This window comes from Carcharodon carcharias, chromosome 9 (assembly GCF_017639515.1).
Source record: "Carcharodon carcharias isolate sCarCar2 chromosome 9, sCarCar2.pri, whole genome shotgun sequence".
In the NCBI taxonomy this organism is placed as follows: Eukaryota; Metazoa; Chordata; class Chondrichthyes; order Lamniformes; family Lamnidae; genus Carcharodon; species Carcharodon carcharias.
The window spans coordinates 116,579,825-116,868,182 of record NC_054475.1 but is presented as its reverse complement, the minus strand read 5'-3'; positions in this window follow the sequence as shown (position 1 = coordinate 116,868,182).

Sequence of the window (288,358 nt, the reverse complement as noted above, 5' to 3'; positions counted from 1 at the left end):
CCTTTTGCTCACACCCACATGCACTTTCGCTCTTTCACTCACTCCCATGCGCACTCTCGCTCTCTCACTCTCACGCGCACTCACTCTCTTTCTCTCACTCCCCTGCACACTCTCTCTTTCTCACTCCCATGAACATTCCCTCTCGTTCTCTCACTCCCACGCGCACTCTCTCTCACTCCCACACGCATACTCTCTCTCTCACTCCCACGTGCAGACTGTCTCTCTCTCACTTCCACGCACACTCTCTCTCTCTCTCACACCCACACACATTCGCACTCTATCTCTCTCACTCCCATGTGCACTCACTCTCTTTCTCTCACTCCCATGCACATTCTCTTCTTCTCACTCCCATGCACATTCCCACACGCTCTGTCACTCCCACATGCAGTCTCTCTTTTGCTCACTCTCATGCACACTCTCTCTCTCTCACTCCCATGCACACTCTCTCTCGCTCTCTAACTCCCACACGCACTCTCTCTCTCACTCCCACACGCACTGTCTCTCTCTCACACCCACATGCACTATCTCTCTATTTCTCTCAATCCCACGCACACTCTCTCTCTCACATCCACGTGCTTTCTCTCTCTTTAGCTCACTCCCACGCGCATTCCTCTCTCTTTCTCTCACTCCCACGTGCACTCTCTCTCTTTTGCTCAATCCCACGCGCACTCTCTCTTTTGATCACTCCCACGTGCACTCTCTCTTTTGCTCAATCCCACGCGCACTCTCTCTCTTTCGCTCACTCCCACGCACACTCTCTCTCTTTCGCTCACCCCCACATGCACTTTCTCTCGTTCGCTCAATCCCACGTGCACTCTCCCTCTCTAACTCCCAGGTGCACTCACTCTCTTTCTCTCACTCTCTCGCACACTCTCTCTCTCTCACTCCCACGCGCAAACTCTCTCTCTCTCTCACTCCCTTGCACTCTCTCTCTCTCTCACTCCCACAAGCACTCTCTCTCTCACTCCCACATGCAAACATTCTGTCTCTCACTTCCAAGTGCACTCTCTCTCTCACACACCGACATGCACTATCTCTCTATTTCTCTCATTCCCACGCACACTCTCTCTCTCACACCCATGTGCTTTCTCTCTCTTTAGCTCATACCCACGCGCATTCCTCTATCTTTTGCTCACCCCCACACGCACTTTCTCTCTTTCGCTCACTCCCACGTGCACTCTCCCTCTCTCACTCCCACACGCACTCACTCTCTTTCACTCACTCTCTCGAACACTCTCTCTCTCTCTCTCACTCCCATGCTCACTCTCTCTCACTCTCTCACTCCCACATGCACTCTCTCTCTCACTCCAACACACACATTCTCTCTCTCACTCCCACGCGCAAACTCTCTCTCTCTCACTCCCACGCAATCTCTCTTTCTCTCTCACTCCCATAAGCACTCCCTCTCTTTCTCTCAATCCCAAGTGCACTCTCTCTCTTACTCTCAATCCCACGTGCACTCGCTCTTTCTTTCACTCCCACTCATACTCTCTCACTCTCTCTCTCCCTCTCACAACCACATGCACTCTCTCTCTTTCTCCCACTCCAACGCACACTCTCTCTCTCACACCCACGTGTTCTCTCTCTCTTTAGTTCACTCCGAAGTGCACTCTCACTCTTTTGCTCACTCCCACCGGCAATCTCGCTCTTTTGCTCAATCCCACGCGTAATCTCTCTCTTTTGCTCAATCCTACGCGAACTCTCTCTTTATCTCTCACTCACTCACACACTCTCTCTTTCTCACTCCCATGCACATTCCCTCTCGTTATCTTCTCCCACACACAGTCTCTCTCTTTTGCTCACTCTCACGCACACTCTATCTCTCTCACTCCCACATGCAGTCTCTCTCTTTTGCTCACACTCATGCACACTCTCACTCTCTGACTCCCATGCGCACTCTGTCTCGGTCTCTCACTCCCACACGCACACTCTCTCTCTCTCTCACTCCCAGGCGCAAACACTCTCTCTCGCACTCCCACGCACACTCTCTCTCTCTCACATCCACATGCACTATCTTTCTATTTCTCTCACTCCCACGCACACTCTCTCTCTCACACCCACGTGCTTTCTCTCTCTTTCGCTCACTCCAACGTGCACTCTCCCTCTCTCACTCCCACACGCACTCACTCTCTTTCTCTCACTCTCTCGCACACTCTCTCTCTCTCACTCCCATACGCACTCTCACTCTCACTCCCACACGCACACTCTCTCTCTCACACTCCCACACGCACTCTTTCTCTCACTCCCACATGCACAATCTCTCTCTCTCACTTCGACATGCATATTCTCTCTCTCTCACTCCCACAAGCACTCTCTCTCTTTCTCTCACTCCCGCATGTACTCTCTCTCTTTCTCTCACTCCCACATGCACTCTATCTCGCTCTCTCACACCTAAGCGCACTCTCTCTCTCACTCCCAAGTGCACTCTCTCTCTCACTCCCACGCACACTCTCTCTCTCTCACACCCACATGCACTATCTCTCTATTTATCTCACTCCCACGCACTCTCTCTCTCTCACACCCACATGCACTATCTCTCTATTTCTCTCATTCCCACGCACACTCTCTCTCTCACACCCATGTGCTTTCTCTCTCTTTAGCTCACACCCACGCGCATTCCTCTATCTTTTGCTCACCCCCACACACACTTTCTCTCTTTCGCTCACTCCCACGTGCACTCTCCCTCTCTCACTCCCACACGCACTCACTCTCTTTCACTCACTCTCTCGAACACTCTCTCTCTCTCTCACTCCCATGCTCACTCTCTCTCGCTCTCTCACTCCCACATGCACTCTCTCTCTCACTCCAACACACACATTCTCTCTCTCACTCCCACGCACAAACTCTCTCTCTCTCACTCCCACGCAATCTCTCTCTCTCTCTCACTCCCACAAGCACTCCCTCTCTTTCTCTCAATCCCAAGTGCACTCTATCTCTTACTCTCAATCCCACGTGCACTCGCTCTTTCTTTCACTCCCACTCATACTCTCTCACTCTCTCTCTCCCTCTCACAACCACATGCACTCTCTCTCTTTCTCCCACTCCAACCCACACTCTCTCTCTCACACCCACGTGCTCTCTCTCTCTTTAGTTCACTCCCACGTGCACTCTCGCTCTTTTGCTCACTCCCACAGGCAATCTCGCTCTTTTGCTCAATCCCACGCGTAATCTCTCTCTTTTGCTCAATTTTACGCGAACTCTCTCTTTATCTCTCACTCCCTCACACACTCTCTCTTTCTCACTCCCATGCACATTCCCTCTCGCTATCTCAATCCCACACACAGTCTCTCTCTTTTGCTCACTTTCACGCACACTCTATCTCTCTCACTCCCACATGCAGTCTCTCTCTTTTGCTCACACTCATGCACACTCTCACTCTCTGACTCCCATGCGCACTCTGTCTCGGTCTCTCACTCCCACACGCACTCTCTCTCTCACTCCCACACGCACACTCTCTCTCTCTCTCACTCCCAGGTGCACTCTCTCTCTTTTGTTCAATACCAGGCGCACAATCTCTCTTTTGATCACTCCCACGTGAACTCTCTCTCTCTTTTGCTCACTCCCACATGCACTTTCTCTCTTTCGCTGACTCCAATGCGCACTCTCTCTCTCTCACTCCCACGGGCACTCACTCTCTTTCTCTCACTCCCACGCACACTCGGTCTTTCTCACTCCCATGCACATTCCCTCTCGCTCTCTCACTCCCACGCGCACTCTCTCTCACTCCCACACGTACACTCTCTCTCTCTCACTCCCAAGTGCAAACTCTCTCTCTCTCACTCCCATGCACACTCTCTCTCTCTCTCACACCCACACACATTCGCGCTCAATCTCTCTCACTCCCATGTCCACTCTCTCTCTTTCGCTCACTCCCACGCACACTCTCTCTCTTTCGCTCATCCCCACACGCACTTTCTCTCTTTCACTCACTCCCACGTGCACTCTCCCTCTCTCATCCCACATGCACTCACTCTCTTTCTCTCACTCTCTCGCACACTCTCTCTCTCTCACTCCCACAAGCAGTCTCTCTCTTACTCTTAATCCCACGTGCACTCTCTCTCTTACTCTCAAGCCCACGCGCACTCTCTCTTTCGCTCACTCCCACTCGCACTCTCTCACTCTCTCTCTCCTTCTCACTCCCAGTTGCACTCTCTCTCGCTTTCTCACTCGCAAGTGCACTCTCTCTCTTACTCCCACGCGCACTCTCTCTCTCATTCCCACGCGCACCCTCTCTCTCTCACACCCACAGGCAATCTCTCTCTCTTTCTGTCACTCCAACGCACACTCTCTCTCTCACACCCACGTGCTCTCTCTCTTTAGTTCACTCCCACACGCACTCTATCTCTTTCACTCACTTCCACATACAATCTCGCTCTTTTGCTCAATCCCACGCGTAATCTCTCTCTTTTGCTCAATCCCACGCGAACGCTCTCTCTCTTTTACTCACCACCCACATGCCATTTCTCTCTTTCACTCACTCCCACGTGCATGCTCTCCCTCTCACTCCCAAGTTCACTCTCTCTCTTTCACTCACTCCCACACACACTCTCTCTTTCTCACTACCATGCACATTCCCTCTCGCTCTCTCACTCCCTCGTGCACTCACTCTCTTTCTCTCACCCCCATGCAAGCTCTATCTTTCTCAAGCACATGCACATTCCCAAACACTCTCTCACTCCCACACGCAGTCTCTCTCTTTTGCTCACTCTCATTCACATTCTCTCTCTCACTCCCACGCACACTCTCACTCTCACACCCACGTGATTTCTCTCTCTTTAGCTCACTCCCACGCGCATTCCTCTTTCTTTCGCTCACCCCCACAAGCACTTTCTCTCTTTCGCTCACTCCCACGTGCACTCTCCGTTTCTCACTCCCACACGCACTTAGTCTCTTTATCTCACTCTCTCGCACACTCTCTCTTTGTCACTCCCATGCACATTCCCTCTCGCACTCTCACTCCCACATGCACACTCTCTCTCTCTCACTCCCACGTGCTCTCTCTCTCTCTCTTTTGCTCACTCCCACGCTTTCCTCTCTCTTTCGCTCACTCCCACGTGCACTCTCTCTCTTTTGTTCAATCCCAGGCGCACTCTCTCTCTTTTGATCACTCCCACGTGAACTCTCTCTCTCTTTTGCTCACCCCCACATGCACTTTCTCTCTTTCGCTGACTCCAATGCGCACTCTCTCCCTCTCACTCCCACATGCACTTACTCTCTTTCTCTCACTCCCACGCACACTCTCTATTTCTCACTCCCATGCACATTCCCTCTCGCTTTCTCACTCCCATGCGCACTCTCTCTCACTCCCACATGAACACTCTCTCTCTCTCACTCCCAAGTGCAAACTCTCTCTCTCTTCTCCCACGCACACTCTCTCTCTCTCTCACACCCACACACATTCGCGCTCAATCTCTCTCACTCCCATGTCCACTCTCTCTCTTTCGCTCACTCCCACGCACTCTCTCTCTTTCGCTCATCCCCACACGCACTTTCTCTCTTTCGCTCACTCCCACGTGCACTCTCCCTCTTTCATCACACATGCACTCACTCTCTTTCTCTCACTCTCTCGCACACTCTCTCTCTCTCACTCCCACAAGCAGTCTCTCTCTTACTCTTAATCCCACGCGCACTCTCTCTCTTACTCTCAAGCCCAAGCGCACTCTCTCTTTCGCTCACTCCCACTCGCACTCTCTCACTCTCTCTCTCCTTCTCACTCCAGTTGCACTCTCTCTCGCTTTCTCACTCGCAAGTGCATGCTCTCTCTGACTCCCACGCGCACTCTCTCTCTCATTCCCACGCGCACTCTCTCTTTCTCACACCCACAGGCAATCTCTCTCTCTTTCTGTCACTCCAACGCACACTCTCTCTCTCACACCCACGTGCTCTCTCTCTTTAGTTCACTCCCACACGCACTCTATCTCTTTCACTCACTTCCACATACAATCTTGCTCTTTTGCTCAATCCCACGCGAACGCTCTCTCTCTTTTACTCACCCCCACATACCATTTCTCTCTTTCACTCACTCCCACGTGCATGCTCTCTCTCTCACTCCCAAGTTCACTCTCTCTCTTTCTCTCACTCCCACGCACACTCTCTCTTTCTCACTCCCATGCACATTCCCTCTCGCTCTCTCACTCCCTCGTGCACTCACTCTCTTTCTCTCACACCCATGCAAACTCTATCTTTCTCAAACACATGCACATTCCCAAACACTCTCTCATTCCCACACGCAGTCTCTCTCTTTTGCTCACTCTCATTCACACTCTCTCTCTCACTCCCACGCACACTCTCTCTCTCACACCCACGTGCTCTCTCTCTCTTTAGCTCACTCCCACGCTTTCCTCTCTCTTTCGCTCACTCCCACATGCACTCTCTCTCTTTTGTTCAATCCCAGGTGCACTCTCTCTCTTTTGATCACTCCCACGTGAACTCTCTCTCTCTTTTGCTCACCCCCACATGCACTTTCTTTCTTTCGCTGACTCCAATGTGCACTCTCTCTCTCTCACTCCCACGCGCACTCACTCTCTTTCTCTCACTCCCACGCACACTCTCTCTTACTCACTCCCATGCACATTCCCTCTCACTCTCTCACTCCCACGTGCACTCTGTCTCACTCCCAAGCGCAAAATCTCTCTCTCTAACTCCCAAGCGCAAACTCTCTCTCTCTCACTCCCACACGCACTATCTCACTCTCACACCCACAGGCACTCTCTCTCTCTTTCTCTCACTCCAACGCACACTCTCTCTCTCACACCCATGTGCTCTCTCTCTCTTTAGTTCACTCCCATGCGCACTCTCTCTTTCGCTCACTTCCACATAAAATCTCGCTCGTTTGCTCAATCCCACACGTAATCTCTCTATTTTGCACAATCCCACGCGAACGCTCTCTCTCTTTTACTCACCCCCACATACGATTTCTCTCTTTCACTCACTCCCACTTGCATGATCTCTCTCTCACTCCCAAGTTCACTCTCTCTCTTTCTCTCACTCCCACGCACACTCTCTCTTTCTCACTCCCATGCACATTCCCTCTCGCTCTATCACTCCCTCGCGCACTCACTCTCTTTCTCTCACTCCCATGCAAGCTCTATCTTTCTCAAACACATGCACATTCCCAAACACTCTCTCACTCCCACACGCAGTCTTTCTCTTTTGCTCACTCTCATTCACGCTCTCTCTCTCACTCTCACGCACACTCTCACTCTCACACCCACGTGATTTCTCTCTCTTTAGCTCACTCCCACACGCATTCCTCTTTCTTTTGCTCAACCCCACAAGCACTTTCTCTCTTTCGCTCACTCCCACGTGCACTCTCCCTTTCTCACTCCCACACGCACTCAGTCTCTTTATCTCACTCTCTCGCACACTCTCTCTTTCTCACTCCCATGCACATTCCCTCTCGCACTCTCACTCCCACACGCACTCTCTCTCTCCCACTCGCAAAGTCTCTCTCTCTCACACCCACGCACACTCTCTCTCTCTCTCTCACACCCACACACATTCGCGCCCTGTCTCTCTTACTCCCATGTTCACTCTCTCTCTTTCACTCACTCCCACGCACACTCTCTCTCTTTCGCTCACCCCCACACGCACTTTCTCTCTTTCGATTACTCCCACGTGCACTCTTCCTCTCTCACTCCCTCACGCACTCACTCTCTTTCTCTCACTCTCTCCCACACTCTCTCTCTCTCACACCCACACACATTTGCGCCCTATCTCTCTCACTCCTATGTTCACTCTCTCTCTTTCGCTCACTCCCACGCACACTCTCTCTCTTTCGCTCACCCCCACATGCACTTTCTCCCTTTTGCTCTCCCCCACGTGCACTCTCCCTCTCTCACTCCCTCAAGCACTCACTCTCTTTCTCTCACTCTCTCCCACACTCTCTCTCTCTCACTCCCATGTGCACTCGCTCTCACTCTCTCACTCCTACACGCACTCTCTCTCTCTCACTCCCACATGCACACTCTCTCTCTCTCACTCCCATGCGCAAACACTCTCTCTCTCAGTTCCACGCGCACTCTCTCTCTCACACCCACGTGCTCTCTCTCTCTTTAGTTCACTCCCATGCGCACTCTCTCTTTCGCTCACTTCCACATACAATCTCGCTCTTTTGCTCAATCCCACGCGTAATCTCTCTCTTTTGCTCAATCCCACGCGAACGCTCTCTCTCTTCTACTCACCCCCACATGCCATTTCTCTCTTTCACTCACTCCCACGTGCATGCTCTCTCTCTCACTCCCAAGTTCACTCTCTCTCTTTCTCTCACTCCCACACACAATCTCTCTTTCTCACTCCCATGCACATTCCCTCTCGCTCTCTCACTCCTTCGTGCACTCACTCTCTTTCTCTCACTCCCATGCAAACTCTATCTTTCTCAAACACATGCACATTCCCAAACCCTCTCTCACTCCCACACGCAGTCTCTCTCTTTTGCTCACTCTCATTCACATTCTCTCTCTCACTCCCACGCACACTCTCTCACACACACCCACGTGATTTCTCTCTCTTTAGCTCACTCCCACGCGCATTCCTCTTTCTTTCGCTCAACCCCATAAGCACTTTCTCTCTTTCGCTCACTCCCACGTGCACTCTCCCTTTCTCACTCCCACACGCACTCACTCTCTTTATTTCACTCTCTCGCACACTCTCTCTTTCTCACTCCCATGCACATTCCCTCTCGCACTCTCGCTCCCACACGCACACACTCTCTCTCTCACTCCCACTCCCAAACTCTCTCTCTCTCACACCCACGCACACTCTCTCTCTCTCACACCCACACACATTCGCGCCCTATCTCTCTTATTCCCTTGTTCACTCTCTCTCTTTCGCTCACTCCCACGCACACTCTCTCTCTTTCGCTCACACCCAATCACACTTTCTCTCTTTTGCTCACTCCCACGTGCACTCTCCCTCTCTCACTCCCAAGCGCACTCTCTCTCTCACTCCCATTCGCACTCTTTCTCTCACTCCCACACACACCCTCTCTCTCTCAATCCCACGCTTTCCTCTCTCTTTCGCTCACTCCCACATGCACTTTCTCTCTTTTGTTCAATCCCAGGCGAACTCTATCTTTTTTGATCACTCCCACGTGAACTCTCTCTCTCTTTTGCTCACCCCCACATGCACTTTCTCTCTTTCGCTGACTCCAATGCGCACTCTCTCTCTCTCACTCCAACGTGCACTCACTCTCTTTCTCTCACTCCCATGTACACTCTCTCTTTCTCACTCCCATGCACATTCCATCTCGCTCTCTCACTCCCACGCGCACTCTCTCTCACTCCCACACGCACACTCTCTCTCTCTCACTCCCACGCACACTCTCTCTGTCTCTCTCACACCCACACACATTCGCGCTCTATCTCTCTCACTCCCATGTCCGCTCTCTCTCTTTTGCTCAATCCCACGCACACTCTCTCTCTTTCGCTCACCCCCACACGCACTTTCTCTCTTTCGCTCACTCCCAAGTGCACTCTCCCTCTCTCACTCCCACACGCACTCACTCTCTTTCCCTCACTTTCTCACACAGTCTCTCTCTCTCACTCCCATGTGCACTCTCTCTCGCTCTCTCACTCCCACACACACTCTCTCTCTCACTCCCACATGCACACTCTCTCTCTCTCACTCACACGCGCAAACTCTCTCTCACTCCCACGCAATCTCTCTCTCTCTCAATCTCACAAGAAGTCTCTCTCTTACTCTTAATCCCACGTGCACTCTCTCTCTTACTCTCAATCCCACGCACACTCTCTCTTTCACTCACTCCCACTCGCACTCTCTCACTCACTCTCTCCCTCTCACTCCCACGTGCACTCTCTCTCGCTCTCTCACTCTTTAGTGCACTCTCTCTCTGACTCATGCGCGCACTCACTCTCTCTCTCACTCCCACGCACACTCTCTCTCTCTCACACACAGGCACTCTCTCTCTCTTTCTCTCACTCCAACACACACTCTCTCTCTCACACCCACATGCTCCCTCTCTCTTTAGTTCACTCCCACGCGCATTCTCTCTCTTTCGCTCACTTCCACATACAATCTCGCTCTTTTGCTCAATCCCACGCGTAATCTCGCTCTTTTGCTCAATCCCACGTGAACTCTCTCTCTCTTTTGCTCACCTCCACATGCCATTTCTATCTTTCACTCACTCATAGGTGCACGCTCTCTCTCTCACTCCCAGGTTCAATCACTCTCTTTCTCTCAGTCCCATGAACACTCTCTCTTTCTCACTCCCATGCACATTCACTCTTGCTCTCTCACTCCCTCGTGCACTCACTCTCTTTCTCTCACTCCCATGCACACTCTATCTTTCTCAAACATATGCACATTCCCAAACACTCTCTCACTCCCACACGCAGTCTCTCTCTTTTGCTCACTCTCATGCACACTCTCTCTCTCACTCCCATGCGCACTCTCTCTCGCTCCCTCACTCCCACACGTACTCTCTCTCTCAATCCCACACGCACACTCTCTCTCTCTCTCTCTCACTCCCACGCGCAAGCAATCGCTCTCTCACTCCCACGCGGACTCTCTCTCTCTCACACCCACATGCACTATCTCTCTATTTCTCTCACTCCCACGCACACTCTCTCTCTCACACACACGTGCTTTCTCTCTCTTTAGCTCACTCCCACGCGCATTCCTCTCGCTTTCGCTCACTCCCACCAGCACTTTCTCTCTTTCACTCACTCCCACGTGCACTCTCCCTCTCTTACTCCCACATGCACTCACTCTCTTTCTCTCACTCTCTCACACACTCTCTCCCTCTCACTCCCATGCGCACTCTCGCTCGCTCTCTCACTCCCACACGCACTCTCTCTCTCATTCCCACATGCACACACTCTCTCTCACTCCCATGCACTCTCTCTCTCTCTCACTCCCACAAGCACTCTCTCTTACTCTCAATCCCACGCGCTCTCTCTCACTTACTCTCAATCCCATGCGCACTCTCTCTTTCTCTCACTCCCACTCGCACTCTCTCACTCTCACTCTCCCTCTCACTCCCACTTGCACTCTCTCTCGCTCTCTCTCTTCCCAAGGGCATTCTCTCTCTCACTCCCACACGCACTCTCTCTCTCACTCCCACGCGCACTATCTCTCTCTCACACCCACATGCACTCTCGCTCTTTCTCTAACTCCAACGCTCACTCTCCCTCTCACACCCACGTGCTCTCTCTCTCTTTAGTTCACTCCCATTCGCACTCTCTCTCTATCGCTCACTCCCACAGGCAATCTCGCGGTTTTGCTCAATCCCAAGCGTAATCTCTCTGTTTTGCACAATCCCACGTGAACTCTCTCTCTCTTTTGCTCACCCCCACATGCACTTTCTCTCTTTCAATCTCTCCCACGCGAACTCTCTCTCACTCACTCCCACACGCAAACTCTCTCCCTCACTCCCACGCGCACTCAATCTCTTTCTCTCACTCCCACGCACACTCTCTCTTTTTCACTCCCATGCACATTCCCTCTCGCTTTCTCACTCCAATGCGCACTCACTCTCTTTCTCTCACTCCCATGCACACTCTCTCTTTCTCACTCCCATGCACATTCCCTCTCGCTCTCCCACTCCCACACGCCATCTCTCTCTTTTGCTCACTCTCACGCACACTCTCTTTCCCTCACTCCCATGCGCACTCTCTCTTTCTCACTCCCATGCACTTTCCGTCTCGCTCTCTCACACCCACACGCAGTCTCTCTCTTTTGCTCACTCTCAGGCACACTCTCTCGCTCTCTCACTCTTACACGCACCTCTCTCTCTCATTCCCACACGCACACTCTCACTCTCTCTCACTCCCACGCGCAAACACTCTCTCTCTAACTCTCACGTGCACTCTCTCTCTCTCACACCCACATGCGCTATCTCTCTATTTCTCTTACTCCCACACACACTCTCTCTCACACACCCACGTGCTTTCTCTCTCTTTAACTCACTCCCACGCGCATTCCTCTCTCTTTCGCTCACCCCTACATGCACATTCTCTCACTCCCATGCACACTCTCTCTCGCTCTCTCACTCCCACTTGCACTCTCTCTCTCACTCCCACATGCACACTGTCTCTCTTCACTCCCATGTGCAAACTCTCTCTCTCTCACTCCCACGCACTCTCTCTCCCGCTCACTCCCACAAGCACTCTCTCTCTTACTCTCAATCCCACGCACACTCTCTCTCTTTCTCTCAATCCCACGCGCACTCTCTCTTTCTCTCACTCCCATGTGCACTCTCTCTCGCACTCTCACTCCCACACGCACTCTCTCTCTCACTCCCACATGCATTCTCTCTCCCTCTCACTCCCACAAGCACTCTCTCTCTCCCTCCCACTCCCACAAGCACTCTCTCTCTTACTCTCAATCCCACGAACACTCTCTCTTTCGCTCACTCCCACTCGTACTCTCTCACTCTCTCTCTCCCAATCACTCCCAAGTGCACTCTCTCTCTCACTCCCATGCGCACTCTCTCTCTCACTCCCACGTGCACTCTCTCTGCCTCACACCCACATGCACTCTCTCTCTCTTTCTCTCACTCCAACACACACTCTCTCTGCCTCACACACACCTGCTCTCTCTCTCTTTAGTTCACTCCCATGTGCACTGTCTCTCTTTCGCTCACTCCCACAGGCAATCTCGCTCTTTTGCTCAATCCCACGCTTAATCTTTCTGTTTTGCTCAATCCCATACGAACTCTCTCTCTCTTTTGCTCACCCCCACATGCACTTTCTCTCTTTCACTCACTCCCATGCGCACTCACTCTCTTTATCTCACTCCCACACGCACTCTCTCTTTCTCACTCCCATGCGCACTCTCACTCGCTCTCTCACTCCCACACGCACTCTCTCTCTCACTCCCACACGCACACTCTCTCTCTCTCACTCCCACAAGCATTCTCTCTCTTACTCTCAATCCCACAAGAACTCTCTCTCTTACTCTCAATCCCACGTGCACTCTCTCTTTCTCTCACTCCCACTCGCACTCTATCAGTCTTTCTCTCCCACTCACTCCCATGTGCACTCTCTCTCTTTCGCTCACTCCCTAGGCAATCTCGCTCTTTTGCTCAATCCCATGCGTAATCTCCCTGTTTTGCTCAATCCCACGTGCACTCTCTCACTCTTTTACTCACCTCCACATTCACTTTTTCTCTTTCACTCACTCCCACGCGCACTCTCCCTCTCTCACTCCCACGTGCACTCACTCTTTCTCACTCCCATGCACATTCCCTCTCGCTCTCTCACTCCCACACGCACTCACTCTCTTTCTCTCACACACATGCACACTCTTTCTCTCTAACCCCATGCACATTCCCACTCGTTCTCTCACTCCCACACGCAGTCTCTCTCTTTTGCTCACTCTCACGCACACCATCTCTCTCTCACTCCCATGCGCACTCTCTCTCTCTCACTCCCCACACACTCTCTCTCTCACTCCCACACGCATACTCTCTCTCTCACTCCCACGCGCAAACACTCTCTCTCTCACTGCCACGCACACTCACTCTCTCACACCCATGTGCTTTCTCTCTCTTTAGCTCACTCCCACGGGCATTCCTCTCTCTTTCGCTCACCCCCAAATGCACTTTCTCTCTTTCGATCACTCCCACGTGCACTCTCCCTTTCTCACTCCAACACGCACTCACTCTGTTTCTCTCACTCTCGTGCACACTCTATCTTTCTCACTCCCATGCACATTCCCTCTCTCTCTCTCACTCCCACGCGCAAACTCTCTCTCTCTCACTCCCACGCACACTCTCTCTCTCTCACACCCATACACAATCGCGCGCTCTCTCTCTCATTCCCATGTGCACTCTATCTCTTTCGCGCACTCCCACGCACACTCTCTCTCTTACGCTCACCCCCACACGCACTTTCTCTCTTTCGCTCACTCCCGCGTGCACTCTCCCTCTCTCAATCCCACACGCACTACTCTCTTTCTCTCACTCTCTCACACATTCTCTCTCTCTCACTCCCTTGCACACTCTCTATCGCTCTCTCACTCCCACACGCACTCTCTATCTCACTCCCACACGCACACTCTCTCTCTCTCACTCCCACGCTCACTCACTCTCTTTCTCTCACTCCCATGCAAACTCTATCTTTCTCACTCACATGCACATTCCCACTCGCTCTCTCACCCCACACGCAGTCACTCTCTTTTGCTCACTCTCACGCACACTCTCTCTCTCACTCCCATGCGCACTCTCTCTCGCTCCCTCACTCCCACATGCACTCTCTCTCTCACTCCCACACGCAACCTCTCTCTCACTCCCGCGCACACTCTCCCTCTCTCACACCCACATGCATTATCTCTCTATTTCTCTCACTCCCACGCACAGTCTCTCTCTCACACCCACGTGCTTTCTCTCTCTTTAGCTCACTCCTACGCACATTGCTCTCACTTTCGCTCACCCCCACATGCACTTTCTCTCTTTCGCTCACTCTCACGTGCACTCTCCCTCTCTCACTCCCACATGCACTCATTCTCTTTCTCTCTCACTCCCTTGCGCACTCTCTCTCGCTCTCTCACTCCCACACGCACTCTCTCTCTCACTCCCACATGCACACTCTCTCTCTCTCATTCCCACGCGCAAACACTCTCTCTCTCCCTTCCACGCACACACTCTCTCTCTCACTCCCATGCGCAAACTCTCTCTCTCTCAATCCCACAACCACTCTCTCCCTTTCTCTCACGCCCACATGCACTCGCTTTCTATCTCTCAATCCCACATGCACTCTCTCTCGCTCTCTCACTCCCAAGCGCTCTCTCTCTCTCACTCCCATGCGCACTCTCTCTCTCTCTCACCCACATGCACTCTCTCTCTATTTCTCTCACACCCACACAGAATCTCTCTCTCTCACACCTACGTGCTCTCTCTCTCTTTAGGACACTCCCATGCACATTCCTCTCTCTTTTGCTCACTCCCACATGCACTCCCTCTGTTTTGCTCAATCCCAGGCGCTCTCTCTCTCTTTTGATCACTCCCACGTGAACTCTCTCTCTCTTTTGCTCACCCCCACATGCACTTTCTCTCTTTTGCTGACTCCCACGTGCACTCTCTCTCTCTCACTCCAATGCGCACTCACTCTCTTTCTCTCACTCCCACGCACACTCTCTCTCTCTCACTCCCATGCGCAATCTCTCTCTCTCTCACTCCCATGCACACTCTCTCTCTCTCTCACACCCACACACATTAGCGCTCTATCTCTCTCACTCCCATGTGCACTCTCTCTCTTTCGCTCCCCCCCACACGCACTTTCTCTCTTTCGCTCACTCCCACGTGCAGTCTCCCTCTCTCACTCCCACACGCACTCACTCTCTTTCTCTCACTCTCTCGCACACTCTCTCTCTCTCACTCACATGCGCACTCTCTCTCGCTCTCTCACTCCCACACAAACTCTCTCTCTCACTCCCACACGCACACTCTCTCTCTCTCACTCCCATGCGCAAACTCTCTCTCTCTCACTCCCACGCACTCTCTCTCTTTCTCACTCCCACAAGCACTCTCTCTCTTACTCTCAATCCCACATGTTTTCTCTCTCTTACTCTCAATCCCACGCACACTCTCTCTTTCGCTCAGTCCCACTCGCACTCTCTCACTCTCTCTCTCCCTCTCATTCCCACGTGCACTCTCTCTCGCTCTCTCATTCCCAAGCGCACTCTCTCTCTCTCTCACACCCACAGGCACTCTCTCTCTCTCTTTCTCTCACTCCAACCCACACTCTCTCTCTCACACCCTCTTGCTCTCTCTCGCTTTAGTTCACTCTTACATGCACTCTTTCTCTTTACCTCACTCCCACATGCAATCTCGCACTTTTGCTCAATCCCATACATAATCTCTCTCATTTGCTCAATCACACACGAACTCTCTTTCTCTTTTGCTCACCCCCACATGCACTTTCTCTCTTTCACTCACTCCCACGTGCACTCTCCCTCTCTCACTCCCACACGCACTCACTCTCTTTCTCTCACTCTCTCGCACACTATCTCTCTCTCACTCCCTTGCGCACTCTCTCTCGCTGTCTCACTCCCACACGCACTCTCTCTCTCACTCCCACATGCACACTCTCTCTCTCTCACTCCCATGCGCAAACTCTCTCTCTCTCACTCCCACGCACTCTCTCTCACTCACTCCCACAAACACTCTCTCTCTTACTCTCAATCCCACAAGCACTCTGTCTCTTACTCTCAATCCCACATGTTTTCTCTCTCTTACTCTCAATCCCACGCACACTCTCTATTTCTCTCACTCCCACTCGCACTCTCTCACTCTCACTCTCCCCCTCACTCCCAAGTGCACTCTCTCTCCCTCACTCCCACGCCCACACTCTCTCGCACTTCCACGCTCTCTCTCTCTCTCTCTCACCCACATGCACTCTCTCTCTTTCTCTCACTCCAACGCACACTCTCTATCTCACACCAATGTGCTCTCTCTCTCTTTAGTTCACTCTCACATGCACTCTCTCTCTTTCGCTCACTCCCACAGGCAATCTCGATCTTTTGCTCAATCCCACGCGTAATCTCTCTGTTTTGCTCAATCCCATGCGAACTCTCTCTCTCTTTTGCTCACCCCCACATGCACTTTCTCTCTTTCACTCACTCCCACGTGCACTCTCTCTCTCTCACTCCAACGTGTAAACTCTCTCTCTAACTCCCACACGCACTTCCTCTCTCTCACTCCAACGTGCACTCACTCTCTTTCTCTCAATCCCACGCACACTCACTCTTTCTCACTACCATGCACATTCCCTCTCACTCTCTCACTCCCTCGCGCATTCACTCTCTTTCTCTCACTCCCATGCACATTCCCAATCGCTCTCTTACTCCCACACGCAGTCTCACTCTTATGCTCACTCTCACGCACACTCTCTCTCTCTCACTCCCATGCGCACTCTCTCTCACTCTCTCACTCCCACACGCACTCACTCTCTTTCTCTCACTCTCTCGCGCACTCTCTCTTTCTCACTCCCATGCACATTCCCTCTCGCTCTCTCACTCCCACACACACACTCTCTCTCTCTCACTCCCATGTGCAAACACTCTCTCTCTCACACCCACACACAATCGCGCTCTATCTCTCTCACTCCCATGTGCACTCTCTCTCTTTCGCTCACTCCCATGCACACTCTCTCTCTTTCGCTCACCCCTACCTGCACTTTCTCTCTTCCGCTCACTCCCACGTGCACTCTCCCTCTCTCACTCCCACATGCACTCACTCTCTTTCTCTCACTCTCTCGCACACTCTCTCTCTCTCACTCCCATGCGCACTCTCTCTCTCACTCCCGCATGCACACTCTCTCTCTCTCACTCCCACGCGCAAACACTCTCTCTCTCACTTCCACGCACACTCTCTCTCTCTCACTCCCATGCGCAAACTCTCTCTCTCAATCCCACAAGCACTCTCTCCCTTTCTCTCACTCCCACATGCACTCTCTCTCTATCTCTCAATCCCACGTGCACTCTCTCTCTCACTCCCACATGCACTCTCTCTCTCACTCCCAAGCGCACTCTCTCTCTCACTCCCACGTGCACTCTCTCTCTCACACCCACACACACTCTCACTCTCTCTCACTCCCACGCGCACCCTCTCTCTCTCACACCCACATGCACTATCTCTCTATTTCTTTAACTCCCACGCACACTCTCTCTTTCTCACACCAACGTGCTCTCTGTCTCTTTAGGTCACTCCCATGCACATTCCTCTCTCTTTTGCTCACTCCCACATGCACTCTCTCTGTTTTGCTCAATCCCAGGCACTCTCTCTCTCTTTATTTTTTCACTCCCACGTGAACTCTCTCTCTCATTTGCTCACCCCCACATGCACTTTCTCTCTTTTGCTGACTCCCACGCACACTCTCTCTCTCTCTCACTCCCACGCGCACTCACTCTCTTTCTCTCACTCCCACGCACACTCTCTCTCTCTCACTCCCACGTGCACTCACTCTCTTTCCCTCACTCCCACGCACACTCTCTCTTTCTCAATCCCATGCACATTCCCTCTCGCTCTCTCACTCCCACACGCAGACTCTCTCTCTCTCACTCCCACGCGCAATCTCTCTCTCTCTCACTCACACGCAAACTCTCTCTCTCTCTCACACCCACACACATTAGCGCTCTATCTCTCTCACTCCCATGTGCACTCTCTCTCTTTCGCTTACCCCCACACGCACTTTCTCTCTTTCGCTCACTCCCACGTGCACTCTCCCTCTCACTCCCACACGCACTTACTCTCTTTCTCTCACTCTCTCGCACACTCTCTCTCTCTCACTCACATGCGCAATCTCTCTCACTCTCTCACTCCCACATGCACACTCTCTCTCTCACTCCCACGCGCAAACTCTCTCTCTCTCACTCCCACGCACTCTCTCTCTCTCACTCCCACAAGCACTCTCTCTCTTACTCTCAATCCCACACGTTTTCTCTCTCTTACTCTCAATCCCACGCACACTCTCTCTTTCTCTCACTCCCACTCGCAATCTCTCACTCTCTCTCTCCCTCTCACTCCCACGTGCACTCTCTCTCGCTCTCTCAATCCCAAGCGCACTCACTCTCTTTCTCTCACTCTCTCGCGCACTCTCTCTTTCTCACTCCCATGCACATTCCCTCTCGCTCTCTCACTCCCACACATACACTCTCTCTCTCTCACTCCCATGTGCAAACACTCTCTCTCTCACACCCACACACAATCGCGCTCTATCTCTCTCACTCCCATGTGCACTCTCTCTCTTTCGCTCACTCCCACGCACACTCTCTCTCTTTCGCTCACCCCTACCTGCACTTTCTCTCTTCCGCTCACTCCCACGTGCACTCTCCCTCTCTCACTCCCACATGCACTCACTCTCTTTCTCTCACTCTCTCGCACACTCTCTCTCTCTCACTCCCACATGCACACTCTCTCTGTCTCACTCCCACGCGCAAACACTCTCTCTCTCACTTCCACGCACACTCTCTCTCTCTCACTCCCATGCGCAAACTCTCTCTCTCAATCCCACAAGCACTCTCTCCCTTTCTCTCACTCCCACATGCACTCTCTCTCTATCTCTCAATCCCACGTGCACTCTCTCTCGCTCTCTCACTCCCAAGCGCACTCTCTCTCTCACTCCCACATGCACTCTCTCTCTCACTCCCAAGCGCACTCTCTCTCTCACTCCCACGTGCACTCTCTCTCTCACACCCACACACACTCTCACTCTCTCTCACTCCCACGCGCACCCTCTCTCTCTCACACCCACATGCACTATCTCTCTATTTCTTTAACTCCCACGCACACTCTCTCTTTCTCACACCAACGTGCTCTCTGTCTCTTTAGGTCACTCCCATGCACATTCCTCTCTCTTTTGCTCACTCCCACATGCACTCTCTCTGTTTTGCTCAATCCCAGGCGCTCTCTCTCTCTTTATTTTTTCACTCCCACGTGAACTCTCTCTCTCATTTGCTCACCCCCACATGCACTTTCTCTCTTTTGCTGACTCCCACGCACACTCTCTCTCTCTCTCACTCCCACGCGCACTCACTCTCTTTCTCTCACTCCCACGCACACTCTCTCTCTCTCACTCCCACGTGCACTCACTCTCTTTCCCTCACTCCCACGCACACTCTCTCTTTCTCAATCCCATGCACATTCCCTCTCGCTCTCTCACTCCCACGCACACGCTCTCTCACTCCCACACGCAGACTCTCTCTCTCTCACTCCCACGCGCAATCTCTCTCTCTCTCACTCACACGCAAACTCTCTCTCTCTCTCACACCCACACACATTAGCGCTCTATCTCTCTCACTCCCATGTGCACTCTCTCTCTTTCGCTTACCCCCACACGCACTTTCTCTCTTTCGCTCACTCCCACGTGCACTCTCCCTCTCTCACTCCCACACGCACTTACTCTCTTTCTCTCACTCTCTCGCACACTCTCTCTCTCTCACTCACATGCGCAATCTCTCTCACTCTCTCACTCCCACATGCACACTCTCTCTCTCACTCCCACGCGCAAACTCTCTCTCTCTCACTCCCACGCACTCTCTCTCTCTCACTCCCACAAGCACTCTCTCTCTTACTCTCAATCCCACACGTTTTCTCTCTCTTACTCTCAATCCCACGCACACTCTCTCTTTCTCTCACTCCCACTCACAATCTCTCACTCTCTCTCTCCCTCTCACTCCCACGTGCACTCTCTCTCGCTCTCTCAATCCCAAGCGCACTGTCTCTCTCTCACACCCACAGGCACTCTCTCTCTCTTTCTCTCACTCCAACGCACACTCTCTTTCTCACACCCTCTTGCTCTCTCTCGCTTTAGTTCACTCCCACGCGCACTCTTTCTCTTTACCTCACTCCCACATGCAATCTCACTCTTTTGCTCAAACCCACGCGTAATCTCTCTCTTTTGCTCAATCGCACACGAACTCTCTTTCTCTTTTTCTCACACCCACATGCAATTTCTCTCTTTCACTCACTCCCACGCGCACGCTCTCTCTCTCACTCCCACGCGCTCTCACTCTCTTTCTCTCACTCCCACGCACACTCTCTCTTTCTCACTCCCATGCACATTCCCTCTAGCTCTCTCACTCCCTCGCGCACTCACTCTCTTTCTCTCACTCCCATGCACACTCTATCTTTCTCACTCACATGCACATTCCCAAATGCTCTCTCACTCCCACATGCAGTCTCTCTCTTCTGCTCACTCTCACGCACACTCTCGCTCTCTCACTCCCACACGCACTCTCTCTCTCACTCCCACACGCACTCGCTCTCTCTCTCACACCCACATGCACTATCTCTCTATTTCTCTCACTCCCACACACACTATCTCTCTCACACCCACGTGCTTTCTCTCGCTCTTTCACTCCCACGGGCACTCTCTCTCTTACTCTCAATCCCACGCACACTCTCTCTTTCTCTCACTCCCACTTGCACTCTCTCACTCTCTCTATCCCTCTCACTCCCACGTGCAATGTCTCGTTCTCTCACTCCCAAGTGCACTCTCTCTCTTTCATTCCCAATCGCACTCACTCACTCTCTCTCTCCCACTCACTCCCACGTGCAATCTGTCTCGCTCTCTCACTCCCAAGTGCACTCTCTCTCTCACTCCCACGCTCACTCTCTCTCTCTCTAACCCACATGAACTGTCTCTCTCTTTCTCTCACTCCAACACACAAGCTCTCTCTCACACCAACCTGCTCTCTTTCTCTTTAGTTCACTCCCACGCGCACTCTCTCTCTTTCGCTCACTCCCACAGGCAATCTCGCTCTTTTGCTCAATCCCACGCGTAATCTCTCTGTTTTGCTCAATCCCACGCGAACTCTCTATCTCTTTTGCTCACCCCCACATGCACTTTCTCTCTTTTACTCACTCCCACGCGCACTCTCTCTCTCACTCCCACGCGCAACCTCTCTCTCTTTCACTCCCACTCACTCTCTCTCTCTCTCACTCCCACAAGCACTCTCTCTCTTACTCTCAATCCCACGCGCACTCTCTCTCTTTCTCTCACTCCCACTCGCACTCTTTCACTGTCTCTCTCCCACTCACTCTCACGTGCACTCTCTCTCTTTCGCTCACTCCAACAGGCAATCTCGCTCTTTTGCTCAATTCCATGCGTAATCTCTCTGTTTTGCTCAATCCCACGCGAACTCTCTCTCTCTTTTGCTCACCACCACATGCACTTTCTCTCTTTCACTCACTCCCATGCACACTGTCTCTTTCTCACTCCCATGCACATTCGCTCTCGCTCTCTCACTCCCTCACGCACTCACTCTCTTTCTCTCACTCCCATGCACACTCTATCTTTCTCACTCACAAGCACATTCCCAAACGCTCTCTCACTCCCACACGCAGTCTCTCTCTTTTGCTCACTCTCACGCACACTCTCTCTCACTCACTCCCATGCGCACTCTCTCTCGTTCTGTCACTCCCACACGCAAACACTCTCTCTCACTCCCACACTCACTCTCTCTCTCTCACACCCACATGCACTATCTCTCTATTTCTCTCACTCCCACACACACTATCTCTCTCACACCCATGTGATTTCTCTCGCTCTCTCACTCCCACGCGCACTCTCTCTCTTATTCTCAATCCCACGCGCACTCTCTCTTCCTCTCACTCCCACTTGCACTCTCTCACTCTCTCTCTCCCTCTCACTCCCACGTGCAATCTCTCTCGCTCTCTCACTCCCAAGTGCACTCTCTCTCTCACTCCCAATCGCACTCACTCACTCTCTCTCTCCCACTCACTCCCACGTGCAATCTGTCTCGCTCTCTCACTCCCAAGTGCACTCTCTCTCTCACTCCCACGCTCACTCTCTCTCTCTCTAAGCCACATGAACTGTCTCTCTCTTTCTCTCACTCCAGCACACACGCTCTCTCTCACACCCACCTGCTCTCTCTCTCTTTAGTTCACTCCCACGCGCACTCTCTCTCTTTCGCTCACTCCCACAGGCAATCTCGGTCTTTTGCTCAATCCCATGCGTAATCTCTCTGTTTTGCTCAATCCCACGCGAACTCTCTATCTCTTTTGCTCACCCCCTCATGCACTTTCTCTCTTTCACTCACTCCCACACGCACTCTATCTCTCTCACTCCCACGCGCACTCACACTCTTTATCTCACTCCCACGCACACGCTCTCTTTCTCACTCCCATGCACATTCCCTCTCTTTCTCTCACTCCCATGCACAATATTTCTTTCTGACTCCCATGCACATTCCAACTCGTTCTCTCACTCCCACACGCACTCTCTCTCTCACTCCCACATGCACACTCTCTCTCTCTCTCACTCCGATGTGCAAACACTCTCTCTCACTCCCATGAGCACTCTCTCTCTCTCACACCCACATGCACTATCTCTCCATTTCTCTCACTCCCACGCACACTCTCCCTCTCACACCCATGTGCTTTCTCTCTCTTTAGCTCACTGCCACACGCATTCCTCTCTCTTTCGCTCACCCCCAAATGCACTTTCTCTCCTTCGCTCACTCCCACGTGCACTCTCCCTTTTTCACGCCAACAAGCACTCACGCTCTTTCTCTCACTCTATCGCACACTCTATCTTTCTCACTCACATGCACATTCCCACTCGCTCTCTCACTCCCACACGCAGTCTCTCTCTTTTGCTCACTCTCACACACACTCCCTCTCACTCCCATGTGCACTCTCTCTCACTCCCTCACTCCCACACGCACTCTCTCTCTCACACCAACACACACAGTCTCTCTCTCTCACTCCCACGCACTCTCTCTCTCTCTCACTCCCACAAGCACTCTCTCTCTTACTCTCAATCCCGCGCGCACTCTCTCTTTCTCTCACTCCCACTCGCACTATCTCACTCTCTGTCTCCCTCTCACTCCCATGTGCACTCTCGCTCTCTCACTCCCACGCGCATTCTCTCTCACTCCCACGTGCTCTCTCTCCCTCTCACACCCACATGCACATTCTCTCTTTCTCTCACTCCAACGCACACTCTCCCTCTCATTCCCACGTGCTCTCTCTCTCTTTTGCTCACTCCCAAGGCAATCTCGCTCTTTTGCTCAATCCCACGCGTTATCTCTCTGTTTTGCTCAATCCCACGCGAACTCTCTCTCTCTTTTGCTCACCCCCACATGCACTTTCTCTCTTTCACTCACTCCCATGCGCACTCTATCTCTCTCACTCCCACGCACACTCACATGCTTTCTCGCACCCCCATGCACACGCTCTCTTTCTCACTTCCATGCACATTCCCTCTCTTTCTCTCGCTCCCATGCACACTCTTTCTTTCTGACTCCCATGCACATTCCCACTCGTTCTCACACTCACACACGCAGTCTCTCTCTTTTGCTCACTCTCACGCACACTCTCTCACTCTCTCACTCCCATGCGCACTCTCTCTCGCTCTCTCACTCCCAAACGCACTCTCTCTCTCACTCCCAAACGCACACTCTCTCTCTCACTCCCACGTGCAAACACTCTCTCTCTCAATCCCACGAGCACTCTCTCTCTCTCACACCCACATGCACTATCTCTCTATTTCTCTCACTCCCATGCACACTCTCTCTCTCACACCCACGTGCTTTCTCTCTCTTTAGCTCACTCCCACGCGCATTCCTCTCTCTTTCGCTCAACCCCACATGCACTTTCTCTCTTTCGCTCACTCCCATGTGACTCTCCCTCTCTCACTCCCACACGCACTCACTCTCTTTCTCTCACTCTCTCGCACACTCTCTCTCTCTCTCACTCCCATGCGCACTCTCTATCGCCTTCTCACTCCCACACGCACTCTCTTTCTTACTCTCAATCCCGCGCGCACTCTCTCTGTCGCTCTCTCACTCCCACACGCACTCTCTCTATCACTTCCACATGCACACTCTCTCTCTCACTCCCATGTGCACTCACTCTCTTTCTCTCACTCCCACGCACACTCCCTCTTTCTCACTCCCATGCACATTCTCTCTCGCTCTCTCACACCCTCGCGCACTCACTCTCTTTCTCTCACTCCCATGCACACTCTATCTTTCTCACTCACATGCACATTCCCACTCACTCTCTCAATCCCACACGCAGTCTCTCTCTTTTGCTCACTCTCACGCACACTCCCTCTCACTCCCATGCGCACTCTCTCTAACTCCCTCACTCCCACACGCACTCTCTCTCTCACTCCCACACGCATACTCTCTCTCTAACTCCCACGCACTCTCTCTCTCTCTCTCTCACTCCCAAAAGCACTCTCTCTCTTACTCTCAATCCCACGCGCTCTCTCTTTCTTACTCTCAATCCCGCGCGCACTCTCTCGTTCTCTAACTCCCATTCGCACTCTCTCACTCTCTCTCTCTCCCTCTCACTCCCACGTGCAATCTCTCTCGCTCTCTCACTCCCAAGTGCACTCTCTCTCTCACTCCCACGCGCACTTTCTCTCTCACTCCCACGCACACTCTCTCTCTCACACACACATGCCCTCTCTCTCTTTCTCTCACTCCAACGCACACTCTCCCTCTCACACCCAAGTGCTCTCTGTCTCTTTAGTTCACTCCCAAGCGCACTCTATCTCTTTCGCTCACTCCCACAGGCAATCTCGCTCTTTTGCTCAATCCCACGCGAACTCTCTCTCTCTTTTGCTCACCCCCATATGCGCATTCTCTCTTTCACTCACTCCCACGCGCAATCTCTCTCTCTCACTCGCACGTGCACTCACTCTCTTTCTCTCACTCCCACGCACACTCTCTCTTTGTCACTCCCATGTGCACTCTCTCTCGCTCCCTCACTCCCACACGCACTCTCTCTCTCACTCCCACACGCACACTCTCTCTCTCTCACTCCCACGTGCAAACTATCTCTCTCTCACTCCCACACGCACTCTCTCTCTCTCACACCCACATGCACTATCTCTCTATTACTCTCACTCCCACGCACACTCTCTCTCTCAATCCCACACACACTCTCACTCTTGCACTCACTCCCACACACACTCTCTCTCTCTCACACCCACGTGCACTCTCTCTCTTCGTTCACTCCCACACGCACTCTCTCTCTTCCGCTGACTCCCACGCACACTATCTCTCTTTCGCTCAACACCACATGCACTTTCTCTCTTTTGGTCACTCCCACATGCACTCTATCTCTCTCACTCCCACACGCACTCAATCTCTTTCTCTCACTCCCACGCACACTCTCTCTCTCTCTCACTCCCACATGCACTCTCTCTCTTTCTCTCACTCCCACACACACTCTCTCTCTTTCCCTCACTCCCACATGCACTCTCTCTCTTTCTCTCACTCCCACGTGCAATCTCTCTCTTACGCTCAATCCCACGCACACTCTCTCTTACTCTCACTCCCACTCGCACTCTCTCACTCTCTCTCTCCATCTCACTCCCACGTGCACTCTCACTCGCTCTCTCACTCCCACGGACACTCTCTCTCTCACACCCAGGTGCTCTCTCTCTCTTTAGCTCACTCCCACACGCACTCTTTCTCTTTCGCTCACTCCCACGTGCACTCTCTCTTTTTTGCTCAATCCCACGTGTACTCTCTCTCTTTTGCTCACTCCCACGCGAACTCTCTCTCTCTTTTGCTCACACCCACATGCCCTTTCTCTCTTTCGCTCACTTCCACGTGCACTATACTCCCATGAGCACTCACTCTCTTTATCTCACTCCCACACGCACTCTCTCTCTTTTGCTCACTCACACACACACTCTTTCTATCTCTCACTCCCACGCACACTCTCTCTCTTTCTCTCACTCCCACATGCACTCTCTCTCTTTCTCTCACTCCCATGCGCACTCTCTCTTACTCTCAATCCCACATGTACTCTCTCTCTTTCTCTCACTCCCACATGCACTCTCTCACTCTCTCTCTCCCTCTCACAAACACGTGCGCTCTCTCTCGCTCTCGCAATCCCACACGCGTTCTCTCTCGCTATCTCACTCCCAAGCACAATCTCTGTCTAACTTCCACGTGCACTCGCTCTCTCTCTCACACCCACACACACTCGCTCTCTCTCTCTCACTCCCAAGTGCACTTGCTCTCTCACTCCCACGCACACTATCGCTCTTGGACTCACTCCCAAACACACTCTCTCTCTCTCACACCCACGTGCACTCTCTCTCTTTTACACACTCCCACACTCACTCTCTCTCTTCAGCTGACTCCCACGCACGCTCTCTCTCTTTCGCTCAACCCCACACGCATTTTCTCTCTTTTGCTCACTCCCACATGCACTCTATCTCTCTCACTCCCACACGCACTCAATCTCTTTCTCTCACTCTCACGCGCACTCTCTCTCTCTCACTCCCACGCGCACTCTCTCTCTTTCTCTCACTCCCACACTCACTTTCCCTCTTTCTCTCACTCCCACGCACTCTCTCTCTTTCTCACTCCCATGCACATTCCCTCTCGCTCTCTCACTCCCTCACGCACACTCCCTCTCTCACTCCCATGCGCAAACTCTCTCTCTCTCACTCGCGCGCACACTCTCTCTTTCACTCACTCCATCCCGCATTCACTCTCTCTTTCACTCAAACCCATGTACACTCACTCTCTTTCGCTCACTTGCACACACACTCTCTCTCTCTCTCACTCCCACATGCACTCTCTCTCTTTCTCTCATTCCCATGCGCACTCTTTCTTACTCTCAATCCCACACGTACTCTCTCTCTTTCTCTCACTCCCACATGCACTCTCTCTCACTCTCACACTCCCACGCACACTCTCTCTCTCTCACTCCCAAGCACATTCTTTCTCACTCTCTCACTCCCACGCGCACTCTCTCTCGTTCCCACATGCACACTCTCTCTCTCTTTCACACCCACACGCAATCTTTCTCTCTCTCACTCCCACGCAAACTCTCTCTCACACCCACGGAAATTCGGTCTCTCTCTTGTCAATCCCATGTGCACTCGCTCTCTCACTCCCAACGCACTCTCGCTCTCGCTCTCACTCCCACGCACACTCTCTGTCTTTCGCTCACTCCCACCCGCACTCGCTCTCTCTCTTTCACTCACACACACGTGCACTCTCTTTCTTTCGCTCAATCCCACATGCACTCACTCTCTTCCGCTGACTCCCACACACAATCTTACTCTTTCGCTCACTCCCACACGCACACATTCACTTTCTCTCACTCTCACGCACACTCTCTCTCTCTCCCACATGCACTCTCTCTCTTTCTCACACTCCCATGCGCACTCTCTCTTACGCTCGATCCCACATGTACTCTCTCTCTTTCTCTCACTCCCACCTGCACTCTCTCACACACTCTCTCCCTATCACAAACACGTGCACTCTCTCTCGCTCTCTCACTCCCACACGCACTGTCTCTCGCTCTCTCACTCTGAAGCGCACTCTCTCTCTTACTCCCACGTGCACTCTCTCTCTCTCTCACACCCACACACACTCGCTCCCTCTCTCTCACTCCCAAGCGCACTCGCTCTCTCACTCCCATGCACACTCTCACTCTCGCACTCTCTCCCACACATACTCTCTCTCTCTCACACCCACGTGTACTCTCTCTCTTTCGCTCACTCCCACACGCACTCTCTCTCTTCCGCTGACTCCCACGCACATTCTCTCTCTTTCGCTCAACCCCACATGCACTTTCTCTCGCTTGCTCATTCCCACATGCACTCTATCTCTCTCACTCCCACACGCACTCAATCTCTTTCACTCACTCTCACGCATACTCTCTCTCTCTCACTCCCATGCACACTCTCTTTCGCTCTCTCAGTCCCACACTCACTCTCTCTCTCTCACTCCCACCTGCACTCTCTCTCTTTCTCTCACTCCCACGCACACTCTCTTTCTCACTCCCACGCGCAAACTCTCATCTCACTCGCACGCACACTCTCTCTTTCACTCAGTCGCACCCGCACTCACTCTCTCTTTCACTCACAACCAAGTACACTCACTCTCTTTCGCTCACTCACACACGCACTCTCTCTCTCTCACTCCCATGCACACTGTCGCTCTTTCTCTCACTCCCACATCCACTCTCTCTCTTTCTTTCACTCCCATGCGCACTCTCGCTTACGCTCAATCCCACACGTACTCTCTCTCTTTCTCTCACACCCACGTGCACTCCCTCACTCTCACTACCACATGCACTCTCTCTCACTCTCACACTCCCACGCAAACTCTCTCTCTCTCTCACTCCCATGCACATTCTCTCTCACTCTCTCACTCCCAAGCGCACTATCTCTCGCTGCCACATGCACTCTCTCTCTCTCTCTCACACCCACGGACATTCGCTCTCTCTCTTGTCACCTCCATGTGCACTCGCTCTCTCACTCCCTAGAGCACTCTCGCTCTCGGTCTCACTCCCATGCACACTCTCTCTCTTTCGCTCACTCCCACCCGCACTCACTCTCTCTCTTTCACTCACATCCACATGCACTCTCTATCTTTCGCTCACTCCCACATGCACTCACTCTCTTCTGCTGACTCCCACACACACTCTCTATCTTTAGAACACTCCCACATGCACACAATCACTTTCTCTCACTCTCACGCACACTCCCTCTCCCTCACGCCCACACGCACTCTCTCTCTTTCTCGCACAACCAAGCGCACTCTCTCTCTCTCAATCCCATGCGCACTCTCTGTCGCTCTCTCACTCAAACATGCACTCTCTCTCTCACTCCTGCATGCACACTCTCTCTCTCACTCCCATGCACACTCTCCCTCTCTCTCACTCCCACATGCACTCTCTCTCTTTCTCTCACTCCCACACGCACTCTCTCTCTTTCTCTCAATCCCATGCGCACTCTCTCTCTTACTCTCAATCCCACACGAACTCTCTCTCTTTCTCTCACTCCCACGTGCACTCTCTCACTCTTTCTCTCCCTCTCACTCCCACGTGCACTCTCTCTCGCTCTCTCACTCCCACGCGCACTCTCTCTCTTTCTCACACTCCCACACCTACTCTCTCTCTTTCTCTCACTCCCACGTGCACTCTCTAACTCTCTCTCTCCCTCTCTCAAGTTCGTGCACTCTCTCTCGCTCTCTCAATCGCACACGCACTCTCTCTCACTCTTTCACTCCCAAGCACACTTTCTCTCTCATTCCCACATGCACTCTCTCTCTCTCTAACACCCACACACACTCGCTCTCTCTCTCTCATTCCCAAGCACACTTGCTCTCTCACACCCATGTGCACTCTCTCTCTTTTACTCACACCCACATGCACTCTCTCTCTTCCACTGACTCCCATGCACACTCTCTCCCTTTCGTTCACTCCCACACGCACTTTCTCTTTTGCTCACTCCCACATGCACTCTATCTCTCTCACTCCCACACGCACTCAATCTCTTTCTCTCACTCTCACGCACACTTTCTCTCTCTCACTCCCATGCACACTCTCTGTTGCTCTCTCACTCCCACATGCACTCTCTCTCTCTCACTCCCACATGCATACTCTCTCTCTCACTCCCACGCACACTCTCTTTCTCTCACTTCCATGCGCACTCTCTCTCTTTCTCTCACTCTGACACGCACTCTCACTCTTTCTCTCACTCCCACGCACACTCTCTGTTAATCACTCCCATGCACATTCATTCTCGATCTCTCAGTCCCACGCGCACTCTCTCTCACTCCCACGCACACACTCTCTCTCTAACTCCCACGCGCAAACTCTCTCTCTCTCACTGGCATGCATACTCGCTCTCTCTCTCACACCAACACACATTCGCGCTCCATCTCTCTCACTCCCATGCGCTCTCGCTCTCTTACTACCAAGAGCACTCTCGCTTCAGCTCTCACTCCTACAAACACTCTCTCTCTTTCACTCACTCCCACCCGCACTCACTCTCTCTCTCTTTCACTCACACCCATGTACAATCACTCTCTTTCGCTCAATCGCACACGCACTCTCTCTCACTCTCTCCCAAGCACAATCTCTCTCTTTCTCTCACTCCCACACGCACTCTCTGTCTCTCACTCCCACACACACTCTCTCTCTTTCTCACTCCCAAGCACACTCTCTCTCTTTCTCTCACTCCCACAAGAACTCTCTCTCTTTCTCTCAATCCCACACGCTCTCTCTCTCTTTCTCTCACTCCCATGTGCACTCTCTCACTCTCTCTCTCCCTCTCACTCCCACGTGCACTCTCTCTCGCTTCCTCACTCCCACGTGCACTCCCTCACGCTCTCACTCCCAAGCGCACTCTCTCTCTCTCTCACTCCCAAGCGCACTCTCTGTCTTTCTCTCACTCCCACACCTACTCTCTCTCTTTCTCTCACTCCCACGTGCACTCTCTCATCTCTCTCTCCCTCTCTCAAACTCTTGCACTTTCTCTCGCTCTCTCAATCTCACACGCACTCTCTCTCGCTCTCTCACTCCCAAGCACACTCTCTCTCTCACTCCCACATGCACTCTCTCTCTCTCACACCCACACACACTCGCTCACTCTCTCTCACTCCCAAGCGCACTTGCTCTCTCACTCCCACGCACACTCACACTCTCGCACTCACTCCCAAACACACTCTCTCTCTCTCTCACACCCACGTGCACTATCTCTTTTACTCACTCCCACATGCACTCTCTCTCTTCTGCTGACTCCCACGCACACTCTCTCTCTTTCGCTCAACCCCACACGCACTTTCTATCTTTTGCTCACTCCCACATGCACTCTATCTCTCTCACTTCCACAGGCACTCAATCTCTTTCTCTCACTCTCACGCAAACTCTCTCTCTCTCACTCCCATGCAAACTCTCTGTTGCTCTCTCACTCCCACACGCACTCTCTCTCTCTCACTCCCACGCACACTCTCTCTGTCTCAATTCCACGCGCACTCTCTCTCTTTCTCTCACTCCCACACGCACTCTCTCTCTTTCTCTCACTCCAACGCACACTCTCTCTTTCTCGCTCCCATGCACATTCACTCTCGCTCTCTCACTCCCACACGCACACTCTCTCTCCCACTCCCACGCGCAAACTCTCTCTCTCTCACTCACATGCATACTCGCCCTCTCTCTCACACCAACACACATTCGCGCTCCATCTCATTCACTCCCATGCGCTCTCGCTCTCTCACTCCCAAGCATACTATCGCTTCAGCTCTCACTCCCACAAACACTCTCTCTCTTTCACTCACTCCCACCTGCACTCACTCTATCTCTTTTTCACTCACACCCACGTAAGCTCACTCTCTTTCGCTCACTCGCACACGCACTCTCTCTCTCTCTCCCAAGCACAATCTCTCTCTTTCTCTCACTCCCATGTGCACTCTGTCTGACTCTCAATCCCACACATACTCTCTCTCTTTCTCTCACTCCCACGTGCACTCTCTCACTCTCTCTCTCCCTCTCACAAACACGTGCACTCTCTCTCGCTCTCTTACTCCCACACGCACTTTCTCTCGCTCTCTCACTCCCAAGCGCAATCTTCTCTCACTCCCACGTGCACTCTCTCTCTCTCACACCCACACACACTCGCTCTCTCTCTCTCACTCCCACACACACTCTCACTTTCACACTCACTCCCACATACACTCTCTCACACCCACGTGCACTCTCTCTATTTCACTCACTCCCACACGCACTCTCTCTCTTCCGCTGACTCCCACGCACACTCTCTCTCTTTCGCCCAACCCCACACGCAATTTCTCTCTTTTGCTCACTCTCACATGCATTCTATCTCTCTCACTCCCACACGCAATCAATCTCTTTCTCTCATTCTCACGCGCACTCACTCTCTCTCACTCCCATGCACACTCTCTGTTGCTCTCTCACTCCCACACGCACTCGCTCTCTCTCACTCCCACACACACTCTCTCTCTCTCTGACTCCCACGCGCACTCTCTCTCTTTCTCTCACTCCCACATGCACTCTCTCTCTTTCTCTCACTCCCACATGCACTCTCTCACTCTCTCTCTCCCTCTCACTCCCATGCACCATCCCTCTCACTCTATCACTCCCACAAGCACACTCTCTCTTTCTCACTCCCATGTGGTGCAAACTCTCTCTCTCTCACTCGCACGCAGACTCTCTCTCTCTCATACCCACACACATTTGCACTCTTTCTCTCTCACTCCCATGCGCACTCGCTCTCTCACTCCCAAGCGCACTCTTGCTTCAGCTCTCACTCCCACAAACACTCTCTCTCTTTCACTCACTCCCACCCGCACTCACTCTCTCTCTCTTTCACTCACTCGCACACGCACTCTCTCTTTCTCTCACTCCCACGTGCATTCTCTCATTCTCTCTCTCCCTCTCACTCCCACATGCACTCTCTCTCGCTCTCACACTCCCATGCACACTCTCTCTCTCTCACTTCCATGCACATTCTCTCTCACTCTCTCACTCCCACGCGCACTCTCTCTCGTTCCCACACGCACTCTCTCTCTCTCACACCCACGCGCAAACTTTCTCTCTCTCTCACTCCGATGCACACTCTCCCTCACTCTCTCACACCCACGGACAATCGCTCTCTCGCTTGTCACTCCCATGTGGACTCGCTCTCTCACTCCCTAGCGCACTCTCGCTCTCGCTCTCACTCCCAAACACACTCTCAGTCTTTCGCTCACTGCCACCCACACTCGCTCTCTCTTTCACTCACACCCATGTGCAATCTCTTTCTTTCGCTCACTCCCACACACACTCACTCTCTTCCGCTGACTCCCACAGACACTCTCTCTCTTTCGCTCAACCCACACGCACTCAATCACTTTCTCTCACTCTCATGCACACTCTCTCCCTCTCACACCCACGTGCACTCTCTCTCTTTTACTCACTCCCACACTCGCTCTCTCTCTCTTCCGCTGACTCCCACGCACGCTATCTCTCTTTCGCTCAACCCCACATGCACTTTCTCTCTTTTGCTCACTCCCACATGCACTCTATCTCTCTCACTCCCACACGCACTCAATCTCTTTCTCTCACTCTCACGCACACTTTCTCTCTCTCACTCCCATTCGCACTCTCTGTCGCTCTCTCATTCCCACACGCAATCTCTCTCTCTCACTCCCAAATGCACACTCTCTCTCTCTCACACTCATGCACACTCTTTCTCTCACTCCCACACTCACTTTCCCTCTTTCTCTCACTCCCACGCACAATCTCTCTTTCTCACTCCCATGCACATTGCCTCTCGCTCTCTCACTCCCACGCGAACTCTCTCTCACTCCCACACACACACTCTCTCTCTCTCACTCCCATGCGCAAACTCTCTCTCTCTCACTCGCACGCACACTCTCTTTCATTCACTCCCACCCGCACTCACTCTCTCTTTCACTCAAAACCATGTACACTCACTCTCTTTCGCTCACTTGCACACGCACTCTCTCTCTCTCTCACTCCCACATGCACTCTCTCTCTTTCTCTCACTCCCACATGCACTCTCTCTCTTTCTCGCATTCCCATGCGCACTCTCTGTTACTCTCAATCCCACACGTACTCTCTCTCTTTCTCTCACTCCCACATGCACTCTCTCACTCTCTCTCTCCCTCTCACTCCCACATGCACTCTCTCTCACTCTCACACTCCCACGCACACTCTCTCTCTCTCACTCCCATGCACATTCTCTCTCAGTCTCTCACTCCTACGCGCACTCTCTCTCGATCCCACACGCACACTCTCTCTCTCTTTCACACCCACGCGCAAACTTTCTCTCTCTCACTCCCACGCAAAATCTCTCTCTCACACCCACGGACATTTGCTCTCTCTCTTGTCAATCCCATGTGCACTCGCTCTCTCACTCCCTAGCGCACACTCGCTCTGGCTCTCACTCCCATGCACACTCTCTGTCTTTCGCTCACTCCCACCCGCACTCGCTCTCTCTCTTTCACTCACACACACGTGCACTCTCTTTCTTTCGCTTCATTCCCCATGCACTCACTCTCTTCCGCTGACACCGACACACACTCTCACTCTTTTGCTCACTCCCACACGCACACAATCACTTTCTCTCACTCTCTTGCATACTCTCACTCTCTCACTCCCACATGCACTCAATGACTTTCTCTCACTCTCACGCACACTCTCTCTCTCTCCCACATGCACTCTCTCTCTTTCTCTCACTCCCATGCGCACTCTCTCTTACGCTAAATCCCAAATGTACTCTCTCTCTTTCTCTCACTCCCACGTGCACTCTCTCACACTCTCTCTCCCTCTCACAAACACGTGCAGTCTCTCTCGCTCTCTCACTCCCACACACACACAATCACTTTCTCTCACTCTCATGCATACTCTCACTCTCTCACTCCCACATGCACTCAATCACTTTCTCTCACTCTCACGCACACTCTCTCTCTCTCCCACATGCACTCTCTCTCTTTCTCTCACTCCCATGCGCACTCTCTCTTACGCTCAATCCCAAATGTACTCTCTCTCTTTCTCTCACACACATGCGCACTCTCTCTCTTTCGCTCACTCCCACACGCACTCTCTCTCTTCCGCTGACTTCCACGCACATTCTCTCTCCTTCGCTCAACCCCACACGCACTTTCTCTCGTTTGCTCACTCCCACATGCACTCTATCTCTCTCACTCCCACACGCACTCAATCTCTTTCTCTCACTCTCACACACACTCCCTCTCTCTCACTCCCACATGCACTCAATCACTTTCTCTCACTCTCACACACACTCTCCCTCTCTCACTCCCATGCGCACTCTCTGTCGCTCTCTCAATCCCACACACAGTCTCTCTCTCACTGCTCCATGCACTCTCTCTCTCTCTCACTCCCACACACAAACCCGCTCTCTCTGACTCCCACGCACTTTCTCATTCTCTCACTCCCACGCGCACTCTCTCTTTCTCTCAATCCCACTCGCAATCGCTCTCTTTCTCTCACTCCCACATGCACTCTCTCTCTTACTCTTAATCCCGCACACACTCTCTCTATTTCTCTCACTCCCACGTGCACGCTCTCACTCTCTCCCTCCCTCTCACTCCCATGTGCACGCTCTGTCGCTCTCTCACTCCCGAGCGCATTCTATCTCTCACTCCCAGATGAACTCTCTCTCTTTCTCTCACTCCCACACTCACTCTCTCTCTTTCTCTCACTCCCATGCGCACTCTCTCTCTTACTCTCAATCCCACATGAACTCTCTCTCTTTCTCTCACTCCCATGTGCACTCTCTCACTCTCTCTCTCCCTCCCAGTTCCACGTGCACTCTCTCTCTTTCTCTCACTCCCACACGCACTCTCTCTCTTTCTCTCTCTCCCATGCACACTCTCTCTCTCTTACTCTCAATCCCACATGTACTCTCACTCTCCCTCTCACTCCCACGCGCACTCTCTCTCTCTCTCACTCCCAAGCGCACTCTCTATCTCTCACTCCCACATGCACTCTCTATCTTTCGCTCACAACCAAGTGCACTCTCTATCTTTAGGTCACTCCCACGCGCACTCTCTCACTTTCGCTCACTCCCACATGCACTCTCTCTCTTTTGCTCACTCCCACGCGCACTCTCTCTTTCGCTCAATCCCATGATCACTCTCTCTCTCTCTTTCCCATGCGCACTCACTATCTTTCTCTCACTCCCATGCACATTCTCTCTCGCTCTGTCACTCCCACGTGCACTCACTCTCTCACTCCCACATGCACACTCTCTCTCTCTCAGTCCCACATGCAAACTCTCTCACTCTCACTCTAACACGCAATCTCTCTCTCACTCCTACACGCACTCACTCTCTCACTCCCACGTGCACTCTCTCTCTCTAACTCCCACGCGCATTCTTCTCTCTCTGTCACACTACCATGCGCTCCCACTCCCAAGTGCACTCTCGCTCTCGCTCTCAATTCCATGCGCACTCTCTCTGTCTCTTGTTCCCTCACTCCCACATGCACTCTCTCTCTTTCGCTCACTCCAACCTGCACTCGGTCTCTCTCTCTTGGCTCATTCGCACGTGCACTTTCTCTCTCACTCTTTCGCCCACACCCACGTGCACTCTCTCTCTTTTGCTCACTCCCATACGCACTGTCTCTCTTCCACTGACTCCCACATGCACTTTCTCTCTTTTGTTCACTCCCACAAAAACTCTCTCTCACTTCCACACGCACTCACTCTCTTTCACTCACTCTCACGCACATTCCGTCTCTCTCTCACTGCCATGCGCACTCTCTCTCAATCTCTCACTCCCACACGCACTCTCACAGTCACTCCAAAACGCACACACTCTCTCTCTCAGTCCCACGTGCAAACTAACTCTCTCTCTCACTCCCACGCATTCTCTCACACTCTCACTCCCCCGCGCACTCTCTCTCTTTCTCACACTCCCACACGCACTCTCGCTCTTACTCTCAATCCAACACATACTCTCTCCCTTTCTTCGCTCCCACGCGCACTCTTTCTCACTCTCCCATGCGCACTCTCTCTCTTACTCTCAATCCCACATGTACTCTCACTCTCCCTCTCACTCCCACACGCACTCTCTCTCTCACTCCCAAGCGCACTCTCTATCTCTCACTCCCACATGCACTCTCTATCTTTCGCTCACAACCAAGTGCACTCTCTATCTTTAGGTCACTCCCACGCGCATTCTCTCACTTTTGCTCACTCCCACATGCACTCTCTTTTGCTCACTCCCATGCGCACTCTCTCTCTTTCACTCAAGCCCATGATCACTCTCTCTCTCTCACTCCCATGCGCACTAACTATCTTTCTCTCACTCCCACGCACACACTCTCTCTCTCACTCCCATGCACATTCTCTCTCACTCTGTCACTCCCACGTGCACTCACTCTCTCACTCCCACATGCACACTCGCTCTTACTCTCAATCCCACACACACTCTCTTCCTTTCTCTCGCTCCCACGCGCACTCTCTCACTCTCTCTCCCTCTCAATCCCACGCGCACTCTCTCTTTCTCTCACTCCCTTGTGCACTCTCTCTCTTTTGCTCTCTCATTCCCACATGCACTCTCTCTCACTCTCTCACTCCCAAGCGCACTCTCTCTCTCACTCCCATGTGCACACTCTCAGTTTCTCTCACTCCCACACACACTCTCTCTCTCACTCCCACGCAAAGACTCTCTCTCTCACTCCCACGCACTCTCTCTCTCTCACTCCCACACACACTCTCTCTCTTTCGCTCACCCCCACATGCACTTTCTCTCGTTCACTCACTCCCACATGCACTCTCTCTCCCTCACTCCCACCTGCACTCACTCTATTTCTCTCAGTCTCATGCACCCTCTCTCTCTCACTGCCATGCGCACTCTCTCTCTTTCTTTCACTTCCACACGCACTCTCTCTCTTCCTCCCACGCGCAAACTCTCTCTCTGTCACTCCCACGCACTCACTCTCTCTCTCTCACTCCCACGCGCACTCTCTCATTCTCTCACTCCCACACGCACTCTCTCACTCTCTCTCTCCCTCTCACTCCCACATGCACTCTCTCTCGCTCTCTCACTCACAAGCGCACTCTCTCTCTCACTCCCACGTGCACTCACTCTCTCACTCCGACGCAATCTCTCTCTCTCTCACACCCACATGCACTATCTCTCTCTCTCTCTCTCTCCCACGCACACTCTCTCTCTCTCACTCCCACACGCAAACTCTCTCTCTCTGACTCCCACGCACTTTCTCTTTCTCTCACTCCCACGCACTCTCTATTTCTCTCACTCCCACGTGCACTCTCTCTCTTACTCTTAATCCCAAATGCAATCTCTCTATTTCTCTCACTCCCCCGCGCACTCTCTCACTCTCTCCCTCCCTCTCACTCCCACATGCACTCTCTGTCGCTCTCTGACTCCCAAGCTCACTCTCTCTCTCACTCCCACGTGCTCTCTCTCTCTTTCCCTCACACCCACAATCTTTCTCTCTCTTTCTCCCACTCCCATGCGCACTCTCTCTCTTACTCTCAATCCCACACATACTCTCTCTCTTTCTCTCACTCCCACGTGCACTCTCTCTCTTTCTCTCATTCCCACATGCACTCTCTCTCTTTCTCTCTCTCCCATGTGCACTCTCTCTCTTACTCTCAATCCCACATTTACTCTCTCTCTTTCTCTCACTCCCATGTGCACTCTCTCACTCTCCCTCTCACTCCCACGTGCACTCCCTCTCTCTCACTCCCACATGCACTCTCGCTCTCGCTCTCACTCCCAGGCGCACTCTTTCTGTCTCTTGTTCCCTCACTCCCACATGCAATCTTTCTCTTTCACTCACTCCAACCTGCACTCACTCTCTCTCTCTTTGGCTCACTCCCACATGCACTTTCTCTCTCTCTCTTTTGCCCACACCCACGTTCACTCTCTCTCATTCGTTCACTCCAACTGGCACTTTCTCTCTTTCACTCACTCCCACAAGCACTCCCTCTCACTCCCACCTGCACTTTCTCTCTTCTTCTTTCGCCCACACCCACGTGAACTTTCTCTATTTCGCTCTCTCCGATGTACACTCTCTCTCTTTCGCTCACCCCCACGGCACTTTCTCTCTTTCGCTCACTCCCACAAGCACTCTCTCTCAATCCCACATGCACTCACTCTCTTTCTCTCACTCTCACACACACTCTCTTTCTCTCTCACTCCCATGCACATTCTCTCTCGATCTCTCACTCCCACATGCACTCTCTCTCTTACTCTCAATCCCACGTGCACTCTCTCCGTTTCTCTCACTCCCACGTGCACTCTCTCTCGCTCTCTCAATCCCATGCACATTCTCAATCGCTCTGTCACTCCCACATGCACACTCTCTCTCTCTCAGTCCCACGTGCAAACTCTCTCTCACTCCCACACGCACTCTCTCTCTCTCTCACTCCCACACGCACTCACTCTCTCTCGCTCACGCCCTCGCGCACTCTCTCTCTCTCACTCCCACATGCACTCTCTATCTTTCGCTCACAACCAAGTGCACTCTTCCTCTTTAGGTCACTCCCACACGCACTCTCTCACCTTTGCTCACTCCCACATGCACTCTCTCTTTTGCTCACTCCCACGCGCACTCTCTCTCTTTCGCTCACTCCTACATGCACTTTCTCTCTTTCGCTCAATTCCATGTGCACTCTCTCTCTCTCACTCCCATGCGCACTCACTATCTTTCTCTCACTCCCATGCACACACTCCCTCTCTCACTCCCAAGCACATTCTCTCTCGCTCTGTAACTCCCACGTGAACTGTCTCTCTCACTCCCTCATTCACACTCTCTCTCTCTCTCTCAATCCCACGTACAAACTCTCTCTCTCTCACTCCCACACGCACTCTCTCTCTCTCTCACTCCCACATGCAATCATTCGCTCGCTCACTCTCCCTCGCGCACTCTCTCTCTCTCTCACTCCCACATGCACACTCTCTCTCTCTCTCACTCCCACGTGCAAACTCTCTCTTTCTCACTCCCAAGCACTCTCTCTCTTTCTCACTCCCATGCACATTGCCTCTCGCTCTCTCACTCCCACGCGCACTCCCTCGCTTTCTCTCACCCCCACGCACACTCTCTCTTTTTCACTCCCATGCACATTGCCTCTCGCTCTCTCACTCCCACACGCACTCTCTCTCTTTTTCTCACTCCCACGTGCACTCTCACACTCTCTCTATCTCTCTCGGTCCCAAGCGCACTCTCTCCCTTTCTCTCACTCCCACACGCACCTTCTCTCTTTCTCTCACTCGCATGCGCACTCTCTCATTACTCTCTCTCCCTCTCACTCCCACGCGCACTCTCTTTCTCTCACTCCCAAATGCACTCTCTCTCTCTCTCCCACCCACTTGCACTCTCTATCATTCACTCACACCCAAGCGCACTCTCTCTTTCGGTCAATCCCACGTGCACTCTCTCTCTTTCGCTCACCCCCACACGCACATTTTCTCTTTTGATCACTCCCATGAGCACTCTGTCTCTCTCACTGCCACGCGCACTCACTCTCTTTCTCTCACTGCCACGCACACAATCTCTCTCTCACTCCCATGCACATTCTCTCTCGCTCTGTCACTCCCACTTGAACTCTCTCTCTCACTCCCACATGCACACTCTCTCTCTCTCACTCCCATGTGCCAACTCTCTCTCTCTCACTCCCACATGCAATCTCTCTCTCTCTCACACTCCCACACGCACTCACTCTCTCTCTCACTCACTCCCTCACGCACTCTCTCTCTCTCACTCCCACGCGCACTCTCTCTCTATCACTCACACTTGCACTCTCTCTCTCTCTCACTCCCATGCACACTCTCTCTCCCTCTCACATCCACGTGCATTTGCTCTCTCTCTCTCACTTCCATGCGCACTTGCTCTCAAACTCCCAAGCGCACTGTCGCTCTCGCTCTCACTCCCAGGCGCACTCTCTCTATCTCTTGTTCCCTCACTCCCACATGCACTCTTTCTCTTTCACTCACTCCAACACGCATTCACTCTCTCTCTCTTTGGCTCACTCCCACATGCACTTTCTCTCTCTCTCTTTCGCCCACACACACGTGCACTCTCTCTCTTTTGTTCACTCCCACTGGCACTTTCTCTCTTTCACTCACACCCACAAGCACTCTCTCTCACTCCCACACGCACTCACTCTCTTTCTCTCACTCTCTCATACACTCTCTTTCTCTCTCACTCCCATGCACATTCTCTCTCGCTCTCTCACTCCCACATGCACTCTCTCTCTCACTCCAAATCGCAAACAATCTCCCTCTCACACCCACGAGCATTCGCTCTCTCTATCTCTTTCACTACCATGCGCACTTGCTCTCTCACTCCCAAGCGCACTCTCGCTCTCGCTTTCACTCCAAAACGCAAACACTCTCTCTCTCACTACCACGCGCAAACTCTCTCTTTCTCTCACTCCCACGCACTCTCTCTCTCTCTCACTCCCACGCGCACTCTCTCTCTTTATCTCAATCTGACACGCACTCTCTCTCTTTCTCTCACTCCCACGTGCACTCCCTCTCTTACTCTCAATCCCACGTGCACTCTCTCTCGCTCTCTCACTCCCATGTTCATTCTCAATCGCTCTGTCACTCCCACGTGAACTCTCGATCTCTCTCACTCCCACATGCACACTCTCTCTCTCTCACTCCCACGTGCAAACTCTCTCTCACTCCCACACGCACTCTCTCTCTCTCACTCCCACATGCACTCACTTTCTCTCTCGTTCACGCCCTCGCGCACTCTCTCTCTCTCTCACTCCCATGCGCACTCTCTCTCTTTCACTCACACGTGCACTCTCTCTCTCTCTCACTCCCACGCACACTCTCTCTCCCTCTCACACCCACGCGCATTCGCTCTCTCTCTCTCTCACTACCATGCGGACTTGCTCTCTCATTCCCAAGCGCACTCTCGCTTTCGCTCTCACTCCCACGTGCACTCTCTCTGTCTCTTGTTCCCCCACTCCCATATGCACTCTCTCTCTTTCAATCACTCCAACCCGCACTCGCTCTCTCTCTCTCTTTGGCTCACTCCCACATGCACTTTCTCTCTTCTTCTTTCGCCCACACCCACGTGAACTTTCTCTATTTCGCTCTCTCCGATGTACACTCTCTCTCATTCGCTCACCCCCACTGGCACTTTCGCTCTTTCGCTCACTCCCACAAGCACTCTCTCTCAATCCCACACACACTCACTCTCTTTCACTCACTCTCACACACACTCTCTTTCTCTCTCACTCCCATGCACACTCTCTCTCGCTCTCTCACTCCCACATTCACTCTCTCTCTCACTCCAAAACGCAAACACTCTCTCTCTCACTACCACGCACAAACTCTCTCTCTCTTTCACTCCCAAGCACTCTCTCTCTCACTCCCACGCGCACTCTCTCTCTTTATCTCACTCACACACACACTCTCTCCCTATCTCTCATGCCCACGTGCACTCTCTCTCTTACTCTCAATCCCACGCGCACTCTCTCTGTTTCTCTCACTCCCACGTGCACTCTCTCTCACTCTCTCACTCCCATGCACATTCTCAATCGCTCTGTCACTCCCACATGAAATCTCTCTCTCTCACTCCCACATGCACACTCCCTCTCTCTCAGTCCCACATGCAAACACTCTCTCCCTCCCACACGCACTCTCTCTCTTACTCTCAATCCCACGCGCACTCTCTCTGTTTCTCTCACTCCCACGTGCACTCTCTCTCGCTCCCTCACTCCCATGCACATTCTCAATCGTTCTGTCACTCCCACATGAACTCTCTCTCTCTCACTCCCACATGCACACTCTCTCTCTCTCACTCCCACGTGCAAACTCTCTCTCACTCCCACACGCACTCTCTCTCTCTCTCTCACTCCCACACACACTCTCTCTCTCTCTCACTCCCACGCGCACACTCTCTCTTTCACTCACATGTGCACTCTCTCTCTCTCTCACTCCCACGCACACTCTCTCTCCCTCTCACACCCACGAGCATTCGCTCTCTCTATCTCTCTCACTACCATGCGCACTTGCTCTCTCACTTCCAAGCGCACTCTCGCTCTCGCTCTCACTCCAAAACGCAAACACTCTCTCTCTCACTACCACGCGCAAACTCTCTCTTTCTCTCACTCCCACGCACTCTCTCTCTCTCTCACTCCCACGCGCACTCTCTCTCTTTATCTCACTCCGACACGCACTCTCTCTCTTTCTCTCACTCCCACGTGCACTCCCTCTCTTACTCTCAATCCCACGTGCACTCTAACTGTTTCTCTCAATCCCACGTGCACTCTCTCTCGCTCTCTCACTCCCATGCTCATTCTCAATCGATCTGTCACTCCCACGTGAACTCTCTCTCTCTCACTCCCACATGCACTCTCTCTCTCTCACTCCCACGCGTACTCTCTCTCTTTATCTCACTCACACACACACACTCTCTCTCTATCTCTCATGCCCACGTGCACTCTCTCTCTTACTCTCAATCCCACGCGCACTCTCTCTGTTTCTCTCACTCCCACGTGCACTCTCTCTCGCTCTCTCACTCCCATGCACATTCTCAATCGCTCTGTCAATCCCACATGAAATCTCTCTCTCTCACTCCCACATGCACACTCCCTCTCTCTCAGTCCCATGTGCAATCTCTCTCTCACTCCCACACGCACTCTCTCTCTTACTCTCAATCCCACGCGCACTCTCTCTGTTTCCCTCACTCCCACGTGCACTCTCTCTCACTCCCTCACTCCCATGCAAATTCTCAATCGCTCTGTCACTCCCACATGAACTCTCTCTCTCTCACTCCCACGTGCAAACTCTCTCTCACTCCCACACGCACTCTCTCTCTCTCACTCCCACGCGCACACTCTCTCTTTCACTCACACGTGCACTCTCTCTCTCTCTCACTCCCACGCACACTCTCTCTCCCTCTCACACCCATGAGCATTCGCTCTCTCTATCTCTCTCACTACCATGCGCACTTGCTCTCTCACTCCCAAGCGCACTCTCGCTCTCGCTCTCACTCCAAAATGCAAACACTCTCTCTCTCACTACCACGCGCAAACTCTCTCTTTCTCTCACTCCCACGCACTCTCTCTCTCTCTCACTCCCACGCGCACTCTCTCTCTTTATCTCACTCCGACACGCACTCTCTCTCTTTCTCTCGCTCCCACGTGCACTCCCTCTCTTACTCTCAATCCCACGTGCACTCTAACTGTTTCTCTCAATCCCACGTGCACTCTCTCTCGCTCTCTCACTCCCATGCTCATTCTCATTCGGTCTGTCACTCCCACTTGAACTCTCTCTCTCTCTCACTCCCACATGCACACTCTCTCTCTCTCGCTCCCACGTGCAAACTCTCTCTCACTCCCACACGCACTCTCTCTCTCTCACTCCCACACGCACTCACTTTCTCTCTCGTTCACGCCCTCGCGCACTCTCTCTCTCTCTCACTCCCATGCGCACTCTCTCTCTTGCACTCACACATGCACTCTCTCTCTCTCTCACTCCCACGCACACTCTCTCACCCTCTCACACCCACGCGCATTCGCTCTCTCTCTCTCTCACTACCATGCACACTTGCTCTCTCATTCCCAAGCGCACTCTCGCTCTCGCTCTCACTCCCACGTGCACTCTCTCTGTCTCTTGTTCCCTCACTCCCATATGCACTCTCTCTCTTTCACTCACTCCAACTCACACTTGCTCTCTCTCTCTTTGGCTCACTCCCACATGCACTTTCTCTCTTCTTCTTTCGCCCACACCCACGTGAACTTTCTCTATTTCGCTCTGTCCGATGTACACTCTCTCTCTTTCGCTCACCCCCACTGGCACTTTCTCTCTTTCGCTCACTCCCACAAGCACTCTCTCTCAATCCCACATACACTCACTCTCTTTCTCTCACTCTCACACACACTCTCTTTCTCTCTCACTCCCATGCACACTCTCTCTCGCTCTCTCACTCCCACATTCGCTCTCTCTCTCACTCCAAAACACAAACACTCTCTCTCTCACTACCACACGCAAACTCTCTCTCTCTTTCACTCCCAAGCACTCTCTCTCTCACTCCCACGTGCACTCTCTCTCTTTATCTCCCTCCCACACGCACTCTCTCTCTTTCTCTCACTCTCACGCGCACTCTCTCTCGCTCTCTCACTCCCAAGCACACTCTCTCTCTCACACCCACGCACACTCTCTCTCTCACTCCCTCATGCACTCTCTCTCACCCTCTCACTCCCACGTGTGCTCTCTCTCACACACTCACTCCAAAGCGCATTCTCTCTCTCAATCCCACGCACCCTTTCTCTCTTTCGCTCACCCCCACATGCACTTTCTCTCTTTTGCTCACTCCCACGTGCATTCTCTTTCTCTCACTCCCACACGCACACTCTCTCTCTCACTCCCACGGGCAAACTCTCTCTCTCTCTCACTCCCATGCGCACTCACTCTCTTTCTCTCATTCCCATGTGCACTCTCTCTCTCACACCCACCCACACTCTCTCTCTCTCACACCCACGTGCATTTGCTCTCTCTCTCTCTCACTACCATGCGCACTTGCTCTCTCACTCCCAAGAGCATTCTCGCTCTTGCTTTCACTCCCACGCGCACTCTCTCTGTCTCTTGTTCCCTCACTCCCACATGCACTCTCTCTCTTTCGCTCTCTCCAACCTGCACTCGGTCTCTCTCTCTTTGGTTCACTCCCACGTGCAATTTTTCTCTCTCTCTTTTGCCCACTCCCACGTGCACTCTCTCTCTTTTGCTCACTCCCACACGTACTCTCTCCCTTCCGCTGACTCCCATGTGCACTGTCTCTCTTTTTCTCACTCCCACGCAAACTCTCTCTCTTTCACTCACAACCGCAAGCACTCTCTCTTACTCCCACACACACTCACTTTTTTTCTCTCACTCTCACACACTCTCTCTCTCTCTCACTCCCATGTACACTTTCTCTCTCTTTCTCTCACTCCCACATGCTCTCTCTCTCTTTCTCGCACTCCCATGCACACTATCGGTCTCGTAATCTCTCCCACACACACTCTCTCTCTCTCTCACACCCACGTGCACTCTCTCTCTTTCGCTCACTCCGACAAGCACTCTCTCTCTTCCGTTGACTCCCACGCACACTCTCTCTCTTTCGCTCAAACCCACACGCACTTTCTCTCTTTTGCTCACTCCCACATGCACTCTATCTCTCTCATTCCACACGCACTCAATCTCTTTCTCTCACTCTCACGCACACTCTCTCTCTCACTCCCATGCGCACTCTCTGTCGCTCTCTCACTCCCACACGTACTCTCTCTCTCACTCCAAAATGCACACACTCTCTCTCTCACTAGCAAGCACAAACTCTCTCTCTCTCTCACTCCCACGTGCACTCACTCTCTTTCTCTCACTCCAACGCACTCTCTCTCTCTCTCACTCCCACGCGCACTCACTCTCTTTTGCTCACTCCCACACGCACTCTCTCTCTTTTTCTCACTCCAACGCACACTCTCACTCTCGCACTTACGCCCACACACACTCTCTCTCTCTCACACCCACATGCGCTCTTTCTCTTTCGCTCACTCCCACATGCACTCTCTCTCTTCCGCTGACTCCCACGCACACTCTTTTTCACTCAAACCCACATGCACTTTCTCTCATTTGCTCACTCCCTCATGCACTCTATCTCTCTCACTCCCACACGCACTCAATCTCTTTCTCTCACTCTCACGCACACTCTCTCTCTCTCACTCCCATGCGCACTCTCTGTCCTTCTCCTTTTCTCACACGCACTCTCTCTCTCACTCCCACATGCACACTCTCTCTCTCTCATTCCCACGCTCACTCTCTCTCTCACTCTCACGCGCACCCTCTCTCTTTCCCTCACTCCCATGCACACTCTCTCTCTTATTCTCGATCCCACACGTACTCTCTCTCTTTCTCTTACTCCCACGTGCACTCTCTCACTCTCTCTCCCTCTCACTCCCACATGCACTCTCTCTCACTCTCTCACTCCCATGTGCACTCTCTCTCACTCCCACATGCACACTCTCTCTCTCTCACTCCCTCGCGCAAACTCTCTCTCTCTCACTCCCACGCACACTCTCTCTCTCTCACACCTATGCACATTCGCTCTCTCTCTTGTCACTCCCATGCTCACTCACTCTCTCTCTCCCAAGCGCACTCTCACTCTCGCTCTCACTCCCACGCACACTCGTTCTCTTTCGCACACTCCCACCCGCACTCGCTCTCTCTCTCTTTCGCTCACAGCCATGTGCACTCTCTCTCTTTCGCTCACTCCCACACGCTCTCACTCTCTTCAGCTGACTCCCATGCACACTCTCTCTCTTTTACTCACCCCCACATGCACTTTCTCTCTTTTCCTCACTCCCACACGCACTATATCACTCTCACTCCCACTTGCACTAAATCACTTTCTCTCACTCTCACACACACTCTCTCTCTCTCACTCCCACACGCACGCTCTCTCTCTCACTCCCACGCACACTCTCCCTCTCTCCCTCTCCCACGTGCACTCTCTCTCTTTCTCTCACTTCCACACGCACTCTCTCTCTTTCCCTCACTCCCATGTGCACTCTCTCTTCTACTCTCAATCCCACATGTACTCTCTCCCTTTCTCTCACTCCCATGCGCACTCTCTCACTCTCTCTATCCCTCTCACTCGCACGCGCACTCCTTCTCGCTCTCACTCCCAACCACACTCTCTCTCACTCCCACGCGCACTCTCTCTCTTTCTCTCACTCCCACACGCACCCTATCTCTTTCTCTCACTCCCACGTGCACTCTATCTCTTACTCTCAATCCCATATGTACTCTCTCTCTTTCTCTCACTCCCACGTGCACTCTCTGACTCTCTCTCTCCCCCTCACTCCCAAGTGCACTCTCTCTCTTTCTCTCACTCCCACACTCACTCTCTCTCTCTTTCCCTCACTCCCATGTGCACTCTCTCACTCTCTCTCTCCCTCTCACTCCCACACGCACTCTCTCTCTCTCACTCCCACGCGCAAACTCTCTCTCTCTCACTCCCACGCACACTTGCTCTCTCTCTCACACCTACGCACATTTGCTCTATCTCTTGTCACTCCCATGCTCACTCGCTCTCTCACCCCCAAGTGCACTCTCGCTCTTGCTCTCACTCCCAAGCACACTCGTTCTCTATCACTCACTCCCACTCGCACTCGCTCTATCTCTCTTTCGCTCACACCCATGTGCACTCTCTCTCTTTCGCTCACTCCCACACACTCTCACTCTTTTCCGCTGACTCCCCCGCACACTCTCTCTCTCTTTTACTCACCCCCACATGCACTTTCTCTCTTTTCCTCACTCCCACATGCACTATATCTCTCTCACTCCCACATGCACTCAATCACTTTCTCTCACTCTCACACACACTCTCTCTCTCTCACTCCCATGCACACTCTCTGTCGCTCTCTCACTCCTACACACACTCTCTCTCTCACTCCCACACGCACGCTCTCTCTCTCACTCCCACGCACACTCTCCCTCTCTCCGTCTCCCACATGCACTCTCTCTCTTTCTCTCACTCCTACACGCACTCTCTCTCTTTCTCTCACTCCCATGCGCACTCTCTCTCTTACTCTCAATCCCACAAGTACTCTCTATTTTTCTCTCACTCCCATGTGCACTCTCTCACTCTCTCTCTCCCTCTCACTCCCACATGCACTCAATCAATTTCTCTCACTCTCACACACACTCTCTCTCTCTCACTCCCATGCACACTCTCTGTCGCTCTCTCACTCCCACACACACTCTCTCTCTCACTCCCACACGCACGCTGTCTCTCTCACTCCCACGCACACTCTCCCTCTCTCCCTCTCCCACGTGCACTCTCTCTCTTTCTCTCACTCCTACACGCACTCTCTCTCTTTCTCTCACTCCCATGCGCACTCTCTCTCTTACTCTCAATCCCACAAGTACTCTCTCTCTCTCTCTCTCACTCCCACGTGCACTCTCTCTCTCTCTCTCACTCCCACGCGCACTCTCTCTCTTTCTCTCACTCCCACACGCACCCTCTCTCTTTCTCTCACTCCCATGCGCACCCTATCTCTTACTCTCAATCCCACACGTACTCTCTCTCTTTCTCTCACTCCCACGCGCACTCTCTCACTCTCTACCTCCCTCTCACTTCCACGTGCACTCTCTGTCGCTCTCTCACTCCCAAGCGCACTCAATCACTTTCTCTCACTCTCACGCACACTCTCTTACTCTCAATCCCAAATGTATTCTCTCTCTTTCTCTCACTCCCACGTGCACTTTCTCACACTCTCTCTCCCTCTCACAAACACGTGCACTCTCTCTCGATCTCTCACTCCCACACACACTCTCTCTCGCTCTCTCACTCCCAAGCGCACTCTCTCTCTTACTCCCACGTGCACTCTCTCTCTTTCGCTCACTCCCACACGCACTCTCTCTCTTCCGCTGACTCCCACGCACATTGTCTCTCTTTCGCTCATCCCCACACGCAATTTCTCTCGTTTGCTCACTCCCACATGCACTCTATCTCTCTCACTCCCACACGCACTCAATCTCTATCTCTCACTCTCACGCACACTCTCTCTCTTTCACTCCCACGCACACTATCTGTCACTCTCTCACTCCCACACGCACTCACTCTCTCTTTCACTCACACCCACGTACACTCACTCTCTTTTGCTCACTTGCACACGCACTCTCTCTCTCTCTCTCCCACGCACACTCTCTGTCTTTCTCTCACTCCCACATGCACTCTTTCTCTTTCTCTCACTCCCATGCGCACTCTCTCTTACTCTCAATCCCACACGTACTCTCTCTCTTTCTCTCACTCCCACGTGCACTCTCTCACTCTCTCTCTCCCTCTCACTCCCACATGCAATCTCTCTCGCTCTCACACTCCCACACACACTCCATCTCTCTCTCACTCCCATGCACATTCTCTCTTGGTCTCTCACTCCCATGCGCACTCTCTCTCGCTCCCACATGCACATTCTCTCTCTCTCACACCTATGTGCAAAAACTCTCTCTCTCTCTCACTCCCACGCAAACTCTCTCTCTCTCTCTCACACCCATGGACATTCGCTCTCTCTCTTGTCACCCCCATGTGCACTCACTCTCTCACTCCCTAGAGCACTCTCGCTCTCACTCCCATGCACACTCTCTCTCTTTCGCTCACTCCCACCCGCACTCGCTCTCTCTCTTTCACTCACATCCACGTGCACTCTCTATCTTTCGCTCACTCCCACATGCACTCACTCTCTTCCACTGACTCCCACACACACTCTCTCTCTTTCGATCACTCCCACGTGCACACAATCACTTTCTCTCACTCTCACTCACACTCCCTCTCTCTCACTCCCACACGCACTCTCTCGCTTTCTCTCACACCCATGCGCACTCTCTCTCTCTCAATCACATGCTCACTCCCTGTCGCTCTCTCACTCCCTCTCAATCCCACGCGCACTCTCTCTTTCTCACTCCCACGTGCACTCTCTCACTCTCTCTCCCTCTCATTCCCAAGCACTCTCTCTCTCCCACACCCACGCGCACTCTCTCTCTCACTCACTCGTGCACTTTCTCTCACCCTCTCACTCCCACATGCACTCTCTCTCTCGCTCTCTCACTCCCAAGTGCACTCTCTCTCTCACTCCCATGAGCACACTCTCTGTTTCTCCCACTCCCACACACACTCTCTCTCGCACTCCCACGCGAAAACTCTCTCAATCACTCCCACGCACACTCTCTCTCTCTCACTCCCACACACACTCTCTCTCTTTTGCTCACCCCCACATGCACTTTCTCTCGTTCGCTCACTCCCACGCGCACACTCTCTCTCTCACTCCCTCGTGCACTCTCTCTCACCATCTCACTCCCACGTGCACTCTCTCTCTTTCTCTCACTCCTACACGCACTCTCTCTCTTTCTCTCACTCCCATGCGCACTCTCTCTCTTACTCTCAATCCCACAAGTACTCTCTATTTTTCTCTCACTCCCATGTGCACTCTCTCACTCTCTCTCTCCCTCTCACTCCCACATGCACTCAATCAATTTCTCTCACTCTCACACACACTCTCTCTCTCTCACTCCCATGCACACTCTCTGTCGCTCTCTCACTCCCACACACACTCTCTCTCTCACTCCCACACGCACGCTGTCTCTCTCACTCCCACGCACACTCTCCCTCTCTCCCTCTCCCACGTGCACTCTCTCTCTTTCTCTCACTCCTACACGCACTCTCTCTCTTTCTCTCACTCCCATGCGCACTCTCTCTCTTACTCTCAATCCCACAAGTACTCTCTCTCTCTCCCTCTCACTCCCACGTGCACTCTCTCTCTCTCTCTCACTCCCACGCGCACTCTCTCTCTTTCTCTCACTCCCACTCGCACCCTCTCTCTTTCTCTCACTCCCATGCGCACCCTATCTCTTACTCTCAATCCCACACGTACTCTCTCTCTTTCTCTCACTCCCACGCGCACTCTCTCACTCTCTACCTCCCTCTCACTTCCACGTGCACTCTCTGTCGCTCTCTCACTCCCAAGCGCACTCAATCACTTTCTCTCACTCTCACGCACACTCTCTTACTCTCAATCCCAAATGTATTCTCTCTCTTTCTCTCACTCCCACGTGCACTTTCTCACACTCTCTCTCCCTCTCACAAACACGTGCACTCTCTCTCGATCTCTCACTCCCACACACACTCTCTCTCGCTCTCTCACTCCCAAGCGCACTCTCTCTCTTACTCCCACGTGCACTCTCTCTCTTTCGCTCACTCCCACACGCACTCTCTCTCTTCCGCTGACTCCCACGCACATTGTCTCTCTTTCGCTCATCCCCACACGCAATTTCTCTCGTTTGCTCACTCCCACATGCACTCTATCTCTCTCACTCCCACACGCACTCAATCTCTATCTCTCACTCTCACGCACACTCTCTCTCTTTCACTCCCACGCACACTATCTGTCACTCTCTCACTCCCACACGCACTCACTCTCTCTTTCACTCACACCCACGTACACTCACTCTCTTTTGCTCACTTGCACACGCACTCTCTCTCTCTCTCTCCCACGCACACTCTCTGTCTTTCTCTCACTCCCACATGCACTCTTTCTCTTTCTCTCACTCCCATGCGCACTCTCTCTTACTCTCAATCCCACACGTACTCTCTCTCTTTCTCTCACTCCCACGTGCACTCTCTCACTCTCTCTCTCCCTCTCACTCCCACATGCAATCTCTCTCGCTCTCACACTCCCACACACACTCCATCTCTCTCTCACTCCCATGCACATTCTCTCTTGGTCTCTCACTCCCATGCGCACTCTCTCTCGCTCCCACATGCACATTCTCTCTCTCTCACACCTATGTGCAAAAACTCTCTCTCTCTCTCACTCCCACGCAAACTCTCTCTCTCTCTCTCACACCCATGGACATTCGCTCTCTCTCTTGTCACCCCCATGTGCACTCACTCTCTCACTCCCTAGAGCACTCTCGCTCTCACTCCCATGCACACTCTCTCTCTTTCGCTCACTCCCACCCGCACTCGCTCTCTCTCTTTCACTCACATCCACGTGCACTCTCTATCTTTCGCTCACTCCCACATGCACTCACTCTCTTCCACTGACTCCCACACACACTCTCTCTCTTTCGATCACTCCCACGTGCACACAATCACTTTCTCTCACTCTCACTCACACTCCCTCTCTCTCACTCCCACACGCACTCTCTCGCTTTCTCTCACACCCATGCGCACTCTCTCTCTCTCAATCACATGCTCACTCCCTGTCGCTCTCTCACTCCCTCTCAATCCCACGCGCACTCTCTCTTTCTCACTCCCACGTGCACTCTCTCACTCTCTCTCCCTCTCATTCCCAAGCACTCTCTCTCTCCCACACCCACGCGCAGCTCTCTCTCTCACTCACTCGTGCACTTTCTCTCACCCTCTCACTCCCACATGCACTCTCTCTCTCGCTCTCTCACTCCCAAGTGCACTCTCTCTCTCACTCCCATGAGCACACTCTCTGTTTCTCCCACTCCCACACACACTCTCTCTCGCACTCCCACGCGAAAACTCTCTCAATCACTCCCACGCACACTCTCTCTCTCTCACTCCCACACACACTCTCTCTCTTTTGCTCACCCCCACATGCACTTTCTCTCGTTCGCTCACTCCCACGCGCACACTCTCTCTCTCACTCCCTCGTGCACTCTCTCTCACCATCTCACTCCCACGTGCACTCTCTGTCCCTCACTCCAACACGCACTCACTCTATTTCTCTCACTCTCACGCACACTCTCTCTCTCACTGCCATGCGCACTTTCCCTCTTTCTCTCACTCCCACATGCACTCTCTCTCTCACTCCCACGCGCAAACTCTCTCTCTGTCACTCCCACACACTCTCTCTCTCTCAATCCCATGTGCACTCTCTCTCATTCTCTCACTCCCACACGCACTCTCTCACTCTCTCTCTCCCTCTCACTTCCACGTGCACTCTCTCTCACTCTCTCACTCCCAAGCGCATTCTCTCTCTCACTCCCAAGTGCACTCTCTCTCTCACTCCCACGCACACTCCCTCTCTCTCACTCCCACACGCAAACTCTCTCTCTCTGACTCCCAAGCACTTTCTCTTTCTCTCACTCCCCCGCACACTCTCTCTTTTTCTCACTCCCACGTGCAATCTCACTCTTTCTCTCACTCCCACGTACACTCTCTCTCTTACTCTTAATCCCACATGCACTCTCTCTATATCTCTCCCTCCCACGCGCACTCTCTCACTCTCTCCCTCCCTCTCACTCCCAAGCGCACTCTCTCTCTCAGGCCCACACACACTCTCTCTCTTTCTCTCACTCCCACACTCACTCTCTCTCTTTCACTCACTCTCATGCGCTCTCTCTCTTACTCTCAATCCCACACATACTCTCTCTCTTTCTCTCACTCCCACGTGCACTCTCTCTCTTTCTCTCATTCCCACATGCACTCTCTCCCTTACTCTCAATCCCACATGTACTCTCTCTCTTTCTCTCACTCCCACGTGCACTCTCTCACTCTCGCTCTCACTCCCACGTGCACTCTCTCTCTCTCACTCCCATGCACACTCTCTCTCTCTCACTCCCACATGCACTCTCTATCTTTCGCTCACAACATAGTGTACTTTCTCTCTTTAGGTCACTCCCACGTGCACTCTCTCACGCTCGCTCACTCCCACATGCACTCTCTCTCTTTTGCTCACTCCCACGTGCACTCTCTCTCTTTCGCTCACTCCAACCCGCACTCGGTCTCTCTCTCTTTGGCTCATTCCCACGTGCACTTTCACTCTCACTCTTTCGCCCACACCCACGTGCACTCTCTCTCTTTTGCTCACTCCCACACGCACTCTCTCTCTTCCACTGACTCCCAAATGCACTTTCTCTCTTTCGTTCACTCCCACAAGCACTCTCTCTCACTTCCACACACACTCACTCTCTTTCCGTCACTCTCACGCACACTCTCTCTCTCTCAATGCCATGCGCACTCTCTCTCACTCTCTCACTCCCAAAAGCTCTCTCACACTCACTCCAAAACTCACACACTCTCTCTCACACCCACGTGCAAACTCTCTCTCTCTCTCACGCCCACAAACTCTCTCTCTCTCACACCAATGCGCACTCTCTCCCTTTCTCTCACTCCCACACGCTCTCTCTCTCTTTCTCTTGCTCCCACGTGCACTCTCTCACTCTCTCTCCCTCTCAATCCCACGCGCACTCTCTCTTTCTCACTCCCACGCGCACTCTCTCACTCTCTCTCCCTCTCATTCCCAAGCGCTCTCTCTCTCCAACTCCCACGCGCACTCTCTCTCTCACTCACTCGTGCACTTTCTCTCACCCTCTCACTCCCACATGCACTCTCTCTCGCTCTCTCACTCCCAAGTGCACTCTCTCTCTCACTCCCATGAGCACACTCTCTGTTTCTCCCACTCCCACACACACTCTCTCTCACTCCCACGCGAAAACTCTCTCAATCACTCCCACGCACACTCTCTCTCTCTCACTCCCACACACACTCTCTCTCTTTTGCTCACCCCCACACGCACTTTCTCTCGTTCGCTCACTCCCACGTGCACTCTCTCTCCCTCACTCCCACACGCACTCACTCTATTTCTCTCACTCTCATGCACAATCTCTCTCTCACTGCCATGCGCACTCTCTCTCTTTCTCTCACTCCCACACACACTCTCTCTCTCACTCCCACGCGCAAACTCTCTCTCTGTCACTCCTAAGCACTCTCTCTCTCTCTCACTCCCACACGCACTCTCTCTCATTCATTCACTCCCACACGCACTCTCTCACTCCCTCTCACCCTCTCACTCCCACATGCACTCTCTTTTGCTCTCTCACTCCCAAGTGCACTCTCTCTCTCACTCCCACGCGCACTCTCTCTCTCACTCCCATGCGCACTCTCTCTCTCTCACACCCAAATGCACTATCTCTCCCTCTCTCTCTCACGCCCATGCACACTCTCTCTCTCTGACTTCCACACGCAAACTCTCTCTCTCTGACTCCCACGCACTTTCTCTTTCTCTCACTCCCACACGCAATCTCACTCTTTCTCTCACTCCCACTTGCACTCTCTCTCTTATTCTTAATCCCACACGCTCTCTCTCTATTTCTCTCACTCCCACGTGCACTCTCTCACTCTCTCCCTCCCTCTCACTCCCACGTGCACTCTCTGTCGCTCTCTCACTCCCAAGCGCACTCTCTCTCTCACTCCCCCACGCACTCCCTCTCTTTCTTTCACTCCCACACTCACTCTCTCTCTTTCACTCACTAATATTGCGCAATCTCTCTTACTCTCAATCCCACACATACTCTCTCTCTTACTCTCAATCCCACATATACTATCTCTCTTTCTCTCGCTCCCACGTGCACTCTCTCACTTTCTCTCTCCCTCTCACTTCCACGTGCACTCTTTCTCTTTCTCTCAATCCCACACGCACTCTCTCTCTTTCTCTCTCTCCCATGCGCACTCTCTCTCTTACTCTCAATCCCACATGTACTCTCTCTCTTTCTCTCACTCCCACGTGCAGTCTCTCACTCTCGCTCTCACTCCCACGTGCACTCTCTCTCTCTCATTCCCACGCTCATTTGCTCTCTCTCTCTCTCACTGCCATACGCACTTGCTCTCCCACTCCCAAGCGCACTCTCGCTCTCGCTCTCACTTCCACGCGCACTCTCTCTGTCTCTTGTTCCCTCACTCCCACATGCACTCTCTCTCTTTCGCTCACTCCAACCCGCACTCGGTCTCTCTCTCTTTGGCTCATTCCCACGTGCACTTTCTCTCTCACTCTTTCGCCCACACCCACGTGCACTCTCTCTCTTTTGCTCACTCCCACACGCACTCTCTCTCTTCCACTGACTCCCAAATGCACTTTCTCTCTTTCGTTCACTCCCACAAGCACTCTCTCTCACTTCCACACGCACTCACTCTCTTTCTCTCACTCTCACGCACACTCTCTCTCTCTCTCTCACTGCCATGCGCACTTTCTCTCACTTTCTCACTCCCACACGCACTCTCACTCTCACTCCAAAATGCACACACAGTCTCTATCACTCCCACGTGCAAACTCTCTCTCTCTCTCACTCCCACGCACTCTCTCTCTGTCTCTCACTCCCATGTGCACTCTCTCTCTTACTCTCAATCCCACACGCACTCTCTCTCTTTCTCTTGCTCCCACGCGCAGTATCTCGTTCTCTCTCCCTCTCAATCCCACGCGCATTCTCTCTTTCTCTCACTCCCACGTGCACTCTCTCTCGCTCTCTCATTCCCAAGCGCACACTCTCTCCCACTCCCACGCACACTCTCTCTCTCACTCCCTCGTGCACTCTCTCTCACCATCTCACTCCCACGTGCACTCTCTGTCCCTCACTCCAACACGCACTCACCCTATTTCTCTCACTCTCACGCACACTCTCTCTCTCACTGCCATGCGCACTTTCCCTCTTTCTCTCACTCCCACATGCACTCTCTCTCTCACTCCCACGCGCAAACTCTCTCTCTGTCACTCCCACACACTCTCTCTCTCTCAATCCCATGTGCACTCTCTCTCATTCTCTCACTCCCACACGCACTCTCTCACTCTCTCTCTCCCTCTCACTCCCATGTGCACTCTCTCTCACTCTCTCACTCCCAAGCGCATTCTCTCTCTCACTCCCAAGTGCACTCTCTCTCTCACTCCCACGCACACTCTCTCTCTCTCACTCCCACACGCAAACTCTCTCTCTCTGACTCCCAAGCACTTTCTCTTTCTCTCACTCCCACGCACTCTCTCTTTTCTCACTCCCACGTGCAATCTCACTCTTTCTCTCACTCCCACGTGCACTCTCTCTCTTACTCTTAATCCCACATGCACTCTCTCTATATCTCTCCCTCCCACGCGCACTCTCTCGCTCTCTCCCTCCCTCTCACTCCCACGTGCACTCTCTGTCGCTCTCTCACTCCCAAGCGCACTCTCTCTCTCACTCCCACGCGCACTCTCTCTCTCACTCCCATGCGCACTCTCTCTCTCTCACACCCAAATGCACTATCTCTCCCTCTCTCTCTCACTCCCATGCACACTCTCTCTCTCTGACTTCCACACGCAAACTCTCTCTCTCTGACTCCCACGCACTTTCTCTTTCTCTCACTCCCACATGCAATCTCACTCTTTCTCTCACTCCCACTTGCACTCTCTCTCTTATTCTTAATCCCACACGCTCTCTCTATTTCTCTCACTCCCACGTGCACTCTCTCACTCTCTCCCTCCCTCTCACTCCCACGTGCACTCTCTGTCGCTCTCTCACTCCCAAGCGCACTCTCTCTCTCACTCCCCCACGCACTCCCTCTCTTTCTTTCACTCCCACACTCACTCTCTCTCTTTCACTCACTAATATTGCGCACTCTCTCTTACTCTCAATCCCACACATAATCTCTCTCTTACTCTCAATCCCACATATACTCTCTCTCTTTCTCTCGCTCCCATGTGCACTCTCTCACTTTCCCTCTCCCTCTCACTTCCACCTGCACTCTTTCTCTTTCTCTCAATCCCACACGCACTCTCTCTCTTTCTCTCTCTCCCATGCGCACTCTCTCTCTTACTCTCAATCCCACATGTACTCTCTCTCTTTCTCTCACTCCCACGTGCAGTCTCTCACTCTCGCTCTCACTCCCACGTGCACTCTCTCTCTCTCACTCCCACGCGCATTTGCTCTCTCTCTCTCTCACTGCCATACGCACTTGCTCTCCCACTCCCAAGCGCACTCTCGCTCTCGCTCTCACTTCCACGCGCACTCTCTCTGTCTCTTGTTCCCTCACTCCCACATGCACTCTCTCTCTTTCGCTCACTCCAACCCGCACTCGGTCTCTCTCTCTTTGGCTCATTCCCACGTGCACTTTCTCTCTCACTCTTTCGCCCACACCCACGTGTACTCTCTCTCTTTTGCTCACTCCCACACGCACTCTCTCTCTTCCACTGACTCCCAAATGCACTTTCTCTCTTTCGTTCACTCCCACAAGCACTCTCTCTCACTTCCACACGCACTCACTCTCTTTCTCTCACTCTCACGCACACTCTCTCTCTCTCTCTCACTGCCATGCACACTTTCTCTCACTTTCTTACTCCCACACGCACTCTCACTCTCACTCCAAAATGCACACACTGTCTCTCTCACTCCCACGTGCAAACTCTCTCTCTCTCTCACTCCCACGCACTCTCTCTCTGTCTCTAACTCCCATGTGCACTCTCTCTCTTACTCTCAATCCCACACGCACTCTCTCTCTTTCTCTTGCTCCCGCGCGCACTATCTCGTTCTCTCTCCCTCTCAATCCCACGCGCACTCTCACTTTCTCTCACTCCCACGTGCACTCTCTCTCGCTCTCTCATTCCCAAGCGCACACTCTCTCCTACTCCCACGCACACTCTCTCTCTCACTCCCTCGTGCACTCTCTCTCACCATCTCACTCCCACGTGCACTCTCTGTCCCTCACTCCAACACGCACTCACTCTATTTCTCTCACTCTCACGCACACTCTCTCTCTCACTGCCATGCGCACTTTCCCTCTTTCTCTCACTCCCACATGCACTCTCTCTCTCACTCCCACGTGCAAACTCTCTCTCTGTCACTCCCACACACTCTCTCTCTCTCAATCCCATGTGCACTCTCTCTCATTCTCTCACTCCCACACGCACTCTCTCACTCTCTCTCTCCCTCTCACTCCCACGTGCACTCTCTCTCACTCTCTCACTCCCAAGCGCATTCTCTCTCTCACTCCCAAGTGCACTCTCTCTCTCACTCCCACACACACTCTCTCTCTCTCTCACTCCCACACGCAAACTCTCTCTCTCTGACTCCCAAGCACTTTCTCTTTCTCTCACTCCCACGCACACTCTCTCTTTTTCTCACTCCCACGTGCAATCTCACTCTTTCTCTCACTCCCACGTGCACTCTCTCTCTTACTCTTAATCCCACATGCACTCTCTCTATATCTCTCCCTCCCATGCGCACTCTCTCACTCTCTCCCTCCCTCTCACTCCCACGTGCACTCTCTGTCGCTCTCTCACTCCCAAGCGCACTCTCTCTCTCAGTCCCACACGCACTCTCTCTTTTTCTCTCACTCCCACACTCACTCTCTCTCTTTCACTCACTCTCATGCGATCTCTCTCTTACTCTCAATCCCACACATACTCTCTCTCTTTCTCTCACTCCCACGTGCACTCTCTCACTCTCTCTCTCCCTCTCACTTCCATGTGCACTCTTTCTCTTTCTCTCACTCCCACACGCACTCTCTCTCTTTCTCTCTCTCCCATGCGCACTCTCTCCCTTACTCTCAATCCCACATGTACTCTCTCTCTTTCTCTCACTCCCACGTGCACTCTCTCACTCTCGCTCTCACTCCCACGTGCACTCTCTCTCTCTCACTCCCATGCACACTCTCTCTCTCTCACTCCCACTTGCACTCTCTATCTTTCGCTCACAACATAGTGTACTTTATCTCTTTAGGTCACTCCCACGTGCACTCTCTCACTCTCGCTCACTCCCACATGCACTCTCTCTCTTTTGCTCACTCCCACGTGCACTCTCTCTCTTTCGCTCACTCCCACATGCACTTTCTCCCTTTCGCTCAATTCCATGAGCACTCTCTCTCTCTCACTACCATGTGCACTCAATCTTTCTCTCACTCCCACGCACTCAATTTCTCTCTCACTCCCATGCACATTCTCTCTCGCTCTGTCACTCCCACGTGCACTCACTCTCTCACTCCCACATGCAATCTCTCTCTCTCTCAATCCCACGTGCAAACTCTCTCACTCTCACTCTAACACGCAATCTCTCTCTCACTCCTACTCGCACTCACTCTCTCACTCACTCGGGCACTTTCTCTCTCTCACTCCCACTTGCACTCTCTCTCTCTCGCTCCCACGTGCATTCGCTCTCTCTCTCTCTCACTACCATGGACACTTGATCTCCCACTCCCAAGCGCACTCTCTCTGTCTCTTGTTCCCTCCCTCCCACATGCGCTCTCTCTCTTTCGCTCACTCCAACCCTCACTCGCTCTCTCTCTCTTTAGCTCAATCCCACGTGCACTTTCTCTCTCACTCTTTCGCCCACACCCACGTGCATTCTCACTCTTTTGCTCACTCCCACATGCACTCTCTCTCTTCCGCTGATTTCCACGTGGACTCTCTCATTTTCCCTCACTCCCACGCACACTCTCTCTCTTTTGCTCACCCCCACATGCACTTTCTCTCTTTTGCTCAATCCAATGAGCACTCTCTGTCTCTCACTCCCATGCGCACTCACTATCTTTCTCTCACTCCCACGCACACAGTCTCTCTCTCAATCCCATGCACATTCTCTCTCGCTCTGTCACTTCCACGTGCACTCACTCCCTCACTCCCACATGCACACTCTCTCTCTCTCAATCCCACGTGCAAACTCTCTCACTCTCACTCTAACAGGCAATCTCTCTCTCACTCCTACACACACTCACTCTCTCACTCCCACGTGCACTCTCTCTCTCACTCACTCCCACGCGCATTCGCTCTCTCTCTCTCTCACTACCATGCGCACTTGATCTCCCACTCCCAAGCGCACTCTCGCTCTCACTCCCTTGCGCAAACTCTCTCTCTGTCATTCCCATGCACCCTCTCTCTCGCTCTCACTCCCACATGCACTCTCTCTTGCTCTCTCACTCCCAAGCGCACTCTCTCTCTCACTCCCACGCACACTCTCTCTCTCACTCCCACGTGCACTCTCTCTCTCTCTCACTCCCACATGCACTATCTCTCTCTCTCTCTGACTCCCACGCACTTTCTCTTTCTCTCACTCCCACACACAATCTCTCTCTTTCTCTCACTCCCACGTGCACTCTCTCTCTTACTCTTAATCCCACACGTACTCTCTCTATTTCTCTCACTCCCTTGCGCACTCTCTCACTCTCTCCCTCCCTCCCACTCCCACGTGCACTCTCTGTCACTCTCTCACTCCCAAGCGCTCTCTCTCTCTCACTCCCATGTGCACTGTCTCTCTTTCTCTCACTCCCATGCACACTCTCTCTCTTACTCTCAATCCCACACATACTCTCTCTCTTTCTTTCACTCCCACGTGCATTCTCCCACTCTTTCTCTCCCTCTCACTTCCACGTGCACTCTCTCTCTTTCTCTCACTCCCACACGCACTCTGTCTCTTTCTCTCTCTCCCATGCGCACTCTTTCACTCTCCCTCTCACTCCCACGCGTACTCTCTCTCTCTCACTCCCATGCACACTATCTCTCTCTCACTCCCACATGCACTCTCTATCTTTTGCTCACAATCAAGTGTACTCTGTCGCTTTAGGTCACTCCCACGTGCAATCTCTCACTTTTGCTCACTCCCACATGCACTCTCTCTCTTTTGCTCACTCCCACGCGCACTTTCTCTCTTTCGCTCACTCCCACATGCACTTTCTCTCTTTCGCTCAATTCCATGAGCACTCTCTCTCTCTCACTCCCATGCGCACTCACTATCTTTCTCTCACTCCCAGACACACACTCTCTCTCTCACTCCCATGCACATTCTCTCTTGCTCTGTCACTCCCACGTGCACTCACTCTCTCACTCCCACATGTACACTCTCTCTCTCAATCACACGTGCAAACTCTCTCACTCTCACTCTAACACGCAATCTCTCTCTCACTCCTACATGCACTCACTCTCTCACTCCCTCGGGCACTTTCTCTCTCTCACTCCCACGTGCACTCTCTCTCTCTCTCACTCCCATGTGCATTCGCTCCCTCTCTCTCTCACCACAGTGCACACTTGATCTCCAACTCCCAAGCGCATTCTCGCTCTCGCTCTCACTCTCACTCCCACGTGCACTCTCTCTGTCTCTTGTTCCCTCTCTCCCACATGCGCTCTCTCTCTTTTGCTCACTCCAACCCGCACTCGGTCTCTCTCTCTTTAGCTCAATCCCACGTGGACTTTCTCTCTCACTCTTTTGCCCACACCCACGTGCACTCTCTCTCTTTTGCTCACTCCCACACGGACTATCTCTCTTCCGCTGATTCCCACGTGCACTCTCTCTCTTTCCCTCACTCCCACGCACACTCGCTCTCTTTTGCTCACCCCCACATGCACTTTCTCTCTTTCACTCAAACCCATGAGCACTCTCTCTCTCTCACTCCCATGCGCACTCACTATCTTTCTCTCACTCCCACGCACACACTCTCTCTCTCACTCCCATGCACATTCTCTCTCGCTCTGTCACTCCCACATGCACACTCTCTCTCTCTCAATCCCACGTGTAAACTCTCTCACTCTCAATCTAACACACAATCTCTCTCTCACTCCTACACGCACTCACTCTCTCACTCCCACGTGCACTCTCTCTCTCTCACTCCCACATGCATTTGCTCTCTCTCTCTGTCACTACCATGCACATTCTCTCTCGCTCTGTCACTCCCACGTGCACTCACACTCTCACTTCCACATGCACACTCTCTGTCTCTCAATCACACGTGCAAACTCTCTCACTCTCAGTCTAACACGCAATCTCTCTCTCACTTCTACACGCACTCACTCTCTCACTCCCACGCGCATTTGCTCTCTCTCTCTCTCAATACCATGCTCACTTGCTCTCCCACTCCCAAGCGCACTCTCGCTCTCACTCTCACTTCCACGCACACTCTCTCTGTCTCTTGTTCCCTCACTCCCACATGCACTCTCTCTCTTTCGCTCACTCCAACGCGCACTCAGTCTCTCTCTCTTTGGCTCATTCCCACATGCACTTTCTCTCTCACACTTTCGCCCTCACCCACGTGCACTCTCTCTCTTTTGCTCACTCCCACACGCACTCTCTCTCTTCCACTGACTCCCACATGCACTTTCTCTCTTTTGTTCACTCCCACAAGCACTCTCTCTTAGTTCCAGACACACTCACTCACTTTCTCTCACTCTCACGCACACTCTCTCTCTCTCTCTCTCTCTCTCTCACTGCCATGCGCACTCTCTCTCACAATCTCACTCCCAAACGCACTCTCACTCTCACTCCAAAATGCACACACTCTCTCTCACTCCCACGTGCAAACTCTCTCTCTCTCTCACTCCCACGCACTCTCGCTCTCTCTCACTCCCACGCGCACTCTCTCTCTTTCTCTCACTCCCACGTGCACCCTCTCTCTTTCTCTCACTCCCACGTGCAATTTCTCTCTTACTCTCAATCCCACGCGCACTCTCTCTCTTTCTCTCGCTCCCATGCGCACTCTCTCACTCTCTCTCTCCCTCTCAATCCCACGTGCACTCTCTCTTTCTCTCACTCCCACGTGCACTCTCTCTCACTCTCTCATTCCCAAGCGCACTCTCTCTCTCACTCCCAAGCGCACTCTCTCTCTCACTCCCATGCGTACACTCTCTGTTTCTCTCACTCCCATGCACTCTCTCTCTCTCTCACTCCCACACACACTCTCTCTCTTTCGCTCGCCCCCACACGCACTTTCTCTCGTTCGCTCACTCCCACGTGCACTCTCTCTTCCTCACTCCCACACGCACTCACTCTATTTCTCTCACTCCCACACGCACTCTCTCTCTCACTCCCATGCGCAAACTCTCTCTCTGTCATTCCCATGCACTCTCTCTCTCTCTCACTCCCACGCGCACTCTCTCTCATTCTCTCACTCCCACACACACTCTCTCACACTCTCCCTCCCTCTCACTCCCACATGCACTCTCTCTCGCTCTCTCACTCCCAAGCGCACACTCTCTCTCACTCTCACGCGCACTCACTCTCTCTCACACCCACATGCATTATCTCTCTCTCTCTCACTCCCACGCACACTCTCTCTCTCTCACTCCCACACGCAAACTCTCTCTCTCTGACACTCATGCACTTTCTCTTTCTCTAACTCCCACACGCAATCTAACTCTTTCTCTCACTCCCACGTGCACTCTCTCTCTTACTCTTAATCCCACACGCACTCTCTCTATTTCTCTCACTCCCATGCGCACTCTCTCACTCTCTCCCTCCCTCTCACTCCCTCATGCACTCTCTGTCGCTCTCTCACTCCCAATCGCTCTCTCTCTCTCACTCCTACATGCACTCACTCTCTCACTCCCTCGGGCACTTTCTCTCTCTCACTCCCACGTGCACTCTCTCTCTCTCACTCCCACGTGCATTCGCTCTCTCTCTCTCTCACTACCATGCACACTTGCTCTCCCACTCCCAAGTGCACTCTCACTCTCGCTCTCACTCCCACGCGCACTCTCTCTGTCTCTTGTTCCCTCTCTCCCACATGCGCTCTCTCTCTTTCGCTCACTCCAACCCGCACTCGGTCTCTCTCTCTTTAACTCAATCCCACATGCACTTTCTCTCTCACTCTTTCACCCACACCCACGTACACTCTCTCTCTTTTGCTCACTCCCACACGCACTCTCTCACTTCCATTGACTCCCACGTGCACTGTCTCTCTTTCCCTCAATCCCACGCACACTCTCTCTCTTTTGCTCATCCCCACATGCACTTTCTCTCTTTCGCTCACTCCCACAAACACTCCCTCTCACTCCCACACACACTCACTCTCTTTCTCTCACTCTCACGCACACTCTCTTTCACTGGCATGCGCACTCTCTCTCACTCTCTCACTCCCACAAGCACTCTCACTCTCATGCCAAAAGGAAACAATATTTCTCTCACTCCCACACGCAAACTCTCTCTCTCTCACTCCCGCATGCAATTTCTCTCTTACTCTCACTCCCACATGCACTCTCTCACTTACTCTTAATCCCACCAGCACTCTCTATTTCTCTCACTCCCACGCACACTCTCTCACTCTCTCCCTCACTCTCACTCCCACGTGCACTGTCTGTCACTCTCTCACTCGCAAGCGCACTCTCTCTCTCACTCCCATGTGCACTCTCTCTCTCACTCCCACAAGCACACTCTCTCTCTCTCACTCCCACGCACACTCTCTATCTCTCACTCCCACGCAAACTCTCTCTCTTTCTCTCAGTCCCACACGCACTCTCTCTTGCTCTCTCAATCCCAAGCGCACTCTCTCTCACATTCCCATGCGCATTCTCTCTCTCACTCCCACATGCACTGTCTCTCACTCTCTCACTCTCAAGTGCACTCTCTCTCTCACTCCTACGCACACTCTCTCTCTTTCGCTCACTCCCAAACGCACTCACAATCTTTCTCTCACTCTCACGCACACTCTCTCTCTCTCTCACTCCCATGCGCACTCTCTCTCGCTCTCCCACTCCCAATCGCACTCACTCTCACTCCAAAACGCACACACTCTCTCTCTCTCTCCCACGCGCACTCTCTCTCTTTCTCTCACTCCCAAGCACATTCTCTCACTCACTCCCATGCGCACTTTCCCTCTCACTCCCACGTGCACTGTCTCTCGCCCTCTCACTCCCTCGTGCACTCTGTCACGCTCTCTCACTCCCATGCACACTCCCTCTCTTTCGCTCACCCCCACAAGCACTTTCTCTCGTTCGCTCAATCCCACTTGCACTCTCTCTCCCTCACTCCCACACGCACTCACTCTATTTCTCTCACTCTCACGCACACACACTCTCTCTCACTCCCATGCGCACTCTCTCTCTTTCTCTCACTCCCACACGCACTCTCTCTCTCACTCCCACGTGAAAACTCTCTCTCTCTTTCACTCTCATGCACACTCTCTCTCTCTCACTCCCATGCACCCTCTTTCTCTTTCTCTCACTCCCACATGCACACACTCTCTCACTCCCATGTGAAAACCCTCTCTCTCTCACTCTCACAAACGCTCTCTCTCTCTCATTCCCACGCACACTCTCTCTCTTTCGCTCACCCCCACACGCACTTTCTCTCTTTCGCACACTCCCACAAGCACTCTCTCTCACTCCCACATGCACTCACTCTCTTTCTCTCACTCTCACGCACACTCTCATCTCTCTCACTCCCATGCACATTCTCTCTCGCTCTCTCACTCCCACATGCAAACTCTCTCTCTCTCTCACTCCCACACGCACTCACTCTCTTACTCTCAATCCCACGTGCACTCTCTCTCTTTCTCTCACTCCCACACGCACTCTCTCACTCTCTCTCTCTCTCTCACTCCCATGTGCACTCTCTCTAGCTATCTCACTCCCAAGCGCACTCTCTCACTCACTCCCACTCGCACTCTCTCTCTCACTCCCACGTGCACTCTCTCTCGCTCTCTCACTCCCAAGTGCACTCTCTCTCTCACTCCCATGCACACTCCCTCTCTTTCGCTCACCCCCACACTCACCTTCTCTCTTTCGCTCACTCCCACGTGCACTCTCACTCCCTCACTCCCACACACACTCACTCTATTTCTCTCACTCTCATGCACACTCTCTCTCTCTCACTGCCATGCGCACTCACTCTCTTTCTCTCACTCCCTCATGCACTCTGTCTCCCACTCCCATGCGCAAACTCTCTCTCTCTCACTCCCACGTGCACTCTCTCTACTTCTCTCACTCCCACACGCACTCTCTCACTCTCTCTCTCCCTCTCACTCCCACATGCACTCTCTCTCGCTCTCTCACTCCCAAGCACACTCTCTCTCTCACTCCAACGCACACTCTCTCTCTCATTCCCATGCGCACTCTCTCTCTCTTACACCCACATGCACTATCTCTCTCTCTCACTCCCACGCACAATCTCTCTCTCTCACTCCCACGCACTTTCTCTCTCTCTCACTCCCAGACGCACTCTCTCTCTATCTCTCACTCCCGCACGCACACTCTCTCGCACTCCCACGCGCAAACTCTCTCTCTCTCACTACCACACACTTTCTCTCTCACTCCCACGCAAACTCTCTCTCTTTCTCTCACTCCCACACACATTCTCTCTTGTCCTCTCACTCCCAAGCGCACTCTCTCTCACACTCCCATGCGCACTCTCTCTCTCACTCCCACGTTCACTCTCTCTCACCCTCTTACTCCCACGTGCACTGTCTCTCGCTCTCTCACTCCCAAGTGCACTCTCTCTCTCACTCCCACTCACGCTCTCTCTCTTTCGCTCATCCCCACACACACTTTCTCTCTTTCGCTCAATCCCATGTGCACTCTCTCTCTCTCACTCCCACACACTCTCTCTCTCTCTCACTCCCACGTGCAAACTCTTTCTGTCTCTCACTCCCACACACACCCACTCTATTTCTTTCACTTCCACATGCACTCTCTCTCTTACTCCAAATCCCACCTGCACTCTTTCTCTCACTCCCACACGCACTCTCTCTCTCCCTCTCACTCCCACGTGCACTCTCTCTCACTCTCTCACTCCCAAGGGCACTCTCTCTCTCACTCCCACACGCACTCTCTCTCTCACTCCCACATACTCTCTCTCTCTCTCTCACACCCACATGCGATCTCTCTTTCTCACTCCCACGCACACTCTCTCTCCCCTTCACACCCACTTGCACTCTCTCTCTTTCGCTTAGTCCCACGCGCACTCTCTATCTTTCGCTCACTCCCATGTGCACGCTCTCTCTTTTGCTCACTCCCATGTGCACTCTCTCTCTTTTGCTCACTCCCACGCGAACTCTCTCTCTCTTTGGCACACCCCCACACGCACTTTCTCTCTTTTGCTCAATCCCATGTGCACTCTCTCTCTCTCACTCCCAGACACACTCACTCTCTTTCTCTCACTCTCATGCACACTCTCTCTCTCACTCCCATGAGCCCTCTCTCTCGCTCTCTCACTCCCACATGCACACTCTTTCTCTCTCACTCCCACACACTCTCTCTCTCTCTCACTCCTACGCCCACTCTCTCTCTTTCCATCACTCCCATGTGCACTCTCTCTCTCTCTCTCTTTCTCTCACTCCCACATGCACAAACCTTGTCACTCCCATGCGAAAACTCTCTATCTCTCACTCTCACGCACACTCTCTCTCTCTCACTCCCACGCACACTCTCTCTCTTTTGCTCACCCCACACGCACTTTATCTCTTTCGCTCACTCCCACAAGCACTCTCTCTCACTCCCACACGCACTCACTCTCTTTTTCTCACTCTCACGTACACTCTCATCTCTCTCACTCCCATGTGCAGTCTCACTCACTCTCTCACTCCCACACGCACTCTCACTCTCATTCCAAAATGCACATACTCTCGCTCTCACTCCCATGCGAAAACTCTCTCTCTCCCTCACTCGCGCCCGTGCACTCTCTCGCTCTCTCAATCCCGCCCACGCTCTCTCTCTCTCTCACTCCCGCCCGTGCTCTATTTCTCTCTCTCGCTCCCGCCCGCTCTCTCACTCTCTCTCACTCCCGCGTGTGCTTCCTCTCTTATTCTCTCACACCCGAACGCATTCTACCACTTTCTCTCACTCCAGCACTCGCCCTCCTGCGTTCTCTCGCTCCCGCACTTGCCCTCCCACTTTCTCCCACTCCCGCACCGCCCTCCCGCTTTCTCTCGCTCCTGCGTGCGCCCTCCATCTTTCTCTCGCACCCGCTTGCCCCCTCCCTCCTTCTCTGACTCCCGCGCACACCCTCCCGCTTTCTCTCGTGCCTGCGAATGCCCTCCCGCTTTCTCTCACGACCACGTGCCCCCTCTCTTTCTCTCAATCCCACGCTCGCACCCTCATTTTCTCTCACTCCCACGCATGCCCCCTCACTTTCTCTCACTCCCACGTGTGCCCCCTCTCTTTCTCTCGCTCCCACGTGCGCCCCCTCTCTTTCTCTCGCTCCCACACTCACCCCCTCTCTTTCTCTCACTCCCACATGCACCACCTCTCTTTGTCTCGCTCCCACATTTGCCCCCTCTCTTTCACTCACTCCCACACACTCTCCCTCTCTTTCACACGCTCCCACGTGCTCTCCCTCTATTTCTCTCACTCCCACGCACGCTCCCTCTATTTCTTTCACTCTCATGCGCACTCCCTCTCTTTCTCTCACTCCCACGCATGCTCGCTCTCTTTCTCTCACTCCCATGCGGACTCTCTCTCTTTCTCTCACTCCCACGCGCACTCACTCTCTCTCCCTCACTCTCTCACTCCCATGTGCACACTCTCTCTCTTACTCCCATGTGCACTCTCTCTCTTTCTCACTCCCACTCGCACTCTCTCTCTTTCTCTTTCACACCCACGTGCACTCTCCCTCTCTCTCTCACTCCCACCTGTGCTCTCACTCTCTCTCCCCCACTCCCATCCGTGCTCTCGCTCTCTCTCCCACTCCCACTCCCACCAGCACTTCTCTGTCACTGCAATATTCCCAGCCGCGCTTTTTCCTCTCTTCCACTCCCACCCGCACAATCTCTCTTTCCCACTCCCTCCCGCGCTCTCTCTCTATATCTCTCTATCTCACTCCCGCCTGCGCACTCTCTCGCTCTCTCAATCCCGCCCATGCTCTCTCTCTCTCTCACTCCCGCCCGCTCATTCTCTCTCTCACACCCGCCCCAATCTATCTCTCTCTCTCGCTCCCGCCCGCTCTCTCTCACTTTCTCAGACTCCCGCGTATGCTCTCTCTCTCTTATTCTGTCGCACGCGCGTGCGCTTTCCCTCTCTCTATCACTCCCGTGTGCAGTCTCCCTCTTTCTCTCGCTCCCATGCACACACTCTCTCTCTCACTCCCATACACATTCTCTCTCGCTCTGTCACTCCCACGTTCACTCACTCTCTCACTCCCACATGCACACTCCCTCTCTCAATCCCACGTGCAAACTGTGTCACTCTCACTCTAACACGCACTCTCTCTCTCACGCCCACACGCACTCTATCTCTCACTCTCTCGCGCACTCTCTCTCTCTCACTCCCACGTGCACTCTCTCTCTCTCACTCTCACGCGCACTCTCGCACTCACTCCCATGCACTCTCTCTCTCTCTTTCATTCGCTCACTCCCACGCGCACTCTCTCTCTCTCTCAAACCGACACGCATTCACTCTCTCTCTCTCTCACTACCATGCGCACTTGCTCTCCCACTCCCAAGCGCACTCTCGCTCTCGCTCTCGCTCTCACTCCCACACGCACTCTCTCTGTCTCTTGTTCCCACACTCCCACATGCACTCTCCCTCTTTCGCTCACTCCAACCCGCATTCGTGTCTCTCTCTTTGGCTCATTCCCAAGTGCATTTTCTCTCTCACTCTTTCGCCCACACCCACGTGCACTCTCTCTCTTTTGCTCACTCCCACACGCACTCTCTCTCTTCCGCTAACTCCCACATGTACTCTCTCTCTTTCCCTCACTCCCACGCACACTCTCTCTCTTTTGCTCACCCCCACATGCACTTTCTCTCTTTCGCTCACTCCCACAAGCACCCTCTTCACTCCTACACGCACTCACTCTCTTTCTCTCACTCTCACGCACACTCTCTCTCACTCCCATGCACACTCTCATTCTCTCACTCCCACATGCAATCTCTCACTCTCTCTCACCCTCTCACTCCCATGTGCACTCTTTCTCGATCTCTCACTCCCAAGGGCACTCTCTCTCTCACTCCCAAGTGCACTCTCTCTCTCACTCCCACGCGCACACTCTCTCTCACTCCCACGTGCACACTCTCTATCTCACATTCCCACGTGCACTCTTTCTCTTTCTCACTCCCACGCGCACTTTCTCACTTTCGCTCTCTCCCACATGCACTCTCTCTCATTTGCTCACTCCCACTCGTACTCTCTCTCTTTCGCTCACTCCCACATGCACTTTCTCTCTTTCGCTCACTCCCATGAGCACTCTCTCTCTCTCACTCCCATGTGCACTCACTACCTTTCTCTCACTCCCACGCACACACTCTCTCTCTCACTCCCATACACATTCTCTCTCGCTCTGTCACTCCCACGTTCACTCACTCTCTCACTCCCACATGCACACTCCCTCTCTCAATCCAACGTGCAAACTGTGTCACTCTCACTCTAACACGCACTCCCTCTCTCACGCCCACATGCACTCTATCTCTCACTCTCTCGGGCACTCTCTCTCTCTCTCACTCCCACGTGCACTCTCTCTCTCTCACTCTCACGCGCACTCTCGCACTCACTCCCATGCACTCTCTCTCTCTCTTTCATTCGCTCACTCCCACGCGCACGCTCTCTCTTTCAGTCCCACGTGCACTCTCTCTCTTTCTCACACCCACGCGCATTCGCTCTCTCTCTCTCACTACCATGCGCACTTGCTCTCCCACTCCCAAGCACACTCTCGCTCTCGCTCTCGCTCTCACTCCCACACGCACTCCCTCTGTTTCTTCTTCCCACACTCCCACATGCACTCTCCCTCTTTCGCTCACTCGAACCCGCACTCGTGTCTCTCTCTTTGGCTCATTCCCACGTGCACTTTCTCTCTCACTCTTTCGCCCACACCCACGTGCACTCTCTCTCTTTTGCTCACTCCCACACGCACTCTCTCTCTTCCGCTAACTCCCACATGCACTCTCTATCTTTCCCTCACTCCCACGCACACTCTCTCTCTTTTGCTCACCCCCACATGCACTTTCTCTCTTTCGCTCACTCCCACAAGCACTCTCTCTCAATCCCACACGCACTCACTCTCTTTCTCTCACTCTCACGCACACTCTCTCTCTCTCACTCCCACGCACACTCTCATTCTCTCACTCCCACATGCAATCTCTCACTCTCTCTCACCCTCTCACTCCCACGTGCACTCTTTCTCGATCTCTCACTCCCAAGGGCACTCTCTCTCTCACTCCCAAGTGCACTCTCTCTCTCACTCCCACGCGCACTCTCTCTTTCACACCCACATGCACTATCTCTCTCTCTCTCACTCCCAAGCACACTCTCTCTTTTCACTTCCACATGCAAACTCTCTCTCTCTGACTCCCACGTGCTTTCTCTCTCTCTCTCACTCCCACGCGCATTCTCTCTTTCTCTCACTCCCTCACTCAATCTCTCTCTTTCTCTCACTCCCATGTGCACTCTCTCTCTTACTCTTAATCCCACACACACTCTCTCCATTTCTCTCACTCCCAACTTCACTCTCTCACTCTCTCCCTCCCTCTCACTCCCATGTGCACTCTCTCTCTCAGTCCCACATGCAAACTCTCTCTCTCTCACTACCACGCACTCTCCCTCTCACTCCCACGCAAACTCTCTCTCTTTCTCTCACTCCCACAAGCACTCTCTCTTGCTCTCTCACTCCCAAGCGCACTCTCTCTCACACTCCCATGCGCACTCCCTCTCTAACTCCCACGTGCACTCTCTCTCGCCCTCTCACTCCCATGAGCACTGTCTCTCGCTCACTCACTCCCAAGTGCACTCTCTCTCTCACTCCCATGTGCACTCTCTCTCTTTCTCTCACTCCCATGCGCACTCTCTCTCTTTCTCTCACTCCCACACACACTCTCACACTTTCTATCTCTCCAACACACACTCTCTCTCTCTCTCACTCCCATGTGCAATCTCTCTCTCCCTCACTCTCTCACTCCCATGCCCACTGTCTCTCTCTTACTCCCACGTGCACAGTCTCTCTTACTCCAACGCGCATACTCTCTATCTCTCACTCCCACGTGCACTCTTTCTCTTTCTCACTCCCACGCGCACTCTCTCACTTTCGCTCTCTCCCACATGCACTCTCTCTCTTTTGCTCACTCCCACTCGTACTCTCTCTCTTTCGATCACTCCCACATGCACTTTCTCTCTTTCGCTCACTCCCATGAGCACTCTCTCTCTCTCACTCCCATGCACACACTCTCTCTCTCACTCCCATACACATTCTCTCTCGCTCTGTCACTCCCACGTTCACTCAGTCTCTCACTCCCACATGCACACTCTCTCTCTCTCAATCCCACGTGCAAACTGTGTCACTCTCACTCTAACACGCACTCTCTCTCTCATGCCCACACGCACTCTATCTCTCACTCTCTCGCGCACTCTCTCTCTCTTTCCCACGTGCACTCTCTCTCTCTCACTCTCACGCGCACTCTCGCACTCACTCCCATGCACTCTCTCTCTCTCTTTCATTCGCTCACTCCCACGTGCACTCCCTCTCTTTCACTCCCACTTGCACTCTCTCTCTTTCTCACACCCACGCGCATTCACTCTCTCTCTCTCACTACCATGCGCACTTGCTCTCCCACTCCCAAGCGCACTCTCGCTCTCACTCTCACTCTCACTCCCACATGCACTCTCTCTGTCTCTTTTTCCCACACTCCCACATGCACTCTCCCTCTTTCGCTCACTCCAACCCGCACTCGTGTCTCTCTCTATGGCTCATTCCCACGTGCACTTTCTCTCTCACTCTTTTGCCCACACCCACGTGCACTCTCTCTCTTTTGCTCACTCCCACACGCACTCTCTCTCTTCCGCTAACTCCCACATGCACTCTTTCTCTTTCCCTCACTCCCATGCACACTCTCTCTCTTTTGCTCACCCCCACATGCGCTTTCTCTCTTTCGCTCACTCCCACAAGCACTCTCTCCCACTCCCACATGCACTCACTCTCTTTCTCTCACTCTCACGCACACCCTCTCTCTCTCACTACCACGCACACTCTCTTTCTCTCACTCCCACATGCAATCTCTCACTCTCTCTCACCCTCTCACTCCCACGTGCACTCTTTCTCGATCTCTCACTCCCAAGGGCACTCTCTCTCTCACTCCCAAGTGCACTCTCTCTCTCACTCCCACGCGCACTCTCTCTTTCACACCCACATGCACTATCTCTCTCTCTCTCACTCCCAAGCACACTCTCTCTTTTCACTTCCACATGCAAACTCTCTCTCTCTGACTCCCACGTGCTTTCTCTCTCTCTCTCACTCCCACGCGCACTCTCTCTTTCTCTCACTCCCTCACTCAATCTCTCTCTTTCTCTCACTCCCATGTGCACTCTCTCTCTTACTCTTAATCCCACACACACTCTCTCCATTTCTCTCACTCCCAACTTCACTCTCTCACTCTCTCCCTCCCTCTCACTCCCATGTGCACTCTCTCTCTCAGTCCCACATGCAAACTCTCTCTCTCTCACTACCACGCACTCTCCCTCTCACTCCCACGCAAACTCTCTCTCTTTCTCTCACTCCCACAAGCACTCTCTCTTGCTCTCTCACTCCCAAGCGCACTCTCTCTCACACTCCCATGCGCACTCCCTCTCTAACTCCCACGTGCACTCTCTCTCGCCCTCTCACTCCCATGAGCACTGTCTCTCGCTCACTCACTCCCAAGTGCACTCTCTCTCTCACTCCCATGTGCACTCTCTCTCTTTCTCTCACTCCCATGCGCACTCTCTCTCTTTCTCTCACTCCCACACACACTCTCACACTTTCTATCTCTCCAACACACACTCTCTCTCTCTCTCACTCCCATGTGCAATCTCTCTCTCCCTCACTCTCTCACTCCCATGCCCACTGTCTCTCTCTTACTCCCACGTGCACAGTCTCTCTTACTCCAACGCGCATACTCTCTATCTCTCACTCCCACGTGCACTCTTTCTCTTTCTCACTCCCACGCGCACTCTCTCACTTTCGCTCTCTCCCACATGCACTCTCTCTCTTTTGCTCACTCCCACTCGTACTCTCTCTCTTTCGATCACTCCCACATGCACTTTCTCTCTTTCGCTCACTCCCATGAGCACTCTCTCTCTCTCACTCCCATGCACACACTCTCTCTCTCACTCCCATACACATTCTCTCTCGCTCTGTCACTCCCACGTTCACTCAGTCTCTCACTCCCACATGCACACTCTCTCTCTCTCAATCCCACGAGCAAACTGTGTCACTCTCACTCTAACACGCACTCTCTCTCTCATGCCCACACGCACTCTATCTCTCACTCTCTCGCGCACTCTCTCTCTCTTTCCCACGTGCACTCTCTCTCTCTCACTCTCACGCGCACTCTCGCACTCACTCCCATGCACTCTCTCTCTCTCTTTCATTCGCTCACTCCCACGTGCACTCCCTCTCTTTCACTCCCACTTGCACTCTCTCTCTTTCTCACACCCACGCGCATTCACTCTCTCTCTCTCTCACTACCATGCGCACTTGCTCTCCCACTCCCAAGCGCACTCTCGCTCTCACTCTCGCTCTCACTCCCACATGCACTCTCTCTGTCTCTTTTTCCACACTCCCACATGCACTCTCCCTCTTTCGCTCACTCCAACCCGCACTCGTGTCTCTCTCTATGGCTCATTCCCACGTGCACTTTCTCTCTCACTCTTTTGCCCACACCCACGTGCACTCTCTCTCTTTTGCTCACTCCCACACGCACTCTCTCTCTTCCGCTAACTCCCACATGCACTCTTTCTCTTTCCCTCACTCCCATGCACACTCTCTCTCTTTTGCTCACCCCCACATGCGCTTTCTCTCTTTCGCTCACTCCCACAAGCACTCTCTCCCACTCCCACATGCACTCACTCTCTTTCTCTCACTCTCACGCACACCCTCTCTCTCTCACTACCACGCACACTCTCTTTCTCTCACTCCCACATGCAATCTCTCACTCTCTCTCACCCTCTCACTCCCACGTGCACTCTTTCTCGGTCTCTCACTCCCAAGGGCACTCTCTCTCTCACTCCCAAGTGCACTCTCTCTCTCACTCCCAAGCACACTCTCTCTTTTCACTTCCACACGCAAACTCTCTCTCTCTGACTCCCACGCACTTTCTCTCTCTCTCTCACTCCCATGCGCACTCTGTCTTTCTCTCACTCCCTCACTCAATCTCTCTCTTTCTCTCACTCCCACGTGCACTCTCTCTCTTACTCTTAATCCCACACACACTCTCTCTATTTCTCTCACTCCCAAGTTCACTCTCTCACTCTCTCCCTCCCTCTCACTCCCATGTGCACACTCTCTCTCACTCCCACATGCAAACTCTCTCTCTCACACTACCACGCACTCTCCCTCTCACTCCCACGCAAACTCTCTCTCTTTCTCTCACTCCCACAAGCACTCTCTCTTGCTCTCTCACTCCCAAGCGCACTCCCTCTCACACCCGCATGCGCACTCCCTCTCTAACTCCCACGTGCACTCTCTCTCGCCCTCTCACTCCCACGAGCACTGTCTCTCGCTCACTCACTCCCAAGTGCACTCTCTCTCTCACTCCCATGCACACTCTCTCTCTTTCGCTCACCCCCACTTGCACTTGCTCTCTTTCGCTCATCCCACAAGCACTCTCTCTCACTCCCACATGCACTCACTCTCTTTCTCTCACTTTCACGCACACTCTCTCTCTCTCTCACTCCCATGTGCGCTCTCTCTCGCTCTCTCACTCCCACATGCACTCTCACTATCATTCCAAAATGCACACACTCTCTCTCTCTCACTCCCCAGTGCAAACACTCTCTCTCTCACTCCCACGCACTCTCTCTCTCTCACTCCCACGCGCACTCTATCTCTTTCTCTCAATCCCACGTGCACTCTCTCTCTTAATCTCAATCCCACATGCACTCTCTCTCTTTCTCTCACTCCCCCACGCACTCTCTCACTCTCTCTATCCCTCTCACTCCCATGTGCACTCTCTCTAGCTCTCTCACTCCCAAGCGCACCCTCTCACTCACTCGCACGCGCACTCTCTCTCTCACTCCCACGTGCACTTTCTCTTACCCTGTCACTCCCTCGTGCACTCTCTCTCGCTCTCTTACTCCAAAGCGCACTCTCTCTCTCACTCCCATGCACACTCCCTCTCTTTCGCTCACCCCCACATGCACTTTCTCTCGTTCGCTCACTCCCACTTGCACTCTCCCTCACTCCCACATGCACTCACTCTATTTCTCTCACTCTCACACACACTCTCTAAATCTCACTGCCATGCGCCCTCTCTCTCTTTCTCTCACTCCCACTCGCAGACACTCTCTCACTCCCATGCGAAAACTCTCTCTCTCTCACTCTCACGCACAGTCTCTCTCTCTCACTCCCACGCACACTCTCTCTCTTACGCTCACCCCCACATGCACTTTCTCTCTTTCGCTCACTCCCACAAGTACTCTATTTCACTCCCACACGCACTCAATCTCTTTCTCTCACTCTCACGCACGCTCTCATCTCTCTCACTCCCATGCGCAGTCTCTCTCGCTCTCTCACTCCCACGCACTCTCTCTCTCTCTCACTCCCACATGCACTCAATCTCTTTCTCTCACTCCCATATGCACTCTCTCTCTTACTCTCAATCCCACGTGCACTCTCTCTCTTTCTCTCACTCCCTTGCGCACTCTCTCTCTCCCTCTCACTCCCACGTGCACTCTCTCTAGCTCTCTCACTCCCAAGCGCACTCTCTCACTCACTCCCATGCGCACTCTCTCTCTCACTCCCACGTGCAGTCTCTCTCGCCCTCTCACTCCCACGTGCTCTTTCTCTCGCTCTCTCACTCCCAAGCACACTCTCTCTCTCACTGCCATGCACACTCCCTCTCTTTCGTTCACCCCCAAATGCACTTTCTCTCTTTCGCTCACACCCACGTGCACTCTCTCTCCCTCACTCCCACACGCACTCACTCTATTTCTCTCACTCTCATGCACACTCTCTCTCTCTCACTCCCATGCACACTCTCTCTCTATCTCTCACTCCCACATGCACTCTCTCTCCCACTCCCATGCACAAACTCTCTTTCTCTCACTCCCACGTGCACTCTCTCTCTTACTCTCAATCCCATGTGCACTCTCTCTCTTTCTCTCACTCCCACACGCACTCTCTCACTCTCTCTCTCCCTCTCACTCCCACGTGCACTCTCTCTCGCTCTCTCACTCCCAAGCGCACTCTCGCTCACTCCCATGCACACTGCCTCTCTTTCGCGCACCCCCACACGCACTTTCTCTCGTTCGCTCACTCCCACGTGCACTCTCTCTCTCACTCCCACACACACTCACTCTATTTCTCTCACTCTCACGCAAACTCTCTCTCTCTCACTGCCATGCGCACTCTCTCTCTTTCCCTCAATCCCACGTGCACTCTCTCTTTCTCTCACTCCCACACGCAATCTCTCTCTTTCTCTCACTCCCACATGCAATTCTCTCTTACTCTTAATCCCACACGCACTCTCTCTATTTGTCTCACTCCCACATTCACTCTCTCACTCTCTCTCTCCCTCTCACTCCCACGTGCACTCTCTGTCGCTCTCTCACTCCCAAGCGCACTCTCTCTCTCACTCCCACGTGCACTCTCTCTCTCACTCCCACACGCACAATCTCTCTCTCTCACTCCCACGCACTCTCCCTCTCTCTCACTCCCACGCAAACTCGCTCTCTTTCTCTCACTCCCACACGCACTCTCTCTTGCTCTCTCACTCCCAAGCGCACTGTCTCTCACACCCCCATGCGCACTCCCTCTCTAACTCCCACATGCACTCTCTCTCGGCCACTCACTCCCACGTGCACTGTCTCTCGCTCTCTCAATCCCAAGTGCACTCACTCTCTCTCTCCCACGCACACTCTCTCTCTTTCACTCAACCCCGTTTGCACTTTCTCTCTTTCGCTCACTCCCACAAGCACTCTCTCTCACTCCCACACGCGCTTACTCTCTTTCTCTCACTCTCACACACACTCTCTCTCTCTCTCACTCCCATGCGCGCTCTCTCTCACTCTCTCACTCCCACAGGCACTCTCACTCTCATTCCAAGACGCACACGCTCTCTCTCTCATTCCCAAGTGCAAACTTTCTCTCCCTCTCACTCCCACGCACTCTTTCTCTCTCTCACTCCCATGCACACTCTCTCTCTTTCTCTCACTCCCACATGCACTCTCTCTCTTACTCTCAATCCCCCACGCACTCTCTCACTCTCTCTCTCCCTCTCACTCCCACGTGCACTCTCTCTAGCTCTTTCACTCCCAAGCGCACTCTCTCACTCACTCCCATGCACGCACTCTCTCTCACTCCCACGTGCACTCTCTCTCGTCCTCTCACTCCCACGTGCACTCTCTCTCACTCTCTCACTCCCAAGCGCACTCTTTCTCTCACTCCCATGCACACTCCCTCTCTTTCGCTCACCCCACACGCACTTTCTCTCTTTCGCTCACTCCCATTTGCACTCTCTCTCCCTCAATCCCACACGCACTCACTCTATTTCTCTCACTCTCATGCACGCTCTCTCTCTCTCTCAAGCTATGCATACTTTCTCTCTTTCTCTCACTCCCACATGCACTCTCTCTCTCACTCCCACGCTCACTCTCTCTCTTTCTCTCTTTCCCACACGCACTCTCTCACTCTCTCTCTCCCTCTCCCTCTCACATGCACGCTCTCTCGCTCTCTCACTCCCAGGCACACTCTCTCTCTCACTCCCACACGCACTCACTGTCTCAGTCCCAAGCGCACTCTCTCTCTCTCACACCCACATGCAATATCTCTCTCTCTCTCTCTCACTCCCACGCACACTCTCTCTCTCTCACTCCCACGCGCAAAGTCTCTCTCTCACTCCCATGCACTCTATCTCTCTCTCTCACTCCCACGCTCACTCTCTCTCTTTCTCTCACTCCCACACACACTCTCTCACTCTCTCTCTCCCTCTCACTCCCATATGCACGCTCTCTCGCTCTCTCAATCCCACACACTTTCTCTCTCTCTCACTCCCACGCGCAGTCTCTCTTTCTCTCACTCCCACACGCACTCTCTCTCTTTCTCTCACTCCCACATGCACTCTCTCTCTTACTCTTAATCCCACATGCACACTCTCTATTTCTCTCACTCCCACACGCAGTCTCTCACTCTCTCCCTCCCTCTCACTCCCACGTGCACTCTCTGTCGCTCTCTCATTCCCAAGCGCATTCACTCTCTCACTGCCACGTGCACTCACTCTCTCACAACCACACGCACACTCTCTCTCTCGCACTCCCACGTGCAAGCTCTCTCTCTCTCACTACCATGCACTCTCTCTCTCTCTCACTCCCACACAAACTCTCTCTCTTTCTCTCACTCCCACATGCACTCTCTCTTGCTCTCTCACTCCCAAGCGCACTCTCTCTCACACTCCCATGCAGCCTCTCTCTCTAACTCCCACGTGCACTTTCTCTCGCCCTCTGACTCTGACGTGCACTGTCCCTCGCTCTCTCACTCCCACGTGCACTCTCTCTCCCTCAATCCCACATGCACTCACTCTATTTCTCTCACTCTCACACACACTCTCTCTCTCTCACTCCCATGCGCAAACTCTCTCTCTCTCACTCCCACGCACTCTCTCTCTCTCTCTCACGCCCACACTCACTCTCTCACTTTCTCTCTCCCTCTCACTCCCATATGCAGGCTCTCTCGCTTTCTCACTCCCAGACACACTCTCTCTCTCACTCGCACGCGCACTCTCTCTCTCACTCCCACTCGTACTCTCTCCATCTCACGCCCACATGCGCTATATCTCTCTCTCTCTCTCTCACTCCCACGCACACTCTCTCTCTCTCACTCCCACACGTAAACTCTCTCTCTCTCACTCCCACACACTTTCTCTCTCTCTCACTCCCACGCGCACTCTCGCTTTCTCTCACTCCCACATGCACTCTCTCTCTTTGTCTCACTCCCACATGCACTCTCTCTCTTACTCTTAATCCCACACGCACTCTCTCTATTTCTCTCACTCCCACACGCAGTCTCTCACTCTCTCCCTCCCTCTCACTCCCACGTGCACTCTCTGTCGCTCTCTCATTCCCAAGCGCACTCTCTCTCTCACTGCCACGTGCAGTCACTCTCTCACTCCCACACGCACACTCTCTCTCGCACTCCCACGCGCAAGCTCTCTCTCTCTCACTACCACGCACTCTCTCTCTCTCTCACTCCCACGCGAACTCTCTCTCTTTCTCTCACTCCCACATGCACTCTCTCTTGCTCTCTCACTCCCAAGCGCACTCTCTCTCACACTCCCATGCACACTGTCTCTCTAACTCCCACATGCACTCTCTCTCGCCCTCTCACTCCGACATGCACTGTCCCTCGCTCTCTCACTCCCAAGTGCACTCTCTCTCTCACTCCCACACACACTCTCTCTTTAGATCATCCCCACATGCACTTACTCTCTTTCACTCAATCCCACGTGCACTCTCTCTCTCTCACTCCCACACACACTCACTATCTTTCTCTCACTCTCACACACACTCTCTCTCTCTCACTCCCATGCACCCTCTCTCTCACTCTCTCACTCCCACATGCACACTCTCTCTCTCTCACTCCCACGCACTCTCTCTCTCTCTCTCACTCCCACGCGCAAACTCTTTCTTTCTCTCACTCCCACACACACTCACTCTATTTCTCTCACTCCCACATGCACTCTCTCTCTTACTCCCAATCCCACCCGCACTCTTTCTCTCACTCCCACGTGCACTCTCTCACTCTCTCTCTCCCTCTCACTCCCACACATACGATCTCTCTTTCTCTCACTCTCACGCACACTCTCTCTCTCTCACTCCCATGCGCACTCTCTCTCGCTCTCTCACTCCCACACACACTCTCTCTCTCTCACTCCCACACGCACTCTCTCTATCACTCCCACATGCACACTCTCTCTCTCTCACTCCCACGCGCAAACTCTCTCTCTCTCACTCCCACATGCACTCTCTCTCTCTCACTCAGACGCGCACTCTCTCTCTCTCTCACTCCCACGCACAAACTCTTTCTTTCTCTCACTCCCACACACACTCACTCTATTTCTCTCACTCCCATGCGCACTCTCTCACTCTCTCTCTCCCTCTCACTCCCACGTGCACTCTCTCTCACTCTCTCACTCCCAAGCGCACTCTCTCTCTCACTCCCATGCGCACTCTCTCTCTCATTCCCACATGCACTCTCTGCCTCTCTCACACCCACATGCTCTCTCTCTTTCTCACTCCCACGCACACTCCCTCTCCCTCTCACACCCACGTGCACTCTATCTCTTTCGCTTACTCCAACGCACACTCTCTATCTTTCACTCACTCCCACATGCACTCACTCTCTTTCTCTCACTCTCACGCACACTCTCATCTCTCTCACTCCCATGCGCAGTCTCTCTCACTCTCTCACTCCCAGACGCACTCTCACTCTCATTCCAAAATGCACACACTCTCTCTCTCACTCCCACGTGCAAACTCTCTCACTCTCTCACTCCCACGTACTCTCTCTCTCACTCACTCCCACACGCACTCACTCTCTTTCTCTCACTCCCATATGCACTCTCTCTCTTACTCTCAATCCCACATGCACTTTCTCTCTTTCTCTCACTCCCATGTGCATCCTCTCACTCTCTCTCTCCATCTCACTCCCACGTGCACTCTCTCAAGCTCTCTCAATCCCAAGCGACTCTCTCACTCATTCCCACACGCACTCTCTCTCTCACTCCCACGTGCAGTCTCTCTCGTCCTCTCACTCCCACGTGCACTCTCTCTCACACTCTCACTCCCAAGCGCACTCTCTCTCTCACTCCCATGCACACTCACTCTCTTTTGCTCACCCCCACACGCACTTTCTCTCTTTCGCTCACTCCCATGTGCACTCTCTCTCCCTCAATCCCACACGCACTCACTCTATTTCTCTCACTCTCATGCACGCTCTCTCTCTCTCAAGCCATGCATACTCTCTCTCTTTCTCTCACTCCCACATGCACTCTCTCTCTCACTCCCACGCACTCTCTCTCTCTCTCTCTTACTCCCACGCTCACTCTCTCTCTTTCTCTCACTCCCACACGCACTCTCTCACAATCTCTCTCCCTCTCACTCTCACATGCACGCTCTCTCGCTCTCTCACTCCCAGGCACACTCTCTCTCTCACTCCCACACGCACTCACTGTCTCAGTCCCAAGCGCACTCTCTCTCTCTAACACCCACATGCACTATCTCTCTCTCTCTCTCTCACTCCTACGCACACTCTCTCTCTCTCACTCCCACGCGCAAAGTCTCTCTCTCTCACTCCTATGCACTCTATCTCTCTCTCTCACTCCCATGCTCACTCTCTCTCTTTCTCTCACTCCCACACACGCTCTCTCACTCTCTCTCTCCCTCTCACTCCCACATGCACGCTCTCTCGCTCTCTCAATCCCACACACTTTCTCTCTCTCTCACTCCCACGCGCAGTCTCTCTTTCTCTCACTCCCACATGCACTCTCTCTCTTTCTCTCACTCCCACATGCACTCTCTCTCTTACTCTTAATCCCAAATGCACACTGTCTATTTCTCTCACTCCCACACGCAGTCTCTCACTCTCTCCCTCCCTCTCACTCCAACATGCACTCTCTGTCGCTCTCTCATTCCCAAGCGCACTCACACTCTCACTGCAACGTGCACTCACTCTCTCACAACCACACGCACACTCTCTCTCTCGCACTCCCACGTGCAAGCTCTCTCTCTCTCACTACCATGCACTCTCTCTCTCTCACTCCCACACAAACTCTCTCTCTTTCTCTCACTCCCACATGCACTCTCTCAAGCTCTCTCAATCCCAAGCACACTCTCTCACTCACTCCCACACGCACTCTCTCTCTCACTCCCACGTGCACTCTCTCTCATCCTCTCACTCCCACGTGCACTCTCTCTCACACTCTCACTCCCAAGCGCACTCTCTCTCTCACTCCCATGCACACTCACTCTCTTTCGCTCACCCCCACACGCACTTTCTCTCTTTCGCTCACTCCCATGTGCACTCTCTCTCCCTCAATCCCACACGCACTCACTCTATTTCTCTCACTCTCATGCACGCTCTCTCTCTCTCAAGCCATGCATACTCTCTCTCTTTCTCTCACTCCCACATGCACTCTCTCTCTCACTCCCACGCACTCTCTCTCTCTCTCACTCCCACGCTCACTCTCTCTCTTTCTCTCACTCCCACATGCACTCTCTCACTCTCTCTCTCCCTCTCACTCTCACATGCACGCTCTCTCGCTCTCTCACTCCCAGGCACACTCTCTCTCTCACTCCCACACGCACTCACTGTCTCAGTCCCAAGCGCACTCTCTCTCTCTCACACCCACATGCACTATCTCTCTCTCTCTCTCTCACTCCCACTCACACTCTCTCTCTCTCACTCCCACGCGCAAAGTCTCTCTCTCTCACTCCTACGCACTCTATCTCTCTCTCTCACTCCCACGCTCACTCTCTCTCTTTCTCTCACTCCTACACACACTCTCTCACTCTCTCTCTCCCTCTCACTCCCACATGCACGCTCTCTCGCTCTCTCAATCCCACACACTTTCTCTCTCTCACTCCCACGCGCAGTCTCTCTTTCTCTCACTCCCACACGCACTCTCTCTCTTTCTCTCACTCCCACATGCAGTCTCTCACTCTCTCCCTCCCTCTCACTCCCACGTGCACTCTCTGTCGCTCTCTCATTCCCAAGCGCACTCACTCTCTCACTGCCACGTGCACTCACTCTCTCACAACCACACGCACACTCTCTCTCTCGCACTCCCACGTGCAAGCTCTCTCTCTCTCACTACCATGCACTCTCTCTCTCTCTCACTCCCACACAAACTCTCTCTCTTTCTCTCACTCCCACATGCACTCTCTGTTGCTCTCTCACTCCCAAGCGCACTCTCTCTCACACTCCCATGCAGCCTCTCTCTCTAACTCCCACGTGCACTTTCTCTCGCCCTCTGACTCCGACGTGCACTGTCCCTCGCTCTCTCACTCCCAAGTGCACTCTCTCTCTCACTCCCACACACACTCTCTCACTCTCGATCATCCCCTCACGCACGTTCTCTCTTTCGCTCACTCCCACGTGCACTCTCTCTCCCTCAATCCCACACGCACTCACTCTATTTCTCTCACTCTCACGCACACTCTCTCTCTCACTGCCATGCGCACTCTCTCTCTTTCTCTCAATCCCACACGCATTCTCTCTCACTCCCACGCGCAAACTCTCTCTCTCTCACTCCCACGCACTCACTCTCTCTCTCTCACTCCCACACTCACTCTCTCTCTTTCTCTCACTCCCACACACACTCTCTCACTCTCTCTCTCCCTCTCACTCCCACATGCAGGCTCTCTTGCTTTCTCACTCCGAGGCGCACTCTCTCTCTCACTCGCACGCGCACTCTCTCTCTCACTCCCACTCACACTCTCTCCATCTCACACCCACATGCGCTATCTCTCTCTCTCTCTCTCACTCCCACGCACACTCTCTCTCTCTCACTCCGACACATAAACTCTCTCTCTCTCACTCCCACGCGCACTCTCACTTTCTCTCACTCCCACATGCACTCTCTCTCTTTGTCTCACTCCCACATGCACTCTCTCTCTTACTCATAATCCCACACGCACTCTCTCTATTTCTCTCACTCCCACACGCAGTCTCTCACTCTCTCCCTCCCTCTCACTCCCACCTGCACTCTCTGTCGCTCTCTCATTCCCAAGCGCACTCTCTCTCTCACTGCCACGTGCAGTCACTCTCTCACTCCCACACGCACACTCTCTCTCGCACTCCCACGTGCAAGCTCTCTCTCTCTCACTACCACGCACTCTCTCTCTCTCACTCCCACGCGAACTCTCTCTCTTTCTCTCACTCCCACATGCACTCTCTCTTGCTCTCTCACTCCCAAGCGCACTCTCTCTCACACTCCCATGCGCACTGTCTCTCTAACTCCCACATGCACTCTCTCTCGCCCTCTCACTCCGACATGCACTGTCCCTCGCTCTCTCACTCCCAAGTGCACTCTCTCTCTCACTCCCACACACACTCTCTCTCTTTAGATCATCCCCACATGCACTTTCTCTCTTTCACTCAATCCCACGTGCACTCTCTCTCTCTCACTCCCACACACACTCACTATCTTTCGCTCACTCTCACACACACTCTCTCTCTCTCACTCCCATGCACCCTCTCTCTCACTCTCTCACTCCCACATGCACACTCTCTCTCTCTCACTGCCACGCACTCTCTCTCTCTCTCACTCCCACGCGCAAACTCTTTCTTTCTCTCACTCCCACACACACTCACTCTATTTCTCTCACTCCCACATGCACTCTCTCTCTTACTCCCAACCCCACCCGCACTCTTTCTCTCACTCCCACGTGCACTCTCTCACTCTCTCTCTCCCTCTCACTCCCACACGTACGATCTCTCTTTCTCTCACTCTCACGCACACTCTCTCTCTCTCACTCCCATGCGCACTCTCTCTCGCTCTCTCACTCCCACACACACTCTCTCTCTCTCACTCCCACACGCACTCTCTCTATCACTCCCACATGCACACTCTCTCTCTCTCACTCCGACGCGCTCTCTCTCTCTCTCTCACTCCCATGCACAAACTCTTTCTTTCTCTCACTCCCACACACACTCACTCTATTTCTCTCACTCCCATGCGCACTCTCTCACTCTCTCTCTCCCTCTCACTCCCACGTGCACTTTCTCTCACTCTCTCACTCCCAAGCGCACTCTCTCTCTCACTCCCATGCGCACTCTCTCTCTCATTCCCACATGCACTCTCTGTCTCTCTCACACCCACATGCTCTCTCTCTTTCTCACTCCCAAGCACACTCTCTCTCCCTCTCACACCCACGTGCACTCTATCTCTTTCGCTTACTCCAACGCGCACTCTCTATCTTTCACTCACTCCCACGTGCACTCTCTCTCTTTTGCTCACTCCCACGTGCACTCTTTCTCTTTTGCTCACTCCCACGCGAACTCTCTCTCTCTTTGGCACACCCCCACACGCACTTTCTCTCTTTCGCTCAATCCCACGTGCACTCTCTCTCTCTCACTCCCAGACACACTCACTCTCTTTCTCTCACTCTCACGCACACTCTCTCTTTCACTCCCATGCGCCCTCTCTCTCGCTCTCTCACTCCCTATGCACACTCTTTCTCTCTCAGTCCCATGCACTCTCTCTCTCTCACTCCTACGCGCACTCTCTCTCTTTCTCTCACTCCCATTTGCACTCACTCTCTTACTCTCAATCCCACCCACACTCTCTCTCTTTCCATCACTGCCACGTACACTCTCTCACTCTCTCTCTCCCTCTCACTCCCACGTGCACTCTCTCTCGCTCACTCACTCCCACTCCCATATGCACACTCTCTCTCTCTCACTCCCACACACACTCACTCTCTCTCTCACTCCCACTGTGCACTCTCTCGCTCTCTCAATCTCGCCCACGCTCTCTCTCTCACTCCCGCTCACATGCTCTCTCTCTCTCTCTCTCACTCCCGCCTGCTCTCTATTTCTCTCTCTCGCTCCCGCCCGCTCTCTCTCACACTCTCTCACTCCTGCGCATGCTCTCTCTTATTCTCTCACACCCGAACGCGCTCTCCCACTTTCTCTCGCTCCAGCAAGCGCCCTCCTGCTTTCTCTCGCTCCCGCACTTGCCCTCCAGCTTTCTCCCACTCCCACACGACCCTCCCGCTTTCCCTTGCTCCCGCGCGTGCCCTCCCTCTTTCTCTTGCACCCGCTTGCCCCCTCCCTCCTTCTCTGACTCCTGCGCACAACCTCCCTCTTTCTCTCGTGCCCGCAAATGCCCTCCTGCTTTCTCTCATGCCCGCATGCCCCCTCTCTTTCTCTCACTCCCACGCATGCTCGCTCTCTTTCTCTCACTCCCACGTGCACTCTCTCTCTCTCCCTCACTCTCTAACTCCCATGCGCACTCTCTCTCTCTTACTCCCACGTGCACACTCTCTCTCTTTCACTCCCATGTGCATTCTCTCTCTTTCTCACTCCCACTCGCACTCTCTCTCTCTCTTTCACACCCACACGCACTCTCCCTCTCTCTCTCTCACTCCCACACGTGCTCTCTCTCTCTCTCTCCTACTCCCATGTGCGATCTCTCTCTCTGTCTCTCATTTCCACGTGCGCTCCCTCTCTCTTTCCCTCTCTCACTCCAACGTGCACTCTTTCTCCCACTGTCACTGCCACGCACGTTCACTCTCTCTCTCACTCCCACCCGCGCACTCTTTCTCTTACAATCCCCTCCCACCAGTGCTCTTGCTCTCTCTGTCACACCCAGCCGCTCTCTCGCTCTCTTTCCCACTCCCACGCACGCTCACTCTCTCTCTCTCCCAGTCCCACACATGCTCTCGCTCTCTCCAAATCCCACCTGCGCTCTCGCTCTCTCTCCCACTCCCACCCGCGCTCTCGCTCTCTCTCCCACTCCCACCCTCATTTCTCTCTCTCTCTCCCACTCCCAACCGTACTTCTCTCTCTCTTCCACTCCCACCCGAGTTCTCTCTCTCTCTCCCACTCCCTCCTGCACTCTATCTCTCTCACTCACTCCCGCCCACGCACTCTCTTGCTCTCTCAATCCCGCCCATGCCCTCTCTCTCTCTCTCGCACTCCAGCCCATGCTCTCTTTCTTATTCTCTCACTCCCGCACCCACCCTCCCTCTTTCTCTCGCTCCCGCACGCACCTTCCCTCTTTCACTCCCTCCAAGGCGTGCCCTCCTTCTTTCTCTCGCTCCTGCATGCGCCCTCCCTCTTTCTCTCATTCACACATGCGCTCTCACTCTCTCTCTCTCACACCCACGCGCGCTCACTCTCTCTGTCTCTCACTCCCAAGCACGCTCCCTCTCTCTCTCACTCCCACCAGTGCTCTCGCTCTCTCTCCTACTCCCACCCAAGCTCTTGCTCTCTCTCCCACTCTCACCCGTGCTTCTCTCACTCTCTCTCACTCTCGCCCGTGCACTGTCTCATTTTCTCAATCCCACCATGGCTCTCTCTCTCTCACTCCCACAGCACTCTCTCTCTCTCTCTCTCACACCCACCTGTGCTCTCGCTCTCTCTCCCCCACTCCCAACAGCGCTCTCGCTCGCGCTCTCTCTCCCACTCCCACTCCCACCTGCGCTGCTCTGTTTCTCCAACATTCCCACCCGCGCTTTTTTCTCTCCTCAACTCCCACCCGCGCACTCTCTCTTTCCCACTCCATCCCATGCTCTCTCTCTCTATCTCTCTCCCGCCTGCGCACTCTCTCGCTCTCTCAATCCCGCCCATGCTCTCTCTCTTTCTCACTCCCACCCGCTCTATCTCTCTCTCACTAACGCCTGTGATCTATCTCGCTCTCTCGCTCCGGCCCGCTCTCTCACTTTCTCACAATCCCGCGTGTGCTCTCGCTCTCTTATTCTCTCGCATGCGCGTGCACTTTCCCTCTTTCTATCAATCCAACATGCGCTCTCCCTCTTTCTCTCACTCCCACGCAAGCCTTCCCTCTTTCTCTCGCTCCCACATGTGCCCCCTCTCTTTTTCTCGCTCCCACGTGCAAGCTCTCTATTTCACTCACTCTCACCTGCTCTCCCTCTATTTCTCTCACTCCCACACGTGCTCCCTCTCTTTCTCTCACTCTCACGCATGATCCCTCTATTTCTCTCACTCCCACGTGCTCTCTCTCTTTCTCTCACTCTCACGTGTGCTCCCTCTCGTTCTCTCCCACGCACACTCTCTCTCTTTATCTGTCTTCCATGCGCACTCTCTCTCTTTCTCTCACACCCACGCACACTCTCACTCTTTCTATCACTCCCACATGCAATCTCTCTCTCTCTCACTCCCATGTGCACTCTCTCTCTCTCCCTTGCTCTCTCACTCCCATGCACACTGTCTCCCTCTTACTCCCACACGCACACTCTCTCTCACTCCCATGTGCACACTCTCTATCTTTCACTCCCACGTGCACTCTCTCTCTTTCTCACTCCCACTCACACTCTCTCTCTCTCTTTCACACCCACGGGCACTCTCTCTCTATCTCTCTCTCACTCCCACATGTGCTCTCTCTCTCTGTCTCACTCTCACATGCGCTCTCTCTCTCAGTCTCTCATTCCCAAGGGCACTCAACCTCTTTCGATCACTCCAATGCACACTCTCTCTCTCTCACAACCATGCACATTCTCTCTCGCTCTCGCACTTCCACGCGCACTCTCTCTCGCTCCCACGTGGACACTCTTTCTCTCTCACTCCCACACGCAAACTCTCTCTCTCTCACTCCCACACGTACGATCTCTCTTTCTCTCACTCTCACGCACACTCTCTCTCTCTCACTCCCATGCGCACTCTTTCTCACTCTCTCACTCCCACACGCACTCTCTCTCTCTGTCAGTCCCACACGCAACCTCTCTCTCTCTCACTCTCACACACACTCTCTCTCTCTCACTGCCATGCGCACTCTCTCTCGCTCTCTCACTCCCACACACATTCTCTCTATCACTCCCACACGCAAATTCTCTCTCTCTCACTCCCACGTGCACTCTCTCTCTCTCTCACTCCCATGCGCACTCTCTCTTTCTCTCACTCCCACACGCACTCTCTCTCTCTCTCACTCCCAAGCGTCCTCTCTCTCGTACTCCCACGCACACTCTCTCTCTCACTCCCACGTTCACTCTCTCTCTCCCTCTCACTCCCAAGCGCACTCTCTCTCTCACGCCCACGCACACTCTCTCTTTTTCTCTCACCCCCACACACACTTTCTCTCTTTCGCTCACTCCCACGTGCACTCTCTCTCTCTCACTCCCACAAGCACGCTCTCTCTTTCTCTCACTCTCACGCACACTCTCTCTCTCTCACTCCCATCCGCACTCTCTCTCGCTCTCTCACTCCCACACGCAATCTCTCTCTCTCTCAGTCCCACGCGCAATCTCTCTCTCTCTCACTCCTATGTGCACTCTCTCTCTCTCCCTTGCTCTCTCACTCCCATGCACACTGTCTCCCTCTTACTCCCACGCACACACTCCCTCTCACTCCCACGTGCACACTCTCTATCTTTCACTCCCACGTGCACTCTCTCTCTTTCTCACTCCCACTCGCACTCTCTCTCTCTCTTTCACACCCACGGGCACCTTCTCTCTCTCTCACGCCCACATGTGCTCTCCCTCTCTGTCTCACTCCCACGTGCGCTCTATCTCTCTGTCTTTCATTCCTAAGCGCACTCTCTCTATCACTCCCACATGCGCACTCACTCTCTATCACTCCCACGCGCAAATTGTCTCTCTCTCACTCCCACGTGCACTCCATCTCTCACTCCCATGTGCACTCTCTCTTTCTCTCACTCCCACACGCACTCTCTCTCTCTCTCTAACTCCCAAGCGTACTCGCTCTCATACTCCCACGCACACTCTCTCTCTCACTCCCACGTGCACTCTCTCTCTCACTCACTTCCAAGTGCACTCTCTCTCTCACGCCAACGCACACTCTCTCTCTTTCTCTCACCCCCACATGCACTTTCTCTCTTTCGCTCACTCCCACGTGCAGTTTCTCTCTCTCACTCCCACACGCAAGCTCTCTCTTTCTCTCACTCTCACACACACTCTCTCTCTCACACCCATGCGCACTCTCTCTCGCTCTCTCACTCCCACACGCAATCTCTCTCTCTCTCAGTCCCACACGCAACCTCCCTCTCTCTCTCACTCCCACGCACTCTCTCTCTCACTCCCAAGCGCACCCTCTCTCTTTCTCTCACTCCCACACGCACTCTCTCTCTTTCTCTCAATCCCACGTGCACTCTCTCTCTTGCTCTCAATCCCACGTGCACTCTCTTTCTTTCCCTCACTCCCACGTGCACTCTCTCACTCTCTCTCTCCCTCTCACTCCCACGTGCACTCTCTCTCGCTCTCTCACTGCCAAGCGCTCTCTCTCTCTCACTCCCATGGGCACTCTTACTATCACTCCCATGTGCACTCTCTCTCGCTCTCACAGCCACATGCACTCTCTCTCTCTCACTCCCACGCACACTCTCTCTCTCTCACTCCCACACACACTCTCTCTCTTTCTCTCAATCCCACGTGCACTCTCTCTCTAACTCTCAATCCCACCCGCACTCTCTCTCTTTCCCTCACTCCCACACGCACTCTCTCACTCTCTCTCTCCCTCTCACTCCCACGTGCACTCTTTCTCGCTCTCTCACTGCCAAGCGCACTCTCTCTCTCACTCCCACGGGCACTCTTTCTCTCACTCCCATGTGCACTCTCTCTCGCTCTCACACCCACATGCACTCTCTCTCTCTCTCACTCCCACGCACACTATCTCTCTCTCACACCCACGTGCACTCTCTCTCTCTCACTCCCACACGCACTCTCTCTCTTTTTCTCACTCCCACACGCACTCTCTCTCTTTCTCTCAATCCCACTTGCACTCTCTCTCTTACTCTCAATCCCACGCTCACTCTCTCTCTTTCTCTCACTCCCACGCGCACTCTCTCACACTCTCTCTCCCTCTCACTCCCACGTGCACTCTCTCTCGCTCTCTCACTCCCAAGCGCACTCTTTCTCTCACTCCCACGGGCACTCTTTCTCTCACTCCCATGTGCAATCTCTCTCGGTCTCACTCCCACATGCACTCACTCTCTCTCTCACTCCCACGCACACTCTCTCTCTCTCTCACACCCACGTGCACTCTCGCTTTCTCTCACTCCCACACGCACTCTCTCTTTCTCTCACTCCCACATGCAACTCTCTCTCTTACTCTTAATCCCACACGCACTCTCTCTATTTCTCTCACTCCCACATGCAGTCTCTCACTCTCTCCCTCCCTCTCACTCCCACGTGCACTCTCTGTCACTCTCTCACTCCCACACGCAATCTCTCTGTCTCTCAGTCCCACGCGCAATCTCTCTCTCTCTCACTCCCATGTGCACTCTCTCTCTCTCCCTTGCTCTCTCACTCCCATGCACACTGTCTCCCTCTTACTCCCACGCACAAACTCTCTCTCACTCCCACGTGCACACTCTCTATCTTTCATGCCCACGTGCACTCTCTCTCTTTCTCACTCCACTCGCACTCTCTCTCTCTCTTTCACACCCACAGGCACTCTCTCTCTCTCTCTCTCACTCCCACATGTGCTCTCTCTCTCTGTCTCACTCCCACGGGCACTCTTTCTCTCACTCCCATGTGCACTCTCTCTCGCTCTCACACCCACGTGCACTCTCTCTCTCTCACTCCCACACACACTCTCTCTCTTTCTCTCACTCCCACATGCAATCTCTCTCTGTCTCTCACTCGCAAGTGCGCTCCCTCTCTCTCACTCCCACCAGTGCTCTCGCTCTCTCTCCTACTCCCACCCAAGCTCTTGCTCTCTCTCCCACTCTCACCCGCGCTTCTCTCACTCTCTCTCACTCTCGCCCGTGCACTGTCTCACTTTCTCAATCCCACCATGGCTCTCTCTCTCTCACACCCACCTGTGCTCTCGCTCTCTCTCCTCCACTCCCAACAGCGCTCTCGCTCTCTCTCCCACTCCCACTCCCACCTGCGCTTCTCTGTCTCTCCAACATTCCCACCCGTGCTTTTTTCTCTCCTCAACTCCCACCCGCGCACTCTCTCTTTCCCACTCCCTCCCATGCTTTCTCTCTCTATCTCTCTCCCGCCTGCGCACTCTCTCGCTCTCTCAATCCCGCCCATGCTCTCTCTCTCTCTCACTCCCGCCCGCTCTATCTCTCTCTCACTAACGCCTGTGATCTATCTCTCTCTCTCGCTCCCGCCCGCTCTCTCACTTTCTCAAAATCCCGCGTGTGCTCTCGCTCTCTTATTCTCTCGCATGCGCGAGCCCTTTCCCTCTTTCTAACACTCCCACATGCGCTCTCCCTCTTTCTCTCGCTCCCAAGCAAGCCTTCCCGCTTTATCTCACTCCCACGTGTGCCCCCTCTCTTTTTCTCGCTCCCACATGCACTCTCTCTATTTCACTCACTCCCACCTGCTCTCCCTCTATATCTCTCACTCCCACACGTGCTCCCTCTCTTTCTCTCAATCTCACGCATGATCCCTCTATTTCTCTCACTCCCACGTGTGCTCCCTCTCTTTCTCTCACTCTCATGTGTGCTCCCTCTCATTCTCTCCCACGCACACTCTCTCTCTTTATCTGTCTCCCATGCGCACTCTCTCTCTTTCTCATTCCCACGCACACTCTCATTCTTTCTATCACTCCCACGCGCAATCTCTCTCTCTCTCACTCCCATGTGCACTCTCTCTCTCTCCCTTGCTCTCTCACTCCCATGCACACTGTCTCCCTCTTACTCCCACGCGTACACTCTCTCTCACTCCCACGTGCACTCTCTCTCTTTCTCACTCACACTCGCACTCTCTCTCTCTCTTTCACACCCACGGGCACTCTCTCTCTCTCTCTCTCACTCGCAATGTGCTCTCTCTCTCTGTCTCACTTCCACGTGTGCTCTCTCTCTCTGTCTCTCATTCCCAAATGCACTCAACCTCTTTCGATCACTCCAACGCACACTCTCTCTCTCTCACAACCATGCACATTCTCTCTCGCTCTCTCACTTCCACGCGCACTCTCTCTCTCGCTCCCACGTGGACACACTTTGTCTCTCACTCCCACACGCAAACTCTCTCTCTCTCTCACTCCCACATGTACGATCTCTCTTTCTCTCACTCTCACGCACACTCTCTCTCTCTCACTCCCATGCGCACTCTTTCTCAATCTCTCACTACCACACGCACTCTCTCTCTCTCTCAGTCCCACACGCAACCTCTCTCTCTCTCACTCTCACACACACTCTCTCTCTCTCACTGCCTTGCGCACTCTCTCTCGCTCTCTCACTCCCACACACATTCTCTCTATCACTCCCACACGCAAATTCTCTCTCTCTCACTCCCACGTGCACTCTCTCTCTCTCTCACTCCCAAGCGTCCTCTCTCTCGTACTCCCACGCACACTCTCTCTCTCACTCCCATGTTCACTCTCTCTCTCCCTCTCACTCCCAAGCGCACTCTCTCTCTCACGCCCACGCACACTCTCTTTTTCTCTCACCCCCACACACGCTTTCTCTCTTTCGCTCACTCCCACGTGCACTCCCTCTCTCTCACTCCCACAAGCACGCTCTCTCTTTCTCTCACTCTCACGCACACTCTCTCTCTCTCACTCCCATCCGCACTCTCTCTCGCTCTCTCACTCCCACACGCACTCTCTCTCTTTCTCTCACTCCCACATGCACCTCTCTCTCTTACTCTTAATCCCACACGTACTCTCTCTATTTCTCTCACTCCCACATGCAGTCTCTCACTCTCTCCCTCCCTCTCACTCCCACGTGCACTCTCTGTCGCTCTCTCACTCCCACACGCAATCTCTCTCTCTCTCAGTCCCACGTGCAATCTCTCTCTCTCTCACTCCCATGTGCACTCTCTCTCTCTCCCTTGCTCTCTCACTCCCATGCACACTGTCTCCCTCTTACTCCCACGCACACACTCTCTCTCACTCCCACGTGCACACTCTCTATCTTTCATGCCCACGTGCACTCTCTCTCTTTCTCACTCCCACTCGCACTCTCTCTCTCTCTTTCACATCCACGGGCACTCTCTCTCTCTCTCTCACACTCCCACATGTGCTCTCTCTCTCTCTCTCTCACTCCCACGGGCACTCTTTCTCTCACTCCCATGTGCACTCTCTCTCGCTCTCACACCCACGTGCACTCTCTCTCTCTCACTCCCACACGCACTCTCTCTCTTTCTCTCACTCCCACACGCAATCTCTCCCTGTCTCTCACACCCAAATGCGCTCCCTCTCTCTCTCACTCCCACCAGTGCTCTCGCTCTCTCTCCTACTCCCACCCAAGCTCTTGCTCTCTCTCCCACTCTCACCCGCGCTTCTCTCACTCTCTCTCACTCTCACCCGTGCACTGTCTCACTTTCTCAATCCCACCATGGCTCTCTCTCTCTCACTCCCACAGCACTCTCTCTCTCTCTCTCTCACACCCACCTGTGCTCTCGCTCTCTCTCCTCCACTCCCAACAGCGCTCTCGCTCTCTCTCCCAATCCCACTCCCACCTGCACTTCTCTGTCTCTCCATAATTCCCACCCGCGCTTTTTTCTCTCCTCAACTCCCACCCGCGCACTCTCTCTTTTCCATTCCCTCCCATGCTTTCTCTCTCTATCTCACTCCCGCCTGCGCACTCTCTCGCTCTCTCAATCCCGCCCATGCTCTCTCTCTCTCTCACTCCCGCCCGCTCTATCTCTCTCTCACTAACGCCTGTGATCTATCTCTCTCTCTCGCTCCCGCCCGCTCTCTCACTTTCTCAAAATCCCGCGTGTGCTCTCGCTCTTTTATTCTCTTGCATGCGCGAGCGCTTTCCCTCTTTCTATCACTCCCACATGCGCTCTCCCTCTTTCTCTCGCTCCCAAGCAAGCCTTCCCGCTTTATCTCACTCCCACGTGTGCCCCCTCTCTTTTTCTTGCTCCCACGTGCACTCTCTCTATTTCACTCACTCCCACCTGCTCTCCCTCTATTTCTCTCACTCCCACACGTGCTCCCTCTCTTTCTCTCACTCTCACGTGTGCTCCCTCTCGTTCTCTCCCACGCACACTCTCTCTCTTTATCTGTCTCCCATGCGCACTCTCTCTCTTTCTCTCACTCCCACGCACTCTCATTCTTTCTATCACTCCCACGCGCAATCTCTCTCTCTCTCACTCCCATGTGCACTCTCTCTCTCTCCCTTGCTCTCTCACTCCCATGCACACTGTCTCCCTCTTACTCCCACGCTTACACTCTCTCTCACTCTCACGCACACTCTCTCTCTCACTCCCATGCGCACTCTTTCTCAATCTCTCACTACCACACGCACTCTCTCTCTCTCTCAGTCCCACACGCAACCTCTCTCTCTCTCTCTCTCACACACACTCTCTCTCTCTCACTGCCTTGCGCACTCTCTCTCGCTCTCTCACTCCCACACACATTCTCTCTATCACTCCCACACGCAAATTCTCTCTCTCTCACTCCCATGTGCACTCTCTCTCTCTCACTCCCATGCGCACTCTCTCTTTCTCTCACTCCCACACGCACTCTCTCTCTTTCTCACACCCAAGCGTCCTCTCTCTCGTACTCCCACGCACACTCTCTCTCTCACTCCCACGTTCACTCTCTCTCTCCCTCTCACTCCCAAGCGCACTCTCTCTCTCACGCCCACGCACACTCTCTCTTTTTCTCTCACCCCCACACACGCTTTCTCTCTTTCGCTCACTCCCACGTGCACTCCCTCTCTCTCACTCCCACAATCACGCTCTCTCTTTCTCTCACTCTCACGCACACTCTCTCTCTCTCACTCCCATCCGCACTCTCTCTCGCTCTCTCACTCCCACACGCAATCTCACTCTCTCTCAGTCCCACGCGCAATCTCTCTCTCTCTCACTCCCATGTGCAATCTCTCTCTCTCCCTTGCTCTCGCACTCCCATGCACACTGTCTGCTCTTAATCCCACGCACACACTCTCTCTCACTCCCAAGTGCACATTCTCTATCTTTCACTCCCACGTGCACTCTCTCTCTTTCTCACTCCCACTCGCACTCTCTCTCTCTCTTTCACACCCACGGGCACTCTCTCCCTCTCTCTCTCACTCCCACATGTGCTCTCTCTCTCTGTCTCACTCCCACATACGCTCTCTCTCTCTGTCTCTCATTCCCAAGCGCACTCTCTCTATCACTCCCACACACGCACTCCCTCTCTATCACTCCCACGCGCAAATTCTCTCTCTCTCACTCCCACGTGCACTCCATCTGACACTCCCATGCACACTCTCTCTTTCTCTCACTCCCACACGCACTCTCTCTCTCTCTTACTCCCAAGGGTACTCTCTCTCGTACTCACAAGCACATTCTCTCTCTCACTCCCACGTGCATTCTCTCTCTCCTTCTCACTCCCAAGCGCACTCTCTCTCTTTCTCTCACCCCCACACGCACTTTCTCTCTTTCGCTCACTCCCACGTGCAGTCTCTCTCTCGCACTCCCACACGCACGCTCTCTCTTTCTCTCACTCTCACACACACTCTCTCTCTCTCACTCCCAAATGCAATCTCTCTCTCTCTCAGTCCCACACGCAACCTCTCTCTCTCTCACTCCCACGCACTCTCTCTCTCACTCCCAAACGCATCCTCTCTCTTTCTCTCACACCCACATGCACTCTCTCTCTTTCTCTCAATCCCACGTGCACTCTCTCTCGCTCTCTAACTGCAAAGCGCACTCTCTCTCTCACTCCCACGGGCTCTCTTTCTCTCACTCCCATGTGCACTCTCTCTCGCTCTCACACCCACATGCACTCTCTCTCTCTCTCACTCCCACGCACACTCTCTCTCTCTCACTCCCACACGCACTCTCTCTCTTTCTCTCAATCCCACGTGCACTCTCTCTCTTACTCTCAATCCCACCCGCACTCTCTCTCTTTCCCTCACTCCCACGCGCACTCTCTCTCAGTCTCTCTCTCCCTCTCACTCCCACGTGCACTCTTTCTCGCTCTCTCACTGCCAAGCGCACTCTCTCTCTCACTCCCATGGGCACTCTTTCTCTCACTCCCATGTGCACTCTCTCTCGCTCTCACACCCTCATGCACTCTATCTCTCTCACTCCCATGCACACTCTCTCTCTGTCACACCCACGTGCACTCTCTCTTATTCTCAATCCCACCCGCAATCTCTCTCTTTCCCTCACTCCCACGCGCACTCTCTCACTCTCTCTCTCCCTCTCACTCCCACGTGCACTCTCTCTCGCTCTCTCACTGCCAAGTGCACTCTCTCTCTCAATCCCACGGGCACTCTTTCTCTCACTCCCATGTGCACTCTCTCTCGCTCTCACACCCACATGCACTCTCTATCTCTCACTCCCACATGCACTCTCTCTCTTTTTCTCACTCCCACTCGCACTCTCTCTCTCTCAATCCCATGTGCACTCTCTCTCTTACTCTCAAACCCCCCCGCACTCTCTCTCTTTCCCTCACTCCGACGCGCACTCTCTCACTCTCTCTCTCCCTCTCATTCACACGTGCACTCTCTCTCGCTCTCTCACTCCCAAGCGCACTCTCGCTCTCACTCCCACGGGCACTCTTTCTCTCACTCCCATGTGCACTCTCTCTCGCTCTCACACACACATGCACTCTCTCTCTCTCTCTCACTCCCAAGCACACTCTCTCTCTCTCACACCCACGTGCAATCTCTGTCTCTCACTCCCACACGCACTGTCTCTCTTTCTCTCACTCCCACATGCACTCTCTCTCTTACTCTTAATCCCACATGCACGCTCTCTCTTTCTATCACTCTCACACACAATCTCTCTCTCTCACTCCCATGCGCACTCTCTCTCGCTCTCTCACTCCCACACGCAATCTCTCTCTCTCTCAGTCCCACGCGCTATCTCTCTCTCTCTCACTCCCACGTGCACACTCTCTATTTTTTAAGCCCACGTGCACTCTCTCTCTTTCTCAATCCCACTCGCACTCTCTCTCTCTCTTTCACACCCACGGGCACTCTATCTCTCTCACTCCAACATGTGCTCTCTCTCTCTGTCTCACTCCCACGTGCGCTCTCTCTCTGTCTCTCATTCCCAAGTGCACTCTTTCTATCACTCCCACACGCGCACTCCCTCTCTATCACTCCCACGCGCAAATTCTCTCTCACTCACTCCCACGTGCACTCCATCTCTCACTCCCATGCGCACTCTCTCTTTCTCTCACTCCCACATGCACTCTCTCTCTCTCTCACTCCCAAGCGTACTCTCTCTCGTACTACCACGCACACTCTCTATCTCACTCCCACGTGCACTCTCTCTCTCCCTCTCACTCCCAAGTGCACTCTCTCTCTCACGCCCACGCACACTCTCTCTCTTTCTCTCACACCCACACGCTCTCTCTCTCTTTCGCTCACTCCCACGTGCAGTCTCGCTCTCGCAATCCCACACGCACGCTCTCTCTTTCTCTCTCTCTCACTCCCAAGCGCACCCTCTCTCTTTCTCTCACACCCATACGCACTCTCTCTCTTTCTCTCAATCCCACGTGCCCTCTCTCGCTTACTCTCAATCCCACGTGCACTCTCTTTCTTTCCCTCACTCCCACGCGCACTCTCTCACTCTCTCTCCCTCTCACTCCAACGTGCACTCTCTCTCGCTCTCTCACTGCCAAGCGCACTATCTCTCTCACTCCCACGGGCACTCTTTCTCTCACTCCCATGTGCACTCTCTATCGCTCTCATACCCACATGCACTCTCTCTCTCTCTCACTCCCACGCACACTCTCTCTCTCACAACCACGTTCACTCTCTCTCTTACTCTCAATCCCACCCGGAGTTTCTCTGTTTCCCTCAATCCCACACGCACTCTCTCACTCTCTCTCTCCCTCTCAATCCCACATGCGCTCTCTCTCGCTCTCTCACTGCCAAGCGCACTCTCTCTCACTCCCACGCGCACTCTTTCTCTCACTCCCATGTGCACTCTCTCTCGCTCTCACACCCACATGCACTCTCTCTCTCTCTCACTGCCACGCCCAATCTCTCTCTCTCACACTCACGTGCACTCTCTCTTTCTCACTCCCACACGCACTCTCTCTCTTTTTCTCACTCCAACATGCACTCTCTCTCTTTCTCTCAATCCCACGTGCACTCTCTCTTACTCTCAATCCCACCCGCACTCTCCCTCTTTTCCTCACTCCCACGCGCACTCTCTCACTCTCTCTCTCCCTCTCACTCCCACGGACATTCTCTCTCGCTCTGTCACTCCCAAGCGCACTCTCTCTCTCACTCCCACGGGCACTCTTTCTCTCACTCCCATGTGCACTCTCTCTCGCTCTCACACCCACATGCACTCTCTCTCTCTCTCACTCCCACACGCACTCTCTCTCTTTCTCTCACTCCCACAAGCACTCTCTCTTTTACTCTTAATCCTACACGCACTCTCTCTATTTCTCTCAGTCCCACACGCAGTCTCTCACTCACTCTCTCCCTCTCACTCCCACGTGCACTGTATCTCTCACTTCCATATGCACTCTCTCTCACTCTCACACCCACATGCACTCTCTCTCTCTCTCACTGCCACGCCCAATCTCTCTCTCTCACACCCACATGCACTCTCTCTCTCTCTCACTCCCACGCACACTCTCTCTCTCTCACTCCCACACGCACTCTCTCTCTTTCTCTCAATCCCACGTGCACTCTCTCTCTTACTCTCAATCCCACCCGCCCTCTCTCTCTTTCCCTCACTCCCACGCGCACTCTCTCACTCTCTCTCTCCCTCTCACTCAAACGTGCACTCTTTCTCGCTCTCTCACTGCCAAGCGCACTCTCTCTCACTCCCACGGGCACTCTTTCTCTCACTCCCATGTACACTCTCTCTCGCTCTCACACCCACATGCACTCTCTCTCTCTCTCACTCCCACGCACACTCTCTCTCTCTCACTCCCACACGCACTCTCTCTCTTTCTCTCAATCCCACGTGCACTCTCTCTCTTACTCTCAATCCCACCCGCCCTCTCTCTCTTTCCCTCACTCCCACGCGCACTCTCTCACTCTCTCTCTCCCTCTCACTCAAACGTGCACTCTTTCTCGCTCTCTCACTGCCAAGCGCACTCTCTCTCACTCCCACGGGCACTCTTTCTCTCACTCCCATGTACACTCTCTCTCGCTCTCACACCCACATGCACTCTCTCTCTCTCTCACTCACACACACACTCTCTCTCTCTCACACCCACGTGCACTCTCTCTCTTACTCTCAATCCCACCCGCACTCTATCTCTTTCCCTCACTCCCACGTGCACTCTCTCTCGCTGTCTCACTGCCAAGCGCACTCTCTCTCTCACTCCCCCGGGCACTCTTTCTCTGACTCCCATGTGCACTCTCTCTCGCTCTCACACCCACATGCACTCTCTCTCTCTCACTCCCACATGCACTCTCTCTCTTTCTCTCACTCCCACACACACTCTCTCTCTTTCTCTTAATCCCACGTGCACTCTCTCTCTTACTCTCAATCCCACCCGCACTCTCTCTCGTTCCCTCATTCCCACGCGCACTCTTTCACTCACTCTCTCCCTCTCATTCCCACGTGCACTCTCTCTCGCTCTCTCACTCCCAAGCGCACTCTCGCTCTCACTCCCACAGGCACTTTTTCTCTCACTCCCATGTGCACTCTCTCTCGCTCTCAAACCCACATGCTCTCTCTCTCTCTCTCACTCCCACGCACACTCTCTCTCTCTCACACACCCACGTGCACTCTCTGTCTCTCACTCCCACACGCACTCTCTCTCTTTCTCTCACTCCCACATGCACTCTCTCTCTTACTCTTAATCCCACACGCACTCTCTCTTTCCCTCTCACTCCCACGTGCACTCTCTGTCGCTCTCTCATTCCCACACGCAATCTCTCTCTCTCTCACTCCCATGTGCACTCTCTCTCCCTTGCTCTCTCACTCCCATGCAAACTGCCTCCCTTTTACTCCCACGCACACACTCTCTCTCAATCCCACGTGCACATTCTCTATCTTTCACGTCCACATGCACTCTCTCTCTTTCTCACTCCCACTCGCACTCTCTCTCTCTCTTTCACACCCACGGGCACTCTCTCTCTCTCACTCCAACGTGTGCTCTCTCTCTCTGTCTCACTCCCACGTGCGCTCTCTCTCTCTGTCTCTCATTCCCAAGCGCCCACTCTCTATCACTCCCACACGCGCACTCTCTCTCTATCACTCCCACGCGCAAATTCTCTATCTCTCACTCCCACGTGCACTCCATCTCTCACTCCCATGCGCAATCTCTCTTTCTCTCACTCCCACACGCACTCTCTCTCTCTCACTACCAAGCGTACTCCCACGCCTACTCCCATGCACACTCTCTCTCTCACTCCCACGTGCACTCTCTCTCTCCCTCTCACTCCCAAGTGCACTCTCTCTCTCACGCCCACGCACACTCTCTCTCTTTCTCTCACCCCCACACGAACTTGCTCTCTTTCGCTCACTGCCACGTGCAGTCTCTCTCTCGCGCTCCCACACGCATACTCTCTCTTTCCCTACTCTCACGCAAACTCTCTCTCTCACTCCCATGCACACTCTCTCTCGCTCTCTCACTCCCACACGCAATCTCTCTCTCTCTCAGTCGCACAAGCAACCTCTCTCTCTCTCAATCCCACGCACTCTCTCTCTCACTCCCAAGCGCACCCTCTCTCTTTCTCTCACTCCCACACGCACTCTCTCTCTTTCTCTCAATCCCACGTGCACTCTCTCTCTTACTCTCAATCCCACCCGCACTCTCTCTCTTTCCCTCACTCCCACGCGCACTCTCTCACTCTCTCTCTCCCTCTCAATCCCACGTGCACTCTCTCACGCTCTCTCACTGCCAAGCGCACTCTCTCTCTCACTCCCACGGGCACTCTTTCTCTCACTCCCATGTGCACTCTCTCTCGCTCTCACACCCACATGCACTCTTTCTCTCTCTCACTCCCACGCACACTCTCTCTCTCTCACAACCACGTGCACTCTCTCTCTTACTCTCAATCCCACCCGCACTCTCTCTCTTTCCCTCACTCCCACGCGCACTCTCTCACTCTCTCTCTGCCTCTCACTCCCCCATGCACTCTCTCTCGCTCCCTCACTGCCAAGCGCACTCTCTCTCTCACTCCCACGGGCACTCTTTCTCTCACTACCATGTGCACTCTCTCTCGCTCTCACACCCACATGCACTCTCTCTCTCTCTCTCACTCCCATGCACACTCTCTCTCTCTCACACCCACATGCACTCTCTCTCTCTCACTCCCACACACACTCTCTTTTTCTCACTCCCACACGCACTCTCTCTCTTTCTCTCAATCCCACGTGCAATCTCTCTTACTCTCAATCCCACCCGCACTCTCTCTCTTTCCCTCACTCCCACGCGCACTCTCTCACTCTCTCTCTCCCTCTCACTCCCACGTGCACTCTCTCTCGCTCTCTCACTCCCAAGCGCACTCTCTGTCTCACTCCCACAGGCACTCTTTCTCTCACTCCCATGTACACTCTCTCTCGCTCTCACACCCACATGCACTCTCTCTGTCTCTCACTCACACACACACTCTCTCTCTCTCTCACACCCACGTCCACTCTCTCTCGTACACTCAATCCCACCCGCACTCTATCTCTTTCTCTCACTCCCACGTGCACTCTCTCTCGCTCTCTCACTGCCAAGCGCACTCCCTCTTTCACACCCACGTGCACTCTTTCTCTCACTCCCACGTGCACTCTCTGTCGCTCTCTCATTCCCACACGCAATCTCTCTCTCTCTCAGTCCCACGCGCAATCTCTCTCTCTCTCACTCCCATGTGCACTCTCTCTCTCCCTTGCTCTCTCACTCCCATGCACACTGTCTCCCTCTTACTCCCACGCACACACTCTCTCACTCCCACGTGCACATTCTCTATCTTTCACGTCCACGTGCACTCTCTCTCTTTCTCACTCCCACTCACACTCTCTCTCTCTCTTTCACACCCACAGGCACTCTCTCTCACTCCCACATGTGCTCTCTCTCTCTCTGTCTCACTCCCACGTGCGCTCTCTCTCTGTCTCTCATTCCCAAGCGCCCTCTCTCTATCACTCCCACACGCGCACTCTCTCTCTATCACTCCCACGTGCAAATTCTCTATCTCTCACTCCCACGTGCACTCCATCTCTCACTCCCATGCGCACTCTCTCTTTCTCTCACTCCCACACGCACTCTCTCTCTCTCTCTCACTCCCAAGCGTACTCTCACTCGTACTCCCACGCACACTCTCTCTCTCACTCCCACGTGCACTCTCTCTCTCCCTCTCACTCCCAAGTGCACTCTCTCTCACGCCCACGCACACTCTCTCTCTTTCTCTCACCCCCACACGAACTTTCTCTCTTTCGCTCACTCCCACGTGCAGTCTCTCTCTCTCACTCCCACACGCACGCTCTCTCTTTCTGTCACTCTCACACACACTCTCTCTCTCTCACTCCCATGCGCACTCTCTCTCGCTCTCTCACTCCCACACACAATCTCTCTCTCTCTCAGTCCCACACGCAACCTCTCTCTCTCTCACTCCCACGCACTCTCTCTCTCACTCCCAAGCGCACCCTCTCTCTTTCTCTCACTCCCACACGCACTCTCTCTCTTTCTCTCAATCCCACGTGCACTCTCTCTCTTACTCTGAATCCCACATGCACTCTCTTTCTTTCCCTCACTCCCACGCGCACTCTCTCACTCTCTCTCTCACTCTCACTCCCACGTGCACTCTATCTCTCACTCCCATGTGCACTCTCTATCGCTCTCACATCCACTTGCACTCTCTCTCTCTCTCACTCCCACGCACACTCTCTCTCTCACAACCACGTGCACTCTCTCTCTTACTCTCAATCCCACCCGCACTTTCTCTGTTTCCCTCAATCCCACGCGCACTCTCTCACTTTCTCTCTCCCTCTCACTCCCAAATGCGCTCTCTCTCGCTCTCTCACGGCCAAGCACACTCTCTCTAGAACTCCCACGGGCACTCTTTCTCTCACTCCCATGTGCACTCTCTCTCGCTCTCACACCCACATGCACTCTCTCTCTCTCTCACTGCCACACCCAATCTCTCTCTCTCACACCCACGTGCACTCTCTCTCTCTCTCACTCCAACACGCACTCTCTCTCTTTTTCTCACACCCACACGCACTCTCTCTCTTTCTCTCAATCCCACTTGCACTCTCCCTCTTTTCCTCACTCCCACGCGCACTCTCTCACTCTCTCTCTCCCTCTCACTCCCATGTAGAGTCCTTCTCGCTCTCTCACTCCCAAGCGAACTCTCTCTCTCACTCCCATGGGCACTCTTTCTCTCACTCCCTTGTGCACTCTCTCGCGCTCTCACACCCACATGGACTCTCTCTCTCTCTCACTCCCACGCCCACTCTCTCTCTCTCACACCCAAGTGCACTCTCTCTCTCTCACTCCCACACGCACTCTCTCTCTTTCTCTCACTCCCACATGCACTCTCTCTCTTACTCTTAATCCCAAACGCACTCTCTCTATTTCTCTCACTCCCACACGCAGTCTGTCACTCTCTCTCTCCCTCTCACTCCCACGTGCACTCTATCTCTCACTCCCATGTGCACTCTCTCTCGCTCTCACACCCACATGCACTCTCTCTCTCTCTCACTCCCACGCACACTCTCTCTCTCTCACTCCCACACGCACTCCCTCTCTTTCTCTCAATCCCACGTGCACTCTCTCTCTTACTCACAATCCCACCCGCACTCTCACTCTTTCCCTCACTCAAACGCGCACTCTCTCACACTCTCTCTCCCTCTCACTCCCACGTGCACTCTTTCTCGCTCTCTCACTGCCAAGCGCACTCTCTCTCTCACTCCCACGGGCACTCTTTCTCTCACTCCCATGTACACTCTCTCTCGCTCTTACACCCACATGCACTCTCTCTCTCTCACTCACACACACACTCTCTCTCTCTCTCTCACACCCACGTCCACTCTCTCTCGTACACTCAATCCCACCCGCACTCTACCTCTTTCTCTCACTCCCACGTGCACTCTCTCTCGCTCTCTCACTGCCAAGCGCACTCCCTCTTTCACACCCACGGGCACTCTTTCTCTCACTCCCATGTGCACTCTCTCTCACTCTCACACCCACATGCACTCTCTCTCTCTCACTCCCACATGCACTCTCTCTCTTTCTCTCACTCCCACACACACTCTCTCTCTTTCTCTCAATCCCACGTGCACTCTCTCTCTTACTCTCAATCCCACCCGCACTGTCTCTCTTTCCCTCACTCCCATGTGCACTCTCTCTCGCTCACAAACCCACATGCACTCTCTCTCTCTCTCACTCCCACGCACACTCTCTCTCTCTCACACCCACGTGCACTCTCTGTCTCTCACTCCCACACGCACTCTCTCTCTTTCTCTCACTCCCACATGCACTCTCTCTCTTACTCTTAATCCCACACGCACTCTCTCTGTTTCTCTCACTCCCACACGCAGTCTCTCACTCTCTCTTTCCCTCTCACTCCCACGTGCACTCTCTGTCGCTCTCTCATTCCCACATGCAATCTCTCTCTCAGTCCCACGCGCAATCTCTCTCTCTCTCACTCCCATGTGCACTCTCTCTCTCCCTTGCTCTCTCACTCCCATGCACACTGTCTCCCTTTTACTCCCACGCACACACTCTCTCTCAATCCCATGTGCACATTCTCTATCTTTCACGTCCACGTGCACTCTCTCTCTTTCTCACTCCCATTCGCACTCTCTCTCTCTCTTTCACACCCACGGGCACTCTCTCTCTCACTCCCACATGTGCTCTCTCTCTCTGTCTCACTCCCACGTGCGCTCTCTCTCTCTGTCTCTCATTCCCAAGCGCCCACTCTCTATCACTCCCACACGCGCACTCTCTCTCTATCACTCCCACGCGCAAATTCTCTATCTCTCACGCCCACGTGCACTCCATCTCTCACTCCCATGCGCACTCTCTCTTTCTCTCACTCCCACACGCACTCTCTCTCTCTCTCTCACTCCCAAGCGTACTCTCACTCGTACTCCCACGCACACTCTCTCTCTCACTCCCACGTGCACTCTCTCTCTCCCTCTCACTCCCAAGTGCACTCTCTCACTCACGCCCACGCACACTCTCTCTCTTTTTCTCAACCCAAACAAACTTTCTCTCTTTCGCTCACTCCCACGTGCAGTCTCTCTCTCGCACTCCCACACGTATGCTCTCTCTTTCCCTCACTCTCACGCACACTCTCTCTCTCACTTCCATGCGCACTCTCTCTCGCTCTCTCACTCCCACACGCAATCTCTCTCTCTCTCAGTCCCACAAGCAACCTCTCTCTCTCTCACTCCCACGCACTCTCTCTCTCACTCCCAAGCGCACCCTCTCTTTTTCTCTCACTCCCACACGCACTCTCTCTCTTTCTCTCAATCCCACGTGCACTCTCTCTCTTACTCTCAATCCCACCCGCACTCTCTCTCTTTCCCTCACTCCCACGCGCACTCTCTCACTCTCTCTCTCCCTCTCACTCCCACGTGCACTCTTTCTCGCTCTCTCACTGCCAAGCGCACTCTCTCTCTCACTCCCACGGGCACTCTTTCTCTCACTCCCATGTGCACTCTCTCTCGCTCTCACACCCACATGCACTCTCTCTCTCTCTCACTCCCACGCACACTCTCTCTCTCTCACAACCACGTGCACTCTCTCTCTTACTCTCAATCCCCCCCGCACTCTCTCTCTTTCCCTTACTCCCACGCGCACTCTCTCACTCTCTCTCTGCCTCTCACTCCCCCTTGCACTCTCTCTCGCTCTCTCACTGCCAAGCGCACTTTCTCTCTCACTCCCACGGGCACTCTTTCTCTCACTCCCATGTGCACTCTCTCTCGCTCTCACACCCACATGCACTCACTCTGTCTCTCACTCCCATGCACATCTCTCTCTCTCACACCCACATGCACTCTCTCTCTCTCACTCCCATACGCACTCTCTTTTTCTCACTCCCACACGCACTCTCTCACTTTCTCTCAATCCCACGTGCACTCTCTCTTACTCTCAATCCCACCCGCACTCTCTCTCTTTCCCTCACTCCCACGCGCACTCTCTCACTCTCTCTCTCCCTCTCACTCCCACGTGCACTCTCTCTCGCTCTCTCACTCCCAAGCGCACTCTCTCTCTCACTCCCACGGGCACTCTATCTCTCACTCCCATGTGCACTCTCTCTCGCTCTCACACCCACATGCACTCTCTCTCTCTCACTCCCACGCCCACTCTCTCTCTCTCACACCCACATGCACTCTCTCTCTCTCACTCCCACGCACACTCTCTCTCTCTCACTCCCACACGCACTCCCTCTCTTTCTCTCAATCCCACGTGCACTCTCTCGCTTACTCACAGTCCCACCCACACTCTCTCTCTTTCCCTCACTCAAACGCGCACTCTCTCACACTCTCCCTCCCTCTCACTCCCACGTGCACTCTTTCTCGCTCTCTCACTGCCAAGCGCACTCTCTCTCTCACTCCCATGGGCACTCTTTCTCTCACTCCCATGTACACTCTCTCTCGCTCTCACACCCACATGCACTCTCTCTCTCTCACTCACACACACACTCTCTCTCTCTCTCACACCCACGTCCACTCTCTCTCGTACACTCAATCCCACCCGCACTCTATCTCTTTCTCTCACTCCCACGTGCACTCTCTCTCGCTCTCTCACTGCCAAGCGCACTCCCTCTTTCACTCACACGGGCACGCTTTCTCTCACTCCCATGTGCACTCTCTCTCACTCTCAAACCCACATGCACTCTCTCTCTCTCACTCCCACACGCACACTCTCTCTCTCTCACAACCACGTGCACTCTCTCTCTTACTCTCAATCCCCCCGCACTCTCTCTCTTTCCCTTACTCCCACGCGCACTCTCTCACTCTCTCTCTGCGTCTCACTCCCCCTTGCACTCTCTCTCACTCTCTCACTGCCAAGCGCACTTTCTCTCTCACTCCCACGGGCACTCTTTCTCTCACTCCCATGTGCACTCTCTCTCGCTCTCACACCCACATGCACTCTCTCTCTCTCTCACTGCCACACCCAATCTCTCTCTCTCACACCCACGTGCACTCTCTCTCTCTCTCACTCCAACACGCACTCTCTCTCTTTTTCTCACACCCACACGCACTCTCTCTCTTTCTCTCAATCCCACTTGCACTCTCCCTCTTTTCCTCACTCCCACGCGCACTCTCTCACTCTCTCTCTCCCTCTCACTCCCATGTACACTCCTTCTCGCTCTCTCACTCCCAAGCGAACTCTCTCTCTCACTCCCATGGGCACTCTTTCTCTCACTCCCTTGTGCACTCTCTCGCGCTCTCACGCCCACATGGACTCTCTCTCTCTCTCACTCCCACGCCCACTCTCTCTCTCTCACACCCACGTGCACTCTCTCTCTCTCACTCCCACACTCACTCTCTCTCTTTCTCTCACTCCCACATGCACTCTCTCTCTTACTCTTAATCCCAAACGCACTCTCTCTATTTCTCTCACTCCCACACGCAGTCTGTCACTCTCTCTCTCCCTCTCACTCCCACGTGCACTCTATCTCTCACTCCCATGTGCACTCTCTCTCGCTCTCACACCCACATGCACTCTCTCTCTCTCTCACTCCCACGCACACTCTCTCTCTCTCACTCCCACACGCACTCCCTCTCTTTCTCTCAATCCCACGTGCACTCTCTCTCTTACTCACAATCCCACCCGCACTCTCACTCTTTCCCTCACTCAAACGCGCACTCTCTCACACTCTCTCTCCCTCTCACTCCCACGTGCACTCTTTCTCGCTCTCTCACTGCCAAGCGCACTCTCTCTCTCACTCCCACGGGCACTCTTTCTCTCACTCCCATGTACACTCTCTCTCGCTCTCACACCCACATGCACTCTCTCTCTCTCACTCACACACACACTCTCTCTCTCTCTCTCACACCCACGTCCACTCTCTCTCGTACACTCAATCCCACCCGCACTCTATCTCTTTCTCTCACTCCCACGTGCACTCTCTCTCGCTCTCTCACTGCCAAGCGCACTCCCTCTTTCACACCCACGGGCACTCTTTCTCTCACTCCCATGTGCACTCTCTCTCACTCTCACACCCACATGCACTCTCTCTCTCTCACTCCCACATGCACTCTCTCTCTTTCTCTCACTCCCACACACTCTCTCTCTTTCTCTCAATCCCACGTGCACTCTCTCTCTTACTCTCAATCCCACCCGCACTGTCTCTCTTTCCCTCACTCCCATGTGCACTCTCTCTCGCTCTCAAACCCACATGCACTCTCTCTCTCTCTCACTCCCACGCACACTCTCTCTCTCTCACACCCACGTGCACTCTCTGTCTCTCACTCCCACACGCACTCTCTCTCTTTCTCTCACTCCCACATGCACTCTCTCTCTTACTCTTAATCCCACACGCACTCTCTCTGTTTCTCTCACTCCCACACGCAGTCTCTCACTCTCTCTTTCCCTCTCACTCCCACGTGCACTCTCTGTCGCTCTCTCATTCCCACATGCAATCTCTCTCTCAGTCCCACGCGCAATCTCTCTCTCTCTCACTCCCATGTGCACTCTCTCTCTCCCTTGCTCTCTCACTCCCATGCACACTGTCTCCCTTTTACTCCCACGCACACACTCTCTCTCAATCCCACGTGCACATTCTCTATCTTTCACGTCCACGTGCACTCTCTCTCTTTCTCACTCCCATTCGCACTCTCTCTCTCTCTTTCACACCCACGGGCACTCTCTCTCTCTCACTCCCACATGTGCTCTCTCTCTCTGTCTCACTCCCACGTGCGCTCTCTCTCTCTGTCTCTCATTCCCAAGCGCCCACTCTCTATCACTCCCACACGCGCACTCTCTCTCTATCACTCCCACGCGCAAATTCTCTATCTCTCACGCCCACGTGCACTCCATCTCTCACTCCCATGCGCACTCTCTCTTTCTCTCACTCCCACACGCACTCTCTCTCTCTCTCTCACTCCCAAGCGTACTCTCACTCGTACTCCCACGCACACTCTCTCTCTCACTCCCACGTGCACTCTCTCTCTCCCTCTCACTCCCAAGTGCACTCTCTCACTCACGCCCAAGCACACTCTCTCTCTTTTTCTCAACCCAAACAAACTTTCTCTCTTTCGCTCACTCCCACGTGCAGTCTCTCTCTCGCACTCCCACACGCATGCTCTCTCTTTCCCTCACTCTCACGCACACTCTCTCTCTCACTTCCATGTGCACTCTCTCTCGCTCTCTCACTCCCACACGCAATCTCTCTCTCTCTCAGTCCCACAAGCAACCTCTCTCTCTCTCACTCCCACGCACTCTCTCTCTCACTCGCAAGCGCACCCTCTCTTTTTCTCTCACTCCCACACGCACTCTCTCTCTTTCTCTCAATCCCACGTGCACTCTCTCTCTTACTCTCAATCCCACCCGCACTCTCTCTCTTTCCCTCACTCCCACGCGCACTCTCTCACTCTCTCTCTCCCTCTCACTCCCACGTGCACTCTTTCTCGCTCTCTCACTGCCAAGCGCACTCTCTCTCTCACTCCCATGGGCACTCTTTCTCTCACTCCCATGTACACTCTCTCTCGCTCTCACACCCACATGCACTCTCTCTCTCTCACTCACACACACACTCTCTCTCTCTCTCACACCCACGTCCACTCTCTCTCGTACACTCAATCCCACCCGCACTCTATCTCTTTCTCTCACTCCCACGTGCACTCTCTCTCGCTCTCTCACTGCCAAGCGCACTCCCTCTTTCACTCCCACGGGCACGCTTTCTCTCACTCCCATGTGCACTCTCTCTCACTCTCAAACCCACATGCACTCTCTCTCTCTCAGTCCCACACGCACACTCTCTCTCTCTCACAACCACGTGCACTCTCTCTCTTACTCTCAATCCCCCCGCACTCTCTCTCTTTCCCTTACTCCCACGCGCACTCTCTCACTCTCTCTCTGCGTCTCACTCCCCCTTGCACTCTCTCTCGCTCTCTCACTGCCAAGCGCACTTTCTCTCTCACTCCCACGGGCACTCTTTCTCTCACTCCCATGTGCACTCTCTCTCGCTCTCACACCCACATGCACTCTCTCTCTCTCTCACTCCCATGCACACTCTCTCTCTCTCACACCCACATGCACTCTCTCTCTCTCACTCCCATACGCACTCTCTTTTTCTCACTCCCACACGCACTCTCTCTCTTTCCCTCACTCCCACGCGCACTCTCTCACTCTCTCTCTCCCTCTCACTCCCACGTGCACTCTCTCTCGCTCTCTCACTCCCAAGCGCACTCTCTCTCTCACTTCCACGGGCACACTTTATCTCACTCCCATGTGCACTCTCTCTCGCTCTCACACCCACATGCACTCTCTCTCTCTCTCACTCCCACGCCCACTCTCTCTCTCTCACACCCACATGCACTCTCTCTCTCTCTCACTCCCACGCACACTCTCTCTCTCTCACTCCCACACGCACTCCCTCTCTTTCTCTCAATCCCACGTGCACTCTCTCGATTACTCACAGTCCCACCCGCACTCTCTCTCTTTCCTTCACTCAAACGCGCACTCTCTCACACTCTCTCTCCCTCTCACTCCCACGTGCACTCTTTCTCGCTCTCTCACTGCCAAGCGCACTCTCTCTCTCACTCCCACGGGCACTCTTTCTCTCACTCCCATGTACACTCTCTCTCGCTCTCACACCCACATGCACTCTCTCTCTCTCACTCACACACACACTCTCTCTCTCTCTCACACCCACGTCCACTCTCTCTCGTACACTCAATCCCACCCGCACTCTATCTCTTTCTCTCACTCCCACGTGCACTCTCTCTCGCTCTCTCACTGCCAAGCGCACTCCCTCTTTCACTCCCACGGGCACTCTTTCTCTCACTCCCATGTGCACTCTCTCTCACTCTCACACCCACATGCACTCTCTCTCTCTCACTCCCACATGCACTCTCTCTCTTTCTCTCACTCCCACACACACTCTCTCTCTTTCTCTCAATCCCACGTGCACTCTCTCTCTTACTCTCAATCCCACCCGCACTCTCTCTCTTTCCCTCACTCCCATGTGCACTCTCTCTCGCTCTCAAATCCACATGCACTCTCTCTCTCTCTCACTCCCACGCACATTCTCTCTCTCTCACACCCACGTGCACTCTCTGTCTCTCACTACCACACGCACTCTCTCTCTTTCTCTCACTCCCACATGCACTCTCTCTCTTACTCTTAATCCCACACGCACTCTCTCTATTTCTCTCACTCCCACACGCAGTCTTTCACGTCCACGTGCACTCTCTCTCTTTCTCACTCCCATTCGCACTCTCTCTCTCTCTTTCACACCCACGGGCACTCTCTCTCTCTCACTCCCACATGTGCTCTCTCTCTCTGTCTCACTCCCACGTGCGCTCTCTCTCTCTGTCTCTCATTCCCAAGCGCCCACTCTCTATCACTCCCACACGCGCACTCTCTCTCTATCACTCCCACGCGCAAATTCTCTATCACTCACTCCCACGTGCACTCCATCTCTCACTCCCATGCGCACTCTCTCTTTCTCTCACTCCCACACGCACTCTCTCTCTCTCTCTCACTCCCAAGCGTACTCTCACTCGTACTCCCACGCACACTCTCTCTCTCACTCCCACGTGCACTCTCTCTCTCCCTCTCACTCCCAAGTGCACTCTCTCACTCACGCCCATGCACTCTCTCTCTCTTTTTCTCAACCCAAACAAACTTTCTCTCTTTCGCTCACTCCCACGTGCAGTCTCTCTCTCGCACTCCCACACGCATGCTCTCTCTTTCCCTCACTCTCACACACACTCTCTCTCTCACTTCCATGCGCACTCTCTCTCGCTCTCTCACTCCCACACGCAATCACTCTCTCTCTCAGTCCCACAAGCAACCTCTCTCTCTCTCACTCCCACGCACTCTCTCTCTCACTCCCAAGCGCACCCTCTCTTTTTCTCTCACTCCCACACGCACTCTCTCTCTTTCTCTCAATCCCACGTGCACTCTCTCTCTTACTCTCAATCCCACCCGCACTCTCTCTCTTTCCCTCACTCCCACGCGCACTCTCTCACTCTCTCTCTCCCTCTCACTCCCACGTGCACTCTTTCTCGCTCTCTCACTGCCAAGCGCACTCTCTCTCTCACTCCCACGGGCACTCTTTCTCTCACTCCCATGTGCACTCTCTCTCGCTCTCACACCCACATGCACTCTCTCTCTCTCTCACTCCCACGCACACTCTCTCTCTCTCACAACAACGTGCACTCTCTCTCTTACTCTCAATCCCCCCCGCACTCTCTCTCTTTCTCTTACTCCCACACGCACTCTCTCACTCTCTCTCTGCCTCTCACTCCCCCTTGCACTCTCTCTCGCTCTCTCACTGCCAAGCGCACTCTCTCTCTCACTCCCACGGGCACTCTTTCTCTCACTCCCATGTGCACTCTCTCTCGCTCTCACTCCCACACGCAATCTCTCTCTCTCTCAGTCGCACAAGCAACCTCTCTCTCTCTCAATCCCACGCACTCTCTCTCTCACTCCCAAGCGCACCCTCTCTCTTTCTCTCACTCCCACACGCACTCTCTCTCTTTCTCTCAATCCCACGTGCACTCTCTCTCTTACTCTCAATCCCACCCGCACTCTCTCTCTTTCCCTCACTCCCATGTGCACTCTCTCTCGCTCTCAAATCCACATGCACTCTCTCTCTCTCTCACTCCCACGCACATTCTCTCTCTCTCACACCCACGTGCACTCTCTGTCTCTCACTACCACACGCACTCTCTCTCTTTCTCTCACTCCCACATGCACTCTCTCTCTTACTCTTAATCCCACACGCACTCTCTCTATTTCTCTCACTCCCACACGCAGTCTCTCACTCTCTCTTTCCCTCTCACTCCCACGTGCACTCTCTGTCGCTCTCTCATTCCCACATGCAATCTCTCTCTCTCTCACTCCCATGTGCACTCTCTCTCTCCCTTGCTCTCTCACTCCCATGCACACTGTCTCCCTTTTACTCCCACGCACACACTCTCTCTCAATCCCACGTGCACATTCTCTATCTTTCACGTCCACGTGCACTCTCTCTCTTTCTCACTCCCATTCGCACTCTCTCTCTCTCTTTCACACCCACGGGCACTCTCTCTCTCTCACTCCCACATGTGCTCTCTCTCTCTGTCTCACTCCCACGTGCGCTCTCTCTCTCTGTCTCTCATTCCCAAGCGCCCACTCTCTATCACTCCCACACGCGCACTCTCTCTCTATCACTCCCACGCGCAAATTCTCTATCACTCACGCCCACGTGCACTCCATCTCTCACTCCCATGCGCACTCTCTCTTTCTCTCACTCCCACACGCACTCTCTCTCTCTCTCTCACTCCCAAGCGTACTCTCACTCGTACTCCCACGCACACTCTCTCTCTCACTCCCACGTGCACTCTCTCTCTCCCTCTCACTCCCAAGTGCACTCTCTCACTCACGCCCACGCACACTCTCTCTCTTTTTCTCAACCCAAACAAACTTTCTCTCTTTCGCTCACTCCCACGTGCAGTCTCTCTCTCGCACTCCCACACGCATGCTCTCTCTTTCCCTCACTCTCACGCACACTCTCTCTCTCACTTCCATGCGCACTCTCTCTCGCTCTCTCACTCCCACACGCAATCACTCTCTCTCTCAGTCCCACAAGCAACCTCTCTCTCTCTCACTCCCACGCACTCTCTCTCTCACTCCCAAGCGCACCCTCTCTTTTTCTCTCACTCCCACACGCACTCTCTCTCTTTCTCTCAATCCCACGTGCACTCTCTCTCTTACTCTCAATCCCACCCGCACTCTCTCTCTTTCCCTCACTCCCACGCGCACTCTCTCACTCTCTCTCTCCATCTCACTCCCACGTGCACTCTTTCTCGCTCTCTCACTGCCAAGCGCACTCTCTCTCTCACTCCCACGGGCACTCTTTCTCTCACTCCCATGTGCACTCTCTCTCGCTCTCACACCCACATGCACTCTCTCTCTCTCTCACTCCCACGCACACTCTCTCTCTCTCACAACAACGTGCACTCTCTCTCTTACTCTCAATCCCCCCCGCACTCTCTCTCTTTCTCTTACTCCCACACGCACTCTCTCACTCTCTCTCTGCCTCTCACTCCCCCTTGCACTCTCTCTCGCTCTCTCACTGCCAAGCGCACTCTCTCTCTCACTATCACGGGCACTCTTTCTCTCACTCCCATGTGCAGTCTCTCTCTCTCTCACTCCCACACACAATCTCTCTCTCTCTCAGTCGCACAAGCAACCTCTCTCTCTCTCAATCCCACGCACTCTCTCTCTCACTCCCAAGCGCACCCTCTCTCTTTCTCTCACTCCCACACGCACTCTCTCTCTTTCTCTCAATCCCACGTGCACTCTCTCTCTTACTCTCAATCCCACCCGCACTCTCTCTCTTTCCCTCACTCCCATGTGCACTCTCTCTCGCTCTCAAATCCACATGCACTCTCTCTCTCTCTCACTCCCACGCACACGCTCTCTCTCTCACACCCACGTGCACTCTCTGTCTCTCACTACCACACGCACTCTCTCTCTTTTTCTCACTCCCACACGCAGTCTCTCACTCTCACTTTCCCTCTCACTCCCACGTGCACTCTCTGTCGCTCTCTCATTCCCACATGCAATCTCTCTCTCTCTCACTCCCATGTGCACTCTCTCTCTCCCTTGCTCTCTCACTCCCATGCACACTGTCTCCCTTTTACTCCCACGCACACACTCTCTCTCAATCCCACGTGCACATTCTCTATCTTTCACGTCCACGTGCACTCTCTCTCTTTCTCACTCCCATTCGCACTCTCTCTCTCTCTTTCACACCCACGGGCACTCTCTCTCTCTCACTCCCACATGTGCTCTCTCTCTCTGTCTCACTCCCACGTGCGCTCTCTCTCTCTGTCTCTCATTCCCAAGCGCCCACTCTCTATCACTCCCACACGCGCACTCTCTCTCTATCACTCCCACGCGCAAATTCTCTATCACTCACGCCCACGTGCACTCCATCTCTCACTCCCATGCGCACTCTCTCTTTCTCTCACTCCCACACGCACTCTCTCTCTCTCTCTCACTCCCAAGCGTACTCTCACTCGTACTCCCACGCACACTCTCTCTCTCACTCCCACGTGCACTCTCTTTTTCTCACTCCCACACGCACTCTCTCACTTTCTCTCAATCTCACATGCACTCTCTCTTACTCTCAATCCCACCTGCACTCTCTCTCTTTCCCTCACGCCCACGCGCACTCTCTCACTCTCTCTCTCCCTCTCACTCCCACGTGCACTCTCTCTCGCTCTCTCACTCCCAAGCGCACTCTCTCTCTCACACCCACGGGCACTCTTTCTCTCACTCCCATGTGCACTCTCTCTCGCTCTCACACCCACATGCACTCTCTCTCTCTCTCACTCCCACGCCCACTCTCTCTCTCACACCCACGTGCACTCTCTCTCTCTCACTCCCACACGCACTCTCTCTATTTCTCTCACTCCCACACACTGTCTCTCACTCTCTCTCTCCCTCTCACTCCCATGTGCACTCTTTCTCTCACTCCCATGTGCACTCTCTCTCGCTCTCACACCCACATGCACTCTCTCTCTCTCTCACTCCCACGCACACTCTCTCTCTCTCACTCCCACACGCACTCTCTCTCTTTCTCTCAAACCCTCGCTCGCACTCCCACGGGCACTCTCTCTCTCACTCCCATGTGCACTCTCTATCGCTCTCACACCCACATGCACTCTCTCTCTCTCTCACTCCCACATGCAGACTCTCACTCTCTCCCTCCCTCTCACTCCCATGTGCACTCTCTGTCGCTCTCTCACTCCCACACGCAATCTCTCTCTCTCTCAGTCCCACGCGCAATCTCTCTCTCTCTCACTCCCACGTGCACACTCTCTATTTTTCACGCCCACGTGCACTCTCTCTTTCTCAGTCCCTCTCTCTCTTTCACACCCATGGGCACTCTATCTCTCTCACTCCCACATGTGCTCTCTCTCTCTGTCTCACTCCCACGTGCGCTCTCTCTCTCTGTCTCTCATTCCCAAGTGCACTCTCTCTATCACTCCCACACGCGCACTCCCTCTCTATCACTCCCACGCGCAATTTCTCTCTCACTCACTCCCACGTGCACTCCATCTCTCACTCCCATGCGCACTCTCTCTTTCTCTCACTCCCACACGCACTCTCTCTCTCTCTCACTCCCAAGTGTACTCTCTCTCGTACTCCCACGCACACTCTCTCTCTCTCTCCCACGTGCACTCTCTCTCTCCCTCTCACTCCCAAGTGCACTCTCTCTCTCACACCCACGCACACTCTCTCTCTTTCTTTCACCCCCACACGCTCTTTCTCTCTTTCACTCACTCCCATGTGCAGTCTCTCTCCTGCACTCCCACAAGCACGCTCTCTCTTTCTCTCACTCTCACACACACTCTCTCCCTCTCACTCCCATGCGCGCTCTCTCTCTTTCTCTCAATCCCACGTGCACTCTCTCTCTTACTCTCAATCCCACGTGCACTCTCTTTCTTTCCCTCACTCCCACGTGCACTCTCTCTCTCACTCCCACACGCACTCTCTCTCTTTTTCCCACTCCCACACGCACTCTCTCTCTTTCTCTCAATCCCACGTGCACTCTCTATTACTCTCAATCCCACCTGCACTCTCCCTCTTTTCCTCACTCCCACGCGCACTCTCTCACTCTCTCTCTCCCTCTCACTCCCACGCGCACTCTCTCACTCTCTCTCTCCCTCTCACTCCCACATGCGCTCTCTCTCGCTCTCTCACTGCCAAGCGCACTCTCTCTCTCACTCCCACGGGCACTCTTTCTCTCACTCCCATGTGCACTCTCTCTCGCTCTCACACCCACATGCACTCTCTCTCTCTCTCACTGCCACGCCCAATCTCTCTCTCTCACACCCACGTGCACTCTCTCTCTCACTCCCACACGCACTCTCTCTCTTTTTCTCACTCCCACACGCACTCTCTCTCTTTCTCTCAATCCCACGTGCACTCTCTATTACTCTCAATCCCAGCCGCACTCTCCCTCTTTTCCTCACTCCCACGCGCACTCTCTCACTCTCTCTCTCCCTCTCACTCCCACGTGTACTCTCTCTCGCTCTCTCACTCCCAAGCACACTCTCTCTCTCACTCCCACGTGCACTCTTTCTCTCACTCCCATGTGCACTCTCTCTCGCTCTCACACCCACATGCACTCTCTCTCTCTCACTCCCACGCACACTCTCTCTCTCTCACTCCCACACGCACTCTCTCTCTTTCTCTCAATCCCAAGTGCACTCTCTCTCTTACTCTCAATCCCACCCGCACTCTCTCTCTTTCCCTCACTCCCACGCGCACTCTCTCTCACTCTCTCTCTCCCTCTCACTCTCAGGTGCACTCTTTCTCTCTGTCTCTCTGCCAAGCGCACTCTCTCTCTCAATCCCACGGGCACTCTTTCTCTCACTCCCATGTTCACTCTCTCTCACTCTCACACCCACATGCACTCTCTATCTCTCACTCCCACATGCACTCTCTCTCTTTTTCTCACTCCCACTCGCACTCTCTCTCTCTCAATCCCACGTGCACTCTCTTACTCCTAATCCCACGTGCACTCTCTCTCTTTCCCTCACTCATACGCGCACTCTCTCACTCTCTCTCTCCCTCTCATTCCCACGTGCACTCTCTCTCGCTCTCTCACTCCCAAGCGCACTCTCGCTCTCACTCCCACGGGCACTCTCTCTCTCACTCCCATGTGCACTCTCTCTCGCTGTCACACCCACATGCACTCTCTCTCTCTCTCACTCCCACATGCAGACTCTTACTCTCTCCCTCCCTCTCACTCCCATGTGCACTCTCTGTCGCTCTCTCACTCCCACACGCAATCTCTCTCTCTCTCAGTCCCACGCGCAATCTCTCTCTCTCTCACTCCCACGTGCACAATCTCTATTTTTCACGCCCACGTGCACTCTCTCTCTTTCTCAATCCCACTCGCACTCCCTCTCTCTCTTTCACACCCATGGGCACTCTATCTCTCTCACTCCCACATGTGCTCTCTCTCTCTGTCTCAATCCCACGTGCGCTCTCTCTCTCTGTCTCTCATTCCCAAGTGCACTCTCTCTATCACTCCCACACGCGCACTCTCTATCACTCCCACGCGCAAATTCTCTCTCACTCACTCCCACGTGCACTCCATCTCTCACTCCCATGCGCACTCTCTCTTTCTCTCACTCCCACACGCACTCTCTCTCTCTCTCACTCCCAAGTGTACTCTCTCTCGTACTCCCACGCACACTCTCTCTCTCACTCCCACGTGCACTCTCTCTCTCCCTCTCACTCCCAAGTGCACTCTCTCTCTCATGCCCACGCACACTCTCTCTCTTTCTCTCAGCCCCACAAGCTCTTTCTCTCTTTCACTCACTCCCACGTGCAGTCTCTCTCCTTCACTCCCACACGCACGCTCTCTCTTTCTCTCAGTCTCACACACACTCTCTCTCTCTCACTCCCATGCGCACTCTCCCTCGCTCTCTCACTCCCACATGCAATCTCTCTCTCTCTCAGTCCCACACGCAACCTCTCTCTCTCTCACTCCCACGCACTCTCTCTCTCACTCCCAAGCGCACCCTCTCTCTTTCTCTCACTCCCACACGCACTCTCTCTCTTTCTCTCAATCCCACGTGCACTCTCTCTCTTACTCTCAATCCCACGTGCACTCGCTTTCTTTCCCTCACTCCCACGCGCTCTCTCTCACTCTCTCTCTCCCTCTCACTCCCACATGCGCTCTCTCTCGCTCTCTCACTGCCAAGCGCACTCTCTCTCTCACTCCCACGGGCACTCTTTCTCTCACTCCCATGTGCACTCTCTCTCGCTCTCACACCCACATGCACTCTCTCTCTCTCACTGCCACGCCCAATCTCTCTCTCTCACACCCACGTGCACTCTCTCTCTCTCACTCCCACACGCACTCTCTCTCTTTTTCTCACTCCCACACGCACTCTCTCTCTTTCTCTCAATCCCACGTGCACTCTCTATTACTCGCAATCCCACCCGCACTCTCTCGATTTCTCTCACTCCCACACGCAGTTTCTCACTCTCTCTCTCCCTCTCACTCCCACGTGCACTCTATCTCTCACTCCCATGTGCACTCTCTCTCGCTCTCACACCCACATGCACTCTCTCCCTCTCTCACTCCCACGCACACTCTCTCTCTCTCACAACCATGTGCACTCTCTCTCTCTCACTCCCAAACGCACTCTCTCTCTTTCTCTCAATCCCACGTGCACTCTCTCTCTTACTCTCAATCCCACCCGCACTCTCTCTCTTTCCCTCACTCCCACGCGCACTCTCTCTCACTCTCTCTCTCCCTCTCACTCCCAAGTGCACTCTTTCTCGCTGTCTCTCTGCCAAGCGCACTCTCTCTCTCACTCCCACAGGCACTCTTTCTCTCACTCCCATGTGCACTCTCTCTCGCTCTCACTCCCACATGCACTCTATCTCTCTCACTCCCATGCACACTCTCTCTCTCTCACACCAACGTGCACTCTCTCTTACTCTCAATCCCACCCGCACTCTCTCTCTTTCCCTCACTCCCACGCGCACTCTCTCACTCTCTCTCTCCCTCTCATTCCCACGTGCACTCTCCCTCGCTCTCTCACTCCCAAGCGCACTCTCACTCTCACTCCCACGGGCACTCTTTCTCTCACTCCCATGTGCACTCTCTCTCGCTCTCACACCCACATGCACTCTCTCTCTCTCTCACTCCCACGCACACTCTCTCTCTCTCACACCCACGTGCATTCTCTGTCTCTCACTCCCACACGCACTCTCTCTCTTCCTCTCACTCCCACGTGCAATCTCTCTCTTACTCTTAATCCCACATGCACTCTCTCTATTTCTCTCACTCCCACACGCAGACTCTCACTCTATCCCTCCCTCTCACTCCCATGTGCACTCTCTGTCGCTCTCTCACTCCCACACGCAATCTCTCTCTCTCTCAGTCCCACGTGCAATCTCTCTCTCTCTCACTCCCACGTGCACACTCTCTATTTTTCACGCCCACGTGCAATCTCTCTCTTTCTCAATCCCACTCGCACTCTCTTTCTCTCTTTCACGCCCACGGGCACTCTATCTCTCTCACTCCCACATGTGCTTTCTCTCTCTGTCTCAATCCCACGTGCGCTCTCTCTCTCTTCTCTCATTCCCAAGTGCACTCTCTCTATCAATCCAACACGCGCACTCCCTCTCTATCACTCCCACGCGCAAATTCTCTCTCACTCACTCCCACGTGCACTCCATCTCTCACTCCCATGCGCACTCTCTCTTTCTCTCACTCCCACACGCACTCTCTCTCTCTCTCTCACTCCCAAGCGTACTCTCTCTCGTACTCCCACGCACTCTCTCTCTCTCACTCCCACGTGCACTCTCGCTCTCCCTCTCACTCCCAAGTGCACTCTCTCTCTCACGCCCACGCACACTCTCTCTCTTTCTCTCACCCCCACACGCTCTTTCTTTCTTTCGCTCACTCCCACGTGCAGTCTCTCTATCGCACTCCCACAAGCACGCTCTCTCTTTCTCTCACTCTCACACACACTCTCTCTCTCTCACTCCCATGCGCACTCTCTCTCGCTCTCTCACTCCCGCATGCAATCTCTCTCTCTCTCAGTCCCACACGCAACCTCTCTCTCTCTCACTCCCACGCAGTCTTTATCTCACTCCCAAGCGCACCCTCTCTTTTTCTCTCAATCCCACACGCACTCTCTCTCTTTCTCTCAATCCCACGGGCACTCTCTCTCTTACTCTCAATCCCACGTGCACTCTCTTTCTTTCCCTCACTCCCACGCGCACTCTCTCACTCTCTCTCTCCCTCTCACTCCCACGTGCAATCTCTCTCGCTCTCTCACTGCCAAGCGCACTATCTCTCTCACTCCCACAGGCACTCTTTCTCTCACTCCCATGTGCACTCTCTATCGCTCTCACACCCACATGCACTCTCTCTCTCTCTCACTCCCACGCACACTCTCTCTCTCTCACAACAACGTGCACTCTCTCTCTTACTCTCAATCCCCCCCGCACTCTCTCTCTTTCTCTTACTCCCACACGCACTCTCTCACTCTCTCTCTGCCTCTCACTCCCCCTTGCACTCTCTCTCGCTCTCTCACTGCCAAGCGCACTCTCTCTCTCACTCCCACGGGCACTCTTTCTCTCACTCCCATGTGCACTCTCTCTCGCTCTCACACCCACATGCACTCTCTCTCTCTCTCACTCCCATGCACACTCTCTCTCTCTCACACCCACATGCACTCTCTATCTCTCACTCCCACACGCACTCTCTTTTTCTCACTCCCACACGCACTCTCTCACTTTCTCTCAATCTCACGTGCACTCTCTCTTACTCTCAATCCCACCCGCACTCTCTCTCTTTCCCTCACTCCCACGCGCACTCTCTCACTCTCTCTCTCCCTCTCACTCCCACGTGCACAATCTCTCGCTCTCTCACTCCCAAGCGCACTCTCTCTCTCACTCCCACGGGCACTCTTTCTCTCACTCCCATGTGCACTCTCTCTCGCTCTCACACCCACATGCACTCTCTCTCTCTCTCAATCCCACGCCCACTCTCTCTCTCACACCCACGTGCACTCTCTCTCTCTCACTCCCACACGCACTCTCTCTATTTCTCTCACTCCCACACGCAGTCTCTCACTCTCTCTCTCCCTCTCACTCCCATGTGCACTCTTTCTCTCACTCCCATGTGCACTCTCTCTCGCTCTCACACCCACATGCACTCTCTCTCTCTCTCACTCCCACGCACACTCTCTCTCTCTCACTCCCACACGCACTCTCTCTCTTTCTCTCAAACCCACGTGCACTCTCTCTCTTACTCTCAATCCCACCCCCACTCTCTCTCATTCCCTCACTCCCACGCGCACTCTCTCACTCTCTCTCTCCCTCTCACTCCCAAGTGCACTCTTTCTCGCTCTCTCACTGCCAAGCGCACTTTCTCTCTCACTCACAAGGGCACTCTTTCTCTCACTCCCATGTGCACTCTCTCTCGCTCTCACACCCACATGCACTCTCTCTCTCTCTCAATCCCATGCACACTCTCTCTCTCTCACACCCACGTGCACTCTCTCTCTTACTCTCAATCCCCCCCGCACACTCTCTCTTTCCCTCACTCCCACGCGCACTCTCTCACTCTCTCTCTCCCTCTCACTCCCATGTGCACTCTCTCTCGCTCTCTCAATGCCAAGTGCACTCTCTCTCTCAATCCCACGGGCACTCTTTCTCTCACTCCCATGTGCATTCTCTCTCGCTCTAACACCCACATGCACTCTCTCTCTCTTTCTCTCTCCCACGCACACTCTCTCTCTCTCACAACCATGTGCACTCTCTCTCTCTCACACCCACACGCACTCTCTCTCTTTCTCTCAATCCCACGTGCACTATCTCTCTTACTCTCAATCCCACCCGCACTCTCTCTCTTTCCCTCACTCCCACACGCACTCTCTCTCACTCTCTCTCTCCCTCTCACTCTCAGGTGCACTCTTTCTCTCTGTCTCTCTGCCAAGCGCACTCTCTCTCTCAATCCCACGGGCACTCTTTCTCTCACTCCCATGTTCACTCTCTCTCACTCTCACACCCACATGCACTCTCTTACTCTCAATCCCACGTGCACTCTCTCTCTTTCCCTCACTCATACGCGCACTCTCTCACTCTCTCTCTCCCTCTCATTCCCACGTGCACTCTCTCTCGCTCTCTCACTCCCAAGCGCACTCTCGCTCTCACTCCCACGGGCACTCTCTCTCTCACTCCCATGTGCACTCTCTCTCGCTCTCACACCCACATGCACTCTCTCTCTCTCTCACTCCCACATGCAGACTCTTACTCTCTCCCTCCCTCTCACTCCCATGTGCACTCTCTGTCGCTCTCTCACTCCCACACGCAATCTCTCTCTCTCTCAGTCCCACGCGCAATCTCTCTCTCTCTCACTCCCACGTGCACAATCTCTATTTTTCACGCCCACGTGCACTCTCTCTCTTTCTCAATCCCACTCGCACTCCCTCTCTCTCTTTCACACCCATGGGCACTCTATCTCTCTCACTCCCACATGTGCTCTCTCTCTCTGTCTCAATCCCACGTGCGCTCTCTCTCTCTGTCTCTCATTCCCAAGTGCACTCTCTCTATCACTCCCACACGCGCACTCTCTATCACTCCCACGCGCAAATTCTCTCTCACTCACTCCCACGTGCACTCCATCTCTCACTCCCATGCGCACTCTCTCTTTCTCTCACTCCCACACGCACTCTCTCTCTCTCTCACTCCCAAGTGTACTCTCTCTCGTACTCCCACGCACACTCTCTCTCTCACTCCCACGTGCACTCTCTCTCTCCCTCTCACTCCCAAGTGCACTCTCTCTCTCATGCCCACGCACACTCTCTCTCTTTCTCTCAGCCCCACAAGCTCTTTCTCTCTTTCACTCACTCCCACGTGCAGTCTCTCTATCGCACTCCCACAAGCACGCTCTCTCTTTCTCTCACTCTCACACACACTCTCTCTCTCTCACTCCCATGCGCACTCTCTCTCGCTCTCTCACTCCCGCATGCAATCTCTCTCTCTCTCAGTCCCACACGCAACCTCTCTCTCTCTCACTCCCACGCAGTCTTTATCTCACTCCCAAGCGCACCCTCTCTTTTTCTCTCAATCCCACACGCACTCTCTCTCTTTCTCTCAATCCCACGGGCACTCTCTCTCTTACTCTCAATCCCACGTGCACTCTCTTCTTTCCCTCACTCCCACGCGCACTCTCTCACTCTCTCTCTCCCTCTCACTCCCACGTGCAATCTCTCTCGCTCTCTCACTGCCAAGCGCACTATCTCTCTCACTCCCACAGGCACTCTTTCTCTCACTCCCATGTGCACTCTCTATCGCTCTCACACCCACATGCACTCTCTCTCTCTCTCACTCCCACGCACACTCTCTCTCTCACATCCACGTGCACTCTCTCTCTTACTCTCAATCCCACCCACACTTTATCTGTTTCCCTCAATCCCACGCGCACTCTCTCATTCTCTCTCTCCCTCTAACTCCCACATGCGCTCTCTCTCGCTCTCTCACTGCCAAGCGCACTCTCTCTCTCACTCCCACGGGCACTCTTTCTCTCACTCCCATGTGCACTCTCTCTCGCTCTCACACCCACATGCACTCTCTCTCTCTCTCACTGCCACGCCCAATCTCTCTCTCTCACACCCACGTGCACTCTCTCTCTCTCACTCCCACGCACACTCTCTCTCTCTCACTCCCACACGCACTCTCTCTCTTTCTCTCAATCCCAAGTGCACTCTCTCTCTTACTCTCAATCCCACCCGCACTCTCTCTCTTTCCCTCACTCCCACGCGCACTCTCTCACACTCTCTCTCTCCCTCTCACTCTCAGGTGCACTCTTTCTCTCTGTCTCTCTGCCAAGCGCACTCTCTCTCTCAATCCCACGGGCACTCTTTCTCTCACTCCCATGTTCACTCTCTCTCACTCTCACACCCACATGCACTCTCTATCTCTCACTCCCACATGCACTCTCTCTCTTTTTCTCACTCCCACTCGCACTCTCTCTCTCTCAATCCCACGTGCACTCTCTTACTCTCAATCCCACGTGCACTCTCTCTCTTTCCCTCACTCATACGCGCACTCTCTCACTCTCTCTCTCCCTCTCATTCCCACGTGCACTCTCTCTCGCTCTCTCACTCCCAAGCGCACTCTCGCTCTCACTCCCACGGGCACTCTCTCTCTCACTCCCATGTGCACTCTCTCTCGCTCTCACACCCACATGCACTCTCTCTCTCTCTCACTCCCACATGCAGACTCTTACTCTCTCCCTCCCTCTCACTCCCATGTGCACTCTCTGTCGCTCTCTCACTCCCACACGCAATCTCTCTCTCTCTCAGTCCCACGCGCAATCTCTCTCTCTCTCACTCCCACGTGCACAATCTCTATTTTTCACGCCCACGTGCACTCTCTCTCTTTCTCAATCCCACTCGCACTCCCTCTCTCTCTTTCACACCCATGGGCACTCTATCTCTCTCACTCCCACATGTGCTCTCTCTCTCTGTCTCAATCCCACGTGCGCTCTCTCTCTCTGTCTCTCATTCCCAAGTGCACTCTCTCTATCACTCCCACACGCGCACTCTCTATCACTCCCACGCGCAAATTCTCTCTCACTCACTCCCACGTGCACTCCATCTCTCACTCCCATGCGCACTCTCTCTTTCTCTCACTCCCACACGCACTCTCTCTCTCTCTCACTCCCAAGTGTACTCTCTCTCGTACTCCCACGCACACTCTCTCTCTCACTCCCACGTGCACTCTCTCTCTCCCTCTCACTCCCAAGTGCACTCTCTCTCTCATGCCCACGCACACTCTCTCTCTTTCTCTCAGCCCCACAAGCTCTTTCTCTCTTTCACTCACTCCCACGTGCAGTCTCTCTCCTGCACTCCCACACGCACGCTCTCTCTTTCTCTCAGTCTCACACACACTCTCTCTCTCTCACTCCCATGCGCACTCTCCCTCGCTCTCTCACTCCCACATGCAATCTCTCTCTCTCTCAGTCCCACACGCAACCTCTCTCTCTCTCACTCCCACGCACTCTCTCTCTCACTCCCAAGCGCACCCTCTCTCTTTCTCTCACTCCCACACGCACTCTCTCTCTTTCTCTCAATCCCACGTACACTCTCTCTCTTACTCTCAATCCCACGTGCACTCTCTTTCTTTCCCTCACTCCCACGCGCACTCTCTCACTCTCTCTCTCCCTCTCACTCCCACATGCGCTCTCTCTCGCTCTCTCACTGCCAAGCGCACTCTCTCTCTCACTCCCACGGGCACTCTTTCTCTCACTCCCATGTGCACTCTCTCTCGCTCTCACACCCACATGCACTCTCTCTCTCTCTCACTCCCACATGCAGACTCTTACTCTCTCCCTCCCTCTCACTCCCATGTGCACTCTCTGTCGCTCTCTCACTCCCACACGCAATCTCTCTCTCTCTCAGTCCCACGCGCAATCTCTCTCTCTCTCACTCCCACGTGCACAATCTCTATTTTTCACGCCCACGTGCACTCTCTCTCTTTCTCAATCCCACTCGCACTCCCTCTCTCTCTTTCACACCCATGGGCACTCTATCTCTCTCACTCCCACATGTGCTCTCTCTCTCTGTCTCAATCCCACGTGCGCTCTCTCTCTCTGTCTCTCATTCCCAAGTGCACTCTCTCTATCACTCCCACACGCGCACTCTCTATCACTCCCACGCGCAAATTCTCTCTCACTCACTCCCACGTGCACTCCATCTCTCACTCCCATGCGCACTCTCTCTTTCTCTCACTCCCACACGCACTCTCTCTCTCTCTCACTCCCAAGTGTACTCTCTCTCGTACTCCCACGCACACTCTCTCTCTCACTCCCACGTGCACTCTCTCTCTCCCTCTCACTCCCAAGTGCACTCTCTCTCTCATGCCCACGCACACTCTCTCTCTTTCTCTCAGCCCCACAAGCTCTTTCTCTCTTTCACTCACTCCCACGTGCAGTCTCTCTCCTTCACTCCCACACGCACGCTCTCTCTTTCTCTCAGTCTCACACACACTCTCTCTCTCTCACTCCCATGTGCACTCTCCCTCGCTCTCTCACTCCCACATGCAATCTCTCTCTCTCTCAGTCCCACACGCAACCTCTCTCTCTCTCACTCCCACGCACTCTCTCTCTCACTCCCAAGCGCACCCTCTCTCTTTCTCTCACTCCCACACGCACTCTCTCTCTTTCTCTCAATCCCACGTGCACTCTCTCTCTTACTCTCAATCCCACGTGCACTCTCTTTCTTTCCCTCACTCCCACGCGCACTCTCTCACTCTCTCTCTCCCTCTCACTCCCACATGCGCTCTCTCTCGCTCTCTCACTGCCAAGCGCACTCTCTCTCTCACTCCCACGGGCACTCTTTCTCTCACTCCCATGTGCACTCTCTCTCGCTCTCACACCCACATGCACTCTCTCTCTCTCACTGCCACGCCCAATCTCTCTCTCTCACATCCACGTGCACTCTCTCTCTATCACTCCCACACGCACTCTCTCTCTTTTTCTCACTCCCACACGCACTCTCTCTCTTTCTCTCAATCCCACGTGCACTCTCTATTACTCGCAATCCCACCCGCACTCTCTCGATTTCTCTCACTCCCACACGCAGTTTCTCACTCTCTCTCTCCCTCTCACTCCCACGTGCACTCTATCTCTCACTCCCATGTGCACTCTCTCTCGCTCTCACACCCACATGCACTCTCTCTCTCTCTCACTCCCACGCACACTCTCTCTCTCTCACAACCATGTGCACTCTCTCTCTCTCACTCCCACACGCACTCTCTCTCTTTCTCTCAATCCCACGTGCACTCTCTCTCTTACTCTCAATCCCACCCGCACTCTCTCTCTTTCCCTCACTCCCACGCGCACTCTCTCTCACTCTCTCTCTCCCTCTCACTCCCAAGTGCACTCTTTCTCGCTGTCTCTCTGCCAAGCGCACTCTCTCTCTCACTCCCACAGGCACTCTTTCTCTCACACCCATGTGCACTCTCTCTCGCTCTCACTCCCACATGCACTCTATCTCTCTCACTCCCATGCACACTCTCTCTCTCTCACACCAACGTGCACTCTCTCTTACTCTCAATCCCACCCGCACTCTCTCTCTTTCCCTCACTCCCACGCGCACTCTCTCACTCTCTCTCTCCCTCTCATTCCCACGTGCACTCTCCCTCGCTCTCTCACTCCCAAGCGCACTCTCACTCTCACTCCCACGGGCACTCTTTCTCTCACTCCCATGTGCACTCTCTCTCGCTCTCACACCCACATGCACTCTCTCTCTCTCTCACTCCCACGCACACTCTCTCTCTCTCACACCCACGTGCATTCTCTGTCTCTCACTCCCACACGCACTCTCTCTCTTCCTCTCACTCCCACGTGCAATCTCTCTCTTACTCTTAATCCCACATGCACTCTCTCTATTTCTCTCACTCCCACACGCAGACTCTCACTCTATCCCTCCCTCTCACTCCCATGTGCACTCTCTGTCGCTCTCTCACTCCCACACGCAATCTCTCTCTCTCTCAGTCCCACGTGCAATCTCTCTCTCTCTCACTCCCAAGTGCACACTCTCTATTTTTCACGCCCACGTGCAATCTCTCTCTTTCTCAATCCCACTCGCACTCTCTTTCTCTCTTTCACGCCCACGGGCACTCTATCTCTCTCACTCCCACATGTGCTTTCTCTCTCTGTCTCAATCCCACGTGCGCTCTCTCTCTCTTCTCTCATTCCCAAGTGCACTCTCTCTATCAATCCAACACGCGCACTCCCTCTCTATCACTCCCACGCGCAAATTATCTCTCACTCACTCCCACGTGCACTCCATCTCTCACTCCCATGCGCACTCTCTCTTTCTCTCACTCCCACACGCACTCTCTCTCTCTCTCTCACTCCCAAGCGTACTCTCTCTCGTACTCCCACGCACTCTCTCTCTCTCACTCCCACGTGCACTCTCTCTCTCCCTCTCACTCCCAAGTGCACTCTCTCTCTCACGCCCACGCACACTCTCTCTCTTTCTCTCACCCCCACACGCTCTTTCTTTCTTTCGCTCACTCCCACGTGCAGTCTCTCTATCGCGCTCCCACAAGCACGCTCTCTCTTTCTCTCACTCTCACACACACTCTCTCTCTCTCACTCCCATGCGCACTCTCTCTCGCTCTCTCACTCCCGCATGCAATCTCTCTCTCTCTCAGTCCCACACGCAACCTCTCTCTCTCTCACTCCCACGCAGTCTTTATCTCACTCCCAAGCGCACCCTCTCTTTTTCTCTCAATCCCACACGCACTCTCTCTCTTTCTCTCAATCCCACGGGCACTCTCTCTCTTACTCTCAATCCCACGTGCACTCTCTTTCTTTCCCTCACTCCCACGCGCACTCTCTCACTCTCTCTCTCCCTCTCACTCCCACGTGCAATCTCTCTCGCTCTCTCACTGCCAAGCGCACTATCTCTCTCACTCCCACGGGCACTCTTTCTCTCACTCCCATGTGCACTCTCTATCGCTCTCACACCCACATGCACTCTCTCTCTCTCTCACTCCCACGCACACTCTCTCTCTCACATCCACGTGCACTCTCTCTCTTACTCTCAATCCCACCCGCACTTTATCTGTTTCCCTCAATCCCACGCGCACTCTCTCATTCTCTCTCTCCCTCTAACTCCCACATGCGCTCTCTCTCGCTCTCTCACTGCCAAGCGCACTCTCTCTCTCACTCCCACGGGCACTCTTTCTCTCACTCCCATGTGCACTCTCTCTCGCTCTCACACCCACATGCACTCTCTCTCTCTCTCACTGCCACGCCCAATCTCTCTCTCTCACACCCACGTGCACTCTCTCTCTCTCACTCCCACACGCACTCTCTCTCTTTTTCTCACTCCCACACGCACTCTCTCTCTTTCTCTCACTCCCACGTGCACTCTCTCACTCTCAATCCCACCCGCACTCTCCCTCTTTTCCTCACTGCCACACGCACTCTCTCACTCTCTCTCTCCCTCTCACTCCCACATGCACTCTCACTCGCTCTCTCACTCCCAAGCGCACTCTCTCTCTCACTACCACAGGCACTCTTTCTCTCACTCCCATGTGCACTCTCTCTCACTCTCACACCCACATGGACTCTCTCTCTCTCTCACTCCCAGGCCCACTCTCTCTCTCCCACACCCACGTTCACTCTCTCTCTCTCACTCCCACACGCACTCTCTCTCTTTCTCTCACTCCCACATGCACTCTCTCTCTTACTCTTAATCCCACACGCACTCTCTCTATTTCTCTCACTCCCACACGCAGTCTCTCACTCTCTCTCTCCCTCTCACTCCCACGTGCACTCTATCTCTCACTCCTATGTGCACTCTCTCTCGCTCTCAATCCCATGCACACTCTCTCTCTCTCACACCCACGTGCACTCTCTCTCTCTCACTCCCACATGCACTCTCTCTCTTTCTCTCATTCCCACACACACTCTCTCTCTTTCTCTCAATCGCACGTGCACTCTCTCTCTTACTCTCAATCCCACCCGCAGTCTCTCTCTTTCCCTCACTCCCACGTGCACTCTCTCACTCTCTCTCTCCCTCTCATTCCCACATGCACTCTCTCTCGCTCTCTCACTCCCAATCGCACTCTGCTCTCACTCCCACAGGCACTCTTTCTCTCACTCCCATGTGCACTCTCTTTCTCTCTCACACCCACATGCACTCTCGCTCTCTCTCACTCCCACGCACACTCTCTCTCTCTCACAACCACGTGCACTCTCTGTCTCTCACTCCCACACGCACTCTCTCTCTTTCTCTCACTCCCACATGCACTCTCTCTCTTACTCTTAATCCCACACGCACTCTCTCTATTTCTCTCACTCCCACACGCAGTCTCTCACTTTCTCCCTCCCTCTCACTCCCACATGCACTCTCTGTCGCTCTCTCATTCCCACACGCAATATCTCTCTCTCTCAGTCCCACGCGCAATCTCTCTCTCTCTCACTCCCATGTGCACTCTCTCTCTCCCTTGCTCTCTCACTCCCATGCACACTGTCTCCCTTTTACTCCCACGTACACACTCTCTCTCACTCCCAAGTGCACATTCTCTATCTTTCACGTCCACGTGCACTCTCTCTCTTTCTCACTCCCATTCACACTCTCTCTCTCTCTTTCACACCCACGGGCACTCTCTCTCTCTCACTCCCACATGTGCTCTCTCTCTCTGTCTCACTCCCACGTGCGCACTCTCTCTCTGTCTCTCATTCCCAAGCACCCTCTCTCTATCACTCCCACACGCGCACTCTCTCTCTATCACTCCCACGCGCAAATTCTCTAACTCTCACTCCCACGTGCACGCCATCTCTCACTCCCATTCGCACTCTCTCTTTCTCTCACTCCCACACGCACTCTCTCTCTCTCCCTCACTCCCAAGGGTACTCTCACTCGTACTCCCACGCAAACTCTCTCTCTCACTCCCACGTGCACTCTCTCTCTCCCTCTCACTCCCAAGTGCACTCTCTCTCTCACGCCCACGCACACTCTCTCTCTTTCTCTCACCCCCACACGAACTTTCTCTCTTTTGCTCACTCCCACGTGCAGTCTCTCTCTCGCACTCCCACACGCATGCTCTCTCTTTCCCTCACTCTCACGCACACTCTCTCTCTCACTCCCATGCGCACTCTCTCTCGCTCTCTCACTCCCACACGCAATCTCTCTCTCTCTCAGTCCCACAAGCAACCTCTCTCTCTCTCACTCCCACGCACTCTCTCTCTCACTCCCAAGCGCACCCTCTCTCTTTCTCTCACTCCCACACGCACTCTCTCTCTTTCTCTCAATCCCACGTGCACTCTCGCTCTTACTCTCAATCCCACCTGCACTCTCTCTCTTTCCCTCACGCCCACGCGCACTCTCTCACTCTCTCTCTCCCTCTCACTCCCACGTGCACACTCTCACGCTCTCTCACTGCCAAGTGCGCTCTCTCTCTCACTCCCATGGGCACTCTTTCTCTCACTCCCATGTGCACTCTCTCTCGCTCTCACACCCACATGCACTCTCTCTCTCTCTCACTCCCATGCACACACTCTCTCTCTCACACCCACGTGCACTCTCTCTCTATCACTCCCACATGCAATCTCTCTCTTTCTCTCAATCCCACATTCACACTCTCTCTTACTCTCATTCCCACCCGCACTCTCTCTCTTTCCCTCACGCCCACGCGCACTCTCTCACTCTCTCTCTGCCTCTCACTCCCACATGCACTCTCTCTCACTCTCTCACTGCCAAGCGTACTCTCTCTCTCACTCCCACGGGCACTCTTTCTCTCACTCCCATGTGCACACTCTCTCGGTCTCACACCCACATGCACTCTCTCTCTCTCTCACTCCCATGCACACTCTCTCTCTCTCACACCCACGTGCACTCTCTCTCTCTCACTCCAACACGCACTCTCTTTTTCTCACTCCCACACGCACTCTCTCTCTTTCTCTCAATCCCACATGCACTCTCTCTCTCTCTCACTCCCATGCACACTCTCTCTCTCTCACACCCACGTGCACTCTCTCTCTCTCACTCCCACACGCACTCTCTTTTTCTCACTCCCACACGCACTCTCTCTCTTTCTCTCAATCCCACGTGCACTCTCTCTTACTCTCAATCCCACCCGCACTCTCTCTCTTTCCCTCACTCCCACGCGCACTCTCTCACTCTCTCTCTCCCTCTCACTCCCACGTGCACTCTCTCTCGCTCTCTCACTCCCAAGCGCACTATCTCTCTCACTCCCACGGGCACTCTTTCTCTCACTCCCATGTGCACTCTCTCTCGCTCTCACACCAATATGCACTCTCTCTCTGTCTCACTCCCACGCCCACTCTCTCTCTCTCACACCCACGTGCACTCTCTCTCTCTCACTCCCACACGCACTCTCTCTCTTTCTCTCACTCCCACATCCACTCTCCCTCTTACTCTTAATCCCACACGCACTCTCTCTATTTCTCTCACTCCCACACGCAGTCTCTCACTCTCTCTCTCCCTCTCACTCCCACGTGCACTCTTTCTCTCACACCCATGTGCACTCTCTCTCGCTCACACCCACGTGCACTCTCTCTCTCTCACTCCCACACGCACTCTCTCTCTTTCTCTCACTCCATCATGCACTCTCTCTCTTACTCTTAATCCCACACGCACTCTCTCTATTTCTCTCCATCCCAAACGCAGTCTCTCACTCTCTCTCTCCCTCTCACTCCCACGTGCACTCTTTCTCTCACTCCCATGTGCACTCTCTCTCGCTCTCACACCCACATGCACTCTCTCTCTCTCACTCCCACGCACACTCTCTCTCTCTCACTCCCACACGCCCTCTCTCACTTTCTCTCAAACCCACGTGCACTCTCTCTCTTACTCTCAATCCCACCCGCTTTCTCTCTCATTCCCTCACTCCCACGCGCACTCTCTCACTCTCTCTCTCCCTCTCACTCCCAAGTGATCTCTTTCTCACTATCTCACTGCCAAGCGCACTCTCTCTCCCACTCCCACGGGCACTCTTTCTCTCACTCCCATGTGCACTCTCTCTCTCTCACTCCCACACGCACTCTCTCTCTTTTTCTCACTCCCACACGCACTCTCTCTCTTTCTCTCAATCCCACGTGCACTCTCTCTCTTACTCTCAATCCCACCCGCACTCTCTCTCCTTCCCTCACTCCAACGCGCACTCTCTCACACTCTCTCTCCCTCTCATTCCCACGTGCACTCTCTCTCTCTCACAACCACGTGCACTCTCTGTCTCTCACTCCCACATGCACTCTCTCTCTTTCTCTCACTCCCACATGCACTCTCTCTCTTACTCTTAATCCCACACGCACTCTATATATTTCTATCACTCCCACACGCAGTCTCACACTCTCTCCCTCCCTCTCACTCCCACGTGCACTCTCTGTCGCTCTCTCACACCCACACGCAATCTCTCTCTCTCTCAGTCCCACGCGCAATCTCTCTCTCTCTCACTCCCATGTGCACTCTCTCTCTCTCCCTTGCTCTCTCACTCCCATGCACACTGTCTCCCTCTTACTCCCACACACACACTCTCTCACTCCCACGTGCACACTCTCTATCTTTCACGCCCACGTGCACTCTCTCTCTTTCTCACTCCCACTCGCACTCTCTCTCTCTCTTTCACCACCACGGGCACTGTCTCTCTCTCACTCCCACATTTTCTCTCTCTCTCTGTCTCACTCCCACGTGCACTCTCTCTCTCTGTCTCTAATTCCCAAGCGCCCTCTCTCTATCACTCCCACACGCGCACTCTCTCTCTATCACTCCCACGCGCAAATTCTCTATCTCTCACTCCCAAGTGCACTCTCTCTCTCACGCCCACGGACACTCTCTCTCTTTCTCTCACCCCCACACGCACTTTCTCTCTTTCGCTCACTCCCACGTGCAGTCTCTCTCTCGCACTCCCACATGCACGCTCTCTCTTTCCCTCACTCTCACGCACACTCTCTCTCTCTCACTCCCATGCGCACTCTCTCTCGCTCTCTCACTCCCACACGCAATCTCTCTCTCCCTCAGTCCCACAAGCAACCTCTCTCTCTCTCACTCCCACGCACTCTCTCTCTCACTCCCAAGCGCACCCTCTCTCTTTCTCTCACTCCCACACGCTTTCTCTCTCTTTCTCTCAATCCCATGCGCACTCTCTCACTCTCTCTCTCCCTCTCACTCCTACGTGCACTCTCTCTCGCTCTCTCACTGCCAAGCGCACTCTCTCTCTCACTCCCATGGACACTCTTTCTCTCACTCCCATGTACACTCTCTATCGCTCTCACACCCACATGCACTCTCTCTCTCACTCACACACACACTCTCTCTCTCTCACACCAACGTGCACTTTCTCTCTTACTCTCAATCCCACCCGCACTCTATCTCTTTCCCTCACTCCCACGTGCACTCTCTCTCGCTCTCTCACTGCCAAGCGCACTCTCTCTCTCACTCCTACGGGCACTCTTTCTCTCACTCCCACATGCACTCTCTCTCTCTCTCAGTCCCATGCACACTCTCTCTCTCTCACACCCACGTGAACTCTCTCTCTCTCACTCCCACCTGCACTCTCTCTCTTTCTCTCATTCCCACACACACTCTCTCTCTTTCTCTCAATCCCACGTGCACTCTCTCTCTTACTCTCAATCCCACCCGCACTCTCTCTCTTTCCCTCACTCCCACGCGCACTCTCTCACTCTCTCTCTCCCTCTCATTCCCACGTGCACTCTCTCTCACTCTCACACTCCCAATCGCACTCTCGCTCTCACTCCCACAGGCACTCTTTCTCTCACTCCCATGTGCACTCTCTTTCGCTCTCACACCCACATGCACTCTCGCTCTCTCTCACTCCCACGCACACTCTCTCTCTCACCCACGTGCACTCTCTGTCTCTCACTCCCACACGCACTCTCTCTCTTTCTCTCACTCCCACATGCACTCTCTCTCTTACTCTTAATCCCACACGCACTCTCTCTATTTCTCCCACTCCCACACGCAGTCTCTCACTCTCTCCCTCCCTCTCACTCCCACGTGCACTCTCTGTCGCTCTCTCATTCCCACACGCAATCTCTCTCTCTCTCAGTCCCACGCGCAATCTCTCTCTCTCTCACTCCCATGTGCACTCTCTCTGTCCCTTGCTCTCTCACTCCCATGCACACTGTCTCCCTTTTACTCCCACGTACACACTCTCTCTCACTCCCACGTGCACATTCTCTATCTTTCACATCCACATGCACTCTCTCTCTTTCTCACTCCCACTCGCACTCTCTCTCTCTCTTTCACACCCACGGGCACTCTCTCTCTCTCACTCCCACATGTGCTCTCTCTCTCTGTCTCACTCCCACGTGCGCTCTCTCTCTCTGTCTCTCATTCCCAAGCGCCCTCTCTCTATCACTCCCACACGCGCACTCTCTCTCTATCACTCCCACGCGCAAATTCTCTATCTCTCACTCCCACGTGCACTCCATCTCTCACTCCCATGCGCAATCTCTCTTTCTCTCACTCCCACACACACTCTCTCTCTCTCTCTCACTCCCAAGGGTACTCTCACTCGTACTCCCACGCAAACTCTCTCTCTCACTCCCACGTGCACTCTCTCTCTCCCTCTCACTCCCAAGTGCACTCTCTCTCTCACGCCCACGCACACTCTCTCTCTTTCTCTCACCCCCACACGAACTTTCTCTCTTTCGCTCAGTCCCACGTGCAGTCTCTCTCTCGCACTCCCACACGCATGCTCTCTCTTTCCCTCACTCTCACGCACACTCTCTCTCTCACTCCCATGCGCACCCTCTCTCGCTCTCCCACTCCCACACGCAATCTCTCTCTCTCTCAGTCCCACAAGCAACCTCTCTCTCTCTCACTCCCACGCACTCTCTCTCTCACTCCCAAGCGCACCCTCTCTCTTTCTCTCACTCCCACGTGCACTCTCTCTCTTACTCTCAATCGCACCCGCACTCTCTCTCTTTCCCTCACGCCCACGCGCACTCTCTCACTCTCTCTCTCCTTCTCACTCCCACGTGCACTCTCTCACGCTCTCTCACTGTCAAGCGCACTCTCTCTCTCACTCCCACGGGCACTCTTTCTCTCACTCCCATGTGCACTCTCTCTCACTCTCACACCCACATGCACTCTCTCTCTCTCTCAGTCCCACGCACACACTCTCTCTCTCACACCCACGTGCACTCTCTCTCTATCACTCCCACATGCAATCTCTCTCTTTCTCTCAATCCCACATGCACTCTCTCTCTTACTCTCATTCCCACGTGCTCTCTCTGTCTTTCCCTCACTCCCACGCGCACTCTCTCACTCTCTCTCTCCCTCACACTCCAACGTGCACTCTTTCTCGCTCTCTCATTCCTACCCGCAGTCTCTCTCTTTCCCTCACTCCCACGCGCACTCTCTCACTCTCTCTCTCCCTCTCACTCCCACGTGCACTCTCTCTCGCTCTCTCACTCCCACCCGCACTCTCTCTCTTTCCCTCACTCCCATGCGCACTCTCTCACTCTCTCTCTCTCTCTCACTCCCACGTGCACTATCTCTCGCTCTATCACTCCCAAGCGCACTCTCTCTCTCACTCCCACGGGCACTCTTTCTCTCACTCCCATGTGCACTCTCTCTCGCTCTCACACCCACATGCACTCTCTCTCTCTCTCTCACTCCCACGCCCACTCTCTCTCTCTCACACCCACGTGCACTCTCTCTCTCTCACTCCCACACGCACTCTCTCTCTTTCTCTCACTCCCACATGCACTCTCCCTCTTACTCTTAATCCCACACGCACTCTCTCTATTTCTCTCACTCCCACACGCAGTCTCTCACTCTCTCTCTCCCTCTCACTCCCACGTGCACTCTTTCTCTCACTCCCATGTGCACTCTCTCTCGCTCTCACACCCACATGCACTTTCTCTCTCTCACTCCCACGCACACTCTCTCTCTCTCACTCCCACACGCACTCTCTCTCTTTCTCTCAAACCCACGTGCACTCTCTCTCTTACTCTCAATCCCACCCGCACTCTCTCTCATTCCCTCCCTCCCACGCGAACTCTCTCACTCTCTCTCTCCCTCTCAATCCCAAGTGCACTCATTCTCACTCTCTCACTGCCAAGCCCACTCTCTCTCTCACTCCCACTGGCACTCTTTCTCTCACTCCCATGTGCACTCTCTCTCTCTCACTCCCACATGCACTCTCTGTCTTTTTCTCACTCCCACACGCACTCTCTCTCTTTCTCTCAATCCCACGTGCACTCTCTCTCTTACTCTCAATCCCACCCGGACTCTCTCTCTTTCCCTCACTCCCACGCGCACTCTCTCACACTCTCTCTCCCTCTTATTCCCGCGTGCACTCTCTCTCGCTCTCTCACTCCCAAGCGCACTCTCTCTCTCACTCCCACGGGCACTCTTTCTCTCAATCCCATGTGCACTCTCTCTCGCTCTCACACCCACATGCAGTCTCTCTCTCTCTCACTCCCACGCACACTCTCTCTCTCTCACAACCACGTGCACTCTCTGTCTCTCACTCCCACACGCACTCTGTCTCTTTCTCTCACTCCCACATGCACTCTCTCTCTTACTCTTAATCCCACACGCACTCTCTATATTTCTCTCACTCCCACACGCAGTCTCTCACTCTCTCCCTCCCTCTCACTCCCACGTGCACTCTCTGTCGCTCTCTCACACCGACATGCAATCTCTGTCTCTCTAAGTCCCACGCGCAATCTCTCTCTCTCTCACTCCCATGTGCACACTCTCTCTCTCCCTTGCTCTCTCACTCCCATGCAAATTGTCTCCCTCTTACTCCCACACACACACTCTCTCTCACTCCCACGTGCACACTCTCTATCTTCACACCCACGTGCTATCTCTCTCTTTCTCACTCCCACTCGCACTCTCTCTCTCTCTTTCACACCCACGGGCACTGTCTCTCTCTCACTCCCACATTTGCTCTCTCTCTCTGTCTCACTCCAACGTGCGCTCTCTCTCTCTGTCTCTAATTCCGAAGCGCCCTCACTCTATCACTCTCACGCGCAAATTCTCTATCTCTCACTCCCAATTACAGTCTCTCTCTCACGCCCACGCACACTCTCTCTCTTTCTCTCACCCCCACACGCACTTTCTCTCTTTCGCTCACTCCCACGTGCAGTCTCTCTCTCGCACTCCCACACGCACGCTCTCTCTTTCCCTCACTCTCACGCACACTCTCTCTCTCTCACTCCCACACGCAATCTCTCTCTCTCTCAGTCCCACAAGCAACCTCTCTCTCTCTCACTCCCACGCACTCTCTCTCTCACTCCCAAGCGCACCCTCTCTCTTTCTCTCACTCCCACACGCTTCCTCTCTCTTTCTCTCAATCCCATGCGCACTCTCTCACTCTCTCTCTCCCTCTCACTCCTACGTGCACTCTCTCTCGCTCTCTCACTGCCAAGCGCACTCTCTCTCTCACTCCCACGGGCACTCTTTCTATCACTCCCATGTGCACTCTCTCTCTCTCTCACTCCCACACGCACTCTCTCTCTTTCTCTCAATCCCACATGTACTCTCTCTCTTACTCTCAATCCCAGGCGCACTCTCGCTCTTTCTCTCAATCCCATGCGCACTCTCTCACTCTCTCTCACCTTCTCACTCCTACGTGCACTCTCTCTCGCTCTCTCACTGCCAAGCGCACTCTCTATTTCACTCCCACGGGCACTCTTTCTCTCACTGCCATGTGCACTCTCTCTCGCTCTCACACCCACATGCACTCTCTCTCTCTCTCTCACCCACGCACACTCTCTCTCTCTCACACCCAAGTGCACTCTCTCTCTCTCACTCCCACACGCACTCTCTCTCTTTCTCTCAATCCCACATGCACTCTCTCTCTTACTCTCAATCCCACGCGCACTCTCTCTCTTTCCCTCACTCCCACGCGCACTCTCTCACTCTCTCTCTCCCTCTCACTCCCACGTGCACTCTCTCTCGCTCTCTCACTGCCAAGCACACTCTCTCTCTCACTCCCACGGGCACTCTTTCTCTCACTCCCATGTGCACTCTCTCTCGCTCTCACACCCACATGCACTCTCTCTCTATCTCACTCCCATGCACACTCTCTCACACCCACGTGCACTCTCTCTCTCTCACTCCCACACGCACTCTCTCTCTTTTTCTCACTCCCACACGCACTCTCTCTCTTTCTCTCAGTTCCACGTGCACTCTCTCTTACTCTCAATCCCACCCACACTCTCTCTCTTTCCCTCACTCCCACGCGCACTCTCTCACTCTCTCTCTCCCTCTCACTCCCCCATGCGCTCTCTGTCGCTCTCACACTGCCAAGCGCACTCTCTCTCTCACTCCCACGGGCACTCTTTCTCTCACTCCCATGTGCACTCTCTCTCGCTCTCACACCCACATGCACTCTCTCTCTCTCTCACTCCCATGCACACTCTCTCTCTCTCACACCCACGTGCACTCTCTCTCTCTCACTCCCACACGCACTCTCTCTCTTTTTCTCACTCCCACACGCACTCTCTCTCTTTCTCTCAATCCCACGTGCACTCTCTCTTACTCGCAATCCCACCCGCACTCTCTCTCTTTCCCTCACTCCCACGCGCACTCTCTCACTCTCTCTCTCTCCCTCTCACTCCCACATGCACTCTCTCTCGCTCTCTCACTCCCAAGCGCACTCTCTCTGTCACTCCCACGGGCACTCTTTCTCTCACTCCCATGTGCACTCTCTCTCGCTCTCACACCCACATGCACTCTCTCTCTCTCTCACTCCCACGCCCACTCTCTCTCTCTCACATCCACGTGCACTCTCTCTCTCTCACTCCCACACGCACTCTCTCTCTTTCTCTCACTCCAACATGCACTCTCTCTCTTACTCTTAATCCCACACTCACTCTCTCTATTTCTCTCCCTCCACACACAGTCTCTCACTCTCTCTCTCCCTCTCACACCCACATGCACTCTCTCTCTCTCACTCCCACGCACACTCTCTCTCTCTCACTCCCACACGCACTCTCTCTCTTTCTCTCAAACCCACATGCACTCTCTCTCTTACTCTCAATCCCACCCGCACTCTCTCTCATTCCCTCACTCCCACGTGCACTCTCTCACTCTCTCTCTCCCTCTCACTCCCACGTGCACTCTTTCTCGCTCTCTCACTGCCAAGTGCACTCTCTCTCTCACTCCCACGGGCACTCTTTCTCTCAATCCCATGTGCACTCTCTCTCGCTCTCTCACCCACATGCACTCTGTCTCTCTCTAACTCCCACGCACACTCTCTCTCTCACACCCACGTGCACTCTCTCTCTTACTCTCAATCCGACCCGTACTCTCTCTCTTTCCCTCATTCCCACGCGCACTCTCTCACTCTCTCTCTCCCTCTCACTCCCACGTGCACTCTTTCTCGCTCTCTCACTGCCAAGCGCGCTCTCTCTCACTCCCACGGGCACTCTTTCTCTCACTCCCATGTGCACTCTCTCTCGCTCTCACACCCACAGGCACTCTCTCTCTCTCTCACTCCCACGCACACTCTCTCTCACTCACACCCACGTGCACTCTCTCTCTTACTCTCAATCCCACCCGCACTCTCTCTCTTTCCCTCACTCCCATGCGCACTCTCTCTTTTTCTCACTCCCAAACGCACTCTCTCTCTTTCTCTCAATCCCACGTGCACTCTCTCTCTTACTCTCAATCCCACTCGCACTCTCTCCCTTTCCCTCACTCCCATGCGCACTCTCTCACTCGCTATCTCCTCTCATTCCCACGTGCACTCTCTCTCGCTCTCTCAATCCCACACGCAATCTCTCTCTCTCTCAGTCCCACAAGCAACCTCTATCTCTATCACTCCCACGCACTCTCTCTCTCACTCCAAAGCGCACCCTCTCTCACTCTCGCACCCACATGCACTCTCTCTCTCTCTCACTCCCACGCACACACTCTCTCTCTCACACCCACGTGCACTCTCTCTCTTACTCTCAATACCCCCCGCACACTCTCTCTTTCTCTCACTCCCACGCGCACTCTCTCACTCTCTCTCTCCCTCTCACTCCACGTGCACTCTCTCTCGCTCTCTCACAGCCAAGCGCTCTCTCTCTCTCAATCCCACAGGCACTCTTTCTCTCACTCCCATGTGCACTCTCTCTCGCTCTCACACCCACATGCACTCTCTCTCGCTCTCACTCCCACGCACACTCTCTCTCTCTCACACCCACGTGCACTCTCTGTCTCTCACTCCCACACGCTCTCTCTCTCTTTCTCTCACTCCCACATGCACTCTCTCTCTTACTCTTAATCCCACACGCACTCTCTATATTTCTCTCACTCCCACACGCAGTCTCTCACTCTCTCCCTCCCTCTCACTCCCACGTGCACTCTCTGTCGCTCTCTCACACCCACACGCAATCTCTCTCTCTCTCTCAGTCCCATGTGCACTCTCTCTCTCTCCCTTGCTCTCTCACTCCCATGCACACTGTCTCCCTCTTACTCCCACGCACACACTCTCTCTCACTCCCACGTGCACACTCTCTATCTTTCAAGTCCACGTGCACTCTCTCTCTTTCTCACTCCCACTCGCACTCTCTCTCTCTCTTTCACACCCACGGGCACTGTCTCTCTCTCACTCCCACATTAGCTCTCTCTCTCTGTCTCACTCCCACGTGCGCTCTCTCTCTCTCTGTCTCTAATTCCCAAGCGCCCTCTCTCTATCACTCCCACACGCGCACTCTCTCTCTATCACTCCCACGCGCAAATTCTCTATCTCTCACTCCCAAGTGCACTCTCTCTCTCACGCCCACGCACACTCTCTCTCTTTCTCTCACCCACACACGCACTTTCTCTATTTCGCTCACTCCCACGTGCAGTCTCTCTCTCGCACTCCCACACGCACGCTCTCTCTTTCCCTCACTCTCACACACACTCTCTCTCTCTCACTCCCATGCGCACTCACTCTTTCATCTTTCACTCCCACACGCAATCTCTCTCTCTCTCAGTCCCACAAGTAACCTCTCTCTCTCTCACTCCCACGCACTCTCTCTCTCACTCCCAAGCGCACCCTCTCTCTTTCTCTCACTCCCACACGCTTTCTCTCTCTTTCTCTCAATCCCATGCACACTCTCTCACTCTCTCTCTCCCTCTCACTCCACGTGCACTCTCTCTCACTCTCTCACAGCCAAGCGCACTCTCTCTCTCAATCCCACAGGCACTCTTTCTCTCACTCCCATGTGCACTCTCTCTCGCTCTCACACCCACATGCACTCTCTCTCGCTCTCACTCCCACGCACACTCTCTCTCTCTCACACCCATGTGCACTCTCTGTCTCTCACTCCCACACGCACTCTCTCTCTTTCTCTCACTCCCACATGCACTCTCTCTCTTACTCTTAATCCCACACGCACTCTCTATATTTCTCTCACTCCCACACGCAGTCTCTCACTCTCTCCCTCCCTCTCACTCCCACGTGCACTCTCTGTCGCTCTCTCACACCCACACGCAATCTCTCTCTCTCTCAGTCCCATGTGCACTCTCTCTCTCTCCCTTGCTCTCTCACTCCCATGCACACTGTCTCCCTCTTACTCCCACGCACACACTCTCTCTCACTCCCACGTGCACACTCTCTATCTTTCACGTCCACGTGCACTCTCTCTCTTTCTCACTCCCACTCGCACTCTCTCTCTCTCTTTCACACCCACGGGCACTGTCTCTCTCTCACTCCCACATTAGCTCTCTCTCTCTGTCTCACTCCCACGTGCGCTCTCTCTCTCTCTGTCTCTAATTCCCAAGCGCCCTCTCTCTATCACTCCCACACGCGCACTCTCTCTCTATCACTCCCACGCGCAAATTCTCTATCTCTCACTCCCAAGTGCACTCTCTCTCCCACGCCCACGCACACTCTCTCTCTTTCTCTCACCCACACACGCACTTTCTCTATTTCGCTCACTCCCACGTGCAGTCTCTCTCTCGCACTCCCACACGCACGCTCTCTCTTTCCCTCACTCTCACACACACTCTCTCTCTCTCACTCCCATGCGCACTCTCTCTTTCATCTTTCACTCCCACACGCAATCTCTCTCTCTCTCAGTCCCACAAGTAACCTCTCTCTCTCTCACTCCCACGCACTCTCTCTCTCACTCCCAAGCGCACCCTCTCTCTTTCTCTCACTCCCACACGCTTTCTCTCTCTTTCTCTCAATCCCATGCACACTCTCTCACTCTCTCTCTCCCTCTCACTCCTACGTGCACTCTCTCTCGCTCTCTCACTACCAAGCGCACTCTCTCTCTCACTCCCACGGGCACTCTTTCTCTCACTCCCATGTGCACTCTCTCTCGCTCTCACACCCACATGCACTCTCTCTCTCTCTCACTCCCACGCACACTCTCTCTCTCTCACACCCACGTGCACTCTCTCTCTCTCACTCCCACACACACTCTCTCTCTTTCTCCCAATCCCACATGCACTCTCTCTCTTACTCTCAATCCCACCCGCACTCTCTCTCTTTCCCTCACTCCCACGCGCACTCTCTCACTCTGTCTCTCCCTCTCACACCCCCATGCGCTCACTGTCGCTCTCACACTGCCAAGCGCACTCTCTCTCTCACTCCCATGGGCACTCTTTCTCTCACTCCCATGTGCACTCTCTCTCGCCCTCACACCCACGTGCACTCTCTCTCTCTCACTCCCACACGCACTCTCTCTCTTTTTCTGACTCCCACACGCACTCTCTCTCTTTCTCTCAATACCACGTGCACTCTCTCTTTCTCGCAATCCCATCCGCACTCTCTCTCTTTCCCTCACTCCCACGCGCACTCTCTCACTCTCTCTCTCTCTCTCACTCCCACGTGCACTCTCTCTCGCTCTCTCACTCCCAAGCGCACTCTCTCTCTCACTCCCACGGGCACTCTTTCTCTCACTCCCATGTGCACTCTCTCTCGCTCTCACACCCACATGCACTCTCTCTCTCTCTCACTCCCACGCCCACTCTCTCTCTCTCACACCCACGTGCACTCTCTCTCTCTCACTCCCACACGCACTCTCTCTCTTTCTCTCACTTCAACATGCACTCTCTCTCTTACTCTTAATCCCAGACGCACTCTCTCTATTTCTCTCCCTCCCACACGCAGTCTCTCACTCTCTCTCTCCCTCTCATTCCCACGTGCACTCTTTCTCTCACTCCCATGTGCACTCTCTCTCGCTCTCACACCCACATGCACTCTCTCTCTCTCACTCCCACGCACACTCTCTCTCTCTCACTCCCACACGCACTCTCTCTTTTTCTCTCAAAACCACGTGCACTCTCTCACTTACTCTCAATCCCACCCGCACTCTCTCTCATTCCCTCACTCCCACGTGCACTCTCTCACTCTCTCTCTCCCTCTCACTCCCACGTGCACTCTTTCTCGCTCTCTCACTGCCAAGCGCACTCTCTCTCTCACTCCCAAGCGCACCCTCTCTCTTTCTCTCACTCCCACACGCTTTCTCTCTCTTTCTCTCAATCCCATGCACACTCTCTCACTCTCTCTCTCCCTCTCACTCCACGTGCACTCTCTCTCGCTCCCTCACAGCCAAGCGCACTCTCTCTCTCAATCCCACAGGCACTCTTTCTCTCACTCCCATGTGCACTCTCTCTCGCTCTCACACCCACATGCACTCTCTCTCGCTCTCACTCCCACGCACACTCTCTCTCTCTCACACCCACGTGCACTCTCTGTCTCTCACTCCCACACGCACTCTCTCTCTTTCTCTCACTCCCACATGCACTCTCTCTCTTACTCTTAATCCCACACGCACTCTCTATATTTCTCTCACTCCCACACGCAGTCTCTCACTCTCTCCCTCCCTCTCACTCCCACGTGCACTCTCTGTCGCTCTCTCACACCCACACGCAATCTCTCTCTCTCTCAGTCCCATGTGCACTCTCTCTCTCTCCCTTGCTCTCTCACTCCCATGCACACTGTCTCCCTCTTACTCCCACGCACACACTCTCTCTCACTCCCACGTGCACACTCTCTATCTTTCACGTCCACGTGCACTCTCTCTCTTTCTCACTCCCACTCGCACTCTCTCTCTCTCTTTCACACCCACGGGCACTGTCTCTCTCTCACTCCCACATTAGCTCTCTCTCTCTGTCTCACTCCCACGTGCGCTCTCTCTCTCTCTGTCTCTAATTCCCAAGCGCCCTCTCTCTATCACTCCCACACGCGCACTCTCTCTCTATCACTCCCACGCGCAAATTCTCTATCTCTCACTCCCAAGTGCACTCTCTCTCTCACGCCCACGCACACTCTCTCTCTTTCTCTCACCCACACACGCACTTTCTCTATTTCGCTCACTCCCACGTGCAGTCTCTCTCTCGCACTCCCACACGCACGCTCTCTCTTTCCCTCACTCTCACACACACTCTCTCTCTCTCACTCCCATGCGCACTCTCTCTTTCATCTTTCACTCCCACACGCAATCTCTCTCTCTCTCAGTCCCACAAGTAACCTCTCTCTCTCTCACTCCCACGCACTCTCTCTCTCACTCCCAAGCGCACCCTCTCTCTTTCTCTCACTCCCACACGCTTTCTCTCTCTTTCTCTCAATCCCATGCACACTCTCTCACTCTCTCTCTCCCTCTCACTCCTACGTGCACTCTCTCTCGCTCTCTCACTGCCAAGCGCACTCTCTCTCTCACTCCCACGGGCACTCTTTCTCTCACTCCCATGTGCACTCTCTCTCGCTCTCACACCCACATGCACTCTCTCTCTCTCTCACTCCCACGCACACTCTCTCTCTCTCACACCCACGTGCACTCTCTCTCTCTCACTCCCACACACACTCTCTCTCTTTCTCCCAATCCCACATGCACTCTCTCTCTTACTCTCAATCCCACCCGCACTCTCTCTCTTTCCCTCACTCCCACGCGCACTCTCTCACTCTGTCTCTCCCTCTCACACCCCCATGCGCTCACTGTCGCTCTCACACTGCCAAGCGCACTCTCTCTCTCACTCCCACGGGCACTCTTTCTCTCACTCCCATGTGCACTCTCTCTCGCCCTCACACCCACGTGCACTCTCTCTCTCTCACTCCCACACGCACTCTCTCTCTTTTTCTGACTCCCACACGCACTCTCTCTCTTTCTCTCAATACCACGTGCACTCTCTCTTTCTCGCAATCCCATCCGCACTCTCTCTCTTTCCCTCACTCCCACGCGCACTCTCTCACTCTCTCTCTCTCTCTCACTCCCACGTGCACTCTCTCTCGCTCTCTCACTCCCAAGCGCACTCTCTCTCTCACTCCCACGGGCACTCTTTCTCTCACTCCCATGTGCACTCTCTCTCGCTCTCACACCCACATGCACTCTCTCTCTCTCTCACTCCCACGCCCACTCTCTCTCTCTCACACCCACGTGCACTCTCTCTCTCTCACTCCCACACGCACTCTCTCTCTTTCTCTCACTTCAACATGCACTCTCTCTCTTACTCTTAATCCCAGACGCACTCTCTCTATTTCTCTCCCTCCCACACGCAGTCTCTCACTCTCTCTCTCCCTCTCACTCCCACGTGCACTCTTTCTCTCACTCCCATGTGCACTCTCTCTCGCTCTCACACCCACATGCACTCTCTCTCTCTCACTCCCACGCACACTCTCTCTCTCTCACTCCCACACGCACTCTCTCTCTTTCTCTCAAAACCACGTGCACTCTCTCTCTTACTCTCAATCCCACCCGCACTCTCTCTCATTCCCTCACTCCCACGTGCACTCTCTCACTCTCTCTCTCCCTCTCACTCCCACGTGCACTCTTTCTCGCTCTCTCACTGCCAAGCGCACTCTCTCTCTCACTCCCACGGGCACTCTTTCTCTCACTCCCATGTGCACTCTCTCTCGCTCTCACACCCACATGCACTCTCTCTCTCTCTCACTCCCACGCACACTCTCTCTCTCTCACACCCACGTGCACTCTCTCTCTTACTCTCAATCCGACCCGCACTCTCTCTCTTTCCCTGACTCCCACGCGCACTCTCTCACTCTCTCTCTCCCTCTCACTCCCACGTGCACTCTTTCTCGCTCTCTCACTGCCAAGCGCGCTCTCTCTCACTCCCACGGGCACTCTTTCTCTCACACCCATGTGCACTCTCTCTCGCTCTCACACCCACAGGCACTCTCTCTCTCTCTCACTCCCACGCACACACTCTCCCTCTCACACCCACGTGCACTCTCTCTCTTACTCTCAATCCCACCCGCACTCTCTCTCTTTCCCTCACTCCCACGCGCACTCTCTCACTCTCTCTCTCCCTCTCACTCCCACGTGCACTCTCTCTCGCTCTCTCACTGCCAAGCACACTCTATCTCTCACTCCCACGGGCACTCTTTCTCTCACTCCCATGTGCACTCTCTCTCACTCTCACACCCACATGCACTCTCTCTCTCTCTCTCTCCCACGCACACTCTCTCTCTCTCACAACCACTTGCACTCTCTCTCTCTCACTCCCACACGCACTCTCTCTCTTTTTCTCACTCCCAAACGCACTCTCTCTCTTTCTCTCAATCCCACGTGCACTCTCTCTCTTACTCTCAATCCCACCCGCACTCTCTCTCTTTCCCTCACTCCCACGCGCACTCTCTCACTCTCTCTCTCCCTCTCACTCCCACGTGCACTCTCTCTCGCTCTCTCACTGCCAAGCACACTCTATCTCTCACTCCCACGGGCACTCTTTCTCTCACTCCCATGTGCACTCTCTCTCGCTCTCACACCCACATGCACTCTCTCTCTCTCTCCCACGCACACTCTCTCTCTCTCACAACCACTTGCACTCTCTCTCTCTCACTCCCACACGCACTCTCTCTCTTTTTCTCACTCCCAAACGCACTCTCTCTCTTTCCCTCACTCCCACGTGCACTCTCTCTCTTTCTCTCAAACCCACGTGCACTCTCTCTCTCTTACTCTCAATCCCACCCGCACTCTCTCTCATTCCCTCACTCCCACGCGCACTCTCTCACTCTCTCTCTCCCTCTCAATCCCACGTGCACTCTCTCTCGCTCTCTCACTGCCAAGCGCACTCTCTCTCTCGCTCCCACGGGCACTCTTTCTCTCACTCCCATGTGCACTCTCACTCACGCTCACACCCACATGCACTCTCTCTCTCTCTCTCACTCCCACGCACACACTCTCTCTCTCACACCCACATGCACTCTCTCTCTTACTCTCAATACCCCCCGCACACTCTCTCATTCCCTCACTCCCACGCGCACTCTCTCACTCTCTCTCTCCCTCTCACTCCCACGTGCACTCTCTCTCGCTCTCTCACTGCGAAGCGCACTCTCTCTCTCAATCCCACAGGCACTCTTTCTCTCACTCCCATGTGCACTCTCTCTCGCTCTCACACCCACATGCACTCTCTCTCGCTCTCACTCCCAAGCACACTCTCTCTCTCTCACACCCACGTGGAATCTCTGTCTCTCACTCCCACACGCACTCTCTCTCTTTCTCTCACTCCCACATGCACTCTCTCTCTTACTCTTAATCCCACACGCACTCTCTATATTTCTCTCACTCCCACACGCAGTCTCTCACTCTCTCCCTCCCTCTCACTCCCACGTGCACTCTCTGTCGCTCTCTCACACCCACACGCAATCACTCTCTCTCTCAGTCCCATGTGCACTCTCTCTCTCTCCCTTGCTCTCTCACTCCCATGCACACTGTCTCCCTCTTACTCCCACGCGCACACTCTCTCTCACTCCCACGTGCACACTCTCTATCTTTCACGTCCACGTGCACTCTATCTCTTTCTCACTCCCACTCGCACTCTCTCTCTCTCTTTCACACCCACGGGCACTGTCTCTCTCTCACTCCCACATTAGCTCTCTCTCTCTGTCTCACTCCCACGTGCGCTCTCTCTCTCTGTCTCTAATTCCCAAGCGCCCTCTCTCTATCACTCCCACACGCGCACTCTCTCTCTATCACTCCCACACGAAAATTCTCTATCTCACTCCCAAGTGCACTCTCTCTCTCATGCCCACGCACACTCTCTCTCTTTCTCTCACCCCCACACGCACTTTCTCTCTTTCGCTCACTCCCACGTGCAGTCTCTCTCTCGCACTCCCACACGCACGCACTCTCTTTCCCTCACTCTCACGCACACTCTCTCTCTCTCACTCCCATGCGCACTCTCTCTTTCATCTTTCACTCCCACACGCAATCTCTCTCTCTCTCAGTCCCACAAGTAACCTCTCTCTCTCTCACTCCCACGCACTCTCTCTTTCACTCCCAAGCGCACCCTCTCTTTTTCTGTCACTCCCACACGCTTTCTCTCTCTTTCTCTCAATCCCATGCGCACTCTCTCACTCTCTCTCTCCCTCTCACTCCTACGTGCACTCTCTCTCGCTCTCTCACTGCCAAGCGCACTCTCTCTCTCACTCCCACGGGCACTCTTTCTCTCACTCCCATTTGCAGTCTCTCTCGCTCTCACACCTACATGCACTCTCTCTCTATCTCACTCCCATGCACACTCTCACTCTCTCACACCCACGTGCACTCTCTCTCTCTCACTCCCACACGTACTCTCTATCTCCCACATGCACATGCACTCTCTCTCTTTCTCTCAATTCCACGTGCACTCTCTCTTACTCGCAATCCCACCCGCACTCTCTCTCTTTCCCTCACTCCCACGCGCACTCTCTCACTCTCTCTCTCCCTCTCACTCCTACGTGCACTCTCTCTCGCTCTCTCACTCCCAAGCGCACTCTATCTCTCACTCCCACGGGCACTCTTTCTCTCACTCCCATGTGCACTCTCTCTCGCTCTCACACCCACATGCACTCTCTCTCTCTCTCACTCCCACGCACACTCTCTCTCTATCACACCCACGTGCACTCTCTCTCTCTCACTTCCACACACACTCTCTCTCTATCTCGCAATCCCACATGCACTCCCTCTCTTACTCTCAATCCCACCCGCACTCTCTCTCTTTCCATCACTCCCACGCGCACTCTCTCACTCTCTCTCTACCTCTCACTCCCCCATGCGCTCTCTTTCGCTCTCACACTGCCAAGCGCACTCTCTCTCTCACACCCACGGGCACTCTTTCTCTCACTCCCATGTGCACTCTCTCTCGCTCTCACACCCACATGCACTCTCTCTCTCTCTCACTCCCATGCACACTCTCTCTCTCTCACACCCACGCTCACTCTCTCTCTCTCACTCCCACAGGCACTCTCTCTCTTTTTCTCACTCCCACATGCACTCTCTCTCTTTCTCTCAATCCCACGTGCACTCTCTCTTACTCGCAATCCCACCCGCACTCTCTCTCTTTCCCTCACTCCCACGCGCACTCTCTCACTCTCTCTCTCCCTCTCACTCCCACGTGCACTCTTTCTCGCTCTCTCACTGCCAAGCGCGCTCTCTCTCACTCCCACGGGCACTCTTTCTCTCACTCCCATGTGCACTCTCTCTCGCTCTCACACCCACAGGCACACTCTCTCTCTCTCACACCCACGCACACTCTCTCTCACTCACACCCACGTGCACTCTCTCTCTTACTCTCAATCCCACCCGCACTCTCTCTCTTTCCCTCACTCCCACGCACACTCTCTCTCTTTTTCTCACTTCCAAACGCACTCTCTCTCTTTCTCTCAATCCCACGTGCACTCTCTCTCTTACTCTCAATCCCGCTCGCACTCTCTCCCTTTCCCTCACTCCCACGCGCACTCTCTCACTCTCTCTCTCCTCTCATTCCCACGTGCACTCTCTCTTGCTCTCTCAATCCCACACGCAATCTCACTCTCTCTCAGTCCCACAAGCAACCTCTATCTCTCTCACTCCCACGCACTCTCTCTCTCACTCCAAAGCGCACCCTCTCTCTTTCTCTCACTCCCACACGCACTCTCTCTCTTTCTCTCCATCCCATGCGCACTCTCTCACTCTCTCTCTCCCTCTCGCTCCCACGTGCATTCTCTCTCGGTCTCTCACTGCCAAGTGCACTCTCTCTCTCACTCCCACGGGCACTCTTTCTCTCACTCCCATGTGCACTCTCTCTCGCTCTCACACCCACATGCACTCTCTCTCTCTCTCACACCCACGCACACTCTGTCTCTCTCACACCCACGTGCACTCTCTCTCTCTCACTCCCACACGCACTCTCTCTCTTTCTCTCAATCCCCCATGCACTCACTCTCTTACTCTCAATCCCACCCACAACTCTCTCTCTTTCCCTCACTCCCACGTGCACTCTCTCACTCTCTCTCTCCCTCTCACTCCCACGTGCACTCTCTCTCGCTCTCTCACTGCCAAGCGCACTCTCTCTCTCGCTCCCACGGGCACTCTTTCTCTCACTCCCATGTGCACTCTCTCTCACTCTCACACCCACATGCACACTCTCTCTTTCCCTCACTCCCACGCGCACTCTTTCTCTCTCACACCCACTTGTACTCTCTCTCTCTCACTCCCACACGCACTGTCTCTCTTTCTCTCACTCCCACACGCACTCTCTCTCTTTCTCTCACTCCCACATGCACTCTCTCTCTTACTCTTAATCCCACACGCACTCTCTATATTTCTCTCACTCCCACACGCAGTCTCTCACTCTCTCCCTCCCTCTCACTCCCACGTGCACTCTCTGTTTCTCTCTCACACCCACACGCAATCTCTCTCTCTCTCAGTCCCATGTGCACTCTCTCTCTCTCCCTTGCTCTCTCACTCCCATGCACACTGTCTCCCTCTTACTCCCATGCACACTCTCTCTCACACCCACGTGCACACTCTCTATCTTTCACGTCCACGTGCACTCTCTCTCTTTCTCACTCCCACTCGCACTCTCTCTCTCTCTTTCACACCCACGGGCACTGTCTCTCTCTCACTCCCACATTAGCTCTCTCTCTCTGTCTCACTCCCACGTGCGCTCTCTCTCTCTGTCTCTAATTCCCAAGCGCCCTCTCTCTATCACTCCCACACGCGCACTCTCTCTCTATCACTCCCACGCGCAAATTCTCTATCTCTCACTCCCAAGTGCACTCTCTCTCTCACGCCCACGCACACTCTCTCTCTTTCTCTCACCCACACACGCACTTTCTCTATTTCGCTCACTCCCACGTGCAGTCTCTCTCTCGCACTCCCACACGCACGCTCTCTTTTTCCCTCACTCTCGCGCACACTCTCTCTCTCTCACTCCCATGCGCACTCTCTCTTTCATCTTTCACTCCCACACGCAATCTCTCTCTCTCTCAGTCCCACAAGTAACCTCTCTCTCTCTCACTCCCACGCACTCTCTCTCTCACTCCCAAGCGCACCCTCTCTCTTTCTCTCACTCCCACACGCTTTCTCTCTCTTTCTCTCAATCCCATGCACACTCTCTCACTCTCTCTCTCCCTCTCACTCCTACGTGCACTCTCTCTCGCTCTCTCACTGCCAAGCGCACTCTCTCTCTCACTCCCACGGGCACTCTTTCTCTCACTCCCATGTGCACTCTCCCTCGCTCTCACACCCACATGCACTCTCTCTCTCTCTCACACCCACGCACACTCTGTCTCTCTCACACCCACGTGCACTCTCTCTCTTACTCTCAATCCCACCCTCACTCTCTCTCATTCCCCCACTCCCACGTGCACTCTCTCACTCTCTCTCTCCCTCTCACTCCCACGTGCACTCTTTCTCGATCTCTCACTGCCAAGCGCACTCTCTCTCTCGCTCCCACGGGCACTCTTTCTCTCATTCCCATGTGCACTCTCTCTCGCACACTCACCCACATGCACTCTCTCTCTCTCTCACTCCCACGGACACTCTCTCTCTCTAACACCCACGTGCACTCTCTCTCTTACTCTCAATCCGACCCGCACTCTCTCTCTTTCCCTCACTCCCACGTGCACTCTCTCACTCTCTCTCTCCCTCTCACTCCCACGTGCACTCTCTCTCGCTCTCTCACTGCCAAGCGCACTCTCTCTCTCACTCCCACGGGCGCTCTTTCTCTCACTCCCATGTGCACTCTCTCTCGCTCTCACACCCACAGGCACACTCTCTCTCTCTCACACCCACGCACACTCTCTCTCACTCACACCCACGTGCACTCTCTCTCTTACTCTCAATCCCACCCGCACTCTCTCTCTTTCCCTCACTCCCACGGGCACTCTCTCTCTTTTTCTCACTCCCAAACGCACTCTCTCTCTTTCTCTCAATCCCACGTGCACTCTCTCTCTTACTCTCAATCCCACTCGCACTCTCTCCCTTTCCCTCACTCCCACGCGCACTCTCTCACTCTCTCTCTCCTCTCATTCCCACGTGCACTCTCTCTCGCTCTCTCAATCCCACACGCAATCTCTCTCTCTCTCAGTCCCACAAGCAACCTCTATCTCTCTCACTCCCACGCACTCTCTCTCTCACTCCAAAGCGCACCCTCTCTCTTTCTCTCACTCCCACACGCTTTCTCTCTCTTTCTCTCCATCCCATGCGCACTCTCTCACTCTCTCTCTCCCTCTCGCTCCCACGTGCATTCTCTCTCGGTCTCTCACTGCCAAGTGCACTCTCTCTCTCACTCCCACGGGCACTCTTTCTCTCACTCCCATGTGCACTCTCTCTCGCTCTCACACCCACATGCACTCTCTCTCTCTCTCACACCCACGCACACTCTGTCTCTCTCACACCCACGTGCACTCTCTCTCTCTCACTCCCACACGCACTCTCTCTCTTTCTCTCAATCCCCCATGCACTCTCTCTCTTACTCTCAATCCCACACACACTCTCTCTCTTTCCCTCACACCCACGTGCACTCTCTCACTCTCTCTCTCCCTCTCACTCCCACGTGCACTCTCTCTCGCTCTCTCACTGCCAAGCGCACTCTCTCTCTCGCTCCCACGGGCACTCTTTCTCTCACTCCCATGTGCACTCTCTCTCACTCTCACACCCACATGCACTCTCTCTCTCTCTCTCACTCCCACGCACACACTCTCTCTCTCACACCCACGTGCACTCTCTCTCTTACTCTCAATACCCCCCGCAGACTCTCTCTTTCCCTCACTCCCACGCGCACTCTCTCACTCTCTCTCTCCCTCTCACTCCCACGTGCACTCTCTCTCGCTCTCTCACAGCCAAGCGCACTCTCTCTCTCAATCCCACATGCACTCTTTCTCTCACTCCCATGTGCACTCTCTCTCGCTCTCACACCCACATGCACTCTCTCTCGCTCTCACTCCCACGCACACTCTCTCTCTCTCACACCCACGTGTACTCTCTGTCTCTCACTCCCACACGCACTCTCTCTCTTTCTCTCACTCCCACATGCACTCTCTCTCTTACTCTTAATCCCACACGCACTCTCTATATTTCTCTCACTCCCACACGCAGTCTCTCACTCTCTCACTCCCTCTCACTCCCACGTGCACTCTCTGTTTCTCTCTCACACCCACACGCAATCTCTCTCTCTCTCAGTCCCATGTGCACTCTCTCTCTCTCCCTTGCTCTCTCACTCCCATGCACACTGTCTCCCTCTTACTCCCATGCACACACTCTCTCTCACACCCACGTGCACACTCTCTATCTTTCACGTCCACGTGCACTCTCTCTCTTTCTCACTCCCACTCGCACTCTCTCTCTCTCTTTCACACCCACAGGCACTGTCTCTCTCTCACTCCCACATTAGCTCTCTCTCTCTGTCTCACTCCCACGTGCGCTCTCTCTCTCTGTCTCTAATTCCCAAGCGCCCTCTCTCTATCACTCCCACACGCGCACTCTCTCTCTATCACTCCCACGCGCAAATTCTCTATCTCTCACTCCCAAGTGCACTCTCTCTCTCACGCCCACGCACACTCTCTCTCTTTCTCTCACCCACACACGCACTTTCCCTATTTCGCTCACTCCCACGTGCAGTCTCTCTCTCGCTCTCCCACACGCACGCTCTCTCTTTCCCTCACTCTCACGCACACTCTCTCTCTCTCACTCCCATGCGCACTCTCTCTTTCATCTTTCACTCCCACACGCAATCACTCTCTCTCTCAGTCCCACAAGTAACCTCTCTCTCTCTCACTCCCACGCACTCTCTCTCTCACTCCCAAGCGCACCCTCTCTCTTTCTCTCACTCCCACACGCTTTCTCTCTCTTTCTCTCAATCCCATGCACACTCTCTCACTCTCTCTCTCCCTCTCACTTCTACGTGCACTCTCTCTCGCTCTCTCACTGCCAAGCGCACTCTCTCTCTCACTCCCACGGGCACTCTTTCTCTCACTCCCATGTGCACTCGCTCTCGCTCTCACACCCACATGCACTCTCTCTCTCTCTCACACCCACGCACACTCTGTCTCTCTCACACCCACGTGCACTCTCTCTCCCTCACTCCCACACGCACTCTCTCTCTTTCTCTCAATCCCCCATGCACTCTCTCTCTTACTCTCAATCCCACCCACACTCTCTCTCTTTCCCTCACTCCCACGTGCACTCTCTCACTCTCTCTCTCCCTCTCACTCCCACGTGCACTCTTTCTCGCTCTCTCACTGCCAAGCGCGCTCTCTCTTCCTCCCACGGGCACTCTTTCTCTCACTCCCATGTGCACTCTCTCTCGCTCTCACACCCACATGCACTCTCTCTCTCTCACTCCCACGCACACTCTCTGTCTCTCACTCCCACACGCACTCTCTCTCTTTCTCTCAAAACCACGTGCACTCTCTCTCTTACTCTCAATCCCACCCGCACTCTCTCTCATTCCCTCACTCCCACGTGCACTCTCTCACTCTCTCTCTCCCTCTCACTCCCACGTGCACTCTTTCTCACTCTCTCACTGCCAAGCGCGCTCTCTCTCACTCCCACGGGCACTCTTTCTCTCACTCCCATGTGCACTCTCTCTCGCTCTCACACCCACAGGCACTCTCTCTCTCTCTCACTCCCACGCACACTCTCTCTCACTCACACCCACGTGCACTCTCTCTCTTACTCTCAAGCCCACCCGCACTCTCTCTCTTTCCCTCACTCCCACGCGCACTCTCTCACTCTCTCTCTCCCTCTCACTCCCACGTGCACTCTCTCTCGCTCTCTCACTGCCAAGCGCACTCTCTCTCTCACTCCCACGGGCACTCTTTCTCTCACTCCCACGGGCACTCTCTCTCGCTCTCACACCCACATGCACTCTCTCTCTCTCTCTCTCCCACGCACACTCTCTCTCTCTCACAACCACTTGCACTCTCTCTCTCTCACTCCCACACGCACTCTCTCTCTTTTTCTCACTCCCAAACGCACTCTCTCTCTTTTTCTCACTCCCAAACGCACTCTCTCTCTTTCTCTCAATCCCACGTGCACTCTCTCTCTCACTCTCAATCCCACTCGCACTCTCTCCCTTTCCCTCACTCCCACGCACACTCTCTCACTCTCTCTCTCCTCTCATTCCCACGTGCACTCTCTCTCGCTCTCTCAATCCCACACGCAATCTCTCTCTCTCTCAGTCCCACAAGCAACCTCTATCTCTCTCACTCCCACGCACTCTCTCTCTCACTCCAAAGCGCACCCTCTCTCTTTCTCTCACTCCCACACACACTCTCTCTCTTTCTCTCAAACCCATGCGCACTCTCTCACTCTCTCTCTCCCTTTCGCTCCCACGTGCATTCTCTCTCGCTCTCTCACTGCCAAGTGCACTATCTCTCTCACTCCCACGTGCACTCTCTCTCTCTCACTCCCACACGCACTCTCTCTCTTTCTCTCAATCCCCCATGCACTCTCTCTCTTACTCTCAATCCCACCCACACTCTCTCTCTTTCCCTCACTCCCACGTACACTCTCTCACTCTCTCTCTCCCTCTCAATCCCACGTGCACTCTCTGTTGCTCTCTCACACCCACACGCAATCTCTCTCTCTCTCAGTGCCATGTGCACTCTCTCTCTCTCCCTTGCTCTCTCACTCCCATGCACACTGTCTCCCTCTTACTCCCACGCACACACTCTCTCCCACTCCCACGTGCACACTCTCTATCTTTCACGTCCACGTGCACTCTCTCTCTTTCTCACTCCCACTCGCACTCTCTCTCTCTCTTTCACACCCACGGGCACTGTCTCTCTCTCACACCCACATTAGCTCTCTCTCTCTGTCTCACTCCCACGTGCGCTCTCTCTCTCTGTCTCTAATTCCCAAGCGCCCTCTCTCTATCACTCCCACACGCGCACTCTCTCTCTATCACTCCCACGCGCAAATTCTCTATCTCTCACTCCCAAGTGCACTCTCTCTCTCACACCCACGCACACTCTCTCTCTTTCTCTCACCCACACACACACTTTCTCTATTTCGCTCACTCCCACGTGCAGTCTCTCTCTCGCACTCCCACACGCACGCTCTCTTTTTCCCTCACTCTCACGCACACTCTCTCTCTCTCACTCCCATGCGCACTCTCTCTTTCATCTTTCACTCCCACACGCAATCTCTCTCTCTCTCAGTCCCACAAGTAACCTCTCTCTCTCTCACTCCCATGCACTCTCTCTCTCACTCCGAAGCGCACCCTCTCTCTTTCTCTCACTCCCACACGCTTTCTCTCTCTTTCTCTCAATCCCATGCACACTCTCTCACTCTCTCTCTCCCTCTCACTCCTAGGTGCACTCTCTCTCGCTCTCGCACTGCCAAGCGCACTCTCTCTCTCACTCCCACGGGCAGTCTTTCTCTCACTCACATGTGCACTCTCTCTCGCTCTCACACCCACATGCACACTCTCTCTCTCTCACTCCCACGCACACTCTCTCTCTCTCACACCCACGTGCACTCTCTCTCTCTCACTCCCACACACACTGTCTCTCTTTCTCCCAATCCCACATGCACTCTCTCTCTTACTCTCAATCCCACCCACACTCTCTCTCTTTCCCTCACTCTCACGCGCACTCTCTCACTCTGTCTCTCCCTCTCACTCCCCCATGCACTCACTGCCGCTTTCACACTGCCAAGCACACTCTCTCTCTCACTCCCACGGGCACTCTTTCTCTCACTCCCATGTGCACTCTCTCTCGCTCTCACACCCACATGCACTCTCTCTCTCTCTCACTCCCATGCACACTCTCTCTCTCTCACACCCACGTGCACTCTCTCTCTCTCACTCCCACACGGACTCTCTCTCTTTTTCTCACTCCCACATGCACTCTCTCTCTTTCTCTCAATCCCACGTGCACTCTCTCTTACTCGCAATCCCACCCGCACTCTCTCTCTTTCCCTCACTCCCACGCGCACTCTCTCACTCTCTCTCTCTCTCTCACTCCCACGTGCACTCTCTCTCGCTCTCTCACTCCCAAGCGCACTCTCTCTCTCACTCCCACGGGCACTCTTTCTCTCACTCCCATGTGCACTCTCTCTCGCTCTCACACCCACATGCACTCTCTCTCTCTCTCACTCCCACGCACACACTCTCTCTCTCACACCCACGTGCACTCTCTCTCTATCACTCCCACATGCAATCTCTCTCTTTCTCTCAATCCCACATGCACACTCTCTCTTACTCTCATTCCAACCCGCACTCTCTCTCTTTCCCTCCGCCCACGCGCACTCTCTCACTCTCTCTCTCCCTCTCACTCCCACGTGCACTCTCTCACGCTCTCTCACTGCCAAGCGCACTCTCTCTCTCACTCCCACGGGCACTCTTTCTCTCACTCCCATGTGCACTCTCTCTCGCTCTCACACCCACATGCACTCTCTCTCTCTCTCACTCCCACGCACACACTCTCTCTCTCAAACCCACGTGCACTCTCTCTCTCTCACTCCCACACGCACTCTCTCTCTTTCTCTCACTCCATCATGCACTCTCTCTCTTACTCTTAATCCCACACGCACTCTCTCTATTTCTCTCCATCCCACACGCAGTCTCTCACTCTCTCTCTCCTTCTCACTCCCACGTGCACTCTTTCTCTCACTCCCATGTGCACTCTCTCTCGCTCTCACACCCACATGCACTCTCTCTCTCTCACTCCCACGCACACTCTCTCTCTCTCACTTCCACACGCAATCTCTCTCTTTCTCTCAAACCCACGTGCACTCTCTCTCTTACTCTCAATCCAGCCGCACTCTCTCTCTTTCCCTCACACCCACGCGCACTCTCTGACTCTCTCTCTCCCTCTCACTCCCATGTGCACTCTTTCTCGCTCTCTCACTGCCAAGCACACTCTCTCTCTCACTCCCACGGGCACTCTTTCTCTCACTCCCATGTGCACTCTCTCTCGCTCTCACACCCACAGGCACTCTCTCTCTCTCTCACTCCCACGCACACTCTCTCTCACTCACACCCACGTGCACACTCTCTCTTACTCTCAATCCATCCCGCACTCTCTCTCTTTCCCTCACTCCCACGCGCACACTCTCACTCTCTCTCTCTCTCTCACTCCCATGTGCACTCTCTCTCGCTCTCTCACTGCCAAGCGCACTCTCTCTCTCACTCCCACGGGCACTCTTTCTCTCACTCCCATGTGCACTCTCTCTCGCTCTCACACCCACATGCACTCTCTCTCTCTCTCTCTCCCACGCACACTCTCTCTCTCTCACAACCACTTGCACTCTCTCTCTCTCACTCCCACACGCACTCTCTCTCTTTTTCTCACTCCCACACGCACTCTCTCTCTCTCAATCCCACGTGCACTCTCTCTTACTCGCAATCCCACCCGCACTCTCTCTCTTTCCCTCACTCCCACGCGCACTCTCTCACTCTCTCTCTCTCTCTCACTCCCACGTGCACTCTCTCTCGCTCTCTCACTCCCAAGCGCACTCTCTCTCTCACTCCCACGGGCACTCTTTCTCTCACTCCCATGTGCACTCTCTCTCGCTCTCACACCCACATGCACTCTCTCTCTCTCTCACTCCCACGCACACACTCTCTCTCTCACACCCGCGTGCACTCTCTCTCTATCACTCCCACATGCAATCTCTCTTTCTCTCAATCCCACATGCACACTCTCTCTTACTCTCATTCCAACCCGCACTCTCTCTCTTTCCCTCCGCCCACGCGCACTCTCTCACTCTCTCTCTCCCTCTCACTCCCACGTGCACTCTCTCACGCTCTCTCACTGCCAAGCGCACTCTCTCTCTCACTCCCACGCCACTCTTTCTCTCACTCCCATGTGCACTCTCTCTCGCTCTCACACCCACATGCACTCTCTCTCTCTCTCACTCCCACGCACACACTCTCTCTCTCACACCCACGTGCACTCTCTCTCTCTCACTCCCACACGCACTCTCTCTCTTTCTCTCACTCCATCATGCACTCTCTCTCTTACTCTTAATCCCACACGCACTCTCTCTATTTCTCTCCATCCCAAACACAGTCTCTCACTCTCTCTCTCCCTCTCACTCCCACGTGCACTCTTTCTCTCACTCCCATGTGCACTCTCTCTCGCTCTCACACCCACATGCACTCTCTCTCTCTCACTCCCACGCACACTCTCTCTCTCTCACTCCCACACGCAATCTCTCTCTTTCTCTCAAACCCACGTGCACTCTCTCTCTTACTCTCAATCCACCCGCACTGTCTCTCTTTCCCTCACACCCACGCGCACTCTCTCACTCTCTCTCTCCCTCTCACTCCCATGTGCACTCTTTCTCGCTCTCTCACTGCCAAGCGCACTCTCTCTCTCACTCCCACGGGCACTCTTTCTCTCACACCCACGTGCACTCTCTCTCTATCACTCCCACATGCTTTCTCTCTCTTTCTCTCAATCCCACATGCACACTCTCTCTTACTCTCATTCCAACCCGCACTCTCTCTCTTTCCCTCCGCCCACGCGCACTCTCTCACTCTCTCTCTCCCTCTCACTCCCACGTGCACTCTCTCACGCTCTCTCACTGCCAAGCGCACTCTCTCTCTCACTCCCACGGGCACTCTTTCTCTCACTCCCATGTGCACTCTCTCTCGCTCTCACACCCACATGCACTCTCTCTCTCTCTCACTCCCACGCACACACTCTCTCTCTCACACCCACGTGCACTCTCTCTCTCTCACTCCCACACGCACTCTCTCTCTTTCTCTCACTCCATCATGCACTCTCTCTCTTACTCTTAATCCCACACGCACTCTCTCTATTTCTCTCCATCCCAAACGCAGTCTCTCACTCTCTCTCTCCCTCTCACTCCCACGTGCACTCTTTCTCTCACTCCCATGTGCACTCTCTCTCGCTCTCACACCCACATGCACTCTCTCTCTCTCACTCCCACGCACACTCTCTCTCTCTCACTCCCACACGCAATCTCTCTCTTTCTCTCAAACCCACGTGCACTCTCTCTCTTACTCTCAATCCACCCGCACTCTCTCTCTTTCCCTCACACCCACGCGCACTCTCTCACTCTCTCTCTCCCTCTCACTCCCATGTGCACTCTCTCTCGCTCTCTCACTGCCAAGCGCACTCTCTCTCTCACTCCCACGGGCACTCTTTCTCTCACTCCCATGTGCACTCTCTCTCGCTCTCACACCCACATGCACTCTCTCTCTCTCTCTCCCACGCACACTCTCTCTCTCTCACAACCACTTGCACTCTCTCTCTCTCACTCCCACACGCACTCTCTCTCTTTTTCTCACTCCCACACGCACTCTCTCTCTTTCTCTCAATCCCACGTGCACTCTCTCTCTTACTCTCAATCCCACCGGCACTCTCTCCCTTTCCCTCACTCCCACGCTCACTCTCTCACTCTCTCTCTCCCTCTCATTCCCACGTGCACTCTCTCTCGCTCTCTCAATCCCACACGCAATCTCTCTCTCTCTCAGTCCCACAAGCAACCTCTATCTCTCTCACTCCCACGCACTCTCTCTCTCACTCCAAAGCGCACCCTCTCTCTTTCTCTCACTCCCACACGCACTCTCTCTCTTTCTCTCAATCTTATTTGCACTCTCTCACTCTCTCTCTCCCTCTCACTCCCACGTGCATTCTCTCTCGCTCTCTCACTGCCAAGTGCACTCTCTCTCTCACTCCCACGGGCACTCTTTCTCTCACTCGCATGTGCACTCTCTCTCGCTCTCACACCCACATGCACTCTCTCTCTCTCTCACACCCACGCACACTCTCTCTCTCTCACACCCACGTGCACTCTCTCTCTCTCACTCCCACACGCACTCTCTCTCTTTCTCTCAATCCCACATGCACTCTCTCTCTTACTCTCAATCCCACCCACACTGTCTCTCTTTCCCTCACTCCCACGTGCACTCTCTCACTCTCTCTCTCCCTCTCACTCCCACGTGCACTCTCTCTCGCTCTCACACTGCCAAGCGCACTCTCTCTCTCACTCCCACGGGCACTCTTTCTCTCACTCCCATGTGCACTCTCTCTCGCTCTCACACCCACATGCACTCTCTCTCTCTCTGACTCCCACGCACACACTCTCTCTCTCACAACCACGTGCACTCTCTCTCTTACTCTCAATCCCACCCGCACTCTCTCTCTTTCCCTCACTCCCACGCGCACTCTCTCACTCTCTCTCTCCCTCTCACTCCCACATGCGCTCTCTTTCGGTCTCTCACTGCCAAGCGCACTCTCTCTCTCACTCCCACGGGCTCTCTTTCTCTCACTCCCACACACACTCTCTTTCTTTCTCTCAATCCCACGTGCACTCTCTCTCTTACTCTCAATCCCACCCGCACTCTCTCTCTTTCACTCACTCCCACGCGCACTCTCTCACTCTCTCTCTCCCTCTCATTCCCACATGCTCTCTCTCTCGCTCTCTCATTCCCAAGCGCACTCTCGCTCTCACTCCCATGGGTACTCTTTCTCTCACTCCCCTGTGCACACTCTCTCTCTCTCACACCCACGTGCACTCTCTGTCTCTCACTCCCACATGCACTCTCTCTCTTTCTCTCACTCCCACATGCACTCTCTCTCTTACTCTTAATCCCACACGCACTCTCTATATTTCTCTCACTCCCACACGCAGTCTCTCATTCTCTCCCTCCCTCTCACTCCCACGTGCACTCTCTGTCGCTCTCTCACACCCACACGCAATCTCTCTCTGTCTCAGTCCCACGCGCAATCTCTCTCTCTCACTCCCATGTGCACTCTCTCTCTCTCCCTTGCTCTCTCACTCCCATGCACACTGTCTCCCTCTTACTCCCACGCACACACTCTCTCTCACTCCCACGTGCACACTCTCTATCTTTCACGCCCACGTGCACTCTCTCTCTTTCTCACTCCCACTCGCACTCTCTCTCTCTCTTTCACACCCACGGGCACTGTCTCTCTCTCACTCCCACATTTGCACTCTCTCTCTGTCTCACTCCCACGTGCGCTCTCTCTCTGTCTCTAATTCCCAAGCGCCCTCTCTCTATCACTCCCACACGCGCACTCTCTCTCTATCACTCCCACACGCAAATTCTCTATCTCTCACTCCCAAGTGCACTCTCTCTCTCACGCCCTCGCACACTCTCTCTCTTTCTCTCACCCCCTCACGCACTTTCTCTCTTTCGCTCACTCCCACGTGCAGTCTCTCTCTCGCACTCCCACATGCACGCTCTCTCTTTCCCTCACTCTCACGCACACTCTCTCTCTCTCACTCCCATGCGCACTCTCTCTCGCTCTCTCACTCCCACACGCAATCTTTCTCTCTCTCAGTCCCACTAGCAACCTCTCTCTCTCTCACTCCAACGCACTCTCTCTCTCACTCCCAAGCGCACCCTCTCTCTTTCTCTCACTCCCACACGCACTCTCTCTCTTTCTATCAAACCCATGAGCACTCTCTCACTCTCTCTCTCCCTCACACTCCCACGTGCACTCTCTCTCGCTCTCTCACTGCCAAGCGCACTCTCTCTCTCACTCCCACGGGCAATCTTTCTCTCACTCCCATGTGCACTCTCTCTCGCTCTCACACCCACATTCACTCTCTCTCTCTCTCACACCCACGCACACTCTCTCTCTCTCACACCCACGTGCACTCTCTCTCTCTCACTCCCACACGCACTCTCTCTCTTTCTCTCAGTCCCACATGCACTCTCTCTCTTACTCTCAATCCCACCCGCACTCTCTCTCTTTCCCTCACTCCCACGCGCACTCTCTCACTCTCTCTCTCCCTCTCACTCCCACGTGCACTCTCTCTCGCTCTCTCACTGCCAAGCGCACTCTCTCTCTCACTCCCGCGGGCACTCTTTCTCTCACTCCCATGTGCACTCTCTCTCGCTCTCACATCCACATGCACTCTCTCTCTCTCTCACTCCCACGCCCACTCTCTCTCTCTCACAACCACGTGCACTCTCTCTCTTACTCTCAATCCCACCCGCACTCTCTCTCTTTCCCTCACTCCCACGCGCACTCTCTCACTCTCTCTCTCCCTCTCACTCCCACGTGCACTCTCTCTCGCTCTCTCACTGCCAAGCGCACTCTCTCTCTCACTCCCATGGGCACTCTTTCTCTCACTCCCATGTGCACTCTCTCTCGCTCTCACACCCACATTCACTCTCTCTCTCTCTCACACCCACGCACACTCTCTCTCTCTCACACCCACGTGCACTCTCTCTCTCTCACTCCCACACGCACTCTCTCTCTTTCTCTCAGTCCCACAAGCACTCTCTCTCTTACTCTCAATCCCACCCGCACTCTCTCTCTTTCCCTCACTCCCACGCGCACTCTCTCACTCTCTCTCTCCCTCTCACTCCCACGTGCACTCTCTCTCGCTCTCTCACTGCCAAGCGCACTCTCTCTCTCACTCCCGCGGGCACTCTTTCTCTCACTCCCATGTGCACTCTCTCTCGCTCTCACATCCACATGCACTCTCTCTCTCTCTCACTCCCACGCCCACTCTCTCTCTCTCACAACCATGTGCACTCTCTCTCTTACTCTCAATCCCACCCGCACTCTCTCTCTTTCCCTCACTCCCACGCGCACTCTCTCACTCTCTCTCTCCCTCTCACTCCCACGTGCACTCTCTCTCGCTCTCTCACTGCCAAGCGCACTCTCTCTCTCACTCCCATGGGCACTCTTTCTCTCACTCCCATGTGCACTCTCTCTCGCTCTCACACCCACATGCACTCTCTCTCTCTCTCACTCCCACGCACACTCTCTCTCTCTCTCACACCCACGTGCACTCTCTCTCTCACTCCCACACGCACTCTCTCTCTTTTTCTCACTCCCACACGCACTCTCTCTCTTTCTCTCAATCCCACATGCACTCTCTCTCTTACTCTCAATCCCACCCACACTGTCTCTCTTTCCCTCACTCCCACGTGCACTCTCTCACTCTCTCTCTCCCTCTCACTCCCACGTGCACTCTCTCTCGCTCTCACACTGCCAAGCGCACTCTCTCTCTCACTCCCACGGGCACTCTTTCTCTCACTCCCATGTGCACTCTCTCTCGCTCTCACACCCACATGCACTCTCTCTCTCTCTGACTCCCACGCACACACTCTCTCTCTCACAACCACGTGCACTCTCTCTCTTACTCTCAATCCCACCCGCACTCTCTCTCTTTCCCTCACTCCCACGCGCACTCTCTCACTCTCTCTCTCCCTCTCACTCCCACATGCGCTCTCTTTCGGTCTCTCACTGCCAAGCGCACTCTCTCTCTCACTCCCACGGGCTCTCTTTCTCTCACTCCCACACACACTCTCTTTCTTTCTCTCAATCCCACGTGCACTCTCTCTCTTACTCTCAATCCCACCCGCACTCTCTCTCTTTCACTCACTCCCACGCGCACTCTCTCACTCTCTCTCTCCCTCTCATTCCCACATGCTCTCTCTCTCGCTCTCTCATTCCCAAGCGCACTCTCGCTCTCACTCCCATGGGTACTCTTTCTCTCACTCCCCTGTGCACACTCTCTCTCTCTCACACCCACGTGCACTCTCTGTCTCTCACTCCCACATGCACTCTCTCTCTTTCTCTCACTCCCACATGCACTCTCTCTCTTACTCTTAATCCCACACGCACTCTCTATATTTCTCTCACTCCCACACGCAGTCTCTCATTCTCTCCCTCCCTCTCACTCCCACGTGCACTCTCTGTCGCTCTCTCACACCCACACGCAATCTCTCTCTGTCTCAGTCCCACGCGCAATCTCTCTCTCTCACTCCCATGTGCACTCTCTCTCTCTCCCTTGCTCTCTCACTCCCATGCACACTGTCTCCCTCTTACTCCCACGCACACACTCTCTCTCACTCCCACGTGCACACTCTCTATCTTTCACGCCCACGTGCACTCTCTCTCTTTCTCACTCCCACTCGCACTCTCTCTCTCTCTTTCACACCCACGGGCACTGTCTCTCTCTCACTCCCACATTTGCACTCTCTCTCTGTCTCACTCCCACGTGCGCTCTCTCTCTGTCTCTAATTCCCAAGCGCCCTCTCTCTATCACTCCCACACGCGCACTCTCTCTCTATCACTCCCACACGCAAATTCTCTATCTCTCACTCCCAAGTGCACTCTCTCTCTCACGCCCTCGCACACTCTCTCTCTTTCTCTCACCCCCTCACGCACTTTCTCTCTTTCGCTCACTCCCACGTGCAGTCTCTCTCTCGCACTCCCACATGCACGCTCTCTCTTTCCCTCACTCTCACGCACACTCTCTCTCTCTCACTCCCATGCGCACTCTCTCTCGCTCTCTCACTCCCACACGCAATCTTTCTCTCTCTCAGTCCCACTAGCAACCTCTCTCTCTCTCACTCCAACGCACTCTCTCTCTCACTCCCAAGCGCACCCTCTCTCTTTCTCTCACTCCCACACGCACTCTCTCTCTTTCTATCAAACCCATGAGCACTCTCTCACTCTCTCTCTCCCTCACACTCCCACGTGCACTCTCTCTCGCTCTCTCACTGCCAAGCGCACTCTCTCTCTCACTCCCACGGGCAATCTTTCTCTCACTCCCATGTGCACTCTCTCTCGCTCTCACACCCACATTCACTCTCTCTCTCTCTCACACCCACGCACACTCTCTCTCTCTCACACCCACGTGCACTCTCTCTCTCTCACTCCCACACGCACTCTCTCTCTTTCTCTCAGTCCCACATGCACTCTCTCTCTTACTCTCAATCCCACCCGCACTCTCTCTCTTTCCCTCACTCCCACGCGCACTCTCTCACTCTCTCTCTCCCTCTCACTCCCACGTGCACTCTCTCTCGCTCTCTCACTGCCAAGCGCACTCTCTCTCTCACTCCCGCGGGCACTCTTTCTCTCACTCCCATGTGCACTCTCTCTCGCTCTCACATCCACATGCACTCTCTCTCTCTCTCACTCCCACGCCCACTCTCTCTCTCTCACAACCACGTGCACTCTCTCTCTTACTCTCAATCCCACCCGCACTCTCTCTCTTTCCCTCACTCCCACGCGCACTCTCTCACTCTCTCTCTCCCTCTCACTCCCACGTGCACTCTCTCTCGCTCTCTCACTGCCAAGCGCACTCTCTCTCTCACTCCCATGGGCACTCTTTCTCTCACTCCCATGTGCACTCTCTCTCGCTCTCACACCCACATTCACTCTCTCTCTCTCTCACACCCACGCACACTCTCTCTCTCTCACACCCACGTGCACTCTCTCTCTCTCACTCCCACACGCACTCTCTCTCTTTCTCTCAGTCCCACATGCACTCTCTCTCTTACTCTCAATCCCACCCGCACTCTCTCTCTTTCCCTCACTCCCACGCGCACTCTCTCACTCTCTCTCTCCCTCTCACTCCCACGTGCACTCTCTCTCGCTCTCTCACTGCCAAGCGCACTCTCTCTCTCACTCCCGCGGGCACTCTTTCTCTCACTCCCATGTGCACTCTCTCTCGCTCTCACATCCACATGCACTCTCTCTCTCTCTCACTCCCACGCCCACTCTCTCTCTCTCACAACCACGTGCACTCTCTCTCTTACTCTCAATCCCACCCGCACTCTCTCTCTTTCCCTCACTCCCACGCGCACTCTCTCACTCTCTCTCTCCCTCTCACTCCCACGTGCACTCTCTCTCGCTCTCTCACTGCCAAGCGCACTCTCTCTCTCACTCCCATGGGCACTCTTTCTCTCACTCCCATGTGCACTCTCTCTCGCTCTCACACCCACATGCACTCTCTCTCTCTCTCACTCCCACGCACACTCTCTCTCTCTCACACCCACGTGCACTCTCTCTCTCACTCCCACACGCACTCTCTCTCTTTTTCTCACTCCCACACGCACTCTCTCTCTTTCTCTCAATCCCACGTGCACTCTCTCTTACTCTCAATCCCACCCGCACTCTCTCTCTTTCCCTCACTCCCACGCGCACTCTCTCACACTCTCTCTCCCTCTCACTCCCACGTGCACTCTCTCTCGCTCTCTCACTCCCAAGCGCACTCTCTCTCTCACTCCCAAGGGCAACCTTTCTCTCACTCCCATGTGCACTCTCTCTCGCTCTCACACCCACATGCACTCTCTCTCTCTCTCACTCCCACGCCCACTCTCTCTCTCTCACACCCACGTGCACTCTCTCTCTCTCACTCCCACATGCACTCTCTCTCTTACTCTTAATCAGACACGCACTCTCTCTATGTCTCTCACTCCCACACGCAGTCTCTCACTCTCTCCCTCCCTCTCACTCCCACGTGCACTCTCTGTCGCTTCTGATTCCCAAGCGCACTCTCTCTCTCACTGCCACGTGCACTCACTCTCTCACTCCCACACGCACACTCTCTCTCTCAGTCCCACACGCAATTTCTCTCTCTCTCACTCTCACACACACTCTATCTCTCTCTCACTGCCATGCGCACTCTCTCTCGCTCTCTCACTCCCATACGCCCTCCCTCTATCACTCCCACACGCAAACTCTCTCTCTCCCACTCCCACGTGCAAACTCTCTCTCTCTCACTCCCACGCGCACTCTTTCTTTCTCTCACTCCCAAACGGACTCTCTCTCTCGCTATCTCACTCCCAAGCCCACTCTCTCTCTCTCTCCCACACGCACTCTCTCTCTCACTCCCACGTGCACTCTCTCTTTCTCAAACCCACACATACGATCTCTCTTTCTCTCACTCTCAAGCACACTCTCTCTCTCTCACCCCCATGCACACTCTCTCTCACTCTCTCACTCCCACACGCACTCTCTCTCTCTCTCAATCCCACACGCAACCTTTCTCTCTCTCACTCTCACACACACTCTCTCTCTCACTGCCATGCGTACTCTCTCTCGCTCTCTCACTCCCACACGCACTCACTCTATCACTCCCACACGCACACTCTCTCTCTCTCACTCCCACGCGCAAACTCTCTCTCTCTCACTCCCACGTGCACTCTCTCTCTCTCTCACTCCCACGCGCACTCTCTCTTTCTCACTCCCACACGCACTCTCTCTCTCTCAATCCCAAGCGTACTCTCTCTCTCACTCCCACACACACTCACTCTCTCTCTCTCTCACTCCTGCCCATGCACTCTCTTGCTCTCTCTATCCCGCCCATGCTCTCTCTCTCTCACTCCCACTCGCGTGCTCTCTCTCTCTCTCACTCCCGCCCGTGCTCTATTTCTCTCTCTCGCTCCCGCCCACTCTCTCTCACTCTCTCTCACTCCCGCACGTGCTCTGTCTCTTATTCCCGCACACCCGAACGCGCTCTCGCACTTTCTCTTGCTCCAGCACGCGCCGTCCCACTTTCTCTGACTCCCGCAGTTTCCCTCCCGCTTTCTCCCACTCCCACACCGCCCTCCCGCTTTCTCTCACTCCCGTGCGCGCCCTCCCTCTTTCTCTCGCACCCGCTTGCACTCTCCCTCCTTCTCTCACTCCCACGCACTCCCTCCCACTTTCTCTCGTGCCCACGCATTCTCTCCCGCTTTCTCTCATGCCCGCGTGCCCCCTCTCTTTCTCTCACTCCTACGCGCACACCCTCATTTTCTCTCACTCCCACCTGTGCCCCCTCACTTTCTCTCGCTCCCACGCGTGCCCCCGCTCTTTCTCTTGCTCCCACGTGTGCCCCCTCTCTTTCTCTCACTCCCACGCTCATCCCCTCTCTTTCACTCGCTCCCACACACACTCCCTCTCTTTCACTCGCTCCCACGCGCTCTCAGTCTCTTTCTCTCACTCCCACGCGTGCTCCCTCTCTTTCTCTCACTCTCATGCGCACTCCCTCTCTTTCACTCCCACGCACGCTCGCGCTCTTTCTCTCACTCCCATGCGGACTCTTTCTCTTTCTTTCACTCCCACGCGCACTCTCTCACTCTTCCTCACTCTCTCACTCCCATGCGCACTCTCTCTCTTACTCCCATGTGCACACTCTCTCTTACTCCCACGTGCACACTCTCTCTCTCTCACTCCCATGCACACTCGCTCTCTTTCTCACTCCCACTCGCACTCTCTCTCTCTTTTACACCCACACGTGCTCTCTCTCTTTCTCCTACTCCCATGTGCGATCTCTCTCTCTGTCTCTCATTCCCACGCGCGCTCCCTCTCTCTTTCACTCTCTCACTCCCACGTGCGCTCTTTCTCTCACTGTCACTCCCACACACGTTTTCTCTCTCTCTCTCACTACCACCCGTGCCCTCTCTCTCTTTCACTCCCCTCCCACCAGCGCTCTTGCTCTCTCTCTCTCTCTCACCCAGCCACTCTCTCACTCTCTCTCCCACTCCCACACGTGCTCTCGTTCTCTCTCCCACACCCACCTGCGCTCTCGCTCTCTCTCCCACTCCCACCTGCACTCTCGCTCTCTCTCCCACTCCCACCCTCATTTCTCTCTCTCTCTCCCACTCCCTCCTGCGCTCTCTCTCTCTCACTCCCGCCCGCGCACTCTCTTGCTCTCTCAATCCCGCCCATGCCCTCTCTCTCTCTCACACTCCCGCCCATGCTCTCTCACTCCCGCCCACGCTCTCTCCCTCTCTCTCACTCCCACCGTGCTCTCTCACTCTCTCTCACTACCGTGCACACTGTCTCTCTTATTCTCTCCCTCCCAGGCGTGCACTCCCTCTTTCTCTCGCTCCAATGAGCGCCCTCCCACTTTCTCTCCCTCCCGTGCATGCCCTCCCACTTTCTCTCACTCCCACGCGTGCCCTCCCGCTTTCTTTCGTGCCCACACATGCCCTCCCACTTTCTCTCGCTACAACGCATGCCCTCCTTCTTTTTCTCGCTCCTCATCCCACCCTCCCTCTTTCTCTCAGTCCCGCGTGCACCTTCCCTCTTTCACTCACTCCAGGGCGCACCCTCCTTTTTCTCTCGCTCCCACATGCGCCCTCTCTACTTCTCTCGCTCCCACCTGCGCTCACACCCTCTCTCTCTCACACCCACGCACGCTCATTCTCTCTGTCTCTCACTCCCACGCGCGCTGCCTCCCTCTCTCACTCCCACCCGCGCACTCTCTCTCTCTCACTCCCACCAGCGCTCTCGCTCTCTCTCCGACTCCCACCCGCGCTTTCGCTCTGTCTCCCACACCCACTCCCACCCGCGCTTCTCTGTCTCTCTAACATTCCCAGCCGCGCTTTTTCCTCTCTTCCACTCCCACCCACGCACTCTCTCTTTCCCACTCCCTCCCATGCTCTCTCTCTCTATCTCACTCCCGCCCACGCACTCTCTCGCTCTCTCAATCCCGCCCATACTCTCTCTCACTCTCACCCCCGCCCACTCTATCTCTCTCTCCTGCCCGTGATCTATCCCACTCTCTCACTCTCTCTCACTCCCGCGCGTGCTCTCTTTCTTATTCTCTCGCACCCACGTGCGCTCTCCATCTTTCTATCACTCTCGCTTGCCCTCTGCCTCTTTCTCTCGCTCCCACGCGAGCCTTCCCTCTTTCTCTTGCTCCCACGTGGGCCCCCTCTGTCTCTCTCGCTCCCATGCGCACTCCCTCTTTCACTCACTCCCACACGCTCTCCCTTTCTCTCTCTCACTCCCACGCGCACTCCCTCTCTTTTTCCCACTCCCACGCACGCTCCCTCTCTTTCGCTCACTCCCACGCACGCTGCCTCTCTTTCTCTCACTCCCATGCGGAATCTCTCTCTTTCTCTCCCTCTCATGCACACTCTCTCTCTCTCTCACTCTCATGCGCACTCTCTCTCGCTCCCTCGCTCTCTCACTCACATGCGCACTTTCTCTCTCTTACTCCCACATGCACACTCTCTCTCACTCACACGCGTGCACTCTCTCTCTCTCACTCCCACCAGCGCTCTCGCTCTCTCTCCGACTTCCACCCGCGCTTTTGCTCTGTCTCCCACACCCACTCCCACCTGCGCTTCTCTGTCTCTCTAACATTCCCAGCCGTGCTTTTTCCTCTCTTCCACTCCCACCCACGCACTCTCTCTATCCCACTCCCTCCCGCGCTCTCTCTCTCTATCTCACTCCCACCCGCGCACTCTCTCGCTCTCTCAATCCCGCCCATACTCTCTCTCTCTCTCACACCCGCCCACTCTATCTCTCTCTCCTGCCCGTGATCTATCCCTCTCTCTCACTCTCTCTCACTCCCGTGCGTGCTCTCTCTCTTATTCTCTCGCACCCACGTGCACTCTCCATCTTTCTATCACTCTCGCTTGCCCTCTCCCTCTTTCTCTCGCTCCCACGCGTGCCTTCCCTCTTTCTCTTGCTCCCACGTGGGCCCCCTCTGTCTCTCTCGCTCCCACGCGGAATCCCTCTCTTTCACTCACTCCCACACGCTCTCCCTCTCTCTCTCTCACTCCCACGCGCACTCCCTCTCTTTTTCCCACTCCCATGCACGCTCCCTGTCTTTCGCTCACTCCCACGCACGCTCCTTCTCTTTCTCGCACTCCCACGCACGCTGCCTCTCTTTCTCTCACTCCCATGCGGAATCTCTCTCTTTCTCTCCCTCTCACGCACACTCTCTCTCTCACTCTCATGCGCACTCTCTCTCGCTCCCTCGCTCTCTCACTCAAATGCGCACTTTCTCTCTCTTACTCCCACGTGCACACTCTCTCTCACTCACACGCGTGCACTCTCTATCTCTCACTCCCATGTGCACTCTCTCTCTTTCTCAATCCCACTTGCACTCTCTCTCTCTTTCACCCCCACACGCACTCACTCTCTCTCCCTCTGACGCAAACTCTCTCTTTCTCTCACTGCCATGCACAATCTCTCTCACTCTCTAACTCCCACACACACTCTCTCTCTCATACCCACATGCAAACTCTCTCTCTCTCACTCCCACGCACTCTCTCTCTCTCACTCCCACGTGCACTCTCACTCTTTCTCACACTCCCACATGCACACTCTCTCTCTTTTGCTGACCCCCACATGCACTTTCTCTCTTAAGCTCAATGCCATGTGCACACTCTCTCTCTCACTCCCACACGCACTCATTCTCTTTATCTCACTCTCATGCACACTCTCTCTCTCTAACACCCATGCGAACTCTCTCTCGCTCTCTCACTCCCACACGCACACTCTCTCTCACTCCCATGCACAAACTCTCTCTCTCACTCCCACGCACTCTCTCTATCTCTCACTCCCATGCGCACTCTCTCTCTTTCTCTCACACCCACACGCAATCTCTCTCTTTCTCTCACTCCCATGTGCACTCTCTCTCTTACTCTCAATCCCACCCAAACTCTCTCTCTCACTCCCACATGCACTCTCTCACTCTCTCTCTCCCTCTCACTCCCATGTGCACTCTCTCTCGCTCTCACACTCCCACGTGCATGCTCTCTCTCACTCCGACACGCACACTCTCTCTCTCTCACTCCCACGTGCAAACTCTCTCTCTGTCAATCCCACGTGCACTCTCTCTCTCCCTCACTCCCACACACACTCACTCTCTCTCACTCCCACCCATGCACTCTCTCGCTCTCAAAATCTCGCCCACGTGCTCTCTCTCTCTCTCACTCCCGCGCGCGCTCTATTTCTCTCTCTTCCTCCCGCCTGCTCTCTCTCTCTCTCTCACTCCCACGCATGCTCTCTCTCTTATTCCGTCACACCCGAAAGCACTCTCCCACTTTCTCCCACTCCCGCACCACCCTCCCGCTTTCTCTTGCTCCCGTGCGCTCTCTCCCTCTTTCTCTTGCACCTGCTTGTGCCCTCCATCTTTCTCTCACTCCCGCGCACGCCCTCCCACTTTCTCTCGTGCACGCGCATGCCCTCCCGATTTCTCTCACACCCGCGTGCCTCCTCTCTTTCTCTCGCTCCCACGCGCGCACCCTCATTTTCTCTCACTCCCACACGCACCCCCTCACTTTCTCTCACTCCCACGTGCGCCCCTGCTCTTTCTCTCGCTCCCACATGAGCCCCCTCTCTTTCACTCCCACGCTCGCCCCCTCTCTTTCTCTCGCTCCCACCTGCACCCCCTCTTTCTCTCGCTCCCACGTTTGCCCCCTCTCTTTCACTCACTCCCACGCACCCTCCCTCTCTTTCACTTGCTCCCACGCGTTCTCAGTCTCTTTCTCTCACTCCCACGCGTGATCCCTCTCTTTCTCTCACTCTCACGCACACTCCCTCTCTTTCTCTCACTCCCACGCATGCTCGCGCTCTTTCTCTCACTCCCATGCGGACTCTTTCTCTTTCTCTCACTCCCACACGCACTCTCTCTCTCTTCCTCGCTCTCTCACTCCCATGTGCACTCTCTCTCTCTTACTCCCACACGCACACTCTCTCTCTCTCACTCCCATGCACACTCTCTCTCTTTCTCACTCCCACTCACACTCTCTCTCTCTCTCTTTCACACCCACACGTGCTCTCTCTCTTTCTCCTACTCCCATGTGTGATCTCTCTCTGTGTCTCTCATTCCCACGCGCGCTCCGTCTCTCTTTCTCTCTCTCACTCCCACGTGCACTCTTTCTCTCGCTGTCACTCACACGCGCATTTTCTCTCTCTTTCTCACTCCCACCCGTGCACTCTCTCTCTTTCACTCCCCTCCCAACAGCCCTCTTGCTCTCTCTCTCACACCCAGCTGCTCTCTCACTCTCTTTCCCACTCCCACCCACGCTCTCCCTCTCTCCCACTCCCACACATGCTCTCGCTCTCTCTCCCACTCCCACCCGCGCTCTCGCTCTCTCTCCCACTCCCACCCTCATTTCTCTCTCTCTCTTCCACTCCCACCCGAGCTCTCTCTCTCTCTCCCATGCCCTCCTGCGCTCTCTCTCTCTCTCTCTCACTCCTGCCCGCGCATTCTCTTGCTCTCTCAATCCCGCCCACCTCCTCTCTCTCTCTTTCACTCCCGCCCATGCTCCCTCTCTCTCTCACTCCCGCCCATGCTCTCTCCCTCTCTTTCACTCCCACCGTGCTCTCTCACTCTCTCTCAATACCGCGCGTGCTCTCTCTCTTATTCTCTCGCTCCCAGAGGTGCACTCCCTCTTTCTCTCACTCCCATGTGCGCCCTCTCACTTTCCCTTGCTCCCATGCGTGCCCTCCCGCTTTCTCTCACTCCCGCGCATGCCCTCCCACTTTCTCTTGCACCTGCGCACGCCCTCCCGCTTTCTCTCGCTCCCACGCATGCCCTCCTTCTTTTTCTCACTCCTGCGCCCACACTCCCTCTTTCTCTCACTCCCGCGCGCACCTTCCCTCTTTCACTAGCTCCAGGGCGGGCCCTCCTTCTTTCTCTCGCTCCCGCATGTGCCCACCCTATTTCTCTCGCTCCCACAACCTCACTCTCACTCTCTCTCTCTCACACCCACGCGCGATCACTCTCTCTGTCTCTCACTCCCACATGCGCTGCCTCTCTCTCTCACTCCCACCCCGGCACTCTCTCTCTCCCACTCCCACCCGCGCTCTCGCTCTCTTTCCCACTCCCACCCTCATTTCTCTCTCTCTCTTCCACTCCCACCCGAGCTCTGTCTCTCCCACTCCCTCCTGTGCTCTCTCTCTCTCTCACACCCTCCCGCGCACTCTCTTGCTCTCTCAATCCCGCCCACGCCCTCTCTCTCCCTCTCACTCCCGCCCATGCTCTCTCTCTCTCACTCCCGCCCATGCTCTCTCCCTCTCTTTCACTCCCACTGTGCTCTCTCACTCTCTCTCACGACCGCGCGCGCTCTCTCTCTTATTCCCTCACTCCCAGGCATGCACTCCCTCTTTCTCTCGCTCCCACGTGTGCCCTCCCACTTTCTCTCGCTCCCGCGCATGCCCTCCCACTTTCTCTCACTCCCACGCATGCCCTCCTTCTTTTTCTCGCTCCTTTGCCCACCCTCCCTCTTTCACTCACTCCCGCGCGCACCTTCCCTCTTTCACTCGCTCCAGGGTGCGCCCTCCTTCTTTCTCTCGCTCCTGCATGCGCTCTCCCTATTTCTCTCGCTCCCACATGCGGTCTCACTCTCTCTCTCACACCCACGCGTGCTCACTCTCTCTGTCTCTCACTTCCACACACGCTGCCTCTCCCTCTCACTCCCACCAGTGCTTTCGCTGTCTCTCCCACATGCATTCCCACTCCTACCCGCGCTTCTCTGTCTCTCTAACATTACCAGCCACGCTTTTTCCTCTCTTCCACTCCCACCCGCGCACTGTCTCTTTCCCACTCCCTCCCGCGCTCTCTCTCTCTATCTCACTCCCGCCCGCACACTCTCTCGCTCTCTCAATCCCGCCCATGCTCTCTCTCTCTCTCACTCCCGCCCACTCTATCCCTCTCAACTCCTGCCCGTGATTTATCTTTCTCTCTCACTCTCTGTCACTCCCGCGCGTGCTCTCTCTCTTATTCTCTTGCACCCACGTGCGCTCTCCCTCTTTCTATCACTCCCGCATGCGCTCTCCCTCTTTCTCTAGTCCTGCACATGCCTTCCCTCTTTCTCTCACTTCCACGTGTGCCCCCTCTGTCTTTCTCGCTCCCACGCGCACTCCCTCTCTTTCACTCGTTCCCACATGCTCTCCCTCTCTTTCCCTCAATCCCATGCGCGCTCGCACTCTTTCTCTCACTCCCATGTGGACTCTCTCTCTTTCTCTCACTCCCACGTGCACTCTCTCCCTCTCTCTCACTCCCATGCGCACTTTCTCTCTCTTACTCCCACGTGCACACTCTCTCTCACTCCCATGCACTCTCTCCCTCTCTCTCACTCCCATGTGCACTCTCTCTCGCTCCCTCGCTCTCTCACTCCCATGCACACTCTCTCTCGCTCTCTAACTCCCACACACACTCTCTCTCTCACACTCACGTGCAAACTCTCTCTCTCTCACTCCCACGCACTCTCTCTCTCTCTCACTCCCACGTGCACTCTCACTCTTTCTCACACTCCCACATGCACACTCTCTCTCTTTTGCTGACCCCCACATGCACTTTCTCTCTTTCGCTCAATGCCACGTGCACACTCTCTCTCTCACTCCCACACGCACTCATTCTCTTTCTCTCACTCTCACGCACATTCTCTCTCTCTCACACCCATGCGAACTCTCTCTCGCTCTCTCACTCCCACACGCACACTCTCTCTCACACCCACACGCACTCTCTCTCTTTCTCTCACTCCCACGTGCACTCTCTCTCTTACTCTCAATCCCACCCGCACTCTCTCTCTCACTCCCACGTGCACTCTCTCACTCTCTCTCTCCCTCTCACTCCCATGTGCACTCTCTCTCGCTCTCACACTCCCACGTGCATTCTCTCTCTCACTCCCACACGCACACTCTCTTTCTCTCACTCCCATGTGCAAACTCTCTCTCTGTTAATCCCACGTGCACTCTCTCTCTCCCTCACTCCCACACACACTCACTCTCTCTCACTCCCACCCATGCACTCTCTCGCTCTCAAAATCTCGCCCAAGCTCTCTCTCTCTCACTCCCACTCGCGTGCTCTCTCTCTCTCTCGCTCCCGCCCGCGCTCTATTTCTCTCTCTTGCTCCCGCCCGCTCTCTCTCACTCTCTCTCACTCCCGCGCATGCTCTCTCTCTTATTCCCTCACACCCGAAAGCACTCTCCCACTTTCTCTCGCTCCCGCACTTGCCCTCCCACTTTCTCCCACTCCCGCACCACCCTCCCGCTTTCTCTTGCTCCCGTGCGCTCTCTCCCTCTTTCTCTTGCACCTGCTTGTGCCCTCCATCCTTCTCTCACTCCCGCGCATTCCCTCCCGCTTTCTCTCCCACCTGCATGCCTCCTCTCTTTCTCTCGCTCCCACGCGCGCACCCTCATTTTCTCTCACTCCCACGCGTGCCCCCTCTCTTTCTCTCGCTCCCACCTGCACTCCCTCTTTCTCTCGCTCCCACGTTTGCCCCCTCTCTTTCACTCACTCCCACGCACACTCCCTCTCTTTCACTCGCTCCCACGTGCTCCCATTCTCTTTATCTCACTCCCACGCATGATCCCTCTTTTTCTCTCACTCTCACGCACACTCCCTCTCTTTCTCTCACTCCCACACACGCTCGCGCTCTTTCTCTCACTCCCATGCGGACTCTTTCTCTTTCTCTCACTCCCACACGCACTCTCTCTCTCTTCCTCCCTCTCTCACTCCCATGTGCACTCTCTCTCTCTTACTCCCACGTGCAAACTCACTCTCACTCCCACGCACACACTCTCTCTCTCTCACTCCCATGCACACTCTCTCTCTTTCTCACTCCCACTCGCACTCTCTCTCTCTCTCTTTCACACCCACACGTGCTTTCTCTCTTTCTCCTACTCCCATGTGTGATCTCACTCTCTGTCTCTCATTCCCACGCGCGCTCCGTCTCTCTTTCTCTATCTCACTCCCACGTGCACTCTTTCTCTCGCTGTCACTCACATGCGCGTTTTCTCTCTCTCTCTCACTCCCACCCGTGCACTCTCTCTTTTTCACTCCCCTCCCAACAGCCCTCTTGCTCTCTCTCTCGCACCCAGTCGCTCTCTCGCTCTCTTTCCCACTCCCACGAACGCTCTCTCTCTCTCCCACTCCCACCCTCATTTCTCTCTCTCTCTTCCACTCCCACCCGAGCTCTCTCTCTCTCTCCCATGCCCTCCTGCGCTCTCTCTCTCTCTCTCACTCCTGCCCGCGCGTTCTCTTGCTCTCTCAATCCTGCCCACCTCCTCTCTCTCTCTTTCACTCCCGCCCATGCTCTCTCTCTCTCTCTCTCTCTCTCACTCCCGCCCATGCTCTCTCCCTCTCTTTCACTCCCACCGTGCTCTCTCACTCTCTCTCACTACCGTGTGTGCTCTCTCTTTATTCTCTCGCTCCCAGAGTTGCACTCCCTTTTTCTCTCGCTCCCATGTGCGCCCTCTCACTTTCCCTTGCTCCTATGCGTGCCCTCCCACTTTCTCTCACTCCCGCGCATGCCCTCCCACTTTCTCTTGCACCTGCGCACGCCCTCCCGCTTTCTCTCACTCCCACGCATGCCCTCCTTCTTTTTCTCACTCCTGCGCCCACCCTCCCTCTTTCTCTCACTCCCGCGCACACCTTCCCTCTTTCACTAGCTCCAGGGCGTGCCCTCCTTCTTTCTCTCGCTCCCGCATGTGCCCACCCTATTTCTCTCGTTCCCACAATCTCGCTCTCACTCTCTCTCTCTCACACCCACGCGCGATCACTCTCTCTGTCTCTCACTCCCACACGCGCTGCCTCTCTCTCTCACTCCCACCCACGCACTCTCTCTCTCCCACTCCCACCCATGCTCTCGCTCTCTCTCCCACTCCCACCCTCATTTCTCTCTCTCTCTTCCACTCCCACCCGAGCTCTGTCTCTCCCACTCCCTCCTGTGCTCTCTCTCTCTCACTCCCTCCCGCGCACTCTCTTGCTCTCTCAATCCCGCCCACGCCCTCTCTCCCCCTCTCACTCCCGCCCATGCTCTCTCTCTCTCTCTCACACTCCCGCCCATGCTCTCTCCCTCTCTTTCACTCCCACTGTGCTCTCTCACTCTCTCTCACGACCGCGCGCGCTCTCTCTCTTATTCCCTCACTCCCAGGCGTTCACTCCCTCTTTCTCTCGCTCCCACGTGTGCCCTCAAACTTTCTCTCGCTCCTGTGCGTGCCCTCCCACTTTCCCTTGCTCCCGCACGTGCCCTCCCACTTTCTCTTGCTCCCGCACACACCCTCCCACTTTCTCTCGCTCCCACGCATGCCCTCCTTCTTTTTCTCGCTCCTGCGCCCACCCTCCCTCTTTCACTCACTCCCGCGTGCACCTTCCCTCTTTCACTCGCTCCAGGGCGCACCCTCCTTCTTTCTCTCGCTCCTGCATGCGCCCTCCCTATTTCTCTCGCTCCCACATGCGGTCTCACTCTCTCTCTCTCACACCCACGCGTGCTCACTCTCTCTGTCTCTCACTTCCACACACGCTGCCTCTCTCTCTCACTCCCACCAGTGCTTTCGCTGTCTCTCCCACACGCACTCCCACTCCCACTCGCGCTTCTCTGTCTCTCTAACATTACCAGCCACGCTTTTTCCTCTCTTCCACTCCCACCCGCGCACTGTCTCTTTCCGACTCCCTCCCGCGCTCTCTCTCTCTATCTCACTCCCGCCCGCACACTCTCTCGCTCTCTCAATCCCGCCCATGCTCTCTCTCTCTCTCGCACCAGCCCACTCTATCTCTCTCTCACTCCTGCCCGTGATCTATCTTTCTCTCTCACTCTCTGTCACTCCCGCGCGTGCTCTCTCTCTTATTCTCTCGCACCCACGTGCACTCTCCCTCTTTCTATCACTCCCGCATGCGCTCTCCCTCTTTCTCTCGTCCTGCACATGCCTTCCCTCTTTCTCTCACTTCCACGTGTGCCCCCTCTGTCTCTCTCGCTCCCGCGCGCACTCCCTCTCTTTCACTCACTCCCACACGCTCTCCCTCTCTTTCCCTCACTCCCATGCGTGCTCGCACTCTTTCTCTCACTCCCATGTGGACTCTTTCTCTTTCTCTCACTCCCACGTGCACTCTCTCCCTCTCTCTCACTCCCATGCGCACTCTCTCTCTTACTCCCACGTGCACACTCTCTCTCACTCCCATGCACGCACTCTCTATCTCTCACTCCCACGTGCACTCTCTCTCTTTCCCTATCCCACTTGCACTCTCTCTCTCTCTTTCACACCCACGTGCACTCTCTTTCTCTCCCTCTCACGCACACTCTCTCTCTCTCTCTCACTGCCATGCGCACTCTCTCTCGCTCTCTAACTCCCACACACACTCTCTCTCTCACACCCACGCGCAAACTCTCTCTCTCTCACTCCCACGCACTCTCTCTCTCACTCCCACACGCTCTCCCTCTCTTTCTCTCACTCCCACGCATGCTCCCTCTCTTTCTCTCACTCCCACGCATGCTCCCTCTCTTTCTCGCACTCCCATGTGCACTCGCTCTCTTTCTCTCACTCCCACGCACTCTCTCTCTCTCTCACTCCCACACGCTCTCCCTCTCTTTCTCTCACTCCCACGCATGCTCCCTCTCTTTCTCTCACTCCCACGCATGCTCCCTCTCTTTCTCGCACTCCCATGTGCACTCGCTCTCTTTCTCTCACTCCCACATGCACTCTCTCTCTCTCTCACTCCCATACGCACTCTCTCTTGCTCCCTCGCTCTCTCACTCCCATGCACACTTTCTCTCTCTTACTCCCACGTGCACAATCTCTCTAACTCCCACGCACGCACTCTCTATCTCTCACTCCCACGTGCACTCTCTCTCTTTCTTTCACACCCACGGGCACTCTCTTTCTCTCCCTCTCACGCACACTCTCTCTCTCACCCCCATGCGAACTCTCTCTCACTCTCTCACTCCCACGCACGCGCAAACTCTCTCTCTCTCACTCCCACGCAAACGCTATCTCTCACTCCCACGCGCACTCTCTCTCTTTCTCTCACACCCACACACACTCTCTCTCACTCCCATGTGCACTCTCTCTCTTACTCTCAATCCCACCCGCACTCTCTCTCTCACTCCCACGTGCACTCTCTCACTCTCTCTCTCCCTCTCACTCCCAAGTGCACTCTCTCTCGCACTCTCACTCCCAAGCGCACTCTCTCTCTCACTCCCACACGCACACTCTCTCTCACTCCCACGTGCAAACTCTCTCTCTGTCACTCCCACGTGCACTCCCTCTCTCCCTCACTCCCACACACACTCACTCTCTCTCTCAATCCTGCCCATGCAATCTCTCGCTCTCACAATCCTGCCCACGCTCTCTCTCTCACTCCCGCCCGCGCTCTATTTCTCTCTCTCGCTCTCGCCCGCTCTCTCTCACTCCTGCGCTTGCTCTCTCTCTTATTCCCTCACACCTGAACGCACTCTCCCACTTTCTCTCGCTCCAGCACGTGCACTCCCACTTTCTCTCACTCCCGCACTTGCCCTCCCACTTTCTCCCACTCCCGCAACGCCCTCCCGCTTTCTCTCACACCCGCTTGCGCCCTCCCTCCTTCTCTTACTCCCGCACATGCCCTCCTGCTTTCTCTCATGCCCACACATGCCCTCCCGCTTTGTCTCATGAACGCATGCCCCCTCTCTTTCTCTCGCACCCCCACGCACACCCTCATTTTCTCTCGCTCCCACGCGCGCCCCCTCACTTTCTCTCGCTCCCACGCGCATCCCCTCTCTTTCCCTCACTCCCACGCGCGTCCCCTCTCTATCTCTCGCTCCCACATGTGCCCCCTCTCTTTCTCTCACTCCCACGCTCACCCCCTCTCTTTCTCTCACTCCCAGGTTTGCCCCCTCTCTTTCTCTTGCTCCCACGTTTGCCCCCTCTCTTGCACTCTCTCCCACGCACTCTCCCTCTCTTTCTCTCACTCCCACGTGCGCTCCCTCTCTTTATCTCACTCCCACGCACGCTCGCTCGCTTTCTCTCACTCCCATGCGGACTCTTTCTCTTTCACTCCCACGTCACTCTCTATCTCTCCCTCGCTCTCTCACTCCCATGCACACTCTATCTCTCTTACTCCCACGCGCACACTCTCTCTCACTCCCACGCGCACACTCTCTCTTTCTCACGCCCACTCGCACACTCTCTCTCTCTCTTTCACACCCATGTGCACTCTCTCTCTCTCTCTCACTCCCACACGTGCTCTCTCTTCCTCTCTCCTACTCCCATGTGCGATCTCTCTCTCTGTTTCTCATTCCCATGTGTGCTCCCTCTCCCTTTCTCTCTGTCACTACCACATATGCTCCTTCTCTCACTGTCACTCCCACGCACGTTCTCTCTCTCTCTCACTCCCACCCGCGCACTCTCTCTCTTTCACTCCCCTCCCACCAGCGCTCTTGCTCTCTCACTCACACCCAGCCGCTCTCTCACTCTCTCTCCCACTCCCACGCATGCTCTCTCTCTCACTCCCACTCCCACACGTGCTCGCGCTCTCTCTCCCACTTCCACCCACGGTCTCGTTCTCTCTGCCACTCCCACCCTCATTTCTCTCTCTCTCTCCCACACCCAACCACACTTCTCTCTCTCTTCCACTCCCACCTGAGCTCTCTCTCTCTTTCCGACTCCCTCCTGCACTCTCTCTCTCTCTCACTCACGCCCGCGCACTCTCTTGCTCTCTCAATCCCACCCACGCCCTCTCTCTCTCTCTCACTCCCGCCATGCTCTCTCTCTCTCTCTCACACCCGCCCGCGCTCTCTCCCTCTCTTTCACTCCCGGCGTGCTCTCTCACTCTCTCTCACTGCTGCCCACGCTCTCTCTCTTATTCTCTCGCTCCCAGGCACGCACTCCCTCTTTCTCTCACACCCGCGCGCACCCTCAAATCTATCCCTCGCTCCCACATGTGCCCTCAAACTTTCTCTCACTCCCGTGCATGCCCTCCCACTTTCTCTCACTCCCCCGCACGCCCTCCCGCTTTCTTTCGTGCCCGTACGAGCCCTCTCGCTTTCTCTCGATCCAGCGCATGCCCTAACACTTTCCCTCAATCCCACGCATGCCCTCCTTCTTTCTATCACTCCCACGCCCACCCTCCCTCTTTCTCTCACTCCCGTGCGCACCTTCCCTCTTTCACTCAATCCAGGGTGCACCCTCCTTCTTTCTCTCGCTCCCACATGCGCTCTCACTCTCTCTCGTTCACACCCACGCATGCTCACTCTCTCTGTATTTCACTCCCACGCACGCACCCTCTCTCTCTCACTCCCACCCGCGCACTCTCTCTCTTTCACTCCCCTCCCACCAGCGCTCTTGCTCTCTCTCTCGCACCCAGCTGCTCTCTCACTCTCTCTCCCACTCCCACACACGTTCTCTCTCTCTCCCACTCCCACACGTGCTCGCGCTCTCTCTCCCATTCCCACCCGCGGTCTCGTTCTCTCTGCCACTCACACCCTCATTTCTCTCTCTCTCTCCCACACCCAACCACACCTCTCTCTCTTCCACTCCCACCTGAGCTCTCTCTCTCTTTCCCACTCCCTCCTGCACTCTCTCTCTCTGTCACTCACGCTCGCACACTCTCTTGCTCTCTCAATCCCACCCACGCCCTCTCACTCTCTCACTCCCGCCCATGCTCTCTCTCTCTCTCTCTCACTCCCGCCGTGCTCTCTCACTCTCTCTCACTCCCGCCCACACTCTCTCTCTTATTCTCTCGCTCCCAGGCACGCACTCCCTCTTTCTGTCACACCCGCGCGCACTCTCCCTCTTTCCCTCGCTCCCACATGTGCCCTCAAACTTTCTCTCACTCCCGTGCATGCCCTCCCGCTTTCTCTCACTCCCCCGCGCGCCTTCCCGCTTTCTTTCATGCCCGTACGAGCCCTCTCGCTTTCTCTCGTGCCCGCACATGCCCTCCCGCTTTCTCTCGCTCCAGCACACGCCCTCACACTTTCCCTCACTCCCACGCATGCCCTCCTTCTTTCTCTCGCTCCCGCGCCCACCCTCACTCTTTCTCTCACTCCCGTGCGCACCTTCCCTCTTTCACTCACTCCAGGGCGCGCCCTCCTTCTTTCTCTCGCTGCCAAATGTGCCCTCCCTCTTTCTCTCGCTCCCACATGCGCTTTCACTCTCTCACTCTCACACCCACGCGTGCTCACTCTCTCTGTATCTCACTCCCACCCACGCATTCTCTCTCTCTCCTACTCCAACCCACACTCTCGCTCTCTCTCCCACTCCCACCCACACTCTCGCTCTCTCTCCCACGCCCTCCCGCGCTCTCACTCTCTCTGATTCCCGCCTGTGCACTCTCTCGCTCTCTCAATCCCACCCACGCTCTCTCTCTCTCACTCCCGCCATCGATCTCTCTCTCTCACTCCCACCTGTGCTCTTGCTCTCTCCCTCCACTCCCACCCGCGCTCTCGCTCTCTCTCCCACTCCCACTCCCACCCGCGCTTCTCTGTCTCTCCAACATTCCCAGCCACGCTTTTTTCTCTCTTCCACTCCCACCCGTGCACTTCATCTTTCCCACTCCCTCCCGCGCTCTCTCTCTCTATCTCACTCCCGCCCGTGCACTCTCTCGCTCTCTCAATCCCACCCATGCTCTCTCTCTCTCTCACTCCTGCCCGTTCTATCTCTCTCACTCCCGCCCGTGATCTATCTCTCTCTCCTGCTCCCGCCCGCTCTCTCTCACTCTCTCTCACTCCCGCGCATGCACTCTCTCTTATTCTCTCACACCCATGTGCGCATTCAATCTTTCTATCACTCCCACATGCGCTCTCCCTCTTTCTCTCGCTCCCACGCATGCCTTCCATCTTTCTCTCGCTCCCACGTGTGCCCCCTCTCTTTCTCTCGCTCCCACGCACACTCCTTCTCTTTCACTCACTCTCACATGCTCTCCCTCTCTTTCTCTCACTCCCACGTGTGCTCCCTCTCTTTCTCTCACTCTCACATGCGATCCCTCTATTTCTCTCACTCCCACACGCACTCCGTCTCTTTCTTTCACTCTCACGTGTGCTCCCTTTCTTTCTCTCACTCCCACGCACACTCTCTCTCTTTCTCTCACTCCCATGCACACTCTCTCTCTTTCACTCACTCCCATGCACACTCTCATTCTTTCTATCACTCCCACGCGCACTCTCCCTCTCTCTCACTCCCAAGTGCACTTTCTCTCTCCCTTGCTCTCTCACTCCCATGCGCACTGTCTCTCTCTTACTCCCATGCGCTCACTCTCTCTCACTCCCACGCGCACACTCTCTATCTCTCACTCCCACATGCACTCTCTCTCTTTCTCACTCCCACTCGCACTCTTTCACTCTGTCTTTCACACCCACAGGCACTCTCTCTCTCTCTCTCTCATACCCACACGTGCTCTCTCTCTCTCTCTCACTCCCATGTGCGCTCTCTCTCTCTGTCTCTCATTCCCACGCACACTCACTCTCTTTCTCTCACTCCAACGCACACTTTCTCTCTCTCACAACCATGCACATTCTCTCTCGCTCTCTCACTACCACACGCACTCTCTCTCACTCCCATACGCACACTCTGTCTCACTCCCACGCGCAAACTCTCTCTCTCTCAGTCCCACGTACACTCTCTCTCTCTCACTCACCCACGCGCATTCTCTCTCTCTCTCTCTCACTCCCATGTGCACTCGCTCTCTCACTCCCAATCTCACTCTTGCTCTCGCTCTCACTCCCACATGCACTCTCTCTCTTTGGCTCACTCCAACCCACACTCACTCTCACTCTCTTTGGCTCAGTCCCATGTGCACTCTCTCCCACTCTTTCGACCACACCCACGTGCACACTCTCTCTTTCACTCACTCCCACATGCACTCTCCCTCTTCCGCTGACTCCCACGTGCACTCTCTCTCTTTCGCTCACCCCCACATGCACTTTCTCTCTTTCGCCTACTCCCAGGTGCACACTCTCTCTCTCACTCCCACACGCACTCACTCTCTTTCTCTCACAATCACGCACTCTCTCTCTCTCACTGCCATGCGCACTCTCTCTCGCTCACTCACTCCCACACGCACTCTCTCTCTCACTCCCACACGAACACTCATTCTCTCTCTCAATGCTACGTGCAAACTCTCTCTCTCTCACTCCCACGCGCACTCTCTCTTTCTCTCACTCCCACACGCACTCTCTCTTGCTCTCTCACTCCCAAGCGCACTCTCTCTCTCACTCCCATGTGCACTCTCTCTCACTCACTCACTCCCACACGCACACTCTCTCTCTCTCTCACTCCCACACGCAACCTCTCTCTCTCACTCCCACGCACTCTCTCTCTCTCTCACCTCCACATGCACTCTCTCTCTTTCTCTCACTCCCACGTGCACTCTCTCTCTTACTCTCAATCCCACCCACACTCTCTCTCTTTCCCTCACTTCCACCCGCACTCTCACTCTCTCTCACTCCCGCCTTTGCACTCTCTCGCTCTCTCAATCCCACCCACGCTCTCTCTCTCTCTCTCACTCCCGCCAGCGATCTCTCTCTCTCACTCCCACCTGTGCTCTTGCTTTCTCCCCCCACTCCCACTTGCTCTCTCACTCTCTCTCCCACTCCCACACACGTTCTATCTCTCTCCCACTCCCACACGTGCTCGTGCTCTCTCTCCCACTCCCACCCGCGGTCTCGTTCTCTCTGCCACTCCCACCCTCATTTCTCTCTCTCTCTCCCACACCCAACCACACTTCTCTCTCTCTTCCACTCCCACCTGAGCTCTCTCTCGCTTTCCCACTCCCTCCTGCACTCTCTCTCTCTCTCACTCACGCCCGCACACTCTCTTGCTCTCTCAATCCCACCCACACCCTCTCTCTCTCTCACTCCCGCCCATGCTCTCTCTCCCTCTCTCTCACTCCCGCCGTGCTCTCTCACTCTCTCTCACTCCCGCCCACACTCTCTCTCTTATTCTCTCGCTCCCAGGCACGCACTCCCTCTTTCTGTCACACCCGCGCACACTCTCCCTCTTTCCCTCGCTCCCACATGTGCCCTCAAACTTTCTCTCACTCCCGTGCATGCCCTCCCGCTTTCTCTCACTCCCCCGCGCGCCATCCCGCTTTCTTTCATGCCCGTACGAGCCCTCTCGCTTTCTCTCGTGCCCGCACATGCCCTCCTGCTTTCTCTCGCTCCAGCGCACGCCCTCACACTTTCCCTCACTCCCACGCATGCGCTCCTTCATTCTCTCGCTCCCGCGCCCACCCTCACTCTTTCTCTCACTCCCGTGCGCACCTTCCCTCTTTCGCTCACTCCAGGGGGCGCCCTCCTTCTTTCTCTCGCTGCCACATGTGCCCTCCCTCTTTCTCTCGCTCCCAAATGCGCTTTCACTCTCTCACTCTCACACCCACGCGTGCTCACTCTCTCTGTATCTCACTCCCATGCACGCTCCCTCTCTCTCTCACTCCCACCCGCACATTCTCTCTCTCTCCTACTCCCACCCACACTCTCGCTCTCTCTCCCACTCCCTCCCACACTCTCGCTCTCTCTCCCACTCCCTCCCGCGCTCTCACTCTCTCTCACTCCCACCTGTGCACTCTCTCACTCTCTCAATCCCACCCACGCTCTCTCTCTCTCACTCCCGCCAGCGATCTCTCTCTCTCACTCCCACCTGTGCTCTTGCTCTCTCCCTCCACTCCCACCCGCGCTCTCGCTCTCTCTCCCACTCCCACTCCCACCCGCGCTTCTCTGTCTCTCCAACATTCCCAGCCACGCTTTTTTCTCTCTTCCACTCCCACCCGTGCACTTCATCTTTCCCACTCCCTCCCGCGCTCTCTCTCTCTATCTCACTCCCGTCCGTGCACTCTCTCGCTCTCTCAATCCCACCCATGCTCTCTCTCTCTCTCACTCCTGCCCGTTCTATCTCTCTCACTCCCGCCCGTGATCTATCTCTCTCTCCCGCTCCCGCCCGCTCTCTCTCACTCTCTCTCACTCCCGCGCATGCACTCTCTCTTATTCTCTCACACCCATGTGCGCATTCAATTTTTCTATCACTCCCACATGCGCTCTCCCTCTTTTTCTCGCTCCCACGTATGCCTTCCATCTTTGTCTCGCTCCCACGTGTGCCCCCTCTCTTTCTCTCGCTCCCACGCACACTCCTTCTCTTTCACTCACTCTCACATGCTCTCCCTCTCTTTCTCTCACTCCCACGTGTGCTCCCTCTCTTTCTCTCACTCTCACATGCGATCCCTCTATTTCTCTCACACCCACGCGCACTCCGTCTCTTTCTTTCACTCTCATGTGTGCTCCCTTTCTTTCTCTCACTCCCACGCACACTCTCTCTCTTTCTCTCACTCCCATGCGCACTCTCTCTCTTTCACTCACTCCCATGCACACTCTCATTCTTTCTATCACTCCCACGCGCTCTCTCCCTCTCTCTCACTCCCAAGTGCACTTTCTCTCTCCCTCGCTCTCTCACTCCCATGCGCACTGTCTCTCTCTTACTCCCATGCGCTCACTCTCTCTCACTCCCACGCGCACACTCTCTATCTCTCACTCCCACATGCACTCTCTCTCTTTCTCACTCCCACTCGCACTCTTTCACTCTGTCTTTCACACCCACAGGCACTCTCTCTCTCTCTCTCTCATACCCACACGTGCTCTCTCTCTCTCTCTCACTCCCATGTGCGCTCACTCTCTCTGTCTCTCATTCCCACGCGCACTCACTCTCTTTCTCTCACTCCAACGCACACTCTCTCTCTCTCACAACCATGCACATTCTCTCTCTCTCTCTCACTACCACACGCACTCTCTCTCACTCCCATACGCACACTCTCTCTGTCTCACTCCCACGCGCAAACTCTCTCTCTCTCAGTCCCACGTACACTCTCTCTCTCTCACTCACCCACGTGCATTCTCTCTCTCTCTCTCTCACTCCCATGTGCACTCGCTCTCTCACTCCCAATCTCACTCTCCCTCTCTCTCTCACTCCCACCCGCGCATTCTCTCTCTTTCCTACTCCCACCCACACTCTCGCTCTCTCTCCCACTCCCTCCCACACTCTCGCTCTCTCTTCCACTCCCTCCCGCACTCTCACTCTCTCTCACTCCCACCTGTGCACTCTCTTGCTCTCTCAATCCCACCCACGCTCTCTCTCTCTCACTCCCGCCAGCGATCTCTCTCTCTCACTCCCACCTGTGCTCTTGCTCTCTCCCTCCACTCCCACCCGCGCTCTCGCTCTCTCTCCCACTCCCACTCCCACCCGCGCTTCTCTGTCTCTCCAACATTCCCAGCCACGCTTTTTTCTCTCTTCCACTCCCACCCGTGCACTTCATCTTTCCCACTCCCTCCCGCGCTCTCTCTCTCTATCTCACTCCTGCCCGTGCACTCTCTCGCTCTCTCAATCCCATCCATGCTCTCTCTCTCTCTCACTCCTGCCCGTTCTATCTCTCTCACTCCCGCCCGTGATCTATCTCTCTCTCCCGCTCCCGCCCGCTCTCTCTCACTCTCTCTCACTCCCGCGCATGCACTCTCTCTTATTCTCTCACACCCATGTGCGCATTCAATTTTTCTATCACTCCCACTTGCGCTCTCCCTCTTTCTCTCGCTCCCACGCATGCCTTCCATCTTTCTCTCGCTCCCACGTGTGCCCCCTCTCTTTCTCTCGCTCCCACGCACACTCCTTCTCTTTCACTCACTCTCACATGCTCTCCCTCTCTTTCTCTCACTCCCACGTGTGCTCCCTCTCTTTCTCTCACTCTCACATGCGATCCCTCTATTTCTCTCACTCCCACGCGCACTCCGTCTCTTTCTTTCACTCTCATGTGTGCTCCCTTTCTTTCTCTCACTCCCACGCACACTCTCTCTCTTTCTCTCACTCCCATGCACACTCTCTCTCTTTCACTCACTCCCATGCACACTCTCATTCTTTCTATCACTCCCACGCGCTCTCTCCCTCTCTCTCACTCCCAAGTGCACTTTCTCTCTCCCTCGCTCTCTCACTCCCATGCGCACTGTCTCTCTCTTACTCCCATGCGCACACTCTCTCTCACTCCCACGCGCACACTCTCTATCTCTCACTCCCACATGCACTCTCTCTCTTTCTCACTCCCACTCACACTCTTTCACTCTGTCTTTCACACCCACAGGCACTCTCTCTCTCTCTCTCTCATACCCACACGTGCTCTCTCTCTCTCTCTCACTCCCATGTGCGCTCTCTCTCTCTATCTCTCATTCCCACGCGCACTCACTCTCTTTCTCTCACTCCAACGCACACTCTCTCTCACAACCATGCACATTCTCTCTCGCTCTCTCACTACCACACGCACTCTCTCTCACTCCCATACGCACACTCTCTCTGTCTCACTCCCACGCGCAAACTCTCTCTCTCTCAGTCCCACGTACACTCTCTCTCTCACTCACCCACATGCATTCTCTCTCTCTCTCTCTCACTCCCATGTGCACTCGCTCTCTCACTCCCAATCTCACTCTCGCTCTCGCTCTCACTTCCACGTGCACGCTCTCTGCCTCTCATTCCCTCACTCCCACATGCACTCTCTCTTTTTGGCTCACTCCAACCCACACTCACTCTCACTCTCTTTGGCTCAGTCCCATGTGCACTCTCTCCCACTCTTTCGCCCACACCCATGTGCACACTCTCTCTTTCGCTCACTCCCACACGCACTCTCCCTCTTCCGCTGACTCCCACGTGCACTCTCTCTCTTTCGCTCACCCCCACATGCACTTTCTCTCTTTCGCCTACTCCCAGGTGCACACTCTCTCTCTCACTCCCACACGCACTCACTCTCTTTCTCTCACAATCACGCACTCTCTCTCTCACTGCCATGCGCACTCTCTCTCACTCACTCACTCCCACACGCACTCTCCCTCTCACTCCCACACGAACACTCATTCTCTCTCTCAATGCCACGTGCAAACTCTCTCTCTCTCACTCATACGCACTCTCTCTCTCTCACTCCCACCCGCACTCTCTCTTGCTCTCTCACTCCCAAGCGCACTCTCTCTCTCACTCCCATGTGCACTCTCTCTCACTCTCTCACTCCCACATGCACACTCTCTCTCTCTCACTCCCACACGCAACCTCTCTCTCTCACACCCATGCACTCTCTCTCTCTCTCACTCCCACATGCACTCTCTCTCTTTCTCTCACTCCCACAAGCACTCTCTCTCTTTCTCTCACTCCCACGTGCACTCTCTCTCTTACTCTCAATCCCAACCACACTCTCTCTCTTTCCCTCACTTCCACCCGCACTCTCACTCTCTCTCACTCCCGCCTTTGCACTCTCTCGCTCTCGCAATCCCACCCACGCTCTCTCTCTCTCTCCCTCCCGCCAGCGATCTCTCTCTCTCACTCCCACCTGTGCTCTTGCTTTCTCCCCCCACTCCCACCCGCGCTCTCGCTCTCTCTCCCACTCCCACCCACACTCTCGCTCCCACTCCCTCCCGCGCTCTCACTCTCTCTCACTCCCGCCTGTGCACTCTCTCGCTCTCTCAATCCCACCCACGCTCTCTCTCTCTCTCTCACTCCCACCAGCGATCTCTCTCTCTCACTCCCACCTGTGCTCTTGCTCTCTCCCCCCACTCCCACCCGCGCTCTCGCTCTCTCTCCCACTCCCACTCCCACCCGCGCTTCTCTGTCTCTCCAACATTCCCAGCCACGCTTTTTTCTCTCTTCCACTCCCACCCATGCACTTCAACTTTCCCACTCCCTCCCATGCTCTCTCTCTCTATCTCACTCTCTCTTATTCTCTCACACCTACAAGCACTCTCTCTCTTTCTCTCACTCCCACGTGCACTCTCTCTCTTACTCTCAATCCCACCCACACTCTCTTTCCCTCACTTCCACCCGCACTCTCTCACTCTCTCCCTCTCTCTCCCATGAGCACCTTCTCACACTCTCTCACTCCCAATCGCACTCTTTCTCTCACTCCCACGTGCACTCTCTCTCTCTCACACCCACATGAACTCTTCTCTCTCTCACTCCCACGCACACTCTCTCTCTCTCACACCCACGTGCACTCTCTCTCTTTCGCTTACTCCCAAGTGCACTCTCTCTCTTTCGCTCACTCCCACGTGCACTCTCTCTCTTTTGCTCACTCCCACGCGCACTCTCTCTCCTTTGATCTCTCCCACGCGAACTCTCTCTCTCTCTCACTCCCACGCGCACTAGCTCTTTCTCTCACTCCCACATGGACTCTCTCTTGCTCTCTCACTCCCACGCACACTATCTCTCTCACTCTCATGTGCACTCTCTCTCTCCCTCTCACTCCCACGTGCACTCACTCTCGATCTCTCACTCCCAAGCGCACTCTCTCTCTCACTCCCAAGCACACTCTCTCTCTTTCGCTCATCCCCACACGCACTTTCTCTCTTTTGCTCACTCTCACGCACACTCTCTCTCACTCCCATGTGCACTCTCTCTCGCTCTCTCACTCCCACACGCACACTCTCTCTCTCACTCCCACATGCAAACTCTCTCTCTCACTCCCACGCACTCTCTCTCACTCCCACGCGCACTCTCTCTCTCTCTTTCTCTCACTCCCACAAGCACTCTCTCTCTTTCTCTCACTCCCATGTGCACTCTCTCACTCTCTCTCTCCCTCTCCCTCCTACGTGCAACTTCGCTCACTCTCTCACACTGAAGCGCACTCTCTCTCTCACCCCCACGCGCACTCTTTCTCTCACTCCCACGTGCACTCTCTCTCTCTCTCACACCCACGCGCATTCTCTCTCTCTCTCTCTCTCACTCCCATGTGCACACGCTCTCTCACTCCCAAGCGCACTCTCGTTCTCACTTCCACGGCACTCTCTCTGTCTCTCATTCCCTCACTCCCACATGCACTCTCTATCTTTGGCTCACTCCAACCCACTCACTCTCTCTCTCTTTGGCTCAGTCCCATTTGCACTCTCTCTCTCTCTTTCGCCCACACCCACGTGCACACTCTCTCTTTCACTCACTCCCACACGTACTCTCTCTCTTCCGCTGACTCCCACGTGCACTCTCTCTCTTTCGCTCCCCCCCACATGCACTTTCTCTCTTTTGCCTACTACCACGTGCACTCTCTCTCTCTCATTCCTACACGCACTCAGTCTTTTGCTCTCACTCTCACGCACACTCTCTCTCTCTCTCACTCCCACATGAATACTCTCTCTCTCTCTCAATTCCACATGCAAACTCTCTCTCTCTCACTCCCACGTGCACTCTCTCTCTCCCTCTCACTCCCACGTGCACTCTCTCTCGCTCTCTCACTCCCAAGCGCACTCTCTCTCTCACTCCCACGCACACTCTCTCTCTATCACTCACCCCCACACGCACTTTCTCTCTTTTGCTCACTCTCACGCACACTCTCTCTCACTCCAATGTGCACTATCTCTCGCTTTCTCACTCCCACATGCACACTCTCTCTCTCTCACTCCCACACGCAACCTCTCTCTCTCACTCCCACGCGCACTCTCTCTCTTTCTCCCACTCCCACAGGCACTTTCTCTCTTTCTCTCACTCCCACGTGCACTCTCTCTCTTACTATCAATCCCACCCGCACTCTCTCTCTTTTACTCACTCCCACGCGCACTCTCTCACTCTCTCTCTCTCTCTCTCTCACTCCCACGTGCAACTTCTCACACTCTCTCACTCCCAAGCGCACTCTCTCTCTCACTCCCACGCGCACTCTTTCTCTCACTCCCACGTGCACTCTCTCTCGCTCATACCCACAGGCAATCTCTCTCTCACTCCCATGCACACTTTTTCTCTCTCTCACACCCACTTGCACTCTCTCTTTCGCTCGCTCCCAAGTGCACTCTCTCTCTTTTGCTCACTCCCACGCACACTCTCTCTCTTTTGCTCACTCGCAAGTGAACTCTCTCTCTCTCTCACTCCCACGCGCATTCTCTTTTTCTCTCACTCCCACACGCACTCTCTCTTGCTCTGTCACTCCCACGCACACTCCCTCTCTCACTCCCACGTGCACTCTCTCTCGCTCTCTCACTCCCAAGCGCACACTCTCTCTCACTCCCACGCACACTCTCTCTCTTTCGCTCACCCCCACATGCACTTTCTCTCTTTTGCTCACTCTTACGCACACTCTCTCTCACTCCCATGCACACTCTCTCTCGCTCTCTAACTTCCACACGCACACTCTCTCTCTCTCGCTCACACACGCAACCTCTCTCTCTCACTCCCATGCACTCTGTCTCTCTCTCACTCCCACGTGCACTCTCTATCTTTCTCTCACTCCCATACGCACTCTCTCTTTTTCTCTCACTCCCACGTGCACTCTCTCTCTTACTCTCAATCCCACCCGCACTCTCTCTATTTCCCTCACTCCCACGTGCACCTTCTCACACTCTCACACTCCCAAGTGCACTCTCTCTCTCACTCCCACGCGCACTCTCTCTCTCACACCCACATGCACTCTCTCTCTTTTGCACACTCCCATGTGCACTCTCTCTCTTTTGCTCACTCCCACACGAACTCTCTCTCTCTTTGGCTCACCCCACACTCAATTTTTCTCTTTCGCTCACTCCCACGCGCACTCTTTGTTTCTCTCACTCCCATGCGCACTCTCTCTCGCTCCCACATGCACTCTCTCTCTCTCTCACTCACACGCGCAAACTGTCCCTCTCTCTCACTCCCACGCACACTCTATCTCTCTCACATACATGCGCTTTCACTCTCTCTTCTCTCTCACTCCCATGCGCACTTGCTCTCACACTCCCAAGTGCACTCTCGCTCTCGCTCTCACTCCCACGTGCGCTCTCACTCCCACGTGCACTCTCTCTCTATCTCGTACCCGCACTCCAACACGCACTCTCTCTCTTTCGCTCACTCCCAAGCGCACTCGCTCTCTCTCTTTCGCTCACTCCCATGCACACTCTCTCTCTTTTGCTCTCCCCCACAGGCAATTTCTCTCTTTCGCTCACTCCCACACGCACTCAATCTCTTTATCTCACTCTCACACACACTCTCTCTCTCACACCCACGTGCACTCTCTCTCTCTCTCTCTCTCTCACTCCGAAGCGCACTCTCTCACTCTCTCTCTCCCTCTCACTACCACGTGCACTCCCTCTCGTTCTCTCAATCCCATGCACACTCTCTCGCTCTCTCACTCCCACGGGCACTCTCTCTCTCACACCCATGCACACACTGTCTCTCTCTCACAGCCACATGCACTCTCACTCTGTCTCCCTCACTCCCACGCACACTCTTTCTCTCTCTCACATCCACATGCACTCTCTCTCTTTCGCTCACATCCAAGCGCACTTTCGCTCTATCGTTCACGCCCACGTGCACTCTCTCTCACTCCCACACGCAACCTCACTCTCTCACTCCCAAGCACTCTCTCACTCTCACTCCCACGCACACTCTCTCTCTTTCTCTCACTCCCACACGCACTCTCTCTCTTTCTCTCACTCCCACGTGCACTCTCTCTCTTACTCTCAATCCCACCCGCACTCTCTCTATTTCCCCAACTCCCACGCGCACTCTCACTCTCTCTCTCCCTCCCACGTGCACCTTCTCTCACTCTCTCACTCCCAAGCGCACTCTCTCTCTCACTCCCATGTGCACTCTTTCTCTCACTCCCAAGCGCACTCTCTCTCTTTCACCCACACCCACGTGCACTCTCTCTCTTTCGCTCACTTCCATGCACACTCTCTCTCTTTTGCTCACCCCCACATGCACTTTCTCTCTTTCGCTCACTCCCATGTACACTCTCTCTCTCTTACTCCCACACGTACTGAATCTCCTTATCTCACTCTCACGCACACTCTCTCTCACTCCCATGCACAGTCTCTTTCTCTCTCTCTCTCACTCCCAAGTGCACTTTCTCACTCTCTCTCTCCCTCTCACTCCCATGAGCACTCCCTCTCACTCTTTCAATCCCATGCGCACTCTCTCTCTCTCAATCCCACACACACTCACTCTCTTTCTCTCACTCTCGCGCACACTCTCTCTCTCTCACTGCCATGCGCACTCTCTCTCGCTCTCTCACTCCCACACGCACTCTCTCTCTCATTCCCACATGCACACTCTCTCTCTCTCTCAATGCCAGGTGCAAACTCGCTCTCTCTCACTCCTATGCACTCTCTCTCTCTCACTCCCACGCGCACTCTCTCTTTCTTTCACTCCCACACGCACTCTATCTTGCTCTCTACCTCCCAAGCGCCCTCTCTCTCTCACTCCCACGCACACTCTTTCTATCACTCCCACGTGCACTCTCTCTCTCCTTCTCACTCCCATGTGCACTCTCTCTCTCCTTCTCACTCCCAACTGCACTCTCTCTCTCACTCCCACGCACACTCTCTCTCTTTTGCTCACCCCCACACACACTTTCTCTCTTTTGCTCACTCTCACGAACACTCTCTCTCACTCTCATGCCCACTTTCTCTCGCTCTCTCACTCACACAGGCACACTCTCTCCCTCTCACTCCCACATGCAACCTCTCTCTCTCACTCACACCTGAACTCGCTCTCTCTTTGGCTCATCCCCACACGCACTTTCTCTCTTTTGCTCACTCCCATGCGCACTCTCTCTCTGTCTCTCACTCCCACGTGCACTCTCTCTCTTACTCTCAATCCCACCTGCACTCTCTCTATTTCCCCACTCCCACGTGCACCTTCTCTCACTCTCTCACTCCCAAGCGCACTCTTTCACTCAATCCCACGAGCACTCCCTCTCACTCTCTCAATCCCATGCGCTCTCTCTCTCTCTCTCACACCAACGCGCACTCTCTCTCACTCACTCCCATGTGCACTCTGTCTCTCTCTCACAGCCACATGCACTCTCTCTCTTTCTCTCTCACTCCCACGCACACTCTATCTCTCTCTCACACCCACGTGCAGTCTCTATCTCTCTCTCACACCCACATGCACTCTCTCTCTCTCACACCCATGCACACTCTCTCTCTCTCTCACACCCACGTGCAATCTCTCTCTTTCGCTTACTCCCACGCGCACTCTATCTCTTTCGCTCACTCCCACGTGCACTCTCTCTATTTTGCTCACTCCCTTGTGCGCTCTCTCTCTTTTGCTCACACCCACGCAAACTCTCTCTCTCTTTGGCTCACCCCACATGCACTTTTTCTCTTTCGCTCACTCCCACGCGCACTCTTTGTTTCTCTCACTCCCACGCACACTCTCTATCACTCCCACATGCACTCTCTCTCTTTCTCACTCCCACGCGCAAACTCTCTCTCTCTCTCACTCCCACACACACTCTCTCTCTCTCACACACATGCGCATTCGCTCTCTCTTCTCTCTCACTCCCATGCACACTCGCTCTCTCACTCCCAAGTGCACTCTCTCCCCCCCTCTCACTCCCACGCGCACTCTCTCTCTATCTCGTTCCCGCACTCCCACACGCACTCACTCTCTTTCGCTCACTCCCAAGTGCACTCGCTCTCTCTCTTTTGCTCACTCCCATGCGCATTAGCTCTCTCTCTGTCACCCACACCCACGTGCTCTCTCTCTCTTTCGCTCACTCCCACTCACACTCCCTCTCTTTTGTTCACCACCACACGCACTTTCTCTCTTTCGCTCACTCCCATTGGCATTCTCTCTCTCTCACTCCCACACGCACTCAATCTCTTTATCTCACTCTCACACACACTCTCTCTCTCTCACTCCCACGCACAATCTCTCTCTCTCTCTCTCACTCCCAAGTGCACTCTCTCACTCTCTCTCTCCCTTTCACTCCCACGTGCACTCTGTCTCGCTCTCTCAATCCCATGCGCACTATCTCGCTCTTTCACTCCCAAGCGCAATCTCTCTCTCTCACTCCCACGTGCACTCTCTCTCTCTCACTCCCACGCACACTCTCTCTCTCTTTCTCACACCCACTTGCACTCTCTCTCTCTCTCACTCCCACGCACACTGTCTCTCTCACACCAACGTGCACTCTCTTGCATTCGCTTACTCCCACACACACTCTCTCTCTTTCTCTCACTCTCACGTGCGATCCATCTATTTCTCTCACTCCGACATGCGCTCCCTCTCTTTCTCTCACTCTCACGTGTGCTCCCTCTCTTTCTCTCACTCTCACCCACACTCTCTCTCTCTCTCTCACTCCCATGCGCACTCTCTCTCTTTCTCTCACTCCCATGCACACTCTCACTCTTTCTATCAAACCCACGCGCACTCTCCCTCTCTCTCACTCCCATGTACACTCTCTCTCCCTCACTCTCTCACTCCCATGCGCACTGTCTCTCTCTTTCTCTTACGCGCACACTCTCTCTCACTCCCATGTGCACACTCTCTACCTCTCACTCCCACATGCATTCTCTCTCTTTCTCACTCCCACTCCACTCTCTCTCTCTCTTTCACACCCATGGGCACTCTCTCTCTCTCTCTCACTCCCACACGTGCTCTCTCTCTCTCTCTCTCACTCCCATGTGCGCTCTCTCTCTCTGTCTCTCATTCCCACGCGCACTCAATCTCTTTCTCTCACTCCAACGCACACTCTCTCTCTCTCACAACCATGCACATTCTCTCTCATTCTCTCACTACCACATGCACACTCTCTCGCTCCCACACTCAAAATCTCTCTCTCTCACTCCCAAGCACATTCTCTCTCTCTCACACACCCACGCGCATTCGCTCTCTGTCTCTCTCTCACTCCCAAGAGCATGCTCGCTCTCGCTCTCACTTCCACGCGCACTCTCTCTGTCTCTCATTCCCTCACTCCCACATGCACTCTCTCTCTCTCTCACTCCCATGCACACTCTCTCTCTCTCTCTCTCACTCCCAAGCACGCTCTCTCACTCTCTCACACCCTCTCACTCCCACGCGCACTCCCTCTCACTCTCTCAATCCCATGCGCACTCTCTCTCGCTCTCTCACTCCCACGTGCACTCTCTCTCTCTCTCACTCCCACGCGCACTCTCTCTCTCTCACTCCCATGCGCACTCTGTCTCTCTCTCACAGCCACATGCACTCTCTCTCTCTCTCTCTCACTCTCACACACAATCTTTCTCTCTCTCACACCCACGTGCACTCTCTCTCTTTCGCTCACACCCAAGAGCACTTTCTCTCTTTTGCTCACTCCCACGCGCACTCTCTGTCTCTCACTCCCACACGCACGCTCTCTCTTTCTTTCACTCTCACGCACACGCTCTCTCACTCCCATGCGCACTCTCTCTCGCTCTCTCACTCCCAAATGCACACTCTCTCTCTCACTCCCACACGCAACCTCTCTCTCTCACTCCCACGCACTCTCTCTCTCTCTCAATCCCATGCGCACTCTCTCTCTTTCTCGCACCCGCAAACGCATTCTCTCTCTTTCGCTCACTCCCACGTGCACTCTCTCTCTTAATCTCAATCCCACCCGCACTCTTTCTCTTTCCCTCAATCCCAAGCGTACTCTCTCACTCTCTCTCTCCCTCTCACTCCCACGTGCACCTTCTCTCACTCTCTCACTCCCAAGTGCACTCTCTCTCTCACTCCCATGCGCACTCTTTCTTTCACTCCTACGTGCACTGAATCTCTCCCTCACACCCACATGCACTCTCTCTCTCCCTCACTCCCACGCACACTCTCTCTCTCTCTCAGACCCAATTGCACACTCTCTCTTTCGCTTACTCCCATGCGCAATCTCTCTCTTTTGCTCACTCGCAAGTGCACTCTCTCTCTTTTGCTCACTCCCACACGCACTCTCTCTCTTTTGCTCACTCCCATGCAAACTCTCTCTCTCTTTGGCTCACCCCCAGACGCACTTTCTCTCTTTCGCTCTCTCCCATGGGCACTCTCTGTGTTTCTCTCACTCCCACGCACACTCTCTCTCTCACTCCCATGCACATTCTCTCTTGCTCTCTCACTCCCACGCGTACTCTCTCACTCACTCTCTCCCTCTCACTCCCACGTGCACCTTCTCTCACTCTCTCACTCCCAAGTGCACTCTCTCTCTCACTCCCACGCGCACTCTTTCTCTCACTCCTACGTGCGCTGAATCTCTCCCTCACACCCACATGCACTCTCTCTCTCCCTCAATCCCACGCACACTCTCTCTCTCTCTCAGACCCAATTGCACACTCTCTCTTTCACGTACTCCCATGCGCACTCTCTCTCTTTTGCTCACTCCCACGTGCACTCTCTCTCTTTTGCTCACTCCCACACGCACTCTCTCTCTTTTGCTCACTCCCACGCAAACTCTCTCTCTCTTTGGCTCACCCCCAGACACACTTTCTCTCTTTCGCTCTCTCCCATGGGCACTCTCTGTGTTTCTCTCACTCCCACGCACACTCTCTCTCATTCCCATGCACATTCTCTCTTGCTCTCTCACTCCCACGCGCACTCTCTCTCGCTCCCACATGCACACTGTCTCTCTCTCACTCCCACGCACAAACTCTCTCTCTCTCTCACTCCCACGCAAACTCTCTCTCTCTCTCACACACACGCGCATTCTCTCTCTCTCTCTCTCTCAATCCCATGCGCACTTGCTCTCTCACTACCAAGCGCACTCTCGCTCTCGCTCTCATTCCCAAGCACACTTACTCCCACACGTACTGAATCTCCTTATCTCACTCTCACGCACACTCTCTCTCACTCCCATGCACAGTCTCTTTCTCTCTCTCTCTCACTCCCAAGTGCACTTTCTCACTCTCTCTCTCCCTCTCACTCCCATGAGCACTCCCTCTCACTCTTTCAATCCCATGCGCACTCTCTCTCTCTCAATCCCACACACACTCACTCTCTTTCCCTCACTCTCGCGCACACTCTCTCTCTCTCACTGCCATGCGCACTCTCTCTCGCTCTCTCACTCCCACACGCACTCTCTCTCTCATTCCCACATGCACACTCTCTCTCTCTCTCAATGCCAGGTGCAAACTCGCTCTCTCTCACTCCTATGCACTCTCTCTCTCTCACTCCCACGCGCACTCTCTCTTTCCTTCACTCCCACACGCACTCTATCTTGCTCTCTACCTCCCAAGCGCCCTCTCTCTCTCACTCCCACGCACACTCTTTCTATCACTCCCACGTGCACTCTCTCTCTCCTTCTCACTCCCATGTGCACTCTCTCTCTCCTTCTCACTCCCAACTGCACTCTCTCTCTCACTCCCACGCACACTCTCTCTCTTTTGCTCACCCCCACACACACTTTCTCTCTTTTGCTCACTCTCACGAACACTCTCTCTCACTCTCATGCCCACTCTCTCTCGCTCTCTCACTCACACAGGCACACTCTCTCCCTCTCACTCCCACATGCAACCTCTCTCTCTCACTCACACCTGAACTCGCTCTCTCTTTGGCTCATCCCCACACGCACTTTCTCTCTTTTGCTCACTCCCATGCGCACTCTCTCTCTGTCTCTCACTCCCACGTGCACTCTCTCTCTTACTCTCAATCCCACCTGCACTCTCTCTATTTCCCCACTCCCACGTGCACCTTCTCTCACTCTCTCACTCCCAAGCGCACTCTTTCACTCAATCCCACGAGCACTCCCTCTCACTCTCTCAATCCCATGCGCTCTCTCTCTCTCTCTCACACCAACGCGCACTCTCTCTCACTCACTCCCATGTGCACTCTGTCTCTCTCTCACAGCCACATGCACTCTCTCTCTTTCTCTCTCACTCCCACGCACACTCTATCTCTCTCTCACACCCACGTGCAGTCTCTATCTCTCTCTCACACCCACATGCACTCTCTCTCTCTCACACCCATGCACACTCTCTCTCTCTCTCACACCCACGTGCAATCTCTCTCTTTCGCTTACTCCCACGCGCACTCTATCTCTTTCGCTCACTCCCACGTGCACTCTCTCTATTTTGCTCACTCCCTTGTGCGCTCTCTCTCTTTTGCTCACACCCACGCAAACTCTCTCTCTCTTTGGCTCACCCCACATGCACTTTTTCTCTTTCGCTCACTCCCACGCGCACTCTTTGTTTCTCTCACTCCCACGCACACTCTCTATCACTCCCACATGCACTCTCTCTCTTTCTCACTCCCACGCGCAAACTCTCTCTCTCTCTCACTCCCACACACACTCTCTCTCTCTCACACACATGCGCATTCGCTCTCTCTTCTCTCTCACTCCCATGCACACTCGCTCTCTCACTCCCAAGTGCACTCTCTCCCCCCCTCTCACTCCCACGCGCACTCTCTCTCTATCTCGTTCCCGCACTCCCACACGCACTCACTCTCTTTCGCTCACTCCCAAGTGCACTCGCTCTCTCTCTTTTGCTCACTCCCATGCGCATTAGCTCTCTCTCTGTCACCCACACCCACGTGCTCTCTCTCTCTTTCGCTCACTCCCACTCACACTCCCTCTCTTTTGTTCACCACCACACGCACTTTCTCTCTTTCGCTCACTCCCATTGGCATTCTCTCTCTCTCACTCCCACACGCACTCAATCTCTTTATCTCACTCTCACACACACTCTCTCTCTCTCACTCCCACGCACAATCTCTCTCTCTCTCTCTCACTCCCAAGTGCACTCTCTCACTCTCTCTCTCCCTTTCACTCCCACGTGCACTCTGTCTCGCTCTCTCAATCCCATGCGCACTATCTCGCTCTTTCACTCCCAAGCGCAATCTCTCTCTCTCACTCCCACGTGCACTCTCTCTCTCTCACTCCCACGCACACTCTCTCTCTCTTTCTCACACCCACTTGCACTCTCTCTCTCTCTCACTCCCACGCACACTGTCTCTCTCACACCAACGTGCACTCTCTTGCATTCGCTTACTCCCACACACACTCTCTCTCTTTCTCTCACTCTCACGTGCGATCCATCTATTTCTCTCACTCCGACATGCGCTCCCTCTCTTTCTCTCACTCTCACGTGTGCTCCCTCTCTTTCTCTCACTCTCACCCACACTCTCTCTCTCTCTCTCACTCCCATGCGCACTCTCTCTCTTTCTCTCACTCCCATGCACACTCTCACTCTTTCTATCAAACCCACGCGCACTCTCCCTCTCTCTCACTCCCATGTACACTCTCTCTCCCTCACTCTCTCACTCCCATGCGCACTGTCTCTCTCTTTCTCTTACGCGCACACTCTCTCTCACTCCCATGTGCACACTCTCTACCTCTCACTCCCACATGCATTCTCTCTCTTTCTCACTCCCACTCCACTCTCTCTCTCTCTTTCACACCCATGGGCACTCTCTCTCTCTCTCTCACTCCCACACGTGCTCTCTCTCTCTCTCTCTCACTCCCATGTGCGCTCTCTATCTCTGTCTCTCATTCCCACGCGCACTCAATCTCTTTCTCTCACTCCAACGCACACTCTCTCTCTCTCACAACCATGCACATTCTCTCTCATTCTCTCACTACCACATGCACACTCTCTCGCTCCCACACTCAAAATCTCTCTCTCTCACTCCCAAGCACACTCTCTCTCTCTCACACACCCACGCGCATTCGCTCTCTGTCTCTCTCTCACTCCCAAGAGCATGCTCGCTCTCGCTCTCACTTCCACGCGCACTCTCTCTGTCTCTCATTCCCTCACTCCCACATGCACTCTCTCTCTCTCTCACTCCCATGCACACTCTCTCTCTCTCTCTCTCACTCCCAAGCACGCTCTCTCACTCTCTCACACCCTCTCACTCCCACGCGCACTCCCTCTCACTCTCTCAATCCCATGCGCACTCTCTCTCGCTCTCTCACTCCCACGTGCACTCTCTCTCTCTCTCACTCCCACGCGCACTCTCTCTCTCTCACTCCCATGCGCACTCTGTCTCTCTCTCACAGCCACATGCACTCTCTCTCTCTCTCTCTCACTCTCACACACAATCTTTCTCTCTCTCACACCCACGTGCACTCTCTCTCTTTCGCTCACACCCAAGAGCACTTTCTCTCTTTTGCTCACTCCCACGCGCACTCTCTGTCTCTCACTCCCACACGCACGCTCTCTCTTTCTTTCACTCTCACGCACACGCTCTCTCACTCCCATGCGCACTCTCTCTCGCTCTCTCACTCCCAAATGCACACTCTCTCTCTCACTCCCACACGCAACCTCTCTCTCTCACTCCCACGCACTCTCTCTCTCTCTCAATCCCATGCGCACTCTCTCTCTTTCTCGCACCCGCAAACGCATTCTCTCTCTTTCGCTCACTCCCACGTGCACTCTCTCTCTTAATCTCAATCCCACCCGCACTCTTTCTCTTTCCCTCAATCCCAAGCGTACTCTCTCACTCTCTCTCTCCCTCTCACTCCCACGTGCACCTTCTCTCACTCTCTCACTCCCAAGTGCACTCTCTCTCTCACTCCCATGCGCACTCTTTCTTTCACTCCTACGTGCACTGAATCTCTCCCTCACACCCACATGCACTCTCTCTCTCCCTCACTCCCACGCACACTCTCTCTCTCTCTCAGACCCAATTGCACACTCTCTCTTTCGCTTACTCCCATGCGCAATCTCTCTCTTTTGCTCACTCGCAAGTGCACTCTCTCTCTTTTGCTCACTCCCACACGCACTCTCTCTCTTTTGCTCACTCCCATGCAAACTCTCTCTCTCTTTGGCTCACCCCCAGACGCACTTTCTCTCTTTCGCTCTCTCCCATGGGCACTCTCTGTGTTTCTCTCACTCCCACGCACACTCTCTCTCTCACTCCCATGCACATTCTCTCTTGCTCTCTCACTCCCACGCGTACTCTCTCACTCACTCTCTCCCTCTCACTCCCACGTGCACCTTCTCTCACTCTCTCACTCCCAAGTGCACTCTCTCTCTCACTCCCACGCGCACTCTTTCTCTCACTCCTACGTGCGCTGAATCTCTCCCTCACACCCACATGCACTCTCTCTCTCCCTCAATCCCACGCACACTCTCTCTCTCTCTCAGACCCAATTGCACACTCTCTCTTTCACGTACTCCCATGCGCACTCTCTCTCTTTTGCTCACTCCCACGTGCACTCTCTCTCTTTTGCTCACTCCCACACGCACTCTCTCTCTTTTGCTCACTCCCACGCAAACTCTCTCTCTCTTTGGCTCACCCCCAGACACACTTTCTCTCTTTCGCTCTCTCCCATGGGCACTCTCTGTGTTTCTCTCACTCCCACGCACACTCTCTCTCATTCCCATGCACATTCTCTCTTGCTCTCTCACTCCCACGCGCACTCTCTCTCGCTCCCACATGCACACTGTCTCTCTCTCACTCCCACGCACAAACTCTCTCTCTCTCTCACTCCCACGCAAACTCTCTCTCTCTCTCACACACACGCGCATTCTCTCTCTCTCTCTCTCTCAATCCCATGCGCACTTGCTCTCTCACTACCAAGCGCACTCTCGCTCTCGCTCTCATTCCCTAGCACACTCACTCTCTCTATTTTGCTCACTCCCATGCGCACTCCCTCTCTCTCTTTCACCCACACCCACGTACACTCTCTCTTTCGCTCACTCCCACGCACACTCTCTCTCTTTTGCTCACCACCACATGCGGTTTGTCTCTTTCGCTCACTCCCATGTGCACTCACTCTCTCACTCCCACACGCACTCAATCTCTTTATCTCACTCTCACACACACCCTCTCTCTCACTCCCAGGCGCACTCTCTCTCGCTCTCTCACTCCCACGTGCACTCTCTCTCGCTCTCTCACTCCCAAGCGCACTCTCTCTGTATCACTCCCATGTGAACTCTCTCTCTCTCAATCCCATGTGCACTCTGTCTCTCCCTCACAGCCACATGCATTCTCTCTCTCTCTCACTCCCAAGCACAATCTTTCTCTTTCTCTCACCCACCTGCACTCTCTCTCTTTCCCTCACTCCCAAACGGACTGTCTCACTCTCTCTCTCCCTCTCACTCCCACGCGCACTCTCTCTCACTCTCTCACTCCCAAGCGCTATCTCTCTCTCACTCCCACGCACACTCTTTCTCTCACTCCCACGCACACTCTCTCTCTCTCACACACCCACGCGCACTCTCTCTCTTTCCCTTACTCCCACGCGCACTCTCTCTCTTTTGCTCACTCCCACACGCACGCTCTCTCTTTCTCTCACTCTCACGCACAGTCTCTCTCACCCCCATGCACACTATCTCTCGCTCTCACACTCCCACACACACACTCTCTCTCTCACTCCCATGCGCACTCTCTCTCTTTCTCTCACCCCCACACGCATTCTCTTTTTTTCTCTCACCCCCATGTGCACTCTCTCTCTTAATTTCAATCCCAGCTGCACTCTCTCTCTTTCCCTCACTCCCAAACGGACTCTCTCACTCTCTCTCTCCCTCTCACTCCCACGTGCACCTTCTCTCACTCTCTCACTTCCAAGCGCTATCTCTCTCTCACTCCCACGCACACTCTTTCTCTCACTCCCACGCACACTCTCTCTCTCTCACACACCCACGCGCACTCTCTCTCTCTCTTACTCCCACGCGCACTTTCTCTCTTTTGCTCACTCCCACGCGCACTCTCTCGCTTTTGCTCACTCCCACGCGAACTCTATCTCTCTTTGGCTCACCCCCACAAGCACTTTCTCTCTTTCGCTCTCTCCCATGGGCACTCTCTTTGTTTCTCTCACTCCCACGCACACTCTCTCTCTCACTCCCATGCACATTCTCTCCCGGTCTCTCACTCCCATGCGCACTCTCTCTCGCTCCCACATGCACACTCTCTCTCTCTCACTCCCACGCACAATCTCTCTCTCTCACACACACGCGCATTCGCTCTCTCTCTCTCTCACACTCCCATGCGCACTCGCTCTCTCACTCCCAAGCGCACTCTCGCTCTTGCTCTCACTCCCACGTGCACTCTCTCTCTCTCCCTTGTTCCCGCACTCCCACACGCAATCTCTCTCTTTCGCTCACTCCCAAGTGCACTCGCTCTCTCTCTTTCGCTCATTATCATTCGCACTCTCTCTCTCTCTTTCACCCACACCCATGTGCATTTTCTCTCTTTCGCTCACTCCCATGTGCACTCTCTCTCTCTCATTCCCACATGCACTCAATCTCTTTATCTCACTCTCACGCACACTCTCTCTCTCTCACTCCCACACGCACTCTCTCTTGCTCTCTCACTCCCACGTGCACTCCCTCTCGCTCTCTCACTCCCATGTGCACTCTCTCTTGCTCTCTCACTCCCACGTGCACTCTCTCTCTCTCTCAGAGCCACAAGCACTCTCTCTCTCACTCCCACGCACACTCTTTCTCTCTCTCACACTCACGTCCACTCTCTCTCTTTCGCTCACAACCAAGCGCACTCTTTCTCTTTCGCTCACTCCCACGCGCACTCTCTCTCTTCCGCTGACTCCCACGTGCACTCTCTCTCTTTCACTCACTCCCAAGTACACTGTCTCTCTGTCGCTCACCCCCACATGCACTTTTTCTCTTTCGATCACTCCCACATGCACTCTCTCTCTCACTCCCACACGCACTCACTCTCTTTCTCTCACTCTCACGCACACTCTCTCTCTTTCTCACTGCCATGTGCACTCTCTCTCGCTCTCTCACTCCCACACGCAATCTCTCTCTCACTCCCACATGCACACTCTCTCTCTCTCAATGCAACGTGCAAACTCTCTCTCTCTCACACCTAAGCAATATCTCTCTCTCTCACTCCCACGCGCACTCTCTCTTTCTCTTACTCCCACACGCAATCTCTCTTGCTCTCTCACTCCCACGGACACTCTCTCTCTCTCACTCCCTCATTCACTCTCGCTCTCCCTCTCACTCCCACGTGCATTCTCTCTCACTCTCTCACTCCAAAGTGCACTCTCTCTCTCACTCCCACGCACACTCTCTCTCTTTCGCTCACCCCCTCACGCACTTCCTCTCTTTTGCTCACTCTCACGCAAACTCTCTCTCACTCCCAAGCGCACTCTCTCTCACTTTCTCACTCCCACACGCACACTCTCTCCCTCTCACTCCCACACGCAACCTTCCTCTCTCTCACTCCCACGCACTCTCTCACTCTCTCTCTCCCTCTCACTCCCACGTGCACCTTCTCTCACTCTCTCACTCCCAAGCGCACTCTTTCTCTCACTCCCACGTGCACTCTCTCTCCCTCACACCCACATGCACTCACTCTCTCACTCACTCCCACGCACACTCTCTCTCTCTCACTCCCACGCACACTCTCTCTCTCATTCCCATGCACATTCTCTCTTGCTCTCTCACTCCCACGCGCACTCTCTCTCGCTCCCACATGCACACTGTCTCTCTCTCACTCCCACGCACAAACTCTCTCTCTCTCTCACTCCCACGCAAACTCTCTCTCTCTCACACACACACGCGCATTCTCTCTCTCTCTCTCTCAATCCCATGCGCCCTCGCTCTCTCACTACCAAGCGCACTCCCGCTCTCGCTCTAATTCCCAAGCGCACTCACTCTCTCTATTTTGCTCACTCCCATGCGCACTCCCTCTGTCTCTTTCACCCACACCCACGTACACTCTCTCTCTTTCGCTCACTCCCACGCACACTCTCTCTCTTTTGCTCACCACCACATGCAGTTTGTCTCTTTCGCTCACTCCCATGCGCACTCCCTCTCTCTCTTTCACCCACACCCACGTACACTCTCTCTCTTTCGCTCACTCCCACGCACACTCTCTCTCTTTTGCTCACCACCACGTGCAGTTTGTCTCTTTCGCTCACTCCCATGTGCACTCACTCTCTCACTCCCACACGCACTCAATCTCTTTATCTCACTCTCACACACACCCTCTCTCTCACTCCCAGGCGCACTCTCTCTCGGTCTCTCACTCCCACGTGCACTCTCTCTCGCTCTCTCACTCCCAAGCGCACTCTCTCTGTATCACTCCCATGTGAACTCTCTCTCTCTCAATCCCATGTGCACTCTGTCTCTCCCTCACAGCCACATGCATTCTCTCTCTCTCTCACTCCCAAGCACAATCTTTCTCTTTCTCTCACCCACGTGCACTCTCTCTCTTTCGCTCACACCCAAGCGCACATTCTCTCTTTCGCTTACTCCGACGTGCACTCTCTCTCTCTTACTCCCACACGCATGCTCTCTCTTTCTCTCACTCTCACGCACAGTCTCTCTCACTCCCATGCACACTATCTCTCGCTCTCACACTCCCACACACACACTCTCTCTCTCACTCCCAAGCGCACTCGCTCTCTCTCTTTCACTCATTACCATTCGCACTCTCTCTCTCTCTTTCACCCACACCCATGTGCACTCTCTCTCTTTTGTTCACTCCCACGCACACTCTCTCTCTTTTGTTCACCCCCACACGCATTTTCTCTCTTTCGCTCACTCCCATGTGCACTCTCTCTCTCTCATTCCCACATGCACTCAATCTCTTTATCTCACTCTCACGCACACTCTCTCTCTCTCACTCCCACACGCACTCTCTCTTGCTCTCTCACTCCCACGTGCACTCCCTCTCGCTCTCTCACTCCCATGTGCACTCTCTCTTGCTCTCTCACTCCCACGTGCACTCTCTCTCTCTCTCAGAGCCACAAGCACTCTCTCTCTCACTCCCACGCACACTCTTTCTCTCTCTCACACTCACGTCCACTCTCTCTCTTTCGCTCACAACCAAGCGCACTCTCTCTCTTTCGCTCACCCCCTCACGCACTTCCTCTCTTTTGCTCACTCTCACGCAAACTCTCTCTCACTCCCAAGCGCACTCTCTCTCACTTTCTCACTCCCACACGCACACTCTCTCCCTCTCACTCCCACACGCAACCTTCCTCTCTCTCACTCCCACGCACTCTCTCACTCTCTCTCTCCCTCTCACTCCCACGTGCACCTTCTCTCACTCTCTAACTCCCAAGCGCACTCTTTCTCTCACTCCCACGTGCACTCTCTCTCCCTCACACCCACATGCACTCACTCTCTCACTCACTCCCACGCACACTCTCTCTCTCTCACTCCCACGCACACTCTCTCTCTCATTCCCATGCACATTCTCTCTTGCTCTCTCACTCCCACGCGCACTCTCTCTCGCTCCCACATGCACACTGTCTCTCTCTCACTCCCACGCACAAACTCTCTCTCTCTCTCACTCCCACGCAAACTCTCTCTCTCTCACACACACACGCGCATTCTCTCTCTCTCTCTCTCAATCCCATGCGCCCTCGCTCTCTCACTACCAAGCGCACTCCCGCTCTCGCTCTAATTCCCAAGCGCACTCACTCTCTCTATTTTGCTCACTCCCATGCGCACTCCCTCTGTCTCTTTCACCCACACCCACGTACACTCTCTCTCTTTCGCTCACTCCCACGCACACTCTCTCTCTTTTGCTCACCACCACATGCAGTTTGTCTCTTTCGCTCACTCCCATGCGCACTCCCTCTCTCTCTTTCACCCACACCCACGTACACTCTCTCTCTTTCGCTCACTCCCACGCACACTCTCTCTCTTTTGCTCACCACCACATGCAGTTTGTCTCTTTCGCTCACTCCCATGTGCACTCACTCTCTCACTCCCACACGCACTCAATCTCTTTATCTCACTCTCACACACACCCTCTCTCTCACTCCCAGGCGCACTCTCTCTCGCTCTCTCACTCCCACGTGCACTCTCTCTCGCTCTCTCACTCCCAAGCGCACTCTCTCTGTATCACTCCCATGTGAACTCTCTCTCTCTCAATCCCATGTGCACTCTGTCTCTCCCTCACAGCCACATGCATTCTCTCTCTCTCTCACTCCCAAGCACAATCTTTCTCTTTCTCTCACCCACGTGCACTCTCTCTCTTTCGCTCACACCCAAGCGCACATTCTCTCTTTCGCTTACTCCGACGTGCACTCTCTCTCTCTTACTCCCACACGCATGCTCTCTCTTTCTCTCACTCTCACGCACAGTCTCTCTCACTCCCATGCACACTATCTCTCGCTCTCACACTCCCACACACACACTCTCTCTCTCACTCCCACACGCAACCTCTCTCTCTCACTCCCACGCACTCTCTCTCTCTCTCACTCCCATGCGCACACTCTCTCTTTCTCTCACCCCCACATGCATTCTCTTTTTTTCTCCTACCCCCATGTGCACTCTCTCTCTTAATTTCAATCCCAGCTGCACTCTCTCTCTTTCCCTCAATCCCAAACGGACTCTCTCACTCTCTCTCTCCCTCTCACTCCCACGTGCACCTTCTCTCACTCTCTCACTCCCAAGCGCTATCTCTCTCTCACTCCCACGCACACTCTTTCTCTCACTCCCACGCACACTCTCTCTCTCTCACACACCCACGCGCACTCTCTCTCTTTCTCTTACTCCCACGCGCACTCTCTCTCTTTTGCTCACTCCCACGTGCACTCTCTCGCATTTGCTCACTCCCACGTGAACTCTCTCTCTCTTTGGCTCACCCCCACAAGCACTTTCTCTCTTTCGCTCTCTCCCATGGGCACTCTCTTTGTTTCTCTCACTCCCACGCACACTCTCTCTCTCACTCCCATGCACATTCTCTCCCGGTCTCTCACTCCCATGCGCACTCTCTCTCGCTCCCACATGCACACTCTCTCTCTCTCACTCCCACGCACAATCTCTCTCTCTCACAAACACACGCATTCGCTCTCTCTCTCTCTCACACTCCCATGCGCACTCGCTCTCTCACTCCCAAGCGCACTCTCGCTCTTGCTCTCACACCCACGTGCACTCTCTCTCTCTCTCGTTCCCGCACTCCCACACGCAATCTCTCTCTTTCGCTCACTCCCAAGCGCACTCGCTCTCTCTCTTTCACTCATTACCATTCGCACTCTCTCTCTCTCTTTCACCCACACCCATGTGCACTCTCTCTCTTTTGTTCACTCCCACGCACACTCTCTCTCTTTTGTTCACCCCCACACGCATTTTCTCTCTTTCGCTCACTCCCATGTGCACTCTCTCTCTCTCATTCCCACATGCACTCAATCTCTTTATCTCACTCGCACGCACACTCTCTCTCTCTCACTCCCACACGCACTCTCTCTTGCTCTCTCACTCCCACGTGCACTCCCTCTCGCTCTCTCACTCCCATGTGCACTCTCTCTTGCTCTCTCACTCCCACGTGCACTCTCTCTCTCTCTCAGAGCCACAAGCACTCTCTCTCTCACTCCCACGCACACTCTTTCTCTCTCTCACACTCACGTCCACTCTCTCTCTTTCGCTCACAACCAAGCGCACTCTTTCTCTTTCGCTCACTCCCACGCGCACTCTCTCTCTTCCGCTGACTCCCACGTGCACTCTCTCTCTTTCACTTCCACACGCACTCAATCTCTTTATCTCAATCTCACGCACACTCTCTCGCTCTCACTCCCACGCGCACTCTCTCTCCATCTCTCACTCCCAAGCGCTCTTTCTCACTCTCTCTCTCCCTCTCACTCCCACGAGCACTCCCTCTCACTCTATCAATCCCATGCGTACTCTCTCTCTCACTCCCAAGCGCACTCTCTCTCTCTCACTCCCACGTGCACTCTCTCTCTCTCACTCCCACGCACACTCTCTCTTTCTCTCACACCCACATGCACTCTCTCTCTTTCTCTCACTCCCACGTGCACTCTCTCTCTTACTCTCAATCCCACCCGCACTCTCTCTATTTCCCCCACTCCCAAGCGCACTCTCTCACTCTCTCTCTCTATCTCCCTCCCACGTGCACCTTCTCTCACTCTCTCACTCCCAAGCTCACTCTCTCTCTCACTCCCACGTGCACTCTTTCTCTCACTCCCTCGTGCACTCACTCTCTCTCACACCCACACGCACTCCCTCTCTCTCACTCCCACGCACACTCTCTCTCTCTCTCACACCCATGTGCACTCTCTCGCTTTTGCTTACTCCCACGCGCACTCTCTCTCTTTCTCTCACTCCCACGCGCGCTCCCTCTCTTTCTGTCACCCTCATGTGTGCTCCCTCTCTTTCTCTCACTCCCACCCACTCTCTCTCTCTTTCTCTCTCTCCCATGCACACTCTCTCTCTTTCTCTCACTCCCATGCGCACTCTCACTCTTTCTATCACTCCCACGCGCACTCTCCCTCTCTCTCACTCCCATGTACACTCTATCTCTCTCCCTCGCTCTCTCACTCCCATGCACACTGTCTCTCTCTTACTCCCACGCGCACACTCTCTCTCACTCCCACGTACACACTCTCTATCTCTCACTCCCACATGCATTCTCTCTCTTTCTCACTCCCACTCCACTCTCTCTCTCTCTTTCACACCCATGGGCACTCTCTCTCTCTCTCTCTCACTCCCACACGTGCTCTCTCTCTCTCTCTCTCTCACTCCCATGTGCGCTCTCTCTCTCTGTCTCTCATTCCCAAGCGCACTCAATCTCTCTCACTCCAACGCACACTCTCTCTCTCATAACCATGCACATTCTCTCTCATTCTCTCACTAACACATGCATTCTCTCTCGCTCCCACACGCAAACTCTCTCTCTCACACCCACGCGCAAACTATCTCTCTCTCACTCCCAAGCACACTCTCTCTCTCTCTCACACACCCACGCGCATTCGCTCTCTCTCTCTTTCTCTCTCACTCCCATGTGCAGTCGCTCTCTCACTCCCAAGCGCACTCTCGCTCTTGCTTTCACTTCCATGCGCACTCTCTCTGTCTCTCATTCCCTCACTCCCACATGCACTCTCTCTTTCTCTCTCACTCCCATGCGCTCTCTCTCTCTCTCTCTCACTCCCAAGTGCACACTCTCACTCTCTCAATCCCTCTCACTCCCACGCGCACTCCCTCTCGCTCTCTCACTCCCACGCACGCTGTCTCTCTCTCACTCCCACGCGCACTCTCTCTCTAAATCCCATGTGCACTCTTTCTGTCTCTCAGAGCCACATGCACTCTCTGTCTCTCTCACTCCCACGCACAATCTTTCTCTCTCTCACACCCACGTGCACTCTCTCTCTTTCGCTCACACCCAAGCGCACTTTATCTCTTTCGCTCACTCCCAAGTGCACTCTCTCTCTTTTGCTCGCTCCCACGCACAATCTCTCTCTCTCACTCCCACACGCACGCTAGCTCTTTCTTTCACTCTCACGCACACTCTCTCTCACTCCCAAATGCACACTCTCTCTCTCTCTCCCACACGCAACCTCTCTCTCTCACTCCCACACACTCTCTCTCTCTCTCACTCCCATGCGCACTCTCTCTCTTTCTCGCACCCGAACACACATTCTCTCTCTTTCTCTCACTCCCACGTGCAATCTCCCTCTTAATCTCAATCCCACCCGCACTCTTTCTCATTCCCTCACTCCCACGCGCACTCTCGCACTCTCTCTCTCCGTATCACTCCCACGTGCACTTTCTCTCACTCTCTCACTCCCAAGCGCACTCTATCTCTCACTCCCACGCTCACTCTTTCTCTCACTCCCATGTGCACTCTCTCTCTCACACACATGCGCATTCACTCTCTCTCTCTCTCTCACTCCCATGCGCACTCGCTCTCTCACTCCCAAGCGCACTCTCGCTCTTGCTCTCACTCTCACATGCACTCTCTCTTTCGTTCACTCCCAAGCGCACTTTCTCCCTCACAACCACATGCACTCTCTCTCTCCCTCACTCCCACGCACACTCTCTCTCTCTCAGACCCACTTGCACTCTCTCTCTTTCGCTTACTCCCATGTGCACTCTCTCTCTTTCGCTCACTCCCACGTGCACTCTCTCTCTCTTTTGCTCACTCCCATGCGCACTCTCTCTCTTTTGCTCATTCCCACACGAACTCTCTCCCTCTTTGGCTCACCCCCAGACGCACTTTTTCTCTTTCACTCTCTCCCACGTGCACTCTCTTTGTTTCTCTCACTCCCACGCACACTCTCTCTCTCACTCCCTTGCGCACTCTCACTCTTTCTATCACTCCCATGCGCACTCTCCCTCTCTCTCACTCCCATGTACACTCTCTCTCTCTCCCTCGCTCTCTCACTCACATGCACACTGTCTCTCTCTTACTCCCACGCGCACACTCTCTCTCACTCCCATGTGCACACTCTCTATCTCTCACTCCCATATGCATTCTCTCTCTTTCTCACTCCCACTCCACTCTCTCTCTCTCTTTCACACCCATGGGCACTCTCTCTCTCTCTCTCTCACTCCCACACGTGCTCTCTCTCTCTCTCTCTCACTCCCATGTGCGCTCTCTCTCTCTGTCTCTCATTCCCACGCGCACTCAATCTCTCTCACTCCAACGCACACTCTCTCTCTCATAACCATGCACATTCTCTCTCATTCTCTCACTAACACATGCACTCTCTCTCACTCCCACACGCAAACTCTCTCTCTCACACCCAAGCACACTCTCTCTCTCTCTCACACACCCACGCGCATTCGCTCTCTCTCTCTCTCTCTCACTCCCATGTGCACTCGCACTCTCACTCCCAAGCGCACTCTCGCTCTTGCTTTCACTTCCACGCGCACTCTCTCTGTCTCTCATTCCCTCACTCCCACATGCACTCTCTAACTCTCTCTCACTCCCATGCGCTCTCTCTCTCTCTCTCTCTCACTCCCAAGTGTACACTCTCACTCTCTCACTCCCTCTCACTCCCACGCGCACTCCCTCTCGCTCTCTCACTCCCAAGCGCGCTCTCTCTCGCTCTCTCACTCCCACGCGCGCTGTCTCTCTCTCACTCCCACGCGCACTCTCTTTCTAAATCCCATGCGCACTCTTTCTGTCTCTCAGAGCCACATGCACTCTCTCTCTCTCACTCCCACGCACAATCTTTCTCTCTCTCACACCCACGTGCACTCTCTCTCTTTCGCTCACACCCAAGCGCACTTTCTCTCTTTCGCTCACTCCCACGTCCACTCTCTCTCTTTTGCTCGCTCCCACGCACAATCTCTCTCTCTCACTCCCACACGCACGCTAGCTCTTTCTTTCACTCTCATGCACACTCTCTCTCACTCCCAAACGCACACTCTCTCTCTCTCTCCCACACGCAACCTCTCTCTCTCACTCCCACGCACTCTCTCTCTCTCTCACTCCCATGCGCACTCTCTCTCTTTCTCGCACCCGCACACACATTCTCTCTCTTTCTCTCACTCCCACGTGCAATCTCTCTCTTAATCTCAATCCCACCCGCACTCTTTCTCTTTCCCTCACTCCCACGCGCACTCTCGCACTCTCTCTCTCCCTCTCACTCTCACGTGCACCTTCTCTCCCTCTCTCACTCCCAAGCGCACTCTATCTCTCACTCCCACGCGCACTCTTTCTCTCACTCCCATGTGCACTCTCTCTCTCTCACACACACGTGCATTCACTCTCTCTCTCACTCCCATGCGCACTCGCTCTCTCACTCCCAAGTGCACTCTCGCTCTTGCTCTCACTCTCACATGCACTCTCTCTCTTTTGTTCACTCCAAGCGCACTTTCTCCCTCACAACCACATGCACTCTCTCTCTCTCTCAGACCCACTTGCACTCTCTCTCTTTCGCTTACTCCCATGTGCACTCTCTCTTTTTTGCTCACTCCCATGCGCACCCTCTCTCTTTTGCTCACTCCCACGTGAACTCTCTCTCTCTTTGGCTCACCCCCAGATGCACTTTTTCTCTTTCACTCTCTCCCACTTGCACTCTCTTTGTTTCTCTCACTCCCACGCACACTCTCTCTCTCGCTCCCATGCACATTCTGTCTCGCTGTCTCACTCCCACACGCACTCTCGCTCGCTCCCACTTGCACACTCTCTCTCTCTCACTCCCACACACAAACTCTCTCTCTCTCTCTCACTCTCACGCACACTCTCTCCCTCTCACACACACACGCGCATTCACTCTCTCTCTCTCTCTCACTCCCATGTGAACTCGCTCTCTCAATCCCAAGCGCACTCTCGCTCTCGCTCTCACTCCCAAGCGCACTCGCTCTCTCTCTTTCGCTCACTCCCATGTGCACTATCTCTCTCACTCCCACACGCACTCAATCTCTTTATCTCACTCTTTCGCACACTCTCTCTCTCTCACTCCCACGTGCACTCTCTCTCGCTCTCTCACCCCCACGCGCACTCTCTCTCTCTCACTCCCATGCAAACTCTCTCTCTCTCAGTCCTATGCGCACTCTGTCTCTCTCTCACAGCCACATGCACTCTCTCTCTCTCTGTCACTCCCACGCACAATCTTTTTCTCTCTCACACCCACGTGGACTCTCTCTCTTTCGCTCACACCCAAGCGCACTTTCTCTCTTTCGCTTAGTCCCACGCACACTCTCTCTCTTTCTCTCACTCCCAAACGCACTCTCTCTCTTTCTCTCACTCCCACGTGCACTCTCTCTCTTACTCTCAATCCCACCCGCAACTCTCTCTATTTCCCCCACTCCCACGCGCACTCTTTCACTCTCTCTCTCCCTCTCCCTCCCACATGCACCTTCTCTCACTCTCTCACTCCCAAGCGCACTCTATCTCTCACTCCCACGCGCACTCTTTCTCTAACTCCCATGTGCACTCTCTCTCTCTCACACACACGCGCATTCGCTCTCTCTCTCTCTCTCACTCCCATGCGCACTCGCTCTCTCACTCCCAAGCGCACTCTCGCTCTTGCTCTCACTCCCACACGCACTCTCTCTCTTTCGCTCACTCCAAAGTGCACTCTCTCTCTTTCACCCACACCCACGTGCACTCTCTCTCTTTCGCTCACCCCCACATGCACTTTCTCTCTTTCGCTCACTCCCATGAACACTCTCTCTCTCTTACTCCCACACGCACTGAATCTCTTTATCTCACTCTCACGCACACTCTCTCTCTCACTCCCATGCACAGTCTCTCTCTCTCTCTCACTCCCAAGCGCACTTTCTCACTCTCTCTCCCTCTCACTCCCATGAGCACTCCCTCTCACTCTTTCAATCCCATGCGCACTCTCTCTCTCTCACTCCCACACACACTCACTCTCTTTCTCTCACTCTCGCGCACACTCTCTCTCTCTCTCAATGCCAGGTGCAAACTCTCTCTCTCTCACTCCTACGCACTCTCTCTCTCTCACTCCCACGCGCACTCTCTCTTTCTTTCACTCCCACACGCACTCTCTCTTGCTCTCTCACTCCCAAGCGCCCCCTCTCTCTCACTCCCACGCACACTCTTTCTATCACTCCCACGTGCACTCTCTCTCCTTCTCACTCCCACATGCACTCTCTCTCACTCTCTCACTCCCAAGTGCACTCTCTCTCTCACTCCCATGCACACTCTCTCTCTTTCGCTCACCCCCACACACACTTTCTCTCTTTTGCTCACTCTCACGAACACTCTCTCTCACTCTCATGCTCACTCTCTCTCTCTCTCTCACTCCCACATGCACACTCTCTCTCTCTCACTCCCACATGCAACCTCTCTCTCTCACTCACAACTGAACTCTCTCTCTCTTTGGCTCATCCCCACATGCAGTTTCTCTCTTTTGCTCACTCCCATGCGCACTCTCTTTGTTTCTCTCACTCCCACGCACACTCTCTCTCTCACTCCCATGCACATTCTCTCTCAATCTCTCACTCCCACGCACACTCTCTCTCGCTCCCACATGCACTCTCTCTCTCTCACTCCCACATGGAAACTCTCTCTCTGTCTCACACCCACGCACACCCTCTCTCTCTCTCACTCCCACATGCAACCTCTCTCTCTCACTCCCATGCACTCTCTCTCTCTCACACCCATGCGCACTCTCTCTCTGTCTCTCACTTCCACACGCACTCTCTCTCTTTCTCTCACTCCCACGTGCACTCTCTCTCTTACTCTCAATCCCACCTGCACTCTCTCTATTTCCACATTCCCACGTGCACCTTCTCTCACTCTCTCACTCCCAAGCGCACTCTTTCACTCAATCCCATGAGCACTCCCTCTCACTCTCTCAATCCCATTCGCACTCTCTCTCTCACACCAACGCGCACTCTCTCTCTCTCACTCCCATGTGCACTCTGTCTCTCTCTCACAGCCACATGCACTCTCTCTTTCTCTCTCACTCCCACGCACACTCTATCTCTCTCTCACACCCACGTGCAGTCTCTATCTCTCTCTCACACCCACGCACACTCTATCTCTCTCTCACACCCACGTGCACTCTCTCTCTTTCGCTCACCCCCACACACACTTTCTCTCTTTTGCTCACTCTCACGAACACTCTCTCTCACTCTCATGCCCACTCTCTCTCGCTCTCTCACTCCCACACGCACACTCTCTCTCTCTCACTCCCACATGCAACCTCTCTCTCTCACTCACACCTGAACTCTCTCTCTCTTTGGCTCATCCCCACACGCACTTTCTCTCTTTTGCTCACTCCCATGCGCACTCTCTTTGTTTCTCTCACTCCCACGCACACTCTCTCTCTCACTCCCATGCACATTCTCTCTCAATCTCTCACTCCCACGCACACTCTCTCTTGCTCCCACATGCACACTCTCTCTCTCACTCCCACACGCAACCTCTCTCTCTCACTCCCACGCACTCTCTCTCTCTCTCACACCCATGCGCACTCTCTCTCTGTCTCTCACTCCCACACGCACTCTCTCTCTTTCTCTCACTCCCACGTGCACTCTCTCTCTTACTCTCAATCCCACCTGCACTCTCTCTATTTCCCCACTCCCACGTGCAACTTCTCTCACTCTCTCACTCCCAAGCGAACTCTTTCACTCAATCCCACGAGCACTCCCTCTCACTCTCTCAATCCCATTCGCACTCTGTCTCTCTCTCACACCAACGCGCACTCTCTCTCTCTCACTCCCATGTGCACTCTGTCTCTCTCTCACAGCCACATGCACTCTCTCTCTTTCTCTCTCACTCCCACGCACACTCTATCTCTCTCTCACACCCACGTGCAGTCTCTATCTCTCTCTCACACCCACGCACACTCTATCTCTCTCTCACACCCACGTGCAGTCTCTATCTCTCTCTCACTCCCACGCAAACTCTCTCTCTCTTTGTTTCACCCCAATCGCACTTTTTCTCTTTCGCTCACTCTCACGCGCATTCTTTGTTTCTCTCACTCCCACGCAAACTCTCTCTCTCACACCCATGCACATTCTCTCTCAATCTCTCACTCCCATGCGCACTCTCTCTCGCTCCCACATGCACTCTCTCTCTCTCTCACTCCCACGCACACTCTCTCTCTCACACACATGCGCATTCGCTCTCTCTTCTCTCTCACTCCCATGCACACTCGCTCTCTCACTCCCAAGTGCAATCTCGCTCTCGCTCTCACTCCCACGCGCACTCTCTCTCTATCTCGTTCCCGCATTCCCACACGTACTCTCTCTCTTTCGCTCACTCCCATGTGCATTCGCTCCCTCTCTGTCACCCACACCCATGTGCTCTCTCTCTCTTTCGCTCACTCCCACTCACACTCTCTCTCTTTTGTTCACCACCACACGCACTTTCTCTCTTTCGCTCACTCCCATGGGCACTCTCTCTCTCTCACTCCCACACGTACTCAATCTCTTTATCTCACTCTCACACACACTCTCACTCTCTCACTCCCACGTGCACTCTCTCTCTCTCTCTCTCTCACTCCCAAGTGCACTCTCACTCTCTCTCTCCCTTTCACTCCCACGTGCCCTCCCTCTCGCTCTCTCAATCCCATGCGCACTATCTCGCTCTCTCACTCCCACGCGCAATCTCTCTCTCTCACTCCCACGCACACTCTCTCCCTTTCTCTCACACCCACATGCACTCTCTCTCTTTCTCTCACTCCCACGTGCAATCTCTCCCTTACTCTCAATCCCAGCACTCTCTCTATTTCCCCCACTCCCACGCGCACTCTCTCACTCTCTCTCTCTATCTCCCTCCCACGTGCACCTTCTCTCACTCTCTCACGCCCAAGCTCACCTTCTCTCTCACTCCCATGCGCACTCTTTCTCTCACTCCCACTTGCACTCTCTCTCTCTCTCACACCCACGCGCACTCTCTCTCTCTCACTCCCATGTGCACTCTTTCTCTCTCTCACACCCATGTGCACTCTCTCTCTTTCTCACACCCACATGCACTCTCTCTCTCTCTCACTCCCACGCACACTGTCTCTCTCACAGCAACGTGCACTCTCTTGCATTCGCTTACTCCCACACACACTCTCTCTCTTTCTCTCACTCTCACGTGCGATCCATCTATTTCTCTCACTCCGACGTGCGCTCCCTCTCTATCTCTCACTCTCACGTGTGCTCCCTCTCTTTCTCTCACTCCCACCCACACTCTCTCTCTCTCACACCCATGCGCACTCTCTCTCTTTCTCTCACTCCCATGCACACTCTCACTCTTTCTATCAAACCCACGCGCACTCTCCCTCTCTCTCACTCCCATGTACACTCTCTCTCTCTCCCTCGCTCTCTCACTCCCATGCGCACTGTCTCTCTCTTACTCCCACGCGCACACTCTCTCTCACTCCCATGTGCACACTCTCTACCTCTCACTCCCACATGCATTCTCTCTCTTTCTCACTCCCACTCCACTCTCTCTCTCTCTTTCACACCCATGGGCACTCTCTCTCTCTCTCTCACTCCCACACGTGCTCTCTCTCTCTCTCTCTCACTCCCATGTGCGCTCTCTCTCTCTGTCTCTCATTCCCACGCGCACTCAATCTCTTTCTCTCACTCCAATGCACACTCTCTCTCTCTCACAACCATGCACATTCTCTCTCATTCTCTCACTACCACATGCACTCTCTCTCGCTCCCACGGGCAAAATCTCTCTCTCTCACTCCCAAGCACACTCTCTCTCTCTCACACACCCACGCGCATTCGCTCTCTCTCTCTCTCTCACTCCCAAGAGCACGCTCGCTCTCGCTCTCACTTCCACGCGCACTCTCTCTGTCTCTCATTCCCTCACTCCCACATGCACTCTCTCTCTCTCTCACTCCCATGCGCACTCTCTCTCTCTCTCTCTCTCACTCCCAAGCACACTCTCTCACTCTCTCACACCCTCTCACTCCCACGCGCACTCCCTCTCGCTCTCTCAATCCCATGCGCACTCTCTCTCGCTCTCTCACTCCCACGTGCACTCTCTCTCTCTCTCACTCCCACACGCACTCTCTCTCTCTCACTCCCATGCGCACTCTGTCTCTCTCTCACAGCCACATGCACTCTCTCTCTCTCTCTCTCTCACTCCCACACACAATCTTTCTCTCTCTCACACCCACGTGCACTCTCTCTCTTTCGCTCACACCCAAGAGCACTTTCTCTCTTTTGCTCACTCCCACGCGCACTCTCTGTCTCTCACTCCCACACGCACGCTCTCTCTTTCTTTCACTCTCACGCACACTCTCTCTCACTCCCATGCGCACTCTCTCTCGCTCTCTCACTCCCAAATGCACACTCTCTCTCTCACTCCCACACGCAACCTCTCTCTCTCACTCCCACGCACTCTCTCTCGCTCTCAATCCCATGCGCACTCTCTCTCTTTCTCGCACCTGCACACGCATTCTCTCTCTTTCGCTCACTCCCACGTGCACTCTCTCTTTAATCTCAATCCCACCCGCACTCTTTCTCTTTCCCTCACTCCCACGCGTACTCTCTCACTCTCTCTCTCCCTCTCACTCCCACGTGCACCTTCTCTCACTCTCTCACTCCCAAGTGCACTCTCTCCCTCACTCCCACGCACACTCTCTCTCTCTCAGACCCAATTGCACACTCTCTCTTTCGCTTACTCCCATGCGCACTCTCTCTCTTTTGCTCACTCCCACGTTACTCTCTCTCTTTTGCTCACTCCCACACGCACTCTCTCTCTTTTGCTCACTCCCACGCAAACTCTCTCTCTCTTTGGCTCAACCCCAGACGCACTTTCTCTCTTTCGCTCTCTCCCATGGGCACTCTCTGTGTTTCTCTCACTCCCACGCACACTCTCTCTCTCACTCCCATGCACATTCTCTCTTGCTCTCTCACTCCCACGCGCTCTCTCTCTCGCTCCCACATGCACACTGTCTCTCTCTCACTCCCACGCGCACAAACTCTCTCTCTCTCTCACTCCCACGCAAACTCTCTCTCTCTCACACACACACGCGCATTCTCTCTCTCTCTCTCCCTCAATCCCATGCGCACTCGCTCTCTCACTACCAAGCGCACTCTCGCTCTCGCTCTCATTCCCAAGCACACTCACTCTCTCTATTTCGCTCACTCCCATGCGCACTCCCTCTCTCTCTTTCACCCACACCCACGTACACTCTCTCTCTTTCGCTCACTCCCACGCACACTCTCTCTCTTTTGCTCACCACCACATGCAGTTTGTCTCTTTCGCTCACTCCCATGTGCACTCTCTCTCTCACTCCCACATGCACTCAATCTCTTTATCTCACTCTCACACACACCCTCTCTCTCACTCCCAGGCGCACTCTCTCTCGCTCTCTCACTCCCACATGCACTCTCTCTCGCTCTCTCACTCCCAAGCGCACTCTCTCTCTCTCACTCCCATGTGAACTCTCTCTCTCAGTCCCATGTGCACTCTGTCTCTCCCTCACAGCCACATGCATTCTCTCTCTCTCTCACTCCCAAGCACAATCTTTCTCTCTCTCTCACCCACGTGCACTCTCTCTCTTTCGCTCACACCCAAGCGCACTTTCACTCTTTCGTTCACTCCGACGTGCACTCTCTCTCTCTCACTCCCACACGCACGCTCTCTCTTTCTCTCACTCTCACACACAGTCTCTCTCACTTCCATGCACACTATCTCTCGCTCTCACACTCCCACACACACACTCTCTCTCTCACTCCCACACGCAACCTCTCTCTCTCCCTCCCACGCACTCTCTCTCTCTCTCTCACTCCCATGCGCACTCTCTCTCTTTCTCTCACCCCCACACGCATTCTCTTTTTTTCTCTCACTCCCATGTGCACTCTCTCTCTTAATTTCAATCCCACCCGCACTCTCTCTCTTTCCCTCACTCCCACACGGACTCTCTCACTCTCTCTCTACCTCTCACTCCCACGTGCACCTTCTCTCACTCTCTCACTCCCAAGCGCTATCTCTCTCTCACTCCCACGCGCACTCTTTCTCTCACTCCCACGCACACTCTCTCTCTCTTTCACACACCCACGCGCACTTTCTCTCTTTCTCTTACTCCCACGCGCACTCTCTCTCTTTTGCTCACTCCCACGCGCACTCTGTCGCTTTTGCTCACTCCCACGCGATCTCTCTCTCTCTTTGGCTCACCCCCACAAGCACTTTCTCTCTTTCGCTCTCTCCCATGGGCACTCTCTTTGTTTCTCGCACTCCCACGCACACTCTCTCTCTCACTCCCATGCACATTCTCTCCCAGTCTCTCACTCCCATGCGCACTCTCTCTCGCTCCCACATGCACACACTCTCTCTCTCACTCCCACGCACACTCTCTCTCTCTCACACACACGCACATTAGCTCTCTCTCTCTCTCACACTCCCATGCGCACTCGCTCTCTCACTCCCAAGCGCACTCTCGCTCTTGCTCTCACTCCCACGTGCACTCTCTCTCTCTCTCATTCCCGCACTCCCACACGCAATCTCTCTCTTTTGCTCACTCCCAAGCACACTCGTTCTCTCTCTTTCGCTCATTACCATTCGCACTCTCTCTCTCTCTTTCACCCACACCCATGTGCAATCTCTCTCTTTCGTTCACTCCCACGCACACTCTCTCTCTTTTGTTCACCCCCACACGCATTTTCTCTCTTTCTCTCACTCCCATGTGCACTCTCTCTCTCTCACTCCCTCACGCACTCAATCTCTTTATCTCACTCTCACGCACACTCTCTCTCTCTCACTCCCACACGCACTCTCTCTTGCTCTCTCACTCCCACATGCACTCCCTCTCGCTCTCTCAATCCCATGTGCACTCTCTCTCGCTCTCTCACTCCCACGTGCACTCTGTCTCTCTCTCAGAGCCACAAACACTCTCTCTCTCTCCCTCTCACTCCCCCGCACACTCTTTCTCTCTATCACTCCGACGCACACTCTCTCTCTTTTGCTCACCCCCACACGCACTTTCTCTCTTTTGCTCACTCCCATGTGCACTCTCTCTCTCTCACTTCCACACGCACTCAATCTCTTTATCTCAATCTCACGCACACTCTCTCGCTCTCACTCCCACGCGCACGCTCTCTCCCTCTCTCACTCCCAAGCGCTCTTTCTCACTCTCTCTCTCCCTCTCACTCCCACGAGCACTCCCTCTCACTCTCTCAATACCATGCGTACTCTCTCTCTCACTCCCAAGCGCACTCTCTCTCTCTCACTCCCACGTGCACTCTCTCTCTCTCACTCCCACGCACACTCTCTCTCTTTCTCTCACACCCACATGCACTCTCTCTCTTTCTCTCACTCCCACGTGCACTCTCTCTCTTACTCTCAATCCCACCCGCACTCTCTATTTCCCCCACTCCCACGTGCACTCTCTCACTCTCTCTCTCTATCTCCCTCCCACGTGCACCTTCTCTCACTCTCTCACTCCCAAGCTCACTCTCTCTCTCACTCCCACGAGCACTCCCTCTCACTCTCTCAATCCCATGCGTACTCTCTCTCTCACTCCCAAGCGCACTCTCTCTCTTTCACTCCCATGTGCACTCTCTCTCTCTCACTCCCACGCACACTCTCTCTCTTTCTCTCACACCCACATGCACTCTCTCTCTTTCTCTCACTCCCACGTGCACTCTCTCTCTTACTCTCAATCCCACCCGCACTCTCTCTATTTCCCCCACTCCCCCGCGCACTCTCTCACTCTCTCTCTCCCTTTCACTCCCACGTGCACTCTGTCTCGCTCTCTCAATCCCATGCGCACTATATCGCTCTTTCACTCCCAAGCGCAATCTCTCTCTCTCACTCCCATGTGCACTCTCTCTCTCTCACTCCCACGCACACTCTCTCTCTTTCTCTCACACCCACATGCACTCTCTCTCTTTCTCTCACTTCCACGTGCACTCTCTCTCTTACTCTCAATCCCACCCGCACTCTCTCTATTTCCCCCACTCCCACGTGCACTCTCTCACTCTCTCTCTCTATCTACCTCCCACGTGCACCTTCTCTCACTCTCTCACTTCCAAGCTCACTCTCTCTCTCACTCCCACACGCACTCTTTCTCTCACTCCCTCGTGCACTCACTCTCTTCACACCCACACACACTCTCGCTCTCTCACTCCCATGTGAACTCTTTATCTCTCTCACTCCCACGCACACTCTCTCTCTCTCTCACACCCACGTGCACTCTCTCGCTTTCGCTTACTCCCACGCGCACTCTCTCTCTTTCTCTCACTCTCACGTGCGATCCATCTATTTCTCTCACTCCCACGTGCGCTCCCTCTCTTTCTGTCACTCTCATGTGTGCTCCCTCTCTTTCTCTCACTCCCACCCACTCTCTCTCTCTTTCTCTCTCTCCCATGCTCTCTCTCTCTCTCTCTCTCACTCCCATGTGCACTCGCTCTCTCACTCCCAAGCGCACTCTCGCTCTTGCTTTCACTTCCACGCGCACTCTCTCTGTCTCTCATTCCCTCACTCCCACATGCACTCTCTCTCTCTCTCTCTCACTCCCATGCGCTCTCTCTCTCTCTCACTCCCAAGTGCACACTCTCACTCTCTCACTCCCTCTCACTCCCACGCGCACTCCCTCTCGCTCTCTCACTCCCACGCACACTCTCTCTCTTTCGCTCACCCCCACACGCACTTTCTCTCTTTTGCTCACTCTCACGCAAACTCTCTCACTCCCATGCGCACTCTCTCTCGCTCTTTCACTCCCACGTGCACTCTGTCTCTCTCTCACATCCACAAGCACTCTCTCTCTCTCTCTCTCTCACTCCCACGCACACTATTTCTCTCTCACACACCCACGTCCACTCTCTCTCTTTTGCTCACAACCAAGCGCACTCTTTCTCTTTAGCTCACTCCCACGCGCACTCTCTCTCTTCCGCTGACTCCCATGTGCACTCTCTCTCTTTCACTCACTCCCACGTACGCTGTCTCTCTGTCGCTCACACCCACATGCACTTTTTCTCTTTCGCTCACTCCCACGTGCACTCTCTCTCACTCCCACATGCACTCACTCTCTTTCTCTCACTCTCACGCACACTCTCTCTCTCACTGCCGTGCGCACACTCTCTCGCTCTCTCACTCCCACACACACTCTCTCTCTCATTCCCACATGCACAATCTCTCTCTCTCAATGCCACGTGCAAACTCTCTCTCTCTCTCACTCCTAAGCACTATCTCTCTCTGTCACTCCCACGCGCACTCTCTCTTTCTCTCACTGCCACGCACACTCTCTCTGTCTCTCACACCCACATGCACTCTCTCTCTTTCGCTTACTCCCACGTGCACTCTCCCTCTTTCACTCACTCCCACGTGCACTCTCTCTCTTTTGCTCACTCCCACACGCACTCTCTCTCTTTTGCTCATTCCCACGCAAATTCTCTCTCTCTTTGTCTCACCCCCACACCCACTTTTGCTTTCTCTCACTCCCATGCACACTCTCTTTGTTTCTCTCACCCCCAAGCACACTCTCTCTCTCACTCCCATGCACATTCTCTCTCGCTCTCTCACTCCCATGCGCACTCTCTCTCGCTCCCTCATGCACACTCTCTCTCTCTCACTCCCACGCGCAAACTTTCTCTCTCTCTCACTCCCACGCACACTCTCTCTCTCTCACACACACGCGCATTCTCTCTCTCTCTCTCTCTCACTCCCATGCACACTCGTTCTCTCCCTCCCAAGCGCACTCTTGCTATCGTTCTCACTCCCACGTGCACTCTCTCTCCCTTCATTCCCGCACTCCCACACGCACTCTCTCTCTTTCGCTCACTCCCAAGCGCACTCGTTCTCTCTCTTTGGCTCACTCCCATGCGCACTCTCTATCTCTCTTTCAACCACACCCACGTGCACTCTCTCTCTTTCGCTCACTCCCACGCACACTCTCTCTTTTTCTCACCCCCACATGCACATTCTATCTTTCGCTCACTCCCATGTGCACTCTCTCTCTGTCACTCCCACACGCACTCAATCTCCTTATCTCACTCTGAGCATCAGTCTCTCTCTCTCTCACTCCCACGCGCTCTTTCTCTCTCTCTCAGTCCCAAGCGCACTCTCGCACTCTCTCTCACTCCCACATGCACTCTCTCTCTCTCACTCCCAAGCGCACTCTCTCTCTCTCACTCCAATGTGCACTCTGTCTATCTCTCACAGCCACATGCACTCTCTCTCTCTCTCACTCCCACGCACACTCTTTCTCTCTCTCTCACACCCACGTGCACTCTCTCTCGTTCGCTCACACCCAAGCGCACTTTCTCTCTTTCGCTCAGTCCCACGTGCACTCTCTCTCTCTCTCACTCCCACACGCACGCTCTCTCTTTCTCTCACTCTCAAGCACACTCTCTCTCACTCCCATGCGCACTCTCTCTCGCTCTCTCACTCCCACACGCACACTCTCTCTCTCACTCCCACACACAACCTCTATCTCTCACTCCCACACACTCTCTCTCTCTTTCACTCCCATGCGCACTCTTTCTCTTTCTCTCACTCCCACACGCATTCTCTCTCTTTCTCTCACTCCCACGTGCACTCTCTCTCTTAATCTCAATCCCACCCGCACTCTCTCTCTTTCCCTCACTCCCACGCGGACTCTCTCACTCTCTCTCTCTCTCTCTCTCTCTCTCACTCCCACGTGCACCTTCTCTCACTCTCTCACTCCCAAGCGCACTCTCTCTCTCACTCCCACGCGCACTGTTTCTCTCACTCCCACGTGCACTCTCGCTCTCTCTCACACCCACATGCACTCTCTCTCTTTCTCACTCCCAAGCACACTCTCTCTCTCACACCCACGTGCACTCTCTCTTTTCTGCTTACTCCCACACGCACTCTCTCTCTTTTGATCATTCCCACGTGCACTCTCTCTCTTTTGCTCACTCCCACTCGCACTCTCTCACTTTTGCTCACCCCCATGCGAACCTTCTCTCTCTTTGGCTCTCCCACACATGCACTTTCTCTCTTTCGCTCTCTCCCATGTGCACTCGCTTTGTTTCCCTCACTCCCATGCACTCTCTCTCACTCCCACATGCACACTCTCTCTCTCTCACTCACACGCACAAACTCTCTCTCTCTCTCACTCCCACGCACTCTCTCTGTCTCTCACACACAAGTGCATTCACTCTCTCTCTCTCTCACTCACATGCGCACTCGCTCTCCCACTCCCAAGAGCACTCTCGCTCTCGGTCTCACTCCCATGTGAACTCTCTCTCTCTCTTTCGTTCCCGCACTCCTACATGCACTATCTCTCTTTCACACACACCCAAGTGCACTCTCTCTCTTTCACCCACAACCACGTGCACTCTCTCTCTTTTGCTCACTCCCACGCACACTCTCTCTCTTTTGCTCACTCCCACATGCACTCAATCTCTTTATCTCACTCTCACGCACACTCTCTCTCTCTCACTCCCATGCGCACTCTCTCTAGCTCTCTCACTCCCACGTGCACTCTCCCTCTCTCATTCCCATGCGCACTCTCTCTCTATCACTCCCACGTGCACTCAGTCTCTCTCTCACAGCCACAAGCACTCTGTTTCTCTCTCTCACTCTCACGCTCACTCTCTCTCTCTCACTCCCACGTGCACTCTGTCTCTCTCTCACAGCCACAAGCACTCTCTCTCTCTCACTCCCACGCACACTCTTTATCTCTCTCACACCCACGTCCACTCTCTCTCTTTCGCTCACCCCCACACGCATTTTCTCTCTTTTGCTCACTTTCACGCACACTCTCTCTCACTCTCATGCGCACTCTCTCTCGCTCTCTCAATCCCACATGCACACTCTCTCTCTCTCACTCCCACACGCAACCTCTCTCTCTCACTCAAACACACACTCTCTCTCTCTCACTCCCATGTGCACTCTCTCACTCTCCCTCTCCCTCTCACTCCCATGTGCACCTGCTCTCACTCTATCACTCCTAAGAGCACTCTCTCTCTCAGTCCCACGCGCACTCTTTCTCTCAATCCCACATGCACTCTCTCTCTCTCACACACCCACATGCACTCTCTATCTCTCACACTCCCACGCAAACTCTCTCGCTCTCTCAGAACAAGTTGCACTCTTTCTCTTTCACTTACTCCCAGGTGCACTCGCTCTCTCTCTTTCGCTCACTCCCATGCGCACTCTCTCTCGCTCTCTCACTCACACGTGCACTCTCTCTCTCTCATTCCCATGCGCACTCTCTCTCTATCACTCCCACGTGCACTCAGTCTCTCTCTCACAGCCACAAGCACTCTGTCTCTCTCTCTCACTCTCACGCACACTCTTTCTCTCTCTCACACCCACATCCACTCTCTCTCTTTCGCTCACACCCTAGCGCACTCTTTCCCTTTCGCTCACTCCCATTTACACTCTCTCTCTTTCGCTCACCCCCACATGCACTTTCTCTCTTTCGCTCATTCCCACGTGCACTCTCTCTCTCTCTCTCACTGCCATGCGCACTCTCTCTCGCTCTCTCACTCCCACACGCACTCTCTCTCTCACTCCCACGCACACTCTCACTCTCACTCCGACATTCACTCTCTCTCTCCCTCTCACTCCCACGCGCACTCTCTCTCGCTCTCTCACTCCCAAGCTCACTCTCTCTCTCACACCCACGCACACTCTCTCTCTTTTGCTCACCCCCATACGCACTTTCTCTCTTTTGCTCACTCTCACACACACTCTCTCTCACTCCCATGTGCACTCTCTCTCGCTCTCGCACTCCCACAAGCACACTCTCTCTCTCTCACTCCCACGTGTACTCTCTCTCTCTCTCTCTCCCTCTCACTCCCACGTGCACCTTCTCTCACTCTATCACTCCTAAGCACAATCTCTCTCTCAGTCCCACGCGCACTCTTTCTCTCAATCCCACATGCACTCTCTCTCTCTTTCACACCCAAATGCACTCTCTATCTCTCTCACTCCCACGCAAACTCACTCGCTCTCTCAGAACAAGTTGCACTCTCTCTCTTTCGCTTACTCCCAGGTGCACTCGCTCTCTCTCTTTCGCTCAGCCCCACATGCACATTCTCTCTTTTGCTCACTCTCACGCACACTCTCTCTCACTCTCATGCACACTCTCTCTCGCTCTCTCATTCCCACACGCACACTCTATCTCTCACTCCCAAACACAACCTCTCTCTCTCACTCAAAGACACTCTCTCTCTCTCTCACTCCCACGGACACTCTCTCACTCTCTCTCTCCCTCTCACTCCCAAGTGCACCTTCTCTTACTCTCTCACTCCCAAGCGCACTCTCCCTCTCACTCCCACGCGCACTCTTTCTCTCAATCCCACATGCACTCTCTCTCTCTCTCACACCCACATGCACTCTCTATCTCTCTCACTTCAACGCACACTCATTCTCTCTCTCACAACCAGATGCGCTCTCTCTCTTTAGTTTACTACCACGCGCACTCACTCTCTCTCTTTCGCTCACTCCCATGTGCACTCTCTCTCTTTCACCCACACCCACGTGCACACTCTCTCTTTCGCTCACTCCCACGCACACTCTCTCTCTTTTGCTCACCCCCACACGCACTTTCTCTCTTTTGCTCACTCCCATGTGCACTCTCTCTCACTCCCACGTGCACTATCTCTCTCTCTCACTCCCAAGCGCAATCTCTCACTCTCTCTCTCCCTCTCACTCCCACGTGCACTCTCTCTCGCTCTCTCACTCCCACGCGCACTCTCTCTCTCTCACTCCCATGCGCACTCTCTCTCTCTCACTCCCACACACTCTCTCTATCTCTCACGCCCACATGCACTCTCTCTCTCACTCCCACGCACATTCTCTTTCTCTCTCACACCCACGTCCACTCTCTCTCTTTCGCTCACTCCCGAGAACACTTTATCTCCTTCGCTCACTCCCACACGCACTCTCTCTCTTCCGCTGACTCCCACGTGCACTCTCTCTCTTTCACTCACTCCCACGTACACTCTCTCTCTATCTCTCACCCCCACATGCACTTTCTCTCTTTCGCTCACTCCCACATGCACTCTCTCTCTCTCTCTCACTGCCACCCGCACTCTCTCTCGCTCTCTCACTCACACGTGCACTCTCTCTCTCACTCCCACGCGCACTCTCTCTCTCTCACTCCCATGTGCGCTCTGTCTCTCTCTCACAGCCACAAGCACTCTCTCTCTCTCTCTCACTCTCACGCACACTCTTTCTCTCTCTCACACCCACATCCACTCTCTCTCTTTTGCTCACACCTTAGCGCACTCTTTCTCTTTCGCTCACTCCCACGCACATTCTCTCTCTTCCGCTGACTCCCACGTGCACTCTCTCTCTTTCGCTCACCCCCACATGCACTTTCTCTCTTTCGCTCATTCCCACGTGCACTCTCTCTATCTCTCACTGCCATGCTCACTCTCTCTCGCTCTCTGACTCCCACACGCACTCTCTCTCTCACTCCCACATGCACACTCTCTCTCTCTCAATGCCACGTGCAAACTCTCTCTCAAGCCTAAGCACACGCTCTCTCACTACCACGCGCACTCTCTCTCGCTATCTCACTCCCACACACACTCTCTCTTGCTCTCTCACTCGCAAGCGCACTCTCACTCTCACTCCCACGTACACTCTCACCCTCAATCCGACATTCACTCTCTCTCTCCCTCTCACTCCCACGTGCAGTCTCTCTCGGACTCTCACTCCCAAGCGCACTCTCTCTCTCACTCCCACGCACACACTCTCTCTTTCGCTCACCCCCACACGCAATTTCTCTCTTTTGCTCACTCTCACACACACTCTCTCTCACTCCCATGTGCACTCTCTCTCGCTCTCTCACTCCCACACGCAAACTCTCTCTCTCTCACTCCCACACGCAAAATCTCTCTCTCACTCAAACACACACACTCTCTCTCTCACTCCCATGCACACTCGCTCTCTCACTCCCAAGCGCACTCTCGATCTCGCTCTCACTACCACATGCACTCTCTCTCTCTCTCGTTCCCGCACTCCCACACGCACTCTCTATCTATCGCTCACTCCCAAGTGCACTCAGTCTCTCCCTTTCGCTCACTCCCACGCACATTCTCTCTCTTTTGCTCACCCCCACACGCATTTTCTCTCTTTCACTCACTCCTATGTGCACTCTCTCTCTCTCGCTCCCACACGCACTCAATCTCTTTATCTCACTCTCACGCACATTCTCTCTCTTTCTCTCCCACACGCACTCTCTCTCGCTCTCTCACTCCCACGTGCACTCCCTCTCAGTCTTTCACTCCCATGCGCACTGTCTCTCGCTCTCTCACTCCCACGTGGACTCTGTCTCTCTCTCACAGCCACAAGCACATTCTCTCTTTCGCTCACTCCCAAGCACACTTTTTCTAATTCGCTCACTCCCACGCGCAGTCTCTCTCTTCCGCTGACTCCCAAGTGCACTCTCTCTCTTTCACTCACTCCCACGTACACTCTCTCTCTATCGCTCACCCCCACATGCACTTTCTCTCTTTCGCTCACTCCCACGTGCACTCTCTCTCTCTCTCACTGCCTAGCGCACTCTCTCACTCCCACACGCACTCTCTCTCTCACTCCCACACGCACACTTTCTCTCTCTCAATGCCACGTGTAAACTCTCTCTCTCTCACTCCTACGCACACCCTCTCTCTCTCACTCCCAAATGCACTCTCTCTTTCTCACACTCCCACATGCACTCTCTCTTGCTCTCTCACTCGTAAGCGCACTCTCTCTCTAACTCCCATGCACACACTCACTCTCACTCCCACGTTCACTCTCTCTCTCCCTCTCACTCCCACGTGCACTCTCTCTCGTTCTCTCACTCCCAAGCTCCCTCTCTCTCTCACTCCCACACGCACACACTCTCTCTCTCTCTCACTCTCACTCCCACGTGCACCTTCTCTCACTCTCTCACTCCCACACACTCTCTCTCTCTCTCACTCCCATGTGCACTCTCTGTCGCTCTCTCACTCCCACGTGCACTCTCTCTCTCTCACACCCATGCGCACTCTCTCTCTCTCACTCCTACTTGCACTTTGTCTCTCTCTCACAGCCACAAGCACTCTCTCTCTCTCTCACTCCCAAACACACTCTTTGTCTCTCTCACACCCACGTCCACTCTCTCTCTTTCGCTCACTCCCACGTGCACTCTCTCTCTTAATCTCAATCCCACCCACACTCTCTCTCTTTCCATCACTCCCACGCGGACTCTCTCACTCCCTCTCTCTCTCACTCCCATGTGCACCTTCTCTCACTCTCTCACTCCCAAGCACACTCTCTCTCTAACTCCCATGCGCACTCTTTCCCTCACACCCACGTGCACTCTCGCCCTCCCTCACACCCACATGCACTCTCTCTCTCTCAATCCCATGCACACTCTCTCTCGCTCACATGCACTTGCACTCTCTCTCTTTCGCTTACTCGCAAGCGCACTTTCTCTCTTTCGCTCAATCCCACGTGCACTCTCTTTTGCTCACTCCCACGCGCACTCTCTCGCATTTGCTCAGCCTCACGCGAAATCTCTCTCTCTTTGGCTCACCCAAAAATGCACTTTCTCTCTTTCGCTCTCTCCCATGCGCACTCTCTTTGTTTCTCTCAATCCCATCCACACTCTCTCTCTCACTCCCACAGACTCTCTCACGCTCCCACATGCACACTCTCTCTCTCTCACTCCCACGCAAAAACTTTCTCTCTCATTCCCACACACTCTCTCTCTCTCACACAGACACGTGCATTCATTCTCTCTCGCTCTCTCACTCCCAAGCGCACTCTCGCTCTCACTCTCACTCCCACGCGCTCTCGCTCTCTCTCTCTCGTTCCCGCACTCCCAAACGCACTCTCTCTCTTTCACTCACTCCCATGCGCACTCGCTCTCTCACTCTTCCGCTCACTCCCACGCGCACTGTCTCTCTCACTTTCACCCACACCCACGTGCACTCTCTCTCTTTCGCTCACTCCCACGCACACTCTCTCTCTTTTGCTCACCCCCACACGCATTTTCTCTCTTTCGCTCACTCCTATGTGCACTCTCTCTCTCTCACTCCCACACGCACTCAATCTCTTTATCTCACTCTCACGAACACTCTCTCTCTTTCACTCCCACGCGCACTCTCTCTCGCTCTCTCACTCCCACGCGCACTCTCTCTCTCTCACTCCCAAGCGCACTCTCTCTCTCTGACTCCCACGTGCACTCTGTCTCTCTCTCACAGCCACAAGCACACACTCTCTTTCGCTCACTCCCAAGCGCACTTTTTCTCCTTCGCTCACTCCCACGCGCAGTCTCTCTCTTCCGCTGACTCCCACGTGCACTCTCTCTCTTTCACTCACTCCCACGTACACTCTATCTCTATCGCTCAACCCCACATGCACTTTTTCTCTTTTGCTCACTCCCACGTGCACTCTCTCTCTCTCACTGCCTAGCGCACTCTCTCTCACTCTCTCACTCCCACACGCACTCTCTCTCTCACTCCCACACGCACACTCTCTCTCTCTCAATGCCACGTGTAATATCTCTCTCTCTCACTCCTACGCACACCCTCTCTCTCTCACTCCCAAATGCACTCTCTCTTTCTCGCACTCCCACATGCACTCTCTCTTGCTCTCTCACTCGTAAGCGCACTCTCTCTCTAACTCCCACACACACTCACTCTCACTCCCAAGTTCACTCTCTCTCTCCCTCTCACTCCCACGTGCACTCTCTCTCGATCTCTCACTCCCAAGCTCACTCTCTCTCTCTCACTCCCACGCGTACTCTGTCATTCTCTCTCTCCCTCTCACTCCCACGTGCACTCTCTGTCGCTCTCTCACTCCCACGTGCACTCTCTCTCTCTCACTCCCATCCGCACTCTCTCTCTCTCACTCCCACTTGCACTCTGTCTCTCTCTCACAGCCACAAGCACTCTCTCTCTCTCTCTCATCCCATGCACACTCTTTCTCTCTCTCACACCCACGTCCACTCTCTCTCTTTCGCTCACTCCCAAGCGCACTTTATCTCCTTCGCTCACTCCCACGCACACTCTCTCTCTTCCGCTGACTCCCACGTGCACTCTCTCTCTTTCACTCACTCCCACGTACACTCTCTCTCTATCGCTCACCCCCACATGCACTTTCTCTCTTTTGCTCACACCCACGTGCACTCTCTCTCCCTCTCACTGCCATGCGCACTCTCTCTCGCTTTCTCACACCCACATGGACACTCTCTCTCACTCCCACACGCAACCACTCTCTCTCACTCCCATGCACACTCTCTCTCTTTCTCTCACTCCCACATGCATTCTCTCTCTTTCTCTCACTCCCACGTGCACTCTCTCTCTTAATCTCAATCCCACCCGCACTCTCTCTCTTTCCCTCACTCCCTCGCGGACTCTCTCACGCTCTCTCTCTCTCACTCCCATGTGCACCTTCTCTCACTCACTCACTCCCAAGCACACTCTCTCTATCACTCCCACGCGCACTCTTTCTCTCACTCCCACGTGCACTCTCGCTCTCTCTCACACACACATGCGCTCTCTCTCTCTCTCACTCCCACGCACTCTCTCTCTCTCTCACAACCAGGTGCACTCTCTCTCTTTTGCTTACTCCCAAGCACACTCGCTCTCTCTCTTTCTTTCACTCCCATGCGCACTCTCTCTCTTTCACCCACACCCACGTGCACTCTCTCTCTTTCGCTCACTCCCACGCACACTCTCTCTCTTTTGCTCACCCCCACACGCACTTTCTCTATTTTGCTCACTCCCATTTGCACTCTCTCTCTCTCACTCCCACTCGCACTCTCTCTCTCTCTCTCACTCCCAAGTGCACTCTCTCACTCTCTCTCTTCCTCTCCCTCCCACGTGCACTCCCTCGCTCTCTCACTCCCATGCGCACTCTCTCTCTCTCACTCCCACGTGCACTCTCTCTCTCTCACTCCCATGCGCACTCTGTCTCTCTCTCACAGACACATGCACTCTCTCTCTCTCTCTCTCACTCGCACGCACACTCTTTCTCTCTCTCACACCCACATGCACTCTTTCTCTTTCGCTCACACCCAAGCGCACTATCTCTCTTTCGCTCACTCCCACTTGCACTCTCTCTCGCTCACTCCCACGGACTCTCTCACGCTCCCACATGCACACTCTCTCTCTCACTCCCAGGCAAAAACTCTCTCTCTCATTCCCACGGACTCTCTCTCTCTCTCACACACACACGCGCATTCGTTCTCTCTTGCTCTCTCACTCCCAAGCGCACTCTCGCTCTCACTCTCACTCCCACGCGCACTCGATCTCTCTCTCATTCCCGCACTCCCAAATGCACTCTCTCTCTTTCACTCACTCCCATGCGCACTCGCTCTCTCACTCTTCCGCTCACTCCCATGCGCACTCTCTCTCTCTCTTTCACCCACACCCACGTGCACTCTCTCTCTTTCGCTCACTCCCACGCACACTCTCTCTCTTTTGCTCACCCCCACATGCATTTTCTCTCTTTCGCTCACTCCTATGTGCACTCTCTCTCTCTCTCACTCCCACACGCACTCAATCTCTTTATCTCACTCTCACGCACACTATCTCTCTTTCACTCCCACGCGCACTCTCTCTCGCTCTCTCACTCCCACGTGCACTCCCTCTCACTCTCTCACTCCCATGCGCACTCTCTCTCGCTCTCTCACTCCCACGCGCACTCCCTCTCTCTCACTCCGACGCGCACTCTCTCTCTCTCAATCCCACGTGCACTCCCTCTCAATCTCTCACTCCCATGCGCACTCTCTCTCGCTTTCTCACTCCCACACGCACTCTCTCTCTCTCACTCCCAAGCGCACTCTCTCTCTCTCACTCCCACGTGCACTCTGTCTCTCTCTCACAGCCACAAGCACACTCTCTCTTTCGCTCACTCCCAAGCGCACTTTTTCTCTTTCGCTCACTCCCACGCGCAGTCTCTCTCTTTCACTCACTCCCACGTACACTCTCTCTCTATCGCTCAACCCCACATGCACTTTGTCTCTTTCGCTCACTCCCACGTGCACTCTCTCTCTCTCTCACTGTCTAGCGCACTCTCTCTCACTCTCTCACTCCCACACGCACTCTCTCTCTCACTCCCACACGCACACTCTCTCTCTCTCAATGCCACGTGTAAACTCTCTTTCTCTCACTCCTACGCACACCCTCTCTCTCTCACTCACAAATGCACTCTCTCTTTCTCGCACTCCCACATGCACTCTCTCTTGCTCTCTCACTCGTAGGCGCACTCTCTCTCTAACTCCCACGCACACACTCACTCTCACTCCCACGTTCAGTCTCTCTCTCCCTCTCACTCCCACGTGCACTCTCTCTCGCTCTCTGACTCCCAGGCTCACTCTCTCTCTCACTCCCACACGCATACTCTCTCTCTCTCTCTCACTCTCACTCCCACGTGCATCTTCTCTCACTCTCTCACTCCCACACACTCTCTCTCTCTCTCACTCCCACGTGCACACTCTCACTCTCTCTCTCCCTCTCACTCCCACGTGCACTCTCTGTCGCTCTCTCACTCCCACGTGCACTCTCTCTCTCTCACTCCCATGCGCACTCACTCTCTCTCACTCTCACGCACACTCTCTCTCTCTCTCACTGCCATGAGTACTCTCTCGCTCTCTCACTCCCACACGCACTCTCTCTCTCACTCCCACATGCAACACGCTCTCTCTCTCAATGCCAGGTGCAAACTCTCTCTCTCTCATTCCTACGCACTCTCTATCTCTCTCACTCCCACGCGCACTCTCTCTTTCTCTCACTACCACGTGCACTCTCTCTCGCTCTCTCACTCCCACGCACAAACTCTCTCTTTCGCACACCCCCACACACATATTCTCTCATTTGCTCACTCCCACGCACACTCTCTCTCTTTTGCTCACCCCCACACGCACTTTCTCTATTTTGCTCACTCCCATGTGCACTCTCTCTCTCTCACTCCCACTCGCACTCTCTCTCTCTCTCCACTCCAAAGTGCACTCTCTCACTCTCTCTCTTCCTCTCCCTCCCACGTGCACTCCCTCGCTCTCTCACTCCCATGCGCACTCTCTCTCTCTCACTCCCACGTGCACTCTCTCTCTCTCACTCCCATGCGCACTCTGTCTCTCTCTCACAGACAGATGCACTCTCTCTCTCTCTCTCTCTCACTCGCACGCACACTCTTTCTCTCTCTCACACCCACATGCACTCTTTCTCTTTCGCTCACACCCAAGCGCACTATCTCTCTCTCTCTCACACCCACATGCACTCTCTATCTCTCTCACTTCAACGCACACTCATTCTCTCTCTCACAACCAGATGCGCTCTCTCTCTTTAGTTTACTACCACGCGCACTCACTCTCTCTCTTTCGCTCACTCCCATGTGCACTCTCTCTCTTTCACACACACCCACGTGCACTCTCTCTCTTTCGCTCACTCCCACGCACACTCTCTCTCCTTTGCTCACCCCCACACGCATTTTCTCTCTTTCGCTCACTCCTATGTGCACTCTCTCTCTCTCACTCCCACACGCACTCAATCTCTTTATCTCATGCACACTCTCTCTCTTTCACTCCCACGCGCACTCTCTCTCGCTCTCTCACTCCCACGTGCACTCCCTCTCACTCTCTCACTCCCATGCGCACTCTCTCTCGCTCTCTCACTCCCACGCGCACTCTCTCTCTCTCACTCCCACGCGCACTCTCTCTCTCTCACTCCCACGTGCACTCTGTCTCTCTCTCACAGCCACAAGCACACTCTCTCTTTCGCTCACTCCCAAGCACACTTTATCTCCTTCGCTCACTCCCACGCACACTCTCTCTCTTCTGCTGACTCCCACGTGCACTCTCTCTCTTTCACTCACTCCCACGTACACTCTCTCTCTATCGCTCACCCCCACATGCACTTTCTCTCTTTCGCTCACTCCCACGTGCACTCTCTCTCCCTCTCACTGCCATGCGCACTCTCTCTCGCTCTCTCACACCCACATGCACACTCTCTCTCTCACTCCCACACGCAACCACTCTCTCTCAATCCCACATGCATTCTCTCTCTTTCTCTCACTCCCACGTGCACTCTCTCTCTTAATCTCAATCCCACCCGCACTCTCTCTCTTTCCCTCACTCCCACGCGGACTCTCTGACGCTCTCTCTCTCTCACTCCCATGTGCACCTTCTCTCACTCTCTCACTCCCAAGCACACTCTCTCTATCACTCCCATGCGCACTCTTTCTCTCACTCCCACGTGCACTCTCGCTCTCTCTCACACACACATGCACTCTCTCTCTCTCTCACTCCTACGCACACTCTCTCTCTCTCTCACAACCAGGTGCACTCTCTCTCTTTTGCTTACTCCCACGCACACTCGCTCTCTCTCTTTCGCTCACTCCCATGCGCACTCTCTCTCTTTCACCCACACCCACGTGCACTCTCTCTCTTTCGCTCACTCCCACGCACACTCTCTCTCTTTTGCTCACCCCCACACGCACTTTCTCTATTTTGCTCACTCCCATGTGCACTCTCTCTCACTCCCACGCGCACTCTCTCTCTCTCTCACTCCCAAGGAAACTCTCTCACTCTCTCTCTCTTCCTCTCCCTCCCACGTGCACTCGCTCACTCTCTCACTCCCATGCACACTCTCTCTCTCAATCCCACGTGCACTCTCTCTCTCTCACTCCCATGCGCACTCTGTCTCTCTCTCACAGACACATGCACTCACTCTCTCTCTCTCACTCACACGCACATTCTTTCTCTCTCTCACACCCACATGCACTCTTTCTCTTTCGCTCACACCCAAGCGCACTTTCTCTATTTCGCTCACTCCCACTTGCACTCTCTCTCTCTCACTCCCATGTCCACTGTTTCTCGCTCTCTCACTCCCACACGCACACTCTCTCTCTCTCACTCCCATGTGCACTCTCTCTCTCCCTCTCTCTCCCACAGGCATTCTCTCTCTTTCTCTCACCCCCACCTGCACTCTCTATCTTAATCTCAATCCCACCCGCACTCTCTCTCTTTCCCTCACTCCCACACACACACACTCTCTCTCTCACTCCCACACGCAACATCTCTCTCTCACTCCATCACACGCACTCTCTCCCTCACTCCCACGCGCACTCTCTCTCACTCTCTCACTCCCACGTGCACTCTCTCTCTCTCACTCCCATGCGCATTCTCTCTCTCTCACTCCCACGTGCACTCTGTCTCTCTCAAACAGCCACATGCACTCTCTCTCCCTCTCTCACTCCCATGTGCACTCTCTCTCTCACTCCCACGCGCATTCTCTCTCTCTCAATCCCACGCACACTCTTTCTCTCTCTCACACCCAGCTCCACTCTCTCTCTTTCGCTCACACCCAAGCACACTCTTTCTCTTTCGCTCACTCCCATGCGCACTCTCTCTCTTCCGCTGACTCCCACGTGCACTCTCTCTCTTTCACTCACTCCCACGTACACTCACTCTCTTTCGCTCACCCCTACATGCACTTTCTCTCTTTTGCTCACTCCCACCTGCACTCTCGCTCTCTCACTCCCTCACGCACTCACTCTCTTTCTCTCACTCTCACGCACACTCTCTCTCTCTCTCACTGCCATGAGTACTCTCTCGCTCTCTCACTCCCACCCGCACTCTCTCTCTCACACCCACATGCAACACGCTCTCTCTCTCAATGCCAGGTGCAAACTCTCTCTCTCTCATTCCTACGCACTCTCTATCTCTCTCACTCCCACGCGCACTCTCTCTTTCTCTCACTCCCACGTGCACTCTCTCTCGCTCTCTCACTCCCACGCACAAACACTCTCTTTCGCACACCCCCACACGCACTTTCTCTCATTTGCTTACTCTCACGCACACTCTCTGTAACTCGCATGCGCACTGTCTCTCCCTCTCTCACTCCCACACACACACTCTCTCTCTCTCACTCCCACACGCAACATCTCTCTCTCACTCCCACACACGCACTCTCTCCCTCACTCCCAGGCGCACTCTCTCATTCTCGCACTCCCACACGCACTCTCTCATGCTCTCTCACTAGTAAGCGCAAACTCTCTCTCACTCCAACGCACACACTCACTCTCACTCCCACGTTCACTCTCTCTCTCCCTCTCACTCCCATGTGCAGTCTCTCTCGCTCTCTCACTCCCAAGCTCACTCTCTCTCTCACTACCACGCACACTCTCTCTCTTTCGCTTATCCCCACACGCACTTTCTCTCTTTTGCTCACTCTCACGCACACTCTCTCTCACTCTCATGCACACTCTCTCTCGCTCTCTCACTCCCACACGCAACCTCTCTCTCTCTCACTCAAACACACTTTCTCTCTCGCTCCCATGTGCACTCTCTAACTCCCTCTCTACCTATCACTCCCACGTGCACCTTCTCTGACTCTCTCACTCCGAAGCGCACTCTCCCTCTCACTCCCATGCGCACTCTTTCTCACAATCCCACTCTCTCTCTCTCTCACACCCACATGCACTCTCTATCTCTCTCACTCCAACGCACACTCTCTCTCTCTCTCTCACAACCAGGTGCACTCTCTCTCTCTCTCTCACTCCCACGTGCACTCTCTCTCTCACTCCCACGCGCATTCTCTCTCTCTCACTCCCACGCACACTCTTTCTCTCTCTCACACCCAGCTCCACTCTCTCTCCTTCGCTCACACCCAAGCACACTCTTTCTCTTTCGCTGACTCCCACGCGCACTCTCTCTCTTCCGCTGACTCCCACGTGCACTCTCTCTCTTTCACTCACTCCCACGTACACTCTCTCTCTATCGCTAACCCCCACATGCACTTTCTCTCTTTTGCTCACTCCCACGTGCACTCTCTCTCCCTCTCACTGCCGTGCGCACTCTCTCTCTTTGGCTCACCCCCACACGCACTTTCTCTCTTTGGCTCACTCCCACGTGCACTCTCTCTCTCTCACTCCCATGCGCATTCTCTCTCTCTCACTCCCACGTGCACTCTCTCTCTCACTCCCACGCGCATTCTCTCTCTCTCACTCCCACGCACACTCTTTCTCTCTCTCACACCCAGCTCCACTCTCTCTCTTTCGCTCACACCCAAGCACACTCTTTCTCTTTCGCTCACTCCCACGCGCACTCTCTCTCTTCCACTGACTCCCACGTGCACTCTCTCTCTTTCACTCACTCCCACGTACACTCTCTCTCTATCGCTAACCCCCACATGCACTTTCTCTCTTTTGCTCACTCCCACGTGCACTCTCTCTCCCTCTCACTGCCATGCGCACTCTCTCTCTTTTGCTCACCCCCACACGCACTTTCTCTCTTTGGCTCACTCCCACGTGCACTCTCTCTCTCTCACTCCCATGCGCATTCTCTCTCTCTCACTCCCACGTGCACTCTCTCTCTCACTCCCACGCGCATTCTCTCTCTCTCACTCCCACGCACACTCTTTCTCTCTCTCACACCCAGCTCCACTCTCTCTCTTTCGCTCACACCCAAGCACACTCTTTCTCTTTCGCTCACTCCCACGCGCACTCTCTCTCTTCCGCTGACTCCCACGTGCACTCTCTCTCTTTCACTCACTCCCACGTACACTCTCTCTCTATCGCTAACCCCCACATGCACTTTCTCTCTTTTGCTCACTCCCACGTGCACTCTCTCTCCCTCTCACTGCCATGCGCACTCTCTCTCTTTTGCTCACCCCCACACGCACTTTCTCTCTTTGGCTCACTCCCAAGTGCACTCTCTCTCTCTCACTCCCATGCGCATTCTCTCTCTCTCACTCCCACGTGCACTCTCTCTCTCACTCCCACGCGCATTCTCTCTCTCTCACTCCCACGCACACTCTTTCTCTCTCTCACACCCAGGTCCACTATCTCTCTTTCGCTCACACCCAAGCACACTCTTTCTCTTTCGCTCACTCCCACGCGCACTCTCTCTCATCCGCTGACTCCCACGTGCAATCTCTCTCTTTCACTCACTCCCACGTACACTCTCTCTCTAAAGCTCACCCCCACATGCACTTTCTCTCTTTTGCTCACTCCCACGTGCACTCTCTCTCCCTCTCACTCCCACGCGCACTCTCTCTTTCTCTCACTCCCACGTGCACTCTCTCTCGCTCTCTCACTCCCACGCACAAACTCTCTCTTTCGCACACCCCCACACGCACTTTCTCTCATTTGCTTACTCTCACGCACACTCTCTGTAACTCCCATGCGCACTGTCTCTCCCTCTCTCACTCCCACACACACACTCTCTCTCTCTCACTCCCACACGCAACATCTCTATCTCACTCCCACACACGCACTCTCTCCCTCACTCCCAGGCGCACTCTCTCATTCTCGCACTCCCACACGCACTCTCGCATGCTCTCTCACTAGTAAGCGCAATCTCTCTCTCACTCCAACGCACACACTCACTCTCACTCCCACGTTCACTCTCTCTCTCCCTCTCACTCCCATGTGCAGTCTCTCTTGCTCTCTCACTCCCAAGCTCACTCTCTCTCTCACTCCCACGCACACTCTCTCTCTTTCGCTCACCCCCACACGCACTTTCTCTCTTTTGCTCACTCTCACGCACACTCTCTCTCACTCTCATGCACACTCTCTCTCGCTCTCTCACTCCCACACGCAACCTCTCTCTCTCACTCAAACACACTTTCTCTCTCGCTCCCATGTGCACTCTCTCACTCCCTCTCAACCTATCACTCCCATGTGCACCTTCTCTTACTCTCTCACTCCCAAGCGCACTCTCCCTCTCACTCCCATGCGCACTCTTTCTCTCAATCCCACTCTCTCTCTCTCTCTCACACCCACATGCACTCTCTATCTCGCTCACTCCAACGCACACTCTCTCTCTCTCTCACAACCAGGTGCACTCTCTCTCTTTCGCTCACTCCCATGCGCACTCTCTCTCTTTTGCTCACCCCCACGCGCACATTCTCTCTTTGGCTCACTCCCATATGCTCTCTCTCTCTCTCACTCCCACGCACACTCTCTCTCTCTATCACTCCCACGTGCACTCTCTGTCACTCTCTCCCTCTCACTGCCACGTGCACTCTCTGTCACTCTATCACTCCCACATGCACACTCTCTCTCTGTCTCTCTCACTCTCACTCCCACGTGCACCTTCTCTCACTCTCTCACTACCACACACTCAACTCTATCACTCCCACGCGCACTCTCTCTCTCACTCCCACGTGCACTCTGTCTCTCTCTCACACCCAGCTCCACTCTCTCTCTTTCGCTCACACCCGAGCACACTCTTTCTCTTTCGCTGACTCCCACGCGCACTTTCTCTCTTCCGCTGACTCCCACGTGCACTCTCTCTCTTTCACTCACTCCCACGTACACTCTCTCTCTATCGCTAACCCCCACATGCACTTTCTCTCTTTTGCTCACTCCCACGTGCACTCTCTCTCCCTCTCACTGCCGTGCGCACTCTCTCTCTTTTGCTCACCCCCACACGCACTTTCTCTCTTTGGCTCACTCCCACGTGCACTCTCTCTCTCTCACTCCCATGCGCATTCTCTCTCTCTCACTCCCACGTGCACTCTCTCTCTCACTCCCACGCGCATTCTCTCTCTCTCACTCCCACGCACACTCTTTCTCTCTCTCACACCCAGCTCCACTCTCTCTCTTTCGCTCACACCCAAGCACACTCTTTCTCTTTCGCTCACTCCCACGCGCACTCTCTCTCTTCCGCTGACTCCCACGTGCACTCTCTCTCTTTCATTCACTCCCACGTACACTCTCTCTCTATCGCTAACCCCCACATGCACTTTCTCTCTTTTGCTCACTCCCACGTGCACTCTCTCTCCCTCTCACTGCCATGCGCACTCTCTCTCTTTTGCTCACCCCCACACGCACTTTCTCTCTTTGGCTCACTCCCACGTGCACTCTCTCTCTCTCACTCCCATGCGCATTCTCTCTCTCTCACTCCCACGTGCACTCTCTCTCTCACTCCCACGCGCATTCTCTCTCTCTCACTCCCACGCACACTCTTTCTCTCTCTCACACCCAGCTCCACTCTCTCTCTTTCGCTCACACCCAAGCACACTCTTTCTCTTTCGCTCACTCCCACGCGCACTCTCTCTCTTCCGCTGACTCCCACGTGCACTCTCTCTCTTTCACTCACTCCCACGTACACTCTCTCTCTATCGCTAACCCCCACATGCACTTTCTCTCTTTTGCTCACTCCCACGTGCACTCTCTCTCCCTCTCACTGCCATGCGCACTCTCTCTCTTTTGCTCACCCCCACACGCACTTTCTCTCTTTGGCTCACTCCCACGTGCACTCTCTCTCTCTCACTCCCATGCGCATTCTCTCTCTCTCACTCCCACGTGCACTCTCTCTCTCACTCCCACGCGCATTCTCTCTCTCTCACTCCCACGCACACTCTTTCTCTCTCTCACACCCAGCTCCACTATCTCTCTTTCGCTCACACCCAAGCACACTCTTTCTCTTTCGCTCACTCCCACGCGCACTCTCTCTCTTCTGCTGACTCCCACGTGCAATCTCTCTCTTTCACGCACTCCCACGTACACTCTCTCTCTATCGCTCACCCCCACATGCACTTTCTCTCTTTTGCTCACTCCCACGTGCACTCTCTCTCCCTCTCACTCCCACGCGCACTCTCTCTTTCTCTCACTCCCACGTGCACTCTCTCTCGCTCTCTCACTCCCACGCACAAACTCTCTCTTTCGCACACCCCCACATGCACTTTCTCTCATTTGCTTACTCTCACGCACACTCTCTGTAACTCCCATGCGCACTGTCTCTCCCTCTCTCACTCCCACACACACACTCTCTCTCTCTCACTCCCACACGCAACATCTCTCTCTCACTCCCACACAGGCACTCTCTCCCTCACTCCCACGTGCACTCTCTCATTCTCGCACTCCCACACGCACTCTCGCATGCTCTCTCACTAGTAAGCGCAATCTCTCTCTCACTCCAACGCACACACTCACTCTCACTCCCACGTTCACTCTCTCTCTCCCTCTCACTCCCATGTGCAGTCTCTCTCGCTCTCTCACTCCCAAGCTCACTCTCTCTCTCACTCCCACGCACACTCTCTCTCTTTCGCTCACCCCCACACGCACTTTCTCTCTTTTGCTCACTCTCACGCACACTCTCTCTCACTCTCATGCACACTCTCTCTCGCTCTCTCACTCCCACACGCAACCTCTCTCTCTGACTCAAACACACTTTCTCTCTCGCTCCCATGTGCACTCTCTCACTCCCTCTCAACCTATCACTCCCATGTGCACCTTCTCTTACTCTCTCACTCCCAAGCGCACTCTCCCTCTCACTCCCATGCGCACTCTTTCTCTCAATCCCACTCTCTCTCTCTCTCACACCCACATGCACTCTCTATCTCGCTCACTCCAACGCACACTCTCTCTCTCTCTCACAACCAGGTGCACTCTCTCTCTTTCGCTCACTCCCATGCGCACTCTCTCTCTTTTGCTCACCCCCACACGCACATTCTCTCTTTGGCTCACTCCCATATGCTCTCTCTCTCTCTCACTCCCACGCACACTCTCTCTCTCTATCACTCCCACGTGCACTCTCTGTCACTCTCTCCCTCTCACTGCCACGTGCACTCTCTGTCACTCTCTCACTCCCACATGCACACTCTCTCTCTCTCTCTCACTCTCACTCCCACGTGCACCTTCTCTCACTCTCTCATTACCACACACTCTACTCTCTCACTCCCACGCGCACTCTCTCTCTCACTCCCACGTGCACTCTGTCTCTCTCTCACAGCCACAAGCACACTCTCTCTTTCGCTCACTCCCAAGCGCACTTTTTCTCTTTCGCTCACTCCCATGCGCAGTCTCTCTCTTCCGCTGACTCCCACGTGCACTCTCTCTCTTTCACTCACTCCCACGTACACACTCTCTCTATCGCTCAACCCCACATGCACTTTCTTTCTTTTGCTCACTCCCACGTGCACTCTCTCTCTCTCACTGCCTAGCACACTCTCTATCACTCTCTCACTCCCACACGCACTCTCTCTCTCACTCCCACACGCACACTCTCTCTCTCTCAATGCCACGTGTAAACTCTCTCTCTCTCACTCCTACGCACACCCTCTCTCTCTCACTCCCAAAGGCACTCTCTCTTTCTCGCACTCCCACATGCACTCTCTCTTGCTCTCTCACTCGTAAGCGCACTCTCTCTCTAACTCCCACGCACACACTCACTCTCACTCCCACGTTCAATCTCTCTCTCCCTCTCACTCCCACGTGCACTCACTCTCGCTCTCTCACTCCCATGCGCACTCTCTCTCTCACTCCCACGTGCACTCTCTCTCCCTCACTCCCATGCGCACTCTGTCTCTCTCTCACAGACACATGCACTCTCTCTCTCTCTCTCACTCGCACGCAAACTCTTTCTCTCTCTCACACCCACATGCACTCTTTCTCTTTCGCTCACACCCAAGCGCACTTTCTCTCTTTTGCTCACTCCCACTTGCACTCTCTCTCTCTCACTCCCAAGTGCACTCTTTCTCGCTCTCTCACTCCCACACGCACACTCTCTCTCACTCACTCCCATGTGCACTCTCTCTCTCCCTCTCTCTCCCACAGGCATTCTCTCTCTTTCTCTCACCCCCACCTGCACTCTCTATCTTAATCTCAATCCCACCAGCACACCCTCTCTTTCCCTCACTCCCACGCACACTCTCTCTCACTCTCTCACTCCCACGCACACTCTCTCTCACTCTCTCACTCCCACGTGCACTCTCTCTCTCTCACTCCCATGCGCATTCTCTCTCTCTCACTCCCACGTGCACTCTGTCTCTCTCAAACATCCACATGCACTCTCTCTCCCTCTCTCACTCCCACGTGCACTCTCTCTCTCTCACTCCCACGCGCATTCTCTCTCTCTCACTCCCACGCACACTCTTTCTCTCTCTCACACCCAGCTCCACTCTCTCTCTTTCGCTAACACTTAAGCACACTCTTTCTCTTTCGCTCACTCCCACACACACTCTCTCTCTTCCGCTGACTCCCACGTGCACTCTCTCTCTTTCACTCACTCCCACGTACACTCACTCTCTTTCGCTCACCCCTACATGCACTTTCTCTCTTTTGCTCACTCCCACCTGCACTCTCGCTCTCCCACTCCCTCACGCACTCACTCTCTTTCTCTCACTCTCATGCACACTCTCTCTCTCTCTCACTGCCATGAGTACTCTCTCGCTCTCTCACTCCCACACGCACTCTCTCTCTCACTCCCACATGCAATACGCTCTCTCTCTCAATGCCAGGTGCAAACTCTCTCTCTCTCTAATTCCAATGCACTCTCTAACTCTCTCACTCCCACGCGCACTCTGTCTTTCTCTCACTCCCACGTGCACTCTCTCTCGCTCTCTCACTCCCACGCACAAACTCTCTCTTTCGCACACACCCACACACACTTTCTCTCATTTGCTTACTCTCACGCACACTCTCTGTAACTCCCATGTGCACTGTCTCTCCCTCTCTCACTCCCACACACACACTCTCTCTCTCTCACTCCCACACGCAACATCTCTCTCTCACTCCCACACACGCACTCTCTCCCTCACTCCCACGTGCACTCTCTCTCACTCTCTCACTCCCACGTGCACTCTCTCTCTCTCACTCCCATGCGCATTCTCTCTCTCTCACTCCCACGTGCACTCTGTCTCTCTCAAACAGCCACATGCACTCTCTCTCCCTCTCTCACTCCCACGTGCACTCTCTCTCTCTCACTCCCACGCGCATTCTCTCTCTCTCACTCCCACGCACACTCTTTCTCTCTCTCACACCCAGCTCCACTCTCTCTCTTTCGCTAACACTCAAGCACACTCTTTCTCTTTCGCTCACTCCCACGCGCACTCTCTCTCTTCTGCTGACTCCCACGTGCACTCTCTCTCTTTCACTCACTCCCACGTACACTCACTCTCTTTCGCTCACCCCTACATGCACTTTCTCCCTTTTGCTCACTCCCAACTACACTCTCGCTCTCTCACTCCCTCACGCACTCACTCTCTTTCTCTCACTCTCACGCACACTCTCTCTCTCTCACTGCCATGAGTACTCTCTCGCTCTCTCACTCCCACACGCACTCTCTCTCTCACTCCCACATGCAATACGCTCTCTCTCTCAATGCCAGGTGCAAACTCTCTCTCTCTCTAATTCCAATGCACTCTCTAACTCTCTCACTCCCATGCGCACTCTGTATTTCTCTCACTCCCACGTGCACTCTCTCTCGCTCTCTCACTCCCACGCACAAACTCTCTCTTTCGCACACCCCCACACACACTTTCTCTCATTTGCTTACTCTCACGCACACTCTCTGTAACTCCCATGCGCACTGTCTCTCCCTCTCTCACTCCCACACACACTCTCTCTCTCTCTCACTCCCACACACGCACTCTCTCCCTCACTCCCACGCGCAGTCTCTCATTCTCGCACTCCCACACGCACTCTCGCATGCTCTCTCACTAGTAAGTGCAATCTCTCTCTCACTCCAACGCACAGACTCACTCTCACTCTCACGTTCACTCTCTCTCTCCCTCTCACTCCCATGTGCAGTCTCTCTCGCTCTCTCACTCCCACGCACACTCTTTCTCTTTCGCTCAGCCCCACACGCACTTTCTCTCTTTTGCTCACTCTCACGCACACTCTCTCTCACTCTCATGCACACTCTCTCTTTCTCAATGCCACGTGTAAACTCTCTCTCTCTCACTCCTACGCACACCCTCTCTCTCTCACTCCCAAATGCACCCTCTCTTTCTCGCACTCCCACATGCACTCTCTCTTGCTCTCTCACTCGTAAGCGCACTCTCTCTCTAACTCCCACGCACGCACTCACTCTCACTCCCACGTTCACTCTCTCTCTCCCTCTCACTCCCACGTGCACTCTCTCTCGCTCTCTCACTCCCATGCACACTCTCTCTCTCACTCCCACGTGCACTCTCTCTCTCTCACTCCCATGCGCACTCTGTCTCTCTCTCACAGACACATGCACTCTCTCTCTCTCTCTCACTCACACGCACACTGTTTCTCTCTCCCACACCCACATGCACTCTTTCTCTTTCGCTCACACCCAAGCGCACTTTCTCTCTTTCGCTCACTCCCACTTGCACTTTCTCTCTCTCACTCCCATGTGCACTCTTTCTCGCTCTCTCACTCCCACACACACACTCTCTCTCTCTCACTCCCATGTGCACTCTCTCTCTCCCTCTCTCTCCCACAGGCATTCTCTCTCTTTCTCTCACCCCCACCTGCACTCTCTACCTTAATCTCAATCCCACCCGCACTCTCTCTCTTTCCCTCACTCCCACGCACGCTGTCTCTCACTCTCTCACTCCCACGTGCACTCTCTCTCTCTCACTCCCATGCGCATTCTCTCTCTCTCACTCCCACGTGCACTCTGTCTCTCTCAAACAGCCACATGCACTCTCTCTACCTCTCTCACTCCCACGTGCACTCTCTCTCTCTCACTCCCACGCGCATTCTCTCTCTCTCACTCCCACGCACACTCTTTCTCTCTCTCACACCCAGCTCCACTCTCTCTCTTCCGCTCACACTCAAGCACACTCTTTCTCTTTCGCTCACTCCCACACGCACTTTCTCTCATTTGCTTACTCTCACGCACACTCTCTGTAACTCCCATGCGCACTGTCTCTCCCTCTCTCACTCCCACACACACACTCTCTCTCTCTCACTCCCACACGCAACATCTCTCTCTCACTCCCACACACGCACTCTCTCCCTCACTCCCACGTGCACTCTCTCATTCTCGCACTCCCACACGCACTCTCGCATGCTCTCTCACTAGTAAGCGCAATCTCTCTCTCTCTCCAACGCACACACTCACTCTCACTCCCACGTTCACTCTCTCTCGCCCTCTCACTCCCATGTGCAGTCTCTCTCGCTCTCTCACTCCCAAGCTCACTCTCTCTCTAACTCCCACGCACACTCTCTATCTTTCGCTCACCCCCACACGCACTTTCTCTCTTTTGCTCACTCTCAAGCACACTCTCTCTCACTCTCATGCACACTCTCTCTCGCTCTCTCACTCCCACACGCAACCTCTCTCTCTCACTCAAACACACTTTCTCTCTCGCACCCATGTGCACTCTCTAACTCCCTCTCTACCTATCACTCCCACGTACACCTTCTCTTACTCTCTCACTCCCAAGCGCACTCTCCATCTCACTCCCATGCACACTCTTTCTCTCAATCCCACTCTCTCTCTCTCTCACACCCACATGCACTCTCTATCTCGCTCACTCCAACGCACTCTCTCTCTCTCTCTCACAACCAGGTGCACTCTCTCTCTTTCGCTCACTCCCATGCGCACTCTCGCTCTTTCACCCAAACCGACGTGCAATCTCTCTCTTTCTCTCACTCCCATGCACACTCTCTCTCTCTATCACTCCCACGTGCACTCTCTCACTCTCTCCCTCTCACTGCCAGGTGCAGTCTCTGTCACTCTCTCACTCCCACATGCACACTCACTCTCTCTCTCTCACTCTCACTCCCACGTGCACCTTCTCTCACTACCACACACTCTCTCTCTCTCACTCCCACGCGCACTCTCTCTCTCTCACTCCCACATGCACTCTGTCTCTCTCTCACAGCCACAAGCACACTCTCTCTTTCGCTCACTCCCAAGCGCACTTTTTCTCTTTCGCTCACTCCCACGCGCAGTCTCTCTCTTCCGCTGACTCCCACGTGCACTCTCTCTCTTTCACTCACTCCCACGTACACTCTCTCTCTATCACTCAACCCCACATGCACTTTCTCTCTTTCGCTCACTCCCACGTGCACTCTCTCTCTCACTGCCTAGCGCACTCTCTCTCACTCTCTCACTCCCACACGCACTCTCTCTTTCACTCCCACACGCACACTCTCTCTCTCTCAATGCCACGTGTAAACTCTCTCTCTCTCACTCCTACGCACACCCTCTCTCTCTCACTCCCAAATGCACTCTCTCTTTCTCGCACTCCCACATGCACTCTCTCTTGCTCTCTCACTCGTAAGCGCACTCTCTCTCTAACTCCCATGCACACACTCACTCTCACTCCCACGTTCACTCTCTCTCTCCCTCTCACTCCCACGTGCACTCTCTCTCGCTCTCTCAATCCCAAGCTCACTCTCTCTCTCACTCCCACATGCACACTCTCTCACTCTCACTCCCACGTGCATCTTCTCTCACTCTCTCACTCCCACCCACTCTCTCTCTCTCTCACTCCCACGCGCACTCACTCACTCTCTCTCTCCCTCTCACTCCCACGTGCACTCTCTGTCGCTCTCTCACTCCCACGTGCACTCTCTCCCTCTCAAGCCCATGCGCAATCTCTCTCTCTCACTCCCACTTGCACTCTGTCTCTCTCTCACAGCCACAAGCACTCTCTCTCTCTCTCTCACTCCCATGCACACTCTTTCTCTCTCTCACACCCACGTCCACTCTCTCTCTTTCGCTCACTCCCAAGCACACTTTATCTCCTTCGCTCACTCCCACGCACACTCTCTCTCTTCCGCTGACTCCCACGTGCACTCTCTCTCTTTCACTCCCTCCCACGTACAATCTCTCTCTATCGCTCACCCCCACATGCACTTTCTCTCTTTCGCTCACTCCCACGTGTACTCTCTCTCCCTCTCACTGCCATGCGCACTCTCTCTCGCTCTCTCACACCCACATGCACACTCTCTCTCTCACTCCCACACGCAACCACTCTCTCTCACTCCCATGCGCACTCTCTCTCTTTCTCTCACTCCCACATGCATTCTCTCTCTTTCTCTCACTCCCACGTGCATTCTCTCTTTTAATCTCAATCCCACCCGCACTCTCTCTCTTTCCCTCACTCCCTCGCGGACTCTCTCATGCTCCCTCTCTCTCACTCCCATGTGCACCTTCACTCACTCTCTCACTCCCAAGCACACTCTCTCTATCACTCCCACGTGCACTCTTTATCTCTCTCACAGACACATGCACTCTCTCTCTCTCTCTCTCACTCGCACGCACACTCTTTCTCTCTCTCACACCCACATGCACTCTTTCTCTTTTGCTCACACCCACTTGCACTCTCTCTCTCTCACTCCCACGGACTCTCTCACGCTCCCACATGCACACTCTCTATCACTCCCACACGCACACTCTCTCTCTCTCAATGCCACGTGTAAACTCTCTCTCTCTCACTCCTACGCACACCCTCTCTCTCTCACTCACAAGCGCGCTCTCTCTTTCTCGCACTCCCACACGCACTCTCTCATGCTCTCTCACTCGTAAGCGCACTCTCTCTCTCACTCCCACGCACACACTCACTCTCACACCCACGTTCACTCTCACTCTCCCTCTTCCTGCCACGTGCGCTCTCTCTCGCTCTCTCACTCCCAAGCTCACTCTCTCTCTCACTCCCACGCACACTCTCTCTCTTTCGCTCACCCCCACACGTACTTTCTCTCTTTTGCTCACTCTCACGCACACCCTCTCTCACTCTCATGCACACTCTCTCTCGCTCTCTCACTCCCACACGCACACTCTCTCTCTCTCACTCCCACACGCAACCGCTCTCTCTCACTCAAACACACTCTCTCTCTCTCTCACTCCCACTTACTCACTCACACCATCTCTCTCCCTCTCACTCGCATGTGCACCTTCTCTTACTCTCTCACTCCCAGCACACTGTCCCTCTCACTCCCATGCGCACTCTTTCTCTCAATCCCACATGCACTCTCTCTCTCTCTCACACCCACATGCACTCTTTATCTCTCTCACTTAAAAGCACACTCTCTCTCTCTCTCACAACCAGGTGCACTCTCTCTCTTTCGCTTACTCCCACGCGCACTCGCTCTCACTCTTTCGCTCACTCCCATGCGCAATCTCTCTCTTTCACCCACACCCACGTGCACTATCTCTCTTTCGCTCACTCCCACGCACACTCTCTCTCTTTTGCTCTCCCCCGCACACACATTCTCTCTTTTGCTCACTCCCATGTGCACTCTCTCTCTCTCACTCCCACGTGCAATCTCACTCTCTTTCTCCCTCTCACTCCCACGTGCACTCCCTTGCTCTCTCTCTCCCATGCGCACTCTCTCTCTTTTGCTCACCCCCACACGCACTTTCTCTCTTGGGCTCACTCCCATATGCACTCTCTCTCTCTTACTACCACGCGCACTCTCTCTCTCTCTCTCTCACTCCCATGCGCACTCTCTCTCGCTCTCTCAGTCCCATTCGCACTCTGTCTCCATCTCACAGCCACATGCACTCTCTCTCTCTCTCTCACACTCACACGCACACTCTTTCTCTCTCTCACACCCACGTGCACTCTTTCTCTTTCGCTCACGCCCAAGCGCACTTTCTCTCTTTCGCTCAATCCCACGTGCACTCTCTCTCTCTCTCACTCCCATGCGCACTCTTTCTCGCTCTCTCACTCCCACACGCACACTATCTCTCTCTCTCTCACTCCCACACGCAACCTCTCTCTCTCTCTCTCCCATCCACTCACACTCTCTCTCACTCCCATGCGCACTCTCTCTCTTTCTCTCTCTCCCACAGGCATTCTCCTCTCTCTCTCTCTCACTCCCACATGCACACGCTCTCTCTCTCAATGCCAGGTGCAAACTCTCTCTCTCTCACTCCTACGCACTCTCTATATCTCTCACTCCCACGTGCACTCTCTCGCGCTCTCTCACTCCCACACAAACTCTCTCTCTTTCGTTCAGCCCCACACGCACTTTTGCTCTTTTGCTCACTCTCACGCACACTCTCTCTAACTCCCATGCGCACTCTCTCTCCCTCTCTCACTCCCACACACTCTCTCTCTCTCTCACACCCACCTCCACTCTCTCTCTTTCGCTCACTCCCAAGCGCACTTTTTCTCCTTCGCTCACTCCCACGTGCACTCTCTCTCTTCCGCTGACTCCCACGTGCACTCTCTCTCTTTCACTCACTCCAACGTGCACTCTCTCTCTATCGCTCACCCCCACATGCACTTTCTCTCTTTCTCTCACTCCCACGTGCACTCTCTCTCTCTCTCACTGCCATGCATACTCTCTCTCGCTCTCTCACTCCCACACGCACTCTTTCTCTCACTCCCATACGCACACTCTCTCTCTCTCAATGCCACGTGCAAACGCTCTCTCTCTCACTCCTACGCACACCCTCTCTCTCACTCACAAGCGCACTCTCTCTTTCTCGCACTCCCACACTCACTCTCTCATGCTCTCTCACTCGTAAGCGCACTCTCTCTCTCACTCCCACGCACACACTCACTCTCACTCCCACGTTCACTCTCTCCCTCTCACTGCCACGTGCACTCTCTCTCGCTCTCTCACTCCCAAGCTCACTCTCTCTCTCACTCCCACGCACACTCTCTCTCTTTCGCTCACCCCCACACGCACTTTCTCTCTTTTGCTCACTCTCACGCACACCCTCTCTCACTCTCATGCACACTCTCTCTCGCTCTCTCACTCCCACACGCACACTCTCTCTCTCTCACTCCCACACGCAACCTCTCTCTCTCACTCAAACACACTCTCTCTCTCTCTCACTCCCACTTACTCACTCACACTCTCTCTCTCCCTCTCACTCGCACGTGCACCTTCTCTTACTCTCTCACTCCCAGCACACTATCCCTCTCACTCCCATGCTCACTCTTTCTCTCAATCCCACATGCACTCTCCCTCTCTCTCACACCCACATGCACTCTTTATCTCTCTCACTTAAACGCACACTCTCTCTCTCTCACAACCAGGTGCACTCTCTCTTTCGCTTACTCCCACGCGCACTCGCTCTCACTCTTTCGCTCACTCCCATGCGCATTCTCTCTCTTTCACCCACACCCAGGTGCACTCTCTCTCTTTCGCTCACTCCCACGCACACTCTCTCTCTTTTGCTCACCCCCGCACACACTTTCTCTCTTTTGCTCACTCCCATGTGCACTCTCTCTCTCACTCCCACGTGCAATCTCTCACTCTCTTTCTCCCTCTCACTCCCACGTGCACTCCCTTGCTCTCTCTCTCCCATGCGCACTCTCTCTCTTTTGCTCACCCACACACGCACTTTCTCTCTTGGGCTCACTCCCATATGCACTCTCTCTCTCTCACTACCACGCGCACTCTCTCCCTCTCTCTCACTCCCAAGCGCAGTCTCTCACTCTCTCTTTCCCTCTCACTCCCACGTGCACTCCCTCACTCTCTCACTCCCATGCGCACTCTCTCTCGCTCTCACACCCACAGGCACTCTCTCTCTCTCTCACTCCCACGCACACTCTCTCTCACTCACACCCACGTGCACTCTCTCTCTTACTCTCAATCCCACCCGCACTCTCTCTCTTTCCCTCACTCCCACGCGCACTCTCTCACTCTCTTTCTCCGTCTCACTCCCACGTGCATTCCCTTGCTCTCTCTCTCCCATGCGCACTCTCTCTCTTTTTCTCACCCCCACACGCACTTTCTCTCTTTGGCTCACTCCCATATGCACTCTCTCTCTCTCACTACCACGCACTCTCTCTCTCTCTCTCTCACTCCCAAGTGCAGTCTCTCACTCTCTCTCTCCCTCTCACTCCCACGTGAACTCCCTCGCTCTCTCACTCCCATGCGCACTCTCTCTCTCTCACTCCCACGCACAATCTCTCTCTCTCACTCCCATGCGCACTCTGTCTCTCTCTCACAGCCACATGCACGCTCACTGTCTCTCTCACTCGCACCCACATGCACTCTCTATCTCTCTCACTCCAACGCACACTCTCTCTCTCTCTCACACCCACGTGCACTCTTTCTCTTCCGCTCACACCCAAGCGCACTTTCACTCTTTCGCTCACTCCCACGTGCACTCTCTCTCTCTCACTCCCATGCGCACTCTTTCTCGCTCTCTCACTCCCACACGCACACTATCTCTCTCTCTCACTCCCACATGCAACCTCTCTGTCTCACTCCCATGCACTCTCTCTCTCTCTCACTCCCATGCGCACTCTCTCTCTTTCTCTCTCTCCCACAGGCATTCTCCTCTCTCTCCCTCTTTCCCACATGCACACGCTCTCTCTCTCAATGCAGGTGCAAACTCTCTCTCTCTCACTCCTATGCACTCTCTATCTCTCTCACTCCCACGCGCACTCTCTCTTTCTCTCACTCCCACGTGCACTCTCTCACGCTCTCTCACTCCCACACTCTCTCTTTCGCTCACCCCCACACGCACTCTCTCACTCTCTCCCTCTCACTACCACGTGCAATCTCTGTCACTCTCTCACTCCCACATGCACTCTATCTCTCACTCCCAAACGCACACTCTCTCTCTCTCAATGCCACGTGCAAACTCTCTCTCTCTCACTCCTACGCACACCCTCTCTCTCTCACTCACAAGCGCACTCTCTCTTTCTCGCACTCCCACACGCACTCTCTCATGCTCTCTCACTTGTAAGCGCACTCTCTCTCTCACTCCCACGCACACACTCACTCTCACTCGCACGTACACTCTCTAACTCCCTCTCACTCCCATGTGCACTCTCTCTCGCTCTCTCACTCCCAAGCTCACTCTCTCTCTCACTCCCATGCACACTCTCTCTCTTTCGCTCACCCCCACATGCACTTTCTCTCTTTTGCTCACTCTCACGCACACTCTCTCTCACTCTCATGCACACTCTCTCTCGCTCTCTCACTCCCACACGCACACTCTCTCTCTCTCACTCCCACACGCAACCTCTCTCTCTCACTCAAACACACTCTCTCTCTCTCTCACTCCCACGTACACACCCTCACTCTCTCTCTCCCTCTCACTCGCACGTGCACCTTCTCTTACTCTCTCACTCCCAGCACACTCTCCCTCTCACTCCCAAGCGCTCTCTTTTTCTCAATCCCACATGCACTCTCTCTCTCTCTCACACCCACATGCACTCTTTATCTCTCTCACTTAAACGCACACTCTCTCTCTCTCACAACCAGGTGCACTCTCTCTCTTTCGCTTACTCCCACGCGCACTCGCTCTCTCTCTTTTGCTCACTCCCATGCACCATCTCTCTCTTTCACCCACACCCAAGTGCACTCTCTCTCTTTCGCTCACTCCCACGCACACTCTCTCTCATTTGCTCACCCCCACACACACTTTCTCTCTTTTGCTCACTCCCATGTGCACTCTCTCTCTCTCACTCCCACGCGCACTCTCTCTCTCTCTCTTTCTCACTCCCAAGCGCAATCTCTCACTCCCTTTCTCCCTCTCACTCCCACGTGCACTCCCTTGCTCTCTCACTCCCATGCACACTCTCACTCCCATGCGCACTCTCTCTCTCTCACTCCCATGCTCACTCTCTCTCTCGCTCTCTCACTCCCACGCACAATCTCTCTCTTTCGCTCACCCCCACACGCACTTTCTCTCTTTTGCTCATTCTCACGCACACTTTCTCTAAATCCCATGCGCACTGTCTCTCCCTCTCTCACTCCCACACACACACTCTCTCTCTCTCACTCCCACACGCAACCTCTCTCTCTCACTCCCACACACTCTCTCTCTCTCACTCCCACGTGCACTCTCTCACTCTCTCTCTCTCTCACTCCCACGTGCACCTTCTCTCACTCTCTCACTACCACACACTCACTCTCTCTCTCTCTCTCACTCCCACGCTCACTCTCTCTCTCTCTCTCCCTCTCACTCCCACGTGCATCTTCTCTCAGTCTCTCACTCCCACACGCACACTCTCTCTCTCTCACTCCCACACGCAACCTCTCTCTCTCACTCCCACACTCTCTCTCTCTCACTCACACCCACATGCACTCTCTCTCTCTCTCACTCCCACGCACACTGTCTCTCTCTCTCACTCCCACGTGCATTCTCTCTCTTTTGCTCACTCCCACGCGAACTCTCTCTCTCTCTTTGGCTCACCCCCACACACACTTTCTCTCGTTTGCTCACTCCCATGCGCACTCTCTTTGTTTCTCTCACTCCCAAGCACACTCTCTCTCTCAATCCAATGCATTTTCTCTGTCGCTCTCTCACTCCCATGCGTACACTCTCTCGCTCCCACATGCACACTCTCTCTCTCTCACTCCCACGCGCAAACTCTCTCTCTCTCACTCCTATGCACACTCTCACTCTCTCTCACAAACACGTGCATTCGCTCTCTCTCTCTAACTCCTACGCACACTCTCACTCTCAATCACAAGCGCACTCTCTCTTTCTCGCGCTCCCACACGCACTCTCTCTTGCTCTCTCACTTGTAAGCGAACTCTCTCTCTCACTCCCACGCACACACTCACTCTCACTCCCACGATCACTCCCTCTCTCCCTCTCACTGCCACGCGCACTCTCTCTCGCTCTCTCACTCCCAAGCTCACTCTCTCTCTCACTCCCACGCACACTCTCTCTCTTTCGCTCACCGCCACACACACTTTCTCTCTTTTGCTCACTCTCACGCACACTCTCTCTCACTCTCATGCACACTCTCTCTCGCTCTCTCACTCCCACACGCAACCTCTCTCTCTCACTCAAACACACACTCTCTCTCTCTCACTCCCACTTACACTCTCTCACTCTCTCTCTCCCTCTCCCTCCCACGTGTACCTTCTCTTACTCTCTCACTCCCACACGCACTCTTTCTCTCAATCCCACATGCACCCTCTCTCTCTCTCACCCCCACATGCACTTTCTCTCTTTTGCTCACTCCCATGTGCACTCTCTCCCTCTCACTCCCACGTGCACTCCCTCGCTCTCTCACTCCCATGCGCACTCTCTCTCTTTCACCCAAACCCACGTGCATTCTCTGTCTTTCGCTCACTCCCACACACAATCTCACTCTTTTGCTCACCCCCACATGCACTTTCTCTCTTTTGCTCACTCCCATGTGCACTCTCTCTCTCTCATTCCCATGCGCACTCTCTCTCGCTCTCTCACTGCCATGCACATTCTGTCTCTATCTCACAGCCACATGCACTCTCTCTCTCTCTCTCTCTCACTCACTCGCACACTCTTTCTCTCTCTCACACCCACGTGCACTCTTTCTCTTTCGCTCATGCCCAAGCACACTTTCTCTCTTTAGCTCACTCCCACGTGCACTCTCTCTCTCTCACTCCCATGCGCACTCTTTCTCGCTCTCTCACTCCCAAACGCACACTACCTCTCTCTCTCACTCCCACATGCAACCTCTCAGTCTCACTCCCATGCACTCTCTCTCTCTCTCACTCCCATGCGCACTCTCTCTCTTTCTCTCTCTCCCACAGGCATTCTCCTCTCTCTCCCTCACTCCCACATGCACACGCTCTCTCTCTCAGTACCAGGTGCAAACTCTCTCTCTCTCACTCCTACGCACTCTCTATCTCTCTCATTCCCACGCGCACTCTCTCTTTCTCTCACTCCCACGTGCACTCTCTCGCGCTCTCTCACTCCCATGCACATTCTCTGTCTTTCGCTCACCCCCACACTCACCTTCGCTCTTTTGCTCACTCTCACGCACACTCTCTCTAACTCCCATGCGCACTCTCTCTCCCTCTCTCACTCCCACACACACAATCTCTCTCTCTCACTCCCACGCGCACTCTCTCACTCTCTCCCTCTCACTGCCATGTGCACTCTCTGTCACTCTCCCACTCCCACATGCACACTCTCTCTCTCTCTCTCTCACTCTCACTCCCACATGCACCTTCTCTCAAACTCTCACTACCGCACACACTCTCTCTCTCTCTCTCACTCCCACGCGCACTCTCTCACTCTCTCTCTCCCTCTCACGTGCACCTTCCCTCACTCTCTCACTCCCACACGCACACTCTCTCTCTCTCAATCCCACATGTAGCCACTCTCTCTCACTCTCACACACTCTCTCTCTCTCTCACACCCACGTCCACTCTCTCTCTTTCGCTCACTCCCAAGCGCACTTTTTCTCCTTCGCTCACTCCCACGCGCACTCTCTCTCTTCCGCTGACTCCCACGTGCACTCTCTCTCTTTCACTCACTCCCACGTACACTCTCTCTCTATCGCCCACCCCCACATGCACTTTCTCTCTTTCTCTCACTCCCACATGCACTCTCTCTCCCTCTCACTGCCATGCGCACTCTCACTCGCTCTCTCTCTCCCACACGCACTCTCTCTCTCACTCCCACACGCACACTCTCTCTCTCTCGATGCCACGTGCAATCTCTCTCTCTCTCACTCCTACGCACACCCTCTCTCTCTCACTCACAAGCGCACTCTCTCTTTCTCGCACTCCCACACGCACTCTCTCTTGCTCTCTCACTCGTAAGCACACTCTCTCTCTCACTCCCACGCACACACTCACTCTCACTCCCACGTTCACTCTCTCTCTCCCTCTCACTCCCACGTGCACTCTCTCTCGCTATCTCACTCCCAAGCTCACTCTCTCTCTCACTCCCACGCACACTCTCTCTCTTTCGCTCACCCCCACACGCACTTTCTCTCTTTTGCTCACTCTCATGCACACTCTCTCTCACTCTCATGCACACTCTCTCTTGCTCTCTCACTCCCACACGCACACTCTCTCTCTCTCACTCCCACATGCAACCTCTCTCTCTCACTCAAACACTCTCTCTCTCTCTCTCACTCCCACGTACACTCTCTCACTCTCTCTCTCCCTCTCACTCCCAAGTGCACCTTCTCTTACTCTCTCACTCCCAAGCGCACTCTCCCTCTCACTCCCACGTGCACTCTTTCTCTCAATCCCACATGCACTCACTCTCTCTCTCACACCCACATGCACTCTCTATCTCTCTCACTTCAACGCACACTCTCTCTCTCTCTCACAACCAGATGCGCTCTCTCTCTTTAGTTTACTACCACGCGCACTCACTCTCTCTCTTTCGCTCACTCCCATGTGCACTCTCTCTCTTTCACCCACACCCAGGTGCACTCTCTCTCTTTCGCTCACTCCCAAGCACACTCTCTCTCTTTTGTTCACCCCCACACGCACTTTCTCTCTTTAGCTCACTCCCATGTGCACTCTCTCTCTCACTCCCACGCGCACTGTCTCTCTCTCACTCCGATGCGCACTCTCTCTCTCTCACTCCCACACACTCTCTCTCTCTCACTCCCACGTGCACTCTCTCACTCTCTCTCTCTCTCACTCCCACGTGCACTCTCTCTCGCTCTCTCACTCCCACGCGCACTCTCTCTCTCTCACTCCGATGCGCACTCTCTCTCTCTCACTCCCACACACTCTATCTCTCACGCCCACATGCACTCTCTCTCTCACTCCCACGCACACTCTCTCTCTCTCTCTCACACCCACGTCCACTCTCTCTCTTTCGCTCACTCCCAAGCGCACTTTATCTCCTTCGCTCACTCCCACGCGCACTCTCTCTCTTCCGCTGACTCCCACGTGCACTCTCTCTCTTTCACTCACTCCCACGTACACTCTCTCTCTATCGCTCACCCCCACATGCACTTTCTCTCTTTCGCTCACTCCCACATGCACTCTCTCTCTCCCTCTCTCACTGCCATGCGCACTCTCTCTCGCTCTCTCACTCCCACACGCACTCTCTCTCTCACTCCCACACGCACTCGCTCTCTCTCAATGCCACGTGCAAACTATCTCTCTCTCACTCCTACGCACACCCTCTCTCACTCACTCCCACTTGCACTATCTCATTCTCGCACTCCCACACGCACTCTCTATTGCCCTTTCAATAGTAAGCGCACTCTCTCTCTCACTCCCACGCACACACTCACTCTCACTCCCACGTTCATTCTCTCTCAATCTCACTCCCACGCGCACTCTCTCACTCCCTCTCTCCCTCTCACTCCCATGTACACCTCTTCTCACTCTCTCACTCCCACACACACACTCTCTCTCTCTCAATCCCACACGCAACCACTCTCTCTCACTCCCACACACTCTCTCTCTCTCTCAGACCCACGTCCACTGTCTCTCTTTCGCTCATTCCCAAGTGTACTTTTTCTCTTTGGCTCACTCCCACGCGCACTCTCTCTCTTCCGCTGACTCCCACGTGCACTCTATCTCTTTCACTCACTCCCACGTATACTCTCTCTCTATCGCTCACCCCCACATGCACTTTCTCTCTTTCGCTCACTCCCACATGCACTCTCTCTCTCTCTCACTGCCATGCGCACTCTCTCTTGCTCTCTCACTCCCACACGCACTCTCTCTCTCACTCCCACACGCACTCGCTCTCTCTCAATGCCACGTGCAAACTATCTCTCTCTCACTCCTACGCACACCCTCTCTCTCTCACTCCCACACACACACTCTCTCTTTCTCTCAATCCCACACGCAACCACTCTCTCTCACTCACACACACTCTCTCTCTCTCTCACACCCACGTCCACTGTCTCTCTTTCGCTCATTCTCAAGTGTACTTTTTCTCTTTGGCTCACTCCCACGCGCACTCTCTCTCTTCCGCTGACTCCCACGTGCACTCTATCTCTTTCACTCACTCCCACGTGCACTCTCTCTCTTTCGCTCACTCCCATGTGCACTCTCTCCCTCTCACTGCCATGCGCACTCTCTCTCACTCTCTCACTCCCAAACACACACTCTCTCTCACTCCCACACGCACACTCTCTGTCTCTCAATGCGACGTGCAAACTATCTCTCTCTCACTCCTATGCACACCTTCTCTCTCTCACTCCCATGCGCACTCTCTCATTCTCGCAATCCCACACGCACTCTCTATTGCTCTCTCACTAGTAAGCGCACTCTCTCTCATTCCCACGCACACACTCACTCTCACTCCCACGTTCACTCTCTCTCTCACTCTCACTCCCACGTGCAGCTTCTCTCACTCTCTCACTCCAACACACTCTCTCTCTCTCTCACTCCCACGCGCACTCTCTCACTCTCTCTCTCCCGCTCACTCCCATGTGCACCTTCTCTCGCTCTCTCACTCCCACACGCACTCTTTCTCTCACTCCCACACGCACACTCTCTCTCTCAATGCCACGTGCAAACTATCTCTCTCTCACTTCTACGCACACCCTCTCTCTCTCACTCCCACTCGCACTATCTCATTCTGGCACTCCCACACGCACTCTCTATTGCTCTCTCACTAGTAAGCGCACTCTCTCTCCCACTCCCACGCGCACACTCACTCTCACTCCCACGTTCATTCTCTCTCAATCTCACTCCCACGTGCACCTTCTCTCACTATCTCACCCCCACACACTCTCTCTCTCTCTCACTCCCACGCACATTCTCTCACTCCCTCTCTCCCTCTCACTCCCATGTGCACCTCTTCTCACTCTCTCACTCCCACACACACACTCTCTCTCTCTCAATCCCACACGCAACCACTCTCTCTCACTCCCACACACTCTCTCTCTCTCTCACACCCACGTCCACTGTCTCTCTTTCGCTCATTCCCAAGTGCACTTTTTCTCTTTGGCTCACTCCCACGCGCACTCTCTCTCTTCTGCTGACTCCCACGTGCACTCTCTCTCTTTCACTCACTCCCACGTACACTCTTTCTCTTTCGCTCACTCCCATGTGCACTCTGTCTCTCTCTCACTGCCATGCGCACTCTCTCTCACTCTCTCACTCCCAAACACACTCTCTCTCTCACTCCCACACGCACACTCTCTCTCGCTCAATGCGACGTGCAAACTATCTCTCTCTCACTCCTACGCACACCCTCTCTCTCTCACTCCCATGCGCACACTCCCATTCTCGCAATCCCACACGCACTCTCTATTGCTCTCTCACTAGTAAGCACACTCTCTCTCATTCCCATGCACACACTCACTCTCACGCCCACGTTCACTCTCTCTCTCCCTCTCACTCCCATGTGCACCTTCTCTCACTCTCTCACTCCCACATGCACACTCTCTCTCTCTCAATCCCACACACAACCACTCTCACTCACTCCCACACACTCTCTCTCTCTCTCACAACCGCATGCACTCTCTCTCTCACTCCCACGCACACACTCACTCTCTCACTCCCACGTTCACTCTCTCTCTCCCTCTCACTCCCATGTGCACTCTCTCTCACTCTCTCACTCCCAAGCTCACTTTCTCTCTCACTCCCACACGCACACTCTCTCTCTCACTCCCACGTGCACTCTCTCACTCTCTCTCTCCCTCTCACTCCCAAGTGCACTCTCTGTCGCTCTCTCACTCCCACGCGCACTCTCTCTCTCACTCCCATGCGCACTCTCTCTCTCCACTCCCACTTGCACTCTGTCTCTCTCTCACAGCCACAAGCACTCTCTCTCTCTCTCACTCCCATGCACAATCTTTCTCTCTCTCACACCCACGTCCACTCTCTCTCTTTCGCTCACTCCCAAGCGCACTTTATCTCCTTCGCTCACTCCCACGCGCACTCTCTCTCTTCCGCTGACTCCCACGTGCACTCTCTCTCTTTCACTCACTCCCACGTGCACTCTCTCTCTATCGCTCACCCCCACATGAACTTTCTCTCTTTTGCTCACTCCCACGTGCACTCTCTATCTCTCTCACTGCCATGTGCACTCTCTCTCGCTCTCTCACTCCCACACGCACTCTCTCTCTCACTCCCACACGCACACTCTCTCCCTCTCATTGCCACGTGCAAACTATCTCTCTCTCACTCCTACGCACACCCTCTCTCTCTCACTCCCATTCGCACAATCTCATTCTCTCACTCCCACACGCACTCTCTATTGCTCTCTCACTAGTAAGCGCACTCTCTCTCTCACTCCCACGCACACACTCACTCTCACTCCCACGTTCACAGTCTCTCTCAATCTCACTCCCACGCGCACTCTCTCACACTCTCTCTCCCTCTCACTCCCAAGTGCACCTTCTCTCACTCTCTCACTCCCACACGCACACTCTCTCTCTCTCAATCCCACACGCAACAACTCTCTCTCACTCCCACACACTCTCTCTCTCTTCTCACACCCACATGCACTCTCTCTCTCAGTCCCACGCACACTATCTCTCAATCTCGCACCCACGTCCACTCTCTCTCTTTCGCTCACTCCCAAGCGCACTTTTTCTCTTTTGCTCACTCCCACGCGCACTCTCTCTCTTCCGCTGACTCCCACGTGCACGTTCTCTCTTTCACTCACTCCCACGTACACTCTCTCTCTTTCGCTCACTCCCACGTGCACTCTCTCTCTCTCTCACTGCCATGTGCACTCTCCCTCGCTCTCTCACTCCCACACGCACTCTCTCTCTCTCACTCCCACACGCACACTCTCTCTCTCTCAATGCCACGTGCAAACTATGTCTCTCTCACTCCCACGCGCACTCTCTCATTCTCGCACTCCCACACGTACTCTCTATTGCTCTCTCACTAGTAAGCGCACTCTCCCTCTCACTCCCATGCACACACTCACTCTCACTCCCACGTTCACTCTCTCTCTCACTCTCACTCCCACATGCACCTTCTCTCACTCTCTCACTCCCACACACTCTGTCTCTCTCTCACTCCCACGCGCACTCTCTCACTCTCTCTCTCCCTCTCACTCCCATGTAGACATTCTCTCACTCTCTCACTCCCAAACGCACACTCGCTCTCTCTCAATCCCACATGCAACCACTCTCTCTCACTCCCACACACTCTCTCTCTCTCTCTCACCCACATGCACTCTCTCTCTCAGTCCCACGCACACGCTCTCTCTCTCTCACACCCACATCCACTGTCTCTCTTTCGCTCACTCCCAAGCGCACTTTTTCTCTTTTGCTCACTCCCACACGCACTCTCTCTCTTCCGCTGACTCCCACATGCACTCTCTCTCTTTCACTCACTCCCACGTACACTCTCTCTCTATCGCTCACCCCCACATGCACTTTCTCTCTTTCTCTCACTCCCACGTGCACTCTCTCTCTCTCTCACTGCCATGCGCACTCTCTCTCACTCTCTCACTCCCACACGCACTCTTTCTCTCACTCCCACATGCACACGCTCTCTCTCTCAATGCCACGTGCAAACTCTCTCTCTCTCACTCCTACGCACACCCTCTCTCTCTCACTCCCACGCGCACTCTCTCTTTCTCGCACTCCCACATGCACTCTCTCTTGCTCTCTCACTCGTAAGTGCACTCTCTCTCTCACTCCCACGCACACTCTCTCTCATTCGCTCACCCCCACATGCACTTTCTCTCGTTTGCTCACTCTCACGTACATTCTCTCTCACTCTCATGCACACTCTCTCTCTCTCACTCCCACACGCAACCTCTCTCTCTCACTCAAACACACTCTCTCTCTCTCACTCCCACGTGACATCTCTTACTCTCTCTCTCCCTCTCACTCCCACGTGCACCTTCTCTTACTCTCTCACTCCCAGCACACTCTCCCTCTCACTCCCACGCTCACTCTTTCTCTCAATCCCACATGCACTCTCTCTATCTCACTCCCACCTGCACTATCTCTCACTCCCACGCGCACACTCTCTCTCTCACTTCCTCGTGCACTCTGTCTCTCTCTCTCTCAGCCACATGCACTCTTTCTCTCTCTCTCACTCCCACGCACACTCTTTCTCTCTCTCACACCCATGTCCACTCTCCCTCTTTCGTTCACACCCAAGCGCAATTTTTCTCTTTCGCTCACTCCCACGTACACTCTCTATCTATCGCTCACCCCCACATGCACTTCCTCTCTTTCGCTCACTCCCACGTGCACTCTCTCTCTCTCTCACTGCCATGCGCACTCTCTCTCGCTCTCTCACTCCCACAAGCACTCTCTCTCTCACTCCCACACGCACACTCTCTCTCTCAATGCCACGTGCAAACTATCTCTCTCTCAATCCTACGCACACCCTCTCTCTCTCACTCCCACATGCACTCTCTCATTCTCGCACTCCCACACGCACTCTCTATTGCTCTTTCACTAGTAAGCGCACTCTCTCTCTCACTCCCGCGCACACACTCACTCTCACTCCCACGTTCACTCTCTCTCTCACTCTCACTCCCACGTGCACCTTCTCTCAATCTCTCACTCCCACACACTCTCTCTCTCACTCACTCCCACGCGCACTCTCTCACTCTCTCTCTCCCTCTCACTCCCATGTGCACTTTCTCCCACTCTCTCACTCCCACACGCACACTCTCTCAATCCCACACTCAACCACTCTCTCTCACTTCCACATGCTCTCTCTCTCTCTCACACCCACATGCACTCTCTCTCTCTCACTCCCACGCACACTCTCTCTCTCCCTCACACCCATGTCCACTCTCTCTCTTTCGCTCACTCCCAAGCGCACTTTTTCTCTTTTGCTCACTCCCACGCGCACTCTCTCTCTTCCGCTTACTTCCACATGCACTTTCTCTCTTTCACTCACTCCCACGTACACTCTCTCTCTATCGCTCACCCCCACATGCACTTTCTCTCTTTCTCTCACTCCCACGTGCACTCTCTCTCTCTCTCACTGCCATGCGCACTCTCTCTCGCTCTCTCACTCCCACACGCACTCTTTCTCCCACTCCCACACGCACACTCTCTCTCTCTCAATGCCACATGCAAACTCTCTCTCTCTCACTCCTACGCACACCCTCTCTCTCTCACTCCCATGCGCACTCTCTCTTGCTCTCTCACTCGTAAGTGCACTCTCTCTCTCACTCCCACGCACACACTCACTCTCACTCCCACGTTCACTCTCTCTCTCCCTCTCACTCCCACATGCACTTTCTCTCGCCCTCTCACTCCCAAGCGCACTCTCTCTCTCACTCCCACGCACACTCTCTCTCATTCGCTCACCCCCACATGCACTTTCTCTCTTTTGCTCACTCTCACGCACAATCTCTCTCACTCTCATGCACAGTCTCTCTCTCTCACTACCACACACAACCTCTCTCTCTCACTCAAACACACTCTCTCTCTCTCACTCCCACGTGACCTCTTTTACTTTCTCTCTCCCTCTCACTCCCACGTGCACCTTCTCTTACTCTCTCACTCCCAAGCGCACTCTCCCTCTCACTCCCACGCTCACTCTTTCTCTCAATCCCACATGCACTCTCTCTCTATCTCACTCCCACCTGCACTATCTCTCACTCCCACGCGCACACTCTCTCTCTCACTTCCACGTGCACTCTGTCTCTCTCTCTCTCTCAGCCACATGCACACTTTCTCTCTCTCTCTCACTCCCATGCACACTCTTTCTCTCTCTCACACCCATGTCCACTCTCTCTCTTTCGCTCACTCCCAAGCGCACTTTTTCTCATTCGTTCACTCCCAAGCGCACTTTTTCTCTTTCGCTCACTCCCACGCGCACTCTCTCTCTTCCACTGACTCCCACGTGCACTCTCTCTCTTTCACTCACTCCCACGTACACTCTCTCTCTATCGCTCACCCCCACATGCACTTTCTCTCTTTCGCTCAGTCCCACGTGCAATCTCTCTCTCTCTCACTGCCATGCGCGCTCTCTCTTGCTCTCTCACTCCCACACGCACTCTCTCTCTCACTCCCACATGCACACTCTCTCTCTCTCAATGCCACGTGCAAACTCTATCTCTCTCACTCCTACGCACACCCTCTCTCTCTCACTCCCAAATGCACTCTCTCTTTCTCGCACTCCCACATGCACTCTCTCTTGCTCTCTCACTCGTAAGCGCACTCTCTCTCTAACTCCCACGCACACAATCACTCTCACTCCCACGTTCACTTTCTCTCTCCCTCTCACTCCCACGTGCACTCTCTCTCTCTCTCACTGCCATGAGCACTCTCTCTCGCTCTCTCAATCCCACACGCACTCTCTCTCTCACTCCCACACGCACACTCTCTCTCTCTCAATGCCACATGCAAACGCTCTCTCTCTCACTCCTACGCACACCCTCTCTCTCTCACTCCCATGCGCACTCTCTCATTCTCGCACTCCCACACGCACTCTCTATTGCTCTCTCACTAGTAATTTCACTCTCTCTCTCATTCCCGCGCACACACTCACTCTCACTCCCACGTTCACTCTCTCTCCCTCTCACTCCAATGTGCACTTTCTCTCAATCTCTCACTCCCACACACACACTCTCTCAATCCCACACGCAACCACTCTCTCTCACTCCCACACTCTCTCTCTCTCTCACACCCACGTCCACTGTCTCTCTTTTGCTCACTCCCAAGCGCACTTTTTCACTTTTGCTCACTCCCACGCGCACTCTCTCTCTTCTGCTTACTCCCACGTGCACTCTCTCTCTTTCACTCACTCCCATGTACACTCTCTCTCTATCGCTCACCCCCACATGCACTTTCTCTCTTTCTCTCACTCCCACGTGCACTCTCTCTCTCTTTCTCACTGCCATGCGCACTCTCTATCGCTCTCTCACTCCCACACGCACTCTCTCTCTCACTCCCTCATGCACACTCTCTCCCTCTCAATGCCACGTGCAAACTCTCTCTCTCTCACTCCTACGCACACCCTCTCTCGCTCACTCCCACGCGCACTCTCTCTTTCTCACACTCCCACATGCACTCTCTCTTGCTCTCTCACTCGTAAGCACACTCTCTCTCTCTCACTCCCACGCACACACTCACTCTCACTCCCACGTTCACTCTCTCTCTCCCTCTCACTCCCACGGGCACTCTCTCACTCCCATGTGCACTCTCTCTCTCACTCCCACGCACACTCTCTCTCTTTTGCTCACCCCCACATGCACTTTCTCTCTTTTGCTCACTCCCATGTGCACTCTCTCTCTCTCACTCCCATGTGCACTCTCTCTCTCTCTCACTCAAACACACTCTGACTCTCTCTCACTCCCATGTGCACTCTCTTACTTTCTCTCTCCGTCTCACTCCCATGTGCACCTTCTCTTACTCTCTCACTCCCAAGTGCACTCTCCCTCTCACTCCCACGCGCCCTCTTTCTCTCAATCCCACATGCACTCTCTCTCTTTCACTTACTCCCACGCGCACTCGCTCTCTCTCTTTCGCTCACTCCCATGCGCACTCTCTCTCTTTCACCCACACCCACGTGCACTCTCTCTCTTTCTCTCACTCCCATGCACACTCTCTCTCTTTTGCTCACCCCCACACGCACTTTCTCTCTTTTGCTCACTCCCAAGTGCACTCTCGCTCTCAGAATCCTATGCTCACTCTCTCTCTCTCACTCCCATGCGCACTCTCTCTCCCTCACTCCCATGCGCATTCTGTCTCTCTCTCACAGACACATGCACTCTCTCTCTCTCTCTCACTCGCACGCACACTCTTTCTCTCTCTCACATCCACGTGCACTCTTTCTCTTTCGCTCACACCCAAACGCACTTTCTCCCTTTCGCTCACACCCACGTGCACTCTCTCTCTCTCTCACTCCCATGCGCACTCTTTCTCGCTCTCTCACTCCCACATGCACACTCTCTCCCTCTCACTCCCACACGCAACCTCTCTCTCACTCCCACACACTCTGTCTCTCTCACTCCCATGCGCACTCTCTCTCTTAATCTCAATCCCAACGCACTCTCTCTCTTTCCCTCACTCCCACGCGCACTCTCTCTCGCTCTCTCACTCCCACATGCACTCTCTCTCTCTCACTCCCACGTGCACTCTGTCTCTCTCTCACAGCCACATGCACTCTCCCTCTCTCTCTCACTCCCACACACACTCCTTCTCTCTCTCACACCCACCTCCACTCTCTCTCTTTCGCTCACACCCAAGTGCACTCTTTCTCTTTCGCTCACTCCCACGCGCACTCTCTCTCTTCCGCTGACTCCCACGTGCACTCTCTCTCTTTCGCTCACCCCCACATGCACTTTCTCTCACTCCCACCTGTACTCTCTCTCTCTCACTCCCTCACGCACTCACTCTCTTTCTCTCACTCTCACGCACACTCTCTCTCTCTCACTGCCATGAGCACTCTCTCGCTCTCTCACCCCCACACGCACTCTCTCTCTCACTCCCACATGCACACGCTCTCTCTCAATGCCAGGTGCAAACTCGCTCTCTCTCACTCCTACGCACTCTCTATCTCTCTCACTCCCACGCGCACTCTCTCTTTCTCTCATTCCCACATGCACTCTCTCTCGCTATCTCACTCCCACGCACACTCTCTCTCTTTTGCTCACCCCGACACGCACTTTCTCTCTTTTGCTCACTCTCACGCACTCTCCCATGCTCACTGTCTCTCCCTCTCTCACTCCCACACACACACTCTCTCTCTCTCACTCCCACACGCAACCTCTCTCTCTCACTCCCACACACTCTCTCTCTCTCTCACTCCCACACGCACTCTCTCACTCTCTCCCTCTCACTCCAACGTGCACGCTCTGTCGCTCTCTCACTCCCACATGCACACTTTCTCTCTCTCTCTCCCTCTCACTCCCACGTGCACCTTCTCTCACTCTCACACTCCCACATACTCTCTTTCTCTCTCACTCCCACGTGAACTCTCTCCCTCTCTCTCTCACTCTCACTCCCATGTGCACCTTCTCTCACTCTCTCACTCCCACACACTCTCTCTCTCACACCCACATGCACTCTCTCTCTCTCTCACTCCCACACACACTCTCTCTCTCTCTCACATACACGTGCACTCTCTCTCTTTTGCTCACTTCCAAGAGCACTTTTTCCCTTTCGCTCACTCCCACATGCACTCTCTCTCTTCCGCTGACTCCCACGTACACTCTCTCTGTTTCACTCACTCCCACGTACACTGTCTCTCTATTGCTCACCCCCACATGCACTTTATCTATTTCTCTCACTCCCATGTGCACTCTCTCTCTCTCTCACTGCCATGCGCACTCTCCCTCGCTCTCCCACTCCCACACGCACTCTATCTCTCACTCCCACATGCACACTCTCTCTCTCTCATTGCCACGTGCAAACTATCTCTCTCTCACTCCTATGCACACCCTCTCTCTCTCACTCCCATGCGCACTCTCTCTCTTTCTCTCTCTCCTACAGGCATTCTCCTCTCTCTCTCTCACTCCCACGTGCTCACGCTCTCTCTCTCAATGCAAGGTGCAAGCTCTCTCTCTCTCACTCCCAAGCGCACTCTCTCTTTCTCTCACTCCCATGTGCACTCTCTCTCGCTCTCTCACTCCCACGCACACTCTCTCTCTTTCGCTCACCCCCACACGCACTTTCGCTCTTTTGCTCACTCTCACGCACACTCTCTCTAACTCCCATGCGCACTCTCTCTCCCTCTCTCACTCCCACACACACACTCTCTCTCTCTCACTCCCACACGCAACCCCTCTCTCTCACTCCCACACACTCTCTCTCTCTCTCTCACTCCCACGTGCACTCTCGCACTCTCTCCCTCTCACTGCCACGTGCACTCTCTGTCACTCTCTCACTCCCACACGCACACTCTCTCTCTCACTCCCACACGCTCTCTCTCTCTCACACCCACATGCACTCTCTCTCACTCCCACGCACACTCTCTCTCTCTCTCACACCCACATCCACTCTCTCTCTTTCGCTCACTCCCAATCGCACTTTTTCTCTTTTGCTCACTCCCATGCGCACTCTCTCTCTTCCGCTGACTCCCATGTGCACTCTCTCTCTTTCACTCACTCCCACGTACACTCTCTCTCTATCGCTCACCCCCACATGCACTTTCGCTCTTTCTCTCACTCCCACATGCACTCTCTCTCTCTCTCACTGCCATGCGCACTCTCTCTCGCTCTCTCACTCCCACACGCACTCTCTCTCTCACTCCCACACGCACACTCTCTCTCTCTCAATGCCACTTGCAAACTCTCTCTCTTTCACTCCTACGCACACCCTCTCTCTCACTCCCACGCGCACTCTCTCTTTCTCGCACTCCCACATGCACTCTCTCTTGCTCTCTCACTTGTAAGCGCACTCTCCCTCTCACTACCACGCACACACTCACTCTCACTCCCACGTTCACTCTCTCTCTCCCTCTCACTCCCATGTGCACTCTCTCTCGCTATCTCACTCCCAAGCGGATTCTCTCTCTCACTCCCACGCACACTCTCTCTCTTTCGCTCACACCCACATGCACTTTCTCTCTTTTGCTCACTCTCACGCACACTCTCTCTCACTCTGATGCAGAATCTCTCTCGCTCTCCCACTCCCACATGCACACTCTCTCTCTCTCACTCAAACACACTCCCTCTCTCTCTCACTCCCACGTGCACTCTCTTATTCTCTCTCTCCCTCTCACTCCCACGTGCACCTTCTCTTACTCTCTCACTCCCAAGTGCAGTCTCCCTCTCACTCCAACGCGCACGCTTTCTCTCAATCCCACATGCACTCTCTCTCTCTCACACCCACATGCACTCTCTATCTCTGTCACTCCAAAGCACACTCTCTCTCTCTCTCACAACCAGGTGCACTCTCTCTCTTTCAATTACTCCCTCGCGCACTCGCTCTCTCACTTTCGCTCACTCCCATGCGCACTCTCTCTCTTTCACCCACACCCACGTGCACTCTCTCTATTCACTCACTCCCATGCACACTCTCTCTCTTTTGCTCACCCCACACGCACTTTCTCTCTTTTGCTCACTCCCATGTGCACTCTCTCTCTCTCACTCCCACTTGCACTCTCTCTCTTAATCTCAATCCCACCGGCACTCTCTCTTTTTCCCTCACTCCCAGGCGGACTCTCTCTCGCTCTCTCACTCCCACGTGCACTCCCTCTCACTCTCTCACTCCCATGCGCACTCTCTCTCGCTCTCTCACTCCCACCTGCACTCTGTCTCTCTCTCAAAGCCTCAAGCACTCTCTGTCTCTCTCTCTCACTGCCATGCACACTCTTTCTTTCTCTCACACCCGCCTCCACACTCTCTCTTTCGTTCAAAACCAAGCGCACTCTTTCTCTTTCGCTCACTCCCACGGGCACTCTCTCTCCTCCGCTGACTCCCACATGCACTCTCTCTCTTTCACTCACTCCCACGTACACTGCCTCTCTTTCGCTCACCCCCACATGCACTTTCTCTCTTTTGCTCAATCCCACCTGCACTCTCTCCCTCTCACTCCCACACGCACTCAGTCTCTTTCTCTAACTCTCACGCACATTCTCTCTCTCTCTCACTCCCACACGCACTCTCTCTCTCACTCCCATATGCACACGCTCTCTCTTTCAATGCCAGGTGCAAACTCTCTCTCTCTCACTCCTACGCAGTCTCTATCTCTCTCACTCCCACACGCACTCTCCCTTTCTCTCACTCCCACATGCACTCTCTCTCTCTCTCTCTCACTCCCACGCACAATCTCTATCTTTCGCTCACCCCCACATGCACTTCCTCTCTTTTGCTCACTCTCACGCACACTCTCTCTAACTCCCATGCGCACTGTCTCTCCCTCGCTCACTCCCACACACACACTCTCTCTCTCACTCCCACATGCAACCTCTCTCTCTCACTCCCACACACTCTCTCTCTCTCACTCCCACGCGCACTCTCTCACTCTTTCTCTGCCTCTCACTCCCACGTGCACTCTCTGTCGCTCTCTCACTCCCACACGCACTTTCTCTATCTCTCTCCCTCTGACTCCCATGTGCACCTTCTCTCACTCTCTCACTCCCACACACTCTATCTCTCTCACTCCCACACGCACTCTCTCACACTCTCTCTCTCTCTCACTCCTACGTGCACCTCCTCTCACTCTCTCGCTCCCACACGCAATCTCTCTCTCTAACTCCCACACGCAACCTCGCTTTCTCACTCCCACACACTCTCTCTCTCTCTCACACCCACATGCACTCTCTCTCTCTCACTCCCACGCACACTCTATCTCTCTCTCACACCCAAATGCACTCTCTCTCTTTCGCTTACTCCCACGCGCACTCTTCCTTTTTCGCTCACTCCCACGTGCACTCTCTCTTTTTTGCTCACTCCCACGCGAACTCACTCTCTCTTTGGCTCACCCCCACACACACTTTCTCTCTTTCGCTCACTCCCACGCACACACGCTTTGTTTCTGTCACTCCCAAGCAAACTTTCTCTCTCACTCCCATGCACATTCTCTCTCGCTCTCTCACTCCCATGCGCACACTCTCTCGCACCAACATGCACACTCTCTCTCTCTCACTCCCACGCGCAAACTCTCTCTCTCTCTCACTCCCATGCAAACTCTCACTCTCACACACACGTGCATTCGCTCTCTCTCTCTCACTCCTACGCACACTCTCTCTCTCTCACTCCCGCGAGCCCTCTCTCTTTCTCGCACTCCCACACGCACTCTCTCTTGCTCTCTCACTCATAAGCTCACTCTTTCTGTCACTCCCACGCACACACTCACTCTCACTCCCACGTTCACTCTCTCGCTCCCTCTCACTCTTTCATGCCCTCTCTCTCGCTCTCTCACTCCCAAGCGCACACCCTCACTCAATCTCATGCACACTCTCTCTCGCCCTCTCACTCCCACACGCACACACTCTCTCTCTCACTCCCACACGCAACCTCTCTCTCTCACTCAAACACACTCTCTCTCTCTCTCACTCCCACGTGCACTCTCTTACTCTCTCTCTCCCTCTCACTCCCACATGCACCTTCACTTACTCTCTCACTCCCAAGCGCACTCTCCCTCTCACTCCAACGCGCACGCTTTCTCTCAATCCCACATGCACTCTCTCTCTCTCTCACACCCACATGCACTCTCTATCTCTCTCACTCCAAAGCACACTCTCTCTCTCTCTCACAACCAGGTGCACTCTTTCTCTTTCAATTACTCCCACACGCACTCGCTCGCTCTCTTTCGCTCACTCCCATGCGCACTCTCTCTCTTTCACTCACACCCACGTGCACTCTCTCTATTTCACTCACTCCCATGCACACTCTCTCTCTTTTGCTCACCCCCACACGCACTTTCTCTCTTTTGCTCACTCCCATGTGCACTCTCTCTCTCTCACTCCCACGTGCACTCTCTCTCTCTCTCTCACTCCCACACACACTCACTCTCTTTCTCTCACTCTCGCGCACACTCTCTCTGTCTCTCACTGCCATGTGCACTCTCTCTCGCTCTCTCACTCCCACATGCACACGCTCTCTCTCTCAATGCCACGTGCAAACTCTCTCTCTCTCACTCCTACGCAGTCTCTATCTCTCTCACTCCCACACGAACTCTCTCCTTCTCTCACTCCCACATGCACTCTCTCTCGCTCTCTCTCCCACGCACACTCTCTATCTTTCGCTCACCCCCACATTCACTTTCTCTCTTTTGCTCACTCTCACGCACACTCTCTCTAACTCCCATGCGCACTGTCTCTCCCTCGCTCACTCCCACACACACACTCTCTCTCTCTCACTCCCACATGCAACCTCTCTCTCTCACTCCCACACACTCTCTCTCTCTCACTCCCACGCGCACTCTCTCAATCTTTCTCTTCCTCTCACTCCCATGTGCACTCTCTGTCGCTCTCTCACTCCCCCATGCACATTTTCTATCTCTCTCCCTCTCACTCCCACGTGCACCTTCTCTCACTCTCTCACTCCCACATACTCTATCTCTCTCACTCCCACACGCACTCTCTCACTCTCTCTCTCTCTCTCACTCCTACGTGCATCTCCTCTCACTCTCTCCCTCCCACACGCAATCTCTCTCTCTAACTCCCACACGCAACCTCGCTTTCTCACTCCCACACACTCTCTCTCTCTCTCACACCTACATGCACTCTCTCTCTCTCTCACTCCCACGCACACTCTCTCTCTCACACCCATGTGCACTCTCTCTCTTTCGCGTACTCCCACGCGCACTCTTCCTTTTTCGCTCACTCCCAAGTGCACTCTCTGTCTTTTGCTCACTCCCACGCAAACTCTCTCTCTCTTTGGCTCACCCCCACACACACTTTCTCTCTTTCGCTCACTCTCACACGCACATGCTTTGTTTCTGTCACTCCCAAGCAAACTTTCTCTCTCACTCCCATGCACATTCTCTCTCGCTCTCTCACTCTTATGCGCACACTCTCTCACTCCAACATGCACACTCTCTCTCTCTCACTCCCACGCGCAAACTCTCTCTCTCTCTCACTCCCATGCAAACTCTCACTCTCTCTCACACACACGTGCATTCGCTCTCTCTCTCTCACTCCTACGCACACACTCTCTCTCTCACTCCCACGAGCCCTCTCTCTTTCTCGCAATCCCACACGCACTCTCTCTTGCTCTCTCACTCGTAAGCACACTCTTTCTCTCAATCCCACGCACACACTCACTCTCACTCCCACGTTCACTCTCTCGCTCCCTCTCACTCTTTCGTGCCCTCTCTCTCGCTCTCTCACTCCCAAGCGCACACTCTCTCTCACTCTCATGCACACTCTCTCTCGCCCTCTCACTCCCACACGCACACTCTCTCTCAGTCCCACACGCAACCTCTCTCTCTCACTCAAACACACTCTCTCTCTCTCTCACTCCCACGTGCACTCTCTTATTCTCTCTCTCCCTCTCACTCCCACGTGCAACTTCTCTTACTCTCTCCCTCCCACGCGCACACTCCCTCTCACTCCCACGCGCACTCTTTCTCTCAATCCCACATGCACTCTCTCTCTCTCTCACACCCTCATGCACTCTCTATCTCTCTAACTCCAACGCACACTCTCTCTCTCTCTGACAACCAGGTGCACTCTCTCTCTTTCACTTACTCCCACGCGCACTCGCTCTCTCTCTTTCGCTCACTCCCATGCGCACTCTCTCTCTTTTGCTCACCCCCACACGCACTTTCTCTCTTTTGCTCACTCACATGCGCACTCTCTCTCTCTCACTCCCATGCGCACTCTCTCTCTCTCTCAACTTCCAAACGCACTCTCTCACTCTCTCTCTCCCTCTCACTCCCATGTGCATGCCATCCGCTCTGTCACGCCCATGCGCACTCTCTCTCTCTCACTCTCACGCACACTCTCTCTCTCTCACTCCCATGCGCACTCTGTGTCTCTCTCACAGCCACATGCACTCTCTCTCTCTCACTCGCACGCAAACTCTTTCTCTCTCTCACACCCACGTACACTCTATCTCTTTCACTCGCACCCAAGTGCATTTTCCTCTCTTTCCCTCACTCCCACGCGCACTCTCTCTCGCTCTCTCACTCCCACGTGCACTCCCTCTCGCTCTCTCACTCCCATGCACACTCTCTCTCGCTCTCTCACTCCCACGTGCACTCTGTCTCTTTCGTTTACTCCCACACGCACTCTCCCTCTTGCGCTCACTCCCACGTGCACTCTCTCTCTTTTGCTCACTCCCACGCGAACTCTCTCTCTCTTTGGCTCACGCCCACACACACTTTCTCTCTTTCGCTCACTCCCACGCGCACTCTCTTTGTTTCTCTCACTCCCAAGCACACTCTCTCTCTCACTCCCATGCACATTCTCTCTCGCTCTCTCACTCCCATGCGCACTCTCTCTCGCTCCCACATGCACACTCTCTCTCTCTCACTCCCACGCGCAAACTCTCTCTCTCCCTCACTCCCATGCAAACTCTCACTCTCTCTCACACACACGTGCATTCGCTCTCTCTCTCTCACTCCTACGCACACTCTCTCTCTCTCACTCCCATGCGCACTCTCTCTTTCTCGCACTCCCACACGCACTCTCTCTTGCTCTCTCACTCGTAAGCGCACTCTCTCTCTCACTGGCACGCACACACTCACTCTCACTCCCACGTTCACTCTCTCTCTCCCTCTCACTCTTTCGTGCCCTCTCTCTCGCTCTCTCACTCCCAAGCGCACACCCTCTCTCAATCTCATGCACACTCTCTCTCGCCCTCTCACTCCCACATGCACACACTCTCTCTCTCACTCCCACACGCAACCTCTCTCTCTCACTCAAACACACTCTCTCTCTCTCTCACTCCCACGTGCACTCTCTTACTCTCTCTCTCCCTCTCATTCCCACGTGCACCTTCTCTTACTCTCTCACTCCCAAGCGCACTATCCCTCTCACTCCAATGCGCACGCTTTCTCTCAATCCCACATGCACTCTCTCTCTCTCTCACACCCACATGCACTCTCTATCTCTCTCACTCCAAAGCACACTCTCTCTCTCTCTCACAACCAGGTGCACTCTCTCTCTTTCAATTACTCCCACACGCACTCGCTCTCTCTCTTTCGCTCACTCCCATGCGCACTCTCTCTCTTTCACTCACACCCACGTGCACTGTCTCTATTTCACTCACTCCCTTGCACATTCTCTCTCTTTTGCTCACCCCCACACGCACTTTCTCTCTTTTGCTCACTCCCATGTGCACTCTCTCTCTCTCACTCCCACGTGCACTCTCTCTCTCTCTCACTCCCACACACACTCACTCTCTTTCTCTCACTCTCGCGCACACTCTCTCTCTCTCTCACTGCCATGTGCACTCTCTCTCGCTCTCTCACTCCCACATGCACACACTCTCTCTCTCAATGCCAGGTGCAAACTCTCTCTCTCTCACTCCTACGCAGTCTCTATCTCTCTTACTCCCACACGAACTCTCTCTTTCTCTCACTCCCACATGCACGCTCTCTCGCTCTCTCGCTCCCACGCACACTCTCTATCTTTCGCTCACCCCCACACGCACTTTCTCTCTTTTGCTCACTCTCACGCACACTCTCTCTAACTCCCATGCGCACTGTCTCTCCCTCGCTCACTCCCACACACACACTCTCTCTCTCTCACTCCCACATGCAACCTCTCTCTCTCACTCCCACACACTCTCTCTCTCTCACTCCCACGTGCACTCTCTCAATCTTTCTCTGCCTCTCACTCCCATGTGCACTCTCTGTCGCTCTCTCACTCCCCCACGCACATTCTCTATCTCTCTCCCTCTCACTCCCACTTGCACCTTCTCTCACTCTCTCACTCCCACATACTCTATCTCTCTCACTCCCACACGCACTCTCTCACTCTCTCTCTCTCTCTCTCACTCCTACGTGCATCTCCTCTCACTCTCACCCTCCCACACGCAATCTCTCTCTCTAACTCCCGCACGCAACCTCGCTTTCTCACTCCCACACACTCTCTCTCTCTCTCACACCCACATGCACTCTCTCTCTCTCTCACTCCCACGCACACTCTCTCTCTCACACCCACGTGCACTCTCTCTCTTTCGCTTACTCCCACGCGCACTCTTCCTTTTTCGCTCACTCCCACGTGCACTCTCTGTCATTTGCTCACTCCCACGCAAACTCTCTCTCTCTTTGGCTCACCCCCACACACACTTTCTCTCCTTCACTCACTCTCACACGCACACGCTTTGTTTCTGTCACTCCCAAGCAAACTTTCTCTCTCACTCCCATGCACATTCTCTCTCGCTCTCTCACTCCCATGCGCACACTCTCTCGCTCCAACATGCACACTCTCTCTCTCTCACTCCCACGCGCAAACTCTCTCTCTCTCTCACTCCCATGCAAACTCTCACTCCCTCTCACACACACGTGCATTCGCTCTCTCTCTCTCACTCCTACGCACACACTCTCTCTCTCACTCCCACGAGCCCTCTCTCTCGCAATCCCACACGCACTCTCTCTTGCTCTCTCACTCGTAAGCGCACTCTTTCTCTCACTCCCACGCACACACTCACTCTCACTCCCACGTTCACTCTCTCTCTCCCTCTCACTCTTTCGTGCCCTCTCTCTCGCTCTCTCACTCCCAAGCGCACACTCTCTCTCACTCTCATGCACACTCTCTCGCCCTCTCACTCCCACACGCACACTGTCTCTCAGTCCCACACGCAACCTCTCTCTCTCACTCAAACACACTCTCTCTCTCTCTCACTCCCACGTGCACTCTCTTATTCTCTCTCTCCCTCTCACTCCCACGTGCAACTTCTCTTACTCTCTCCCTCCACGCGCACACTCCCTCTCACTCCCACGCGCACTCTTTCTCTCAATCCCACATGCACTCTCTCTCTCTCTCACACCCTCATGCACTCTCTATCTCTCTAACTCCAACGCACACTCTCTCTCTCTCTGACAACCAGGTGCACTCTCTCTCTTTCACTTACTCCCACGCGCACTCGCTCTCTCTCTTTCGCTCACTCCCATGCGCACTCTCTCTCTTTTGCTCACCCCCACTCGCACTTTCTCTCTTTTGCTCACTCCCATGTGCACTCTCTGTCTCTCACTCCCATGCGCACTCTCTCTCTCTCTCTCAACTTCCAAACGCACTCTCTCACTCTCTCTCTCCCTCTCACTCCCACGTGCACGCCATCCGCTCTCTCACGCCCATGCGCACTCTCTCTCTCTCACTCCCATGCGCACTCTGTCTCTCTCTCACAGCCACATGCACTCTCTCACTCTCACTCGCACGCAAACTCTTTCTCCCTCTCACACCCACGTACACTCTATCTCTTTCGCTCGCACCCAAGTGCATTTTGCTCTCTTTCCCTCAATCCCACGCGCACTCTCTCTCGCTCTCTCACTCCCACGTGCACTCCCTCTCGCTCTCTCACTCCCATGCACACTCTCTCTCGCTCTCTCACTCCCACGTGCACTCTGTCTCTTTCGTTTACTCCCACACGCACTCTCCCTCTTGCGCTCACTCCCACGTGCACTCTCTCTCTTTTGCTCACTCCCACGCGAACTCTCTCTCTCTTTGGCTCACGCCCACACACACTTTCTCTCTTTCGCTCACTCCCACGCGCACTCTATTTGTTTCTCTCACTCCCAAGCACACTCTCTCTCTCACTCCCATGCACATTCTCTCTCGCTCTCTCACTCCCATGCGCACTCTCTCTCGCTCCCACATGAGCACACTCTCTCTCTCACTCCCATGCACATTCTCTCTCGCTCTCTCACTCCCATGCGCACTCTCTCTCGCTCCCACATGCACACTCTCTCTCTCTCAATCCCACGTGCAAACTCTCTCTCTCCCTCACTCCCATGCAAACTCTCACTCTCTCTCACACACACGCGCATTCGCTCTCTCTCTCTCTCACTCCTACGCACACTCTCTCTCTCTCATTCCCATGCGCACTCTCTCTTTCTCGCACTCCCACACGCACTCTCTCTTGCTCTCTCACTCATAAGCGCACTCTCTCTCTCACTGGCACGCACACACTCACTCTAACTCCCACGTTCACTCTATCTCTCCCTCTCACTCCCACGTGCACATTCTCTCTCACTCTCTCACTCCCACATGCACTCTCTCTCTCTCTCACTCCCAAACACAACCTCTCTCTCTCACTCAAACACACTCTCTCTCTCTCACTCCCACGTACACTCTCTTACTCTCTCTCTCCCTCTCACTCCCACGTGCACCTTCTCTTACTCTCTCACTCCCAAGCGCACTCTCCCTCTCACTCCCACGCGCACTCTTTCTCTCAATCCCACATGCACTCTCTCTTTCTCTCACAGTCTCATGCACTCTCTATCTCTCTCACTCCAAAGCACACTCTCTCTCTCTCTCACAACTAGGTGCACTCTATCTCTCACTTACTCCCACGCGCACTCACTCTCTCTCTTTTGCTCACTCCCATGCGCACTCTCTCTCTTTCACTCACACCCACGTGCACTGTCTCTATTTCACTCACTCCCTTGCACATTCTCTCTCTTTTGCTCACCCCCACACGCACTTTCTCTCTTTTGCTCACTCCCATGTGCACTCTCTCTCTCTCACTCCCACGTGCACTCTCTCTCTCTCTCACTCCCACACACACTCACTCTCTTTCTCTCACTCTCGCGCACACTCTCTCTCTCTCTCACTGCCATGTGCACTCTCTCTCGCTCTCTCACTCCCACATGCACACACTCTCTCTCTCAATGCCAGGTGCAAACTCTCTCTCTCTCACTCCTACGCAGTCTCTATCTCTCTTACTCCCACACGAACTCTCTCTTTCTCTCACTCCCACATGCACACTCTCTCGCTCTCTCTCTCCCACGCACACTCTCTATCTTTCGCTCACCCCCACACGCACTTTCTCTCTTTTGCTCACTCTCACGCCCACTCTCTCTAACTCCCATGCGCACTGTCTCTCCCTCGCTCACTCCCACACACACACTCTCTCTCTCTCACTCCCACATGCAACCTCTCTCTCTCACTCCCACACACTCTCTCTCTCTCACTCCCACGTGCACTCTCTCAATCTTTCTCTGCCTCTCACTCCCATGTGCACTCTCTGTCGCTCTCTCACTCCCCCACGCACATTCTCTATCTCTCTCCCTCTCACTCCCACGTGCACCTTCTCTCACTCTCTCACTCCCACATACTCTATCTCTCTCACTCCCACACGCACTCTCTCACTCTCTCTCTCTCTCTCTCACTCCTACGTGCATCTCCTCTCACTCTCACCCTCCCACACGCAATCTCTCTCTCTAACTCCCACACGCAACCTCGCTTTCTCACTCCCACACACTCTCTCTCTCTCTCACACCCACATGCACTCTCTCTCTCTCTCACTCCCACGCACACTCTCTCTCTCTCACACCCACGTGCACTCTCTCTCTTTCGCTTACTCCCACGCGCACTTTTCCTTTTTCGCTCACTCCCACGTGCACTCTCTGTCTTTTGCTCACTCCCACGCAAACTCTCTCTCTCTTTGGCTCACCCCCACACACACTTTCTCTCTTTCACTCACTCTCACACGCACACGCTTTGTTTCTGTCACTCCCAAGCAAACTTTCTCTCTCACTCCCATGCACATTCTCTCTCGCTCTCTCACTCCCATGCGCACACTCTCTCGCTCCAACATGCACACTCTCTCTCTCTCACTCCCACGCGCAAACTCTCTCTCTCTCTCACTCCCATGCAAACTCTCACTCTCTCTCACACACACGTGCATTCGCTCTCTCTCTCTCACTCCTACGCACACAATCTCTCTCTCACTCCCACGAGCCCTCTCTCTTTCTCGCAATCCCACACGCACTCTCTCTTGCTCTCTCACTCGTAAGCGCACTCTTTCTCTCACTCCTACGCACACACTCACTCTCACTCACACGTTCACTCTCTCTCTCCCTATCACTCTTTCATGCCCTCTCTCTCGCTCTCTCACTCCCAAGCGCACACTCTCTCTCACTCTCATGCACACTCTCTCTCGCCCTCTCACTCCCACACGCACACTGTCTCTCAGTCCCACACGCAACCTCTCTCTCTCACTCAAACACACTCTCTCTCTCTCTCACTCCCACGTGCACTCTCTTATTCTCTCTCTCCCTCTCACTCCCACGTGCAACTTCTCTTACTCTCTCCCTCCCACGCGCACACTCCCTCTCACTCCCACGCGCACTCTTTCTCTCAATCCCACATGCACTCTCTCTCTCTCTCACACCCTCATGCACTCTCTATCTCTCTAACTCCAACGCACACTCTCTCTCTCTCTGACAACCAGGTGCACTCTCTCTCTTTCACTTACTCCCACGCGCACTCGCTCTCTCTCTTTCGTTCACCACACGCAAACTCTCTCTCACGTCACTCAAACCAAACA